The following is a 281,331-nucleotide window of genomic DNA, read 5'->3' on the forward strand; positions in this document are numbered from 1 at the left end:
TTTTTTAATCTTCTCATTATTTACAGTGAAGAAGATCCACAAGTAAATCTTTCATTTAAACATGCCTTCAAGTTAAGAAGGTATCATCCTTACTTTGCAGCCCAGATCTTCGTACATCTAATTGAACAAGCACCTAATTTCTCAGTTGAATATTTAAGACAAAGTGATGGGCAAAAGTCACTTGATCTAAATACAGAGTAATTTAAAACACTGTTGCGATTTCATTTATATAACTTCAGTGTCTGAATGATGACTTATTGGAAACATCTAATTACATAGTCTATGGCATCTTTTATGGCTAAAGACTGAGCGTTAATTAAAAATAGGCTGGCTTCATATGTGAAGTTAGTTAGCATGCCCTTACTATCTTAAAAAAAAATGGAATGAAAGAAAAACAAAACAATCCCATTTTTAATCCAAGTATTATTGCTAGCTTGAAGCATGCAAGACAGTTTGCATTTTTTAGCTACTTGACTTTAAACACTACTAAAAGTTCTGGAGCCAAGTAGAAGTTGGAAGAGTGTGAGGAAAGAAAAACAACCTAGCTCCAGTATTTTTGCCAGTCCTGCTGTTTGGAGACTCCCTTTACCATTTGTATTTAATTTTCCTATCTTAGTAGAAACCATCTTTCCAGCAGCTCCTGAAAGATGTGCATCTCCCCTGAGATCACCTCCACAGGAAATTACAAGGAATTAAGGGCCCAGCCTTGCAAATATTTTGTCATGTGAGTAACATTAGTGAATGGGATACTTGTGTGCAAGTGCTGGCTTGATCAGTATCTAAGGTTGGCAACTGCAGGTGTACTCCTTAAATAACTCAGTCTAAACTGAAAGCCTGTGTTTTAAAATGCATATATCCGTCAACTTTTCTGAAGATATTTCAACTCATACTATTTTGAGATATTTTATCATGCTGTTTTTAATAATTGTCTTGCCTCAACTATACATCTTCATGTAGCTGTATGCTAGGAACACCAAACTGTGCATGATCATTATGGAAAAACTGATATTCATATATCAGCCGGTTGCTTTATACCAGATTGCTACAAATATGTTTTTAAATATTCCTATTCTGAAAATACTTTTCACATATGGTTAACTACTAATAAACATACTGAAAAATTACACTAGTTTTAATGGCTTCTATGACACGGTGATACTTTGCAAAAAAAAAATGTTATGAATGAACATTTTATTTAAATAGAGAGGTAAATTAAATATTTTAAAAATCAAATAAATTCACTTCCCAATTAATCTTTCAAATCTTCATATGAAATCAAACCCCTTCTATCATATGTAAAATGACTATGATTCAGTAAGAGTCATAGCTGATTAATTCCAAGGAACTTAGGTTATTCCGAAGCATTGTTTCCATAATTCAAGTGGTGTCAGATCTGCTCTTTCAGAGATGTTTATCTTTAGATGAAGTAATCCACCTCAGAGTTTGAATTCCCCAGAATGCAATGCAGAGGGAAAACAAGACCTACAACACAAAATTTAAAATGATAAGCATTATCATTTATACATACATACATAATACTTTAAAAATTATATTTATCTGGTAACATGAGTGTATAAAAGCACGAAACTCCTAAGGGGGAAAATTACAGAAGTATTCTAGGCATACTGATAAATTCACCTTAAGAAAGCATGCTTTCTTTTTCTATTACTCTTCTTGTTTCCATTTGTTCTTTCTGAATGGCATCAAAACATGGTAACTGGCAGCCTGTATGTGCAATATAAATAAAAATGACCATAATACCTAAGAGATACTAATTCTGCATGGGATGGAATGAAGTCAGATTCCCCTCACAACCTATCTGGGACAGGTAAAACCTCAAACTATCTGTACACTGCATAGTTATTAGCATGAAAGTAACACAACTCCAATCTCATAAAATAAAATTATCTTTCAAGAAAAATTCTCTTCAACTATTCTCACTGAAGATTTTAATTCTAATTGACCAAGGATAGGTTGTGTATTTAGAAATTCTGATGACACTATTAGTGCTATAGGTCTCATTTTTAAGAAAGACTCTCAAAATTCTCAAAATAACCAAAATACTTGTTTATTGGAGATTCAGAAAAATTTAACTTTTTTTTTTCCTGTGTTGTCACTGTGTAAAATCTGAGTACATCACCTCATGACTCAATTTTACAGCTACGGAGTGGAGCAGTGCTGCAGGCACATGCTTTTCTTATTTCGTGAGATTTGCTTTATTTCTACACTGCGATGTTGATGTAGAAGAAAAACAATTTTAAATAACTATCTGCATTTCTGATTTGCCTGTTATGCAATTGCAATCCATGTGAATTGTGGCACACATAAAATGATAATATCTTCTGACTGTGGAAAAACTCTTTGTCATACTATCTCGAGAAACAGATCTTATCCACTTGTCATAATTAGTACTTCTCTGACATGCTACTAAACTCTTTTCATTCCTCACCTCAAAAGATCACTTCTATTCCTGGAAGACACATTAAATATAGAAATATTTCATTTTCAGAAGCATTCTTAAGCACATTTAATGACTGAAATGCAGGGCATTTGTAGGGGATTAATGACTGCTGGGAGATGATGATCACCTGAAGAAGTACAGCTATGGGCCATTAAGCCCCAGGAAATGTCCTCAGCTAAAGATGGTTATTGCTATTATAGGCTGAAAATGAAAAAAACATGTTGGGTGAATTCTTCTTTTAAAAATAGAGCAATGCATTTTCTTCTTTCTTAATTAAATTATTCATTATGATTTTCATAAAGCATGCAATCAGTGGGGGCATTCTTCAAATTGCATTTATTACATCCAGAATAAAAAACCACATCAGGCACACTGTGGATCTGCAGAACAAGTTTGGCTTCATCATTCTATAACAGTATTGATTCACTGCCTATCAATGTCAGGACTGCCAATACTCGATGGAAAATAACGTATTCATGAAATAATAATGCTTTGAGGTTGAGGAAAAAAAAAAAAAAAATCAGGGAAAAAAATGAAGGGGCCACATCCTCCCTTCCATGACACAAATTCTGGCTGGCTCTATAGCTACAATGCTGACCTATAAGAGCCAGCTGTATGGGGCATCCAAGCAGAAACTTGCTATTGGGGCTGGAGTTCAGTTTCTTCTGATTACTGCTACGTATTCTGGAGGTAAAAGGTTTGTCCCACTTGAATAAATGGTGCAGTCAGGAGATGACAGTAATGGAAAACCAAGCTAATACATGCCAGAATTCAGAGCAGACAGTAGTGTGGGCAGCAGGACGCTGTAGAAGAGCATTTCACCGGGAGACTTAAACTATAACTGACTGTTATTTTTTTTTAACGTACTTGAGAAAAAATAGTTCCTGAAACTTATATATAGATATTCTGAATTTTCCGTTCAACTTTCTAGGATCCTAAGTGTGATTTTTGTTTGTTAGCTTGTTTTTTCCTTTTACAGTTAAATTTTTACATAAATTTACATTTTTCACATAAATTACCATTCTTTCTCAAGTGGTCCAAACTGACTACTATTTGCCTCTTGGAAAAATATTTATATATCAGTTTCCTAATTTAGTCAATTTTGAAACAAAAATATAAATTAAAGAGAATGCTTTCTTGTTTTTACACTGATAAAAGTTCCTCCACAAATACTATTAAATATCAAAAAGCTGAACATGAGCCAGCAGTGTACGCTTGCAACCCAGAAGGCCAACTGCATCCTGGGCTGCATCAAGAGGGGTGGTCAGCAGGGTGAAGGAGGTGACTGTCCCCTTCTACTCTGCCCTTGTGAGGTCCCATCTGGAGTACTGTGTCCAAGCCAGAAAGCCCCATTACAGGAGGGATGTAAAGCTGTGGAACAGGTCCAGTGGAGGGCCACAAAGATGATCAGGGGACTGGAGCACTTCTATGAAGACAAGCTGAAGGAGTTAGGATTGTTTAGGCTGGAGAAGACTCCAGGGAGACATAAGTGTGGCCTTCCAATAGTTGAAGGGAGCTTACAAGCAGCAGGGGAAGTGACTTTTTAAATGGTCTGACAGTAACAGAACAAGGGGGAATATCTTCAAATTAAAAGAGGCAAGATCAAGATTTTCGGAAGAATTTTTTTATTCAGAGGGTGATGAGGTGCTGGCATAGGCTGCCCAAAGAGTTTGTGGATGCCCCATCTCTGGAGGGATCCAAGTCCAGGTTGCATGGGATCCTGGGCATCCTGATCTGGTGGCTTGCAACCCTGCTTATGCAGGGGGTTGGAATGAGTTGATCCTTAAGGTCCCATCCAACCTAAGCCTTTCTATGATTCTACAATACTATGATAACAAAAGTTATAGAATGCAACAGTTCATCTTGAAAGCAGAATTTCTCACAAACATACATCCAGGAATGTTAAAGTGCAAATTTTTGCCACCTCAGTATAAGCACTTGTTATATTTATCTGTTCAAGTAACTACAAATTAATTATGGGCTCTCCTCTAGACTGCTGGAGGAAGACAGACTTCTTCCAAATATTTACATTATCTCCTTCCCTACAGTCTTTCAATTTCCATATAGCCTGTGTTCCCACTGTGAATAAGTCTACAGAAATGTAAACAACATTATTCATAAGAAAAAGATACCTTAGCTAATGGACTGAATGCAGAATTGAGTCTGCTGATCACAACAAATCCCCACTAGAGTGATCTACATTTATTAAGCTGTATTTTTAAATAATTAGCTAAATTCAGGCACCCAATTCTGTGTGATTAGCTTTACTAATGATCACTAATGTTATTTTCTGCCATTTTCTCTTTCTGTAATGATTTTTGTAGGTCTGAGTTGCCTAGACAGCACTGTGGTTTTTTTTCTTGCAGACTTCATCTAAACAGAATTTAGACACTGGTCTAGAATTGTAGACAAGTGTTCAAAGATACCCCTAGTTTAAGGAAAGGAAAAGCTTTGAACCACAAGTCATCAGATCCCTTCCAACTTAATCATTCAATGATTCTTTGACATTTCTCAGGTTCTGCTCAGAGCAGTTCATTCCAAATTTCACTGTAAGGGTAGTTTGTATCTGTTCAACAAATCCACTATATTTAGGGTACGCAAGTAGCTCTAGGGTGGGTTCATGAAAATCAGCACATTCAGAAACTTCATGAGGTTGACTGTTCACATAAAAAAATAGGGCTAGTTCTATCAATGATGTGCCCTCTCAATCTGACACTGCAAACTGTTTAACTGATATTGCAAATTAAACATTGCAAAGGTTTTTCTATATTCTTTCTCTCCAAAAGCACTAGAAATCATTTTACATTATGAGTATTAAGAATAATTTTTAGATTGAGAAGTCTGTTTCTATATATAACTATTCTTTTCTAGTTAATATGGAGAGAACAAACTGATATGATAGTTAATATAAAATACAATATAATAATATAATAACAATAGAATATAATAACAAAATGGTTAAATAGATTTCTCAAGTTTACTCACACTATCACTGTTTTCCCACATCTCCATACAAGACTACTTGTAAAAAAGAATGTGCAGAACTACACAGAGAAGATGGAAAATATATGTCTCAAAGGAGGGGTAAGAGGTTTACTGTCCTGAGATGTCAGGACCTGGGTAACAGCTTCATGCATTATCATTCTCAGTGCAATGTTTTGAAATGAGCAGTCTAAGGCTAGTAGAGAAATACCATGATTTTTGCAGTAGGTATAGAAAGCACTTGTAGAGTGCACAGGTTAAGTAGACTGCCGCACTGGTAAACAATTTTCAATAATAATACTTGGAAACCAAAAAGTGGGAATCAGATTATTATCATTTTTTGAGGAGGGTGAGAGAACTGTGGATAGAAAGGAACTACAATAGTAGAAGTTTCACAGCATTTATCCAAGATTTCTGCAGAAGTAGCAAGATGTCTGAAAATTCTCAATGAAGATTCATCGTACACATTCAGACTATTGGTGCAGCACACATCTCGCAGGTTCAGTATGTCCCATACACAGAACAAAGCATGTATTAATGATTGCTGGCACACATGCAATTAATCCAAGTACCTTTATGCTCCACAAAACTGTATTAATAGTTCACTCATTGACAGGATTCTTGCTGGTATGATATACTCCATTAGTTTTGTATTTCATAATTAGCAGATGATGAAAAGATAATAAAGAAGCAATATGTACATCATCTTCAGATTCTGTTAAACATTTTAAACTTTATTCTTTTATTAAAATATGGTGTGAGTCTCTAACGCCAGATAAAGCATGAAAATATAGTTTGTAAATGTCCCCACATCCTAAAAGTTCTATGTTACGCATCCAGGAAAGGCAGAGAAAGATATAGAGACAGGATATATATCCTTCTGTTGCTTTCACAGCTGGACACATCCCCACTATGAAATGAAATGCACTGCAGAGATGCTTGAGTTAGCAAGGACAGAAGTTGCTAAGAGTCTCAGCACAACACCAGGTTGGCTGACTTTCCTGGCACTGCACCTGAGCTACCACCTTGCATCCTTCAGCTAAACACACAGGGATTTTCACACAAGCAGATCTAAAATAGCCTATGTGCAGCCAGCACAATAACTTGAATCCTACTAGACTGTGGCCTTTCAAATCACTTGTATATGTATCCTATTGAATTGTTACTTATTATATTCCTTTCTTCTGGGGTCAAAGAACAATCTACAACCTAAACACTAGGATTCTGAATGTTTTACCTCATTCCTGAAAGGACAAAAATAAAAACAAAACAAAGCAAAACAAAAATCTGAAACTAGGAAGCTCTGCGATCAATCATGAACAGGAACTTCCACACATGTTACCTTGCATTGAGCTAATTCAAGCTAGAGATGGTATCAACATTATACTTATTAACATACACATAAACTCTCCTCATGATCTTCAGTACAAAAGTTGTCGAAATGTTTTACTGAAATATCTGAGAACACTTGCCATAGTAAATTACTTAAATCCATGCATAAATACCTAAATTATTCTAAAATATTTAGCCTTTTTGAATTGCATTCTAAAGCAGAACTCTGTTAAACTGAAGTCTTCTTATATGTTCAACACTCTAAAGTAACTTCTGCACCTTTTCACTGGTTTTTAAAAGGAATTCTGAGAAAGATTCTTTAGTAATTATAAACTGTCAATCATCTTTTGAGCTTAAAAATCTCACATTAAAAAAAAAAAAAAACATATTATTTACTCTATTACATATTCTTAGCTTACAGTGCTATTCTCCAGGTTTCCAACCAGTAATTTGTACCACCATATTGCCATTATCTTTTTAAATGACTAATTCTGGGAAACAAAGTAAGAGCCACAATTTGCTCTTTTTGTATTTGTCAGCCTTAAATTAACTCTCATCTCTATCTACCTATTAGTCCCCGTGTTTATGTCTAGGTACATGTCAAAAAACCTGGTGGCTTTATAATATTCCTAAAACCAAACTTTCAAATTCACATGAAAGACATATCACCTAAAAACATGTATCTGACAGACACATTTTGCAGCTCTTTGCAATTGCTTTCTGATTTTACTTGTAGTGGTTAAAGTTCTTCTTTTGAAAGTATTTCTTAAAATTAAAAATTGTGTACAGATATACGAATCCATGGGCTTAAGTTTTAAAAATAGGAAAATTATCATTCCTGGTCACTCTAGAAACTTCTCCAGTTTTCTTCATTACAGTTTTGCCATAAACTCCAAGCACTATGCCATCACTTAAGGAAACCCACTCCACACTCTGAACCTCTCTTCACTGCTGGCTCCATACCTTGCTCCTAGTGAACAACAGAGATGAGAATCATTGGACTTGTTCAGTGTCTGGTGTTCTAACTAGCTCTACCTCACCAGACTGGTTGATGGGTGCAATGCTTGAAGGAAAATCAGTGAAATAATGCTTTTTACATTTTTGACAATGCAGTGCTGAAAAACATAGATCGACAGTATTAAAACTAATTCCAAACTTTAAATTTTTTTTAAATGAAAAGGTCTGCATTTTTTCAGCTTTCATTTTCTCTCAAATATGAGAAACAATGGGCATAAATAAATAAATAAATAAATAAATAAATAAATTCTTAGCATACTTTAAGAGAACAGTTAAAAATAAAGCTTTCATAAAGTTAAGATGACAAATCTTAGAAATATCTCAGTCTGTAAGCATACTGGTTTAATTTTTTGCAGGTTGCAAGGCCAAATGAGATTGAAAGAGTTATTAATAGCTGTTCAGTGCAGAAACAAAATATTTGAGATAGTTCTGTTCCAGTTTGGCCAAAGCTGCTGAGTTTATTTTTTTAAACATTTAAAAAGGAAGTGTACCTATTGAGATGAAATATCTCAATTACTTTTATGCCTGTCAAGAGCTGTAACACAATTACATACACCTGACTGCACCACTTATAGCTCAAACACAAGTTGGAGAGTAAAAGAGATATCTCCAAATATTTAATTTTATAAAACATAAGCTAAAATATATGCAAAGAGAATATTTTCCTCACTTGTTGAAGAAATATAAAGCTTGTTTTCCTTTAATCAATAGTTTACTGTAGTGATCTGACATTTAATCAAATTTAAATTGTTCTCCTTTAGCTTAAAGAACCGAATGCTTTATAATGCAATACTCTACATTGGACATGTATATTGCTGTACATGATAAAAGTAAAATTACTGTTTTTATAAAGCCATAGGCACTATGACTTTATACTTAATCCTTCTGTGGTGCAGTAGTTCTTTACTTAAAACGTGGCAAATTCATTTAAAATACAGACAGGATGGACCTACACTTGAAGCTATCATGCTCACTTAAAAGAAAATTAAAGCAAAAAAATGATTGCACTTTGAACACATGAAGAAAATTTATAATTATAACATTTCAAAACTTGGATTGTTCATTACCTCACTGTGTAACATTCACCTGATAAACACTTACAGGAATAACTGAATCCCTCCATTTTTATATCACTTTAATACAACACCATCTTAGGAAAAATTTGTGTCCAATCTCTCCATCATTAATGAGCATAAAATATGTTTCTACATAGATAGGTTTTGTTTCAGAGTGTGGCTATTGTGCATATGTGCATTGGTGATGGTGAGCAAAACCAAGTGTGTGATGTCAGCTGGGAGCTCTCTGGCAAAGGTGGCTGCAAAGTAGAAGATCTCTGATGGCTGGTGTGCTAAATATGCTGTTATGAGAAAGCTGACTGGGTACAAGCTCTGAAATCAGAATACATTCACATTGTGGAGAGAAAAAAAAATTCCCAGCTTTTAACTATAAACCCACAGACATTAGATCACTGACAGGAAAACTTTGCTGCAGATGTTAAAAAGAAGTGATGGGAAAAAGCTTGCTACTGTGACTAATGGCAAATGTGAAAGAAGGGAACAGGAATTTGCAGAGAGAGATAAAACAACTGAGTCAGAAACAGAAAGGATTTCCAGTACAGTGGGAAAAAGAAAAACAAACGAAAGAAAACAGCAAAAAACTACCAGAAAAGTATTCAAGGAAGACTGGAAGACAGATCAAGGCTAAAAGTCATTTGACACAAAGATTGCTTCAAAAGCCAATATGTCTTTAGGAGAAATTAATCCTTTCATCAAAAAGATGGAGAACATAGAAGGCTGTTCTCAGCAAAGGAAATACATTAACATGCAGTGATACAGAAAAATCTTGCCATAGAAGATACATGTCCAAGTCAAAGATAGACAGAACACACCCAACATGCTGGCCAACCCTCTTTTTGAAGCCAAAAGCAGTAAAATGTGACTGTTTTTAAAGTTCCACGGAAAAGAAAAATGCTGAGGTCAGTCCAGCCCTGTGTTCATTACTGTACATGGAAAAAAAAAACAGATCTCTTTCTGACTACTGATGTGTCACTTTCTTGCCATACTATCAACAAAATTTCTCTGTGTTTTGGCTTATTATTTCTATTTCTCTCTGGGAAACTCACATTCCCAAATTTCACTGTCTTTTGATAATGTAAAAGTTGCTATATTCAATATTAACCACAGTTGTATTCAAATAGGCTAAGCCATTGATTTTCCTACTCACTCATCAAGACTTTCTTCTAGGAAAACTAAAGAAATACAATCTAAATGGAATTTCAGCATGGAAGGTACACAACTAACCTGAAGGAAAAGCCTCCAGTGGGAAAGAAATAATGAATCAATTATTACATTACAAAATTAGAGTGAAATTAGAATTTAAGAGAAAAAATATAGGTGTGCATATGCCTATTTCACAGAATCACAGAATGGCCAGGGTTGGAAGGGACCTCAAGGATCATGAATCTCCAACCCCCCTGCCACATGAGGGACACCAACCTCCACATTTAATACTAGACCGGGCTGCCCAGGGCCCCATCCAATCCATCCTTGAACACCTCCAGGGACGGGGCATCCACAACCTCTCTGGGCAGCCTGTTCCAGTACCTCACCACTCTCTTTGTAAAGAACTTCCCCCTGACATCCAACCTAAATCTCCCCTCCCTCAACTTAAAACCATTTCCTCTTGTCCTGCTGTTATCTACCCTTGTAAAGAGTTGATTCCCCTCCTGCTTGTAGGCTCCCTTTAGGTATTGAAATGCTGCAGTGAGGTCACCCCGCAGCCTTTTTTTCTCCAGGCTGAACAAGCCCAGCTCCCTCAGCCTGTCTTCATAGGGGAGGTGCTCCAGTCCCCTGATCATCTTTGTGGCCCTCCTCTGAACCCTCTCCAACAGCTCCCTGTCTTTTTTGTACTGGGGGCTCCACACTTGGACTCAGTATTCCAAATGGGGTCTCACAAGAGCAGAGTAGAGGGGGACAATCACCTCCCTGTCCCTGCTGGCCACCCCTCTTTTGATGGAGCCCAGTATACCATTTGCCTTCCAAGCCGCAAGGGCACACTGCTGGCTCATGTTAAGTTTTTGATCTATCAAAACCTCCAGGTCCTTCTATGCAGGGCTGCTCTCAAGGACTGCTCCTTCCAGTCTGTATGGATGCCTGGGATTCCTCTGGCCCAAGTGCAAAACTCTGCACTTTGCCATGTTGAACCTCACCAGGTTCACCCTGGCTCACCTTTCTAGCCTCTCAAGGTCCCTCCGATTGGCATCTCTTCCTTTTACCGTGTCAACCGCACCACTCAGCTTGGTGTCATCAGCAAACTTGCTGAGGATGCACTCGATTCTGTCATCGATGTCATTGATAAAGATGTTAAAGAGCACTGGTCCCAAGACAGATCCCTGAGGGATGCTGCTCGTTACCGGCCTCCACCTGGACATAGAGCCATTGATGACCACCCTCTGTCTGTGGCCTTTCAACCAGTTTCTTATCCATCGAGTGGTCCACCCATCAAATCCACATCCCTCCAATTTGGAGATAAGGCCATGTCAAAGGCTTTGCTCAAGTCCAGGTAAATGACATCGGTCTCCTTTCCCTTGTCCACCAATGCTGTCACTCCACCATATTTCTAACATTAAAAACAAAATAAACAAATCAAACAAAAAAAAAAACAACAAAACAAAACCAAAACAAAACAAAAAACCCCACAAAACCTAAAAAATACCTTTCTTCTTTTTTTTTTTTTCCTTTTTTAAATAGAAGGAAATTTCCTAATGGTTTTACTAAACTGGAGATTCTGAAGCAAATGTATAATTTAATCAAAGGAAAAACTACTAAATCTAAAAAAAACCCAAATGCTCAAATATAAATGAGAAATAATGGTCATCCAGGAGTACATCAGAAAAAAAAAAAAAAAAAAAAAACCTGGAGAGTTGGAGTAGTTCACAAACAAAAATTGCCTCAACCTTACAGTGTTGATACAAAAAGACATCAATGCCAGTCTGGTAGATATTAATAGAAATGTTTCATGTAAAACACAGTAACAGTTCCTGCTGTCTCTATGTTGGTGAAGCATTTAAAGAAAATATAGATTAACTGGATATAGTCCGGAAGCAGAAAATAAAACTGATAAAAGGTTTAGAAAAGTAGACTTGTGGGAAGCTTGAAGAAATTCTTCTGTGTATCCTTGAAGAAAATAAAACTCAGAAGGAGCAATGAAATTAATGTTCTGATATGTGAAAGAAAAATGCAACAAGAAAAGAAGATAAGGTACTGCTGAAGGTAATGAAATAGGGTTATATGTATATCTGTTTTCTAAGATTTTCACAGAAAATAACAAAAAGACCTGCTGCCTGGAATGCTGGTATGGCATTAGAATCAGCTATGTAAGGAAGCTGTGAAAGGTATATAAATGGTTATACAGGCATGTGTCTATGGCATAACTGTAATTGATCCTCCTTCAGTGCAGACTTCCTGCTAGTCCAGCATTTCTGTTTATTCACAATGAATACAAAGGAATTCTTCATCTCAAACTAACATTTGCTAAAACCATCTGCCTTGCCAACAGCAGTCAAAAAAGATGAGACTGCTTAGCTCACAGAGCAACCACTACTTAGCAAACACTTTTTGCAGTAACCAACCTTCATCATCTTAATTCTCAGATGTGGTTGCCATTTTAGTAAGGGGATGAAAAGTAAAATCTGCTGCTACTCTTTTTTTTTTTCCTTCCACTGGTTCTTTAGCCGAAAAGACTGATGGCAGAAGCATGAGCTTGCTCACTCTTATTTTATGCACAGTACAGTCTCTGCACAAAAAAATATGGTACTGTATAGTCAAATCATCTGTCCCTAAGACTCTGAAAGGGTAGTCAAAGAGTTACAGTAAGTCTGGGATGCTGGGTTATTCGTTTTGCATTCTTTGCCATAGATTAGACTTTTAGTGTTTATAGCTCCTGAGGTTAAAAATCAGCGAAAACATTTATCTCCCCCAAAAGGTAGTACTTTCTAACCCCCATCTCACTAAAATCTAAGAGTGAATTTCATTCACTACAGTAATGCAGACAGAATAAAAACATATCAGATTTGGCATTTCATGACTTTTTTCTGTGACAAACATCATATCAATAATTCTGAATACATGGTATTTTTCTCAACAGTTATGTGCTTGGATAAATACAATGGACATCTTTAAAAATCAGATAATTGAGTGTATTTTGTATATGGCTCCAGCTATTGAGCAACCTTAGCTACAAAGCTCATGGTGCTGACCAAATGAAGAGCTAAAAATGGTGTGAGAAACTGTTTCCGTCTCATGATTACTTTGGCTTTAAAAAGTTTCAAGTCACTATATGGTGAACAATTATACAATGTTGAAAAAATATCAATCCAGACTTCAGTTTTATAGAAATATATAATCTTCCTAATCTAAGGTTTTGTTGTTTCTCCCCTCCCCCCAGGTTGGATTCTAGATTAAAAGGGATATTGTGCCCTAAATACGATTCTGTCTTGGAAAGACTACTGGGTATTGTTTAATTTGTATGTCAAAGGGAGGGCTGAAGTCTCAACAATTGTTAACCTCTCCCATGGTGTGCTAATAAAAGGTCAGAGGCCCACATGTGGCTTGCAGCCTGGGGAATTTCTCTCAATGTTCTGCCAGGGATGGGACTGTCTGAACGTTTTCTCTCATAAGTTTTAAGCCATAAACTGCATCCTACTTGGCTCAGTGTGCCAAAACTGGACCCAGGGGTATCCAGAGTCTTGGCTGATGGGAAAAAATGAACGCTTCCTATGGAAGCCACAGCTGTTTTCCTGAGAGAGAGAGAGCACAGATGCTTAAATATTTTTCTGCTTTCCGTTTCTGACTACCTGTTCTGGCAGCCGTTTCAAGAAGGGGGGAGTATAGAGGCAGGCATCCAGCTGCTTTCAATAATCCTTGGCAGCACAGGTACTGATTATCTGAAAGTTAAACATATTCAACAAGCATTTTTTTGTGAATTTCAAACTATAAAAAAGGTGAGAGCATGTACTAATGCTCCCATCCTCCTCTCTTGAGCAGAAATTTATTGATCAGGATACACACCTTAATTATGAAAGTAGAGAGTATTTCAGGGAAGGAAAAAAAAGATACATGGAAATGTGTATTATACATACATATACACACGGAGAAATCCAAACATGTAGATATTATATATATTCTATGCATTTTCCAGGAAGAAGATTAGTTTCTTCAGTCAGACTATGGCTGAATGTTACAATACGGTTTTGATTTTGAATTGTGCGGTAGTATTTATCCTGAGTGTAACTTCTAGAAGTCAGCGAAAGTGCACAGGCTATGTTCTGTACTGATTTGGACTAGGATTGTACATAACATCAGCTACCTCCTAAATTCCACTGAAATCATATTGCATTAGAACACAGCTTATGATAATGTATAGTAACTGTTAAGCAATTATCTTTAGTTAATTTCTTATACATATTGGGGATCAATGACATTTCCATATATATAGTAGGTAAAATGTATATCCTTTTCTTCCAAACAGGTTGTATTGATGCTTGATAGCACTTAGATTGACTCCCTTCAAACTTTTTCTCCAGTAGCATCTTTTGAATTATTATGGAAAAAAATGCAAAAAAATAGCCCAATTCAAGCACAGTTAATTAATATACATCCAAATGGGATAGTAGATATCTATAGCTGATATGTAAAGAACAGAAGATCACATAAGACTGCAAAACTGGATTTAATGATTGGTCATTGCTCAGTGGATCAACACTTTCAGTTAAGATTACACTTCACCAGTTTATTTGCTTTTGAGGACAGCTGCACGTGCTTGCTACCTGCAGCGCTCAGTCAGTGCCTGATTCTTTTGTCACAATCTCTATGAAATGAAGAAACATCTGTCAAGAGGGGAAGCAAGCAGATAATATCAATGCTTTCCATCAAGAGCTGTAAAGTGCTTTGGGAAAGAGCAGCTCTATAAAAGTAGTGATTCTCCTCATCAGACAATCAAAAAGGCATTCTCCTATAAGATATCTGAATGATGTTTGCTTCAAGACTCAGGGCAGACTACTCGAACTGCAATGGGCCAGTCTTCCTCAGGATTTTCCCTCTCCTTCCCATTACACTCACCAAGACTTTTCATTTACATTCAGCCCAACAATGTTGTTTTTTTTTTTTTTGCTTCCAACTTGATCACCATCCACACAGCACTCAGATCTACTTCATCAACCAAACTATCTTGTGAGTGTTCTTTTGCTGATGGCTAAGAAGCTATCCAAGCCAGTGCATTTCCCAGACAGAGCAATAGCTTTGGCATGACAAATCCTGCAAAAAGTATTATTTAAGATATTTTCTGAGTGCTTACTTCAGACCAGGGGAGCTTTAAAACTAATGAAGTGAAATCCAGAGTGGTAGATATGCTACTTCTAAGCTACAAGGAAAAGAATTTAGGTCTACTCCAAGTGGTGATCTCACAGCTCAGCCGTGCAAATTGCTCCTCCCCTCCTAGAGGTAGAAACCGCTGGCAAGATGGATCATGTACAAAATTTTCAAGGAATGGAATAAGAGGAAGAAAGTGGTTTCACCCGACCAAGCCACCGAAAATCAACGAGTTCAAACAGTAGAAGTAAGTCACAAATTATGAAAAAGAGCTACTGTATTTGAGCAACACATTGTCTCAAACTGTTCAAATGGGGAAGAGCCTTGGGAATTTTGCTGCCTGTAGTATACACTACAGATTCTTCCCTTTCTCACTTTCTCATTTGTAACTCACTTATTGCACTTCCAAAAGGACCAACTCCTGACCTTTCCATTTTCTTTTCCAAGTCCTTATAACACTGCATTTGATAGCTTAGCACCAGAAAAGAAACAAATATACCTTTCTTTCTTCCAAAGTAAGTGACAGAAATCTTCAAAGATGTCAGGTGGCTGCCCAAGATAAAGTGTGCTTTTGTGACAGTGAAAGTCCATCACTTGCTAGCTATTTTAATATCATAATTTTCATTTGTTTAATAAGGATCAAAGAGGTTTTGCTTTTAACTTAGGTAATAGTGTATATTTGTCTCTAGTTTTAGTTTAGTTATTTGCAATGTTTTGCTGCTCAGGATTTTGCTGTTTTCACTCTTGTATTATTTTTCCATACTTCAACTGACTCAGAACGAATTTTTTTTTTTTTTTTTTTGTAAATCAACCTCTATTTCTGTCTTTAAAGCACTGTCAGAATAAAAATCTTTTGCAGTTATACATGTACATCAGTCAAATCAATCAGCAGTACTAAACAAATAGAACATTACTTTTTTTTTTTTTTAAACCAGCATACTTAAATACCGAATCATACAGAAAACATGGAAAATAAGTGTGTTACCATAAAAATCATTAAAGCAGGAGAGTGAAAGGAAATAGTGTTATAGAAGTGCAGATATCTTTCTGACAAATTCAGATATATGTGAAATAAGATCTAATTTTGCAACCTTTACTCACAGTAGTAGTGTTACTGAAATCTACAGGAGTTTTCACATAAAAAATATAGGATAAACCCTGACAGACTGAGAGAAATCCACTTTTTTAAATCTGCTATGAGAACAAATATAGTATCATAAAACAAATGATGTCCAGATGGGTAAAATAGCTTAGCAACAAGATAATCTTATAGAAAATGTATAGGCGCATCTATAGTGATGACAGATAATAGGACCCGAGGAGAGATTATTACAGACAATTTGGAGTATAGCATCTGAGTCATATCCCGATTGTTAAAGAAATTATTGTCAGATCCTGAAGGAAGATTAGTCTACATCTAAAGCGATTTACTACTGATATTATAATAACATGTTCAGAGAGTTATTATAATAACACAATTTTTGGAATAAAAGAGAAACTAATTGGTTCATAAAATTAAAGCACCTCTAGATTCCACTAACAACAGGAAAAGAAATAGATGAGCTATCCACGGATTAGTATATAATGAGGATTAGCAGAGACTGTAGTGCTATGTAAATGTATTCAGGGAAAAAAAAAAGGAGAAATGTGAAAAAGAACTAACATGTTTGGAAACAGATGTATTTTTAAATGAAGAAACACAAAGTTTTCATTTGCTAAGCCCACACAAGGAAATAATTTAAATGGATAGGTTTGTTCTAGCTGTGTGAATAGCATTCTGGGGGGACCATATCACAGCACTGACTCTGATCCACAGTTTCTGATCTAGATCCATGGAATCTGTCCTGGATCAACATACTTAACTGTGATATGGGTCATAACCCATACTGTGATATTGGTAAACTGTAGCATGGGGTTGTCGCTCAGGGTAAGTTGGACTGTCATCTTCCATAGGCTACTGTGGAACTGTGGCAAAGGCACAGAATTACATAAAACATCCCAAAACAAGCCATGACAGGGCTGATAAGAACGTTCTTCTCCCACACACATCCACAGTAAAGACCAGAAATAATTATAAAATGGAAAATACATTTTACATGTTTTTGTAATTGTGTGTGCCCAATGGTTTGTTGAATGAATTCAATCTGAAGATTCCTGTATTTGTTTGTATTCGGTACTGAAATATGATCATAGAAGAATTGGAGAGTTAAAGAAATAACATTTATACATTTTTAACAAAACTGATCGCGTGTGTTCTTTTTCACTATAGAAATGGTTAGAAAACTATGCAAACCATATCAGACCTATACTAATTATTTCCTCCCTGCAGTACCATATTCCTTTTATGAAGCATTGCACTCAGATATATTCATTTAAAGAACAAATGAAAAGTTTTATCCTGATGTGTAAAAGAAAAACAAACAACTTAGAGATTTAATCAAAAGGTGTGGTTGATTAAAAAGGAAACAAATGTGAAGTATGGAGTGTACCTGTAACTGGGAAATTAGGCCAAACATACATTTATCATTATTCTGAAGCTCTTGTATAGGACTGATATGATGAGCTTATTACAGACAAGAATTTATCCATTCAAATCAATTCTATTTTCCTCTTTTCACATTAAAAAAATGTTTGGAAATGTTTGCTGTTTGGCATTGTCATGGTTCAGCCATGAAAAGATTTGCTATGTTTCTGTGAGGCATGTTTAGATTTATTTTCAGACGACACAATTTATTCAACATATTTCAAGTTATATATAGGTTTTATGGAAATAGAATAAACTCAAAATAGTTTTATTAATCTAAATTATTTAGCTATTTTCTTATGGATTCTGCTTTTCCTAAAGTTCAGTCATGGCTTATTGCAAATATTTGATGTGTCTCCATCATACTATTAACTCAATTTTCTATTATATCTACATTAATGATATGCTTAAACTTTTAAGAAGACCACCCTGATTCTCCAGTTGAAATAATCAAATAGATATTTGCAGTCTTCTTAACTGGGAACAGTCTTTGGCATAAACATGGAGCAAATCTTGAATTTCTCAAGAACAGGCAAACCACTCTACCACAGAAGTCCCTCAAGCAGGAAGACTAGTTCAGGGATTAGAAAATCTTAAAGGATTTACAGAGAAAGGATAAGACCTGCAATATGCCATCACTAGGTCAAACTTATGTCTCCATTCAACAAGAATCAAAAATTGCCTCATTGAAGCAAAGCGGCATAAGGTGGTCTATTTACTCATGTAACAAGTCTGTAGTATCTTCTCTACATTAAAAACTAAAGATGTCAGCAGCATCCTAGCACTGGCTGTATGTTGGTAAATATCCCATCATAAGCTCACAAAGGTAGGAACAAAAAAATACAGGCTCTTTGGACACCAAACAAGTAAATTTATAAAACCTCTTCATTATAAAAGAAATACAATACTTGTAACTTCATTCTTGCTACTTTATTGAAGAACTTTCTAAATCATCAAGTTCAGTTCCGACAATGATACGAAACTATATAAATAAATATTTTTTTCCAGAAAAAACTCACAAAGCATAAAAAACCCCTAAAAATATTTTCCAAAATGCTTTGCTAAACTTTGATCTGTAAAAGAATTACAATATCTTCAGCAATATATACAACAAAAAGACCAGGGAAGCCATTATCACACACTTAGAAGCACACATGGAGTGGAATTACAGGTCCTCAAATACCAGGTTGTCAGAGCTGGCTTTTACTCTTCATGCTCTGGATAAAATCTAATAGCACATTACAGAATAGAAATATATTTTCTACACTGAAGTGTCTGAAGCAACTAGTGTAGCCTAGAAATTGCTTTGGAATTTTCTGGGAGGAAAATGTTATGGATTACACAGCATTATCGTAATTCACATCATTATTTTTTATATTTATTCATTCAGATTAATTAATTAATTACCCCTTTGAGCATTTGTGTGGTGTCTGTAAATAATTGTGTAATTGCGGCCTGGTAATCCATCACAAAAGATTTAATGTGTAGGTTTATGTGTGGAATGCTTAGCTGAAGCAATATTATAGTGGTGAAATCAGAAGAAAAAGACACAATTAAGATTTCTGTACATATATCAGCGTGGCAAAAAATACAAATAAAAGTAAAAAAAAAAAATTGTTTAAGCAGGTACAAAATTTCAAGAAAATAAAAAAAAAAAAATCAAGTATTGTTTCATAAAACTCCGGAGGACTTGCTTTTCCAGAAAATAAAAAATTTCACAGGTTGATTAGAATAAGTGCATGTTGTAATTAATTCCTATTGAGAAGGTTAAATTCCTCTGAAGTTCCTCTTCCTAACAAATCAATCTTGCCAAACTGGCATGCTAATGAGTGGGCACTGTATTGTATATACATAAGAGTGGCACGCTGCAAAAGATAATCACCTTTTCGCATAATCACAAAAGCTAATAGATATTTAAGTCAGTTCCTGTAGTTGACACTGGGAGCTTGCTTTCATTTTTGGCTGTAGTTGCAACATCTCTGTAGATCAATAGGGAAAAATCCTGTTTAAGTATTTTCTATACCTTTGGGGTGAGTAAAAATTTATGAATAAGTGTATGGGAAAACCTGCCACCAGCCAGATATGTTTGTGTGCACATACACAAATATGTACACTTTGTGTAACTATACACATACTTCTAGCTTTGCAAAATTTGTACATAAAATATGAAATCATAATAGCAATGTTTTGCATGCATTTCACATTGGCTAAAAAGCAAACATTATACACGACTGTGAAGAATTAAGTACCAGTAATAAAAAATAACAGTGACTAATTCTAGAGGCTTCAGTTTTAATTATTGTTATTATGATTTGTTTAAATTAAAAATATGTCTTAATCTTAGCTATGACATAACTAATAATGTTAATGGGATTGCATAAACCACATTTGTCTTTCTTGTTTTACATCCAGTGTTTGTTTACCTGAACTCAGCAGCCCTGCCAAATGATTTTATCTTATTTCATATTAAACATATCAAAATGTTCGCTTTGCTACACTAAACTTTAGATGTTCTCAGTTTTGTGAGTTTAAACACACACTCTGACCTGTTTGTCTGCATTGCCACCTGGAGGACCTCATGGCAAAATCAGGTGAGATTTTAGCTAAGGCTCTAGGAGTTCAAGCTGCCTCTTGTGCTTAAGAATTGACCTTTTTGCTCCGCTCTGCCCCTTGATGAGTAAGAGCTGAAGCACTTGCAGAGAGACTTGGATGTGCCAAGCTAGTCAAGCAGGCTAGTAGGTAATCCATGTAGATTGTTTTCCAAAAAGAAAACAAACAAAAAATCCAACACAATAATAACCAGCAAAATACACAAAACAAATAAATCTAATGAGACATCAAACAGCTGTTTTTGAAATTAGTAGTTAGTCTGAGGCCTTAGTTGTACACAGCAACCTATAAACAAGTGAGGAAGAGCACACTACTTGGCTGAGCAACAGTGATTTAAAGAATTTTGCAACACAGGAAAAATGAAAGTTCAAAAGGAATATATCAACTTGCAGAGCATATTCAGGTAACATATCACATTTGGGAAGGAAAAGAAGCTGATGCTTCTCTGAATGACTGTCAAGCCAAATCCAATATAAAATTAAGGCAAAATATTTATTCATAAGCAATGTAAATAGAACTCATCCTGCAGAAAGCTAGAGGACAATATATGATAGCCATAAACACAGAATCACAGAATCACATAATGGCCAGGGTTGGAAGGGACCTCAAGGATCATGAATCTCCAACCCCCCTGCCACATGAGGGACACCAACCTCCACATTTAATACTAGACCAGGCTGCCCAGGGCCCCATCCAACCTGGCATTGAACACCTCCAGGGATGGGGCATCCACAACCTCTCTGGGCAGCCTGTTCCAGCACCTCACCACTCTCTTTGTAAAGAACTTCCCCCTGACATCCAACCTAAATCTCCCCTCCCTCAACTTAAAACCATTTCCCTTGTCCTGCTGTTATCTACCCTTGTAAAGAGTTGATTCCCCTCCTGCTTGTAGGCTCCCTTTAGGTATTGAAATGCTGCAGTAAGGTCACCCCGCAGCCTTTTTTTCTCCAGGCTGAACAAGCCCAGCTCCCTCAGCCTATCTTCATAGGGGAGGTGCTCCAGTCCCCTGATCATCTTTGTGGCCCTCCTCTGAACCCTCTCCAACAGCTCCCTGTCTTTTTTGTACTGGGGGCTCCACACTTGGACTCAGTATTCCAAATGGGGTCTCACAAGAGCAGAGTAGAGGGGGACAATCACCTCCCTGTCCCTGCTGGCCACCCCTCTTTTGATGGAGCCTAGGATACCATTTGCTTTCCAAGCTGCAAAACAAACAAACTTTTTTTCATCAAAACTGCCATATTTTCAGAGAGTAAAACATTTCAGAAAAGTCTTTTCCATATGTTCCCTGAAGAAGTTTAATACTCCAGACTTATTTTGGTTGAAGAAGCCTCACTGATCAAGTAATGGGTATGAACTGAGGTAGATCACTCTCTTCATAGATCCAAACCTTGCTATTCTCAAGAAAGGAAAAAATGCTAACCAACACACAGAGAAAAGACTGCTGAAAGGAGGAAGAAAGAGTGTTTCAGCAAAAGGAGAATAGGTACAAGTGAAGAATTCTCCCTCAGAATTTTCTGGGAGGTAACTATAACTAGTGCTTGAATATTACTAATACTGTGAGTGCAAGGAAAATGCTTATTTGCCTTAGGCTGGACACTGGTGTGGAGAGTTAATGTGATACCAGAAGTCTGAATAACAGTCTGAAAGAAAAAATTTAATCTTATTCAACATGGATTTAAACCTTATGTTACACAGTGAGTACGGACTAGACAAAACAGAGATCAAAATCTTGGAAAGTCACAATTGTAGTCTTTAGCAGAAAACAGACTACCTGTTATAGGCAGAAAATCATATGATACCCTCAGTAGAGCTAAAAGTTTCGGAAGAATAACCTACAGAGATAGAAAGGGAAATAGGAGAAAAAAGAAAAAAAAAGTATTACAATAATAAGAAAAATTTATCTTCAAGATGTAGAGAAACTACATGGAATTATTAAAAGAATGTTATTACATAAGTTACATCTTCTGCAAGAGGGCTGTGTTTTGGCTGTCTTTGATAGTACTTCCGCATGGTGATCATTTCTGTGGCCACCTGAGGCCTGTAAGGACATTTTTTCCTGCGCTTTACCAGAGTGCAAATTCTTGATTTTACATCTTTTCCAAAACCAACAGGAATTTGATACTGCTACTATGCACTTGGTGTCTGTACAGAATCACAGAATGCCTTGGGTTGGAAAGGACTTCAAAGATTATCTAGTTCCAAGCCTCCTGCCATGGGCAGAGTTACCAGACTATATCAGGCACTAGATCAGGCAGTCCAGGGCCTCATCCAGTCTGGCTGTGAATATCTCCAGAGATGGAGCATTCATAACTTCTTAGGACAATTTGTCCCAGCACCTTACCTCTCTCTGAAAGAAAAATTCCCTCCTAAAAAATAATCTAAATCCCTTCTAGTTTAAAACCATTTCCCCTTGTCCTAGCACTATCAGACAGTGTAAAAAGTTTCTATCTCTCCTGATTATAAGCTCCCTTTAAATTATGGAAGTCAACAAGTCTCCTTGGAGCCTTCTTTTCTCCAGGCTGAATAAGCCCAGCTCACTCAGCCTGTCTTCATAGGAAAGATGCCTCAGACCTCTGAAGATCTTTGTGGCTCTCTTCTGGAGCCACTTCAATAGCACTACATCTTTCTTGTACTGGGGACACCAGTCCTGGATGCAGTACTGCAGGTGGAGCTTCACAGGCATAGAGTTAAGGGACACAATCCCCTCCCTCACCCTGCTGGCCTGCTCTTTTGATGCAGCTCTGTATACTGTTGGCCTTCGAGGCTGCAAGTGCACATTGCTGGCTTGTGTCCATCTTTTCATTCATCAGGATTTCCAGGTCCTGCAGGGCTACTCTCTATGAGTTCTTCTCCCAGTCTGTATGCATACCTGGGATTGCCTCAATTCAAGTACAGCATCTTGCACTTGCTCTTGTTCAACATCTTTAGATACACACAAGTACAATTTTCAAGCTTGCCCAGGTCCCATTGGATGGCAACTCTTTTATTGTATCAACTATACTGCTCATCTTGGTGTTGCTCACAAACCTGTCAAGAGCGTACTCAATCCCACTGCCAATGTCATCAATAAAGATGCTGAAGTGAGCTGTCCCAAGATGGACCCTTGTGGGACATCACTCATCACTGTCCTCCACCTGGACGTAGAGCCACTGACAACAAGACTCTGGCTGTGACCTTCCAACCAATTCTTTATCCACTGAAAAATCCAGTCTTCATGACTATATCACTCCAATTTAAAGATAAGGATGTCATGCAGGACCATGTCAAAGACCTTACAGAAGCCCAAGTAGATAACATCAATTGCCCCTTCTCCACCAAATGCCAACACTCTATCATTGAAGACCACCTGTTTGGTCAGGCATGATCTGCCTTTAGTGAAGCTGTGCTGGCTGTCTCAAATCACCTCCTCAACTCACGTGTGCCTTAACATCTCTTCCAGGATGATCTGCTCCATGATTTTCCCAGGCATATACGTGAGGCAGAGTGGCCTGTTGTTTGCCAGATCTTCCTTTCTCCGTTCCACAAAAATGGAAGAGATGTTTCCCTTTTACAGTCATTAGTGATTGCATTTACATCAGTTCTCTCATGAAAGAAAGTACTGGATGAAAGCAAGTGTTGCCAAGCTCTTCACGTGTTCACTAAGTTTAAGGAAGAGAGAATTAATTTGGATGTAAATATTTCTATCAAATACTTACTAGTTAATTCCCAGCATAAGCATACCACTCCAGATTCTGATTTATGTATGAAGAAGAAATCCTTCTCAAATATTCTTAAAGGACTACGTCTGCAATATAAAGGATGTAAAATAAGAAAACCTCCAGAAACCTCTGACAGAAGAAAGAAAAGAAAACAGTAGACAGACATGGAGGTGAGCAGTGTAGGTGTAATACAGAATAAATATTACAGCCTGCAAAAACTACAGGACAACCTATTTTAGTATGCTTTAGTGTTTTGAAACTACTAAACTGGTTTGGTATTATGCTGGATCCTCCTTATATTTCTTCTACAGATTTCTGCACAGGAAATTAAAGTCTGTACTTACTATATGGTTGTTACTTAACTGTAACTGTTAGGCTTCAGTAAAAGTCTCTTTAGCAAAAGAGTGCTAAAAAATAACAAATCATTAACCTATTTGAGACACATGTGAAGGATTAATTTGAAGGACAGAATTTGTTTCCTACTGAAGGGAACAGCTTTTCGCAAACAAAGTGCTTGTTTATTCATTCTTGGTTTTTTGTTTTTTGTTTTGTTTTGTTTTTTTAATATATATATAAATATAAAGCCTATAGAAAAAAAAATTTTGAAGATACAGAAAAGAATAAATACTGTACAGTAAGGAGGCAGTGAATCAGAGTTGGAATACTCTGAGAAGGGAAAATTAAGGAAAGAAGGAAGCAACAATAATGGAAAAGAAAAATAGAAAACAGAAAGCGATGAGAGAAATGAAAAAAAAAATTACAAAACACATTGGGTTATTATAAAGGTGTGCACTCATTGAACAATAAGGAAGATGGAAAAAAATCTACAGATTTTCTCTTTATGCATATATTTTTTCTGTAACCTCTCCAGGATAAAGGGCTTGCTGGTACTTAAGAAGGCACAAGTGTATTGTGAGGCTACACAATTGTCCAACATCAGATGTAGCCAGCCTTTCTGCTGTCCTGCTGGCTGGGTACAGGTTACTGCAGGACTCTCTAACCTGGCTTTTTCTGCAAGCTCACCAAACAGTCTGGCTGCCATTTCATAAAACAAAAGTCATTTGCCAGAAAAAGGGTTAAATTTAATACAGCTGGACAGCTGAGCAGCTGCTTTTATGATTTAAATAAAAACAAGCTGAAATTCTTGCTGTCAGCTCAGTGATATATGACTTGTAATGGGATGTTTCCAACCTTTTCTTCCATATGGTTGCCTATGTTAGGTAATACACACAGCCTACAGTGCAACTAGCTTCCCAGAAAACATCTGGGTCCCATTCCTGCTCCGTTAGCTTCAGCGTTGCCTCCCACAAACACAGATGATTCATAGGACAACATCCCTTTGGTTAAGGATCAAATTAGGACATTTCATTGATAATTTTATCATGCGGCCCAACTGGAGTTATGGGAAAATGGAACTCATTCAAAAAAGAGTTTCCCCACACATATTTCCATTCTGCTATCTGCAATTGATAAAGCTAAGATTTCAGAAACAGATATTTAATGACTGCTTAGAAAAAAAATAAAAAAAAAAGTAGCCTATCTCCCCATCGAGGAATGCATTTCTATTTGATTTCATATTCTCTCTTGACTAGTTTTAGCGTTACACCCCTTAATAAAATGCATATGCTGACAGCAAAATCATAACATAACGCTTATTTTTGGAAGCTGAAAGCAAAACCAATGTCTTCTATTGATAAGAGATTAGGATCTGATGTATTTCTTTTTTTTTTTTCATGTGTTAAAAAATATAATGGACTAAAAAGAAAATGGACAACCAGCCTTGAAGCTCATGCAGTGAGAGAGGTTTGCTGCTAGATTCCTGTTAAGAAAAGACAAAGTTGACAAATACCAGCCTACCACTTCTCTGGATTGGGTCCTCCAAGCATTCATTCAGTGGATCATTTAATTACCCATTTTTGAGAATTGAAACTTTGGGTGTTATCCATTGCTTTATTTTTTTGTGGTCATACTTTTGAATATAAATGGCTGATAATGCCAATTATCACAATGCCAGTTGTGTCAGCAACTAGATGTACAAATCAATGAACTTACACAGCAATTCACTGATTTGTACATCTAGTTGCTGACACAGTTCGATGGTCTTATGTGAACATCTTTAAATCTTTCCCCGAACAGTTTAAATTCCATATGAGTTGGTTTGGTGTGATACATCATTTCACTGACATGAATGACAACAACAAAAACAAAATACAGCTAAGGCATGAAACCTTCTGTCTAATCAGTTTTCAAAATGTCATTTTTCCCCCTCAGAATCTTAGTGAGTGACAAGAAGTAGATTAGAAAGATAATTTAATTATTTTAGTTTATTAAATAATTAGCAGCTAGCAAACACCTCTCTAGTTTTGTTTTTTTTTTTTTATTTGAATTTTCATTTAAAATTCAAGTTTAATTCTATTCTTTCAGATGTTAAAAGTATATTAAGATGCCAAAAAGAAATGAAGTATCTGTCAGCATGACTCTTCCCTTTTTGTTTTTTTATCACATTTATATTCAGTCTGAGTACTAACCAGCACTAACCTGGATAACATGTATTATTTGCTAATGTTAAGAAAGGACAAGATTCTTGTCCACTCATCATTCCAGGTACAAAAGAGCAAAAAGTATAAAACAACAATACATTCCCAGAAGCAGATGCATACAAGCACAGCCCTAAGTTGTATTTCAAGAACTACCCAGCTACTGCAGGACAATATTGGGCCTCTACAGTTACATCAGGACAATCTGCTAGCACCACAGAGATGCTGGGTCATGATCCTGTTCATAACAAAACAGAGACCTACTACCATAACACTGAGTGGATGTAACTAGAGACAGGTTTCCATAACTCCAGCCTTTCAAGACTTTCTAAATCATGTTGGGGCTGGAGTGCCGGTGCTAGCACAGACCAGAGCCAGCACTAACAAAGACTTACAGCTGCCCAACTCCCAGCTGCCAGCTCTGTTATATACTCAGAGGACATGCAGCACACATTCTCACCCAGTGAGTTACTGGGATTTACAGAAAGAAAATCAAGGACTGCCTTTATTTCAGAAAGTCTGGTAATGTTTTTCTGTAAAGAGCTGCTGGTGCTTTTGTTTTTACTGACACTCAGAAAGCGCTGAATAGGTCAAATCATGGTTGGTTGTGGTATAAAATCTGACATCTGACACCATGGGATCTTCTGAAATGATAAAAAAAATACAAAAACAGATGGAAGATTTGTTAGAAAGCTGTTGCTTTTACTGATAATTTACTGAAGTCATTTTTCTCCCACTGACTCACTCTTTCTCTGTCAGCTCAAACAGCATTCTGTTGATTTGCTGGCAAACAAAGAAATTCAAAATCAACAACTCAGCAGCTCAACAAATTGACTCAAAGGATATTGACTAAGTATAAGCATTACAGATAAGTACTTTTTAAGAGAAAGTGTATCAGAATTTTTCACATTTTTCAACTGCTGCAAGTAGTAGTATTCAGGGCTGTCTTTGTCCTTCCAGTTCAGAAGAAAGATACTTTACTTTCTCTCTAAAAAGTCACTCAGTATTGAAGACTAAATACGCATAGGTCACTCCAAAAGTAATGCCTTCTATTTATTTCTTTGGAAATAGCAACAGCTGCAAAGAGAACAAAAGTACTACTTGACAAGACAAATTATCAGCAACAAAACACTATTTTTCAACACAGTCAACACCATTAGCTCTGCATTTTCACTAGTGATGAACAAGAGCCTGAATACCACACTCTTAAAAATCTCCACCAGCCAAGGTGACTCACTGTTTCACAGCTTCTATGACAACATCATTGCTAGGAAAATGTTGCCCACACAGTCCACCTTTCATTGGCTCAAATAAATGCAAATCAGGTGGATTACATGGTGGGTGAAATAGGACAGCCCAGCCAAGATTTGCAGTGTGCTCCACAGTCTTTCAAACAGGCATGGGGCCTGACATTATCACATTTCAAGAGAAAGGACGTCTCCTTTTCTGGCTTGGAAATTTGAACCTTCAGCTTACTCTGCATTGCAGTGTAGCAGTCAGAGTTGATGGTTTATCTGTATTCCAGGAAATCCAAAAGGATCATTCCTTTCTCATTCCAAAAGACAGTGCACACCACTTTACCCTCTGAGAGCTGCGTCTTGAACTGTTTCTTCAATGGAAAATTCATGTTTCCACTCATGGCTGCCATTTGACTCCAGCTCTCATCACTGGTAATGATGCAATCCAGGAAACTGTCATTTTCAGCCTTAAATTGATTCAATAGGTCTTGATAAACTTGCATATGCCATTCTTTCAGTTCCTGTGTGAGCATCTGTGGGACTCACTTGGAATAAAGTTTGAGATATTCCAACATTGCCACCACTGTTTCCAATATACTGAAGCCAATTTTCAGCTCTGTACACATTTTTGTGGTCATAATCACCAATTTGCACGGATGACCTGATTGAAATTTCATAGTGTGACAGTTACGCATGACTATCCAGAGTATCATCTTTTATGTTGTTGCTGCTACTGCCGGAACTCATCACCCATTGTTTCACTGTGCTCACATCCACTATTTGGTCTCCATCAACGTTCAGCAAGTGTCAGTAAAATCTCAATGGATGAAATTTATTCCACATGGAGGAATTCAGTTAAACACCTTTACCCCATACGCACTCCCATGTCAGATGCCATTTTGTCAGACTGCCCCTTTGCTGCCATCTGTCACATTGCAACAAAATGTAATGGAGTATTGGTGAGAAGGTTCAACCTCTACTGCTATGCTATCAACATCTGCTTCTGACACTGTGGACCAACATAATAAAATAGGAAGTACTACTTTGGAGCAGCCCTCATAATTTAAATAATCTTTTACTGTATGCAATGTTAATTTTTAGCTGTTTTTGGATGCACTCTTCATCTTAATAAAATACAATACTACAGAAAATATAAAAAGAAAATAATATGAGTTAATTTGAGTATTCATTATCAAATTCTTGCATTTACACAATGTTGAAATAGGTATTATTTCTGCCAGAAGTGACTTACATGGAATGTCACTATCTTACAATGCACAGAGAAATTCTCCACAGTGAGTATAGTCTCCTGTGTATCAAATGTGAGTCAACTCCTGTACACTTTATCTGGAGAATTAAAGTATAAATCAAAGTGACCATACCATTACCGGCAGAAGTATCAAAAAGAAACTGCTTTCACAGTATGTGAGATGATCCCTGAGAAAAGCAAACGTTTATTCCTGTATTGCCAATATTTAGAACAGCAAATCCCTCAAAATTCCATGGAAAGAAAGTAGCCGGATTAAGGCAAACTCTGATTAGGTAGTTTGTCTGAAAAAACAAGAGTACAAAAGATACATACAAGAGGCCAATATATCTGTTGAAAGTTAGAGGTGCATACAGTTAGCCCCAGTGTATTTGTTGCTATTGTCTTCATCTTGCTTTTCATATGCCTCAGCAGCTGAAAAGCTTTGTGGTGCACCTCATTCCATTTCAATTCAAATCTACTTTAGTGACCTAATTGAAATAATGTTAATCTAAAGTTCAGATAAAGTCTAAATTTATACTTGATTACTGATTGGTACATAAAAAATACTGGTATGGCATTTTTGCCTTCAAAGATAAAAGTATAAATCAGTTAAGGACTGCATTCAACTCAAATGAAAAACAGTGTTATGAAATTTCATGGAGGTATTTGTAATATGTAAAGATGCTATTAGTTCTAAGCCTGCTGTATACATATAGGTTTTTGTCTTTCATTTCTCAATACTGATAATTCTTTCACCTCTTTTTTCCTTCCTTGCATCTTTTCACTTACTATATTACTTCATTATTCATAGGAATCAGCCATGACAGCAGAGTTCATTTAAAAGAAAAAAATTAATCAGAAATATGCAACGATGAACAATGAAAGAACAAATATGAATTTAAATATGAACTTTCCTAATAATGTTTAACCCCTTACAGCTGAGACTTGGAACTGTGTATAGACCACAAAAGCATGCAGGTAACTGGATATACATGAAAGAAAGTGCATACCAAAAAGGCCTACTTTCTTTTCCATGTAAGGAGGTACATAAGTACTGTATGCACAGAATTTTTCTTAGTAGCTGCAATTTATAGGACAATTTAACTAATAATCAATGCAACAATCATGAACTAGCTTGAATGAAGAACCACTCTAATGAAATAGGAAATTTTTCCGTAAAGAAAAGTATGTATATGAAGAATATTTGAAAGACCATTTAACTCACAGAGAAATGATAGGCATGTCTTTCTCAGAAATACATATACATCTGCAATTCTTTTAGATTCAGCTACATGCACATAAGCATATGCAAAACTTGAAGCAGATGACAGATTTAGAATATATGAAAGTAACCAGAAGGACTAGCAAACTAGAGAAAATTCCCTTTCTCTGTTGTGAAAATGTACTACTGGGCTAAACCCTGAACTGACTCACATTTGTAGTCTCACCATTCTCAATGAGACAAGTCAAGGAGGTAATGGGAGACCAAGAACAGCAGCTTCTGAACACTCTTCTTAATTTTTTGTTACTGCAGATTGAGACAACCAATTGGAGTAAACAAATGCAAAAAATATTCCTCTCTTAGAATAATGGATTCCAGCAACTTGTCTTCACCTGCTTAACAGAGATGATGGTGCAAGAGACCTCTGCAGAAAGAGTTACCTAATCTGAAACATTCTGTTCCTGCCTGAAACTGTCATGAGAATAATCACAGGCCATATTCTCTCATTTCTAATCCTTGAGATAATTACTTTCTTCATAAGAACTTTTTTTTGAGGGTGGGAAGGGGGAGTTCTACTTAGTGTAATTTATCTTATCACTGGCAAAGCTCTCAGACTGACTATAAGCATTTTTCATAGATTAAATAAATTTAGAGAAACCGTAATTCACTGTATTAACGCTGGGACTTCTTAACCAGTCCTGAAAAGTAATTTATGAAAAGCCCAAGGCCACAGTAACTTCACTGTCCTATGAACAGCTCTCAAAGTTATATACACATGCAGTTAAAAAAATCATAGTTCAAGAAATACTGGTTATATCCTCATGTTTTTGATCATAATGCCTTCATTCGTTTGTTTTGATAAGTTCAAAAATTTCGAAGGTTCTTTGAAAGTTCAGGCTAAAATTACTCTTCTCTATTGAGACCCAATCCAATTATAGAATCATAGAATCAGAAGGTTGGAAAGGACCTACAAGATCATCTAGTCTAACTGTCTTCCCACTACCACTGCTACCACAAGCTACTAGCTACTCACCCAGATGCCTCTTGAACACTGCCAGGGATGGCGACACCTGCCTGGGCAGGCCATTCCAGTGCCTAATAAATTAATTATCAAATAGGCCTTTCAGTTCTTCCATCATCCTTTTTCTCTTCAACATATGTAGCTTGTTCTGAACAGAGGCATTACTTTTGGAGCAGCCCTCATAGGTATTCTCTTGCCAGTCTTTTTCATCAAATTCCTGAGTACATTAACATTTTTTTTTCCTTAGTGAGGTTAAGTATAATGATGATTCTTACTTCGAAGAAAACAATATAATATTATAAAAATGCTATCCGCTAATAGTATCTATTAATAGTGATAAACTATCTACCTTGCATCCAAGTAAAAGATACACAGAGAGAATATGTGTTCTGAAGCCCAGGAGTTCATAGCATTACTGTATGGAGAGAACAGCACTCCCTGTGGGAGAGAACAGAGGCTGGAGTGAGGGGGATAATTCATGTCTGGGAAGGGGACGTACAAGAATTTTTTGGAAGCTTTCCTGAGGATGACCTTCAGCAACAGGAAGGTCAGAAGGAGAAAGCTGGCAGATAGGTGTGGAATAATATTCCTGAAGAAGGCTTATGGAAGGGATCCAGGTTTGAACCCCAGCTAGTCAGGGGAGTTTTGTTAATTGACTTAGAAGTTAGCATAGTTCTGCCAGGAATATGATGCTTTAGTGAGAGGAACAGAATAGAATATATAAAGCCAGATGAACATTTCTCTGGTGATTCAGAGAACTCAATTACAGGGACTACGAAATCTTCTAAAGATTTTCATTTTTAAAATAACAGAGTTCTAACTGTCATGGACAACAACGGGTACTGGGAGCCAAACACTTTAAGCCACTTACACCTTCAGATATTGTGCCTGAGATGCTCAGGTTTCATAAAAAACAAAGAAAATCGAAAAGTACCCAAAAACACAGTACCCATAAAAACAGGCAGGCAGAGGTGAGAGCCACCTAAACTACTCAACAGGAGACTTAAGAAGACAACAGAACAAAGGAACCTCTTTCCTAATTTTCTTAATTCAACTATGAACTCTCCTTTCAATCTGAGTGCCTTAAAAAGTACCTTAAATTTTAAACTTAAAATTGGAGGAGATTCCCTGTATTGAAGGATACCTTCTGTATGCTGTATCTCACTTGACTGTAATGGATTTAGAAGCAGAAATGCTGGTGCCTTAGCCACTTCTCCAGCTGACCAGCTCCTGAGTTTAGGTACAGGTGTCCTCACAGTAGTAAGTTCAGTTCACTACGCATGCAAGTGAAGATATTGGATGGAATTGCATGAAAAGTAGTAAGATTCTTAAGTTTCTCTGTAAAAATATTTCAAAGATATTCTATACATTAACACATTTAAGTATCTTTAGACAACTGATAAAAAAAGTCTTGTAGAAAGGCATTATGATAACTTTGAGCTATTTTTCTTTAAATGGAGAAGGGAACCAGTCTTTTAGAAAGCAGTGACACTCATACAGATTACTCCACCATCCAAAAATATACTATACATATATGGTGATCTGCCTAGAAGTTATCTTTCACTTCAGAAATAAATGCTGAGGGAAAACAAACAAACAAACAACCTCTCCTAGAAAAAAAAAAAAAAAAAAAAAGACAAAATTCAAAGTCATAATTGAGCACAAGCACTTATTAACAATAAATATGAGCCAACATCTGATGTAATGAAAAGATGTCAATCAACTTCAAGGAGACTGAGTTTTGCAAACCATTAAAAAGTTTAATACTGTAAAAATGGCTAAGATTGGATGTAGAGTGACTAATTCATTTTAAACAGTGCTAATTCTGTAGCCTGAGGTAATGATGAGGTAGTAAATATAACTTAATTGTGAATGCAAAATGTATTCTAGAAGCTCTATTTTGCATTCACTATTCACTACACTAAACTGTATGAGTGTAACATGGGGGAATTTGGTTCAGAATTTAAAAAAGAAACTGCCTCCATTATAGACAGGAAAGAATATAATATTTAAATAAGTTTAAGATACTGTCAGTCTATTCTATTTTACATTAGAACATATATTTTTTTCTAAAACAACATAACAAATTATATTTAAATAAATTTAAGATGTTATCATGTCTATTCTATTTTCCTTTAAAAATATAATTAATCTGTCAATGAAGACAATTATAATATTTCTCAAAGCTCCCATTTAAAAGAATAATGAAAATACCATTCTTATACTGCCAATCCAAAAACAGGCGAAAACCTACATTACAACATGATAGACAGACAAAAACACCTGTAAAAGTAAAATTAAAGGTGGAAGAAATATGATAGCTTCACAGGTTTTACTGACCAGAATTAAAAGCCAAATCAAATATGCTTTTTTGATCTGCCATTTTCAGATACTTAGTATAATATGACTCAGAGTGACATATTTTGCATTTAAAAAACATAACAAAGAAAAATTATTAATATCCTCCTCCACATTCTCCCACAAAACTTTTTTTTCTGTAGCTTCTTTCTTAGTAGCTAATAATGATTTGAAATCACAGTGCTAGTCATGAAAATCCCATTACTGTTCCCTGCTTCATAGATACTTGTAAGATTAAAATAAATAAACAAAACACAAAGAAACTGTCATCTTATCAGTCATCTTACATTTCATGTTCACATCCTACACTTCACATATCTTATGGTAATATCAGGATTCCTTTATGCTATAGCAACAAAGTACATTTTAGAGCACTTAACTTTTTAAGGAGAAAGCACGAAGATAGTTCTACTGACAGCAGAATATCTGAACTTGCCCCCATTATAGGTGCTAATCTCATCCACACAAAATCAATAGTTCATCATCCTCCCTCTCATTCATTACATTCTCTTCTTTTAAACTGTAGCCATAATCCAGCCCTAATCTTCATATGCACAATAATTTCTGCCTTTATCCTTCACTTGTTTACAAGGTACATATGCTTTGCAGTACTTTCACCTTGGAATGCACAATAAATCTGTGGTAACCTAAAACTGCAAAAGACCCCTAGATTTTTTTTAGGTTTAGCAGAAAAAGCATTTGCAAAATTTCTTTCTCCTCATACCCCTGAGTTTAAAGAAAAGTTGTTGTTATAAAGCAGTAAGAAAGTGATGGAGCAGCAGACTAAGGAAAGGTACATGAGCATCTCATCTTAAAGTTTAAACAACAAGAACAAAAAGCAAAATAGAAAATTGGAGAGCTTTTCAATAAGCAAAAAAAAAAAAAAAAAAAGCCAATCCTGGAAGTAAGGTCCTTTTTAGTGAATTCAGCCTAAATCCCACTAGTCTGGACGGGTAGGAGGAAAAAACAAACAACTAATTATAATTACTAATATTTTTACCTGGGAGATGGAGTCAAACCAGGGAGATGGAGTCAAACCAGAGACAAACTAAAAATGTAGAGTGGTTTTGTGCTACTCTCAAGAGAGTAGGCGTGATAGTTTTTTATCCTGAAATGTTAAAAAATAATTTTGATGCTCAGTAACAAGGACTGACCTGATGATTTTGAATAACTGTTAACATAGAAGAGGTATGTACAGATGTTCTGAGACTTACTCTGAAGTATATCTTTGAATTAAAATGCAGAAATCCTCACACAAAACAAAACAAAAAACTGGAAGAGTTTTCTGTAGGAGGTCAGGGTCTCTGTAGCTCATGACCTGATACACAATATGCTCTTGTCTCACCTCTAGATTAAGGCTTTATAGCCATCTTTGTAAACCACAATGAACAAGGAAATTCAAAGGATTATATTAAAAATCCACAATCTTAGCAGAGGTACAGGACCTTCTGCTACACTGCTAGAACTCCGGTCATTTGGAAATAGTTTGATAGACTGGATGATATATTAGAAAGAAACATGGATTTATTTCATGCTCCTGCAGTGCTGAAACAGAGAATGGTTTTGTTAAGTAGGTGATTTTTCTACTCTAAAAGCCCAGTTTCATACCAAAAAAGGACCCATTTATGAACTCAGTTTACAGTCACAGACTCATTTCCTGTCTTTATATTTCCAGTTTGCTTTCAAAGTTATTCCCTTCTGCAATTTGCTTTTTAAAGGAATAAACTGCTATTGAAATTGTGGGGGCAGAAAAAAAAAACACATTTCCTCCAATGCACTTGTGAATTTCATTATATGTGAAAAGCAGTTTTTAGCTGCAGAAGCCAATATTGCTTAGAGGAAGTCGAGTGGAGGGGCAGATGGAGGTGAAAGGCTCATGTATACTTTCTGTGACCTGTCAAGCTGAAGCATACGGATGTGATGTAGGCCACTTGCAACGGAGTGAACCAAAAAAAAGGTGGGAAGTTCTTCTGGTGTCAAGGGAAAAGCCTTGGAGAATTAGCTGAAAACATTTGCAACAAATTGGCAAAGTCATTTGAGTTCGATTTATGTCCTGTGTTTCAAAGTAGGTCAAGAGTTCCCTACACCCCATACCTCTAATTTCCTTTCTCTTCCCCTAAAAAAGAGCATTGATAGGAATGAGAAGAAATAGGTACTAAGTGGGAGGCAGTGGAGTTTTTTGAATGTATAAAAGTGCATCTAATCACTAGAAAAGAGACAGCCCTTCCAGACACAGAAGTTATAGATTTGGAATCTCTACGTCCCAATTCAGAACTGAGAGGTGAAAAAACTCCACCAGAATCTCAAACAAAACAAACAAAAATAACCTCGCCTTACCATCGTCGTCCCCCCTCCCACTCCCCCCGCCCCCCAAAATTCCCATTTTTACAGAAATACTTTACAAATACTTCAAAAATATTCAATTTTTGACTTATTCTGCTGGTAGGAAGTTCACTGCTAGAGAATAAGGAATGAAAAATTACTTATATGAGAAAGCAAAGCACCATCATCCTAATTTTCCCCAAATTCTTTAATTGTTTTTATTGAAATAATTATGTTGCAATTATAAGTAGCAGCACAGCCTTTGATTCTACTTCATTTGGAACAAGAATATAAAGGTAGCACAGGGTTTTTGTATTTTTTTTTTTTTTTTTGTTGTTTGCTTTGTAATGAACCTTTTATTTTAGATATTTTCCTAAAGGACAGTTTTTTTTCTTAAAGGACAATTGCCAAATTTTCAAATTATAAAAATTTCCACCTGTTCTTGCAGATACAGCTTTACCTTGTGATAATTTTAATTTCAGCTAATTGCAAACAAAAAAATCAATACCTTATCCAAAAGAGTAAAAACAAATTGTCTCCTATCATTATATCTATATTGGTAGCTCTACCTGAAATACTTCTTATTTTCTTAAGTTGTATATATGAACATATTGCCTTTATTTTTTGGCTTCCAAAGTAGTTTCTGAAATACTTTATGATATATGAATATAGGAAGAAATTCTCAGAAAATATACCTAACTAAGAGATCAGATATGTAACTTTCAAATTTGAAAACTCCCCTAACAATGCACATAGGTCACTCCAGAAGTAATGCCTTCTATTTATTTAGATGAAAAATACAACAGATACCAAAATTGGCAGGAAACTTCAGCCTCTACTGTTATACCACCACCATCTGCCTCTGACATTGTGGGCCAGCATAATAAAGTAGGAGGCATTACTTTCGGAGCAGCCCTCATATTTATGTGTTTTTGTAATGTATTGTACTTGATAACTTCAATGCTAACATTGCGATAGACTTCATCCAGAGACACTGATTCACTACATTTTATTTGTGGCAAAACTTTGATTGATTGGAGCCAAGTATTAATGCTCAGGTGTGTGTCTGCAAATTATGCATTTTTTTGTGTGCTCAAAGTCAACGTTCAAGTGCTGAAAAAACTGATAGGATGAAATAAAGGCTACTCCTTCTAAGCATCAACATTTTAAAAAAGTTCAGGGTTGTTTCATTAATCAAGGTGAAAACTCAGAATTGATGGGAGTACTCATAATAAAGCCAACTCTACTTCTTGTTCGTTGACATATCCTCAGAGCCAGGGAAGCTGAACTTGGGGAACTGCTTCATAAACTATTTGGCAATGTGCAAAAGATGCTAAGCAAAAACTAGTATCAGATTCCAACCTTAAAGAAAAAGAATATCTGAGCCTTATACACAGAAAATAAAAAGAGTACATAAAAATGTTGAAAATAAGGCCAAAAGTTTCAGGTAATAGACAGCACCATGCTTTCACAGATCTCTGACTACCAGAGTCTTGGCTGAATTCCCAGCTTCAGAAGTTGGATCAAACTAATCTTCATTTAGCCAAAGCTGATGGAAGCTCTAAAAATGTGAATCTGAGCTACAGCATAAATGTGAGAGAATATTTCTTGCCTTATACAATTTTTCAAAGCACATAAATTTTAAAATTAAATGCTGGGACTCTTTGCTCTATTTGGACTACGCAGCAGCCAAAATAAGTTACCAAAACTAATGGAAATAGGGCACTAAGCTTTTTCAGAGTTATAATATGATGCAAGTGTTGGACAGAGTGATGACAGAATTCGCACACAGTTGTTCCACCTACAGAAATAAAAAAAAAATGCATCTAGATTTTTACAAAACAGAACAATTTGTTGACATAGTCCAGCATTATCATTTACTACATCTCCACAGCTAATTTTGGTTTATATATAAATAAACTGTGTATACACAAGCTGTATATATATATTAAAATATTAGGAAAGATAGTTTATGAAGATGATTTTTAAAAGCATTTAAAGCATTAAAAGATAAGCATTTACACCTGAAATTCTAGAGGTCTAAAGCCATACTAGAAAGTTTGAAGTAGAAATTCTTAGTTCATGGATTACACTTAAATGAGATTTTGTGCTGAAAGAAAATAGTATTGCTGAGCAAATTTGACACCATTGTAACCTTCTAGGTCAAGCTAGAGAAATAGTAAGAAATGAAACATTCCATACTCAAATGTTTTCAAAAGGAAACATACGAGAGTCACTCCAAAAGTAATGCCTCCTATTTTATTATATTGGCTCACAATGTCAGAAGCAATGTTGGTGGTATGGCAGTACAGGTGGCACCTTCTCACCAATATTGTTACATTCTGTTTCTGTGTGACAGATGGCAGCAGAGAGGTAGTCTGAGAAAATGACATCTGATGTGGAAGTGAATATGAAGCAAAGGTATGTAGCTGAATTCCCCTATGTGGAAAAAATTTCACCCACTGAGATTCATTGACACTTGCTGAACACTGATGGAGAGCAAATGATGGACATGTGCACAGTGAGTCAGTGAGTGGTGTGTCAGCAGTGGCAGCAGCAACAGTGGATCACCTCAGCTGGTGCAGATTTTTACGAGTGCGGTGTGCAAGCTTTTGCTCACTGCTGAAGAAAATGCACAGTTAATGGTGCTGAATATGTTGAAAAACAATGTACTGTAGCTGAAAATTTGCTCTATCAGTGCCATTGTGCTCTTCTTATCTGCTGTAGATTCCATGGAAATACATAGGCATTACTACTCTGGGAGTGACCTATGTATATGTGAATTGTGTTAACTTGATAAACATAGTTAATTCCATGAGGTAAATCTAAATGGTTCTGTAGAGAAACAGCAGGTTTCAGAAGAAGAAATATATGTTCCTGGAAATTATTTGCATATATTTCCCAAAATATTATATACACACCCTGGTTTATTTGTTGATTTAAAGCAAGAAGAACAATTTTAAGAATGTCCATGTGAATACTGCAACATGGTTATTTACTTCAACCTCAATACTTGCTAATGAGTTATGCTCTCCTGCATGCTTTGTAAAATTGATTGGGATTTTTTGTTTTATTTGATTACCATTTTTCCCCCTGTTTCACCTATACATTAAGTTTTGTCCCATTCCTGGACTGCGGAAAAGATATTCTTCTGGCATGATAAGGTAGTGTACGATTGGATGATGAGGCAAAAGAAACTTAGGTTTTATTGTAACACTAATATTAATAACATAAAGTGGTAGCACAAAGTTAGCAAACTGATAAACTATTCTTATTACATAAACAAAAACATCAAAGGACTGGTCTCAGTTGTACTGGGTATGCTTTCATGTCAGCCTCCCTTCTTTATTTTTCTCCTTTTCTCCCTCATTTTCTTTGTCAACACCTAGGTAAGGACTGCTGCCCTACTTAAAACCTAAACTAAAACCCTCAGTCTGTTTAATAAGATCTTCAAAATAGAATAGGAAACTACTCTTCAGAGCCAGATAGCAAGGACAAACTAACATGCAAATGGAAGAATAAAGAGAAAATAAGGTGACAAACTCAATTGGATGTTGATAAGTGAAAAAAAAAACAAAAAAAAAATGAACTGTGATAGCAGATATAAATACTGACTTTTTTCCATACTTAGAAAGTTGTTAAAATCCAGTGTTTTACTTGAGGTAGAACTTCGCTGAACTTTAGTTCACGCTGCACCTCTAGGGTGTTAGAACCGGATTCCTTTAGGATGAAACTCAACTGAAAGATGCCTTTTGGTGGGGCACCTGATTCTCTCTATCAGCCACCACGCACTCAGCCAATCATCAGTCTACATCCAGGCTAAAGGAAAACATGCACAGTGCTAACTCAGATTCTAAGAATGACCCAGCCTGCTCTAGAGATCAGTTCCTGTTGTGCTGCATTACTTTCTAGTGTAGACAGAGCTATATCACCTAGGCACCCGTAAGAGAACACTTAAGTTTCATCCGTTGTACTGATGTCTCCAAACGAAGAGGAAATTTTGCTACCTGACTCAAGTGAACAGTATAGTGAGGAACATCTCTTGTTTTTGGAGAAAAGCTAACAAAACCTACCAACAGAAGCAGCTAACATAAACAAATACCTATCTATCTTAAAAGTTGTCAATAAAGGTTTGTAATTTTGTTTTTGTACTAGTAATTTTGAATTCCTACTTTTGCGATCAAAAATAATAAGTATAGTGTAAACAGAATAGAGAATACCATATTTTTGAGGAAATGTTTATAATATAAATTTACATAGAAGTGTGATCTTGCTGACAAATACTTGCAAAAAAAAAAAATCAGTCATGAATGAGAAGATTAGTAACAGAACTTCTTCTGTGTATGTCATTATCCATGAAAGAGGAATACTCAGTGGTGAAAGCATAATTAATACCCTATTTCCTTTAGGATCAATAAAACACATGAATAGTAAGAAATACTTATAACTTCGCCTTCTTAGAGATGGAAAAAGTAAAATGGATTATCTTAAAAAAAATTATGACTAACAATGTAGATGTTTATGACCAGAATTCCACTTAGATGTTATTATTTTGAACAAGCATTCATTTTTTCCAAGAAATGAAGACATTTATAACACTAACACAAATTACACTAGTAAGTCTAGTAAGCAACAGAAAAATTCTGAAGCTTACAAAAAAAAAATGGAACATTCCATAAACATTTGTTTCACACACTGGACATCTCTTTAAATGTATCTCAAAAACATGGAATGAATTTTTGCATAAAACACAAGTGTACTTAAATACATTCTGCAGTTACTTTACTGTCAGAACATTGAACAGAACTAGCAGGATCAGTTAGGAGTGATTCATCCCTTGTTTTGGAAATGTAGATGAAAGATGAAGGTATACCATCCAGAAGAAATATAGAACAAGGAGTGCTGAACATATGTGCTGTTTCCTCTTAAAAAAAAGAAAGTTCATATCCCACCCAGGGAGAACTGACCCTGATAAAGAATGTAAGTGATCTTGTTTGACCTGTGACGCAAGACTAGTGCTGACCTCTGCTGCCTAACCACAATGAGTGGTTTTTGTTATAAGAGTGAGTTAAGTGTGCATTGCTAAAAGGGAATGCAAACAATATGAATGATGCTGAAAGTCAGGAGAATGAACTATTGATTGTGGAAGTGAAAGTATGTTTGTTCATGTAGGTGTGAAAAGCTGAATAGAGGAGGAAGAGAAAGAAACACTAGAGAAAAAAAATGAAAATAAGCATACATATAACAAAATCATTTCTATTCCAGAAACAAATCAGATAATGTGCCACTTCCTTGTTCCCTCCTCAGGCCGGTGCTGCTCTTAAAAGCATATTATAACTACTGATTATAGTATTTAAAATAACTAATCCAAATATTGTTCCATATAATTGTGAAAATACCAACATATTAGTTAAATTCTATTTTAAGTGATGTTAGTCATCAATATACAATACTATTCGCATAACTCTTTAGATTATAAATTAAGCACTTCTTACTCAGCACATGCAGAGTGTGATTAATCATTCTCATTCAGAAACTGTCCATTCTACTCCTTTTTTTCCTTTAAAATAAGCAAACACTCTTATTTGCCAATATCTAGTTGCATATTTGTTTCTAATACAGCAGAGTTACTGAAAAAATGATTTTAAGTGTCAATTTTCTCACAAGGTAATGTTAAAGTAAAATAAAATGCAACTGGCTGCTTACTGACAATGCATCTTTCTATCTACAGCGTGGGAAACAGAATGCTTAATATCCAGTCCTATAAATACGTTGTCTATATAGGTCTTTTGCTAAATATGATTAATGCAATAGATGAAAAGCTAACGTCAAATTTAATCCACTCAATCTCAAAGCATAAATCAATGCACTTCAGTTCACATTCAAGAAGAGGAATGATTTATTAAAGGAACTGTGAGAGGAATTTATTAAAGCAACTCACATCAGCTGAAATTTTGTCCTCCATTTTTAAATGCGACTAATAGAAAAATTGGAGAATATAACAGTAAATCTAATTATATTGCAGGGTTTTTCTTTTAGAATATTTTACTTTAATCATGATATGTAAGCATAAAGGACCAAGCACAAAAGAATAACACTGCTAGGTCTGATGTACACATCTTGGTAACGCGTGAAGCATTTGGACAAAGAGAGTCTAACGTGTCAGCAGTCAAGATGCAGTACATTTTTAGTAATGGTAAGAATATGTTTGGATGACTCAAAAGACAGGAAATATAACATGGAACTATACATCTCTGGGTCACAAGTTCAAATGGAACCTCAGGCTGGATCCACACTGCAGCGCCTAAACTTTAGAAGCCTGCTTATGAATTGGAACTCAGATGCTACTCGCTCTACACAGTTGCTTAAGACACCTTATAAATACAGAGGTGAAAAAATGATATTCAAGAAGAGATTCAGAAAGCCCAGGAGTCTGACTGGAGCCTATCTCCAGAATCAGATGTTCAAGCTTGTTGCCTAAGATGAAACACCCAACTGTTGGTGCCTCAAAATACTGAGCAAGATTCACATCTCTTCTTCCAGAAGAGTTTCTGAACAACAAACATGAGTCCATTAATCCAACCAAAAACACAGCACACTGCCCAATTTAATCTACAATGTCATTAAAGCCACATTTATTTCAGTATCTTCATTCAGTAGGTAGTCCAATTAGCATAAATACACATGTGCTAAATGGAAAGCATGTAAATGAGGGACTAGTTTACCTGCTTTGCGCTTTAACTGAATACTTTAACTACTATGTTTATGTTGTATTAAAATATGGAAGTATAAAAAATACATATACCACCTGTATTAATTCTCCCACATCAGAAAATCCATTGAATGATTGGTTTCAGAACAAAATTTTCAGGTTAAGGAATACAATTTCAGTTCTGATATTTTGCAGGTGCAAATAATCAAAGGATTAAAATTTCTTCAGTGATTTAATACAAGCATCATTAAATTTATATGAATGACTGATTTCTGAGCACATTTAAATTCTCCAATGCCTAAGTGATTCTAGTTTTTGCTTTATGCTACATATTCCCATTTCTTTTTCAACAATCCACAAATTACTAAACAGGTACAATATAGGAATAAGTTCTCAGAAGTTAGCACCCTGCAAAATCTCCTTTTATTTGAAATGACTCTTCTCAAGTAGGCTAGAAAATACACTGACGTTTCATCATCCCATATCAGGTTCTAATAAATTTTAAAAGCATTGAATTTTTTTAATAAATACTGAAAGTTATGTTGATATTATGTTTCCTATGAGTTTCATTCTGCAAGAATGACAGCCTGTGAATATAATCCATTTCTCTCTCTGAACATCTCTTATGAAGTTTAAATACTTGTATTAACTCTATCCTGCTACTTGACCAGCAAAATCTTGCCATTGGATTTATTTCCCCAGTGATTCTGGAAACATTTTTTAACATTACTTCTTGTTACCTCTATGTCTTTTCTCAGTAAGGTATCTTCCATAGCCATTGTATCAATTTAATTGATTATTAAAATAAGTAAAATGGTTAATAATAACTTGGTGTGCTACCTTCCCTACAAACACGTACTTCCTATCTTACAGCAGAAGCCCATCTCTTGAAACTAATCACAGTGTTCTTTGCTACAAAAGAAGATAGTAACATAGTAGCAACACTAGGGACTTGAAGACTTTGTTCTAATTTTATCAATTTCATCATTATTCAAATATCGAAATAAAGCAGTATGTCTTTTTTGCATCATATTTTATAGAATGTTAACTCTTCTGCCCTGGGGACTTGCACAGACACCTCAGCTTGATCTCCAGCAAATACAATCAAAACTTTTGACATGTCCTAAGATTAAATCCATTAAAGTGTAAAGACTGACATTTTGGAGCATTCTCTTTATGTTACATTGATAAATGGAGGGGTTTTGTGTTTCATTGGTTAAGAGAGAGTCAGGTTTTAGTTATTTGAACCTGGGGTAACTTCACTCATGGATCAAAAAAGACCTCTTGGGGCTTCCAAAGTCTTAATTATTTTAGAGCTACAAGGCATGATTTGGTAGAGATTTGGATAATGGGAAACATATTCTTCTGGGATCACTTCACATTGGGGAGCTTTCCAGCTGTGAAACAGGCTCACAAACTTAAAAGCTCTCCAAAGCTCTACCTGGCCCCAGGCCCAAATTTCTCTATAACAGAAGTCGACTCGTAGAAGAACTAATGTAATATATGCAACCAAAAAACTGCAACATTAAAGAATTGCTAAGATTTATGATAACACTAAAAGTTGTTAAAGTGTTTTTAAAAGGTCAGCTTTTCACATTTAGAATCAGAAGAGTGTTCATTTTTATATGATCGCTACATATCTAATTCCAAATGCAAAAGTGACAGCTATTTTATTATACACGGTATATAAGGAGGCTTGCACATGACAGTATTAACTTATTAAAATAAAGTGAAGGTTCCAGTTGTTATTATTCAGAATGATAAATAGCAGAGCTCATTTTTTTCTTTAGAATTGGTTTTCTGAACACAGTTAGTATTCTGGAAGACTGTTCTAATGGTACTGGCTTGTCTATTTCTTTATGTAAACGTAAATAAATAATAAATCCATTGAAATCTCTGTGTGTCTGGCATTGCTTTATCACATTTTGACAACATACTAATTTTAACACATATTTTTCAACAAAATGGGAGACAGGCCATTGCAAGCACACTAACAATAATTTTTATACTGTATGTAGATGTAACAGTAGATAAGACAACATACAACATGAGATATTAGTACTGCACGATTGTCATCCAGTATTATTTAAATTGAAAACGTTTCTATTCCTGTCAGTAAGAAGAATGGGAATTTGGGTTTTGAAAATCTAAAAACAGGAGTTTTACAGGCTCAAATCAGTTTAGAAATTAGCAGAATACCTTTAGGGCCAAAACAGATATTCAATATAACGTTCAGTTTGTGATAATGTGATAAGTTTCTTGATGTATTTCTTACACAGGCCAAACTGAAAAAATCTTAACACAAGAAAGCTTAAAATGGAATTATGTATACCACTGGAGAAAAATAATAATAATAATAATAAAAAGATATTAAGCTTGAGGAAATAGCAAATGCACAGAAATAGAAATCCAAAGAAAGCAGTGACTAAGTTCTTTACTAAATGAAAACCATTGAAAAGCATGTCTCAAGAGAAATCCCTTCTTTTGAAGTCAACAGAAATATTGTTTCATGTCTATATACTTCACTTGAAGGCTGGAGTCCACAACTATGATCTCTTCTATGTTTAAGAATGTCAGCAGTCTTTCAGCGTCTCTCATCTAGTCCTCAACTAGAAAACTCCTGTAAATTCTATGTTCTACTCTGTAATTATGGTGATTTTTAAAAAGATCACAAAAACAGTGACTACTAAAGCTTAAATTCAGTCATGAGGACTATGAATAATATGAATAAGCAGGTATTCTCCTTTTATTCTGTCCTGACCCTCCTATACTACTTGTTATAATATCTCCTTCTCATATAACTGAACAACAAATCTAGCTGGCTTCAATTATTGTGTATATACCTGCAATACCAATAAAAATAGGAAAACACAGGTATAGACAATGAAAAGTTAATCTCAGGTCAGTCCAGGTGAAACTTGACTTCTACAGAAAAAATAAGATTTTGCTTTGCTTGACCTACTTCTTACCAAGGATATGGTACTCTAAACTGTGTTTCTATAAGATCGAAGTTAAGGGAGGAAATAGATTTGTTGGCTTTGGAACAAACTCGCTGTGAAAGAATAAAGCAATAGCCCAAATGATATAGGTCCCCAGTCCTGCAGGGTCAGGGAGGTTTCAAATAATCATTTGTACAATTCACTGGGTAACCCATGTTCATTAGTTTAGGTTCCTTTCTGAGCAGAAGTGCCTAGTCTGCTCTTGACAAAAGCTTAGTAGAAAACATACAATTATGTTTGTCAAGTGTTTGGACTGAGCTAAAAGTCCATGAAGCTCAGCGTCTCTATTTACGACGCAGCACATCTACAACTTAGATAAGATGTCATGACAAACTCAGAGCAGATTATAAGAGCAAACATTGGTAATAAAACTAAAATCTCAAAACAATAATGTGTTGCTGTCTAATAGAGTTTTAAGAGGAACTTCAAACTTATTTTTAAACAAACATACATTCAGACATAAAAAATTAGGGATTTTGTTCTGAGAAAGGAGAAAAATCTAGAATTTACTTGAAAGTCTTTGGTATAAAAAATATGGGACACAAATTGGAAAGAAAAAAAAAAAGAATATAGCGTTTGAAAGTAGTATCATTTTCTCTGGAGGGTGCTCTATGTAGTAGCACTGATATGCATAAGTGTAAATTGAGTAAAACAGACCACACTGACCGAGCAACGCCTGCAAAATGATACAAAAATATGTGTATTATTTGAATGAATTTACTTGACAAACTACCAGATTTCTTTGCTGTTCTATTCTTGGTTAAGATTAAGAATATTAAGAAGGAACAATCTATCTCAGTATCTGATTTATAACAGGAGCCAAAATATAGTGCCCAGGAAAGAGGGTTAGCACACAGCAGGCGTACCTTAGAATATCCTCCCAGCCTCCAGTGATTTCCAATTCACAAACCAAAGAAAAAGATTTATTTGAAAGATTATTATGTGCTATATCTATGACTAGAGGCAATAGCTCTTCCTCAGTTCATCAGCTTGATATAAAGTCTAATACTAAAGATTCTTCATTCCATAGAAATTAGCATGCTAGTGGAAATATTATTTCAGTGACTACAACTGCACTTCTCTGAGCACAGAGAAAGGGGAATGAAAGGTCTGTGCTCCACAAACCAACCCATGGGCATCTTCTGCATCTTTACTTATGAATCCTGAAAGGTTTGCAGGCTACATGATAGTTAGGGATGACAAAGAACCTCAGTGCAGCACTTAGACAATAAAGATGTTCTCCTCAGCAGTGTTCTAAACCAACTACATGCAAAGTTCTACAGGTGAGACTGCACATATGCAGGTTTTTTGCAGCCTGCTATTGGACTTCAGAAGAACTGGATGTCTGAGAAGTCACACAGCATGTTCCTTTTGGTGCTTTTCACAGCCACAGACGTTGCTAAACCCAGGCCTGCTTATATTATCCTAAGCCCTAGAGGTACTTCTGTTCAATATAGTCTCACTTTAAAACAAAATCATCATCATCATCACCAATGTGAGCACGTTATTGACAGTAAAGTTAACAATTCCAATAAAATTATCTCTAGATTCTGCTTCCCAGTACATTGCACAAACAAATTTTAAACATTCTCAAATAATTAGCCCAGAAAGACAATTCCACAGACAAATAGATTTCACCATGAAATAGATCTGTGAATGATGCTGGAAAGTCACCATCGCTGTTGATCCACTGTATCTTGTGCAAGGAAAGACCACTGTGCATGGTGCTGCTAAGCAATTCTCCTGACCCTCCAGCAACCGATGCAGGGTCTCCAAAACTAATCCAAAAGAAAGAGCATATGGATAACCTTAATCTGGTGCAGAGAGTTAAAGACACATAACTTTCAGGGCAAGTCAAAGGCTGTTTCTATGACCACTAAAGGAGCAACTAGTGTTAGAGTACTATGGAATGGACAGCACATTACATTATTCTGAAAAAACAAAACAAAACACCAAACTTTTTTTTCCATTCTCATCATCATTCTGCACAGCTCTGTCTCTCATAAGCAAACACAGACACATTCATGCACCCACACAAGGGGCCCCATTCAACGGGTAAGAAAAATTCCATTTAAATGATGCTTGTAGGTATGCTTATACTGAATATTCATATACCTGTGTATTTAAATGCTGCCAGTGTATGTGGCCATCTGCTTCCTTATTACAGTCAAAATGGTAAATCACATTCCAGAATGGAATAAGTCATTACTCATCAGTTACACATCTGAATAAAATCTCTCTTCTCTCGGAATAGTTCTTTGAGAACCAGCTGCAGCAGAGAGCAGCTACATATCTCTACAACATGGCTCACGTTTGGTTTTCATTTAAAGTATATTTATTTATGCCATGCTTTTATTTAAACAAACATTTAAAACTTTTAAAAGGCTGTAGTAACTGATCAAAGTTGTGATTATTTGGGCTCCTTTTTAACAGGACAGTTACAACCACATTAGCAGCTGTTTTTTCACTTGCTTGTTTTCCCTCTATTACAATTTGATAGCACTGTCCTAGACACTGCTTTATGAGCGACCTTTGCCTCAACAGTCATGGCAAAACAGGCAGGTCTTTGTTCATTTTTCATGTCAGGTCATAATCTCAGCTATCATGATGTATTTTCTAAGATCCTGCTCCACGTAGACTTTCCTTTTTCTCTTACTTGCTTGACTTCCCTCTTCTCACATAGATCTAAGAACTATAATGGGAGAACATATTTTGATGACTTTATGAGACAATTTCAAGACTGCTAAGAATGCAAAGAATAATGACATTTTGTTTTAGAGACTATTTTGGAATGTCAGCATAATGGATACTCCAAAGCACAGACCATGGACTCAATGTGAAAGTATGCTGAGACTTTCAAGTGAAGAAAACTATTCTGTGATAATGCTTACAATATAACAAATAAACAGCAAAGTTTTTGTTGCAGGCTTATTTTCATAAAGGAAGTTATTCTTACAAGAATAACTGCTTTTGATAAGCAAGCTGAGTCTTGCAATTATTAAAAAAAAATCAACTAAAAGTGGCCTGAGGGTGAATTGTAGGATCTGACTCTTCAGAAATTACTCATATATGTAATACTAATGTATGTTAACTTTTGCAGCAGCAAAACCTCAGTTTGTGCATTATGCACATCATATCATAAATTGTCATAGACAAGCACTGTCTCCAGCATTTTCATATTTTCTTTCAGCCCATTAGGATAGATTTTTTGTTGGTATCTAATATGGACACCTAAAAGACAGACATCCACTTGCAATGTGAATAAGCATGTGAGGCCTCCTTGGGCTGCAGTTTGCTTGGTTCAATATAGAAAATCTGGCTGGGTTAAAAAAAATTAATTTGGACTTCAGCCTGAGAAGGTTTGGCAACATCCCTGGTTTATAGAATTTCTCCTGCCTGCTGTTCACATTCCAGGTACTGCAATACTTCACAATCTTAAAGACTTCTGCTTCAGTAATCATTTTTACAGACTTTGTGATAAAACCAATTAACAGATTCTCATGTGATTTTCCTCTTACTGCTTAAAACACAACGTTAGAAAATTAAATTCAAAATCAGATGGTAATACAGCTTCTCTTGAGTAATATTTTAGTTTACTTTATACATTTAACTTATTTTTTTAAAAAGGAACAGAATAATGAAAATTATATTTAATATTTTTACTGTTTAATAATTAATTTCATTGAATATGTTAAAATCCATGATACAAGAATGTTCAAGAATGTACAAGGGTTGCACTAGAAAGTAATGCTTCCTATTTTATTATGCTGGCTCACAACATCAGAGGCGGATGGTGGTGGTATGGCAGGGGAGGCTGAACTTTCCTGTCAATAGACCATTACATGTTATTGCCATGTGACAGACAGCAGCAGAGGGACAATCTGACAGAATAGCACCTGACATGGAAGTGTGTGTGAAGCAAAGACATATCATTAAAATCCTTTCTGTAGAAAAAATTACACCCACTGATTGCCGAACATTTATGGAGTCCAAACAGTGGAAGTGAGCACAGTGAGGTGGCGGAGTGTGTTTCAGCAGTGGCAACAGAAACTTGAAAGACAAGTCATACTCTGAATGGCCATGCACAGCTGTCATACCATGCAACAAAGCAGTTCAATCAGTCCATTCAAGCAAACTGGATAATGGTGATGACTGTTGAAAAATAGTGTATTGCAGCTGAGAATCTGCTCTATCAAATAGCTGTATTGCACTCTTTGTATCTCTTTCAGTATCCATGTGAATAAGTAGGGGGCATTACTTTTGGAGCAACGTAAGATTGTGAATATCATGATTTTTTTGGAGGGGGGGAGGGGTCGAGAGATCTAGCCTGTCCACTAAGCTCTTTTACTACTCTGTGATAATCAATCAGAAAGCGCTAATGTAAAATAAGAAATGATCCTCCACATTTATTTTGAAGGGAACACAATGAGAATATCAAAATATAACTTGTCAACCTGAGTCACAGTAACCATGAAATATTACCTTGTGATGACTGGGATAGGAGTAAGGACTAAGAGAAAAAGAGAATAGAAGCTCCCAATAAACTTAGAAACTTTGAAATTTGGTATAAAGACATGAAGAAAAATTTATCTAAGGGGAAAACAGTTGAGAACAGTTGTCAGGGACTTAAAAGAAACAGTATTAAGAACCTACATGTAAAACAAAAAATAAATTTCATTATTGAGAAAGAATATTAAGCCATAATTTTCTCTAAATCACAAACTTCTCTTGATTCCAAATGCATGACAAAATGAACAGGAAATATGTGGAACATTCTTTGAGAAAAGGTCAAATAATTTACAAACAGATACATATATATATATATATATATATATATAAATGTATATTATATATTAATCCCCAGAAATCCTTACATAATGCAGAACAAGTATAATTGTTCGAAAAATAAATTCAACCAAAGAATATCCACGCAGGATAGAACAAGAGATAACAAGGCTGATTCAAGCTTAGTAACTTTTGAAATTGTGAGAACAACTAGATACTGAATGAAATACATTGCCTGGGAAGTGACCGCTACTGACGGAATAGATTGGAAATACATCTGCTACAATGGTAGTTAGGAAGAATTATTGACCTGACATTGGGATGGAAAAGGACCGGAGGCTTTTTCAGCCTTTCATTAAGCCCAGTGTCTATTTCTACTAATTCTATCACATCATCTCACTTATCCTGTTTCTGTGAACCTGCAGTCCTCTGTCATAGTCAATACCGCATGAGGGGTAGACCTGTTCAATTTCTTCTGTATCCGATATTGCTGTTCATATGGTAAGGAGAGAAATAGTCATGGGACATGAGGAGGACCTGATGATACAACAGCAAGGCCTGAAAAGAATTGTAAATGGGAAGGAAATAAGGAGGGAGATGAGTTTATGGGGTGAATGTGTATGGGGTAAATAGAACACAAATACACAGGAAAAGCATTCATTGGTATAGGACCACTGCTCACATAAATGCAGTGGATGATGTTCACTGAACACTAATTTTCCTTTTTAAACATCCAAAGGTTTTAACAAAAGTTAGAAGAACTATCTCACACTGCTGTAGAGCACAGAAGATATTATTTTCCTTAAGAAAATACCTGAAGTTTGTAAAAAGCCATCAATAAATAAAATGTTTGCTCACAAGGGCAAAGACCATCTGCTGCTTGAGAAAGCACTAGCTTAGGCACTAAAGTAACATAGCACTAACTTGACTGCAGAATATTAATATGATATTTCACCAAAATTCTTGCATTGTGCCATTCATATAACAGTATTTTCCCTCTCTCTCTCTCTCTCTCTCTCTTTTTTTTTTTTTTTTAAATGCATCTTAGAAGAGAAACAAAGTGGTTGCCAAACAATGCAATTTTAAACAGCTGCAATAATTAGCTGAAGGTTCTTGGTCTGTGGAAATCCCTAGGAGTCTGGTTAGCCAAAGTATCTGTTCACTTCTTGATTGATGGAGAAATCAGCATGAGGCTAGAGGGCAATCACAGTGTTGTTTATGTATCCCTGATCCTACCTCCTATCTGCTGCACACAGTGGTGCCTCCAAAGCTTTTTAGCCAAGGAAGACAGCCAAGGCTTAAACTGCCAGGTTCTCCTGTGATAAAGCTACTAAATACTAACAGCTAAATTCTGTCTCGCCCTGGAGCAGCAGGATCCTGGAAGCCAGCAGAATTTCCTGCTTTGCCTCACCCCTGGAATTCCCTTACTCTCAGCTCTCCAAGGGTTGTGGAAAGTGTTTCCAGGAGATCAGTCATACCAAGATTTTGGAAGGCAGTTATGGAATCATTCCTGTCACTATTACCTAAACCGTCTGCAGCTTGACAGCAAACCTATAGTATCTGTAACTTCACTTAAGCAGATGAAAACGTGCAGAAGTTTCTTTTGCAAAGACTTCACTAAGTAATGCCTCCTGTTTATTATGTTGGCTCACAATATCGTAGGCAGATATTGGTGGTATGGCAGTAGAGGTTGAACCTTCCCACCAATGTGGTAGGTATGTGACAGATGGCAGCAGAGGGGCATTGACATAATGGCAATGACATGGAAGTGCATTTGAAGCAAAGGTGTGTAACTGAATTCCTCCATGCAGGAAAAAAATCACCCACTGACATTCTCTGACACTTGCTGAACAGTTATGGAGACCAAATAGTGGATATGAGCACAGTGAAGTGGTGGGTAGTTTGTTTTCAGCAGTGGTGACAGTGACATGAAAGGCAAGCCATGTTCCAGACGGCCATGTAGATTTTTGAGTGTGCCACGCAGGCTCTTATTCATCAATGGAGAAAATGCACAGCTAACGGTAGTGACAATTTTGAAAAACAATGTTCTGCAGCTGAGAATTTGCTCTGTCAAATACTGTCGTTGTGCTCTATTCTGCTGTAGTTTCCATGGAAATAAACAGGAATCATTACTTGCAGAGTGACATACGTATATGCGTGTTATTCCAGACATAAGAAAATAACCTAGTTATATATAGATCCATCTGATAACAAACTTATAACTTTCAATTCCAAATAAAAGCTTCTTTCAGTTAACATACATACATGAAATATTAATATTTACCTGTATATTTTCCAAAAACGTTACTGTAAGCATGATAGTAAACAAAGTTCACATCTGTTTGAAATATTGATGCATCCATCCATATTTGCAAATTGTGCTGCATTATTGTGTAAATTGGATATCAATTTCCTACAGAAATCAGTTTGAACTTAAGTTCTTGGGTTTTTTTTTGTGATTGTTTCTTTCTGGAATCACTAAGAAATTTCCTCCTTTTTTTTTCTGTTTAACTCTGATCATGGATGGCTGGTCTGCACTGAATAACACATAAATTTATGCATTACCAGCAGATACCTACTATGAATTAATTATATCATCCTTAATTGCAAACATAAAATCAAAAAATCCAAGTTCAATGGAAAACTGATATTTAGAGTTCAAACAAAGAAAAGCCTATAGTCCTGTGACCTACATCAGAACTTCTTCCTTCCTAGCTGCATGCTGGTAAAAATAAATAAATAAATAAATAAAATCATATTTTACGCAATAATAATAATAATAATAATAATAATAAAATTCGATTTAGCATCACACGTCTTAAGTTGCAAAGACCTTTCTGCTCAAGGAATGCCTGAACCAGCTATAGACAAAAACCTTTCACAGCTTCTTCCACAAACCTTTCTAGTTTATTCTTGAACTTATGTAACCTTATTCCTTCTGCCCCATCAGACCCCCTAACCACAGTTCAGTACAAATATCTGATTTGAAATTCAGTCTATTCTTCCCCCTCCACTTTTCTGCTTTGTGTGTAGAAAACCATTCGTTTACCTTTTCTGCTATATTTGGAGTACAACCATTCTTAAAACTTTGTCTTTTAAAGTCACATTTTGTCATCAAACACAGCCTTTCATTTTTTTTTGAGGGGGGGGAGGGGGTTACCACCTGACACATTAGCTTCAGTTTCAAACATTTTCATCTGTTCTTCCACGTGTGTTCATTTCATTACACTAATAAAGCAAAAATCTATCCTGAAACTTGGCAATGCAAACATATATAAACTACATAACCAGATATTTCTCACTGCCAAATGAGCTAACAAGTGAGCCTTACCACTTGAGAAGTTTGTAAAGCAGCCCTTTTAAATTCAAAAGTTTGAGAATTTGATGGGGAAAAAATGTCATTTTTAAATAGTAAAAATAAAAATACATATTACTTTAGGGATTTTTCTTTTCTAATTTATATTTATATATATAATTTATATTGATAATCCTGTTTTGCATCTCTGAAGGCTAGAAAACACTACAAAGTAGGAAAAGTTGTTTGTAATTTTTAGTAAACGGATCAGAGCAGTTTCTTCTGCAAGACCCTAAAAACTACTTAATTCTTAATAAATACTTTTCAAGGATTTTATTGTCTTAATCATAGCACTGTCAAAGCTAATATGACCACAAACATTTGCTTTGAACCTGTAGTGTGTATTTACATACCTGCACTAGCAATTTGTGATACCACTTCTATTTCGGTACTTTTGGGAGATGTAAACAAACTCAAAGTAATATAAATCAAAAGGCAAGAAAAATGAAGACTGATAATCTTTTTTTATCATGCAGAAGTCAAAAAGTAATTCTTTTTTCATGTGTTTCTTCTGATAAATAATGTATAGTACATGCTATGTACCAGAGAATATAATGTACAGCATGTGTATATCATTATATGTGGTAGATATATAAACATATATTTTAATTTTGTGCATATTACATGCATATACATAAACACATTCATGCAATTTTTAGGTTTATATCTGTGTTTTCTTTTGTTTTATCCATTCATCTCCTGTAAAGATATATATATTTCTTAATTCATATTCATGACAAATAACATTCCTAGGTATTCATTTCAGTAGGAAGTAAATAGCCATGAATGACCTTCTTGTCTCTACCTTTGATTTTCAAAACATTTCTTGGTGATTTAACAAATGGTTCACCACACTTCAGCTGAAGGGGAAGAAAATGTCAGTGGTTTAATGGATGTATTTTACTATAACTTTGACACTTAGCACCATATATTTTCATGGTTTGTTTTATAATCCCATTGACTAAGTACAGTAGAATTGCTAAAATATATTGCAAGAATAATTAAATCTTTGCTTGAAGACTCTAAGATAAATTTTTATGAAAATGCACATAGCACATTCCCTGAGAAGTTCATCATACAGCAAATCTGAAAATAATTTGCTTCCGTAATTTGCTCTTAGTCTTGGCTGCAAGGATGTCTCAAAGCATTGTCATTGTGTGAATGTTTAGAGTACATGTTACTTTGGAACAAATAACTTCATGAACTAATCACCATCAATATTAACAAAACATATTGTTACAAAGAGCTTTCTATAAAGAATCACAAAATTGAATCACAGAATCACAGAACTGTAGGGGTTGGAAGGGACCTCTAGAGATCATCGAGACCAACCCCCCTGCCAAAGCAGGTTCCCTACACCAGGTCACACAGGTAGGCGTCCAGGCGAGACTTGAATATCTCCAGAGAAGGAGACTCCACAACCTCCCTGGGCAGCCTGTTCCAGTGCTCTGTCACCTCACCGTGAAGAAGTTCTTACGCACATTCGTGCGAAACTTCCTGTGCTGCAGCTTATGTCCGTTTCCCCTCGTCCTGTCTCCACACACCACTGAAAAGAGACTGGCCTCACCACTATGGCCGCCACACCTTAGATATTTATAAACCTGGATCAGGTCCCCTCTCAGTCTTCTTTTCTCAAGGCTAAACAGACCCAGTTCACTTAGCCTTTCTTCATAGGGGAGATGCTCCAGGCCCTTCACCATCTTTGTGGCCCTCCGCTGGACTCTTTCCAAGAGATCCCTGTCTTTTTTGTACTGGGGAGCCCAGAACTGGACACAGTACTCCAGATGAGGCCTTACCAGGGCAGAGTAGAGGGGGAGGATCACCTCCCTCGACCTGCTGGACACGCTCTTCTTAATGCACCCCAGAATGCCATTGGCCTTTTTGGCCACGAGGGCACACTGCTGGCTCATGGCCAACCTGTCGTCCACCAGGACGCCCAGGTCCCTCTCTGCAGAGCTCCTCTCCAGCAGCTCATCCCCCAGCCTGTATTGGTGCATGCAATTATTCCTCCCTAGGTGTAAGACCCTACACTTGCTTTTGTTGAACCTCATCCGATTTCTTACTGCCCAGCTCTCAAGCCTGTCCAGGTCTCGCTGAATGGCAGCACAGCCTTCAGGCGTGTCAGCCAATCCTCCCAACTTCGTATCATCAGCAAACTTGCTGAGGGTGGCCACTATCCCCTCATCAAGGTCATTGATGAAGATGTTGAACAAGACTGGACCCAGCACAGACACCTGGGGGACACCACTGGTTACAGGTCTCCAGCCAGACTCTGCACCACCAACGACGACCCTCTGCGCTCTGCCAGTCAGCCAGTTCTCAACCCACCTCACTGTCCACTCGTCTATCCCACACTTCCTCAGCTTTGTTATAAGGATGTCGTGGGAGACAGTATCAAATGCCTTTGAACTGTCATTAAATTTATATGCAATAAAACAACTATTTTATGAAGACATAAGCTGACACACATTTTGGCGGTGGGAAAGAGGGGCTTCAATTTACTGTGGAAGGACCCATAGATCCTTTAGGTTAGATCCAAACTTTATCTCATTTTCAATCTACTTGTAGTTCCCACAGCCTTTAGCAACTTACACATATGATAGGACAAAGCCTGTATAAATCTCTTGGGGCCAGCTCCAATATTTTATTGTGATGACTTAAATTAGATGCCACTACATCAAATCGTACTCAAGAATACCTCACAGAAATGTCTATGTATTGATTTACTGGCCTTTTAGCTGAAAAGAAGGCCCGTTTTCACAAGCAAAAATAACAAAATTCCCCCCCCCCTTTTTTTTTTTTTTTTTAACTGCCATCCTGGCAAAGCAAGATGGGCATACAGCTGCACACATCAGTTACGCCCACACCCTTTTACATTCAGGAATACTCTTCTTTCACCACCCTTTGCATTGCATAAAGTGAGGGCTTTATCTTAGTTTACCCTTCTATACATTCTCCTTTCAACTCATTTCACAAGCGCTATGCTTTTTATTGTTCATTTCCTCTTTTCCTGTTGGACTATAAATATTGTTTTTCTATTTGAATTTTTTTTTTCTTGTTTCCTTGCCAGCCTCATTCTACATCTCCCCACCCTTCTTTATTTGTCTTCAAATTGTGGTGAGCTTGTAGTATTTTTGAAATGGTTACTCTTATCAAAAGTGTCTTTCCCCCACACACATCTCATCTTGAGCAGTTATTCTCAACTGACTTTCCCCTCCCTTCTGTCCTTCCCAGCTAGGTTCAGCCAACCCTCACACTGTATTTGGAAATTATTTCTTCTTACACTGTCACGTGGCAAGGCTATTACCATCGCATTAATTCTCAGATAAAATAAGGTCTAAGTAGAAGCAAGTACTTTAATTCTACCTTCACCATTTGACAATCTCTTTTCCAGCATGGACAAAAAACAGCATATATTTTTGACTACAGAAGAGTTTTCCAAATTCTCCCATACTGACACAGAAATATGTGCTTTCAATACATAAGAACTTCTAACTAATGCAGTTTCAAAACCACTGCCATTGACTTAATATTTTATTTGGAAAATTAATTTGTTAACCTGAAATTCCAAAGTTTCCATCTATTAAACAAATTTTGGCATAGCAATTTAGAGGTAAATCTAAGAGGGGGAAAAAAATTTGCTGTCCAAAATACTGTATTTTCCACTTTGATCAGGAAAGCAAGAGGCATAAGACTTTTGTCTCTATGGCCTCACTGTAACTTTAGTTCAATGGGATTCCAAGGAATATAGGAAGATTTATTAATCCCACAAGGCCTGTAAACTGGCTATTTTTCCCTTCTTCAGCTTCTCTTGTAGGTGGGGTTCTTCATTTTCTAAAATTCTCTTAAAAGCTGTGGCAGTGGAATTTAGGCTTCAGACTTAATAAAGGAATTGTTTTCCCTTGGGTTCACAACACTGGGAAGAGGTATAAGAAAGTTCAAAACTAGAATTAATGGGATAATCTCACTTTTATTATTATTATTACCCAGTTTTAGGTGACTAGAGAACACTGACATTTTAATCAATAGCATATTGATTTATGTGTATCAGTACAAAAACATGCACACTTCAGATACTGAAATATACACTTACTAATGTGAATTTAATTAAAAATGGCAATTTACTTTCATACTGCCACAGTGCATGGGAAAGATTTATTTATGTAGCTAAAGAACCTTAACTGAGACAGACATATAGGAGTATATTATTCTGTGGAGCGTCTAATGAATTTCGCATCTCTATTCAATTTTTACTCTATTGAGTGGTAATTAATATGGTCATTTACTTTGACAGCATTCTGTCAGACAGTCAAGTGTAACCTATAGCACATACAGAAAAGTGAAAACATTGAGATTTATACCAGTCTACATGTAAAATATTAAAAACATATCTGATTTATAACTGAAAAGGCAACAATATGGAGCTTTGTTCCTCCTTACCCCATACTCTTATACCTAGATTCCATTGTTTGGGATAGATAGATGGCAGAGATTTTACTATGGAGATCCAAGAAAATGCAATGCTTTAAAAGGACTTGATCAAGTTCAGTGGCAAACATGATGTGACTGAGGTTAGACATGCATGCAAAATTGTAAGCACAGTTACTAATAAACAGTAGAAAAATTCTTGTATCTTCTTTTGCAACATTTAATGCTTCCTCACTAGGCAACTACTAGATTTTCAATATAGAATTTCCCTTCCTTAATGTGTCTGGTAGCTACTCATGCAACAGTTAAGACAAATTTGGTTCTTGTCACATCTTGTCTACTTGTTACTTTCTTTCAAGACTTTCTATTAGCCATAGTAAAGCACTCCCACGCCCAGTGTTATGGAGGTCACAAATCCCTCCTTGAGAATTCTTAGTATAACTTTAGCTGAAAATCATCTGCTTAGACAGAACAGTGACTTGGAAGAACAGCTCAGTGAAAGAAAGGGGTGACTGGATAGAATGAACTCAAATACAAACATTCAGGCATAGGCTCACTGATTAAGCCAGAGCTGATGAAAGACTGACTTCATGCAGTCACGAGCAAGAATTTTAAGGGAGCTAAATATGAAGGCAAAGAGTTTGAACTCTCTGTGATTTAAGTTAGTGAAGGTTCAAGAAAAAAAGCATTATGATAACAGTTATCTAGCAAGGCATAACTATGCTATATTTAGCATCCCATGTAGAAAAAAAAGTATTTTAAATACATCCTCTTGAAATGGACTTGGCAATTCTAGAATACAAGTATGAAGGACACACTGAGCTTATAATAACAGTGGTTTTCATCCTCTAGTGCACTTCCTACAACCTTCTGAAAAAAAAAAAAAAAGAAAGAAAGAAACACTATTAACACCACAGTAATATTAATTTGTATACACTTCAGCTGAAATCATATGCTGGCTACACATGATTAAAGACATCTTTAATACTTCAGATTCACAGAGATCATCTTCATTATGACAGATCTCCATCCATCTTCGCTTAGATATGATCTGCCTAAAAGTGCAAGACAAATCTGCTTCACAGGGCAGAGGAGATTCCTGTTAGAAATGAGTAATGCAGTGATCGTAAGCATTTATGCCACTCCCACACTTAAATTATTTCCTCAGATATTTACAGTCCATGCCTCTGAAATAGCTGGGAGATATCCAGGACCAGTTAGGGTCAAAACTCAGGCTCTACTGACTTCAAGCACTATGCTGCATTAGTATGGTTAAAATTAGTTTACATATGAACATAGAAATAACAGAATCTAGGAGAACTTCACATTTGGAGTCCTTGTCAGATTTGGCCCAGTTAATCCTTTAATTGGATGTTGAACTTCCTAAGTACAAAAACAGAAACTGAACATACTGCTGATATAGGAACATATGGGAAAAACAGCATGTGCATAACTGGTAAAAAATCAGTGGATTTAGCTTTAGAAAATACTTTTAAAATGCAGGAAAACATTGGCAAAGAGTTTTGTTCATTTTTTAATAGAAAACAGAATCCAGACATATTTAATCATATTATTTTGTGCTGGTATAGACGATATAGCTGACAACATTTAATGAGTTTCCCAAAATTTATTTCAAAGTAGAGCTTTACAGCTTGAAATGAATACCAGTGCTGGCAGGTGTCAAGAATCAACAGCAATTTACCTTCAGAGCAATGATGCAAATTACACACTTGAGTTCTACAAAGAAAAGAGCAGCAGTAAAATGCAGAGTGACAGTACTGTGAAGTTTGCAAGTAGTGTGAAAGATTAGCTTCCTGATAGATCTGGTTTACTCAGCACAACAAAATGTTTGTGACTAGCACTGATGGCGGAGCATGCTTAAATGTAACTATGAAATTAAATAAGGTAGTAGCTGGAAAACTTACTATATTTCCATTTCTTGAGTCAACTGACATGTTTTTACTCCAATTCAATTTTATTTTTTATTAACATTATTTTACTAAAATGAATGCTGAACAACAACTCTTCCAACTACCTCTAACTCCCAAAATGATACAATTAAAAAAAAAATAAATAAATCAGTACTATAGATAGTACCTTTAGCGATATTATGGTAAAGAATTATGTAAGATTGTGATTTGGATTTATTATATAATAAATAGTGCATGCTTGTGCCATTCTTAAGTTTGAGTTGGATTTTTTGTTGATTAATCATTTTGATATTTGTTTGAGAAAAAAAAAAAAAAACAACCTGTATAAATACTATACCTGAGAAAGTAGCCAATCTATAAAAGTTACTTGAAATCTGTAAAAATGTGTTATTAACCTTAAACAAAAATAGAAACCACAGACATAATAAAGTTATAAACTCAGGTTGAATATGAGAGATCAGTAAGTGAATTCAGACATATAAAAGCTTCTCCATAGCCAAAAAGAATTTTCAGCATTTCAGACCAGTAAGGTAACTGCCTTGTGTAAAGGGATCAGGTTAGTGGAAAGGAAAATACAGAGTACAATCCGACAAAGATTTGAAACACATGCTTAACTTCATGCATCTAAAGAGTCCCATTAATGTGAAGTTAAGCATGTGTGCATGTCTTTGTAGGATTATACTCAAGTGATACCCCTTTGATGAATGTTGCTTCCTGTGTTAGCAGGGAATGGCATTTGATCAGGCCAGCATGGGGTTAAGCGCCCTTTATCTTTAACCTCTCCACTTAGGATCCTGCTATGCTGGTGGGGGTGTGAGTGAGGAGGAGAGAAGTAACACCCAGCCCTGAAGGTGTATAGTTCAAACTTCAGTTATTTTAAGAAAGAGAGCCTCTGCAATTGCTGAGATTGCAGGTCTAGTTGTAAGATTCGTACTCTGCAGATTCCTGAACTGCTTTGGGTTTCAGTCAAATTTCTTCTTTCCATAAATTATAGCTAGTGATTAATATGGAAGCAGTTCTGATGATTTTCAGAATAATTCTGTTGTGCCAATAACATACCACTCATTTTATTTTCTCTTCCCTTCCACGTAAAAATTATTCTGCCAGAGGGACAGTTCTATCTATAGCCTTATGACTTTTTTCCCCTCCAAGGGCAATCACCAAATACCTCTTTAATGTACCACACTGAAAAACCATAAGCCCAATTTGAGCTAGGTTTAAGTTTTTTTTAGGAGTGCTCACTACTTTAGGACTAACGCAGCCATCTCTGATGGAACAAGTGTGCCATAGCAAATCATGGAGCGTTATGTGGAATACAGAAGAGAAATAGGACTGTGTTTCTTACTACATTGCAACTTCTTCTATGGCTCAAGGTCTTTAACAGTATAATTCCAGAAGCTCCTTACAAACACAGTAATCATACCTAAAAATGCATTTTAACATGGGAATTCTTGGATGCATTTTCCATTCAGTTAAACTAAGACAAAGACAGACATCATCTGCCTATTATTCTAACTCTAGAAGTATTTAAAGAGATTTTTTCCTGCCATTTTTACTGAAAATATGTATTTTGCTACTTCTTCTAAAGAGAAGCTAATAACTTAACAACTGTGTATAGCTACTATATTATGGTCTGCCTTATAAAGACACATAACTTGCCTGTATGAGTCACTAAGCTTAAACCACACGTGCCTCCTAAAATAAGGAAGAAGTCAAAACAAGTGAAGTATATCAGAAAAGAATATAAAAGAGAACATAGCAAAAAGACAAAATGAACCTATTCTACATCTCCTGGTGAAGAAAACCAAATTAGGATTATTAATGGCTAAATAAATATTCAGTGGCTGTGAAAAATGGTGTCAAGTGCTAAACTGATCCAGAATAGAAACAGTATAGAAAACTGAGAAGTATTGTGAAAGAAATACTTTTTTTTTTTAATACTGTTTTAGTATTCTATATTTTATTTTAACAACAGTGGATTTGGATATATGTATTTAAATAAGAAATAAAAACGAATAACTGAACCATTACAATAATTAAGTTGTAGCATCTGTGAATTATGGTTTGTAATTGCTTTGAATATTCCTGTCTTTACAGCTAACACTCCTTTCCAGTTTTTATTATCACCTTGTTATTCCCATTCTTCCTTCATGATGTTATGGTGACTAAATAATATGTGACTAAAAAATAGCAGCCTTTCATATTTCAATCCCTGACTTCCCCTGAGGGAATGGATTACTGCATCATAATACTGGTATCTGTTTGTTAATGCTATGGGCTTCATTCAACTTCAAAGAAAGATATTAAAGGCTCGTTTTCCACTACAAGGCAGGTGTATTTTTATTAGCTCTTTTTCAAAATTGCTATGACTTCACTTGTGGATATCCCGCCAAAAGCCATTATTGAAAGCTGGACTATAATTGCTAAGGAACATGCAATGTCTGAAGCACTAAACCAGTGTTACTGCAATCCTCCAGCAATTGACTGAAACCAAGTGTTACATCATTAAAACTGAATTACAACACACCCATGGCGTGTTTTCCATGTGTGCTATTTTAAACAATAGTAGAGAAAAACCTGGCTATAAATCCACTGATCTCCAATTTGTTCAAAATTCATGAACAATGAGGGCTGTCCGACAGGCTCTCTTGGCTCCATTTTAGTCAGAAACGTCACGCACTATAATTAAATGTCTGTTTGGCTTTTACTGGAGATGGAAATGCTAGCTTAAGTTATAAATTTAAACAACCTGTCATGAGGGGAGACACCACATTTGTACAGTTTAGGAAAGTTTAGCAATTGTAATTGCTCCAGGAAAGACAAATAAACTAATGGAAACTGTTCTATTTCTTAATTGGCTTAGCATAGGAAAAAAATAAGCTAACATGGTTATGGTATAGCTTTCATCTGGATTGGACTGTTCTTTGCTTTGGTAGAAAAACGTTAGTACAGCAGTGCTTTCCATCACCGTTGCTTAATTTTCACTGATATTAACTGAAGAGTATGGTGATCACAACTTCTAGGCTAAGAAAGGACAAGTGACAAGTTACCAGTGACAAGTGGCAACAAAATATCATCAGTCTTCCAGAAAAATGTTTAATTCAATACAGCACAGTTCACCCTGATTCTGTCCAAATGGAAATATTTTGCCATCACACTGGTATGCAGAGGCTATTATAGTTTAAGCAAATCCTGCAATTTTTCTACTCAGCTTCAGAAAATTTTACAGTGCCTAGATTCCAGTGGAAAATATTTGATCACTCATATGCTTGGACAGAAATTTGTCACCTGGAATAGAAATCAGGGTAAACCTGCCAGCGTCCTTATGCAGACAGGCTCTGCAAATATATACTAGGCAAGATCTCTGCCAAATAACTTGTGTCTGGCCAATACCACCTTTCAAGTTGTCTGTGAATACCAATTGCCAATAAAGATTCATTATACCATATATAGGTAAATATTATTTTAGTTTTTGCATCTCCAGTTTTAAGCTTACACAGTAGCAATTCATTTGCTCTCCATATATTACCTGTCTGCAAGTTTTGGTGCAGTAGCCAATCACAATATTCACACTTCTCACTAGCTACTAAACAGTATTCTTCTTTTACTTAAAATAGATCACTGTCAGATGCAAACATTTCCAAGTTATGTTTTTTCTCTAACGTACAAAGTCAGTATTATGGCTATTTTAAAACAGTAATAACACATGCAAAACTTCATAGTAAATGTTATAACCATTATCTAAAAGTCTTCCGGCTGCACTTCTTTTCATGAAGCTTCTAATCATGAAGCTAATGGTTCTATAATCCACTGAAATGCAAGTCAGTGTATAATGTCTTCTACTTCTGAAAGCACAGATATTGTATTTTTTGCATTAATTAAATATCTCTCAACTTTTCTCCACAATGAAACTTCAGGACCATTCATTCGGGTATTGATGCTTGAGAATATCATCAAAGTATTCATTGGGTAGTAGTCACTAAAAAAAAATAACACTTTAGAAGGGCATTTCTACCATTTAGTTTCTCTAGTAGATGTTTGCCTATACACTTTCTTTCTCTCTAGTTGAAAAAAAAAAAAAGTATATATATATATGTATAATCTCCAATTCAGATCAGCTTCCTTCAGAACGCTCTTTAGCTCTTCACAATTTCTGTTATAAAACTCCTCAAGCAGTTAATTTTCACTTCAGTTTGACCACTATTATCACCTGTTCGTTCTTCAAAGAGAATAATCCTGTGAATAAATATTAATGTTTGATTCTGAAATTTATGTCACAGCAATATCATTTAACAATATCTTTTTCCATATCACTTTCCTGATAAATCAAGTTGCTTTTTCTTCCTTTAATCACGTTTTCCACACAGGTTCATCACTTTTTCCTCTCCTTCCTCACCTCAGAAATTCTTATCTTGCTAGCAACTCAGTTATTTTATGCTCTCTCCTGAAACCTCTGTATTGTTAATGCATTCTTACACACAGACACTGTACTATTTATTTTTCTCCCTCTGTGTACATACCTATGTACCTAAATGCACATGTAGAAAGCTATAAATGAAATTTAGCCCAGACTATATATTATATATGTTTCTTTTCTGTATAGTTGGTAGTGTCTCTTTTTTCTGCATATACCAGTCAGGAAAGATAATGGCAAAGGTTTAATTTTTTTTTTTTTAGCACACTGACTTCTAAATCTTCTGGTAACTAATTTGTCATCAGCATTGTTTGCAGCATTCTCACCACTTCATCAATTTATTCTGCCTTTTTCAGATACAGCGTTGGCTAAAGAATAACTATGTCACTGACACATCCTCAGTCAGTTCTCTTTAACAACAGCAAGGCCTGTTTGTACATAGTGTTAGAGCAATCTATTGCAGCATGCTGGGCCTCAGTTACCAAGGAATTTCATTTTCATGTGCTCTTAAAAAACTAAACAAATATGTTACATTACAGTGAACATATCAAGGATAAATCTGTTGTACATTTGGATTTTTTTCTTTACATAAAAATTTTATTTTTTTTACTGAAAAATCTATTGCTTATATATAGTATAAAGTATTTTACATCGTTATGTAGTTTTTCAGTCATTATTTATACATATCACTCTGCTTAAAGTTCCTCTGTCATTATCTATGGGTTAGATACACCATGGTTTTGTTGTGCAAGCTCTGTCCCTGTTCTACATTTGTACTCCTCCAGGTAACACTACCCTCACACAAACTTATGCAGATTCCACTCTCTTTTCCATGACTTCTCTTTCATACCCCATCAACCACACTGCAACCTTCCTGATATTTTTCTGTGCCTGTCAGCCTAAGTTAAATAAAATTTAATTATTTCTAGTTGGAAAGAGAAACAATATTTTGCCTTCTTTCTCTGTGAGCCAGATATCATCATCACTGTTTGTCTGCCATCTCTTACTGTTTGATTTCCATTCCTCTTGAGATCACTACATCCAGATGTGCAGATTCTTTCTAAACAACATACCTGACATAATCAGTCTTATCACTGGATTCTCATTGAAGACCTTGTCTTCTCACATTTCCAGTAATGCAACTCTGTTTACCAAAATGTTTATATCTCACTAATGTTCACAGAGAATGCTTCCAAAAAAGTGAGTGTCTGAGCTCCTGTAGTCCTTTTATTGAACACTGGCAGTGCTGAAGAATTATTTTGCTGCTTACAGTCAAGTCTCTCATTAGTGCATTAAAATACTGAGTTGCTATTGTGGAGTGAAGGTGTAGCAAGAAGTTTCAGGTCCTCCTCAGTACAGCAAATTCCAAAAACACCCAAAGAATAATATCCTTATACCAACAAATAAACAGGGGAAAAGCACTTTTCCCTTTAAATATTTTGAATCAATAAATATTTGGAAAGCATTTTAAAAAAGTGATCAGCAAGAAGATTATTTTAAATTTGTTTTTCTTACAATGTGAATATCATTGTTCGCATTAATGGGGAATTTATTTTCATTGATGCTACATTTTTTTCCATTATCTTAACAGTAAATGCAAAACAAAGAAGGAAAACAAGTCACTGAACCACTGAATTTCATCTAATACCAAAGCAATCTATCCTTCCACTCAGCATACTTCAAAGTGTACATACAACTAGAATTTTTCAATTTTTTTTTTCCCCATTAAAATAAAATGACTAGGTGTTTCATGTGTTTCATGCAATGCTAAGCATTATTTTTAAGCTAAGTGGTATGAAAGTGCTGGATGAAAATGAGCTCCAGAGAGCTGGCATTCCTTAAAAAGCACAGTACGTGAACAGTTACACATGCATAATTATATAATTACACTTGATGGCAGCAATAGCACATAGAGAAGACTTAATACCAGGTAAAATCCACAGAAATCTCTTGAAGATTAATATCTTTTAAAAATACAAAAAAGGTGACATTTGGGTGCAGAACATATTTTAGTTTTACATTTCAGCATGACAATTACCATGAAAGAAAGGATCAAAGCCAAATGGCACAGCTGGCAGCTTGAGAATAATTTAAGAGGTGTACTGGCAATAGCTTTTTGGTTTCAGTAGGATGGACTGCATTAACCATAATAGGGAAATGATGGTGAAGAAAAGTCATACAGCATTCTTAACCTGGCATACATACAGCGTTAGCTGAACCTGTGGTTTTGACTATTTCAGAAAAATGTTAAGGGAGAAAACTTACGCTAATGAATATGAGTAAGAGCAATATTTCATCTGTATCTGGGGACAAAACAACATCTCCAAACTACATTTAGGCTTAAATTAGCGATTCAGGAATTTATGAACAATAGGAAATCCGATAAGCTTGTGGCTATACTGTATCCAACCACTGCTTTTCTATCTTGTCCTGTAGTCTACACAGAGATAATCTAAATGCTAAAATATGAATAAATATGTAAGAAATCAGCGTAGTGGGACTGGATGGATATAATATAAGCTATGAACATGAAGCTCTCTCAATCCTGTAAAGTTTCACTGTTATAAAATAGCAGGGGTGAGATCACACAAGAAACTTCTTATTGTGTTACCAGTACCTTTTGGACACAACAAGCTGTGCACTGAATGCGTTGAAGATGACTCATCAGATCTTATCTCTGTAATTTTCTTCCATTCCACTTTCAACCTCACTCATATGTGATTACGTACAACTTTTTTCCAGCAAGAATAATGTATACTATCAAATGTAACTTCATGGCCACCAATTTCGAAGTCTCCCTTCAAAGACAAGTTCACCTTGCCCTGAAGGCATAACTATGTTTTAGCAGATTTCCTTCAAAAAAACTGGACATTCAGCAGATCTACCTTTATTTGTTTTGCAAAGTATTAAGCATAGCTTCAATTCTTTACAACTAATCTAACAACACAGCTCCCTTTCTACAATTTTTCAGGAGCTATTTGCATTCTAAAGACTGAAGACTGTTTAACCCAGAAGCTAAACCTTTGTCCACACATAAACATTCAGAAAACCAGAATCTCCACTACCAAATAGATTGTGGGTTCTCTGAAATTACAGGCATATATGACCAAATAATTGCAGATTTTACAGTTGCAATGTGCTCAGTTTATAGTTTAATAGTATTACAAAATCAAAATAAAATAATGAAGGCCACACAATTTTGTCCGCACCAAAGATCATAATAAAACAGCAGAAGTAGTTGACTTTAGATGGAGACTTTAGATGGACCGTCCTGCCAAATAGATAGTTTTCTATAAGTACTTGGCAGAAATTAGTAAATTCTTAGTAAGTAATGAATAGTCCAGTAGGATAGTTGAAAACAAAGTCAGAATAATGTATAATTTGATGCCATTTTATCAATATTCTTAACCAGAATAACACGGTAACACTGTAATGGGAAATATAACTACATAAAAGTATAACATACTATTATTCAATTGTTTCTTGTTATTTGATAGAATTCATTGACAACTATGCACCTCATACACATGTCAAATATATTTGTTTTTTCATTTGGTTTGCATAGATCAGATCAACTCTCCTTCAAGTTCTGAAAGGTTTTCTAAGATCTTGGAGCCTCTCCTGAGATTTTCTTATTCTAGAACTAGTTATTTATTTCAAGTAAGCTATCAGTAAATAAATTATAAACATAGAAACAATCAGGGTGCGAAAAAGCTCTTCTGGATCCTAAGCTCTAACACTGTGCCAACACTACAACTGTGTTAAAACTTAATGGGATTTCCTTATTTTTTTAATGAAAAATCTTAGGTCCTCATGTAGCCACTCAGATGAAACACTATTCTCTCTCTGCTCTTAGAAGTAGAGGTAGGACAATTTACTCAAATGGTTTATTTCTTGATATGTGTGATTTTAAGACTAATCAGCTCAGAGTTGCAGATACAGGAAAATGGAGAAAGATACAGAGATATATAGCCAACACAGTTAATTGTCAGATTCTGTTTCTTAACATTCTGCTTTTTACTTTTACTTAATATTTCACTTTTTTTTTTTTTTTTTAGCCAACTTATATGAAGCCAATAAGAAGAGAAATAAATATATCTAGATCTATAGTCATATACAATGAAATCAGGTAATAGATATGGACAAAATACAGAAACTTTCTTTATAAAAGCCTAAAATATTGAAACCAAAACCAGGCATTTTCAGCTATGTATTAGCTTCCAATCAGCAAATTAAACAATTTATTCTGGGCATTTCATGGGCTCCACAGGAAGATAAACCAAACCAATTCTGTCAAGACAGATGTGATGATTCCCAGACTCTACGTGGGGATTTCTGTATTGTTTTTCCTTAGTTTCAACTGACAACTAAAGCTTTATATGTACTTTTTTCCCATAATACCTATTTCTAACTTTTAAACATACAAAGTGTTTTGTGTGTTCTGCATTTGGGAATCAGTTGTTAAACAGAGCATTTGCTAATCCTCTTTCATCAGGCAATTTTTATTTGGCATTGGCAGGAAAAGGAAATTTTAAAACACTCTCTTTGCCTTGTGTAATACCCAAATATAAAAATAAGTATAGCATTGTTGCTTTGTCTATATCCCCTGATTCTATAAACATCAGAGAAAACAGAATGTATGCAAAAAAAACGAGGCAGTAATAGAAAAATAAATCAGAGCAAAGATAACAGCTTGATTTTATCCTACTGTCTATTGTTCCCTTTATATAACAAACACTGGCTGGTTAGAATTTAGAGTGCAACTTGTTCATGCCAAAATGCCATGAACCAGTTTTCAGTTTCAGGAGTTGTAGTAGACAAAAATAGACGCAACTTGTACCACGTTTCTCCTTTCTTTATTAAAAGTTACTGAAAAAAAATATATAGGCTGTGCAAAAAAACAACAATCTAATCATTAATTTTGATAAAATATACTATACAATGTTTTAATTTTTTCTTTTCTTTTCTAAATATAGGCATTCATTTGTCTCTTCTGTTCCATATATTACAATCTGGATCTGTGAGTCTCACAGACATCATATTCCTAAAATATTAAATATTTAAAGCTACCATACTATGGTTACTCCTACAAAGTAGAATGGGATGTTTACAGGAAGAATAATCTTGTACCTTCGTCTCCATCATAAGACATATAATTGGGTAACCATGGCCTGCATGTTCTTTCTACAGTTAGTTTTTTTTCTATTTAAGTCTCGTGAGACTAAAACATCCTAAATGCTTTAAATACTAGGCTGGTTCTTTGTGGTCACCTTGTATCTGCCAAACCCAGATTTATTCCACATCAGAAATAGCTGACTTAATTAAGGCTGTCATCTCCTAAAAGCTAATTCAATCCCTCTGCACATCATGTTGAGGATAATATCCAAACTAAGACATCTGCCTTCATGGCCTTCGCAATATAGGTACAGCTTTCCTCTGTTTATTACTGGGACTATTCTCACCTGCCAGTTGCAAAAGTTTTGGTGTCCAACTATCTGATTTCAGCACAAAGTCTACAAATTTGCCATATCAGGTAGTCCTACCAAACACACTCATGCAGGCGAGTGGGATAAGTTAATGACAGCCAAATTACAGAGCCCACACACGTCAGCCATACATAGTAAGGCTGGTAGGCTCCTTGTTCTGGGGTTCTGTGCATGGCACAAGGACAAGGACAAAATTTGATGCACACATACAGGAGGCATCTTTTGCTTCTCCCCCACAACATGCAGGGGAGGAAAAGCTCAGCGAGTAAACTAGTGCCTCTCATTCTCAATCATCCTACCATTTCCTTTGTTGCTTTACATTATGCTATACCTTAAATCATTGTTGGACATAGAACATACAGGAAAGCATAAACTGATTGGTAATCAGTGGCTCTGTCAAGAAACATGAACCTTCTTTGACTGCATTCATGTTTCCTCTACAGAATCCAAGCCACAAAGGGCCAGCCCTATGCCTGTCTTTCACTTGAGACTATGACAGCACTGATTCAACAGTGGTGCAGAGATACCTCTGTGCAAATAGAGACAACTACTTCTACAAACAAGGCATCCTCCAAGAGTTCCTTCACTAGAACCTCCTTCTTAGTTTCTTTATTATTATTTATTTCTCTTTGAAGTAAGAGAAGATAAACGTAGGTATGAAACAAATCAATGCTTCTGATCATCAAAAACAAAATTGCCAGCTAACACTTTACTACTGGAGCTGCAATTGCACAGATAAACACATTTACCCATGTGGAGTATCTCAGCTGTCACCAGGGATTTATATGAGTGAAGCAATTCATTGGTATGGAGAAGATTTCTATTATTATCCATGTGTTATGATGTAGAAAAGAATGCATTTTGATGAGGTTTGTAGCATTCCTGGCTTTTAGAAAAATTATGCTTTGACTTTTGAACAAAACCAGTCTGCAACATGAATTAGTAACAATGTGTGTGAAATGGCACAATTTGATCTTTATAAAGACACTCAGATGCATAACTGAACATTAATAATCTCATTTGGCATGACTGTTATCTTTTAAATGGATACAGATACAAGCCAATCCCTGACTGCTCAGACGGGTCAGAAAACATTAGAACTTTCAATACGAATGTTATTTTTCTATTCACCTGTTAAGCAGAAGCTGAAAGTGAAATGCAAAATTGCCAGATGGTATATGTGAATATGTATTTTCTATGTTCCAAATACCACCTTTGCTTCATCTTTGACTACACATTTCTGATTTCCATTAAATATGACTACCCCCTTGTCTTGTTGAGCAATTAAAGTGACAAAAGTAATAGCAGATGCTTCTTTCATAGGTAAAACTACAGCATGCAGCCCATAGCTTGCATTTTATTACAACCAGTCTACATTGCCTAATAATTGCAAGGTAATTGAAAAGATCCTGATAATAAACCACTGGTTTACCTTTTTTTCGGACAAAATAATTATATAATCCAATCGAGGCTTCATTTTAATGATACATTAGATAGTTTCCAAGTTGTCCTAATTTTTGTTTTATTTTATGATTGTAAATAAACCCTGGAAAATTCCTTCCCCGATTTTACCACCTGAAACTGCAGCTGTTGGCTGACACTATCAAAGCCTCGCAATTCCGAACTCACGTGCAAATCTCATCAAGTGCAGACACTTCTAATTGATTCCAGAAGTTTTTCTTTTGCTAAGATCAGCGGCAGAAGAAGAATAATGAGCAGCTTTCAAGCAGAGGGGGGAGGGTGTTGAGCTTGGGGAGTGGAGATTTTAAAAGCTCCAGCTCAGCTGCTCTGCCAGAAATGCGGAGCAATTTTACGGTCAATTGGCCAGAGCATCTGGAACTATACATCATAGTCTGTAGTTGATGGTGGTGAAGCCGATTCTCAAAATGGCTAAGTCTAAAATCAGTAACGACTGCTGTCACACCTAAGTGGAAACAAACTTAATCTACTGCCAGGTTTTACTGTGACTTTTTCTAAGGGACATTATTCCCCCCAGAGTAGTTGTCAGGAATATTAAAAGTCCAGTCTACTGCATGGTATTGCAGAATTTTCTCAATGAGGCTAACACAGAAAATACAGATTACAACTTGTGTTTATTTAATTCCATGTGTGTTGACAAGGCTTTTTATCATGAGGTAGTAGTTTCCTTCCATTACTTTGAAAATACATTTCAGATATACCATCCAATCTAGTTAGGGCACAGAGACTGCCTAAATGCTGAGGTTGTAAATCATAGCATAGGGCATGGAGCTTTCACCTTAATGGAAACCAAATATAGGATATGCTGCACTTTGAAATGTGGCACAGATGATCATAATGAGGGACCAAGGAAAAATGCCGCAGAGCAGAAAACTATCAATGTGGAAATAAGTTCTTAAGAGTAAATGTTTGTTTTAAGTCAGTACTCATAAGTCAGTATCCTAACACTGGGAAATTACACTAAGAAACAAGTGAGGCAACAGCAAGCCTTTGTATAATGAAAAGAGAAGTAAGTAGTATGGCGATATATCATGTTAAGAGGCACTGCTGTGGAATGCAGAGTACAGTGCAAATCAGTTCTTTAATAAAGAGATATTATATATTTCATCCAGACAAATTAGCTGACATGCTCGTAAGAAATACAAGAATTGCATCAAAGACCAGAGAAGCAGTCCATTTGGTACAGAATACTGTCTCCAAAAATATTTGGAACAGCTGCATCTACAGAGTTTATATACTCTGGCGGAATAAATAAATAATTTGACCGCAAAGAAGCTCAATTCTGCCTTCATTAGTTAAGGGCTGAATCATAACCTGCTGCACAAGACTCTATGCATCTTCCACTGTTTGTTATTTTTCTAATGAAACACATGCCCATACAAAATAGAAAACAAGTACTTCATTTAAGATTTCACACAGGTATACATCCTCTCTTTTTCTTTCTTTTCTTCAGTGAAAGTTGTCCCAGATCTTAATCCTTCCTACCCGCGAGTAAATACATGACTGCTCTTGGTTTGGTAGCCATACAGCCAAACAGTGCAGAAGGAGTCTGGGTGTACAACCTATTCTCAGATAAAAAGAAAAAATTAAAAAAAAGAAAAAAAGAAAAAAAGAAAGCAAAAGATAAACAGGCACAACAAAATAGACATCTACATTTCTCATTCCAGCTTTCTTCACTCCCATTTCCTCAGCTTATGAGTCACAGCAGTGAGCTGCAGCCACTATGGAAGTTAGGAATATGGAAGTTATGGAATATATTTCAGACAAGAGATCCAAAAATATGTCAATGGCTCTCATTTCTACTTGCTCCTCATTAGTACTACTGTCAAATAACAGCCAGTGCTTGACCAAAAATCAGCTCATGGAATATGCTGAGTGGTGCCAAACCAGAGAAGCTAGATGGAAATTCTTTGAAGAGGTGGACCATCATCACAAATTTATTTTTACATATTGTGACCACTAAAATGTCACATAACTGAATGTACAAGCTATGTTTTCTGCTACCTCCAGGTGCTTAGGAGACTCCAGACCCAGTCTGACAGAAAAAGATTTGGCAATAGTAATACACATGATCATCACATTACACAGACATGAAATAATCAGCCTACAGTAAACTGACTAGTATAGGATATGGCAGCACAGACCCTTGAGCAGACATGCACTGACTCCTCAGCTTACTGTCTATATCCAGTCAAATATAGTATCTCTATCATCAAAGTGTCCAGTGAATTGTATCCCAGAAAGAATTCTCATATGATCTAAAAAGTTCTGCAAACCTCTATGCCTTTTTTCTAAAAGCCAATCACCAAAAAACAAAGCAACAACAAAGACTACATCTTTTGCCCAAGCATATGAAACATAGAGAGCACAAGGAATAGAAAATGCATGCTGAGAAATGTGTAGGGTTCCACCTCCCACAAGAAAAAAAGATTATTTTTCTAACTCTGATAACTTGGAATTATTGTCTTCTTTGGAAAAGGAAAAAACACCAGGAGAGATCTCTCAAGAATATATCTTGGAAGGACTTCAAATACAATTGAGCCAAGACTAGTAACCACATTACTTAATACAGAAATTCAAAGCATGGACAGATACAATTCTGCGGTTATTGGAGTGTGGATACAATAAACAATTATATGAAGACTGCAGCTTTACCAAAATAAACAGTTCTTTCTTACCCACCTCTGCATCTTACTTCTGTAGACCTCTGCATTAGGGAACATTCTTATTCCAGAAGATGTTAAATCACCTAATTTACACAAAGATAAATCTTGGCTGCATCAGTCAGAGCAACCAGGTGACTGAATTAGCTAGGTAGTAAGGTTAAGGTGCTGGAGAAAGAGGGCAAGGCTGGTTCTTCTGATGGCATTGCAGTCATTGGCTGCTATTTTCACAGCCACCTGTGCTAGCATAACAGCAAAAGGCTTCCTCCTTCTTTCCCCTACTCTTCTTGTTTTCTCTTATTTCTTTACTTTCTTCTCTATTTTCACACAGGTGAAAATTTCAGTAGTTCTGATAAATATTAGATGTGCTTATGAGCTGCTCAAACTCACTAAAATGGCAGAAAGCAACGGGGATCCAGGACTAGAGAAAGGAGCAGCCAGGATTGAGCTGTTAATTATTTAGATTTGGTGAAACTCTCCATTTAGATCAGCCTAAGCTAATGACAAAACTGCAAATCCCACATTAGGCAATCATTTGAAGTTTGATCACTTATTTTTACTAGTCAGAGCACCCTACAAATAATACTGCATGGATGATTACTTTTGAAGTCTTATTTACTGGTTATAAAATATTAATGAAGAATACAAGTATATGAACCATAGGTACAAGAAGAGACACACAGTTTTCACTAAATTTAACGTAATGTATGGCAAAATTATTACTGCGCTTATCTCCTAACTTAGAAAGGATAGATATTAGGAATGTGGAACAAAAGGAAATTTTTAGGACAAATTGTAGTTCTAATTTCTGTGAAAGCAATTTATTTATTATGCTTATTAGTGTCTTCTGGTTCAAAATGATCTCATTCATCATGATTGAAAACATTAATAATCTGAAGAGGCTTTTCAACACGAATTGTAAAATTTGTCAGTTTCCTTTTAATCAGAATTTTTTCTTGTAAATTCCATTAAAAAAATAGCACAGTATCCATAGCAAACATTCCTACCATGAATCTAGAAATTGTTTAATGCATTGACAGTGCACAAGCAAAGCCTGCAATGGTAAAACATGCATATCAACATGGGGGACTCACAAACATCACAAAGCTGTTATTATCACAAGCTTGATAATTTATGACAAAGTGCAATTCTATTGCACTCACATATTGAAATTCTTCACAACATTATTTGATTTGGTCTTATTGATAGCAAACAATTTGGTGGACACCTATTTAATTTTTTTCAAAGAAAATAATGTGAGCAAGCTTCTCCTGTTACTCCGTTTTTGATGAGAAACAACTCAATATCGAAGAAGGGACTAGGAAAGAGTCACTGAGAAGTATAACAATAAGGAAAAAAGAAAAGAAGAAGAAAAACTACACAAAAAAGCAGAGGAAAGTGCAGTAGAGAATGGGCAAAGAGTTTAGTATTTTAACAACAGATGCAAATAGGAAACAGAATAGGAAATCTTTTTTTTTCCCATGACAGAATGAGAAACAATATAGAAGTACCAACCTGAAAATTTTATTCCTACTCCTTTAACCTTTCACATATACGCACTTTAGAAAGGCAAGAGTTGGGGGAAATTTAGAGGGTATATTTTGACATATAATTCTGCCCAAATTTAGTTAGAAAACCTGAGTACCCAAAGTCTGAGAGCAATTGCTCACAGGTTGTAGAATTAATTGCCAAATAATAAAATTATTTGCTTCTAGACTGTCTATTGTAGTAGACTATCTGGTATTCATCAATATAAAAATTTATTTTGCATTAAATATTGTCTAAATGATTATTTTTTCCTGTACCAATGAAATAGACTCACAGTAGTATAATATATTTTTATGTTCTTTTTTTTTTGCCTGATCTGAGGGGAAAGCAGAAGAATCAGGACCACTACCAGAAATTACCTATTAGAAAAGTTATCAGTTGCTGTATATTTTGCGGCTGTTTCAAGTCGCAAAAATCATTCTGAACTTAATCAGTAACAGGTCTGAGTGTCAATCATTATTATTTAATTTCTTTTTTTCAATTTTTAAGCCAAAAAATATCTGATAACAGTTCTACTAGTTTTCAGAAGTTCATAATGTTGCTGATAACCAACTTTGCTGATGACCAGCACAAGTTAGCTTGGAAATGTTATACACATCAAAATCTGTAATTTAGTGTCATCAAAATCTGATCATGTTAAAGTAGTGTTTTAACCAACCTTGATTAAAAAAGAATGTAGATTAAAAAGTAAAAGTCACAAACACAATAAAAACATGCCCTATGAACACAAAAACAACTATAATATAAGCAGATTAAATACCTGTTTAATCCTGTCTCCTATCTTTTTAATGTCTAGAAGCCTGTTCCTGATGTACAGTATAAATGCAGAACAAAATATTTAAGTTCTTAGATTAGTTTTAGTGAAATAGGTCCTCAGTCCAAATTCAGAACTTCTGGTATTCTGGTCAAAATATATGGCCATTAATATAGTATTTTTGCAATGACTGGTAAACAAATGGCTTTCTGACTTCTTTCAGTATAAATTGGCTAAATTGGTTATAACAAAGAAAATTTTTTAAAAAACAAAACATAAAAAAAAAGAGAAGAAAAAAATCAATATTCTCTTCAAGTTATGTCATGAAAATAAAGAAGCCAAATACATATTTGTAATGTTCTTGTTCTTATTTCTTTATGATAGTAACAATTTATAAGGTCATTAGCTCAAACATTTCAAAATAAATGTCTTACTTCATATGCATAGTCCAACAAAGAAAGTTGATTTCTTAAGTAGCCAAGTTTGTATACTCCTAAGAAGACTGAGCAGCGGATGATTTCCAAAATTCCTGCTTTGGGTCTAGAAACAGGAAATAATGCAGATTAATGTTGTTGAATTTTTTTTCATGTTGACTTCAATGAAAATCAGAATGTAGAAATAGTCTATGAATCCCATAGCTATATCAAATCCCCTTTTTTAAACTTTCAGTTACATATTTATTGTATACAGCTTGTATCGAGTTAGAATACTAAATTTTCTGGGGGTGAGAACATGCATCTGTGGAGAATATATGTGAACTCACACATATATTAACATATCTTTTAATCACACGAATGATAACAGAAAAATTCTGAGAACTGGCATAGTTCAGACAGTCTTCACTGGCACATTTCTGTAAATTTATATTAATTCTCCTTACCAAGTTTGTAAATAATATTGATCTCTGATTTCTTGAAAAACTTTTACCCACCCTGAAATACCCCATTCGGAACATACAAGCAAAATGTATTCTTTACTGAAAAAGACAATGAGAAGTATGTGCAAAACACAAGTGGCACAGCAGTGAAGATTCTATTCCACATTTCTGAGTTAGCAGGGCAAATACTCATATTTTCCCTGTAAAAAACTGTAGTTGCTATTTAGATTTTCGTAGGGTTACACCATTTATATGGACTACTTCCAGAGCGTACATCTCACAGACCTGTATATTTCTCAAGATCCAATTTGATTTGAATTCCATAATGACCAAATTAGTCCAAAATCTTTGCTATCCTTCACATGAGTTTGAGTCTGTGCTTTTTATGCTCTTCTCATACACTATCAGCCAATCTGACACCCATGAAATGCTACTACATAGGACTGAAACAATATGGCTAAGTTTGAACAGCATTGGAACAGACTACAGACCTGCCAGCATCACAAAACCAGAGATGTTGATCCAAGAGGACACGAGCAGTTGGTGCTTCAATATAACCACTAACTGCTGCTGGAGCACTCCTTGTTTTAGTTACAGGTTATTTGTGTTTTACCTTCTAGCCAGCAGACAGAAACATACCTGTCAGAGTATATCTATAGTTATTTATCAATATAATTTTGGGCACACTTGAGATTTCCTTGTAATATTAAAAATGTAAAATGAGAGAAGAAAAAAAAACATGCTTTATGTCTTGCCTATTCTCCATAAGAAATCCAAAGGAGGTCAGGGATAGAATGATAATGCCAATTCTCAGTAGAATGTTTTCCTGTGATAACGTCTGTTTAAAAAAAAGAAAATAAAAAATCATTTAGGCTAATTTTCTGAAGAGAAACTGAGTTTAACAGAACAGCAGCTTCAACTTTATCTCAGTGATTTCAGTGTCTGTTTCTGAACTGATTTGCATTTTATTTTGCAAAACTTTGCAGTGATCACTTTTATAGTTGCCTCTATTTCCAAAATAATTATTAAGATACACCCTTCTGCACCACTTGCTTTCCTGAAGTTGCCTGATTTCCTCATGCCTTAGCCCACGAGAGCACAATCATATTTCTAAGTAAAAATCACCTTGGCCCTGTTCTATTTTTTCATTTTATTTTACTACGTTTTTACAGTTGCCATCTACAAATCCCAATTAATACCAAAGCATACATTGGTAAGAGTAAGAATTCAAATAACGTGACAATATAGCTATATTTTAACAACAACAACAACAACAACAACAAAAGTTCCCTCATAACACTTGGTTCTGAATTCAGGAAAACTCTTCAAGTCATATCATTGACTCCAATCAGACTGAAAACTTTAAAACGTGTTTTATTATTTGGACACAGAGCAGCATAGAGATTTATGTCCTTAATATTTAAATCTAAATAGATACAACAATCAGAAAATAAAATTATTTTCCATGATGAAGTCTGATTTTTTTTCTTTTAATTTATTAAATATTTTTATATTCTACACAGCTGCCTTTGCAAATCAAATATTTAATCATTTTTCTTGTTCCCTCCCTTGCTTCCTCTCAAATATTAGCTTTGAAGAGCCTTTGTTTTTTCTTTAAAATAAAAAGCAACAATAAAAAAAAGCAATATGAAAATAGTGCATCTTGCTGACTCATAGAAATTCTTTCTGGTTTGAACAGCAATAAAGTTTATGAACAGCATTTTGCACCTCAAGATCTCAGGCACTGAAAAATAAAAACCTGTGAATGCCTGCATTGATTTCAATAAAGTCCACTTTGCCGCAAGGCCACTTTCCTTCAGTGGTGGCCCCTACCTCGCAAAGAGATCTAAGGTAAGTATCTGTGAGTGTTGGAGGCCACAGGAGAATAATCTCAAGTTTTATAGCTGTGCGAACTTACAGTGCCCATGTTTGCAAAACACATCAAACCACACACTCAGGCTGGGTAGGGTTCTGTTGTTACACTGAAGAATCACAAGCACCTACTTGGATATCCTTAACAAATGGTCACTGAACAAAGAAAACAGCATCCCTGCAATGCATGAGCTAAACAGCAGCCCCACTCATTTACAAGCCAGAACACACTTCTCACAAATGACACCTGTGAAGCCACTTTGTTGCACAGATTTATACAAGGATAGATCAAATTCATTACTGGAATGCTACACGTGCAGTCTGTCTCATCCTTACCGTAAATTTATGGAATCTCAAACTGATTATTACTATGATCATCTACCTAGAAGAACACCTAAAGAAAGGATATCCTACACTATTCTTATACTCTTACACAGAGCATCTGCTAGTGGTCACCGCAGGAGACAGGATATCAACCTGGACACTGAACCACGGAGGGACTCAGCATAGCAGTTATGCATTGAGACTCTTGCTTAAGACAAGAAGGTAAAAATGCTCTGATGGGGTTATCTTTATGTAAATTTTTTTCTCAACTAGAATACATTGCAAATTTTCAATATAGGTTTTAAAATATGTCAATAAAAGATTACATTGAAGGTACTTTTTTTTTTTTTAGCACTTCAGTTTCTAGAATCCAAAAACTACAGCAGCTTTCCATTGATGACAAGAATCAATTTGTTTTGAAGTGACAAAATTTTTGGACAGAAATTTCTTCATAAAAATCTCCATACTGTTCATCTACTCACAATAAATTCCCACTTAAGCTTCCTATAGAAGCTGGGTCATTAAAAAAATTCAGTAATTAAAGCTAAGATAGCAAAGAAAAACATGATCTGGCACAGCTATAAGGCAATTCACAAACAAATTTCTTAGAAATGCTTCATTATGTTTTTCAATGATAGTTCCTTGTCAGATAAAGCGTTTTCTGGGGAACTGGGACCATAATTCAAGACTTTCCTCTTTAGAGTCTGTCCTTCCATTTAAATGGTAGAACTGCACCTTTTTAAACCCGGCCCCAGCCAGGCGGCTGGTTTTGTTTTGTGCTAGTAGTGCAATGCACTAGCTTCTATAGATTGCTTTAAAAATGTCCTCACACTGGCAGGCCACTGGTTTGAGGAAAGGAATGTAAAGCTTTGATTCTCTGTCAGGTAAAAAGAGAATTGAATATCAAGTCTAAATTTTGAACAGTAGTTCTACTTTACAATATATGTTCAAAATCACAATTTACAGAAAAGGAACGTATCACAAACAAATTTGTTTCTTCATTTGTGTTCCTAGTCAAGAGCTGCCTGGAAACTTCTCGTGAAATATATCTTGATGCCATTTGGAAGTAATAGATTTTAGAAAGCCAGAAAAACATAGCATAATTATCGACATAGTTTGCTTTCCTAAATTTCTCCTTAGTCTTCCAGTGGCATAGTTACATACTGCCTTGATTATTTTATTTACTTTCAAGCTTGTATCATCGTGTGAAGTGGATGCTGACAGCTGGGCCATACATTTTCTTGGTATTACTCTACCACAATCAGTGAAATAGTCTGGGAGTTATGTCACTAAACTAGCTATCATACATTGAATTTGTACACTGCAAATTACAGTGCGAAAAGAAATGTGCATTTTACACTTTTGTTAGTGCTAGCATCTTCATACCTCTTAAAATTACATACATGGATATACATATAAAATAACTGAATATTTATGTACTGGATTACTTGCATAAACAGAGAAGCCTGAGGGACCACAGCAGGCTTCTCAGCTGTGAGTCAGTCACAGCTTTGTAATGTGGTTATTGGCTATAATTAAACAGAAAAAAATATTTCTGTTGGATTTTGATTTCACTGAAAGCTTTTAAAAATATCTTGGAGATTTAAAAACAAAGGAGAGCTTACAGATTTTTGGGAAGAAGTTTACACTCCTTTGTAATCACAGGGTTTTTCTTTTAATTAGTAAAAAAGAAATAATACATTTAAACAAAGGAAATACACCCTATGTGTTCTTAAATGTAAATTGAAAGGTTCCAAATTTCAGATCATTTTTCTTCCTTCTGAAGTATAACATAAATGCATTTTCTCATTTTAGTATCTTCAGTGTTTCAACAGAAATGCTAGGAAAGATGTCAGCACATTTTGTAATTTGACAGATGCCCTGCTGTCGTATATGACCCACTTTTAAGATTCGAATGAAGAATGCGAATACAGTGCTAAGGAATTTGTGTTGTTTGGTGTCTATTTATGTATTTTATTTTAACTGAGAATTCATGAAAAACTGAGTATTTAGCAATGTGCTCTCAACTCTCCAGAGACCTATCATATCACCACATACTTTTTATCTAATTAAAAGTGCTCACATATTCATGGCATTATAATCACAGTAAAGGTTACAGTATCTATCAACAACAAAAAGACATTACAAAATATGTTTAAGGTAGATTTCATTTTGATTTATGTGATACAAGCGGTTCTGGAGCTATGAGACTTTTGCTTTGAATGTACTGCAGTTTTACACTCCTAGCACTCTCTCTGGGACTGATCCAAATCCCATTACTTCAGTGATCAAGATGTGCGCAGCTCAGAAATATTTTTTATTCTCTGGATATAGTACAGATTGCTATATAGAAAATAAACACTGTATGCTCTCTCTTGTGGAAAATATATATTTGTTCTTTCTTGTTTTGCTCTTTTCATAAGTGAAATGTAGGTCATTCATACCAAAGGTATATGGTTGCTCTTTGCACGTAAGAGAAACTTAACACTTCTACAGGGCGTGAGACCAAACACTGAGCAACTGTAATCATTTGAGAAATGTAATAGCTGTATGCTGTGTCTTATGGCTATTATGAAATGGAACTTACACCTAAAAATGAGGAAAACAGTTAGCTTTCTCCATTTATGGAGCTATGCCATAGTTATGACATAATTCATAGCCAGACAGAAAGTTCCAGTTGTATCCATAGACATTTTATAATTCAGTGTAGTGGAAAACTGATATTGAAGAGAGATTTTTTGCCAAGTAAAGTTATTCATACACAAGCTTCCTTCTCATGACAGCTTTCCCACTGTACTGCAGAGTGATGCTGGAACTCTGCCTTGGGACAAGCACTTTTTACACCAACACTGACGGTTTATGTCCTGAGATGAAGTGCTTCTAGTCCCCTGTGTTCTCATTCTTATTCTTACTACCTCATTACCCCACAGTTTTGTGTTGAGAACTTTCTAGTGTTTTTTGTTGCAATAAGTTCATACATGGTAGATGTTCAAGATATTTCCCCTCTGTGATTGCAATAATCTAATTATCATATGGGGTTTGGGGGTTAAACTTGTTACTAATTCTTAAACAGCTGCAGTTATCAAGAGAGAAAACAATTTGGACCATCCATTTTTCCTTCAAGGATCAGAGAAACAGAAAAAGAGAAAATAAAAAATATGAAAAATTTCACTAATGAACTCCTTAGTTCTTGCGGTTTAAAGCAATATTAACAAAGAAAATAAACAAATGCCTTATTTGATCCCTAGGAAAACATGACTTTTTGCATGTATGCAGGAATTTAGAAGCATATCCTGAACATTTTGCAGAGACTTTTCTCAGTATATGAGCATAGCAATCATGGCATTGTATATCTTGCACATATGGTAGGTATTTATGCTTTAGTTTTCTTTCTTCAGAAATTTCTCAGGATAGACAAAACCTTATATAGTTCTGTAATCTCTAAACTCTCTGCAGTGTGACCTTCATAGTAATGATGGGGATGTGTATTGTAACTTGTATTAATAAGAAGAGTAGGCCTAAACAGGATGGAGCAGTGGGCCCAGGTGAACCTCAAGCGGTTTGTACTAAATAGGATGTAAGGAAAGAGTTTTTTATTATAAGAATAGTGGAACAGGTAGTCCAGAGAGGTGGTGGATATTCCCATCCTTGGAGACATTCAAGGTCAGGCTGGACAGGGCTCTGAGAAATCCGATCTAGCTGTGGATGCCCCTGCTCACTACAGGAAAGCTGGACTAGATAGTCTTTAACGGTCACTTCCAACTGAAAAGATTCTATGGTTCTATGATTCCTGTTACCTTTCTATTGCAGTGCGAAAAAAAATACTTTTAAAATGTTTCTCAAAAACAATTTTTTTCTATTTTTCTGATGTGTTATTCAGAACACATCTAAGCAATAAATAAATAAACAAAACAAAAAAAAAAGCTGCTATAAGCCTGCTGCTTTTTCTCTCAAGAAATTATTTCACTCAGTCTCTTCTTGCAACTAAATGCAAGAATTTCTGCCAGAAAAAAAAAAAAAACAAAACAAAACAAACAAACAAACAAAAAAAAAAACCAACAACTTCAACAACTGGACAAGACTTCAGAAAACTTTGAATTATTTTTGCATTTCTTCAGCATCCTTCAAAATTGGCCTCTTAAAATCTGACCAATCTTGACATCTTAAAACCTACACAACCTCAGATCTGAGATATATTCTTCCTTTAACAAGGTCCTAAAGCCTGAGGCAGATACTTATTCTACAAAACATTCATTATTTTTTATTTAATTGCACAAATAATATAGTTACTAAAAATGTTAGTAAATATGTTAATATATATTTAATATTGTATAATTACACATTTACACATTTATTACTATATCACTACAGAATCTAGTTATGATTATATATATTATGTACATATTATTTACATTTACATAGCATATGAGTCACACCCTAGAGTTTCTATTCTGTGCTTTATTATGTAAGCATATTGTGTGTCATACCACTGTCATCATGAAATGCTGTTACCTAAAGATATGAACTACTTACAGTCACAGTAGCAAGAAGATCAATATACAACTCCATTACTACAGCAAAATGTACCACTGCATAGCAGTTAAGATAAACTGGTACACTTGGATTGAAGGGAACTTCATTTCCAGTGACCTATATGAAGCAAACAAATAAAAGTGATCCACTGCGACCTCTTATTCCTTAGTATTCCTTAAAATTACAAACACAAAAAGATTAAGGAGCATAGATAATTATACAAAGATAATCTACAATCTTACATACATACTGTCTACTGTTTAACTCTCTATGTGCATGTGTGTGCATATTCACAACTGAAAGAAAAAGAGAAATTAACTTACTCTATAGAACTATTTTGAAAATCTCTTTAGGAAATGAATAATGAAAAAATAAACAAAAAGATATATTTTTCCTTCAAATAAAAAGAAAAGCACAAGTAAAACATTCATTTCCTTCAGTCTTTTCCCTTTATGACTGCTAATTTGCTAATTTAAAATAGCATGTGTAGAGTTCTTAACGTTGATCCAGTAGCATTAAGAGGTCCAAGTAAATTACACAAAACTGAAAGCCTCTATATGTTATATTTACCGCTGGGATTTCCTCAGGAAGGCCAAGTCTAGGTTTGCCTGGTCCCCAGCCTGGCCCTTTGAATATGACAGAAAGCTTATTCCAGAATCCAGGTGTGGCCCAAAATGTATTCCAAATATGAGCCAAGGGACGTAACTTAAAAAAAAGAGCAAGTGATTTTTCATTGTTAGTAAAATAAAATTTATTAAAACGTTACATTTCCCTCATCGTTAGCTTTCAAATAAATGACTTTTTGCAAGTCTGTAAAGAGAATACATTAAAAAGAGATGAAGACAGAGGTTCAAAAAACCTGACTGAAATAGGCAGAGGCCATATCAGGTCCTTGGTTTATAGTAAGGATTATAAAGACTTCTACTCAGAGGAAAATCTCTCTTTCCTATAGGTAATCCAGAACATTTAACAGTATTTTGTATAGCTGTATTTACGATGGCTTTAAACCAGAATTTTGTTATTGGGACTTTGACATGACATACTCTCAATTCCTAAATTACTCAGTGCTGACTGCGATGTATATAACAGTACAGACTGAACCCATCCTTCTAGCTTCCAGCCCAGGTACTCCTTCAAGCAGAATTTCTAATTCTTTGAGATGCCTTGTGGAGTGAACAGCCATAAAAAGTCTCCATGAAATAAAGGGGGACGTCTATACTCCTCAGTTCTCTAAAGTTTTATGGAGAACTTTTTATCCAGATGAAGTGAAGACCAAGAAATCCACCAAGAACCACATTAAGTACTTTTTTTCTTTTTTATTTCTGTTCCAAACAGCTTTTGTTGAAAATATGATGGCTGCTATATAACACTGTCAATGCAAATCATTATGAAGTATCATTAAGATCAAATACACAAAACAGATAAAGAAATGAAGATATCACACTGTGGGATTACTTATGAAATAGCAATATTTAGAGAAGACATAAACAACAGATTTTGTTTTCTGTCTGTGCTTCTCTACATATTGCTCTGTGTGTGTCAAAATAGACAGCATTCACTGGGTAAGTCATAGGCCTATTATATTCCCACTGTAATTAGTTAATCATTTTACTGTATTGTGGTTTCGTAATGGCTCTACGTGCCCGGTATATGTTCAGTGCAGCAAGTTGTAATGAAATACTGAAGACACTGTGGATGGTAAATTAACTATGTAGCAGAGTTAATCTCAGTTACGCCTAAGAGGAGTTTCTTTTGAACAACCAGCACTCTTTTTGAATGTTTGTTGAAGATAACAGAATCAGTTATACAAAGGATAGCACCTGGAGCAGGATGGGTTCAAATGAATTTACTGGATGTGTTAAGCCATACACAACTTTAGCATCTTCTGCCTCAAATGTTCCTGAAGGAAAGAAAAAAAAAATATTAAAATATACACATTTTGTTTTTGTTTGCTGCTCTAACTAAACATGAAGGAAAACAGCTTGTTTTGGTTTGGTTTTACTTACCAAATATCCTGTCCCAGATAATGAGTGTGCCACCATAATTTTTGTCAATGCAGTACGGATTTCTACCTGCAATAAAAATGATCAATAAGTCATTGCATATATAAGAATACATGCAAGTGGGTTACAAAAGGAAATCTTAGCATCAATTTCTAATCTAAAAATATTTTCAAGGAGTGAATTAGCAAGTTTGCTGATGATGCAAACCTGGGAGGAGTGGTGGACATACCAGAAGGCTCTGCTGCCATACAGTGAGACCTGAGCAGGCAGAGAGTTGGGCCTGGAAGAGGAACCTTATAAGTTTTAATAACAGAGAGTGCATAGTCCTGAATCTGGGGAGGAATAACCATAATCAGTATAGATTAGGGTCTGAACTGCTGGAAAGAAGTTCTCTGCAGAGAAGGACCCAGGTGTCTTGGTGAACAACAGGTTGGCCATAAGCCAGCAGTGTGCCCCTGTGGCCAAAAGGCCCACAGTATCCTGGAATGCATTAAAAAGATTCTGGCCAGCAGGTCAAGGGAGGTGATCCTCCCTCTCTACTCTGCCCTGGTGAGGCCACATCCAGAGTACTGTGTCCAGTTCAGGGCTCTTCAGTTCAAGAAAGACGGGGAAAGGATACAAAGATGATGAGGGATCTGGAGCATCTCCCTTATAAGGAAAAGCTGAGAGGCCTCGGACTGTTCAGCCTGGAGAAGAATGAGAGGGGATCCTATCAATGCTTACCAACAAAAAGGCAGGTGTCAAGAGGTCAGACTTTTTTCAGTAGTATCCAGTGATGGGACAGGGGGCAATGGGAACAACATGGAATACAGGAATTTCCATATGAACATAAGAAAGAACTTTACTTTGAGGGTGACAGAGCACTGGAAAAAAATGCCCAGAGAGGCAATAGAGTCTCCTTCTCTGGAGATATTCGAAACCTGCCTCAATGTTTTCCTGTGCAACCTATTTAAGTGAACCTGCTTTAATAGGCGGTTGGACTAGATGATCTCTAGAGTTGATCTAGAGCTCCTCCAATCTTCCAACTCCTACAATTCTGTAACTCTGAATAGTAAGTTAGCTGCCCTTTATGTATTTACAACATTTCTTTTTTCTGACAAAGCATCTAACTCTCCTCCTACTCAGAATCAAATATGCAAATGTAGCATGTCATACTCAAAATTTCTGTGAAATAAATAATTCAGTTGGGGAGTAAATTCACCTAAAATATATTTATGAAGGAAATTTAAAGAAGTAAAAAAAAAAAATCACCTCATTAATTTATACCTAAGAAAATGCGTGTCGAATACATTTATGCATAATCATCTCATTACTGCCTTTCAGCTATCTCTACGTTCTATTGCTATACATCTGATCCTGCCTATACTATTGAATTCAGGGTGATCCTTCAATCTATTAGCTAGGGAATGCACTTGTATATGAAATATCTTTCAAACGTTTGAGCAAAATCAAACTGTGGAGTTTGTTTGGTGCAACTGTACAATACTCAATTCTGCTCAACTCTGATCAGGATCAGGTTCAGAGGATTAGTCTGGATTTACAGCAGAGCAAATAAGAGCAGACTGTTTCCCTCCAGGATTACCAGTACTTGTGCAAATTTTAAGGATTAGTTAGTTACAGCACTACAGCCTTTTAAAAAAGTCTACACAGTGCTATAAACACTCTACACACGGAGGATATAATAAATATTAATAACATTCTCTGTACATACGATTCCATTTTAGTCTGTTTCAAATTATTTTGCTCCTCCATTCCCATTACTTTTCTTCTTGTTATCTCTGCACTCTGAATGAGTCAATGACATCTATAAAATCCACTTTTATTCCACAGGTATGTTCATGGCATTTTTCATGATTCAGAGGAGTTATGAATCAAATTTAGATACACAGTACCATCTTTAATTCTTCTGAATATTGATGGAAATTCATATCAGCTGACAAGTATATGTGTGAAGTGATATTTTTCAACAATTCAGACATTTGAAACTAAATTCCACCAAAACGTTTAACAGCTCTACTTCAAAAAGAAAAACACGTCTTACTGCATGAATTTGAATGCAAGAGCAACTGTTAGTGATTGATATGATAATGTTTTAGCAGTCAGGGAAAGTGAGATATTTTTCTATCCTTTATGTTTACAAAACTATTTTGTTCAAAATCTTCAAATTATCCCACATTATCAAGGTTTCATTTCTGCTCAGTAATTAATTTCAAAGGTAAAGATTTAAAAATTAAATATAAGTTATAATTTTTTAAAAAATTACTGTTTAATGCTATGTAACTTCTCACATAACAAGGGCTTTTTTGGAGCAGTTATCAAAATTAAAATTGTTGTATAATACTAAAGTATAATTTTTATTCTTATTACAGTCCAAATACTGAATTCTAGCAAAAGCCTATCGAGGAATTAGAGGTTATGCTTTTAACTTACCATGATGAACTCTGTGATGACTAGGAGTATTAAGAATCCACTCCAATGGACCAATGTTAGTGACAACCTTGAAAAGAAATAATGTTTATCTGAATTTATGAATATATGAATTCAGTAAGAAGGAAGGAAAAGAAGGAGAGAAAAAGCATAAAGATTTTTATCTCCAGGAGACTTGCCTAAAAAGATGAGAACACAATTTTTTTGCTTTAAATTGTGTTCATTAGGAAATTTTTCAAGAAAGAATAAGTGGAATCTAGTAAAATGCAAGTTAAAAAGCAAATTTCTTTTTGATCAATCAGCACACTTTCTTCTTTTAGTATTAGTTTATGATTCTATACAGATCGCTCAATTTTTCATCTGTATCTATTGGCACTTCTTGGTAAGCAGTGTAACTCTAAGATCCCAGCTTAGTGAACAATCTCCTTATATGAACAATCTCCTTCAATATCTGTGACTGCTTTCTCCTTCTACCAACACCCTTCTTTTACTCCAGCAAAAATGAAATAACAGAACTATCCGAGAACCGATGTAAGTGGAAACTATATTTGTTTCATTTTTCCAAGTGAGTTTAACTGGATTAGTTCTTGAATCTAATGCAATATGTGGTTTGGTGCACTCGAGAAGAAAGTTGCAGCAACAACTTAGAGCAGTGCAAACTCATAGTGAAGATGAGACCAAGAACAACTGTGTAACAATAGAAGGAAATCCAGCCTTGATCGTCTCAATACTAGATCAAAAATGACACAAAGTGATGATTGCCATAAACTTACTCTAATGATTCAAGCTTTGTCATAAAATGCTTATGAATTAAGTTTATGAATAAAGCAAATATAAAAATAAAATTAATAAATATTTTTGCTTATATTCATCCTTATTAACATGAAAAGAACTTCTGATTATTAGGTTAAGCAGAGCATTTCTGTAAAGGAAGGAGTATAGAAATGATCCAGTTCTTCATATAGAGAGAACTGCAACATCTGGAGCATCTCGCTCAAATTCATGTGCACACTGGCTGGAAAAGCAGAACATTGGGACAAATTTGTTTTGTTTTGTTTAACTCAGAAGCCAAAGACAACATAAGTAGGGCCATTTGTATTTCTCAGAACTCACTCAAAATAAGTTCAAGCCTGAAAAGACCACCAAAAGGTGAGAAACAATTCATCATTCACGCTAGCTCGATTTCCCTCATCTCTCAAGCAGAAAATCCCACTGCATTAAGCTATGTGAGATGTAACCACTAAATTGAACTAATGAATTAAACATCTTGGATTGAACTGTAGCCCAGCACCTGAGAGAACAGTGATCTATATATTCGACCACACCTAACTTTGATAAAAATGGTACAGTACGTTATTTCTAGAAATTTCCATTGCTATCAGTAAGCTTATTCCTACAAATATTGCACATTTCTAAAATAAAAAACAAAACAAAACAAAAAACAAACAAACAAACAAAAAAAAAACAGCAACACCAAAAAAAACTACTGTCAGTGGAAAACTTTTGGCATTTTATACATATTTTATAAATATATATATCTTTTAAACATGTATTTTATATTTTGTAAATATAAACTTATATGAGACCAACAAGAGGAAATACATCACCCTTCTAACGGTGGATTTTGAAGCCTCCTGCAGTAGCACAACACAAAGAACAGTTCAATTGTTCTTACCACAGGAGGAAAAACCCCTATGAGCAGATCCTTCATCAGAGTAAATTGCAAAGGCTAGGATAGTAAAATAATTTTTGCCAGGCAAGATTTTATACTCTGACACCGTCATTTGAGGCTCACAGGAAGCTACTGAAATTAAGAGAAAAAAAAAAAAGAACTTTGCAGGAGATGGCATGTAACAAAATTTAATGTGGTGGAAAAACAGTCAATGCTCAAAAGAATGTAACTTTCTAGTTACAGAGAGGAAAAAAGCAGTGGTGGATGTTCCAGCCACCAATCAGCCTTTCAACTTTCAATCTTCCCTCATTGCTGTGGGGCAGATGTCTGTGTCATTGTGTCCAGACATCTTCCTTGAAGAACATCAATCACAATGCAGTAGGTAAATACTTATAGTAGTAGTAACCATACTCTGCAGTTGCAACCAGTCACCAAGGTATATACACTGCCATATCTGAGTCATTCATGACATCAGAACATTTTTATCTTAAAATAGGTTTCTATTCAAAATGGCTTTTTAAAATGAAATGTGAAAATGTTTATTCTAAAAAGCCATTTTGAATAGAAACCTATTATATTATATATGTTATATATTTTATATATATATTCTATTTTCTACTGTTATGGCTTTTTTATGCACTAATGCTTTGTTTCAGCCCTTTTTTGAAACTAACTAGAAGTTAGTTTCAAAATTTAAAAATATATGGTGGAAATGTCACGGTCCAATATCTCTATCACCTTTATTCCATATTTCATTCTATTGAAAGGAAAAAATCCTGTGAGTATAGACAATTCTAGTTTATATTATCATCTTGAAGTTATCCTGGGAGGCAGAAAAATTACTCCAATTAGCCTTAAGAAAAGATATACACCAACTCTTTTCCTAGAATGATCTTATAATTGTATGAGGATGTTGACCAATATGGCTGGGAGAGGGGACATTCTTGTGTTAGTTTCCTAGATACAGATAACTACTATACTAAATCAAACCCTGTCTCCTATTTTTCCTCTCTCAATTAACACATTGTGTCCACCTATGCAACCATGTCACTGAACCTCAATGAACTGCCGCATTCCAGAAAACTCTTTTCCTGCTTGCTTTGTTTATACTTTAACATTACATGGCCACAAAACAATTTTCACCTGAGAAAACCTTACAAACAGATTAGATAAACTACACATGAATGTGATATATAGGTATCTTATGTACATCATTCAGAAAAGACTTGTAAGGTCTCTTCTCAAAACAAGTATTTTTTTCTTTTTTTTTAAAGCAACATATTCCTAAGTTACTGCATCAAGAAGCTGCTAAACAATAATGCAGAATTACTATGAGAACACTTGAAGCAGCTTCAAGAGCAGTTTAAAAAACAAGGCAGCTGAAAACTATGTGCTTACAAACTTTCCACAATTTGCTGAACAAAAAATTCCAGAAGTCAAGCCTTCATATAAAACGAGATTTTTTTTTTTTTTCAATAATAGCAGTTCTTATATAAAGATGTTTCCTTTATGACAGCAATCCCTTGCCTAAAGGAAAAGAACATCATGCAATCTCTTGTGGCATGTAAGCACGTCCGTTTGTGGTCTCAGAGTTTGTCAGCACCAAGGGAAATCTTTATTGCCTGGTACCTGCACCACTTCAATGTAGTTCTTGTTTAAATAATGAGAAAAAATCGTGACATGAAATCCAAAGGAAACTTTACATCTTGTGTAACAACTCCTCCTGTCACCACTACAACATGAATCTTTGCTTAGCTCTGTTTCAACATGAATGTTAGGAAGGAATGTCGACAGAGCAGAGGAGGCAATGTTACAGTAAAAGCACTGCTAAATAAAAAAAATAATTTTTTTTCTTTAAGTATAAGAAAAGCTGTTTGTAGCAGAGCATGACTTTCAATATCATAGTGTTACTGATCTGCACGACAGAAAAGGTAAATTCATCCCTGGAGCATGACTGAAGAGCACTCTGAACTTAATTCTGGGGTTTCAGCTAGATTAGTTGGTGGTAGAACAGGTATTTCAATTGATTTCTTTATCAAAAGTAAGACAAGATTTTTATTCCTGGTATATAAATCCTGGTATAAAGTTTGGTGGAGAAATTTGAATATAATACTTAATTGCATTCTCAACAGAACTGCTGTGTTAATTCAGGATAACACACCCATGTATTTATACAGATGGCCCTGGTGATCATATTTGCCATGTGAATTCTCTACAGGGAGGCTAGGGAAAGGCAGAACTCCTAGGATACATGCTTGTCTGCCCAGTTTCACACTTTGAAATCCTCAGCAAACCCTGATTTATATACCGCCAACTGTTTTCCTATCTGATTAGGCAGTTTTCTATTCCAGTAAGCATGTAAAATGGATGTAGCCAAATTTCCACAGTGAGGAACGAAAAAACAATATTTATAGTTTAGAAATAAAATAAGCCAAAGGAATCAGGTCTGTTGGGATCATAAAGAGTTTAATAGGGTGGTGAATTTCTGACAAATCTGGATTGTAGGAATGGGAGGTGAAAGCCTAGTTTTAATGGATAGTCAAGTTTAGGGTATGTTTATATAATAAACACACAGACTTAAGAAATGTAAATTATCTCGAACGCAGACAGTTGTCACTTTTTGTTGGTTTATGCTCTAACCAGAAGGTAAGGTTTGAATCAAATAGACATCTGACATGAATATTTCAGCTACCAATTTCAATAAGTGAATGCAACATTTGATATATATAAAAATATATAAATATATATTTTTTTGCAAGGTCTAATTAAGCCTTCTTGTAGAAAGATAAGCATATGTTGCATATGTCAATCAAGTTATCCACTACAATGCAAGAAAACAATCACTAACTTACTGTTTTAATTGTAATATTACAAATAGCAGAACACAATGGAAGTCACTCTTCCAGTCATATATCAAGTTAAACATTTTAAACAAACTCTAGGAGAAAAACTGCTATACAATTTCAGCATTTTTTTAATAACTTGACAAATACATGCCGGTGACTGTGGAGAAAAAAAAAACAGAGCAATAAATCATATGCCAAACAAACCAAATATATTAAACTGTAGCTCTTCACTGTACCTCTTTAAAAAGACAAAAATAGAGTCATTATCCTACACTTTGGTTTTTTTTAAATAAATAAATGGTTACCAAATATTATTTTGCTTTTGAAGCCACAACCAATTAAAAAGATTCTCAATGAGTACAGCTACATGCAAAACCCAAGATTACTAAATGTAACTTTGTTAAAATGTGGAAAAATATAAATCTTTTTTTTTTTTTTTAATGGAATTTGGTCTCTCTGATTTATCTCCACATTAATTTAGTATCCTTTCGTTATTTTGTTAACGTTAATTGGTAAATAGGTTGATTATCTTGTTCTGCAGAATGTAGAACGTACTGAAATGTATTCTGTCTCTAAGTATCTCATTTCACACTCACTTTGATAATTCTCCTCAGACAAAATAGACATGAGTGATCTAGATAAAATTACTGAAATAAGATTTTTGGTTTTAGGGTATTTAAAGGTAATTAATAAAGCCCACCACTGCTAAATTAAACATTTCATAGCTGTATCTTGCAAGAAGAGTCTTTCAAGAAAGCTCTCTTATGAATGTTTTATTTTCTATCTCATGTTATTCTTTAAACATGGAAAAAAGCAGATTTATATGCTTTATATATCTAGAGAGAATATACTTTTTCTTCATCAAGGGTTATATGAATAATGGAAAAGTGGAACATAGTTTACCATTATTGCTAGTATTTCTGCTTAGTGGTAGTGCTTCTTGCTTTGTACTTTCCTGCTCCCTGGCAAGCGCAATGACAAGATGACTTTCATTCTCTAGGCTAGTCAGAGAACCTAATAAGTCATTTTGGCAGACACACTGGGTTGAAGTAGTGAGATGTCTGTTTTTTGGTATCACGTTTGAATTTTACTGTCTATATCATGTATATATTCTATTTGGACCTACAAAAGCCATGTCTGCATTAAATAAAGTATTTTTATCTCCCTGGTATTTATTGATCTATTTACCCTCTTTTTCTCCCCTCAGTAAATGCTTGAGTTGTCAGTTTGTGGCAGATGAACAGTGAGTTTCTGAAGCATCAGCTATGACGAATGGCACCAGAGCATTCCTTTGCAAAACAAAATTTTGTTCTTTATGCAAATCAGTGATTAGTTAATTCCCCACTAGCTTTAGAATGATTTATTCTGACTTTGTAACAGTGAGAACATCCAGCTTCTACGGTAGAATGTCAGACAACATGGGTTGTTTCTGGCATCCCCAATTCAAACATCTGGGTTACTGAGAGTTATCAGGTACAAACTTGAATATCAGACTAGGAGAATGGCTGTATATAACCTTTAAATTGCATCCATCCTTCCGATTATCTTTGGCAAAAATCTCATGAACGGTAACTTTTTAGACGAATGCCTTGTAACTTGAATAGGACAGCTGTTTGTGTTTTTGATTTGAAACAGCACATCAAACAGGCTCATATTTTTTTGGCTAAAGGGACTGAATGTTTGTTCTTTCACTAAGTGAGCCAACGTGTTAGAATACAGAAAGTGAAAGATTTGGTTGGCATATGCTATTTGAATTCAAAGTGAATTTCCAGGGAAAAATTCAAGGGAGACTTTAAATTTCACAATTATACTTAATGCATTAGATTATTACTGATTTTACCTTTTACTGACAACACTGTCTATTTAAAAAAAAACAACAAAAAAAAACAACAAAAAAAACCAACATCCTGTTTTCATCTTGGTGAGGGAACAATGTTAGCTAATCACGCTTAGTTTTCACTGTGATCCAGTACAGTCATATACAAAAAAATTTGCAAAATTTTCTAAATTTGTTTCATTACTCTGAATTATTACTGAATTAAACTATAAATTTGTTTATTACTGACCTTATAGGAGCTATTTACAGTACAATATATTAAGCACAAACATATGCCTTTGTAAATTTGTAGCATTATTATTTTTTAAACCTGCCAGATCATCTCAATTTCGGACACTACTAAATACTTTATTACCAAAATCTTCCTCCCATTCAACAAGACAACCACAAAAAACAAAAGCATCCTTTTCCCACTGCAAATCTCAAACACATTACTGTCAACTAATTTTTTTGGAAAGCTTTTTTTAATACAAAATATCATTTTCAGTTTTAAAATACAGATTTCTAAGCCACTTTAAAACTTCTAAACTATTGAAAATACTTTAAATAACCCTTTTTACACTTGTTTGCTTCTGCATTCCTTTCTTATTTAAAAGAGACTGGAGCATACTGTGTGCAAAATGATGGCATAAGAAAATGTAAAAATGAAATATGGAAGAGAATAAAGTATCAGTCTCAGTTATTGGGTCCTGAATATAGAATATAATCACCATGTACATTAAAAAATAGCATCCCTGAATGGATTGTGTTGGAAGTGACCATAAAGCCCACCCAGTTTCAACCCCCTGCCTGGGCAGAGTCGCCAGCTACCAGACCAGGCCGTCCAAGACCCTGCCCAACCTGGCTTTGAACACCTCCAGGGATGGAGGATCCACAGCTTCTGTGGGCAGCCTGCACCAGCATCTTACCACCCTCTAAGTAAAAATATCTAATCTAAAGTTTCTTTTAGTTTAAGACCGTTACTCTTTATCCTCTTGAATATCTTATCTGTTGTTTAACACTGTCACTTATTTATCACATTGTCCTAAATAATTTATAATTCTTCTACCTGTCACCCACTGGACATTTATTTTAAATAGTTTCTGCTTGAAGAGACATCTATGTCCATTAGATCTTAAAGAACAGATCTTGATATTGATTTGGTATTCACAAGTGTATTGCTGCTTAAAAGAGCTATGTGCATTTGCATGTATTTTACTTAATTTTACTTTGTTCTTTAACATGCTTGTTTAATTTCCTCATTGAATTTGTGCCTAAATTTCAAAATCCATTGAAGATTGTTTCTGAATATGGCTGTCTTCCTCGGTAAGAGATGATGGCCTTGAGGACTTCAGGACTGAGCCACAACAACTCACCTGTTTTGACAGCTAATGTGCTTTTTATGACTAGAAACAGAATTCCCCCTTATGAAAGAATGAAGTCTCCACAATTTATTTCTTTGATTTTTTTTTAATTAAATAAAACAGAGCATAAGTCAAAGCTAAAGAAAGTCAAGCTTTAACCTGCACACAGTACAGAAGCATACTACTGAAATCATTTTTATTTTGCTTTCCTCTGTGTCTCATGGTTGTGAATTTGGGGGTGGAGGTGGCATTAAATGCAGCATACTTAGCATACTTCCATAGCAAGTTTCAGCTTTACTGAATCATTGTTTTCTGATATAAACGCGCATGTTTTGGACTACGTCTAGAGTAATTTCAATTCCTTTTTGCCAGCCTGCACAAGGTGCTGCTAAATTGTTTCCCAGTCCTTTCCTGCTGTTTTCAGCCATGTTATTCCTTGTTAATTGGAGTGCATCACTTTTATCTGCTTTGATGATGCAGGAAGACTTAAACAAGGGAAAAAAGAGGTACTTTAAGAAATCTGACTTCTGTGATTATGGTAAAAGGCATAGATTACGGTCTTTCCCCAAATTAGAAAATTAAACAGAAACTATTGCATGTCAAAGATCAAACAGGCAAGCAATAATCTGCCTCCACAATTACTATCAAAAGGGATTGATTCAGTTGATATTTTCCAAATACAATCTGACATCTCATAAAAATCATGGCTAAACCTACAGAAACTAATTTCTGTTTTTTCACAGGTGTTTATCAGGTTATAAATGCACCTAACTTACTGGTTGTTATAAATGCTTAACGGAAGGATATAGTTTAGTATAAACCATAGACCTTCAAAATCACCTGTGAAAATAAACTGAAATTGAATATTTCTGTCTGTCAGTAACAGTCCTGAAACATTTTGTGGCTTTTGAAAAATTAGATTTTTAGTGCTCTTTAACCAAAATATTATTTTAGTTATTTATTTTTGAACTTTCTTTATGGTCTACTCATAGAAACATTTCTCCCTGCCCATTTAAGGCCACATCTACTGACTAACTCATTCCATTGGCCTAAATTGGACTGGACTGAACCAAAAACTGTTTTCCCTTGATTTATTGGGATCCTGATTTTATGCAGCATTACAGATTCACTTATATTTTTTGTCATCTAAATTAGCAATGATTACAATTATTTCAATACTATTAGGTCTTATCCTGAGATTTTAAAAATGTCTTTGGAAAACTTGTCATATTTCAGATTGCGATGTAGACAGTGTGATAACGTACAGAAGTACTGAAAAAAAGGTGAACTTCAGACAGCAGGAATTGGTCCAACTGCTGAATATACCAAAGAAAAATGAAAAACTTATCTAAATGACACAGTTGTGTTTTCAGCCTTGGAAAACCTTTACTGCCTTAATAACTACAGAAATGCCTTACTTGTATCTAGAATTATCTAATCATTTGAGTTGGAAGGGACCTTTAGAGGTCTAGTTCTACTTCTTTGCAATGAGCAGGGACACCTCTAGCTAGATCAGGTTGTTCAGAGCCCTGTTCCGTCTGACCCTGAATGTCTCTGGGATGGCATACATCACCTCATTGGGCAGCCTGTTCCAGTGCCTCACAATACTTATTGCAAAAACCATTTTTATTTGTATTTATTTTTAATACACAATCCAAATCTTGCCTCTTTTAGTTTGAAACCATTTCCCCTTGTCCTGTGACAACAGACCCTTCTAAAGAGTCTGTCCCCTTCCTTCTTATAGCTTTCCCTTTAGATAGTAACAGGCTGCAGTCAGGTCTCCCCAGAGCCTTCTCTTCTCCAGGCTGAACAGTTCCAGCTTTCTCAGCTTGTCATTGGAGGAGAAGTGTTCCATTACTTGGATCACTTTATGACCCTCCTCTAGACTTGCTCCAACATGTCAATGTCTGTCTTGTACTGTAGAACACACCTGGTTGCAGTATTCCAGCTGAGGTCTCACCAGCATAGAGCGGATTACCTCCCTTGCCCTGCTGGTCACACTTCTTTTATGCAGCCCAGGATACAGTTGGCTTTTTGGGCTGTAAGGGCACACTGCTGGCTCATGTCCAGCCCCTTCTGATTTCAGTGCTAAAGGTCTTTCATTATTACTAAAAAATGGTATAGTATAGTTCTTGTATAAAATTTACAATGTATAAAATTGAGAACTTATTTAAAATAAAAGGATAAAAGTTAGCTAATACAAAGAATACAGGCAATTGAGAACTCTGAGACAGAGAGAGTGGGTACATGATAATCTTTATGATCGTCTTTGCAGGAATAGATGAGCTACTTGAGTTAAAATAAAACAGTTTGTCCCTAATCTGCCAGTAGGAAAGCAAAACAAAAACCAACACAACAAATCTTGAAGAATGCCAAAGTGATAACACAGGAAACTTCTCTGAGTATTTTTTTTTTTAATGGTACTGAATGTATTTTAAGCAAAATTTGGGAAAATATCAGGGATCATACTTGGGCTACAAACTTTTGCTCTAAGCTGAAACATGGCATGCAGAGTTTCAGCACAGTAGAATGACTGCTTTTTAATTATTAAATTCAATTTGAACTATTTCTTTAAGCAACAAAAGCTCCCCAAACTGAGATCTAGACTTAAATAAAATTCCTTCCCCTAGATGCTAAATTTTCATACACTTACATCTTTTAACACTGTTAAAACAAAGTCAGGAAAATATGTTAGGAAAAAAAAAAAAAAAAACAGAGGGAAAAATCTCTAAAAAGTTAAATTGTAACAGTTGTCACAAAACAAAATTGAGTGTAATAGTTAAAAATCAGTTTAACTTCATCAAAAATACTGGCTAGTTTAAACCTTCATGTCTACAGTAGCTGTTGCTATTTCCCCTCCTTTATATTCTCTTGTCTATTAGATCCTTACTCTCAACGGAAGAATAGGGTGTAACCCTACTTCTATTTCAACTGATTTTATTCACATTACAATTTCAATAATATCAACACTATGAGTATATCTCTTTAATAAACAAAGATCTATGATTGGACTAACTAGATCTGTGTAAAAGACCACTGCTTTCCTACTGACACACTAATTTAGCAGTAAGAAGTGCTTATCTTTTCATTGAGAGTGAAATTCATTCCTGTTTAGACTACTGTCTAAACTTGGTTCATACGATATAAAAATTGCTTTAAAGTCCTATGAAGGATTTAGGAAGGACTTTAGAGGGATGTAGGTTATTCATAAGCCTCTGAAATTCACTTTAGACGTACATTGCAGCACCATCAGACTCATTGACTTACTGCTAAACACCAGATACATCTCTGAGCCAAAGAACAAATAGCTTCAGACAGAAGAGAACAGCTAAATAAGGCACATTATATTTTTTTAGGAATAAAACACCTAAAAATTAATTTGGAGATCCCGAGGCATGGTCAAAGAAACTGCTACCATGCAACTCAGAGTATTTATTTGCTATAATTTCAAACTGTTGGATCATGTTTGCTCACAATATTTTGACAACATTAACTTCAGTTTATTGCAGTTCTGGTGAAGTTTGTTAAATTTGTTGTAAATCTTTGCTATTCACATGATGTTGCAGAACTTGAGACATATACTAATTTTTTTTTAGAAATTTGTCCAGAAGAACTGAAATGTCAACAACAAAAGTTCGCTAATGGGCTACTGTACATAGCTTCTTTTAATGGTTGTGGCGTTTTATATATATATTTTTTTAGGCAAGAACAGAGAAAAGATAAAATAAAAACAGGAATTTAACCAACATGATCACCTAAAAGAGCAAATAAATAGAATAAAATTGTTTCACAAGTGAACTGTCTTATAGATGGCATAATGGAGGGAAAAAAGGCATTTGAATCATCAGAGTAATCAAAGGAATGAAAGTCTAGCAGAGGTAATTAGCCTGCAGCTAGTAGAGGCTACTGACATTCATGCTATTGACATGCAAAAGCAGTGTGCGGGAGAAGGCAGAAGGCTGTTCAACGACTTGAGAAATGTGGGAAACTACTTAATAATTGCAGTGGGTTATTAATTTTATGTGTATGTAAAATAGATTTTGCAAATGCACTCACAAAATAAATAAATAGTAAAGTCATAAACAAATAGCTAACAGGAAACAAAATCGTTTCATCTGAGAACTACATACATTAAGATGGAAATAATATCTGACTTCAACTGCAACTCCAAACAATCCAAAGCACTATTTTTTTAATATATTTTTTCCTATAATATTTATCTTACAAATGAAATCAGATGTAGTTATCTGCCAGAAATTTTTTAATAAGCTGCAAAATAGGAAAATATAGTATTAAAATTCAAAGAATGTTTGACTCCCTCGTTACTTTTTTTTTTTTTTTAATCTAATTGGGACCAACTGGCCTCATTGCTTCTTATAAACTTAGCAATATATATTCAGAAAAAGGAATAAAAATGAACAGATGTTTCTCCTTAAAGAAGTCAGACAAAGATTTTTCTTACACAATAAATCAGCTGCTAGTGGATTTCCAGGACACTGCTCCAGGCTAACTATTTAGGCATGGCTTAAAAAAAGGGGTTTACCTCTGTATGTATCCAAAACTGGTAAAGTAGATTAAATTGCAGATGAACAGCAAACACTGATGGTGGAATGAAAAGAGCCATGGGTAAGTTGAACATCTGGAAAATGAAAAAAAAATAAATACACTTATCAATCTAAAATTGCGATGATATAATGAAGTACTATCTCAGGAGCTCAAAGCAGTGCACAAGATAATTCCATCTTAAAATGCCTCTGTAATGTAGACATTAGATAGAATAATACTGATTATTATATTGCTACTAGACATGGAATAGCGAGTGAGATACAGATTGCTGTGAAAGTCATTTGTCAGAAGTAATAAAGTGAGCAAGCAGTAAAATCAAGTAAAGAGTTCAGAAATCCTGAGATGATACATTTATTCTCTGAAATACACAGAGTAGACAGCAACATATCCTTGACACAAAGCCTTTACTTTTAGGGGAGAATTATCACAGAGTAAGCAAGGTGTGAATTTATAGCACTGTAGCTTTTCCATCCCCTATGTGAGCACCAGAAGGGTAAGGCAGAGTTTACTCCACTTTCAAAACTGATTACAAATTCTTGCACTAACTTGCTCACAGCATATCCCTTGAAACCAGTATATACTGCTGGATTACAAAGATGGGCTGGCGCAGAAGTAGTTTCAGCAAACTAACTCCTTAGAAAAGACGATTGTTTCTTATAAACAGAGAAAAGTCTCAGTACAATCAATCAACCGCTCCACTGGCTGAGCAATAGGATAAGACTTCCAATGCTTTGACATGTAAAAATTACTTTTTTCTTCCCCCTTTTACCTGACTTTGCATTACATCAGCTGAATTAAGAAGTTAACCTAATCTTCCCTAAACAGATTCAAATTCCTTTTCTACTTCTCACAAAATAAAGTCTTTAAATATCAGAGAAAGCAATTTGATAGCCATGATAGGCCTCCTGAGCAACAAATTCCTTAAGCATAGGTCTGCAGAAAAACAATGCATAGTGTTTAACGCTGATATTCATCCTGTTTTTGTCAAGAGGTCTACCCAGTAGGTAAGACATCAAGCTGGGGATGTGAAACTAATGCACTTCCAACCCCGTGATGTGACTGACACAAAAGTCACCACAGTGATTTCTCAGTATTACAAGCCAATGGATAACTCCAGCTTGGTCTGCTGGCTTCAAACACTGGAAAGAAATCTCAAAAACAGAAGATTCAGCATTACCTGCTAGGGCTGGGACACCTGCGATTTCAAAAACTACAAAGACTACATGGATCACAGCTGCCCCACAAACTATACATACATTGTTCCTGTTTAAGTGCCATGGAAGTCATTCTTCAAGATGTAAAAGAATTCAAAGTTAGTAGAAGGACTGCACTGAGCTTCTGGAACTTACAGAACATCAATTATCTAGCTTTAATCAGTACTTGAAGACAGAAGTGTTTGTGCAACATTTTTGAAACTAAAAAAGAGAAAAATATATTGAGAAGTTATATTTTACACATTTAATTCCTAATAATCACTCAATCTCAGTAAACGCACACAAATTCATAGCTACTCTTACTGAAGGTGGGAGCTAGTAAATGTCATCATGGAGGTGCGGCATTTAAGTATGAAATTTTGAGGTAGGTGTGAGACACTTTTTAGAGTTAAATACTTAGAGCAGATCAGACTACCAGCAACCTGGACACCCTTAGTATTCAATTACTAAAAGTGCAGTAAGCTCCAGGAAAAGAGACTGGGAGATATTTGTCTTGTGACAGCCAGAGGGCTGGCAGGTTTTTTTCAAAATCTTACAGTGAAGCCAAAGAAGGACTAGGACACATGGCCAGTAAAGTTACTGCAATTTTCTCTTATTATTGATTGTACCTGTCTAATGGCATGATAAGAGCAGGAAATTTTTTTTTAAAAAAGAACAGAGAGGAAGTTGATTGAAAAAAAAGAAAAAAAACAGATGGTTTTCAGATTATTCATGGAAGTGATTGCAGGATTTAAAGCAGAGTTAGAGATAATAGGCTTTTCCCCTAGAAGTCGCAGATGCAATTTGGTAGTATTTACAGGTAACTCAGAGGGGAAGGAAGGATCATCTTCACCTTTATTTTGTAACCTACTTCTCACAATGAGTACTGGGATTTTCCTACTAAATAGCGAGATTAAGAGAATATCATATAAATAGGTAAAATTAAGAATGCTTTTCTAGCTGCCTCATGTTTCCTTCAATGCAAGCTTTATTTTATAGAGACAGGATTTGAAAGATCATTTCTGAAAGCTGAAGCCATACAGAGAGATGAAATCCTCTTTTATAAAAAAAAAAAAAGCTTCCCATTTGTGGTTGTACTGCAACAAGATCAACATCAAAAAGAAAAGAAGTTTTTGACTGGAAATACCAATTCACCAAATCAAAACATTTCCTGTTAGCGTACCAGCTTTCACTAATCTACAGAACAAAAACTTTCCTGGCTCAGAGATGGAATTTCTGGTCAAAACTGCAGAAAAATGTCACACAAATCTTTTCCCATGTGTGAATTCAGCAATAGAAATTGAGAGAGGGCCACAGTGAGTGATAACCTGGGAAATGCACTCATTGAAGAAGCAGAGAGGAATTCATGCATTGCAGCTGTGTGTCAACAATTAAGGAACTGGCCTTTTTGGAACAGTCTATGTCCACCACATTGCTGAATGCTCTCTGAATTGGGCATTCTCTATCTTTCTGTCTCTAATTCTAAGTAAAAGCTTATAAATGCTTTGACAAAGAAATGGAAAGATGTGAATATCCTGAAGTTTAGCAGAAGGGCGGAGTTTCCTGAACAGGACCGGCACTGAGTCCATCTCTCTCTACGCCCTGTCTCTGGGGCTAGCTGCTGATCTTCTTAGCAAAAAGCAAAGGGACTATGGTGCACAGCAATACTCTGCAGGATGCTCTGCAGGAAAATTACCCCCAGCTAGCTAGCTAGTTCACACGGGATGTACTTTTGTAAGGATTCATTAGAAAATAAAGATTCTGTGCTGGAACAAAGAGATACCTGCTTCCTTTCTAAAATTATATACAGGCATTTCCACCACTTTTAAAGCATCAGATATAATTCAAACCTTTAGATCTAAATTGATTAGATAGCTTTATATAAATTTCAAATTAAAGTCTTACCCTTGGATGAAAGTTAAGTACTGGTACTCAAGGAACTAAGCCACATCTTTTCATGGTGCATATGGTGCATTCTCCTTTCACAACTGCACTTTAACTAAACATTTCATCAGTTGCAAAAAACTGTATACAATATCAGCTTGCTGATGTCTTCTTAAAAATTAATACACACTCTTTCCATCTTTTTCACTCCAAATAGGCCTCAAAACCACTTCTCAATCTAGCAGTAGGTCTGCTTCTCCACAGACTCTCCACTGGACAAACAGAAATGCTTTGTGTGCAAGTGATTTGAAGTGACAGACATTCAGTTTCAAGGTCAGTACAGCTCATGCCACTGATTGTACTTAAAACATGTTTTTCTCTTCTCTTTCATTTCACATCTATTCAATCAGCCCAAGCGCAACCCACACAGATTGATATGCTGATTTATTTATCTTACAATATTTAACTTAAAACACATACAGATCTAGCAACAGAAAAGTCTCACAATCCCACAACATCCACCACGACTTTCTCACAGCACCCACAGAACTGGATGGAAACTGCATTCAACAGTAGTTTCAGTGCCATCAGACTACTCTCAAAGATTAACTAAAGATTTCACTGAGTTCCAGCTTCTATGTAGATACATCCATGAGGTTCTGGGAAAGTCTGGCAGCCCAAAAATAACAGAAATACAAGAATTAGCAGGAATCGTGTTCATGCACATTAAAGCTTTGGAGAAAGAAAACCAGTCCACCTCCCAAAAGTTCTGGAGAGAGGAAAATCCTCATATTTACATCAACAAAATCCTTTGGTTAATATCAAATATTTGGTGGAAAAAACACTGCACACAAATGGATTTCTACACTGTTTTCCCTTTTCTCAAAGCAAATCAATGCTAAATGAGCATGTTGCTTGCCAAGTGATACCAGTGTGGTCCTGAGGATGGTCTCCAGAACCTAAGAAAACCAGACATCTTGGCCTCCCTGAATACTTTGTGCTCTCAAAGGCATCATCCTCAGAATCAAGCAAGCAGACAAAATGCTCATACACACACACACCCATCTGTATACACACAGGCTTTTTGTCTCTTTTGAATTATTGTTTTTGTTAAGCATTTGAACATATGGTCCCAATGGGTACATGTTCAAAGGTTAAATCTTTAACATGGCCATATTTATATAGGAAGCAGAGCTGTGACAGAGATATTTCCACTATTGTTCATTATGGCCATTTAAAGTTGAGGCAATGCTGCTAACATCAGATGACTGTTTTATGAATAAAATTAACATGAATTTATAGAAAAGAATTAAAGACAAAACTCAGAAATAGTATCCCTTTCTCAAGTTCCTGAAAATATTTTTTTTTTTTTGAACCTACTAATCTCATAGTATGCTCATGAAAAAAATGTGAACAACAGGCTAAATCCACTTTCAGTTATGTGAGCATAAATCCAGTTGCTCATGGGCTAGTCATAGAAATTGCCAGAGGTCTGAGTTTCTTCCACCCACCTGTACTACACCTCACTGGAGCACAGCTTTTATACATTGTATATATTTTATAATATATATTTAACATTACTTTAACATTTAATGCAGATAGTTCAAAATAGTTCAAATTCTCAAATTATAATCTTAAAAAAAGAAAGAAACAAAAAATCTAAGTAAAAAAAAAAAAAAGGCATTCAAAAGAGAATATAAGAAAGCAACTGATGAAAAGCGGCAGTTACCCTGAGCCCAAAACTGAAAATGGGATAGTACATTCCATGAATTTCTGAATGTATCTGAAAATATATGTTTATAAATCTATGAGTAATTGTCCTATTTTCTATCTGATGTGTACACAACTCACTATTTAAATTTTATCTGAAACAAAACTAGGTAAAAGTGGTGGCATACTTCTTTGAGCGCTGACACCATATGTCACTAGCAGAGACAAATCTGTTTACATGTGTCCAAAGTTATCTTTACTTGTTTCTTTCTCTGCTCCATTCAGCTACACAGACAAATTTTAGAATGGTTATATTATACTCTGAATTTTCCTGTACTTATGCATGAATAACTAAATAAAAAACTATCCTCTTTACTTGGGAAATTATGAATATATTAAAAAGAACTAGTCTTCTTAACTACTGTATATTTTGTCAAGTTTGCTCTAAAAGCATTGATGAATGTACTTTTAAAGTTTATGACTTTCAGATTCTTCAGTTTCATCTCCTCTGCTTTTCAGAGCCAAATATCTTAAATAATTAATGTTTTCCTTTGAAAGGAAATAAATATTGTATTTTCACTTCTACTAAATCATGGTGATATCATTTGTCAAATCCTGTGCAACTTACCCAGGAGGTGTATCTCTGCAGAAAGGATTGTCTCAGGGCTGTGAACAAGTTGTAATCTTCAGAACTATGATGTACCTGGTGCGCTGCCCACAGTATATTAACCTCTGCAAAACAGATAATTTCTAATGATGTATGTATGAGTTAACAAAGTAATACTTCTTTCCCATGGCCTTTTTTTCTTCAGCTAAATACAACTAATCCGCCAGTTTACACTTTGCTATTATAGTGTAATATAGCATAGCAGGTAATAAAAACTATTGTTCAGAGTGAGCTTCAGTAGGATGGGTTAAATGTCAATAAGCAGATACAAGTCAGTGTAACCTCTGTGTCGATGAGAGTGAGACTATAGCAGGAACAAAAGTCATCACTGGAGGGGCAGAGGACATAAGAGAAAAGAGCTTAACATTCGGAAAGCCTGAGCTAAGTCTCCTGATAACATGAGATTCATTAGGAGCTCCATGGAGTTAACAGGGACAAGGACTGACTATGTCTTAAAGCTTTCATTGTTTACTGAAGTTATAATTCAACACTAGAAGGAAACACAAAATGTTCCACAAATCTTATGCTTCGTATTTAAACAACTTAACCAACATCTGCTGTTATGCTTTTCTGAAGCACGTAAATTCACTTATACCACAGACCACAAAACACCATTGCCTACCCACTCTTTTTACACAAATGGAAAAACAAATGGCTTCTTGCTGGAAAGTGTTGGAAATTCTGGAATCAGTCAAAATACAGTCAAAATTCTCTAGTGTTACAGTAAAAAAAAATTTGCTGGAATAAGGGCAAAAACTGGGTCAGGTGTTTGGTTTTTTTTTTTCCTGAAAGCGTGACACTTCTGTTGTACTACAGCGAAGAAAAATATTTCAAAATCCTATTTGTATTTCAAGGCATTATTCTCATTTAGTGCAAATTTGGATGCTCTCTTCACAATTAGTATTTATATCTAAACAGTCTTAAGTGAGAGGTTATCAAACAGAAAAGAAAGCCAGAAAAAACTCACGGCCATCAGATATGAAGATACAAAGAAAGAGGAAGACCTTAATCACAACAAAATGAGAAAGTGGGTGGCTAATGTAGATCAAATAATGCCTATATAGCACAAAAACTAATTCAAGGTCACGTTCATCCCAAGGGATGAAGCATACTCAAAGCCTCAGCAGATTACAGAAATTACAAGTTAACTAGCTGTCCACCAGCTCTGTGGTACCTTCACCACTGAATTGTTTCACCCATGCAATCAGAGAAGTGCCATTTGCAGATATTATAATACCACTCACAGAATGATCTTATGTGTATTTAAAGGTATGAAATTATCTAGTGTCAAGCTTCCATTCAGTAGTTCAGGCCTGTTGATTAAAATCTGTTTGCAATATGAAAAAATGAATCTTAAGGTGCCTGAAACATTTCAGTGGACTTGACTGTAACTTCCTGTTTCAAGACTGTCTTGTATGTTAGATGATGAGATTTTAAAATGTAATTAATTTTGATGGATTTTTGGCAGACTGACAGACAACACCATTTCTGCATATTTTCTAAGTCACTGAAAATCCTTACCATTGCTGAATGGAAACTGTAGGTTCAGTTATCATAAAACTAACTTAACATTCAACCTGAGAATTATTAATTCTTTAAAGCATTTCTTCCTGAAGCAGCAAATGTTCATTGTATCAAGAATTAGTGATCTGTCTCTCTCTCAAAAAAAAAAAAAAAAAAAAAAAAAAAAAAAAAAAACACTAACAAACCATCTTGACTTACTCCTGCCTAATGAGCTCACTAGGAGATGAATTATTCAGGTGAGTTTCAGTACTCAATAATAATTTGTATTTAAAATGTTTCCCAAGACCTCAACAGAAGCTAAATGAGTGAAAAAAGCATCTGAAAAGGTGGAGGTTAAAGACCTGTCTCCTTAGTTGTTTTAAAAGCATTTACTTCCTATCACAAACTGTGTGTAACACAAGCCTCCGCTCAATGAAGTACAGCTGTACAAACAGAGTACAGTAACTCGATCTTGCTTCTTTCCCTCAGTCATTTTTCTGCATTGTGAAAAGTTCAAGGAAGAGAATCTATGATGATTTTTACAGTCTATTTTCATTCTAGTTAAGGTCAAATGGCTTTCAAAATGAATTACTAAAAAGACATTTTATTAATATTCATTTTTTCAGTTAAACAGCCTCTTACACTAACAACAGTATATAACAAGGTAACTGAATATTGGTAAAATGTTAATCTTTCAGATCTTCAGCCTAGTCAGCCTAAATGATCTATCACTCAAAAATATACCACAGGAATATTAGGGACATAAACAAAAAATTATGTCAAAAGTAATTTAACCACTAAAGCTGTTTCGGACTTTTTCTGCTACAGTTAAGTGAATTAAATCTTCCTCCTAAAAACTCTTCTTGCTGACATTAACATCACCGTCTGTGTTAAATTCCTTGATCAGAAATAGTTTCTGTTCCCAGCATTAATGTGAAGAAACTGATCATCCATTACTTCTTTTTGAAAGAGAAGAATAATGTCATGAATAAGTGTAAAACGGATCACCCCAAAACTCATTCTGTAACCAACAGCACACTAAAAATATTAAACATTACTGCAATTACAGCTAAAAGACATCTCACAAATGTAAGAAACGGATCAAGCACTCATTAAAGAATGCAGCTGATTGCTCATTAACTACCCAAATCAGGGATGTGCCTACATAAAGGGTAGACCCCCTACAAAGAGGTTGTGGTTTCATTTTTTTATTCATATGTAAAGATGACTACTTGAAGCAAAATGAAAAATGAATGAGAATGAAATTACTAAAGACCGTCTCCTGTGTACTTTCTAATATTTATTATTATGTAATGGGTAAAAATAAGAGAGAGACAGTTGTTATTGGATTTTGTGGGTTTTTTTTTATTATTATTTTTAAAGAAAAAATGAAGTATGATCATGTTTTGTCGATCTCACCAGTTAACAGTCACCAATGAAATCACAGGAAAAAAAATAGGCAAAAAAACTGCCACCTAATGCTCTGAAGAAATTTTTGATGATACATTCTAAGTCAAAGTATTATAGAAAATATAAAAATTACATAACTGAAATACACATATGCACAAAATCATTCTTTTTGACTGAGAAGAGTGAACATCATAAAAGCACAGGATAATTCAGGTTAAAAAAGATGAGAGGAGATGTCTAGTTTAACCTGCTCCCACCAGAAACAACTACCAGGTTTCTGAGGGTCAGCTAAGCCTTGGAAACCTCCTAAGACAGAAACTCTCCATCACCCATTCCATGAGGCCTGAATGTCCTCATGGTGGAAAAGTATTTCCTTATATCCAGTCAGAACCTCTTTTTATATCCACCAACTCATGTCCTCTCATCATGCACTTCTACAAAAAACTTGGCTCCAGTGTCCTGACAGCCAGTGCTTCATCAGTGCTGCAAAGCTACATTTAGGTTCTTCCAAAGCCTCTTTCTCTCTGATTCAGTTCCCTCAGTCTCTAGTTTTCCTTTCTTTTATCAATAAAAGCAATAATATTGGACTAATGGTAAAAATAAAAGTAAAATAATAATTAAAAAAAAATCTCTCCCCGGCTCTGAGCCCAATTAGTTTAGCAGTTGCAAGTCTAAGTCTGAGATAACTTCATGTAGACTTGACAAGCTAAAGAGAAAACTGAAGACCAGATGATAACCCATCCATCATCCGCAACACATAGCACCAATTCCCTTTCTTTCCTCACCAATCTAGATGGCACCATTCATTCTCTCATGGAATTACATGCTGAATATTTCAGGATTTATACTAAGTGACATGTGAAAATATTCATTGACCCTGTACAATGATAAAAGTAACGTACTAAACAATAATTAACTTCAGTAGCAAGAAATTGTTCTCATCTTCCCTATGTCCAAAAAGGCATCTGATCTTCACTCATTAAAAGGAAGACAAAGAAATTCACATTGGCAAAGGAGGTCCTTACCCTGCTAGGTTTTAAGTTGTATAAGTTCCATCACAACTACATAAAATGGAAATAACATCTTTCTCTTTGATTAGACACAAGTTTTCAATATGCAGGAAAAGATCACTATATTTCTTTCCTACTTTAATCTTTCTTTCGGAAAAGCCAAAAAGAATACATTATGCTTTCCCTCATTCCCTTCTTCCTTACCTCCTCTTCTTAATCAAAATGTAAACATTCAGTTTTACATACCAGAACAATGATATCAGTGTGGCATAAATGCCCCCAATTAGTTTTAATTTTTTTCTACTTCAGATACATTCCCTCCCCCCAGTTAATCAAATCTCTTTTGGAGGCCAAAAGATAGATCCAACAACAGGGCCATATTTCACTGTTGAAGTAAGTATTCCCTTGTGGTGGTAAAAATTGGTCACTGTACACATATAATTTCTCTTTATGAACATAGGACATGGGAACTTCAAAATGAGACTTTTTTGTTTGTTTCAGTGATTTCCACATCTCATCACATTCTGCTTAAGTACTGGAGAAAATACATTTGCCCAAATAACCTGTGGTAATTTCAAGAAGCTGCATCATTTAAACCAACAATTTTTTACACTGCTCTAGACCAATTAAATGATAAAGATTTGATGGATCTTTATCTAGTTTAAAAGTTTAGATAGATCTTTTAATTAAAAAGGGGCAATTTCTTTTCACACACAACTGTACTGTACTTGGATTTCCGAATATAAGAAAAACTAAAAAAAAACAAAAACAAACCAACAACCCAAGATGATTTAGAAATATGTCCATATCGTATACTGAGTAATGTAAAGTTTTTGTTCTCTTTCAGTCAACACTGATTGTAGCTAAGAGAACAGGTGAAAGTTTCTTTTTAGCATCTACTTAAACAAAACTTTCAGTTTGACTACACGTCATTTTACAAATTAGATACATTCCTTATATAGTGATTAATTAAACTAGTTATATACTCAGAAGATAGGTCCTGCTGCTACAGATTACCAGATTATAATGAACTTCACAAAGCCAGACACATGGCAAGAAATTCTCACCAACAGTGAGGTCCCTCCTGACCACAGCATGGCAAATGAATAGTGATCGTGCCATAAGTCTACATTTCTCCTGTCAGCATTAGTAGAAGCTTGAATACTTCCAGGATCACAGAATGGCCAGGGTTGGAAGGGACCTCAAGGATCATGAATCTCCAACCCCCCTGCCACATGCAGGGCCACCAACCTCCACATTTAATACTAGACCAGGATGCCCAGGGCCCCATCCAACTTGGCCTTGTACACTTCCAGGGACGGGGCATCCGCAACCTCTCTGGGCAGCCTGTTCCAGCACCTATACAGTTATCAACCCTTGTAAAGAGTTGATTCCCCTCCTGTTTGTAGGCTCTCTTTAGGTACAAAAAGGCTGCAATGAGGTCACCCTACAGCCTTTTTTTCTCTAGGCTGAACAAGCCCAGCTCCCTCAGCCTGTCCAGGATAGTTGATGAAAGTGGCCTGAAAGGTAACTCTTCCAGTCATTCCTTCTATATGCATTTTATTCTGCTTACAAAGATAAAACAGAGAAGCTCCTCCTATTTACAAAACCACAACTGTTTGATTATTCATGACCTTCCCCCTCTGCTCTAATTGATTTGCTTCTGAATGCTTCTTTTCATGCTGCTGAAATGTTTGAACAGATCTGTTCTCATGCAGAGCTCTTATCAAAGGTTATCCTTCCCACCTGAATTCTATATTGGATGAACAACCACTGAGACAGAAATTCATAGCTTTATTGCTAGGAGGGACAATTACTGTTTTTTTTGTTTGTTTGTTTTTAAATAAAAGTTGGATAAAAATAACTGTCTTGGAGCAATGTGGATGCCTTTAAGAAGTCACCTCAGAATCCATTATATTGCACATAGAATCATAAAGGCTGGAAAAGACCACTAAGTACATCTAGTCCAATTGTTGACCTATTACCACCATGACCACTAAACCATGAAAAAAGAAATCTTCCTACACAGATTAATCATCACCACTATCTCAAAAGTACGTACCTGCCCTTAGTAAGTCTTTTATGGTGTGGTCTCTCTTTCTTACTCTTCTGACCCAACTTTGCTTTATGATTTTCATTTAAATGTTCAATAAGTGTTGTCAGATATGCTGTAAGCCTCTGCTTCCTTCATATTGTGAATTTAACTTTAATAGGAACAAATTCTTTCCTCAGCTACATTAATGTAAGCAGAGGGCTGTACGGATTTAATGAGAACAAGATCAGATTCAAGGACATATCTGGAAGACTCTATCACATACCACACACAGAGAAGCCTGCATACAGGAAAATGTATACATCTTTTTGGTTTTTTTAATAAGACTTTGCGGCCTTGACAACAATGAGTGTTAGTAATGGTTTGTATTCTAGGGATAGTCACACCTAAGAATCAAAAGACTAACAATAAGTAGAACTGTGATTGAGTCATGAATTAGACACGATTTATTGCATTGCTTCAAAAATTTTCTGACCTTTCCTCTTCTGCACATTTTTATTGAAAAACACCTACCTATATATATCTGATGAGATCAATTCTCAGCAATTACAAAATAGAAGTTCCACTGCTGGCTAGGAAAACCAGACTAATTTAGTCTTTATTCCCAGAATCTTTTTCAGGAGGTTAAGCAGAACAAGGCAGAAGCACCCCTACAAGCCTCAATCTATTCCTCTTTGGTCATTTTGCAATTAAATGTTGCAGTAATCAGGCAATTACAGCATAGACAATGCTTCATGTCGCACAAGCAGTTTCAAATGGAAAATAATGCTACAATGTGAAATTCTGAAGTGTACTTAATTGTAATCCAGCAACTTTGCTAGGAAATCTCACTAGACACTGAACCTTCCATGATGCAAGATGTGTTTTTTTCTGTGCTTTGTTTAGTATTATCTGTTTTTCAGCTCTCTTCTTGAATTACTCTATGTGGTCAGCAAACTATTTACTGTGTGGGCTAACTTATAATCAAGTAATACATGGTATATTCTCCCATGCCTTACAAGCCAAAAACTGAAGCGACCTTCTACAAAACCTGCCTCCAGAATCTGTCCACATGCCAAAATCTCCTGTTTGATCTGCTGCCATACCAGTTGAAAACACAAAACTGCTCCCACACAAAAATCTACAATAAGATCTGCAAAACTTAAGATGCAAAATGGTCTAGGGAAACGTGGGAAGACCCAGGACAAGCCAAAGTATTACATATGCTACCCAGAACAAACAATGGGCTAGATCATATCCCCTCGTAGTAAAAATCTGACAGGACTAAACTATCTTCCCATACACTTCTGAATCCGTAAAGTATTTAAGATATAACATGGCTGAAATGGTCAATACAAATACAAGTCTAACATCATTACAGCAGGTCAGTCCTAATCCACAGCCTGTAAGAAGCTCTTCATATGGTTCTGGAGAATTAAACGCTTTCTCCACAAATACCACGGAAAACCACAAATAATTACTAAGTAAGGATTCAGAAATTAATTCCCATTGACTCAGTCTCTGACTTCATTCATGATTTTTTTAGTCTACTGCTGCATCTCACACAAATTCTTTTATACTAGCTTGCCTGAGCAACCTGTTTCTCATACATTCCTAGAGCCAGTTCTCTAGTTGCTTGGATCAGCTTTGTGGCTGGTCAGTTTTGTTCGTCTGAGTTCTGAGTGATCTCTGTTGCAAAAAGCTGTATCTTTGTACTTCAAGGAATCATGGTGGCAGCAACTGTTAGACAAGGCTTGTCTCTTTCATGGTAAGACGTGAGGCTATTTTCTGTCTGCCCTGGCTTTCATGATAGATTCTTTACGTTTAATAGTCTGAAAACAGCATTGATTATTACCAAATAAATAAATAAATATTCAGTGTCACAGTACCTTAAAAGAGAACTACGTCATGGCATAAAATCCAGTTTGTGAACCCAGTCCCAAGCCATGTCACTTTTCCCAGCATACACCCACTATTTCGCCAAGTCCTTTGGTTACCCTTCCTTCAGTAGTTATAGTGATGTTTGCCCACTTGACACTCTCAACCTCCTGATTGAATGATATGATATATATTAATTTTCGCAGCTCATTGCTGTAGCAAGTTTTTGCAGCACTTAGCTCTTTCCACACCTTTTTTATTTTTATTTTTTACTACAAGGAGGAGCATATGGCTCATTAATCACCCAATCACAAATCATTCTGTTGAACTAGATTTATATATTAAAATTAAAACCTGCAACAAATTTCTGTGTAAAGGAGAAGATCCTCAGCAGCTGGTGCAAAATGACTTTTATTAAGCTATGTCAATTCATACAAGCTGCAAACTTGACTCAAGCTTTTCCAAATATGGCTGATTGCAATACTGGCAATCCTTAGTTCTGAGTATTTGCCAGCCTGTATATTATAACTTGGTGTTGCTGAATACTTATGTCAAACTGTGGTATAAATGTGTGAAACACATTAGCTGTGACCAAATCAGCACTTTACTCTTTAGCTTGACGATAAAAAGAACTGAAACTAAGTTAATTCTTAAAAAAAAAAAAAAAAAAAAAGTTATTTCAGAGAGCCTATAAATACATATTTTACTTCTCAAATTTCTTACGTATATTCATAATATTTTTTCTGAAAGCCCCTTTGCCACAGAAATGTCAGCAATTTGCAACTATATTCATTTTTGAGGGTCTTAGAAAAATGTTGGAATTAAATGGGAAAAAAAAAATCGAGGATAATCCTTTTTGGTTTTTTTGTAGGCTTTTTTTTTTTTTTTTTTTTTTTTTTTTTTTTTTTTTGAGAGAGAGAGAGAGAGAGAGAGAGTTCTTATTTTCCTGCATTCTGGGCTGTCTCTACACAAGATTGATGTGTGGTGTCACTGTTAGGAAGTGCAAACTGTTAAGCTTCATTGCAATCTATGTCCTCATCCTCTTGCTCCACAGGATACCACATACTTTGGCAGGCAATATTCAGATGGGAAGCACTTTAATGGCAAGAATGGATGCCAGCGAAACCTTTTCCCACAATGTTCAAAACTCTAAACTTACATACGCTACAGAAAAATAAAGCTGCAGGATATAAGGAAGAAAACAATAACATAGTAATTTAGCCATATTAATCTTTACTTTTTGCCCCTCAGAACAATACATTAAAAAAAAAATGCTAGGGAAATATAAAAAAAGACAGAAAGACAGAAAGAAAGAAAACAAAAATGAACGGGAAAAAATTAAAGTCCTCCAACTCACAGACAAAAACAGACTTTTGGAAAAGAAATATCCATGGACGCTTCCATTCAACTTCTACTTTGTTCTACTTTGCAGGCTGCATTCCTGCATTCATTTATTTGGCTCTTCATTTTTCCAAAGCCAGAAACAGTAAGTCTTAACACTGATAATGCAGTGCAGTTATTCTAGTGTAAAAGTGGAATTAGTTCTACAAAGTATTCTCCTGCAGGGTTTTAATTGATTTATTAACTAAGTTCCTGAATGATAGACACTTGCAAATGCAGATTACAAAAGAATCCATTAAAATTTACTGAGACTATCAGGCAAACCTGGGGGACGTGCAGGACACACCACACCCCTTAAATCAACTTTTTAAATATCCTACAGAAAAAAATATATATATATGTATAAAAAAAAGAAAAGAAAAAGTGTATGCACAACTTCGCTCTCACCAGCTTCTGGATTTACAAACTACAGGAAAACCCATTTTAGGCAATACACGTGTTCTGTATGGATCTGATCCAAAACTTACTGAATTCATTTAAAAAAATGCCCATTAGCTTTACCAGATCTTGAAACAGGTTCATTATATATTATGCAGTTCGAAACAAAGGATTGTTAACACTTCAAACTCAAGTTCAGGCATCTAGGCCACTCATATTTATTTATATGCTTATTTTATAAATGTCTTACATTCTTTCTCACAGAAACCAAATGAGCTAATATATTCTTGGAGTAACAGATACTGTAAGCTTACTTAGCACTGATAAACTCATTGCTTCTTTGCAGTGTATGTGACATATGCAAAAAGAAATGTGCATTTTCACCATTCATAGCTGACCATGGATATTCTGCGCTCATCAAATAGCCACCTATTGTTGTTGCCATAGAACAGACTGGCTCTGGGCACTATTAAGTGTGCTGAAACTTTAACATCCTTTTCCATTTATCATTTGAACATGAAGAACGTGGAAGCAATACATATAGATTAGGTAAGGAGACCAAACCACAGGCAACTTGTCAAAGCACACAGCCACAATTTAAAAGTGAAAAACGATCAAACTGGCTTGCTTTAATATGGATCCAAGCCAGGATCCATCTTGTACAGCCCAGCCCCAGGTCCACCAGCTAGAACTATCTAGAGGATGCCTCTAATATAATCTTCAATGTTTTCTCTGCCACTACACCCTGCTCTGCCCCTTCAGCACAGAACAAAGACATATCTAAATTAATTCTACACAAATTCAGGCTCATCTTTATGCTGAAGCCATCCCTGGAGCTACAGCAGTTTAATTTGACACGCTCAGCAAAAAGGCATAAATTACATTTCAACAAGACCTTTTACTTTGTTGTCCATTACTAATGATACTATTTTATTCTTTGAACACAAGTCAGAGGTGTTATTTATATAAATATTTTGGAGAAAGAGGAAGAATAAATAATTACTAGATGAAGACTGATAAAAGCATAGTCAAGGGAGCTTCTCTTTTACGGCCTATTCCGATGTTTGCTTTAAGTTTTGGTAGTGGTAACTTTGGGGCCAAACCTGCTTCAGCACTCCCTGCAGACAAAGATCCCAGGCTTAGGAGTTTAAGAGGGCTAGTAACAACAGCAGCTAACAGTTGAATCTGCAGGTGTGGGGGAACAGGAATACAAACAGGCTCCTCTGCTGATAATTCAGACTGATTTGTGAAAGGACAGCTATAGCACTTGATCTGTAAAAATACACTCCTACATGCTCACTGGTTTTCGCAGGCACATCTCCTGGCTGTTACATTTTCTGACTTTTAAGACCTACATCTAATGGCTAAATAATCTGTAGACTAGCTAACAGAAAGGAGAGGATTGCAGAGACAGAAATGATTTTTAACTATTTACTTGTGTCACAGTAATATATTTCATTGTAAATTAAGTAATTTTTATCCTTTACCCATTTGCTCTAAGATATGAAAACAAGCTGAGATTGGAAGTTCAATGCAGTGTTCATTTTTTGTACTTTATTCTTTCAAAAAACACCAAAATAAGCATTAAAGCTATGAAGTGCAAGACACAAGACTGCAGACTTACCTCAACCACTAAAGTTGTATATAGGAAACAGATCTGCCTAAGAAAAGTAGTCTTCTCTATTTTATAAAGTGTCATTATTATCTGGCAACTGTAGGGTATTTTATTTTAAATATAAAAATAGAAGGTTTTTTGTTTTGTTTTGTTTTGTTTTTCCTTGTCAGCTTGGAGATCTCTGGTTAAAATCCGTTGCTAGCCAAAATTGCTGACCCAAAATGAGAGCATGCTGCCTGGCCTCTTTAAGCAGACTGTGCCAAATGTAACTCTAGTCTAGCAAAAAAATCATGCTACTCCACAGCCAATCTCCTCCCACAGTTGGCGGGGGAGGAGAGCGAAATAGAGAATCTCTCTCTCTTTATCTGCAAAGTGTTGATTTTTTTTTTTTATAGAAAACATACTTGTAAATACAATTTTTTACAGTGTGTTAAGACATATCAAACAGCAAGTATTTATGTATAATTTCATAAGATATTTTATATGCACACCAGTACCCATTATCTCTACACCCAGCAAGGGAGCTCTCAAAGCTTGTAAGTTAAATGACTACCCCATATTCATCCCAGAGTTAACTACCATTCTGGGGTGGAAGGCCCTAGCAACGGATGAAGTCTCGGTTTCAGTTGCTCAGCCAACAGGCACACAGCATCCACTGAATGGTGGCCAGAGGAAAACACAACACAACTGTGTCAGTCCAGGCTAAGAATATCCTTTGCCAAAACTCTGGAGGAATTGCTAAAAGGTAACATGAGAGAATCATGACCCAGGCAGTTAAAGTGGTATAATTTATAGCACCTGGTGCAAGTAATACAAAATCTAAGCTATAGCTATTGGTCATAGTACAAGAACACTCATCATTTACCCCATCAATAAATAATATTTTAAAAAACATGTATGAACACAAGCAAATTTTATTTGTATTTCAGTTGCTACTACAACACATCAGTACATCAGATTCACATGCATTTATAAAAAACTGGAAAAAAATGTATGTATTATTTTGAATAAACTGAGCAAATTATTGTTTAAATGGTTAAGTTGCTTTGATCTCATTTAAATGATATTTTTAATTACTCAACCATTGCTTTTGAGAAGTAATATATTCAATAAAATGAAAAGAGAATTAAAAGACAGGGACAGAACAGTACATGTCTCTGTGCCTTATTTTATAGAATGAAAATATTGCTTCATGGAGCTGATGTTTACTTCCCTCTGGTTCTGGCAAAAGTAGCTGAAGTTTATGAGTACTAAATGCCTTCCTTATTCCCAAGAAAAATTACAAGAAACATAGTATTACCCAGAAAAAAAAAGAGAAAAAGAATAATAAATGCTTTAATAGGATGTTGGTGATATTATAAACATTGTATATATATCTGTTTTTCAACGTAAAAGTAAAATAAACTTCCAGTTTTTAAGTGCTCAAGGCAACCATATTACCGCATAGGTTTCCACCTAGTCTTAACTACATCACTCTTATAATCATCTATATATATATTTTCTGAATGTAGACTACAAACCTTTAAAATCAGGAGCATTTACTTCTGTGCATTTTTGAGTATCTGGGATCTAGAAGCTTCAGCCTCTTCTGAGACCTGGGACCTCCTGTACCATAAGACCACATAAGGTCTAAATAACCAAACTTATAAGGAAAGATTTATAAAGGTGTACAAAAGACAGATACATTTGTTTCTGGAATAGGATAGTACTGGTAAAGTAGAGCTCAGTGGAAAAGCAGGTGGTTGAGATTATAATCAACCAATCAAACAAACTCAAGCAAGCTGGACCAGATGGCCTTTTTTTCTGTTATTAATATTACTTATGTTCCCATTCAGCTGTAAGAAGTTACAAATAGTTTACCTGTTCATATTTTTCTGACTCAAATTACATAAGATCAATGCTCTCACTTCACCATCACATTAAAAGTTATCATGACACTGTCTATAGCTGTATTTAATAATTTACAATACTACCTACTCAGAAGAGAAACTGGTAGGTGTAACAGAAGTCCTGCCTTTTACAGCACAAATTATGTAGCAAGCCATATAAAAAGCTAAAGAGAGAAGCAGAACAAAAACAAAACAAACAAACAAAAAAGAAACAAAACAAGGCTCCAAAAGCCTTAACCTCTAAAAGCTAAATGCTACTAGGTACAAACAAAATCTAAAGTTAAAATATATTTCCTGTATCAAAAAATGAAATTTTGAAGGAAAAGTCATGGCCATGACTAACCTGTAGTCACACAGATTGAACGATACATTAATCTACAACTGCATCAAACATATCCACATCTCTCCTTCATCTGATATGAGGCACAGTTCAATCTATAAATACAACTTTGGGAAGGCATTTCACAGGTGCAAGAAGAAGCTTAACAATGGAACTCAATTTGCATTAATTTATTTCAAAACTTTTATGTACAATTTTCACATATAATGCTTAGTTTAAAACAAGATAAGTGCGAGTGGCTTTTGCATGACCGTGGAAGTAAATTGCTGTTAAGAAAGCAAACTTACTGCTAGTTGCAAAGCATATTCTGATTCTGTAAAAATTTTAATAATCTACTGAAACAGTTTTAAAATAGTTTAAAAATAGTTTAAGTTAATTTAATTAAAAATAGCTTTAAAAAGAGCAACACAACATTATTATGACTGGATGCAAGAGTTCATTCATTCAACACATCTTTACTTTCCAAAACGGGGCTCTTCACTGTAATTTGATGTCATACATAATAATATTTATGACAGAGTAAACCATGCCTTTCAGATAGCTTATGAATGACACCTTTATAGATTATTCTGCATTTATGTATATTTCCATTCAAAATGTCATCATCTTTGCAGGTAAGTGTCTGAGCTTTTATTCCATTCTGCAGGAACTAAAGGTGCAGGAGAATGAGGCTGCATGTCTAATTGCTAAATTGCAATTCACATCTATTAGGAGTCTTAGAGAAAACTGCACAAGCATTTTAACTATCTATACTTACTCTTCCTGTAGGTTTATTAAAATAGATATAAAACATTTGAGATTCCTTCAGCTACTAATATCCATAGTTGTTGATTGCTGCTTCATTTTGTCACAATTCTGGAATATTAGAGAAGAGTTTGAAATTAGAAATATACTACACCTCCCCAGTGTAGATCATATTTCAGCAATACCTTTAACAACGCACTTTACACATTTTCTTGATCCTGATTCTGATGAGATGCAAGCATTTTCATCAATATGGGGTACAGGTGGATGGTTGATTTGTCTGCCATTTTTCTTGACAGTATACAGAACATTTTGCTTAAATATAGCTGGCTAGGCAGTGGAATAGCTGGGTGAATAAGCATAGCCAAAGCCAAGCTCCTGAGGTCGTGGAGAGAAAGAGACATTCCCAGGGGCACAGAAAACACTGAGAAAATGGAGATGTCACTATGAATTTCCTTGGATTGCACCACTCCACTCTGGAATAATGCAGTTGGCAGGGAATATATAGGTTTTCACATCCTTTTCCAGCCTGCTTCATTTCAGTGTTTTTGGATACCTGTATGCAGAGTTTTCTTGTTCTAGTTCATACATGTATCCGCTGCTCCAGTAAAGCACAGCTCTAGAGAAATGCCCTATATCTTGTCACTGTTACTTTTAAAAGCTAGTCAGGTGGGTAGTTTAGTCTCAAGGGTCTTGTTAACTGGTAACTTGTTACATATGGAGATACGATTAAATGTATATTCAAGTGTTTTGTCCAAACAAGATGACAGGGATTTAGAGATCTTTCTTTTATTTTGCATGCTGTAGGGTCTCAACAGCATTTGTATAAGTTACTGAACAATACTAAACAAGTTAGCATTTATCCATGTATTATATCAATTAATCAAGTGTCACTACTTCAGCACAATAAAGGAAGCATTAAATGCAAAAGACATAGTTCCAAGAGCTTATTTTGCAGCAAAATATACTGAGAGGTAGTTCAGTAGAGTTTCTTTTAAAAGATTACAGCCATAATCAGTATGTGATCATCTGACTAAATATTATGTTAGTGTAATGTACATACAGATGTTCATTTATGTAAATTTTATTCTGCTCTTGCACATTTTAATGAAGATATTTATCCTGGACTAACTCACCACTTGTTTTCACCCAGCAGAGCAAAAGGGGCGTGTAAAGTCAGTGCCAGTATCAAGAGAAAGAGACACATAAAAAGTTTAAAAAAAAAAGTGGCACAAACATTTTCTCTGCCAGCCACTCCATTCTTTTCTACAACTCTTCCAGCATATTTGCAAAGGCACTGACTTTCCACTTGGCTCTTTTATCAACAGATAAACACACCCAAAATGGGAAAATACATAGCGAACACATTTCTCATAGAATTCTCATAAACTGTAAATGAATAGTAAGGCTACAACATTCTGTTCACACTTAATTCATCTCTTTTCTTCTAGTAGAGAAATCAAGTGAGCAGATAAGACTGGAATCAGATCGCACAATTTCATGTTTAAACAAAATCTGAGTGAGTTTGACATAAAGATAAGCACTTTTTCTATATTATTTCTATAATTGTCAGATTATTGTATGAATAAAAATATTATAAATGTTAACTTAAAAAGGGATCTGCATTATTTCTGCATTTTGCCTTATACACTTACATAGTTTTAAGTAGTTCTAAATATTCTTAACACTATCTGCTTTATAAAACTTCAACAGACAAAAAAGGCACATAAATTTAGTATAAAAAAAAAAAAAACAACATCCTTCTCACAAGCAACTTTTCAGATAAGGCTTAATTCTGCAAATTGTCGAGGCCTCAGTAGTGCCTGTATGCGCAGCAGCCTTTCAGTTTTCTCTTGAATTGCAGTGCCTGACAAGAGCAACTGAAGATAATAAAGACCATGAAACAATGGCACTCTATGGAAACCAGCAATAAACTTTCTTAGATTTAAACTTTATAAGAATTTCACACTTTCGGTGTCCAATGGATCTTGGGAGCTTACATATCAATTGACAACCTCATGACCCAAGGTTTATGACCTCATGCACAGGTCATGGGGGAAATTTACAGGTGGGGTGGCCTTATTGCAGCTTAACGAGTGAACCATGAATGACAAACATCTGCATCTAATTTTCAGATAAATCAAGATGATCACCAACCATAAAGAACCAGATCTTTTCCTTTTTTTTTTCTTTTTTTTTTTTTTTGTACTGCAAAAGTCTCCTTTAGAAACATTAAAAAAAAAAAAAAAAAGTTTCTTTCCTTAACTTTCTCAAAATTTTGGGCAGAAAAACTGAACTACTGATTAATGTCAGATTATATCAGAAAATATCATTGAGTTCATTACTGAGAAATATAGCTGCTCTGCTGTTGAATTTTCTAAGGTTTTTTTTATTTTTTATTTTTTTCCCCTAGATACTTATCCCTGATCATTACAAGTAAATTCTCTAGTGTGGAGCCTAATTTTTGTTCTTTGGACCTCAATCTAATCTCTAAAATAGTTCTAGGTCTGCAAGAGCAATCTGCCAGCTGCAGCTCGTACAATGTTGCCGATTATCCAAGATACAGCTTTGTCCTACTTCATCAACATCCTCAAGGGAAAATCTGGTCTAGAATCAGTTCAGTTGCTGTAACTTCAAGTGATGCTTATGGTAGTAAGACAATGGTCAAAAATGTTACCTTATATCTGTCACCATTCTCCAGTAAAAGTTTTGACAAAGAACAACATTTCTCTGTGTCTCAAATATCCACTCTGTAATTTTACCTGTCAAGATTTGATATTTCTTTAATCTAGCAGATCAGTACAAAAGCACTTAAAATAAGGAAGATATGCAGGTAAGGACACAAGGAGATAAGGTATGATTTTAACTTCTTAACTGGATGGCTCCTTAGAAGATAAAGTTGTAGAAATTTAAAACCAAGACAGCTGAACAACATACATATAAGATTTGGAGTCCATAAACAGCTCTATTCTGTGTACTTCTGTGGAAGTTTGTAGTTATGTATTATCTAATGATAAACACTTCTGCAGTACAGTCATCTATCAGTACACAGGTAAAGCTTACATTCCCTAGTTTCTGACACTAAATTTTAGTTGTAACATCTATTGTGAATATCTATCTATGAATATGGATCTTACCCAGAGCCTATTTATCACACCAGTTTTCTGCAAAACAGAACTTTCAAACTTAAAAGCGCATGTCAGAGTTTGCTTATGGCCACTATTTTGGATTAATGAATGAGCACTGCACATCTGATGAGATCTCCAGCTGCAACCCAGAGTTACAATCTATCATGGACAAGATCTGCTGGGTTCTGGTAGGAAATGTTTTCAGAAGTAGGGGAGTGAAGATGTCAAAGGTCGCAGCCAAGAGACGGCTGAGAAAGCCTTACACTACTATCGTGAAAAATTTTCATCTCAAAATACATCTGTGCAACCAATTCTACTATAGTAACTAGAAGGACAATGACAAAAAAAAAAAAAAAAAAAAAAAAAAAGGGAAATTATACTCATTAAAGTACTTCCCACAAACAAACAAATTTTTACAAGGCTTGTCTGAGTGAAGTGATGAGGTCATAACAGAGAAGATGCAAGACAGAAGTAAAAGAATAGGTCAAATTCTTTATAAGTAAGCATCAAACGTATTTGCTATGTGTGGCCTCAGTACTGTTGAGGGAGCTATGAAGAAAATCCTCTAAGATGATAGGCTGCAGATATAAGTTAAGAACAAAGCAATCATTAATATTAAAATTCCAAGGAGACTTTAACAGTTGTAATATTAAGAATTTACATTTTATAAATCCATAAAGTACTCACTTTAACTATTAATAAGTCCAAAACATCTGCATTTCTTTAGAGATGGTGAGTAATAAATGACTTGTTAAAGTAGGTAACATAGAATTAAGAGACAGTTGATGTTTTTTATAAAAAAAATACTTTCACCAATTCTTAAAAAAGATCATGATAAGTTTGAATATACCAATATTTTAAAAATCAGTACTATTTTAAAATGAACACATTATTTTCAGAGGAAACTGCACTAAGAACACCAACAGCATGATTAAGTACAAAGTGTAAACTATCTTGCTAACAAGAATCACTCCAGTCATTCACCCCAATAGGTAGAATTCTGCAGAAAGTGAGGACTTATACAAAAAGCTGTAAAACATAATTATGAAACAAGAATTTTAATATTGCATGTATATTTATGCAAATGAAATTATCACTCCATAAAATATAAGTTCTTCATTAAAAATTGAATTTATCATCAATAAGTTATGTATTTGATCTAATTAGAAATTATTAGTTGAAATCTTGCAATTAGATCATTTTATATGAAAGAAAAGGCACTTGAAGTTAAAGTAAAAAAAAAAATAAATTACTTCCTATAGAAATGTTGAAATGCATATGTTGTTTCAGTAGATGAGGCTACTTAGAGTGATAGCAATGGCAACTATATTATCTGTAGCTTATGAATTAATTTCCTGGAACACTGAGTATTACAGTGACTAAAACAAACAAACAAACAAAAGCAAGCAAACAAAAAGCCTGTTCTTGGAAGTGTGCTGGATTAATAAATTGCATCAGCTGAAGAAAAAAGCAGATGAGTACAAGAGCAACAAAGTAGTTATGGATGGCAGAAATAGTGAAGATGGGTGGGGGCAATGGGCAGTCAAGTAGAGGGAATTAGGGATGTTATCTTTGGAGGCAGCTCTCAATCAAGATGGAGCTTAAAGTAAATAGAAAACTGGAAAAAAAAATATCAAGAGGCAGTTTCTGTCTCCTAGCAACTAATCATCTGACAATACCATGTAGGCAGTTTGCACATTGAAAGTCAAATGGCAGTATTAAAGAGATAATGCAGACAAAATATGAAATGGCACTTCCCATTCATACATGCAAACAAACTTCTTCTGTTAGCCTTACTTATAAATCTAAATATTTTTGAGTGTTTTTTTTTTAACTACAAGGCTCGTGGTCATGATAAAGGACTACATCATCTTTACCCTGAATTAATGCATCGAGTTGGACTGCTCATGGAACCTGCTGGGCAGACGTGTTCTGCAGTGCATCTGCACAGATGTGGTTTGTTCTTCAGTCAGCCATAGTACATTTAGAGACATCAGTTTTCTTGCACTGGAGATCCAACAGATGCTTTTGTTGCCAGTCTTACATTACTGTACTCTACAGAACCCAGTTTCAGGTTTTAGAGACAAAATTGATATCTAGATGCTAGTAACATATTTAAAGATCCATAAAGGAAGAAAGGGAACTTTGTTCTTTGTCTTTCACTCAGATTTATTTCCTGTGATCTTGATAACAATAAATTAAAAGTAGAATCTTCCTCCTAACTGACAGCCACTTCTCACAGTTTACAAGAAACTAGCTGACAGGAATAACTCCATTCTCACAACAAATTCCATTGTTTTAATTTCAAAAGTTTTTTCTATCAGTAAAGAGCTGTCAAAGATATAGAAAATACAAAAGCCTTTCAGAATTTTTTACTTCATGATTATTGGGGATGTATAGCAATGGCCTAGTGAAATGCTGAAGCTGTTGTTGTTCCTAACAGCATGTGTTCATACTGAGCTGGGAAAGCTAGATCCTCTGCAGGACGTGGAAGAAGATGGTTAGTTTGACTTCGTTTCTGCAATGCAGCAGGAATGTAGGTATAACCAATAATATTAATGGTATTCAATTTTTGTGAGGACAAATTAGTGCTCAAATTAGATTTTTTAAGGACAGCGGCCTGTCTGGAAGTAGTGAAAAGGAAACCTAGTAAATGGGAAATATCTTCATTTCACCATCTTCCTTACAATTATAATAGATTAGTTTATATGCCAAGTGGCAGATTCAGTACCCGGAAATCAAATTATCTGAAATTTGTACCAATCCTATTGCTTGCTTTGTTGTCAATCATTTACCATCCACAGCAATGACATTCATTTTGGCCAAGTTTTATGCACCGCCAATTATGTCCTCATTTCATCATTAGCTGTCTCTGTACAGTTGAAATGGAAAAGAAACAAACAAAAAATACCCTACATTATATAGAAGTATCAGTGCATTTGTAAAACAAGAAAAAATTGGAATTGCTATTGAAAGGAAGCTATTGAAAGGAAATGACAGACAAGTTAATAGACATTGCATTTCTTTAGGGAGTAGCTAATGAGATGGAATTATTTTGTAAAAGATACAATGTTTGTGAATAAAGGGAGTTGTTTACTCTGAATATCCTGAATAGCCAATATTTTCAACTTCAGATGATGAGCTAATTCCAGTGTGCAGATGGTAGCTAGTCTTATGTTCACTCATACTTTACAGTGTTCTCTTACAGACTGGCAATAGGAGCAGATAGAACGGTTCAATCATTCCTCATACTGATCCAATCACTTTGGAAGTGGAAGGATTTAAGCTCTCATGGTAACCTATTCTTGTTTGGAAGCTATTCCATAAATGATGCTTTCATTGTACACATCTGAAAAAGTGTGCTAAACACATGTTATGAGCATAGTTGCAGTAGTCAGAGATCTTTCAATTCCTTTACCAAATAACTCATGTAAATTCATCATCAGTTAACAGAAATATTAGTCTGTAGCTGTAGAAATCTTATCTGCAATAACTTACTCATCTGCAGCCATAAAGTTCTGCATCTGTATCCCTCAGTGCTCACTGTGGCTTGATACTGATCCACCTTTTCTTTTTCACTTTTTTTGATTGTATTTCTCAATTATAATCACCATGGTTATGGTCTCTTAACCATGGTATGGTTAAGAGAGCAAACTTTTTGGTTAATACCTAGTATTTGGAAGTGCATTAGATCTCCATAGGTTTATTGCATCATAACTTCCATCAAACTTTTCTTAGGGGATCACAGTGAAAATATTCTGACATTCTACATTTCCTTAGCAGGCTTTTCACTTGAGTTCTTTCAGCCTACAAGCCTTCAATTTCTTTACTCGTGCAGGATAGAGTACATCTCTGGCAACACTCAAGCCTCTAAATCGCAAAATCAGCATTCAAAATAGAACCATAACCTTATATAACTTGGTAGTTATGATCTCTTGGAGTATTTGTGTAATTTTTCCATCCATAACTTTAACCATGGAAATGGAAATTGGATACACTTGATTGTTCTTTAAAAAGCTTGTAAGACTGCTGAATCAGGCTCAGGTCATCTTATAATTAAGTTTATCAACTCAGTCAGACCTTAGCTATAGAATTTAAAGAAGATAAAAAGTTACTGAGCAACTGCAGATTCACTCTATACATTCTTGTGCAGCTCATGGGAATGCAAACTCACATTTAGACAACTCTCATGATCTGAATTTTGTTAATTTGCACAGAATCTACAGATAGCCACTATTTCAGATACATATCAAGCACATCAGGTATACAAAGGTTTCCATAAATACAGTAATTCTTAATCATCCATCTAGAAATGATGAAAGAAGAAAATCATTGATGTCAGTCCACTTTGAAATGTATGATCATTTTAGGCTTTATCAGCATTGAAAGGTGAAGAACATTGTTTCGACTTTGTTCTCATTTTACTCCCTTCAACATATCAGTAGAGAAATTCTGAGTTTTGTCTATCAGAGATAAATCTGTAACCTTCAATCCAATCCCCTTACTAAGGGTCAGCTTACCCTTTACTATGCTATTCAGTAAAACATGAGCTACAAAATTTGAACTAAAAAAAAAGAAATACAAGAAATAAAATCACTATGTTCCAGCTGCAACGTATGGATGAAAAAGAAGAAGAAAAAGGACTAGATATCCATGCAAGACAATGTGGAGTACAGTCAGTTCTGATTACAAGCCAGCTGTGTGAGCTTGCACTCTCATTAGCAGGGTTTTAAATTCCTGGGTTTAGGTTAAAAGTGAGCACTTATTTTCTTCTTTTTTTCTCTTTTCAGAGGGAAAAAAAAAAAGACATGGCTTGAAATGAATAAAAAAAAGTCCTTATCAGGGTAAACTTTACTCCTCTACTCATCAAAATGCAAACTTTTTAACTTGCTCAACTATAATTCTTATTATGGTTGAGTTTGCAAGTTACACATTCCAGATGTGAGGCAATAATAGGAAAATCACAATGTGGGGGTTGGATTTGGGATCTGTGTATGTGTGTCTGCAGCATTCTTTTCCCAGTAGGTTTCCCACATTTATAATAATGAAGTTGTGAATAATGAAAACAAAAAAATCCTAAACACAAGGGCCAACTTTTTCAAATTATAAACAAAAAGTAAAGTATGCTTTCTTATGATTCACCCAATTTTGGAAACTGGCAACAAGAGGTCACACCATTTATTTAAAAACTCAGAGGAAAAAGCTAGCCAATGATTTCTTTTATTAGAAATATTTTGAATCTTTGGAAATGAAGCCAGTAGGAACTTAGGATGCAGTGGAGTTCAAAGTTTCTGTGGGTGTATGTTGTAGTGAAGTAAAGAATGGTGATCCAGGCAGCTTTAACTTGCCAGATACAATTTCCTTTCTCAATACTGTCTCTATGGACCTGCTTAAAAAAACTGGAAAATTTTACTTTTTACTTGCCAAATTGGCCATAGCTGGAATCAATCAAGAAGTAATACCAGAATTTTAAGTTTTGTGCAAGAAAAAGAATAGCTACAACAGCTCAATGCTGTAGTTTTTATCTTATCCTGAAATAGATGCATTCAAATCACACAAACTCTACATGTTATGTACAGCAGTAATATGAATGTGCATACATCATGTGGATACATCTACAAATTACACATACATAACTCAAGATCAAGCCCAAGATTTTCAGATGTGATCTAAATCCACTCATTGGCAAACAAAAAGATCCTGTCCCTGCCAAGCTCCTGGGTCTTTTCTAGAATGTATTTGGTGTGACTGGAAACACCCTGGAAATAGGGTTGGGCAGGCACTGCCATCCTTAGAGACACAGATAATCCACTGCACACTGAATGAAGCCTGAATCTCTTTTTTTTTTTTTTTTTTTTCCTTCTTACTCCTACTCTAATCAGGAGCAATAAGAAAACAGTTTACACCTGGGGTGAAGTGGGGAGAAAACTGGAAACAGGCTCCTCCAAACAGATATTGTTGGCAGGGAAGGGCCACCATGCCTAGGGCTGCTCTTTCCAGGAGAGACCATCTCAACTTAGTTCTCTAGCATCCTTCCAGAGCAGTGGGATTTCTTTGTCAAGTTCTCCAGCCTTTGTATAAGGATGCATGCAATCCCAGGAAAATGAAAAGAACTGGAAGTTTTCTGCCTCACCATATTTTACAGTACAGGAGCATGGAAAGTGCTTCAGAGACTGACAAAAATATTGCCCTCAGTTTGCAGAATGGATGAGCAAAATCAGTCCGGACAAGCAATTAGTCACATAGTCACTTTGCTGGAAGTACAAACTGAAATTTCATGCTACTCTGAGCAGAAGACACTCTGGGTACAGTCTAAATGGATACAGTTCTGGACCTCTGCTACCTTACATAAAGAAACATGTTAGCTTTCTCCTCAAATCTGGGTGGCTCAAAGAGCTTTTTGTAATATTTACTCTAATCTAACTCCTCATTATGTTTCCTAGGGCATCACAAACTCCAAAATCTGCCAATAAGCACCAAACAACACTCATTACTTTGTGACTTTTGGATCAGAGATTAGACTGATTTAAAAGCAAGCAGAAGCTTCAAACAGAGTAACACCCAACATTTGCACGTGACCATATCTTCCTAGGGAGAAGGATATTCCTCAAGTCTCTGTATTTGGACTACTTGGAAATAACAAGTAACTGGAGTTGATGCGGTTCCATATGTTTATTATGTTTTATATAAAGAATATTTTTATGATGTATTTTGGAAGAGTTATTGAATACAAAATGGAAAGTGCAAACGGATCCATGTGTCCTTCTGCATTTATTATAGAAAGAAAAGTCTCCACTTTCCTTTTCAATTTTATATTAGAAACAAATAGATAAAATATTCATTTCCCTTCTGAGTGTCTTTATATTACAAATTTTTTCAAGCAGCTAGTAGATACATAGCTAACAAAAAGCAGATCTATTTACTCTACCCCGCTGGGCCACTAGAAGTATAGAAGTTTACAAGGAGGCATTTCTCATATGTTATGAGAATGAACATAGTAACAGCATAGATTAGAAATCTAAGGTTAAATACATCTTGTACTTGACTGATCAGAGATTTTTTTTTTTAACCACAGTATGAAAAAAATATATATATTTGAACAAAGCAGTGTTCATTTCAGAGATTTTTTTAAATATTTTTTTGATATTTTTCAAATGTGAAATAATTCCATCTGCTTACAGGTCATCTGAGTCTCAATTGAGGTTACTTGCTGCATTCTTATAAGCTTATTTAACACTTTAAATACAAACATCTAGGAAACGAACTAAATTCATCTCCTTCTTTGAGAAATAAAGCAGAAAATAATTTTATAAAATGAAACAGTGATGACACATCTAGATAATAGATGCAAATGCTATCTAGACCTGACCAGAGGCTATTCCTTCCACTTTTAAAATTTTAGTTTTAACAAAATGGGAAGTCAGTAATCTGCCTCCTACAGAACTGAAATTAGTTGTCTATTATCTAGCACAAGCTGTTGTCTGAGGGTATTGTGCTCTGTTACTTTATTCAAGATTCACATAAAAAAATAATGGACCAGTCTAGTTCAGATCATTCAAAAGAGATTTTAAACCAGGAGAGATAAATAACTTAATCACATTGTTATGTAGCTAACACATTAAAGATCACCTTGTCCAAAAGTTTAACGTGAACTTTCAACACTCATCAAGTACCAGAACTCTGCGGCAGGACACTGAGAACAAAAAAAAACAACAGTGACATGCTATCAGACTTGCCACTTTCCAATGGAGCTGCTGTTCAAAACTGTTACCTGTTCCCCTCCCATAGGATGCCAGGGAATTAAAGTCCTATGGGAATGTTTTAATGAAGCAACAGGACAACTGCTGAAGTTTTTTCTTAATGGAAGAAACAAACAGAAAACAAACAAACCTATTTTCTCACTCAAAAACAAAATAGAAAACAAACAACATTGTGTGGAAAATGCTTAGCAATCACAGCAATCATTGAAACTGCAACTGGAAGGAAGGCAGTGACATGCCAATACTGCCAGAGCTGTACCAGCATTGGGCTGTCAGAGCAATGAAAAGACAAGAACTCTCTCTGCAGTGATTCCTCTGGTGGAGTTGAATAACACACAACCATCACAAATGACAGAACACATTTACAGAGGGATGCGCAAATCTTCCAAATCCAGCCCCAAATAGCCCCCCACTCTGCCATTCCGCTTCAGTTTTCACCTGGGAACAAGGAAAGAAAACATTTGCTGTGGGAAGGGGAACAGAGATGCAGAGAGAAGTCAGATCCCACAGTAGAGCCCATCTCATAGTTTGTTATGACCAGCTCAGTGATCACGTGTCTCCTCTTCTTCCAGTACCTCTCCTGCTCCCTCTGGCACTCACCACAACTTTGTATTATAAGTAATGCTCAGTAGGATAATTCATCTCATTGGTTAATTTTTGTCTAGCACTGTAAAACAAGGAGTGAGACACTAATCTTTGTCTGTGTCATTTATTTAACTTTCCTTTTAACCCATCTTTCCCAGCATAGATATCATTTGGAAACAGTCATACAAACACAGTCAGAGCTGCAACAATTACAGAAAACTAGGCATGAAGTTCAGAGAATGTTTATGTCCATCTAAATTTGAGATAAGCAAAATAAAATTCAAGCAACAATTGTCAAATCCTGTCCTTCTCATGTTTTAGAATTTCCCTGCAGTCCTAAGACCTGGGACTTACATGCGGAAGTAGCATTCCTCACCCAAAATGCTGCTGCTTAAAGCATCCCTCTGATTAGCAGTTGTGTAGGTGCAGGGACTCCTGCATTGTGAATCCTATCCAGTCTTTAGCAAGACCATGAGTCCAGACTTCCTCCAAAAGTATCTCAAGATTTTAATTGCTTGTCACAGTAAAATTGCACATAACTTCAGCATTTTGTCTATGCACTTGGAGACCAACAAAAAATAATAGAGCCACATCTTGAAACTCATTAGAGAAGTGCAGTTGAAGGAGAAAGGGGAAATGAAAATAGACTGCACAATACATAATTTGCTTGAAAGACATGAAAAAAAAGCATTTTGGAAATATGTGAATATATTAAAAACATCTGCTCTGCAGCACGTTTTTTTGTTTTTTCTTTAATTCCTTGAATATATATTTGTACTCATTTGTCCTTCAGTAACCACTCAGCTCATTTGCCACCTGTACAAAGTGCTACGTGTAAAAAGGCAACACATCCACATGAAAATCTCCATGTAGGTACATAATTTCCCCTTGGAACACTTGTATGGCCTGCTCACAGCCAAGAACCCAACTAGACTATTCTTACAGAATAATCCTAGATTAAGTCAATAGTAGTAAAAGAAATGCAGCTTTGTAGTTTTGTTTGTGCTATGGGAAAAGTGAGGGGAAGTAATAGCTTAACTTCTAGCATTCAGTTGCTGCTTCCCATTAAGGACAGTAAATACGGAAAGGAAAAGTCTCCTTCCATTCCTGGATGGAAAAGTACATTCCATAAGATTGTTGTGAAAGATGACCGTGTGCTACAAGTGGCACCAAGCTATGCAGCTCATAATCAATGTCTATGCCTACCACTGTGACAAATGTTTTGATGTTTTTCAATACTGCAAAGTCAGGTCATCTCCGAATGGCATTCATGAATCACTGTTTTCTGAGAAAGCCCTCTTCTGACAGCAGCTTTTTATGTATAGATTAAAATAAGGACCAGTATGAAAGGAGAAAAAAATCATCTACTAAGTGCTACTTTAAATTGATTCTATTTTTTCTGATACCATAATACTTGATCATAAGGACAGAATACAGAAAGAAAATCATTTTGTCTGTTAACATTTAAAAAAGAAAACAAAAACAAAAGATACAGATGACAGATGTCTTTACTTTCTTTTACCTGCAAAAGGCACTTTGAAAAGAAAATATCCCCACGGGACCTTCACTAATGGGTGAGCGTTCAACTCTAGTTCTTTCTCTGTCTCTTTCTCACAGGTGTGCACATTGATGCCTCCATTCACGTAACTGGAAGTTCTTTTCAGGAAACAAAGGTATTTGTTAGAGCATTTTTTTCAAGTACTGAGAAACAATCAATGTTCTGACATTTGCTAGTAATGAAAAAATAAGAAAATACTCATTTTATGGTATAATCAGAACAACTAACTGAGATAGTTTAGGAAGTAAATTTTACTTTGGAATTGCAAACTTTTTTAAAAAATGCAAGATGAGCTGTTGAAAATTCATTAAAATCAATGCAACTCAATAAACTGTCATGTGCTTTTACTTTTAAACATAGCGTAAACTGTAAAAAGCAGCACAAAATCGGCTTTTACTGCTTTCTAAACCTGTTCTGGTTCAGAAAGTGCAACGCTTACTACAAAAAATAATGAAAGCAGTTAATAAACATTACAGAGAACAGTAGTCAAGCACATGCAAACAATATCCCGAATAGCTGGTGATTTTCTGTCTGCTGACTGATTTCAGATCTTGTCACCAGCACAGTCAATGGGGGACAAAATCCTATGGAATTTACTGTGCAATGCTGGCCAAGCAAAACAACCACTGGAACACAGGACACTGGACATGTCACGTGCTGTCATCACAGATCACAGTGCTGTTCTCACTCTAATGCCAGCAGAAAAGTCTGCTTTTTATATTAAATGCAGGCTCCCTCCAATCAGTTTTCACAAAAAATTACTTGTTCATAACAGTATTTAAATCTCCGGCAATTATTTTGATTAAGTCAAGATGCTTCCTTTCTTCGTTCAACTGTTTATGCAACTGTTACTTAACAGCTAGATAGAAAGCATATCACAAGATATTTTATTTTGCATTTCTTATGGTTCCTCCTTCCCATCTCATCACCTAAGTCACAAACAAAGTATTGGGCATCTCCAAGAAACTTGTTTCCAAAGTGCAACTTGACATATTCGGCATACTCAGAACATTTACTGAATGAATGTGGTTTGGAAAGCTGAGAGTAGGACATGTTAATATTTCTGCAGAATTTACTGAGTCAATGTATTTTACAGAACCATGCATACAGTATATGCATTCAAGTCCACAATATGAAATGCAGAAGAGTGGGCAATGAATCTCTTGTTAATTAAAAACAAAAAATAATTAAACAAATATCAGAAAATTATATAAATATTTTACTACTAAATAAATCTGGATAATTAAGACTCCATCTTAAAGTACATAAACTGTTATTGTCAAATCATCCTTGGCTATCTTTAGGGGGTCATTGAGAACGATCATCCGAGCAGCGGCCCACAAAGACTTCTTATAAGGAATGCAGTTTGTTTATTCTGCACAATTTGCAATTCCTTAGGAAGTTGGGCAAATGAGAATGTTTGGTAAGAGTAGTTCCCTGTTCAATGCTTTGCTTTGTTTTTCTTTGGCAGAAAGAAGTGATTTTTTTGGTTGTTACAATTACCATGAATGGGAAAACCTTAGCCTGACTTTGAGAGCTGAAGAGATACAGTTTAATATAATAAAATGTGGGGACCCTCTAACCTGATCCAGGCCACTAATTACAGAAATATGATGTGATATAACATCAGTAACAGTTGTTACCAGCACACAATTTATTGATTACAGTCCATGTAATACAGAAGGCCTGTGGCTAGCTAAAACAGAGATCTTCTAGTATGGCAGCAAGACACATGCCAAAATGTAGCACCTTGATTTTCTCCTACTTGCTTTAAGCTGTTGTCTGCCTGAAGTCCACCAAGGTCATACACTTGGAAAATTTCAAATTTTGTAACAGTTGGGAAATATCTGCCAAAAATATATCATAGCTTCAAACATATTAAAAACTCACACCCACAAGAAGGAAATGATTAGCTGTCCTAGGAACAACATGCTCCTGGTGTAATTATTAGGTTTTATTTTCCGTTAAACAAAAAAATCTGTAATCACGTCCAAAGGTTTTACTGAACATTACTAAAGCTCATTTACATAACTACCTTGTCCATTTTCCTTCTTACTGACTTACATAAATCCACATGCTGGAAACAATGGAATTTTATTCATTTTGGTAAAGATTGGAAAACTTAGGAGTGTCATGCATCTACGGATTAGAATTATTGAGCCAAATTCTTTTCTATCTACACCTGTGTGAAATTTGCTATAAATAGGTGGCTCAGGCCACAGTAATAAAATACTAACAACAGCTAGCATTAATAATTCAAACTTCACTTGTGAAATAATGAAGTCCTTTTCCTGACATGCTTTCATTTTTAAAATCACATTTTTCCAGGCTCATAAGCTGCAAAAGACTGCATAAAAGAATGTGACTGGCTACATCTTTAATACCTGTAAATCTTTATGTCAAACAAGCATTAACTCCTCAAATTCTCCCTATTTTCTGTTTGTTTCTTCCACTTAAAACTATTAGACTTCTTTTCCATTATTTCTCTGGCATATAATTAAAATATACTACAGTGCATTTTATCAAGACGTGCGTTCCTGATGGTGGATAACATGAATGGTAACAGTCATACAGAAAATAACCTATTCTGTTTATAACATGAGGTTATAAATAGGGGTTGCCTAAAATTTTCCAGTACTTACAGTAAGATTTTCCTGAACTATTGAACAACAGAACATCGGTTAAGAGAAGATAACATCAGGGCAGATTTACTTGAAGGAATAATAAATCTATCCATTATCCACTGTTACTTTTGTGCTCATTCAGTTCTGGCATGTATAACAAGGTTGAACTGACATGAGCGGTACCTCTCCCGGACAGCCAGATCAGATTGTTTCTTCCATTGGATAATACTGTAGAACTTGCAGCTCTACACTGCGCGTTGCGTATCACATTTTACAGAAGTATATGGATGTACATACGTTAGTTACATTTTGGCTGCCAATTATGCTTTATTTCCTACTCCTTTCTCCTGATCTTGATATAAACACACAAAATTAGCTCTTCCTGACAATTCTGGTTTCTGTAAGGGAATCCTGAGCAGACTTTTTATAGGATTTTAATTTCTTTTTGATTAAGCCTGTGTGAATTTAAACTCTCAATCACAGCTCTTGCCAACATTTTACGTAAATTGCAAAGCCAATCAAGCTTTACTCATTTGTTTTCATTATGTTTCACCTCACATAAATGTTCCACTTGGGTAAATGATGGTATGCTGAAATGTTAAAATAGCAAATAAAAAAAGGAAAACTAGGCCTAGAAATACTACTAGCACATAAACCAACATACATCCTGCTCCTGTCCCAGCTCCAAGTTAAAAAAAAAAAAAAAAAAGTCTTCTTACTCAATTCAAATGGCCTTAAGGCTTGCCTGCATACTTCGTAAACACTATACTTCCACTTCTCAGCCCATCACTTTCTTTTACTCAAGAAATACGGATTCCAATGTAACAAAATTAATTTCTATCTGTTAATACACAACTGCACATAGGAGCAAAAGAAAAGTTTCAGATACACCCCAGAATTAGGGATTATGTCATCTCTAATACTGCTGCAGCACAAAACAACTTAACTCATACTGTAAGCCCAGCATAACAGTGTCATGTCATGTGAATTTTGGACCTGAAAATCCTATTTATGGTGTTACCTGTAAATAGCTGGCAAACAGCAAGGCCTGTGACTTCAGCACCGAAGGAGGAAGACAGGCTATGTATAGCCTACGTACATAAATATCATGTTTGAACAGGTGCAAATATTAACAATAAAGAAGGTTTTTCAGTTTCATCCCGGGCTGTGAGACTGGAAGCATCCCACTTCTTCATCAGCTTCAAGAAGGTTCTGTACCATAATGCATCCAGCAAGTGATGAGACAAAATGATTTCCTGCAGGCTGGCCAATATTACATTATACGAAATTCTTTTCCTCACAGCAAGCATGTGGAAAGTTAAAGTAAATTCATCATTTATATCTAGCTACTCAAACTTGTTATGTTTTTTATTCTAATCACCATACTAAGAGAGAAATTAGAGACTTTTCTAAGCTGGGATTTCAATAGCATTTAATTTTTATTTTTTAAAGAATTATTATGGCTTTAAGATTTTAGGCAGAAGGCCTTGAGGAATCTAAAATTAAAACTGTTATTAGAAGCAGTTGAAAGCAGGCAGTGAACTGAAGCTGTGCCTCGCAATCTTGGCTATTGTTGTATTATTGCAGAGTCCCACAGGCAGCCCTCACATGTACAGTACAGAGACTTCACATCCTGGCTCTTTTGATTCTTTTGTCTGCCCTCCAACCTGCGCGGCCAGGAACTTTCACTTGAGAAAGATTTATGAAGCCTCTGCTAACAGGGTCAGCCCTGTAATATCACCAGAGGGCTGCTTCTTAAAAATAATAACATCTATCCACAGCTCTGTAGGGCGGTCTTTCTTGGCATCTGCTTTCCCTGTTTGTCTTAACAACCGACTCACACAAGGCCCCAGCCATAGCATGGGCAGTGAGCAGTTCCGCTAGGCACAGTAGCCCTGTCTGCTTCTATCTGCCAGACCGGTGTGTCAGCCCAGATAGCTCTGTCTTGAAGAACAGCTCCAATTTCCCAAAGGCTTGGCTCTTGTGGCCAAGAGAGGTCACACCCTCAAATATTTGGAAAAGTTTGAAAATCCAAAATGTCTGTAAGAAGTCTGCAAGACAAAGTAATGCAAGTATTCTAGAGACTCTGATTATACTAAATGTCTTTATTTATATAAAGCAGAATATCTTTATGTGCCAGCTAGTAATATTACAACTTGGAGCAGTCAGTTTGACTGACACTCTGTTGTCATTTCAAATAATTAGGAGATTCTTCTCCACCATGTTAAAAAGTTTCTTCCAATGCCCTTATGATCTCTACAGTGCAGGTGGTTTGGCTACTTATTCTACATGAATTTTGAAAGAAAGAGAAAAATTATTTCTGCTCCCCCTTCCTCCAGTTATTAAATATTAAAATTAGGTTGGGAAAATTATTTTTACAGTCATTTTCTCCAAAGCAATTAATGCCTAGAAGTTTGGACAAATCCTCAGATAATCTGCCCTACTCTGTATAGTTCTTAATAACATAAAAAGTTGAACTTGGTCCCATTCCTCCCCTCCTGCTTAAGAAAATGCCCTTAAATTTATTTTATTTATTAAGATTACATAAAGTGTTTCTTTCACAGTAAGCATTCCTAACAAGCTTAGTCCCCTGTGCTGGGAGGAGAAAGACTCTTTTCATGCGTACTCAGCCAAGGGTTCCTGAGAGTTAATACTCCCACTCTTCTTCTTTGAGTGTCAAGGGATTTTTAACATCCGCAGAACAGACAGGAACTTGGTTTTATGCCTTAGGAAAAGAATGGATTTTTTTCACCACATAATAATCTGCTGTGCAATTACCAATAAAAAAGTAATATTCTCCGCTATAAACTGAACAATGTGCCAGAAGCATTTATTGGTAATGTTCTGCAAAAGGCACAAGGAATTTAAATCAAATTCTAAAGTGAATATATAGTAATCAACAACATAAAGAAACCATGAGCACTATACAATGCAAATAATTTAAATGATAAATAGAAGTGTGTAATATGACAGATGGGGCATTAAGACATCGTGGACAAAATTGTTCATTTTTATAAAATACTGATGACTAATAGATTGCACTCACTGCATCAAATGCCATAAGGTCTAGATAGGTATAACATGTGCACATAAAAGCACATTAATGTGCACACTGAAGCACAAATTAGCTTCAATAAGCTCAGTGTGGGAGCATTTCCCTTCACAAATCCAGCCAGAGGACAGAGCCTTTATTAAACTGAAGACTATACCTTCTAAAGTTAATAAGACAGAGGTAATGAAGGTTTTGTTGCTGCCACATCCATTTACTGTACAAATGAGGTTAACCTGTCTCAGATTAGACTGTCTTTTTCTTTGTTGTTTTTTTTTTTTCCAGTAGTAGAGCAGATCAATGAAACAAACAATTAGAATAAGAAACAATTTTAAAAGTAATCAGGTGAATGAATATCGCCCCCCAGAGCTACTATTTTGTTCAAAGAAAACATTAGCAGCATTTAAATGTTTCATAATAAATTAATTCCGAACACTGAGTAACTGGAAATGTAAAAAAACCACTCACTGTATAAAATCATACTTTTGTCTCTTTTGAGGAATTTCATACATATGTTTATGTAAGTATTAAATTTTTGAAATACGTTTCCCTTTACAAGGGCATTATTAACATTTATCTATCTACCATCAATTAAAACCATTCCCAAAAATGCATTACAACTCTATAAAAACAAATTTTAAAAATTGCTCTAAAGTATTTTCTTCTCCTATTCCACATTTAAAACCAGGTGACAGAACAGTGGTAAGCACAATATGATTTCAGAAGGTGCGTACTTTATCTGGCAAAAAGAAAGATTCTTGTCTAAAGCAATATCAGATAAAAGCCACTAAGCAGGAAGACTTCCTCAGGTGGGTGGTAATGATAGATCAGGAAAAATTCCCAAAGACAACTTGCAATTGTTCTTCTAGGTTCTACAAACCAATGCAGCAAATCTTAATATAAAGTTATCATCTTTTGTCACCATAGCCTTAGAGTTTGCAATGAGTTTTATGCTTTCATGAACATCAGAAATAAACCAGCCTAAGTAGCAGTTAATTCCACAGGAGAAATTACTACAGAACACAGCTATTCTTCAAGAGATAACATTCTTTAACTCTTCAGCAGAAAAAGTATTCCTTACATTTTTTGTTCAGACATAAGAAAGCAGTAAAATAGCCATTAAAACAAACAAACAAAAAATTCTGAGAATGTTACTCACAGATAAAACATCTATACATCTCCATTTAATGTTTTATTCTTATATTGACTCACGATCATAGCATGTGATCAATACAAATTGAAAAATTATACAGATTATGCTTTGGCTAAGTGAACTGATCTGTTTCCCTCACAGGCTATCATGCCTGAAAGAATGTTGTCTAGTGGTTCAAAAGTCCATTACTATTCAATACATGATCTGAATAACTGACTAATAGAAATCACTGGTTTTGGTTCTTGAACTATTGACAATTCAAAGTCTCCATGCATTAAGCATGGTGTAAAAAGACAATACTGTCTGCTAAGATCCTTAGTTACACTTACTTATGGGTATTTTTACATTTACAAATCAATAGTTGTACAGTTTAGTAGCACTTAATACACACAAAAAACCCCCATAACATTCTGAATTTTTCAATACAAGCAGGGCATTGACTATCAGAAGTTGTTTGCCATTCAATAATTGTACAACAGTTTTAAAGATATGTGATGGCTGCTCTGAAAGTAATGCCTCCCTTTTTTTCTTTTTTAAGTTAGTCCATGTCCTTATAGGCAGATATGGTGATATAACACAGCAGAGTTTGAACATTTCCAGCAATATTCTGTCACATTTTGCTGCCATGCAACACATGGAAGCACAGGGGGAATCTGACATAACAGCATCTGATATGGAGTGCATATGAAGCAAAGGTGTGTCAATGAATTCCTCAGTGCAGAAAAAAATTGCACCCATTCAACTCTTGATGAACTTTTAAGCAGACCAAACAGTGGTTGTGAGCACAGTGAGGCTATGGATGGTGCATTTCAGCAGTGGTGCCAGCAACATGAAAGACAAGCTACGTTCTGGAGCAAAGCACAGCTGTCATACCATGAAATAGAGAGTGTCTCAAAAAGCTCAACTGCACTATTTATGACCAGGGAACTTCGTATGAAGTTTCAATCAAATATCAGCTTCAATGCATTGGAGGTAACATTGGCAAAACTGGAATACTGCAGAGCTTGTGTCGGATGAGCCCCACAACTGTTCACACAAGAATAGAAAGAACATCATGTGCAAGTTAGTTAGGACCTGTTGAAAAAATTCAACTCTCACGGTGACAGATTCCTGAATCACATAAGCAACAGTGATAAGACATGGCGTCACCACTGTGAAGCAGTTAAAACAGCAATCCACATGTCACCATTCTATGAATTCCCCACTGAAGTAAGAGTTCAGGATACTGCTCTCACTGGGTATAGTGATGTCACTGTCTTTTTGGTATAGGAAAGGTGTGATCCTTCTGGATTTCCTGGAACCAGGACAAACCATCAAAAGAGCATTTCTCTTGAAATGTGGTAACACCAGACCCCATGCCAGTTTGAAGACCGTAGAACACACTGTCAATCTTGTCTGGACTGTCCTATCATACCCACAAGACTTAGCACCTTCTGACTTCCATCTGTCTGTATCGATGACAGATGGACTGCATGGGCAATACTTTCCTAGCAACAATCCTATCATAGCAGCTGTGAAACAGTGGGTCACCTCTGGTTCTGAAAATTTTTTTTTTAAGAGCACAGCATACAGGCTCTTGTTAATTGCTGGTGAAAATACATAGCTAATGATGGTGACTACGCTGAAAAACAATGTTTTGTAGCTGAGAATTTGTTCTATCAAACAGTGTTACTATTCTTTTTGTAACTGTTGAAGTTTCCACAGAAATAATTAGGAGGCATTATCTCTGGAGCAACTGAGGTATTTAGAAGTGACAATTAATTTTGTTACTCTGCCAGCTTCACCCTCATAGTTTTTGAAGTTTTCCATCTGTTTCAAGTAAACATTTTAAAATAGAAAATACTCCATATATTTATAATGTTGTGAAAATATAAAAATAGCCACCCATTAAACGTGCACAGATTCAAAAACATTTCTTCCTGCAAAGATGAGTTTTCCATACTTCCTCCACTACAGCTGGACATAAAGTACATTGCAAATCACAGTTTAGTAAGGGAAAGGCCCTCCCTTCTAAGCCATCAGGGAAGCGCTAGAAACTCAACACGTCCCTAGCAAGGTTTCCACTGACCTTTTCCACAAGTATGGAAGGCTCCGACACAAATGACCTCCTAATTTCTCAGGCAAGAGCAGCAACTATTCTTACCTTGCAAAAGTTCACAATCTCTTGAAGTAGAAGACAAATTGTAGGATCATTTTAAGACATTCAGCCCTTATACAACAATGCCTGCTGGTTTATCCACCACAAGTACTGCTACGTTCGTACCTTCTCCTTTAGGTCACCTATTCTTAAGTTATTGCAATTCTGAATGATGGAAAGCATTCACCTTATCCTTAATAACTTTAATAGATTCTCTATTAAAAAAATTGATTCTACACGTAATCTTTGGAACCATCAGTCCCAATAAATTATCCAAGTCACTATAAAATAACCATTCACTGCTTCTTAAAGATGGAAAAAATCATATTTTCTGCACACTATATGAATGCAAATCATGTTCATGTACAGCCTTAGCAAACTGTTGCAGTCAACTGAAAAGTTAAAGTTTCTGATTCAGTTATTAAATAACAATAATGTAAACTCTCTGTAAATAAATAAAAAAAAATCTTCTAATACTAAAAACAATTGATCTTTCAATAAATGTGTTCTGAATTGCCTGGACTGTCTCATTTAATTGGAAGCCTCAAATCATGAGAAAGCATTATATCTTTATCACATTTCCAGACCCTAAATTACAATTTCAAGATGCAAACTGTATATATTTATGCTGTTCTGAAAAATTTGACTTAAATCACAACGTTAAATGTTTTGAAATATTTTTGACAAGTTCTAAAACAAAATTATTAATAATAAACCTGTTGAAGATTTGGATTTCATAAGTTTGCAATAGCAATAAAATTATCCAAGATAATGCTTAATATTTTATTCTAATTAGTAAAAGGGCTTAAAAATTTTATCTGAAAGGATTAAATTTGTTTTTAAAAAGATTGAAAAATTATTAAAAATACACATAATACATAAAATAATGATACAAAAATAGCATTTCTGAGCACAGAACCATAATGACATGAAGTCTAAGTTTATTTTGAATCTAAAAATTATTCTGTTATTTCAACTTTTGTACTAGTCCCAGTAGCAGTCTTATTTAGTGTAAAGTTACTATTCCTCTCCTATACAACATGTCTACCTGGAAACTCCCTGTGGTGAATGCTTTTCATACTTATTCAGCTTTCGAAAAAGGCTCTCCTCATTCCTCTCTCTCCTTCAGCTTTTGAAATACTTTACCTCATACAGAACCTTACAAAAGCATTCTGCTTTATTTTGATGATCATACCCCTGTCAAAGGTTATAAGATACTTGAGTTTCAACAATACAACTATGAGTACCAATCTCAGGAAAGACTTATGCTCCTGAGAACTCCACAGCCTCAATACAATTTATTTTATTTTAAAAAGTCCTTCATCTGGAGTATAACTTCATGACTTCTCACCTGAGAAGTGCAGTAATTCCCCCTGTTCAATCATCAATAGTTCAGTAGCATTATACCTCATATATACATGAAATCAAATACAGTCAGATCAGCTGTAGTGCTATCAACACCATCTCCTTTAAATACATAATGCTCAGATTACTATTGTTACAAAATTTTACTATGTATGTCACACACTGCTAGGTTTATTCGACACTTGCAGTCATGACTTGTTCTTCCGGAGGAATTCCTCTATAATTGAGCGTTAGTTATTGTACTGTCAAAATACAATGTTTCCGTAAATTTTAAACAGATAACAGCACTTTCTAGCAAGTGTTTTTTATAGATACAAGTTTATTACCTAGTTACAAGGAAAAAAAAAAAAATTGGCTAGAAGCAGTTTTCCTTTTCTAGTTAAAAAATAAAAATATGAGCTTAACAGAAAACATCCTGCCATTGCTCCCAAAGGAATATTCCCCAAGTACAAAATGAGGAAAGGCCATTTCAGACTGTAAATATTTTAAATCCTGATGTAATAATAAACAGCTATCCTACATATTTTTTTCTAATATAATCTTTGTTATATTTATATTACAAGCATTGATCTTTTATAAGTATTTTTATCTGTTTCTTTCATCTGTGAATGTTGGTTTCAGGTTCAACATTATTAACAATGGCAACAGTCCAGCATCCTGGCAGAAATATGCAGTGGGCACAGATTGCTCCGGTTCCAGGCCTTGCTCATATTTCAGATGAGGAGTGGGCCTGTGCAATTGAACTATTATTTTTCCACAAAGATGTCAAGAGACTGCAATGAATAGGCTCCTTTCATTATTCTCTGAAAGAAGAGGAAGACTGAAAGGTTCGTGGTGAATTGTGTCCTCACGTAAATGTCAGAACAAAGTAAGACTCCATGCAAAAACATTTTCTTTACATCTTGGGAAGCCTTATGCTAAGAAATACTGCAGAATTGTGTTCATGATGTCTGAGATACTTTAGCGACTAAAAAGGATTAATATTTTCTATCTCTTTGCTAATCTGCTCCCTTATGTGGGAAGTAAAAAAGGCAGATATCTGCTTGTGGCCAGCTTTCCTTAAATCAAGATATGAAACTGTCAGACTTCAGCTCACACGTACAGAGTGCTATTTGATCAGAAAGATTGGCAGTTAGTTATCTAGTTTCTGTTTACAGAAATCTTATTTCCATATAAACACACATACCAAGAGCAGAACAAATCTCTCAAAATCAGTAATTAGACGTATGGTTTTCGTGATTTCACCCTGTAGATTTACTCAATGCAGTAAAGTTACGTGTGGAATTAACAATTCTTGTTTGCATTAAGAAAAATGTTTCTGAAGTATCAGATAAAAACACACATATACACACTAAACTGTAATCAGTACCATATTGAGTGTTCTTTTACAAAATCATATTTAATAGTCATTGTACTGTAAAAGTAACTATCAACATAGCAGTGTACAGAGAATTTATGGAATTATTCACTGTAATGGATTAAAAAAATTCCCTATCTCAAAATTACTATTAACTACAGTTTTTCAGAAATTCACATAGTTGTCAGTAACTTAAATCTAAAATCCTTCAAAACGTTGCAAAGAAAATTTTTAAAGTAAGTAATAAATAAAATATTCTAAGTGTAAATGTATGACTTGCCTGAAAAACAACAGGATTACATCAAAGTTGCTAATGTTTGGAAATCAAGAGTGTAAAGTAGGGCTGCGCTGGGGCTCATTTTGATCTTGCTAATATTTATAATTCAAAGCAGCTACCAAGAGAGCATTCACCTGTGTCAGACTTGCGTGTTGCAATACTTTGGTTTTAATTAGCGTTCCAAATTTTTCTTTAGAGCAAATCACAGATACAGAAACTCAATATCATTTCCCTGTTTTGGATTTAAATTAACAATAGCTACCACTGGATTCATAGCTACCACTGGATTCTATTTCTTCAGGCACAGCTTAATTCTGACTTTACAGTATTACTTCTAAACCACACAGTAAACATTTTTTCAGCAATGATATAGATTATAGAAACAATTTCTTCTGAAGTTAGAGAGAGGGATGTAATCCTTTGAAAGTTAGACACAAGAGTGCTGCTGAACCAATATCTGCAATATTGAGCTTTCCTGTACCAGAGTCCGATGTAACAGAATAGAAGAACTTCAGCAGTTGTTTAGGGGTGGGGTTGGTCTGAGTTTTTATATGTTGTAGGGTTTTGTTTTTCTCTAAAATAAACTGACTTTATTCAGTCACTTGCAATTTTACTTGACATAGAATATACCATGATCAAAAACTAGTAAAGACTGGCTCAATATTTGGATGTGGCACCTTTAAGTAAATCTAGCTTGCAAAAAGGAAATTTAACAGCTGTTTGTGGAGGAAGCATCTTTATCACTTAGTCAGAGGAACCAACTGCTTAGCATAATTTTAAAGGCAGCTTCTCTGTCACAAGCATAATCATCCACTTGATGTGCAAAAACCATTTATAAATATTAGCAATCATCCAGCATTTTTCAAAAGAACAGGAAAGTTAATCCTGTTTCCTGACTGAGTTGTGCCTTGCATAATTATATTCTGACTACCTAAGTTCTCCTGCAATTTCAGTTAATTACAGTATTCTTCTTACTTCCTGTCCTAAAGTTATTTGTGTAGTAACCATATCCTACTAGAGTGGAAGATAAAATAAACTTCGTGAATTATTGTGATTCATGTGTAAAATGCTGTGCTATCACCTCAAACAAATGCCATGACATATCAGATATTGTTCCCACCTAAAAAATGCATGAAACTTTTCGGCAATAATAGGGACACCTCTCAAGAGATGTTTGCATTACTTGACCAATAGATATAAATTAATATTAGTACAGTCATTTGTTTTACGTAAGCAAATGAACAATGTTAAATATCTTTGAAGAGCTGTTCTTGTGAACATCTTATATAAAAACATTCTCCTCCAGCACTTGTCATTGCTTTTTCATTCATAACTGAGAATAGGGGCAGTTTTACCCAATTGTCCCAATTAAAGCTGCTTTCGTCAGTTGCAAAATCCTTCTACTCATTTCATAAACGTAAGATTTTGAAGCATAAATTAGGAAGCTACTAGGGTATTTTCAGTACACAGAGGGTTGTCCAAACCGCACTGCAACATTTCAACCAGCAGTAGACAAAAATACAGAATTTCTTAGTGACTGATATGAAAAGATTTCACTTTTGGTGCAAACACTCACTTTGTAATTAATGACAAAATTTCTGCAGGCTTATATGGGACAAGGCTTTATACCCTCAACTATGTAACGCAGTAGCCATTAATCTATCCATCATAAATTTCCTCCTTTCATGTTCACCTCCTCATCTCATTCTGAATTCGCTTATACTCCTCCACATGGCCCAAGCGCTTACTGTTTTCTATCACATTCCTCTGCTCCATTCCTCCTCATGCTCCCCCTCATATCCAGTGGTGCTTCTATATCTCACTTGAACATTCAGATCCTTAGCAATTTCCTACCTGAATTTCCTATTGCATGCCCAAGTCTTCTCCCTTCTTGCAACATGTAAAATTTTAGCACTTTACCCACTGTAGTCTAAATTCTCTCCACTATAATAAAAATTATTTCAATCTTCTTAGATGCAAAAAATTAAACCAAAGTAAATTTGTACTCCAGGCACAGAAATGAAATGAAAAAAATAATATTAGAATTATTTCAGAACCCATACTGCAAATAGTCTTCGAGCCATGATAAATATTGCAAGAACAGGCAATGCACTGATGAGCCATCAGGATACACTTGAAAAACAACCAGTTTATTAGCAAAACTGAACCAAGTGCTTTGTTTCTCTGCTCTCCCATCTCTCTACCAGGATGAATCTATAGGCAAAAATTTGGGACATGATGTTTTAAGTCTGGTGATACCTCCAGATTTTTATGTCTTTTAGTATTGTCCCTTGTCCTGAGCACTTCAGAACACTTCAGTGCGGTGTTAGGAGGGTCACACAGAAATTGAAACAAGCTACTTCTTCTTACTTGCAAAGACTAGCTTCCAGGTCACACGCTAGACCTTATTTATTCTCACACGTAACTGGGGATAAATTCATCATCTGGAGAAGAAATCTGAGATTGGATAACCTGTGTCTTTGAGGTATGGACTTCTGGAAGTTCTTAGTTTCTTCCTTTCTAAGTAGATACAAGATAGGCTTGTAATTATATGGCAAATAAGTTTCCTAATGTTTACACAGAGAATGAGAACACAAATTTACATAAACAGAATAAACAAACAAAAAATTAAAGGTTGTTTCCATTTAAAATTACAAGCTATAACAATTACATGAGTTTGCAGTGCTTAACCGTGCTTATCACTTCCTTTCGTGTCTAGGAGAATGATCACTGTTTAAAAACATTATGATTTTCATTAAAAAAAAGAAAATTCACTGTCAACACACTTGTTTTTGGAGTTCCTAAAGGAGCAGTGCCTCACCTCCTACACACTGCCTACCTGCCGAGGCAGGGGGCTCTTTAGCATGAGTAGGGATAGATGAAGCCAGTAACAAAACCAGTGCATTGGAGGAAGGGGCCTCCTCTGCCTTACTGCTGGTCCAGTGGCAAGACCCTTTTATCCCTTTCATCCCTCATCAACAGAAGAAAATCCCTTCCACATTGAGTACAATTATAGACGCAAATTGGCTGCCAATTTCTGAAACTCTGTCCCTTTAAGTTTTAAGGGAGCTGGTTTCCTTTTCAATTTTAAATATATCTCACTCATATGGGAATAATACACAATCAAATCCAATATTTTTCCTACTGCCTAGCAGCTAAGTTATTTACTTGACTTTAACTTTCCTCTTCCCAAGTTTGAGAGCAAGCACAAGCTGAGATGAGCTTTGCTGCTGTATGAGCAGGCAGCAGCTACTTCCAATAATTTATTTGAAAAGAAGCAGATCTGTATGTTAGGTGGGAAAGGAAGAGACTTAGCGTAGGCGAGAGAAAGAGGGGAAAAAGTCAAGGTTTAAATTTTTGTTGTAAATAGGCAGCTTGAAACACGGGAATAGAAATTAGAAAATCTTCAGAGACTAGAGATACCTATTTCCTACTGCTGGAAAATTAAGACAGTTCCCTAAGCTGCATCTCCCCTAAAAACAATGCACAAAGAATGTTAAGTTAGCCACACAGACATAATGGCCCTTCAGAAAATCCCACTCGTATGCTGCGTAAATTTGCATGTGCAATCTGCATCCGTTTTTAAGAAACTAGATTGAAGGCAAAACACAAAGTTTTAGTTTGAGCCTCATTTTTTTTCCCCAAGATTGTAGAGATAATTTAGCACATTCACTATTTAAAACCTTCTTCTCAGAAGGCACAGACACAGGTAGAGTATTCATGCCTTCCAAAATGTAACCTTATACATCTGGCCAGCAAACATCTGGATATTTATCTTCACTCATCATTTCCTTCAGTAAGTCCAAAAACTGTCAGTTATTTCAGCTGAGATTCAACCCAGGGGAGTACAAAAAAAAAAATTACATCCTTCTTTTGTTCAGGTTTTATAAACTGCTTTTTACCTTTTTCCCTTGGATATCGGCAAGTATAAAAATAAGCAGTCTGGATTCCTTTGACTGTTGCTTTTATTCTGTGAATATGTACTTCTGTAGCCACAGGGAGCATACGTATGCAATTGTATTTATAACACAACCATATCTGCAATGAATGTAAAACCTCCTGCATGTTAAAACAGGCTTTAAGTGTTATGCATTTTACAAAGAATGAAGAGTACAAAATCCAGAGGAAACTGCTCAAGTCACATGTAGGACTTGATCTGTGAATAAACTATATAATGTCAATGAATCTTTCATACTTGGGATAGTCACAAAGCAGGAAATGTGAATAATAAAAAAGCTCCTCCACAAAAATCTTCATCTGCCCTTGCCATCCTCGTTTTACAGAGATTTAACAAAACTTGCCTTCGCAAAACATGTTTGAGCTTAAAGAAAAAGCAATCAACAACTATCACTGTAAACAATTTAAATATTACTACCAATCATATCTAAGCAAACCAATATGTGATAATTTCAGAATCTATCTTTCATCAGTAAGTTTAACTTTTCTTGCTTTAATTTTCTTACTTAAATTCCTTATTTATTTAATTTTCTTAAATTTATTTCTAACTAAAGATTTCAAAATTGCCATCCTGAAATTATTTTCAGAATATTCTGGACAAGAATTCAGACTATGCAATGATTTTTTGAACTGTTCTTTACCTGAGGTTGTTCTCACTTTCCACTTACGATTTCTTTGAACCAGCTTCTTGCTTCCAAATTTAACTCTGCTTAGTGATATTCAAATGCTTTTAAAAGAGAATAACCCTAAAACTTATAACAACTTCTACAGAATAACGAGCAAAAATTAATAGCATGACTTCTTAAAATTCTACATTTAGTATGAATGTATTTAATGCATACTGTGGGCACATTGCAGACTGCCAACTGCTCCATAAGAATGTCGCAAAGTATTTCTGATTCAGATTTATTTCACCCATGTGGCCAAGGGAAGATGTTAATGATAGCATACTATCATACTAGCATACATAACTGTGCATTCTCTGTAATACGTTTAGATTCATTTTTCAACTTTAAATCAACAAACAAAATATATAATTACTAAATTGATGTTTATAATGAAAATTATTTCAGAATACGTGGACAAGAAATCTTGAGTAGAGGGGAAGACATGAGAGATGGCTATGACAGATTTGACTGTTCTGGTCTCAAATCATTCCTAATAAATTAAAAAAAAAAAACTCCGAAAAACTTATTTTTTAAAAAACACAACAATAAAACAATAAAATAGAAATTTCCAGTCAAAACTGTCTTATTCTAAAAGATGGTTCTACGCAAATAGTATTTTTACTTCTGTAGCATACCATAGGTTATTGAAAGATTAAAAAAAAAGACAAAGTTTTATTTTTATGATTATAAAGAATGTAGAATGTATTTTGGAACTCAGTGTTAATAGTGATAAATTATTAAAAAAAAGACAAACATGTAAAATATATGATGCATATATAAAGCATCTTACACTACTGCTGAAAAATCATTTTTAAAAAAATCACACTTTTTTCTGTCTCGAATTAATAAGCCTGTTTAGAATTGATGAAAACCATAAACATGTCAATAATTTCTAAAATGTTTCCTTACGAAATTTTTTCACGTGCTTTCCTTTTTATACTTAGCAAAAGTTTTGTCACTGCTGAACTTACAGCTATAAAATGCAGAGGTGTGCTCTGTAGTGATGCTTTTGATTTACTTAATTGAAATGAATTTTAAGAAATAACAAGGAAAAAAAAAATCATATTTTACAAGCTCTTGTGCCCTGGTTGCTCTGTATTACATTCAGTAATGAACACTCCCAGTCATTTCTGCTGATAACCTGTGCAGTGATGGCCACTTACATGTCCTCATCAGTGAGGCTGGGAACGATGGTACTTCATCAGAAGAAAAGTTTGTTAAAAACACAAGTGAACCAAGAGAGCAAGACCTCAGTACTCTCCTGGACCCTGCAAAACCTCGCCTTTCCTCACACATACATACTAATACAATATGATTATTCACAATTTTTGTTTGCCAGCAACAGGAAGAAATTTTCAGACTACTTCAGCTTCCATTAAGCCATCAAAATAATTAAACCAGACACCAATATCCAGTGCTCCAGTCCAAGTGCCTTGCAGAATCTAACTAGGAATATTGTGACAGTTCAGTGATGCTTATTCAAGATATCTGTCTTTCATACAGTTTTACATATAAGAACACTGTAGATACCCTTTTTGCAATGGGAGGCTTATGTAATTTTCAGAGTATGTTTTATTTTTAAGATTAAAGAAGTAATTTTACTTTTAAAATATTTAACCTCAATTAATTCATTTAGTTTTGACAAGTAGTAATTCCTGATTAAATCTAAATGGGAAGCACTATGGGTTATTTATATATCTTCAGTTCGGTAAGAACTGGAGAAAGAGTATTTAAAGATACTTTAACTATTAAAAATAGAAAAAAAAAGTAAAACTGTAGTTTGTCTTTTTTGTTAAGTTTCTTCTTAACAAAACATCTTCCACCAGCACACTATCAATTTAGATAGCATGTGATGTGGGTATTGCAACCTGTATATTTAAAAGGCATTTTGGCAATTTAAACTTTAATTGAGGCAATAAATATGCATTGAGGGAAACATATGCAAAGAATATGTTCCAGATACAATAACATCTTGTCTGCTCCAAACACATTTTAAATGATAGTTGGCAATCTTTAAATAGATAATCAAATATGGTAAATGGCCTCACTAGATTTTTAGCAAGCAAGAAAAACCAGTACAGACATCCAGCTTCTAGAAATCTAAGCTATTTTCTGAAAAGATCAGCATGCAATTTGGGAAACACTCCTAGTCTGCTTAAATATAGCTGTTTCAGAATTGTTATTAACTTAAAAGAAAAAAACACCTTTTACAAAACTTTCAAATTATCATGCAGCTATTCTACATAAGGAATGCACTCCAGTCAGTAAAAACTGAGAGTGTCAATTAGGAATTGGAATTATTTATTTCTATCTAGTTCTGAAATTATCTCAGATAGATTGTGAGCATTTGGAAATAATTGTCAATCACATCAGCTGATACAAAATATAACCCAAAACTACAAATATACACACAAAATGTGCATGGACGGATGGATACACAATGGACAGCTATTTAAATTACAGAAAGCTTTGCTAGAAGAACATGTATCCTTGAAAGAAATGTAATAATGATCTATCTGGTCCTAAAAAATGGCTGTTTTTATCAATGTCCCAGTGAGAGGCAGAAATGCACACCCAAGCCCTAGGAGTTGTTTCAAGCAACCAAGAAAGCAGGATTTGCATCTTTGCCTTGCACCTCTAGCCACATGTTGCCTTACCTTTTCCCAAAGGTATTCTGTGACAAACAACACATGGCTTCTCCAAAGTTCAGTTCCGCACAGTTTGTAGAGTGATTTCAATGAAATTTCAAATGCGCCATTTTTAATTGCAAAGTACTTCATAGCAGCTCTTAGTTCAAGTGCAGCATCAGATCTAAGAGATAGTATTCTGCATGTTTCTTTCTCCATTTTAAATCTATACCGACTGACAAACAGCAATAATGACCAGGCAATTTTTACTAGCACAGCAGGGGAAACACAACTCCTTTTTTTAAACAGAAGAAGCACAAGCATCAAAACGGGCCATCTGTTTTAGCAGTGACTATTATTTCGCTAGTACTCTGCTTCTACTTTAAGTGACAAAAAAATAGTAACCAATGCTGCCGTTTGATGAATTTCATGACTTTTGCTTTTACTCTAAACCTAATTCCTTATAATTCCATTTTCATATAAGAAATTAAAAACTGTTGTTACATTTGGTACCTCTTACTGCTGATCTGCTGATTTCAGCAGATTGGTAAAACATAGAAGGGTCATAAAAAACAAACCTTCCCCCTTATAGACCATTCCTTTAAGCCCACAACAAAGTTATTTAGCAAGTAAGCAAATATGCTTATCAGAAACATACAGCTACCATCCCCAAAATCATTGAAACTGGTTTAGGGCTTTTTTTGTGCTTTGGATGAAGCAATTTGTATGCAACTTATTTAGGAAATACATATTAATTTCTCTCTAAATTAGTAAGAAGCCTTTCGCTGAAATAAGTAGCACGGCTTAAAATTAGATCGAGGAAAACAAGAATATATATTCTCTTGTGGGGTTTCACAGTAAGTATATATTTCTAACTTTAAATACATATCTAAGCTTAAAGACAAGAAAAAAGGAAAATAAGACAGATGTAGTTGAACTTTTCCATGAACTTCCAGACACAGTTATTCTAAACTTGTGAATTCACTTGTTGGAAGTGAATGTGGAAGTGTTGTCTACTAGAACTACTCCACATATTTCTCAGGTAAAACACCCTAAGAACAAAATCTACAAACTACTCAGCACTTGTTTCTCTTGCCCCACATTCAACAGATGTATAAAAGCTCAATTCAAAACTTGAATAATCACACGTATATTTCTTAAGATATTATAGAACAAAGTAATATGCACCATTTCATTGGTTTTCAGCAACACACTGGGAAAACTATGTCAAATGAACTGTTTCTTCACTGTGTTAGATATTTTCACATTCATGTCTCCAGTCTGAGACTACAAAAGGACTTTTTTCCCCTTTCAAAATGCACAGACTAGAGGGCAGCAGTCGCCAAGGTTATGAATGCTTGAAGTCATCTGTCTTTTTGAATGGTCATCTCACATTACATTACAGAAACTTCCATCTCCCGTTTCACCCCAGAAAATATTTGTTTGTGCTCAATGACATTTCTATCATGTTAATTCAGTGTCAGACACATCACTATGATCACAACAGACACATATGCAACCTATCAGTTTCTTCATTTTAGCCACTCATTTAATGCACACACTGGGTGAATTCCCTTGGGGAATCCCAGAAGACAGTCAATTCACAGATGATTTGGAATTCATAATAAGCTTCAGAAAATTTAGGTTTTACTACCTTAAAGAAAAAAAAAAAAGATGAAGAAGAACAAAGACTTTTCCCATGGACTTAAATATATAAGCATATTTATTGTGCATTTTCTAATGTTTCATTGTAAAAAGCATGTTACTAACTTGCTCTTTGACAAGATGATCCAGAACTTTTCCTCTAGTCGGTGCAATCATGGACAACCTCAGGCTTTGCATATGGGAAAAAGATGAGACTGCACTCTCCAGACACCCACAGGTATCTCTTGTTAATGCAAGTCTATATAGAGAGCCTTGACAATGACAATGCATTATGTAAATCCTCAAAGCAGGATTTCAGCAGTGCTTAAGAGGAGCATTAACTTTGTGCTGGCCCCTTTCCCAGCCATAAGAAAAGACGACTAACAAAGAAAATGGAGGAATATGGTTTCTTTTTCATTTTGTACTGGGGAACTTGCCAGATCTCTTGACTGCAGGAGTTTGAGAAAAGATAAACAATGCTGAGAGAAGACGGAAGGAAATGCCATCTGAATTTTTGCTATAAAAATTGTGTCAAAAAAAGTCAGTTCACACTTTTATGAATATAGATTCATTATATTTAAGGTTAAAAGATACATGGTCTCTGACATCATAAAAAAAAAAGTACTTTTGTTCTTGTACAAAGGCTTAACTCACAATAACCGTCAGGATCTATGAAAAACAATTATAATATATTTGAAGAAAACATGCAAGAATCATGGCAAGTCTTTAGTAATTTCTCTCCTTATATCCTTCCATCATCCAACTGTGAAAAGTTTATGCCTTCTCAGACTAGATGCTGAACCCAGATCACCATGCTTAATTCCTCACTATAGCAACAAGCTATATGTACTAATTTCTCCTCCAGAGTACAGCTTATGGTAGTTCTAAAAAGCCAAAAGTCAGCAGTCAATCCCTTTTTCTGCAGTCTAACTTGTCAGAAAATTTGTTATTACCATCAATCTTAGTACCTTTTAGCATATAACACACTTAGAAAATCTATTAACTTGTAATCATCTTCTGAAGATTCAGAAGTGAGAATTAAGCAAATATTTTCTCTCATTCTCATCTTCTAAACTTGTCAGATCACAAGAATTTTCCAGTAAGTCACTTATCTCACAATTTCTAAAACAGAACAGAAAGAGGTGTGCTATATCTGCGTGTGCTACAACACATTTAACGGTCAAAATATGTCCACCTCAAATCAGGACATTATTCTTGCCAATATACAAGAAATCAATCTTTCACACAATATAATACAATAGCAACCTGAACACAATACAAGCAAGCTCCTATAATTCTGCAGGACTCTGGACCACTCCGTGTCAGGAAGCCTGATTACAGACGAGGGTTTTTCAGAAGAACTTTTCCTGAAACGAAATGTAGACTTGGCTGTCAGCAGAAGTGGTATTATTTTGGTTTGGTGAGGCTGAATGTGAGTCTTCTACAAATTTACTGCCCACTCTTAGAATTATATAAAAGGAGCACTTCTTGTTTCTGAGAAGAAATATAAAAGATATGACTAAAAATAAGGATATAGAAACAACGACTGTTGTTTATTTACAGTGGAATTCAAAGACAGGGAATGAATCATAATCACATGAACTCTCTATTTATTTTTAATTCATGTTATGCTGTCTGCAGGTATTAGATTAGAATCAATCAGAAGACAGAACAGAAAATATGGCAACCAGCTATGGCTTTTGCTATTTTTGTGAAGCAAGCAGAGTCAACATTTTAATATCTTGCTCTCCCAAGCCTGTTTAAATAATAAGAAAAAATAAGAAAAAATAACAACTGCCAGAATGACAAAAAATATATTCTCTAAAATTCAATTATAGAGAATATATTCAATTCTCTAAAAATACAAAAAGAGAACATTTTTCTCTTAATCACTGGGTATCAATTCCCTTTGCAATCAATACAAGCTGTGACAAGAAAAAGAGCAGAGCTTCATTCAATCACTTGACAGCTTCCAAAGTTTTCTGTCTTTCATTGGGGCTGAATTAAACATGCTAGATAATCTATATAGCACTGAACTGCCAGTCAGGTAAACGATGTCATTTTCCCAAATGCAAGGACAAGCTTAAAAACAAAACAAATTAAAAAAATACCCACCACTCAACCATTCCTTTGCACCCCAAATGGAGCCTCTGGCACGCAAGAGAATATTTTCATTTACTGCTTTTCCAAGGGAAATGAAGGTTTTTCTGAAAAGAAAAAACCTTGCGTTCCTGACCATGTTCCCAGTAACAAAAGTCAGACATCATTTCAAGGGAAATTCATTATAGTAAAACTAAAATCCCTTAAACCTAAAATTATTTCAATATACTATCAATTCTTAATATAAAATCTACTTAACAAGTCCATTTTGATATACTGACTTCAGACAAGCACATTATAAAATGCAGATGAAAGGAGCACTTCAAAGGCAGGAATAGGTCAGATAAATAAAGATGGCATGATCATATGATTCCAATACACTCTCCAAAAATGAGTGGTGAATATAAATGCTGAAAAAATTTTAGGCTCTACTGTCTCCTTCTTTAACAAGCTTAGAAGTCCAAACTCATCTTCTCATTAAACAGTGAATATAACATTGCACTAGCATCCAGCATGCTAACATACTAGCATTATTAACTGCACACATGTATAATTAACAGAAATATTAGGACTGGTTTTTACTCTTGCATATCCCTATATTTTTAACAGCATGAATCATAAGACACTGTCTGTCCCCATTTATTCATATATGGATCGCTCTGGTTCCTTATACAAGGATGAGTTATCTACCTGTGCACTACTGACTCAAAAAAGCCTTTTCTGTTCTCCCTAAAATCTCCAAGTACTGCACAGATTCTGTGCAGCAAACATGGCTTACACTGTCTCAGTCCTTGATTAGTGGGCAATTCCTGCACCATTGCTAAATTGACCCCATGATGGCTGAAAAGAGTTAGCTTTCCCTCTTAGGAAATCCAAGAGAATCCTCTTTCTAGATACAGACTACTTCAATGATTTCATGTATGTAGTCATTGATTTCATGTATGTAGTCACCACACAGCAGGTTTTTCAGAATTCATTGGGTGATGTAGGGAAGAACAGCTAGGAATTGCTGAATTGTTCTATGAAATTGTAACTAAAGATACTTATTGGGAAAAGGGGCAGAAGCTACATTACTGGTAAATAAGGCGAAGACAGACCCTATTTTAGAATTTTAGAAAATTAAAAGTTCTAATTATTGGAAATCTTAGAAATCCTCCTCTGCACCCTCAGCTGAAACATTCTGCCACAGATCGGAGGCATGGCCTTTTGAGGGCAAAGCCAAAATGACTTCTTGGGGTTTCTTCTTTGCCTTCTGACTCCTCAGAAGTTGTTTCAGCCAAACACTTGGTCCTGTGGAGTGGGGGAATCTGAAGAGTTCAGAGACTGTTGCTTCAGAATATGCCTGATTTACTTCTTATCCACCATAAATAAACTGAGAATTATTAAGAGATACTCCGTTAACTCAAAACTTTACATAGCAGCTGGAGAATCCAGCTAAAACATATTTATCAGTTGATGCCTGTTTTATGTGCACCACACGTAACTCAAAGCATGGGCTGATATTGGCTCAGGCTGCTGCTGACAGGGACCCTGTCACGTATCCCTTCTGCAGCTGACACGACCGCCTCAGGCCTGGCAGAACAATGCAGCCGCCAAGGTTGGCCCAGCCAAAGGAAACTTGCTTCTCCCAGGTTGTCTAAGGGGAGGGACACTGAAGCAATGGAAATTCCCCAGCAGTAAAGGAGAACAAAAGAAAAGGTGTTGGAAGCTGCTGTTAGAAAGAGACAGGCTCTCTGAACCTACTGACTGCCAAACCAGTCTCCCAGGGTCGGAAAGCAGAGAGGAGAGACCCCAAACCATCCTCAAAACCCACTGCTCATCACCAACCTGTCTCTGAGTGACAGTTCCTTGTTTTTGCATAGACCTGGAAGTCTCTAGATTTCCTTCCCTGATTAAAAGGTGTGGCTGCTGAAGAAATTAGTTTACAGTCTCTAAATTCCTTACTGCCGCTGTCATATGTCTGCCACAGGCATATCAGTGAGGCCAGAGCTCAGGGAGGAGCGTGTTCTACCACAGCCAGAGCTCTGTGCTGCCTTGGGACCAGCGAATCCCATTTTCCAGCAGGAATAACTCTGCAAAGGACTCTGCACCTGGAGAGGAAGCTTGAGGAGTAATCCATATATCCTAGATTAAAATGTCTGCTAAAAATCCCCTAACCCACGCATATCCTTCCCCCCATCCAAAAAAAAAAAAAAAAAAAAGTTATTTTACAGCTTATTTTCTTTAGTAGTATGGTCATACTGATTGTTTCTACTGAAATAAAGGGAAAAGTTACAGCGACTTATAAATTCATTAAAACACCAAGAGAAAAAAAACAATGGCTAACTAAATTCTCCTATTGACTGCCATGGCTTTTGGATCAGGCCCAGAAGAACGCTGGAATAAGTGGTGAAACATTTTATTTTCTAACTTTTCAGTAGCTACCGCAACAATGGAAAATACAAGCACATATTTAGAATAACTTTATCCTTTAAAAAAAAAAAAAAAATGAGGTCACACCTAAAAATACTTCCTCTTGTTGCTGTATAACTTCAGTTTATGATAATAGCTATTACACACATATAGCGAAGAGGAAAAAATAGCTTCCCAAGTACTGGGTAAAAACTTGATATTCCACATTAGAGTTTCTGCTCCAGAGGAAACTACGAAGTCTGAAAGGATTCAGCTCTTTTATTTAAATAGCAGAATGAATAATCCAATTATTGGAAAGACAATGTGAAAATAAGGTAGTAAGCAGTTGTGAGTTTGTCTTATCAAATAATTGCTTGGAGACAGGAAAATGACAATGATAATGACAAAATCTATCTGAACTTTAGTTCTTCATTTTGAAACAATTAGTGTCATTATTTACATCCCTAGACAAAGTCCACACAGCCCGAATTTCCTGGGATATATGCATGTGCTATTAATTTGTAACTTTGCTCTAGAATCCAAGCCTGAATCATCAGGCCCTGTCGCTTTCTAGCACAAGGGTGTGTTTGTCCACTTATACGAGAGACTGATCCAGCATCTCCACATCTCCAAGTGTGGAGATATTTTTCAAGAATCTACATTTTAAAAGGATATCCTACATTCAAATTCTCCTTTCCAACTTCTCTATCTACTTTTGCAGCAGTGTTGCCCTGTTCCAGATATTATCACTGCTCAACCAGAGGAAGAGTGTTGTTTATGCTAAAATCCTCATTTAGAATGATTTTCTACAACACTGCATCAGTTCCCTGCTGAGAGCACAGACTTGACAGTAAGCAACATTCCTGCAGACTCCAGAAAGCTAACTTAACTTTTACAGATAGCTCAGTGCTGACCTTCTTGAGACATGAACATTTTATTACACGTTTTCCATAGCATCATTACGTATTGAGAGAATTGTCTTGAATTTTAACTAACATGGTTCATTTCAGTCCCAATGTTCCTCTCAAAATATAGAAAAGCAGATGAAAGTGAATTCACAGTTGCTGTAGGAACAGAAAAAGGTGCAATTGCTTTAGAAAGCATAGAGCTGATCCTGCTTCTTTCTCTGGCACTGGGTATTTTACCACTGACTCTGGTGAAAACGGAGTCAGGCTAGCAATTTTCTAACACTTTCAGGCAACTATTTTTCAGTTAAAAACACAGGAATATCCTCCCACCCTGGTCCAGTTCTCAGCCGGAGCCGCAGCCCTGCCAGCACTGTTAATGTCATTGTTTGCGAAGCGTATTCCCAGTCTCGCGCACACCCACGCAGGGCTCCAGCTCCCAGCCACGATGTCCCCCCAGCACATTGTTCCAGCTCCCCACGCTTCCTCACCTCCTGCCCCGTCCCCCTGTGAGCCCTGGCCCCCCACACCATTGTTTGTCCCCCTGCACCCACCCTGCATTGTTCTCCCCACCTGCATGGTTTCCTACCTCCCACTCCCCACAGAAGTTCATGCTTTCTCACCCACTTCCACATTCTCCACACACCTATTGGCATCAAAACATTTTCACTTTTTGAAAGCACATTACATAAACTTTCATTACTACATTTCACAGCTTTTATGGGTCGTGGGCACTCTGCCTTGAGAGGCCCAGTCCAAAATATGAAACAATAAGACTTGTACTTCTTCACTACAGGCTTTTGTATCAGTACTAATTTTAGGCCTGAGCTAAGTGTTACTGGACTTGCAGACAGAACACAAAAGGCTAGAGCAAACATACATTGTCACCATAGAAGGAAAATACATAACAGATACAAAGAGGAATTGACATTATTATGCCCTCACAGTAAACAAGAATGGAAGTAACTGGCATGATTTACACAGCCTCCACTGTTACAATAAATACAGGTTGAATCCTTTTCAAATTCATGTATAAGGCCAAGTAAAATAAAATTAAAATTAAATTAAATTAAAAATGTACTTCTTGAAAAGAGAATAGTAAGGACATGTTAGTCAAGCATTAATTATAGACAGGATATATAAACATAAATACAAACATATGTGGGTGTGTATATACATATGTATAAAATGTGTGCCTATCTAAACACAAAGTACAAAAATACTTTCATTCATTTATCAATTATGTAATTATTGATTTTTTTTTTCATTCAAAACAAATAGAAACAGATAAAGCAATCCAGATAGCCTATCATTGTTTTGGCCACCTTGTTTTCTAGTACACTTAGTTTTGTATGAAGCTGTATTTTTCACACAGGCATACAGGATACTACAATACACAAATTGTATTCACTTCTCATTCTTTTCCTGTAAGATACTACTTTTGCTTTGTGCTACTTTCAAAAATATACTCCCTCTTTTCATGAACTCATATCTATTCGACAAATAGTATGATATACAAACTGTACATCAAGCTTAAAGTATCAGTGAATCTTTGTTAATCCTTGAGAATAAAGCAGCTAGGCATGCCCAAAGTAGATTAAGCATAGAAACAAAAATAAATACCTCATTCTATTCAGAAATATTTAACACAGTCAATATTTTAATTCACAAAAAGCTCACGCTTACCATGACTGATGCGGTGAAACCAGTAGTATGCAAAGTCCACACCCAGAAATGTCAAATACCATGTCCACGGTGAATCCCAGGGCAGTTCGAAGAGTTTGTAGTTATTCCATACATAGATGTAACTAACTAGGTCAACACTTCTGAATAAAACACTGAAACAGAAAACCAAATAGTTTTATCAGTCTATTTACCACAGGAGTCTTTTTGTAACACAGATAAACTATGTCCAAGCCTCACAATCTTTGTCAAGTAATAAAACCAACACTGACTTCATAGATCTAAAGCAAAAGTACTACTAAGTTTTTTAAAACAAGCTCTCATCCACTCATCACCTGCATTTTGGCATGTAGCATGCTCATTAAGCAACCATTTTAAGCAACCATTTAGCAGTCATTCCTTCCAGGTAGTACAATGTTCCTGTTCTAATCTGCCTGGAAGAAACTCATTAATTCTCAAGTTCGAAATAGTGGCAATCATTTTCAATTCAAAAAGTAAAATAACTGAAATCTTTACCTTAGTATTGTAAATACAATGCAGTTAGATATGAGACTGAGGAAGAGTAAGAAAAATTACTAGACAATCTTACAGGCTCAAAAACTGTGCCCATGAGAACCTAATGAGTTTTAACCAAGGCTATGTGCAAGGTGTTACACTTGGGTTGAGGCAATCTGAGATAGGAGTACAGACTGGGAGAACTCACTGAGGGCAGCCCTGCAGAGAAGGACTTGAGGTTCCTGATGACAAAAAGCTGGACTTGAGTCAGCAGTGTGTGCTTGCAGCCCAGAAGGGGAATAGCTTTAAACTAAAAGACAGGAGATTTAGGTTAGATGTTAGGAAGACCTTTTTTATTCAGCAAGTAGCAAGACACTGGTACGAGCTGCCCAGAGAGGTTGTGGATGCTCCATCCCTCAAGGTATTCAAGGCCAGTTTGGATGGAATCCTGGGCAGCCTGATCTAGAGGCTGGCAACCCCGCCCATGGCAGGAGAGCTTGAACTAGATGTTCTTTAATGTCCCCTCCAAACTAAGCCGTTATATGATTCTATGATAATTCCTTTTCTGCAGTTCTTGACTGGTTCAGCTGAGTTCAGTATAGAGTGGATTTAATGCTAGGATTGGCACAAGGAATGTGTGAGAGCTCATTCTGGGAATGCCATGTGTCTCTGTCCATACCTGTTCATTTTTCTGTCACTATTTTTCCTATAGGTGATTTCAGTGATTTAGTTTACTGCACAGCCCCCAAAAAACTTGAATCAACAGAACTAAAGAGGACATATTATATCTTCCAAAACCTTGTTTTACAACCTAGGAAAACATTGATATGTCTTACTGGCCAAGCAGAATTGTACTAAACATTCTTGAAAATAGTCTGATCGTGCACTGTCCTTTTCAGTAGATGGACTGAAATAGGAGGGAATCTCAGAAAACATTTTTGTTTCATGTCAAGAACCATGCTCTCACTGAACTTCGTGGTCATCTTCACATTTTCACAGAGACATATTTAGTACTTCTATGCTCCCAGCATTAATGCTTCTTTCCATAATGGTATTTTAAATAAAATTATTAACAAGAAACAAAGCAAGCTAAAAATCCAAAGTTTCCAATATCAGACATCAAGTAGAATAGAATTACATCCACCACATCATGCAGAGAAGATGAAGGAGGTGCTCCTTGGGAAGATGAGAAATAATATATTTTCCACGGCCAGCTGCCATATCTTGCCTGCAACTAACTCATTCCTACACCTACTACAAATAAACCAATTCATCTTTTAGGCAAAAACAAAATGACAACAAAACTCAAACATTTTCATTTTGGCAGCAGTCAGATTAAGGATTTCTCTTAAGATGCAATGGCAGGTGTATCTGCAACTTCAAAAAAAATCAACTGATCTATGCCCAGAATTTGGACCTTACACACCTGGAACATGTTTAATTTTCATAAGAGCTGTGTTCTATAAATATTTTTAAAGAAGATTATATGTGTCCAACCAGATTTTTGCTATTCACCTCATGAGGCATCTGTAAAGGTTAGTATAAAGTCTCAATCACTTTCACAACAGGTCAGAAGGGAGCTGATATTATTCAAACACAAAGAAATGGGCATTTCTTAACATCTTTTCAATGGCCAGGAAATTTAAAACACCTTTTGCAACATACAGTATCAGTTATTATTAGGTACTGTTTTCTTACTTTATTCTTTTGCTTTTATTAACATATAATGCCTTTGCAGTACATCCTAAGATATGTGGACTGGTACATTTCCTCCATTTTTGATCAGCTTTCAATATTTCACCCTTGAGTCTTTTTTTTTTTTCTTTTCATTTTTTCCACAAGCTGAGGCCAAGGTGTAAAACTTGAGCTACCCTCACAACGCATTTTTAATGTGTAATTTGCTGTACAAGTCAGAATTTGCTTATTCTTTCCTTCCTGCTTGAATCACAACTCTACAACACATACCACTAGCTGATTACTATAATTAATTTGGAGCAATCCATCATATCACTATGCAATTCTGGAGAAAGAAGAGTTGCTTAGCTAAGGTTTTTTTTTTTTTTTTTTTTTTTTTTTAATTTACAGTGTGATAGATAGAAAAGTCCAGAGCTTGCATTCAATTACAACTCTGAAAGTTCACTTGGAGTTTTAGAGGTTTATATTGCCTATTTTTTCTCCCTCAAGTTCCATTTTCACTTCTTGAAAATACTGAGGAGAACTTAAGAAAACGTTTTCCTCATTTAAATATTAGTTTTTAACCATAAATATGACAGAAGTAGATAGCTAAGACTTTTGTCATCTGGTCCAATCCTCTGCATAAGGAGCAATAAATCCTAGAACAGAGAGACTACACAGAAAACCTTATTATGTACATTACATTGATTAGTCTTCTTGGATTTTGAATATTTCTACTGAAAATTTTCTTATGATGTGTGAAGTATGCACTTAGGCAACTGTTTTGACTCAGAGAGATGTTTTTTATCTCTTTGTTTCTAAAGTTCATACATACTTTATTTAAAGGTGACAATATTTGTTTTAATAAACCATTTCCCCTTTCTCCTTCCACTGGGTCAGATTATCACTTCCTCTGATTAAAAAAGTCCAAGAAGGAAATTCTGGGAGATGAACTCTCCATGTGGACATGAAGATCTACTTATGGTAGATCCCAATGGGATAATGAAGGAGGGAAAAGGTGGAGAAAATTCAACTAGAAGAACAGGCGTCTGACTCCTGGCAAAAATAACCAGGTCCTGTTTTGCTTCCTCCAGCTCACAGATCAACCTTTGAGCCTGGAATCAGCTTTCAGAAAAAGTCTTCCATGGTCTCCAGGACAGTCAACAAAAGTGAGAAGGATCAGGGGGCAATAGCTGTTGTCTCTCTGAGCACAGGGAAAGAACTGCATATTGAAAGTGAAGTCCACAAGGAGACAATGTAGGCTCTTGCCACTGCTGCAGTCACCACCTCGCACCACACTGGGACACGACCTGGAGCCCCTGAGCTAAAAAACACAGCTCTACAGCTGGACCTACAAAGCCTCAGCTCTCAAGAGCTTTAACAGACTTGCATCCTTGGAGGTCAGACACAGAGGGAAACATGTTAAGACACCTCGGTCAGGAGGTTATATTATCATTAAAAATAGTGAGGTATTACTAATACATTGTTTCCCTGGGTTAAACAAATTAAGTTTTCCCAGCCTGATTCAACTACATCAAGGTAAAGTTTCAAAATGTTGAACAAAGGCAGTTTCTCCTCTGTAATTGGAAATTATTCAGGCTATACACGTAACAGCAGGATATATGAATAATTAAAAGCTCTGTAAGCTTTTGTTTCAGAGTGGAAAGTATAAGGATTTCCATTTCCAAAGACCCTCATAGAGCTTTCTTTTTCAGATGAAAAATTGGTTCCAGTCACAATTGAAATAAACATTTTGATAACATGAATTCAGTAAAGAAGAGAAAGGGGAAGGAGGTAGAAGAGCCTTGAGAAAATGTCCATTTGCAAAGCAAAGCAAACCTTCTGCAACTGAAATCCCCTTTTATTTCCTGTACAGGTGCCAGGTTTTGAACAGACACCCAATTTATTACCTTGTCAGCTGACTTATTAGGGTTGACACAAATCGAACTGAAATATGCCTGACATAGTGCAGTCAAGGCTTTTTTCACACTTTAGCATAAAGCCAAACTTTCCACAAGATGGAGGGAAGGGGAGAGGGAGCTGTGGGAGTTCTATTCCCTGTTTTCTATCATCAAGATGAATATGATCCTCTCCCATTCTTAATATGCAAAATCAGTCATGAAATAACCTAAGGCTAAAAAATAATTCACCAAAATGATACATCTGGGAAATGATTATCAGGCTCTGGAAAGCCCTTGATTACAGGAAATAGCACCTACATTTTGAAAAAATGTTCCCACCAGACACAAAAGCTGAATCAAAGTCTCTCCTCTTCCTCAGAATGGCTTTCTTCTCTGGCATTTTAGTCTAAATAATGCAAATCCCCGGTTTTCCTCAAGTGGAAAAAAAAAATTATCAATTCCAAAGCAAAGTGAAATAGAGGTAAATTTGGTATTCCTACTAGCTGTGTTACATTCCCTATTAGTCAAGATGTCATCTGACAGAGCTGACCTGTTTTTCACCAGACCTGATCCTGCTACACTTCTTTTTTTGTCTTCCAATTCAAGACACTAGTATTAACTTCTAATAGTAGGTGGTATCAAACATGAAGAAAAAAAACAGGCTTTGGAAGCAAAAGGCAATGTCATTATTCTCAATATCTCCTGCCTGTATAATTTGAGTCACTTATTGTTTTCTTTGCTCTTTCATACATAAAGAAGAAATCGATTAAAAAAAAAATCAATATTATATACTTAAAAAATTTTCTTCACTGCCTTTCATGATACAACTCATGGCAATAACACCTACCATCCTAACTTTATATGCAGTCCTTTGGTAAATTTACGTACAGGTTATCTTTTAAAAATTTTAAATTCTTTAATTACTTCTGTACACCTGTACTTCTGATGAAGCTTGTTCTTCTTCCTTTGTAAGAATGGAAATTGCATTTCTCAGTTCTATTTATACCTAGCCAGAAGACTTAGCAGTAAAATGAGTTCCAGTAAAGTCAGGACATGCAGTGTTAAGAGATACTAAAACATCATTTTACATGAAGAAACAGACCTGATGTTTTAATGTTTATACAAATAACACCATGCAAGTGTAATACAAGAGCTTAGTATGTTCTTTCAATAAAGAATTTATTTTGATCTCTCCTACTTGCAGAAGAGTGGCTATTCCACTGAAGTCAGCAAATCTACATAAGCATTTGAGTTAGATTAGGAACAAGCCTATTATATTCTCAAAAGTCACATACAAGCAAAAGTTATGAGTTATCTAGAATAAAGAAAGAGGTAATGCAACTGTTCTCATAGTTAAATAGTTTCAGTGAGATATAGTGCATCAAAAGTTGAAGTAAAAAATATTTACGTAAGAATTTTTAGTGTACAGCTTTTGCCATGATTCTGAATTTTTCAAGTTATACTTTGCTGTTGTTCACACAAGACTAATATTTTCATTAATTTAGAAAATCACAGAGAAATTTTTCCCTAATTTTCATAACTACTAGATGTTGACCCAGCAAACTGTTAGCCAGTTCTAAAAATGCTACCCCGGTGCTCCATCTAGTGGAATTCTGATTTAAGCCTAATAAATCTTTTAGCAAAGATCAGTACTTTACTCAGAAAAGTATTCTACACAGTTTAGAGTTAGTGGTTTTTAAAAAAAGAACTGCGTGCATACTTATGAAATTTACCTTAATGAAAAATACAGAATAAAGATATATGCAATAACTGAAGGTTCTGAGAAATTTGTATATTTTGTGAGCTTCAGAGATTACTGAATTTAATAACACGTTTTTGATAAGAGTCAACTCAGTTCACAGCCTGTATTTTCACACAGAAACACAAATATATCTGAGAATAAATGTTAACAGATGGTTTTTACATTTCAAGTCACGCTGGGTGCAAAACTGGGCTCTAATATTCATGAATTCAGAGACTTTTATTTGGCCCCCTTCTAGAAAAATAAGAAGTGACGCAGCACTAAAAATGTAAACAAATTCCGAAAACTGCTGTCTCATTATTAAGGGGTTACAGCCCAAAAAAGTGATTGGTTTCCTGACAGGCTTGCGTGAAACATGGCAAGCTCTTGAACATCATCGTAGAGACTACCAGTTGTTTCAGTCAATTAGTTTGAGAACATCCTGATTCTCCCAAGACTCTCTCCTACGTTCTGCTCTTTAATGCTTAGTACCTTATACATCATTTCATTAGAAACTCCGGAGCCTTAAGCTCTGGCTCAGAGCTTTCCTTAGTCATCACCAGAAAGTAGCACACTATGCACACCAGGCTGTCCACAGCTACTCACTGGTACTCCTGTGCTCTGCCAGGACCGTGCTCACACAGACGCTTTCCAGCATGTCTCAAACAAAACAAACCAGGCTTGCAAAATTCTCCATTCAAACTCCTCAATACCGCCAATCTGCCCAGGGGAGTACCCACCACTGCCAGAGGTGGAGATGGTAACAGGGGTGCAGGGAGGTGGTAATGAACATATGATGGCAGGTAGGAAGCTCTGGCATCTTTTACGGGCACAGCTAGATTCAAACTTTTGCAAAGCCAGTGAGCTTACATCAGATTTATAAAGCTGTGTTAAACCAGGACAGCAAGAAAGTAGCAATATTAATGAGGATTAAATAATCAAGTATTTACTGAGTTAGCTCCACTCCATTCATTGATGATGAAGTAGGCCAACAAGAAAAAGGATTTAGAACAAACCTAGAATGTTCACATATAGATCCTGCTATGAGCTTAATTGAACTGAGTTAGAAAATTCCCTTCCAGAGTCTGGTCTGCCTGCTGAAAGTGCTGCCAATTCCCATGCACAGCCATACCCGCTTTGTGATGCTGTTTATTCTACTCTAATTGCTTTACCTACAGAGAATTAGTGACTTATTTCAAAATTTATTCTTACAGAGCTGTGAGGGCTGTGACCTTTGGCAAAATGTGGGAACAATTAGCAGAGCATATGAGACAGTGCAGCCAGGAGGATATTATTATGAAATACATAACTATGCAACTTATTTGAAGAGAGGGAGGAATGGGATGGTGAGTAAATTCTGTCTCTTCAAGCTTGTTACCTATTAAAATCTTTTTAATGGAAATATCTATTGACAGGCAGTGTCCAAATTGCCATAGATAGCTGCTAAAGTCATGGAGTTGTAAGCAGCTTCAGTGGAGACTAAGCCAGTCCAGCTGCTGGCTGCTACTTCTGCTCGCCTGCCTATCTCTCTGCAGTTAAGCAAATACCTTTTGCTCCCGTACTATCTGAAATGTCTTAGCAAGGGATCAGATAGACATCTTAACCAACACAAGAGAAATGGATGACTATGTAAGTGAACATAGGAAGAAGTGCAGTAACCAGAAGTACAGTTGGTGTAGGGGCTCAGCAGCCTTGCTATTTAATCAGGTTAAGCGATTACCTTCCCATTTTGGCCCCTTCTGCTCATCACTGCCCTAAGTCTGGTGGTTACCAGCCCTCAGACCTGCCAGCATAATTGCATGCATAGCTGCTCCCTGACCCAGCTCTGTCAAAATGAATGCAGCTGAGCTTAAACACCTCTTTTATAGTTCTTGGGGGGCTTTTGTTTCTGCTTTTAGCTGGATCACTTTGTCAGGACCAGGTTAGGGAGCAATTAAATACGTAGTTATGTTGGCAGATCTGAGGGGGCAGCTGGACCAGAAGCAACACATCTGACCATGGTCTAAGTAAACAGCTGTCCAAAGCTTTATTCAAACAGATGTGGAGAAAAACGTAGCTAATAAGTCTTGAAGTGAAATTATAATTTACAAGAAACTGCACATATCAAATTTTCTTCTAAGAGATACAATCACTAGTTTAGGAGATGATAATTTTCTGCAAACTTAAGCATAGTGAAGTATCTAGGACGTACTTTAGTAAGCCACCACTTTAAACAGATGTATTGATGCAGGCGAGTATTTTGCATTCTGTTAGGACAATGCCAGCCTCAAGGGGCTATGAATTGCTTGCACCAGTTTCAACCAAGTGCATTCTAATCATTTCTGCACACTGTTACTAATTAAGCATTGAGAGGTTCTGTTTTCAGACCACAATTTTACATACATTTAGAAGTGGGTAACTCAGTTCTACAACAAAAGAATCAAATATTACTAATCTTGCTATCCCAACTGCTTTTTTTCCATGCCCATTTCTAGTTCTGGTACAAGATTTTGTGAAGCCACGGTAAGAACTGATTCAGATTCGTATGATGGGGGAAGGTGGTCAGTGTGCTTCCTGGGCCACTTCACCACAGAGCAACACAAATCCTGATGCTGGCAAAAGGGGAAAGGAAGATCAGAGACAGAAATAAGCAAACAGAATACAAGTGAGGAAAGGGTGTTTCATTTGGCAGCAGTTTTGGCCTAAAATGTATGTGAAACCACCCCTTCAATCTCGCTTCTGGAAAAGAATTATGTAAAATCCAGATCTGTACAGAACTGAACTGTACTGGTTTACAGGAGAAACAGGATTTGTGTTCCTCTGAATCAACTACTGCTGATGTGCATCTGAGTATCTGAGATGCGTAATGTGAACTAACCCAAAAGCATTTTCTGCTTTCTGATGCTCAACACCACTTCAGAGAACTTTAACCTCCCTTGTTTCAAAAAGCGAAGTATTTAATATATAAAACTTGTAGTGTTCTCTTCAGAAATAGGGAAGTTAATTGCAGATTTGACTGATAAAACTATCAGACATATAAATTTGCACACACACTATGACTTTATTGCAGATCTGTGCTCTAAAAGCTGGCAATTGAGCATGACCATAAAGAACAGAGACTTTCCCAACTAGTTTGAAAATATACCTACCTCAGTTATCCCCCAAACACTTTTTGATTTGATTTATGTTCTGCTGCTTTAAAAGAAGAAATGGGCCAATATTAAATAATGCACATACTTGTATAGAGGATATTTATACCAAAAATAAACTTTCTCTTGGGACAATATTTTTAAAGCAGCATTTCAAGCCTCCTGGCAATGGTTTGTTAGAGAAGTTATTTATTTAGAATAAAGTTCTCAGAAATTTTTTAACCACCACCATTTAAGTTGCAGGGAATAAGGTTAATAATTTAAATTTTTCCCTTTCTTCCAAATTACTTTTCTTTGTATATAAAATCTAGCAATCACACATGCAGAGGGATGCACAGTATGTAGTAAATCAGAGAAAATTATATTTAAGAAACATATGGACTATTTTAGAAGTGATATGCATATGCAAAGTAATTGTACTTACTGTATGCTGTAGAGTCTAATAAGTCTAAAACAAAGCACATTACCTTGTCTGATTAGACTTTTCCTCTTGCACCTATATATTTTTTTTATATTTGGCAAACAAATATCAATAATTTATGATTTGCATTTTCTCCAACAATGAAGTAAGAAACACTGAATAAATATTGTTTTCCCTGAAGAGACGCACTACTTGTTATACAGACTGTGAAATGGAAAAACATGCTCACAGGATGAATATGGTCTGTGACTCCTAATTTTTCCATAAAATCTAAAGACCTCCATGCAGTGACGCATCTGAAGCTTCATTCTAACTAATAGACTGAAGCCCACCATTTTAGACTCAACCACAGATTTTTTTTTAAGGAAGTGGCAAACCATTGCTGCTAGTTGAGAAAATGAAAATTAGTCCCTGGGAGAGGATACAATCAATGGTGTGTTAATCTAACCTTCAGCTGTTAATGATTTGCACTACTATTTCCCCTGATGCTGTGGGTTCTGCTGAAATATTGTTTTAGCAGTTTCTGTCAGCTTTCCCTACCTTTTTTTCTTCCTGAAAAGGAAAGACTGAAGTGAAAATCTTAGCAACGGGTTTTGTGCATGCTACTTTTTTTCCAACCCAGTTCTTTCACACTATGGAAGCAGAGGACAGAAGGGTAAACTGTTCTGTTTTTTGAGTTCAAGCCTTTTTAGCTAGTCTAACATTTCAAACGCTTCTTTCTTTATAAAAGTGTATCTAATCTAAGCAGTTACTATTGGAACTCTGATGTTAACATGCAACTAAATGGTTTACAAAGTCTGGTTTTTTTGCCTGCTTCTTTGATATTCAGTCAGAAATTTCAAAGCTCAGTCAGAAATTTCAAAGAACCACTGAGAAGAGTCTTGTTTGTCCAGCCAGGAGAAAGTAGTGCAAGTGACGCACATGAGGCTTCTTGTGCTGGTAAATCAATGAATAAGTGTCCTGATCCTGTAGGTCTGCCTGGTCCTACAGAGTTTGCGTTCCTTAAGGATCACTTCGTTCACTCGAAATAACTTACAAAATATTTCTTATCCAAAAGAAAACTGCCTAGCCCACAAGCCAAATTCTGCAGCAAAGTACTGAGTGCCAAAATAATAAAAGTACTCAGCACCTTGCTAAGCTGCGTTCCACACATGCAACATTAGTTTTCTTAACAAGCATTTGTTCCAGGAATTAGTGCCTCTGAAGCATTTTAGTATTCCTTAAATGCAGCCAAAAGACCTCACAAAACCATTTAAACTTCATCACACATATCTCAGTCCCCATGTTTAACTTCATCAGTCCTGAATATTTCAGATAAGAAAAATAAATATGGTAAATCTGTCTAGAAAAACATGAATACGTTGAAGAAAATGATATTTGGACTATCTCTGTTTTAGCTGCATGAAAATGAGAGTAAGCTTTCATTACTGTTGTGTTTCAGTGCACACAAGTTCAGTACTTAAATAAATATCATAGCTTAAAATATAACAAACTCAATGTTCCTCTTTCACAATCATGTTCACAAGTCTTATTAAAAGTGCATAAAATTGTTTGAATACTGACTTCTCACTTTTCCTTTAGTACAAAGTCTAAATATACTGTACAAATTCAAACATTCAATAAATAAAGTGGATGACTAGCAGATTTCAGAATTTAAGTAAGAAGAAAATGGTATATAACTTGTCAGTACGGATTCTGTTGTTGTTGTTGTTTCAGTACTTTATTTTATCACTAACTTAGATTGTAAAATTTACAATGACAAGAATGACGGACCTATAAGTAGTGAAGACTGTATTTCACAGATTCAAAACATTTAAGGATGATCAAATATATCATCCATATATTTCTGTGTGGCCAAATTTAAGAACACATTGCCTATGAATGAAGAATGTAAACCACAATCTAAAAAAAGTTTTTGAGGATGAAAGATGGCTCAAAGGACTAACATGGACCTGGGATATATAAAGAGAGGAAGAAAAAGTAGAAATAGAGAACAAATGACTTCATTACTTGGCACTGATGTATCAGTTTCTGAAATATGGAGTGTATTTGAGACATCAACACTAAGAAGGCTGAAATGCTGTTGAGGATTCAAAAAAGAACTGTGGGAATATTGGAAAGAACTGAAAATATACTATACAGTCAGATTCAAACAATTGAAACTTTTCTTCCTGTAATGAACAAATTATATGCAATGATGGTAATCTGTAAATTCACACCTAGGAAACAGAAACCTAACCCCTCTTTAACAGAAAAAAACGTAATAAAATCTACCATCTGGAAGTTCATATAATGAAAAATAAGATCTAAAACACAATATTCCTCAGAATTATTTAGAGTATCTGAAAAGCACTTAAGAATTAGTCAGATTCCCTATTAGTATGTATTTAGTATTTAATAATAGGTATTTATTTAAAATACATTCACTATGAAGTAATTCAAGTTAATCTTATGACTTCTGTGCAGAAGAGAAGAAACAGCGATCATGTTTACAACATTTCTCTCAAGTATTAAAATCTTTTAGGACTCCACTGAAATCAGACAAGATAATGACTGAATTCAAAGAACTTTGAAAATGACTTTAAGCTAATATAACATGCATACTTACTCTGGAAGTCGAGACAGGATACCCAATGAAAGAGAACTTATGCCATCGTTGATCCGACCTGGCAGTTTGTGCTGCTGAACCCAGCTGACAGCAAATTCTAACACAATAAAAGCAATGAAGAATGGAATGCTCTGCAAAAGAATGGAAGAAAAAAAGAAATCACAATACAAGCAAGATTAGATCCACCTTTTCATAATCCTTAGAAAGAAACTTTTTACTCAGAAGGTGGTGAGGCTCTGGAACAACTGCCCAAAGAAGGTGTGGATGCCCCATTCTTGGAGGCATTCAAGATGCCTAGGTTGGAAGGGGCCAACCTGGAATAGCCTGATCTAGTGGGTGGCCCACAGCTGGTGCATTGGGTTTTTAAGGTTCCTTCCAATCAAAGCCATTCTACGATTCAAAGAGCATCTTATGTTACCACATACTTCTTAGCTTGTGTAATGCGATGGAAAGCACAACAGAGCAGCAAGGTCGCAGGCCACAGAGAGTGAGGATACACTCAAACACAAAAGCAGTAGGCACAGAAATAAGAAACTGCTTACCTTCAAAAGTCCTGTAAGGCCCTCAGGTAGGCAGAGATCTCCAGATGAGATACCCTCACCTCCACTGCCAACCCTTAAATGAAGTCTGGGAGGGGTAAAGCCAGGATCCTCCTTGGGTGGCCATACCTTCCTACAAGGCGCTCAATCACTGGTTCAAGCTGTGACTTAGCATTTCCACTACAGGTTGGTTGTCATCTTTCTAGCTACTATTGCACCCTGATAAAATACAGTAATGCTCCTTGTGGATTTTATAAACAAGTACAAGCTACTAGGCTGTCATTTCATATGCACAACCAGCATAAATCCAGCACAAAAACCCCATGCTATATAAATTTATTTTACGTTATCTGCACATAAATTCTTAAACAGCAACAAAACAAAATACAAAAGTATTTCCAAACTCATTTCTCATATTTAAGTAAATCAGTGGTAGAAGCAATATTAGTGGACACCTCTAACCCCAAGGTAAAACAGAATCTGCTTTCGATATGTTATGTATTTTTTTGATAGCATTCAGCTACTGAATCCAGCATCCAAGAACACCATCTAAAAGAGATATTAATGTGAGTTTTTTTCTACTTGGCCTATCTGTTGCCATGCTTTTCGCTGCTGATAGTAACAGCTCTTCTGTATGAGTTTTCACCAGAGAATCTAGGAACTATGTGAACTAACTATGAAGCCCATTCTGATCTTGGCCATAACACATTTTCTTTGCAGACCAAGTAGCAATGATGCAACGCACTCTTTTTTCTTTTGTGTGGGCACTAGCTGTCAAATCATTTTCAGCCTTCCAGAAATAAACTGTAATATTGTGTGAGACAAGCATTTTTCAGTCACAACACTGCTTCAGTCTAGGATTTAACTCACTGTATATCCTGAGTCTCAGATCTATGGACAAATTGAAAACACACCAGAATAGCACCCAGAAGTGAAAGGTATGGGCATAACTAGTAATAGGACTGCAATGCTACTATGACAATATTATGCTTCATCAGTACAAACAGATTGCTACAGGTGTTTTCAAATTTTCATCAGCATCCTGAAGAATGAAAAAAGATTGACCAGAAGTAATTGGCAGAGCACATGCATTCAGGGGTTTTTGTTTACCGATTTTTTTCATTTGGTTGTTTTGTTTTGTTTTTATTGACACAGAAGTCCTAACAGTCCTTGCAGTTCATGGAAGGAAAAAAGTGATTATGAGGCAGTGACCAGCCCCCACCAGCCACCATCTCCACCACAAAAGGTTATGCAGCAATAAAAATAGGAAGCAGCAATTTTCCTTCCATCAGATCTCTGTGCACATGAACATTCCTTAAACCATCTCACTCTGTAGGAAAATTTAGGTCACCTTTTCTGTGGTACTAAAAGGCATAAAATTCCCACCATGTTTTTAAGGGATAGAGAAATGCAACACCAATGAGTTTTTATCCCACCATTAATTGGAAGCAGCATATTGTCAGTCATGTTCCTCTTAGCCTTCTATCACTGCCTACTTCAAGTGACCTGCAGACGTGGATCCACACACTGAAACTCTCCACAGTGCCTGTGACTATACCATATTTTCATGGAAGAAGCATGATACTTCTGCAAATGCCACTGCATTTTGGAGGGTGCTCATTTTTGTTGCCAAGTGAGACATGATCTGGGAATTCCTATCAGACTGGGACACCAAAGAGACTAAGATGGATATAGACCAGATTGCTCAGTTGAAAAAGAATGGGATGATTCAAACCATGCAAGCAGCAAGAGATTTATAGTGTCTAGGAAATGTGAAAGTTCATAAACTGCAGCAGCTCGGGGTTAGGTTACAATAACAGATGAACAAAGATTAATATCAACATGGTACTTTTTAATTTAGATACCTAGCTTGCATTTTAGTTATCTGAAGGCCTCTTTGGGATACACACTAGCTGATGATATAAAACCTTTGAAAGCAAAGGAAAACCCAAGGATAAAGCCTAAACAGTTCCCAGCAAAAACTGTGTGGTAAATCTTCCGGTATTTGAAACAATAAAAAGCCACCCTCTATTTGGAATCATTGAAGTATTCTAGAAAAATATAAATGCTTCTTGTTTTGTTTTAATTCCTTCATTTCTAGGTAGATAAGGTTATTAATGTTGTGTTTGTTCTTTTTCTTTTAGTTGCTATAGCTAAACAACAGATCCCTAACTTAACAAACAGGCCAGATAATTGTGCTTGCACAACTAGCAGAGATAAAAATGGTCTTAGTAAGAACAGCTAAGGAATATTTGACCATAATATTAAGAGTTAGCTCTAGCATAGACTATAGGCAGGTTTGAAGTTATAGATATGGAGCAGCAGAAGCTGCACTTTAAATTGAACGGACTCAGAGCAAAATAACTGGAATTATTTTTTCATGAAATGAAAATAGTACACAGGTAATATATGATGCTTGTATTCTGTGCAGCACTTTACCTAGTAACTTCTGAAATGGCTACAATACTTGACTTTATACTAATATAATTTCTTTCCCTTTGACTTCATTAAATAATTTCTTCCCGCTGTGAGGCAGCCAAGATCTGACAGCACTTTTTGACTCACAAATAGGGAGTGTCAAAGTAAAGAGATAAAGAAACATTCAGGCAATCTTAACCCCCTGCCCATCAAGGAGCTTGTAAAATTTATGACATACCTTTTAGTATCTAAAAAATTACTACCTCTCTACCATACACATCCACATTATGCTGTGTTCAAAGCAGATCAAAGTGATCAACTGCATCAAGACTAGCACGTACTATTTCTATGAACATAATACCTAATAATTATTTTCACAGGACAGGATTTCAACAATTTAGATGCCATACAAACAAAAGCAAATGGAAAAGGTATAAGACAGAAGGGTAACAATTAAAACTGGAAAAAAGGAGGCAGTCAATAAAGCAGAAAATAATTTCCAGTAGCCTAAACGTTAATTTTGTTTTTTTGTTTGTTTTGTTTGGTCAGTAGTCTTTTTGATTTATTTGGTGGTTTGTTTTGTTTTTTGTTTGTTTGTTTGTGGATTTTTTGTTGTTGTTGTTGTTTTTCTCATTTATAATGACAATAAAGACATTTAAGGAATCTGAGGAGGATAGATAGTTCTGGTGAAATTTTTAAGTATTGCCTCTGCAAGCAGACTGGCACAAAATTAAGCAATAGCCACTGTTTGACTCCTGGGTCAGAGACAGCAGCTGGCCTGTTTTGATATCTTCTGATCTATAAATGTTTTACTCTGTTTCCACTTTCTTTCTCTTCATCCATCACTAGAAGTTCTTAAAGGGGATTTACATTAGTTTTTGTGGGTTTCATGAGTAACTGAGCCATAAATTGAAAGTCTTACATTGAGTAAGAGAGTTTCCCTTACAAGTAACCATTACTTAGAGAATGTGAAGGACCACTTTAAACCAATTTTTACTTCATACAGTTGAAAAAAATAGTATTCTCAGTTGAAACTCAGCATAAATTCACCATTTTATTGCAAGCCTTAAGACAGTTTGTTTTCTTAAAGTCCCGGGTCCTCATAATGTAAGAATCTCAACTTTCACGTAGAACTAAATAAGCAGGTTCTGTGCCTCATTATTTAGAAGCAAAGCCTAAAAATGTGAATTGAGTGTAAATGTGAACTTAATCTTTAGGCTCTACAAAGTAGAGAGTAAATAGCAAAGAAAAACAGTAATTACTAAGTTTAATGTTTCCATTTTGGAGCTTTCAGCAGAAGGAACCAGTGCACTCTCCTCTGAGGTCTGACTACAGGAAAGTCTTTACTGAGCATAACTGATAATTCTAGAACATAACAAGAAGTGAAATTGTTTCTGTTCATGAAAACAATGATCAAAAAGGATTCCCTTCACCCATCTACTAAGTGTGAGAGAATCCAAGAAACAGAGCACGCAAAATATATTTTTAGATCCATAGCAGAGGATGCTTGCGAAAGGACAAGGTTGGACTCCTTGTTGGAGTCAGGGTCTTCTAACCTGGGGAATTGTACTTTCTCTTCACTTTCTTGAACTAAGGGGAAATCATGGCTTTCAAAGCCTATATGACAAAAGCCCAAATAAAAATTCCATGACTGTGTCTATAACTTGTACCCATTCTCACAGAGTTTTGTAGACCAGCTATAAAGGTTATTTCTCCATGTCTCTGCTGCAGAGCTTTGCTTACAGGTCTGTGGTAACTGATCAGCCTATGTTTTGACTGGTACCTGGGGCTTTCACATACAGCTATGCCAACAAACATGTCTCTGCACTGTGGTGCAGAGATCAGGAACCTCTCCGACTCTGAAAATTGAAGCAATATAACCACAGCGAGAATGTGCATTGAACAAGTTAGGCAAAGTTACTTGGTTTTCAAAATCAGAGTTGCTTCGCCATTTCTGTTGTTTACCTCACAGATGTAACTACATGACTGAGTCCAGATCAAAGGAGTTGCTCCTACAAAATGACTATTCGAATGAACTTGAAGGTTCCTTACCCTTTTAAAGACAGAAGGTGCATATCCCCACAGCTAGCATTATGTGATCTAATGAGCTAGGAACATTATCTGGTACATGACAGACCATACAGCCAAGATCTAAATCTCACATCTGAAGCTCAGATTTAAAAAAAAAAAAAAAAAAAAAAGTTAGGAGTCACTAATTTAATCAATAGCTTATTTCACATCATCATCATCACCACTGTTTTCTAGAGCGTGAGTAATCTGAGCTGAGGCCTTCATTTATTACCACCTCAACACAGTTACAAGCAGCTGGAGCGGAACAGAACAGTTACGTCTACTCACAAAGATACAGTCAGAAGAGCTCAGACCAAGGTTATAGAGTTGAGATAGTTGAACCACTATAAGACTTTTACACACAGCAGAGTTATGCTGACAACAAATACATCAAGAGGGATTCCTGCTAAAACTATTCCAAGATAGCAGTTACAGGAAGTTTAACTATTCTTAGAAACCTCTTTTAGTGTAAGTTTTTTGCTAAATACACATTCCCTTATAAACTTATCATAAGAGAGCCATACAACAGCAGAAACCTACAGATATTTCTATAATGCTGATTAAGAATACTGCAAATATTCTTAAATGTGTGTTCAGTACCAGGAATAATGGGTTAGGACAAGTTCTGAGCAGAATATGCAACAAGCTTCTATGGCAGAAGGAAAACCAGGGATGCTAAGGTGCTGGCAAGATAATGTGTGACACTCAGCTGAAAATGTGGGAACAGTAAAAGAGATAGAGAAAGGCAGCAGGTAGAACTGGAGGGAACAATCAGCTGACTAGGCAAAACTGTCAGGCTCTTGACAGACCTCTTTGACCATCACATCATAGCTTAGTTGCACAACACCTCTGAGGAAAGCAGTCCCTCAACCAGATACTGTATGCACAGGTTGGGTTTGCAGCAGCTGTCTGCTTATCCTGTCCAAAGGGACAATGTTTGCTGATAGCCACCATCAGCAGCAGGTTGTTGAATGCTGAGATTCCTGGTAAGCTGCTGACAGTTCTGCACAACCCCATAACACCCCCACTACAGCCCAATAGCTGCCGCTGCACGGCGGTTCAAGATATGTACCATGATAAATATGTGCAATTGGTAGGACAGAAGGGAGCAAAGGTACCTCCATGAAAGCAGATATGCTGGCAGAGTGGGAGGGGAGAAAGTGACACACTGCTGCCAAGGAAGCTCTCACACTTGACCTCTGTACTCTTGCCTCACAGCTATAGGAGACAGCACTGTCCCAACACAAATATTTGTTCTCAGTCTCTTAAACAACCTTTGTGCTTTCTTTTTCTTTTGAATATGAATTGTTTATTATTTTTTTTTTCCCCTTCGAGCTGGTGGTACTAATTTTAAGGGCTGAGAGCTGACTTTTTGATTTGCAAAGGTAGGATCTTGGCATGAATAGCCTGATAATATCATGCTTTCTGCTTTACTCAGCACTGCCAATTTGAACAGCATTAACATCAACACTCAGATGCAGGCTGCTCCTCTGAAAACTCTACCTCTTGCTATCAGGAGCAAGCATCCGAACCTTCATTTATAATGCATAAGAAGAGTACACAGCTTGCAGTCAGTGAAAGATAAGGTATTTCATCTTACTTTGGGTGCTCTTTTGAGGTCACATCTTCCCCAGTCCTCCGGAAAAAGGCAGGTGGTGCCTGGGCACAAGGAGAAGCCAGCAAAGGATGCCGCCGGGAAAGAGGAGGGGAGGGGGCTCTCACCTTCTCTACGTAGTCGGGCACCTCCTCCACCGTGCGGAAGGAGCTCTCGCCGGGCGACAGCACGTAGAAGAGAGCTCGGAGCTGCTGCCCCGCCGTGGTTCCCATGGCCCTGCCGCTCCGCGCCTTGCCGACCCGGCTCTGCGGCCACCGCAGGTGCGCCGATGGGGGCCCTCCCTGCGACCGCTGCGCGGGGGCACCGCGGCCGCGCCCGCTCTGGCCTGCAGCCCTGCCCCGCGACCTCGGTTCGTTTCTCCTTGGCGCTGAGGGGTTTGCTGCAGAGATACTGCCTACTTTCAGAATCATGCTGCTATGCAGATTTTTCTCTAATTATTTTTCAGTGTGTCACTGTGTAGATGGCCTTCCAGTATTTGAAGGGAGATCATAAGCAGGAAGGGAAGAAGCTTTTTAGACGGTCTAATAGTGATAGGGTAAGGGGGAATGGCTTTAAACTAAAAGAGTGGGGAGATTAGGGTTAGACGTTAGGAGGAAATTCTTTACTCAGAGAATGGTGAGGCAGAAGCACAGGCTGCCTGGAGAAGCTGTGGATGCCCCATCCCTGGGGGAATTCAAGGCCAGGCTGGATGGAGCCCTGCTGCAGCCTCAGCTGGTGGGTGGCAGCCCTGCCCAGCCAGAGGGGAGGAACTGCCTTATCTTTTAGGTCCCTTCCAACCCAAGCCATTCTATGATTCTTTGTTTTCCAGAAACAGGGTGAGGTGTCCCTGGCAGTTCTTCTGATCAGCTGCTCTGGCCGGTCAAGCACTCCTCCTGTGCAAAGTTTTTATTTTTTAGTTATAAGAAGGGCTTATCACAGCTCAATTTTCTATAGCTCAGATTAATATGATTATGCTGAAGGCAGTCTCTAGAAGCCACCTATCATGGTTTCCTTTATAAAGGAGTGATATGAAAAAACAGTAAAATATGTTTCTTGCTTGTTTGCTGTAGAAGTTTTACAATGGCTGGAATAAGAATAGGTTTTGTACATTAGGCTTTTGATCTGAAGCTCAGGAACATGCATTTCCCCATCAAATGTTTGTCAGACAATCTTCATATGATTGGCAGTAGTAATAGTCAGAACTTTTGTCCAGAAAGAAAATAACATAATGTCCCAACATTCCCTTCCTCACAAGTGTTCAGTTCCACTTACAGTCTTTGCAGAAGAAATGGACTGTACATTCTGCCATCAATGATCTCACTAAACACACTGCTAGGTTATTAGGAAAAAAAATGTCTGCCTTGATGTAACCAATTTTTTGAAATGAACTGTGACAGGTACTGTGAGCTGAATTTTTTTGTTTAGGAAAAGAAATATGTAGAAGTTTACATTAAGATAATTATAATAATGCACCTATGATGTTTGGAGTCAGAGTTACAGAAACATGGAGTCATTAAGGTTGGAAAAGACCTTTATGGCCATAATTCCAACTATCAACCCATCACCACTGCTAAACCACATCCCTCAATTTGAACAGTTGATTTGAACAGTATCTTAAAGTTTGAACAATGTAACAGTACAATAGTGCATCATGAAAGAGTACAGTTTACTGGAAATATTTTATATTAAGCTGAATAGAGCACAAGCAGTTAAAAATAAAACAAGCAATATTTGGGTATTCTCTTAATGTGCCTAGTTTATGCTAGTAAAATGATGTTGGTAATACTGAAAAACTTAGTAAAACTCTTTGAAAGTGCATCCTTGAGTTCCTAACTCCAGTGTTGATTAATGACCGTTTGAGGTTCTTAAAAAATTATTTCTAATTATTAAATTCTAAAACCTCAATTCATCTAAATGAAATTTCCAAATTCACCCAAAAATCACACTTTTCTTTCTAGGTAGACTTCCAGTGTGTCAAAAGTTTTCACAGGCAAAGTCATATGATAATAAATGCCTTTTCACTTAGATTAGCCTAGGTATTCCTATGGCATTACTCTCACATTCCAGCTACTTGACCTCACCATAACCAAGATTCTCATTCACAGCATGCTAGTAGGCTACACTGAGCTGTGACTGGTGTTCATTTTGGTCCACTAGCATCTCACATAGATAAAATGACCAAAACTGAATCCCCTTAAAAAAAAGAAAAATAATAATAAACATTACTGGTATCTGGGGATTGATCTGCTGTGAAAAGAACAGTTGCCAGGGCAGGGGAGCCAGGTCTACTGGGGATATTTGAAGTACAATTGAAGAACAACTACTTCATATTACACCCTTCTGGGAAAGAAGGAATACATCAACAGTTTTTTGGAACTCAAAACTTTTAAAATTATTTTGGAATCCTTTTTCAATGAAAACCGTTACTCAAGTATCACAACACTGAAATTCTTGCGCTTGAAACTAGAAGAAATCATTTAGATTTGATTATACCTCACAGGGGAAGCAGGTAGTTTTGTTTTCCAGCTTCTGTGTGCAAGGAAGAATAGATACATGATAGCAATAAGACAACTACACCTCTAGTGAGAAGGAGAACAATTTTTAGACGGTCACCTGTAATTGGCTATACAAATGTCACTGATGTTCTCTAAGCGCTGAAATTTGGCATACAATTTCAAGTGCTTACTCTTATCTTTGTTAAGAAAAGAATGGAAAATTAAACATCCAGGAATGTTGCTTTAGTGAAAGGTCTAACTCTCCACTAAACAATGCCCCCTCCATTCACTGAGCTTGTACAACCTCCTTAGAAAGGAGCAGATTTTTTTTTTAATTAAAAAAAAAAAAAAACAGGTTAATATCATTTGTGGTGTTTTTTGTTTTGTTTCTTCTCAACAATCACATCCTATGCTGCCATCAGAAATGCAAAAGGATGTTCTCTCTGGAGACTGCGATTTTGCTGTTGACCAGCTGATCATTCCAGTAACCAAGGCAACAAAAGCCTCTGTTCTACTTAGAGGAAATTGGGGAGCTGGCCTAACACTGTCTGTAGGTGGATCATATTTTGTTTTCTCCAAAGAACTCCATCCCACCCACTTCATGAACTGAGAACGCCCAGACGCTTCCTGTTTGGGTCTCTCTGAGCACTAAACCAGCACTAAATAATAAACTCATAAAGGGAATTAGGGCAGGTTGAAACTGGGATGAGCAATATAGTCTGCCTTGGCAGTCATTCACAGCAACCTGAATCAAATCCAGAGCTGGGCTGGGTTTAGTGTACTCTATCTAAAGATATGTACTGATATCTTTGTGTGTAAAAACAGTTTATGTAAGTATATTGTGTAGATATAATAGAATTTTTCATGTCTTTGCTCCAAGTATTTAGTACCTATATTTAAGCTTGTCAATGAATGTTATTAGGAGAGCACATCTGTGTTGTCACAAATCTGTTATTACAAAATATTTCAAACGTATTTCCAAGTGATAAACCCTACATTGTATAATACCTATTCAAAAATATTCAACATTTTTGTTAGCATTAAATAAGCTATCTATATTAATGTCCCGTTCTTAATGACAGCATAACTGACTCCAGAAATCTGAAGTAAGGACGTGCTGCATAGTGATCATCCTAACATTATGCAGTTAGCCACTTGCTGCAAACTCCAGTCTTTTCTATCTCTTCTATGCAAGAACTATAACTGCTCTAACTATAGAGCAGTGACAAGATATGAACATTCTTGATTAATTGTTCACTTCATTCAAAGATTGCTAAGATGTCCAGAAAAAGTAATAGACCCTTCCGGTGGTCTGTCAGTGAAGATCTCAGCGACACTAAACTTGAAACTTAATCCTGTATATTTCTTTATTAGTATCTGTTCTTGATCCTATTGCAAGTTTTATTTTAAACAGTGATGTGTCTGGTATCTTTCACCTTTCTCTTTCAGATAACAGAATTTTTGCTATCATTCTCAAAATATTTCTCTGTTCCCAAGTATAATGACCATTGGAATCAATTGCACCTTAGACTCTGGTGTTCCCCATTTGGTGGGTCAGCTGCTGATTTTCTACTGAGAGCAGACAGCACTGCCATCTCCCTTCTCACTTATAACAAATCTCTTCCTCCTATCACCTTGCCCTGGTACCAACTCTGACAAGATTCCACGAGTTGATTTAACACAAAATTGCTTTGCAATAAACTAGTCCAGAAGATGTGTATGTGTGCGTACACACACACACACACACTTCATTACTGCTCTAGTGTGCTAGTTGGTTCATAGAAGCCCAGAACACAGAAGATAGGACCACACAGTTACAAATCAGAGATAGAGATGGTTGGAAAGAAGACTTCATTTTCACAGCAGCTTATTATTAGATCAGCTGAACAGCTTGTGGAATGTCTCCTGTGCATTTGCCAAATACAGGTTATCACGCATCAGCATGCAACTACATTCAAACAGTTCACGTTTCCTTTACATCACTTCAGTAACTGCCTTTTTTGTACTTATCCATTTATTTATTTATTTTCCCAGAAAATCATCCTCTAGTAGGATGGAAGCTTTTCCTGTTATTTGCCTGTTCACATAGGAAAGAAACATTCTGTGGTATGCCTTATTCTAGCTGATAATAGATTAGATCAAGGGGCATCTTCTGAAAGGAGAGAAAGATGGTGCTTGGATCCACAAGGGATAGCCAGGCTACAAGAAAGCTGGAAGGGTATAGTCCATGAAACATAGTAGATAGAAAATCCAACATGGAATGAGAAGGCAGTGGTCTGATTAAGGAGAGAACATAACTGTGCCTGAGAGCTGCAGGAGGATGGCTCTCCAGGAGACTCCATAAAACTTGTTTCAACACAGAAAGCCAGACAAGGCCGAATAATGAGAAATACAGAGTTTGAAGATCATGGCACACCCTATTAAGATAAAGTGAGTATCAGGAAAATTGACATTTAGGCTTATATTTGTATTACACTTCAATCAGCAAAACCTCAGTTTTCTCTAATTCAAAAGTTACTTTTCATTTAAAAAAAAAAAAAAAACACCACCACCAAAAACTGAAAACAAATAACAACAACAAAAAAAAAACCTCACTGCCACCAAAAAAAAAACAAAAGCAAGAACAAAAACAACAGGGAAACAGAGATAGAAAACTCTTTTGTGAAGATGCTGTGCTGACTTCAAGGAAGAAGATCAGGAAAGTTCATCCTGAAACTCTAGATTTTTAGGAGCTAGTTAGAAGCAGAAAATACTCTAATCTGTTCACATGTTAACCTTCTTGAACAGTGCTGTAACATCAAGAGTTTCCCAGGGAGCCTAAACAGTGGTTTCAGCTCTCCCCCACTTCCAGCTGCACGCTGTACACTCTCACTGCTTCCCTTGTGTAATCTGGGGTGGTCACTAGACACTGAACTGAGCCATTTCAAAACGCTTAATCAGCAGAAAAATTAGCCCAACAAAACAGTAAGCCAAAACTGGCTTCAGTTATTATGAACTGAAGTCAGGAGACATTCACATGGAAAAGATGATCAGGAAGACACGGTAGTCTAGACTCTGCCATGCTGAGGAAAGCTTGGGAACTTGAGAACATCAAATATATCTCAGTATCTCATGCCCAAACTCTGTAAAAAGATGTTTCAATAAACAGGCATGTAGTCTAACTAAAATGATTGTTCATCCACATGGCTCATTTCCTGGCTGCTGAGCAGCACAGCTGTCCATGGGTTGCATCCTAATCTGTCCTGTCCATCAGGTTTTCAGCTACAAATGTACATAACTGGGGAACTCTCAATTAGGTTAGAACTGGCATTGCCCAAAGCTGGCTTCTTGTGCTCCTTATCTCTGTGCAACCTCTAACAAGTTACTTTTAAACCATGTACAGCTTCACACCATCTGATTAATTCATGGCCAGTTCTGATACAGGCACAGCTGCCTCATGAGTCAGGAAGCAGTCATCAGGATCCAACGTCTGAGGAACAAGGCAGAAGCTAATTTTTAAGTTTTTTTTTCCTATTATATTTTTCCAGCATTTTCTTCTCTTGAAATACTTTAACCTTTTGTTCCCTCTGAAGAAATATGTTTTGTTTTTTTTGGTGGGAGAGAAGATGGGATGGGAGTTGCTGGAAAAATAAATTCCATCTTCAAGGCAAGCCTATCAAATAACTTTAGAAGAACAGCCTGCCCACCTGTTGCGGGTGTTTCCAGATTTTATTTGGCATGCTCTGCTATGAAATTTCTCACACTTTTGTTCCTGAAAAATCTTTTTAGTTTAGTTTATTAGGAACACCAAGAGTCAAGTTGCTGCAGGCTGTAACCTACATGGTATATCAGCATTATGTAGCACACAACCTTAGATCCAGAGTAGATATCATCCACATCAAAACTATTTGATCAGACACATAGTAACTTTTTTAGTAGGTCTTTGTATTATCTGACAATTGATTATAATTGATTATTTGGTATAACCAGAGTTATCTCTTTCATGTTTTTAAATTAGGTGCGTGTGTGTCAACACCAGAGAGATCTCAAGTTATGAAACATCTCAACACAGGAATTATGGCGCACATTAACACCTCATGTGTGCAGGCAGGAGCCATTTGGATTATTCCTGAGTTGAAGTATGGGAAATACCACCTTTCAAGCAAGACTAGTAAAAACACTGACATTTTTAGCATAAAGAACCATCCTAAAGAAACAAAGATTATGCACATATATCTTTGAACTAAAAGAGGAGAGTTGTCAGCAGAAGATGTACTTAAGAAATTAACTGGGTGAAATTTTAAAGTTTGAGATGTTCAAGCACCATGTGGCATTAAATAACTATTTTTCTTTATCATTGGAAACAGGGCATAAGTTACTTCCCTTAGGAAAATCAGTTTCTGTTCCTACTTATCATGAAAATCCCCTAGTTCTTGCTCGAGAGAGATTCTTTCCTGTGAGTAACTCCTTTAAATAAGCTATGATGAATTACAAACTCAGTGCAATGAACAAGTTTTAATAAAAAAAAAAAAACTTACTTAAAGATGGAAATCTCCTTTTATTTTCTTCTTGTAAAATTTCTTCTGGCAGACAACAGTCCTCCAATACCAGCAAACCTGGTGGGAGATGGACACCCCACTGTCCTACAGAAGGGGGCCTGCTGCCACTGTCCCCCACCACTCAGGGGCTAGTTCTCAGCTCTGACTCACTTTCCTCCATACTCTCCCTTAGGAGAGGTTACTCCCTTTCTTTGCCTTTTAGACACTGAATCCATGCAATGAATTCAGATATGACAGCAAAAAGGAACCTCCCTCCTGTTGCCTAAGTCACAAGGTAGTAGCCTCCCCCATCCATGGAATTCATCACCTATCAGCCTTACAAGCCACAGCTGGTTCTCACACTGCTCCAGGGTCTCTAGGAAGACCTGTCCATTGCTTCATGTCACCCTCAACGCTTCCTCAACAGTTCCTCCCACTGCTCCTTTACCCAGTGCCTGAGGGCCTCTATCAAAACACACCTCTCACCTCCAAGAAACACCAAATGCTCCCCACAGCCAAAACCTACAAGCAGAGAGCATCCACCTGCTCCAATTTTTCCAATACACTGCAGATAAATCACTTACCACTCACTGGGGATGCCAAACAATACCACTCAATCTCATAGTACCTGAAACATTTGCAGTATACTCTTTATACCCCAACTGCCTCTCAGTTATCAGAAAAACTGATAGCTGCACCTCTACTAAAATAGACAGGTTCTTTCCTAATCAGCAATCAGGACAGATGTTGCAAGTCATTTTTAATTAAATCTCCCTTTCAGACGAGAGCTGAAGATGTTAGCTCCAAAAGGTCCTAGAATTTTGTAGAAACAAGTAAATCTGAAATTCAAACTGATCAAGTGTTAAAACCAGGTCAGGACATAATAAAACAATACCTGCAAATAACTACTACAATAAAAATACTACTGTCAAAAAAAGAAAAAAAACCACCAAAACAAACAAACAAACAAACAAACAGCAAGGAAAGTAAAGGAAGGCTAAACACTATAGAATTACCATGTTTTTAGGCTATTGGAAATCTAGAGCAGATACTTAGCTAAAGACCTCAGGATAGGATAGCATATGGTGAGGCAATTAAATGCTACCATAATGCATAAGCTCTGGAACTATACGTTAAGCTTAAAGACAGAGTGTTTTAATCCTTGAGTGCTTTTCAGTTTGCAAATTTAAAGCTCATTTCATGCCTGAGACTTTTTAATGTATTACAAAATGCAAGAAAAACTCAGTCATTTGATTAGAATGAAGTATTAGAATACTGTCAGTCAAATTACAAATAATACATATATCACAATTCACCATAGCAAAAACTTTTTTTTCTTTTCTTTCTATCAGTTTTTTTATATCATCAATACAAATCAATATAGAAATAGAAATTTCATTTATTCATGCACATTACTTTAAGAGGAAAAAAAAAAAAAAAAAAAAGGACTATCTGCTACAAAATCCACTTATGAAATGCCAATTTTTTCTCTTTCATTCTAGTTCCAAAATTTAGGTCTCCATATATTCATAAATGTTTCTAATCTCTTTTTATGTTCAGGGAATGAAATAGTCTTCAAATTTGTGTGTCATAAGTATGGAATGTATTCCCTGATATTTAGTTTTGGGGAATCCTTCCAGTGTACAGAGTAATTCATACAGCAGCTGTAGTCAAGATGTCTATAAGGTTTTCTTTTCTGAGTTGTTTACCTGTCATGAAACTATTACTGATTTAATATCTGAGCCAAAGCCTAATCAAAATAGTAAAATTTGTATGTGCAGTGTTTTGGGGGTGGTGAGTGCTTCTGGGTGTTTTGTGGTATTTTTTCAAGATGCTGGGAGACAAAATAGTGGAAAATCGATTTAAAAAAAAAAAAAACAAGATTTGCTTGAGTCCACATGCAACTGTCTGGGTCAGTTCTGTCTACTAAAATAGGTTTGCAAAGAATCAACATAATTTTTACATGAATCATCCTCTAATTTTTAAGGGGCTGATGAGCTACCTGGGGAATGCATGCTCATTCTTAAAAGATGATGAAATCATCTGCATAGTCCATCTGAATAAAGCAATTACACTTATAAAGTAAGTTATTTTGTATTTATCCATTAAAAAAGTATATGTTGACTTCACAAATCTCTCTAGTTTGGTGCAGATTGGTCATGTTTTAAACCATAGTTCTCAATCAGCAAAGCTGCTGTTGACATGTTTGAGCCATTTCTGTGACGTTAATCCTTTGTTTCAGACCACAGAGAGGAAAACCTTTGGATATGGAACACAGTGAGAGGAAAGATGGAATGTAGAGAAACCAAGAATAAACACAGGCTTTTCTCTACCAACTCTGCAAAATTTAGAGAAAAATATAAATCTAAAAGTTAGGCTCTCTGACGTGTTACAGAATACAGGAGTACCTTTGGCATGCAGGCACTGTCACAAAGCTAAAGGAATTTGAATTTGTTGCTCTGTCTCCAGCTGAGCTCTCAATGGTTTTTCATCTTTATTTTTTTTAAGTTTTTTTTTACAGTTAAACTTGAGCAAACACTGACTATTATGTACTGAGCAAGAAAAATTTTCAATAAAATGCTTCTAAGAAGATTCTTTTTTTTATTTATTAAGTTGTTATTATTTCTTGTTTTGTTTTGTTTCCCTCTGCTAGAAACTAGATATAGTGATCACATGCAGATCTGTGTTTGTTTCAGTGTTATATTACTGTAACTAGAATTAGAGTCTGGACTGAAACATTTGGTATGTATTCTGAACCAGCAAGTATGCTGGGTGTAAAAGTTAGGGTGTAAAATCTTGATATTTGCCACATTGACTAGTTCAACTCCGGTAAAGCACATTCCAACCTGAATTCCCTCCACAGACATCTTGAATTAACTGACATTATCATAATAAAAAGATTTTGGGCCTTATGTCAATTTCAGAAACTGGCATTTCAGAAGCTGACAGATTTCCTCTTGTTTGGACAGATGAAGAGAAGAATACTTGTTACATTATTTTCCTTGACTATTCTAAGCAACAATTCTCCAAATTTATCCACTGCTCACATTAATACTTAGTTTAATGTAATGTTATTTTTGTTTCACACCTATGAGAGATACTAAAGCTACTAAAGATATATATTCTTAATATATGTCCACAAGTCTCAATTTTGCTTTGTAAATGGCTTTGGGTTTTTTTTTTTTATGATGACTTTGCAACCTGGTTTACAATGAGAAGTCATTTCAAATATCAGAATTCTCCACAGTGCAAGAAATATATATATTCTAATATCTCACAGATTGAGTACTTTATGATCATAGGTTTGACAGAGATGTAGTAGATATGAGCCATGAAGATTTCTGGTGAGTAAGGTTAATTAAATTCAGAGAAATTATTTGATTTCATCTCAGGTACATCATTAAGCCTTCATCTGATTTTATAATTCACAAACACACACACGCACAAAAGGATCTTAAATGTCCTTAAAAATAAAAAACCTGTACTGTTCTAAGCATTACAAGTGTCACTTGTAAATGGGAATCTCATGCTTTATGCCATTTTCGAATATGCTTGTTCATCTTGGAGAATGTAAGAGTGGGAACTGAGAAAATTTTTTTCTGCATTATCATCCTTTCTTTTCAGGCAAGATAGATATAATGCCTATGCATTATTTTATTATTGCTACTCTGAGAAATTTACTATTGCTTTACTAATATGTGCAACATCATATTTCATATATCTCATATAACATTCATGGTTATATTGCACAAATTGCAGCTGTGGGCTGTGGTTAGATACGTCATTATTCACATTTACTCATTTTGTTATTCTCTGAGTTGTTAAGCAGTTGCAAATCTTCACCTCAGAGAGAGCTACACAGCAGTGATAGGCAAAAGTAGAGACAATGGGGTTTTATAGTTTGCATAAAGCTGCCTATAACTTTCAGCATGATTCTTTAGAAGCAGATTTAAATATCTGAATGCTAATATAACCTATATCCATCAAAATCTGTGAGCAGTCTACATCCACCTTGGCCCTCAGAGCTCTATCAGATCTTCAGAAAAACTACAAAAGGACTGTTAAAACGAGAAAGCCTTTCGCTATACCAGACTAATTTTCTGATAGTCTGAGGCAGTGGAATATTGTTATATATGTTTGCTAGGAGAATGTAGTTTCCTGCCAGAATGGAAAAAAATCTATATGTTGGAGAATGAAATACTGTATTCACAAAGTCTTTCAGAAAGGCCATTGTAGGATGGACTCATTCACAAACTAGTGTCTTCATCCACATTTAATCCATTGTATGATAAGGTATTTAATGGATTTTAGCCTTTGACATGTTACAGCAAAGGAACAATTTCTGTGCAGTTTTTGGCTTTGTTTTCCTTTCTTTCTAATGAAAACCTGAAAGCTTCTGTTCCACTAATTCCATGAAGGACTCAATCTAATGAGTGAGATTTTGATAGGTATTCAATTCGGGCTAAGTAATTGTTTTATTGTTGGTTTTGTATTGTTTTGTTTGTTTAATTAAATGTCTTTGGTATGTTTCAATAAATGTATTTGTACAAGGTCTGCTTTTAATTTCAGTAGATCCTAGTAGATCCTAACTCCAGCTTCATCAGGCTTATCTTTGTGCTGTAGCTGAATCTTTAATTCTTCTTTTGTTAGTCTCATAAGAGTCAGTATAACTTTTAACAGGAATCTGGCTGAGCCAGAAAGGAAATCATCTCAATAGCGCTGCATGCCAGTTCTTTGTGTACATCTCATAATCGCAGTATACTAAGTCAGTCAGAGGCTAAGCATGATATTGAAAACAGCAGAGGAAGTCTTTATCAAAGTAGAACTGCTCTTCGTGATAGAAAACTAGTAGTTCAAATTCATCCAGATGTCTCAGGGTTGATAAAAAATACAACAGCGCTAGATATGCAGTTACTTAAAAGACTCCACTTTATCTCAATGTCATATCAATTTATTGTAAATATTTTGTCAAGGGTTTTGCATAAGGCTGCAGAAAAATTTTGATTACTTTCATCACTGATAGAACAAACAGTGCAAAGCCTTACTGTCAAAAGGAGTAAATGTGCCTGTATTTTCCTCATCCTCATTTTTTAAACTGCTAACACTGTTATTCGTTCTGAACACCCAGATTACAAAGAGTAAAAAGGCTGTTTATTCAGAAGACTTTCTGAAAACTACGTAGGAAAGAGGAAGCCTTGCATTTGTAGTGGCAATCCCTTACCTCCTAAAAACACTCATCTGCTAGAGACACCTGGCTCAGTGCGGTGAGTTTTCATCTTCTGTAGGGAGGGCTGATGTCATGTAAGAAAGTCAGGGGAGCATACTAACTATTGTAAATGAGAGGCAGCAGCAGTGCTTATCCTGGGAACTGGGACTCCTGGATCAATTGCATGCTTGCCTGCAGCCCCCATGTGTTGATTCTGGCCCATTAATTATCCTGTTAATCTTCAAAAGCTTAAAAGTGCGACTGTATGGGAGAGTGAAAATAGGTGAGAATTTGCAGGTGTCATTCACAAAATACAGCCATCTTTCTCCTCTTCTTTCAACAAAGAGTCCTTCCAGTCTATTATGAAGTCAGAAAGAAATTCTTTCCAACACCTTTTACCTTGTCTGAAACTTCTGAGAGCATCAGGATTTTTAACATTTTTCAAAACTGCATTGTAAATGTGAAGGAACAGCAAGATTTATTTATTTATACACTTCATCCATTAACTCATTTTTTGAGCATCACCACAGTGTATACCTCTGCATGAGTCATCTCAGTCCCGTATCAACCAACTTTTCAATTCTCTGTAAATGTTCTGCTGTATACTCTTTGGGGAAGGAACAGCATATGAGAACAAGGCAATTCTAGGCAATTGGAAGATTATATCATGCTTGACACCTGACTTCACTTTAGCAACACCTGACTGAACAATAATTAGCAGGCCACTTTTAAAGAAAGAACTTCCATACACCACAGATGGCATTTTTCATACCAGACAGGCAACGATGTATGTTGGAAATGAGCCAAACTGTCTGCAAAAACTGTGAGAAATTCAAGACAGACATCTGAGTGGAAGGAAAGTTTTACCTTCCTCAACACCCCTACCCCCTGCCCCCCACAACCATTCAGAAACATCTGTTCAAACCTACCTCTGTATAATGTGCTTTATTTTTCTTATCTACTAATGCTACAAATTATAGTCAAAGCAGCATTACAAGTTTCTTTTATATTGGTTATGAAACCTATGATTTAATAATGTAATGTGATGACTTGCCAGCTATAGAAATCCAATATTATACAACTCCTGTCAGAACCAGGAACAAAATTTTCTTAACTGGCTAGTAATATGAAGTTCTCAACTCACATTTCTATAAAGTGGACTTAATTTTCACTCAAAACTTTGTTGAAATCAGGATACTGTGTGTCATAACGGAGGCACAAAGTCAACAGTCACTTTGGAAATTATTGGCTAATGTCTTAATCCTGGACTGCTCACTGATTTGTATGAACTTTTGTGTATACTTTGGGCTAAATCCAAATATCTGTGAAATCCATCGTAATCTTTCCATTGCCATCTATAGGGCTTAGATGAAGTCCTTTGCTTCCTTGGAATAGTTATACTTCTTTTTAGCAAAAATATTCTATATAAATGGAATCCTGAGATCTTTTCATAACAATCAGTTGTTAGAATCAAATAGCTTATGCATAAATGTTAGTTTTAGAAAAGGACCAGATATATGTTGTATTTAGTAAAATTTATGAACTAAAAATTGTGCATTTTTATACAATTCCAGTGAATAATTATGTACATGAGAATCATAGAAATGCATATATAAAATTATTTATAATGTGTCTTACTTCCAAACTTTTTTGCCCCTAGTAGTTTTTACTCTTCTAAATGCATTTCTGTGGTGGTTGCATAAAATATTCTAAGGGTACTTTTCAAGATAAATTTTTAATTTGGGAAAATGCCCATTTCAGTATTTTTTCAGCTGTGCATGTGACTTTCTTGGCAAATAATTTAGTAAGCATTCAGAATAGGCATATTTCTGAAAACCCTGCAGACGTAAGAAGCATACACAACGGCTATATAGTCATTGTAATGCTAAAGATGAGAATATGTCCCTAAATACTATATCACTTATATACATATTTACCATTTTCATTCCTTCAGATAGTTCTATAGATGAGATAATTCAAACAAGGAGACATTTACAACATGAAGGCCATAATATTTTCCTGTATGACAAGAAAATTCTTAAGGAAATCAATTATTTTGATGTTTACTTGAAGGATGAGCGAATCTGAAACTTGTTGTTCATGAATATAAAAAAATGGATGATAAATTTTCAAAATTTACAGATAAAATCCAATCAGCAATAAAGTATTTTGTCTTTCTCTTGAGAGAAAACAAATAATGTTATTCTGTTTGATATAATAACTAAATATTTAAATTCAAATATATAACTTTAATAGAAATAAACATAATAAATAAAAATGTATAAAATAATGATATTTCTGTACAAAAAAAACAAAAAAACATTTATGGAAACAACAGAAATCAATTAATGGTCTGAACAGAATACTATTTTTACTATTGTTTAATGTTCTTATTCATATTCTTATATCCTCTCGCAACCATACTTTTTTATTTGTGGTTTGAAGAACCATGTATTTATTCTTTATTGTGAATCCTTTGTTGACAAAAGGACTCAGGGTCTTGAGGGTTGGAAGAGATTATGATAGTAATCACTCACGGACCAAATAAGACCAAAAAAAAACCAGAAAAGTGTCCAGGTGCAAACCAAAGTGGTAATAGACCAAAAGATTTGCTGGGTCCATAACACAGGTGACCAGAACAAATTCCTTGAGTTCTCCATCATTTACTCAATAAAAGTACTTTAAACCATACCTTTCATTAAAAACTCTTTGGAGTCCGTCTACATAAAAACACTGAAAAATAAAGTAACTATGATTTTCCCAACTATGATTATTATTTAATGAGCTCTTCATTCACAGTTCTTCTTGGGCTCTTTTCTAGTTGTTGATACAAAGCAAGTTTACTGCTCAGATAATTTTTTTTTCAACTGAATGTAATCAATGTATCACCCAAGTTCTACAGACAGGAGTTGTGACAGTTCAGATGCCAAGAAAAGGACAACAAAGATTAATAATTCAATTCAAGCACAACTTGGGAAGAAGTAAGAAAAAACTGTGAAATCAGAAACTTCTACTACATTTGCATTTTATACAAATGACTGTGTGATAACCTTTTGTTATACCACATGGAGGCCCTGAATAACAGCTATAGACCTTAAATTACATGGAAATTGATTCACATACTGCACCTTTCAGCTGTAAATGATGTCAAAAAACTATGGGATTTAAATGAAAATGGATAGAAATACATAAAAGCACACGAGGTCTAGTAAATTCTTATTAATATGAGGTAATAGTGTGCAACAACATTGAGGCCATATGCCAGTTATTACAGGCTATATCAGGTACAACGCCTTTTTTGAATGAATATAGACATCAGGTTGTGTACAGAATTCTTCCTTTCAATTCACACACACTGAATGATATTAAAGTATAGTACATTATTGGTTAAACATTGCTCTAAAATTTCTTGAATCTTAAATACTGCATGTACCCAATTAAATACAGGCTCACCCATGAGACATAAGCTAACTGAAGCCAAGAAATTTTAAACAAAGGCTCAAGCTGACTTTTTGTCCCTAATTTATATAACTTTGTTTCCTTATACCAACTAAGAGCACATGTCCTAATGCTATTTTATTTTTGTTCATTTGTGCAAATAATACTGCAGTAGACTCTTCATTTAAGAAACCAGGAAACTAGCTTCAAATCTTACATTTGGTGGAAAGACATATAGAGCCTCTTCTTACATTCCATTTTTGCTAATTTTGATCCAATGAAAAGAAGTTTAGAAAACATATTCAAATTGCTTTGAATAAGTAATTAAGTAAGTCCAATTAGTTTGCAATGGTATTATTTTAACCACACCTCTTGAACAACCATTGCCAAAATAAATCTGAAAACCATGAAGGCAAATTAACAAGACAAAACAAAAAGTCGACAGCCATAAGGGAAGAAAAGAAAACCCTGCAAATACTACGTAGTCTTGTAACTCAGAGACAGTAGAAAGAAATTAATTCCAATCATTTATCACGTAGAAAAACTGTCGGAGATCACTCCCTTCCTACAGTCAGTTAGATTATCTGTGTATTCAAATTCTATCTCTGGTTCAGTGATATGTTGAGCATCAAAGAAAGATGATCTCTGGGCAGATAAAATATGTTACAAGTCCTTAGAAGTAGGATTCATCAATGATTAGACATAAAACTGATCAGCCACTATTTAATAACAGGAACTAATGAAAATAAGTAAACCAAATTAAGTTTCATCAAACTTCATTCTACCAAGTGCCTCCACAGCCTTTGCAAATCACAGTATCAGGGGTTGTCTGTGCCCATCAGTCTATTGGTATACTCTTTGCCATACTGTATGGCTGGATCAGTAAAAGAATCCTTTGTTAATCAGCAAGCAGATAAAAAACACAGAGTATAAAACAAAACTTTAAGTTATGGTTCAGAAGCCATCAAATTTGTTTTCAGGAACAACTTGTGCTAAAATTTTGATACAATTCATAATATGCTGCATCAGTTTGTTGATTCCATAAGCTAGTTTTTGAGTAATTTGTATGTTCAGAAGAAGCCATAACATCATCTGCACTGATGAGTCTTGAGTAGACCTGCTCACCCAAAAAGTAGTGTTAAAGAGCAGAGGGTTCACTGCTGCTGTACACAGCTTGAGAATGAGCTAGCTGAAATCTGGAAGATGCATCTGGATTTCCATGGGGCTGTGCTTGTAAGTAAATTCATTCAAGATCATGGTAGGAAGCTCACTGTGCTTAGAATTTGTAGCTTCAACTTCTGCCAATGTGGGATCCCTGCACCATATTTCACTTTGCAGTGGTGTACACACAAAACAGTTGTTTAAAGCCAACAGATGTTGCTACATTCAGTCAGTGTTTTTTGACCACATTCAAAGTCTTATCTCCTTTTAAAATTTGGAAGACAATCAATTTTGCTAATCTTCCCACACTCACACTCTAGTGTAAAGTTTCATAATTTGGTGCTTTATTTAAAGATTTACTTAAATAAAATTATATAAAAATTATCCAAGCAATTTACATTCATCTTCATGTTTCTATCCTTGTCCCTCATATCTGTAGAGATTCAGGTAAACAAGGAAAATGGAAAAGACAATTCTCAAATGGAAAGTATTCTACCTTGTAGTGAGATTATTACAGCTCATGTTTTCCACTATTGCACATATTGGCAAGTATTGCAATCAAATCACACAATAATACATCCCTCCAAATGTCTTGGGCTAGGAAGACATCGCTGGTACATTTCAAGTAATGTAAATGAGCTATTTTTCCATTTGTACTGTGAAGTGTCATCTCAAACTTGGCAGAACCCTTTTCAAGTTCAGTCTTAAAGTGTATAAAAGGCAGCAATCAATTCTGTATGCCCAAAAAGGCATTTTGGCAATGATAGTATTTGAAAGACAATAATATTATCTTACTTCTTAGGTAGTAAAATGGGTCACATAAAATTTGACTAAAAGTCTTTGTTTTTACAAGAAGGTAGTATCTGAAAATTCAAGGTGGTTTAACTTTTTAATCTAAGGTTTTTTTTTAATTTTAAAATTTAGGTATATTTCCTTTAGCAGGGAGCAAAACTAGCCTAAGAAGTTTTAGTCTGGGTCGCCTTTTTTTTTTCCTATTTTGATAATCACCATCACCAGTCAAAAACTTTCCCATCTAGTCATCAAATAAAAAATATCAAATATTTGCAAGCTGTTGGATTACTTCTCTATCCTCCTCACACACTTAGAAGAAGGCATTTGAAAAAGAAATGAGAAACAAAATTAACCTGCAAGAAAGATCAAATCTACAGTGGAAAGGATTTAGAAAACAGACTCAGATCTCTTGATTGCATTTAACTTATATGATGCCCTATCACTCCACATAGCAGAGCTTCAGTGAATACTCTCAAAGACATGCACATTTCCCACTTGCTCCTTCTTTCACTCTGCATCTTCTATTTCAGAACACACTTGAATTCATCTCTTACATTTTTGGAGGTATTTTTATATCTTTCTCTTGAACAACACTATCAAATAAAGGCATTCTGACGTAAGTGTGCATCCCCTTCCTGATGTTTATTCATTTTAATCCATTCAAACAATGTCCAACAAAATAACCCTTTATATTCACTCTAGATCTGGAAAAATGGTTGAACAGACTCTTGTTGTTTTTGGCCGAAGACATCATTAGCTGCTAGATGCCTTTTTCCTGCTGAAGGAAAGAGTTTCCCAAATGGATCAAGGTAGAAAGTTTATCCAAGATTAAAAGCCTAAATTTGAAAATGTAGCTTTGTGTTGTTCACAGATGAAGTTCTAAAAAAAACCAAAAAAGTCAGTTCCTTAGGACTTTTACAAAACAACTCTTTTAAGTTTCCTGTGAAATCACTGTAGAGAGACCAGAAATATTTAAAAAGGATTATTTATTAAACATTTTTCTTTACAAAGTACAATCAATGGTTTGCATTAAATTTTGAGTTTTGGTGTTTGCCTGTACGTACACAAAAGCTTATAACAGAAAATGTGTCTTGATTTTACACACGGGACACAATACTGAGTTACCTTCATATTTTGATTCCTACCAACATAAGCAGTTGATAATAACTTTCAGCTTACTGCTGTTTTTTAAACTGAAGATGAAGCAACATTTCCGCAGAGTCAGTATTAATCAATGTACTCAGTGATGACAAAGTAGAAATGAATAATCCTTTCTGGGGTTTCCACTGAGCATGAAAACTTTCTGGCAGGTTACTGGACTATCCTTATGATCCTAAAAATCATTTTTTGCAGTTATAAGATAAGAAGAATTGAGGAGCTAGGTAAGTTTAATAATACCCTATTAGCAGCAGTTGATAGTAAATGCAACATAACGTTTGTTTTGTCTGTCATACAAGGACTTGTCCTAGCAGATACTTTCTCTACTTGAACAAAAGTATCTGCATGTATTGTATGTCTTTGGCGAAACAAAACAAAAGTAAAGAGACAAAAAGCCATTTACTGTCATGAGTGACTATTGCCATCAGCTAATATGAATGCATTGCTAAAATTAGTGAAGACAGGAAAATGCTGTAAGGTAAATATATACAGAGTTAAAATACATTTCTTATCCACTAGATAGTGATTTTGTGGCACTGTGGTTTTCAGAATATAACGTCTGTTGAGAGCAATGTAATTTTCAGTGCAAGCTAAAGCAAAAATACCTGCCCGCTGTCATAAACATGACAAACAAATCTGGAATGTTCAAAGTTCATCTTCCACTTCTCCACTCTTGAGGAACCTTTAAGACATGGCACTTACTGTAAACCATCTAAAAATCAAGAAAAACAGACACAATAAGCCTGAATCTTCCATAACAACTTTAAAAATCATTGCCAGAGTCACTTGCATACGTAAACGATGCCTGTGTAAGGCTTGCCAGCAAAGCATCTTTCCTGAGAACGGAGCTGGGACACTCTCTGTGTATCATAAGTGTGCATGCTCAGAGCTGTGATCGCTGTCGTGGCTGTCATCATTAGCTAGTGAGTCCCCTGTGTGCTGGAGACCAGCTGCCCCAATGCCAGAGAGCTCGGAGGGGAGCAGTGTGCCTTTTTTCACATTCACCAGTTCCTTTTCCCGGGCTGCTGCCCCTTGCTGGCCTCCTTTTACCCGCTTCCACTTCATCCGTCTGTTCTGGAACCAAACTTTTACCTTTGTGGAAGAAAGAAAAAACAAGAAAGTAGAGATGGAGTCACTGAAGGTTGATAACCATCTTCCTAGCTGTAGAATAGCCCTGTCTTTTTGGTTAAAAGTGCCGCAAGGGCTCCCTGAGCAGCAAGAGATCAAGTTTGGGAGGGGGTGAGAGCCCTGGGGATGTGAGGATAATGATTGCAGGGGATGGAAAAAAGTTACAGCAAGAAGGCTCCGGGCCCAGCTGCAATATGCATCACTGCTGTCATGCCCTCAATGAGAAGACCTCAGAGCCATTTAGAAAACACTGGAAATTCAACATGCTCTTGAAAAATGTATTAATGCCATTCCACAGATAAAGAAACAGAGACACAGCTGAACCCACAAGAGACTGGACAGAAGAACCCAGCTGTTGAGTAGCCCAGTGTGGTGTCCACAGTGCTGCTTATTTTCTAATTACATTTTAAAGGAAGCCAATCACTTTGGAGAGGAATTTCCACTGAAAAATTTTCAGTGCTTTCAGCCTGTTTGGTTCTGTCGACTGGTGGGTTTTGAGCGGAGCACTTCCTTTTAATTTGCTGAAATGCCTGAAAGAGCACTTCTTACAGTCAAAACTTATTACTTCCCTGTCTATGTTACAAATGCCTTTAAATGAACCTGATTTATAAATCCTTAATTCTATTCCATATATTCACATTTTTCACACAAATAAGCACTCACAAAGGCAGACAACAAAGCATTTATAAATTTGAATCAAAATCAGCAGTTAATCAAATAATTTCAGATAAGAATGGAAAATAAATCAATGGCATGAAAGATTAAAAATGTATCTGTACATTTGAACTCACATTAAACCTCACGATTTTACTCCAGCTGAAACTCATTTCCCCTCCTCCCATTCTCTGTATAGAAATATATGGGGGAAAAAAAAAAAGAAAGAAAGAAAAAAGTAAAGCTAAATTATTTGCACAGTTCTAAAGTACCAGCTCTGCAAACCACAAGCACTCTTTTTCAATAGCCAGAAGAAAAAAATAAAAAGGATGTGCATAGCATCTGTCAAATATATTCAACTAGATTAAAGGCTGATTTCAAATCAGCTTATAATACTGTCACTGAAAACACTGTTTGTGAATGAAGGGAAGATTTTTAGATTTGATCCATTTAGAGTTAATGTTACTAAAAAATCTGATACATGTGTGGCTATGCAACACGTAATATGAAGGTTCCACAGAAAAATAAACAATATCCGTAATATTTCCCTTGGAAAAAATGCAAAGAGGCTTGCAATGCTGGTGTATTCTCATCTGTGCTTAGCAGAATGTGTTTCAGAGTTTTAAAAGAAACAGCAAGGAACCATCACAGCAGGACATATTGTACAACATGAGTAGTAGAGCCACAAGAATGCTGTTTTGCTGAATCTGTCTTATACATCCAGGAAACGCTGTAGTGTTTAACCTTTAGTATCACTTCGAATTTTATATTAAAACTTTACTGCAACCAAATTGATAGATGGCATCATGATTTGTATCTATGTGTGTGGGAAGGAAGAAAGGTATAGCTGTTTTTTTATACTCTATGCTAAATTTTTTTTATACTTTATGCTGTTAAAGCCAATGTGAGCTGTTAAAGCTAGTCATTTGGGAAAGAGCAAAATGATTCCATGTTAGTTAAGAGCCTTAAAGCCCGGAACATCCTTTCTTTTAGTCAACTCATTAGAAGCATAGCATCTGGTATGTAGAGTGAAATGAGTGTAAAGGGGAAGGTATTTGTTGTTGGCTGCTGTGATATTAGGAAATATCGTACTAAGATCACATATCAGATGTGTCCAAGCAAACAGTCTTCAAAAGGTTGCAGCACTGGTGCACCACTTACAGCAATGTGGGGGAAGTTAAAATGTCAGTTTGTTTATTTTGTGGGGTTTTTTTTGTTTGTTTGTTTGTTTGTTTTAAGACAGTGAATTTTCTCTTGCAAAAGTGGTGAATGAAAGTATACATGACTACAGTGGTGAAGGAAAGTATAGTAAATGCGACCACAGGCACAATCCAAACACCAAAAATCAATAAGCTTTAAGTTCAGCCTGGTACAACAGAATATCCTACTGAAATAATGCCCCATAAAATTTTGTTTCATAAGAAGAAATAACAGCACTAGAGAGAAGTTTTAAAAATCTAAGCAATTCTCAGAATGCTTTTATGTCCTTGAACAAAAAACAAAATAATAGTGTATACAATGAGTGGCTTCAAGAAAAATAGAAGGAAACACATAAAACTATTAGAATCCAAAGGAGGGCTATGAAGATGGTTAAGGGTCTAGAGGGCAAGATGGTGAGGAGCAGTTGAGGTTTCTAGGTTGGTTCAGCCCAGAGCAGAGGAGCTGAGGGGAGGCCTCATGGTGGCTGCAGCTTTCACAGGAAGCAGAGGGGTTGCACTGAGCTCTGCTATCTGCTGACAGCAACAGGGCCTGAGGGAACAGCATGGAGCTGTGTCAGGGGAGGGACAGGTAGGGGTTAGGGACAGGTTCTGCACCAAAGTGTGATGGACACTGGGACATGCTCCTCAGGGCAGTGGTCACAGCCCAAAGCTGCCTGAGTTTAAGAAGTGTTTGGATAACACTCTCATAAATATTGCTTAAATATTGTGTGGTTCTCTGTGGAGCCAGGGGTATGTCTCAACGATCCTTATGTGTCCCTTCCACCTTAGGATATTCTACGATTCTTTCAACAGTAGTATCAGAAGTAAGTGGCACCAGCTTCCAGGTAATGATCAGAAGAGGTCATTCTAGGGAGTTCCTCTTCATTCAGATCACCTACCTAACTGGTGATAATTTTAAAAAAAAAAAAAAAAAAAAAAAAAAAAAAAACCAATTTCAAATAATTCACATCTGATTTAGTTAAAGAATATTAAATAAGAAATTTCATTATTTGGTATGCCAATTATTATTTATTATAATATAATATAATGTAATATTATATAATTTATATATACATAAAATAAAATTAATTTCAGTGAAATTTGTTATTAAAAATAGTGTGAGATTATTTTTACATCATTTGCTGTGTTAATGTACTGGGGTGCTCATATAAGAGAACTTAATAGTTTAGGTATTCTGTCTCTTTTCTCTTTCTATATATATATGTATATATATCCTTATTTCCTTCATTTTAAAACACTGAAATCCACTTTTAACCCAATTCAAAGCACACTAATATCAGGGGGAGTGTTTCCATCAAGTCCAGTGAACTCTATATGAGGCCTCTTAAGCTCAAGTGCTAATAGTATGTGACAAGTCCTTCACTTGTTATTTCCTCTGAAGATCAAATTCAGATATAGGAATTCTGAACTTCCTTTGGAGCTGAAAAAGTCAGTTATGGCAGGTGTAGTAGTTTCTGATATGTGATCCATCCATATTTTTGTAACAGGAAGGAGGTGAAGCAAACTATGTGAAGTGCTTCAGAGTATCATTTGTTTCAATTCATGGAAAACTGCCCTCCAGTTGCACAGATTATTTGAAACTTTGAAACACACCTCAGACAGCGCGACATGAGAAATAATGTGGGAGGGGAGGGAAGAGAGGAGAATATGAATGAAAAAAAATTAAAGAAACTTTAGAAAGAGAAAAAAAGATGGCCTAAAGACATGAATTTGAAAACCTCGCAATTTTTTTCCCAGTGGAAGAACTAGTTTGTTCCATTTACAACTTAAGCTAAAGCTATGACAAACTTGACAACGTAGGAGTCCTTTTGCACTGCTTTAGTTAGCTTCAGCAGGAGCTGAATGTGCTCACCACCTCCCAGAATCAGGGTCTGATTGCGTATTATTTATTAAAATGCACTTCCTCTTCTCCTCCCTCTAACTAGCACAGAGTAACTATATACAGCAAGCATACGTATATCTGGAAAACAAAGGAAGTGGAGGGAAATGAATTATATTAAAAATGATGGTAGCATTAACAGCTGTTTCTACATCAGCACTTATGAGCCAGTCTATTGAGCACATCTGCTTACTAGCACGAAAGCACATCCTCTTTTCCCTTAGTCAACAAGTTGTTTAGCATCTGCATCTCTACATCTGATGATTAGGCTGTTACTTAAGATTTGAGTAAATGATATCACATTGTGGGTCTCCTGATATACCAGAGAAATGTTTTTGCTGTGACCAATTTATTTTAAGGAGTACTCTGGAAGAATCACAGAACAAGATTCAAAACAAGGGAGCTGATATGGTTAGTCTACACTACTACAGTTAACACTATATACTTAGATATAAAAGTCCTTAGTAAGCTGAGGAACCACACTGTTCTGTCTTTTACATATAGTTTCAGTACAACTTCATTTTCTGGACATTAACACATAATTTTGGTTCCAAGAGAGCACATCACCTAAACTTCTAATTTAACAATCCTTCTTCAGTGGAGCCCTTCAGTCACATGAAAGTTAAGAATAGTTAACTTACACCATGCTCTATAGATATTTCCTTTTGACAAAGGATTTTAGCATTCTGCAGATACAGAGAAAAGATTAATAGGTATTTTCAACAATTAATGATTATTCCTTAATAAAGACATTCTTGTCTGAAAAATTAAGTGTGACTGAATTCAAAATAAGCAAGTACAATAGTGAGACTTCTTCTATCAAGAAAATAGATATTTCTCTGGCAAAAAGCTCTTTTCTGAAATCTTATCTAAAATTAAGTTTTCTATTCCAGATTTTACTGGCATGAGTCCCATACAAGATTAAAATGTAAGGCACTGATACCTCACAAACCTTAAGTACTGGAAACAGGAGGGCTGTGCCACTTCAAGCTGTTATTTTGTTATAAGAGATGCATATTTTTAAGTATGAGCCTTAGAAGTCAGTATCCCAAATTCTTTGCCTAAACAATGTGTCAGGAAGAACAAATCACTAAGCCTTTTAAACATTCTCTCCCAGGTCAGCCACTGTCCTTTTTCCTGTATTGTTATTTTTTTAAGCCTATCAATTGAATTTCTTCTAATGCAAGTAAAAATATGGACAACAAAAAATAATCCTGAGTTTTTCTAAATTAGAAAGGAAAAGAAGGTTTACTTCTTGATTTTCTTTGGCTTTGAAAATGTTCCTGTTATTTTTAGATAGTAGATTTATCTTGCCAAATTTTAAAGAAAGTCAAACAGCTGGACTTTACAGAAATCACTGATGTTCTGCAGCTGAAACTTACCTTCTTCACATACATAGAGATAGAATTTTTGTTAACAACTTACTCAAAACACTTATAAAAGCAAACAGGAATGGAAAAAACAGGCATTTTTCTTTTCCTCATCTCGTCTATGAAAAAAAATAAGCTCAGCATCAGAGAATCATAGAATGGTTTGAGCTGGATCAGATCCTCAAAGATGATTAGTTCAACCTTCTGCCATTCTGATCTTCCACTAGATTACGTTGCAAGAATCAAAACCATTAACTTAAAATTACTTTTACAATTGAAATTATCAATTTAAAATATTTTCAGAAATAAATAAAGATGAGATTTTAATCAGTTTGATATACGAGTAGTTTTATTCAATTGAACTTAATTTTCTTCCTTATATAATTGGATAGAATTCACGTTTTCAATTTAAAAAAAAAAACTCACAATTTTAAAATATATTTTAAGCTTAAAACCAATTTAAATAAATATGTCTGGATATTAAATGTCTTCTTAGTTATTATAAAATTGTATCATCCGACATATCAGTCGGAGAAATTTAACTTTTCTAAATTAATAAGTGGTACCAAAACCTTCTGATTAAAATTGCTTTAGTCACCTTCTCAATGATATAACATAATCTACTCAGTGTTACATTACAGAGCTTTACACCAAATACTCACAAGTACTTTGCAGCAGCTGTTGAGAAAAAGGGGAGTTTGGCAGGTGCACAAAGGACAGCTGTAACTTTTGGCACCCAGGAAGGTGTAGGAGGGAGTTCTGGATTTTCATTACATAAAAGTCAGTTGAGGTTTGGTTACTGCTTAGGTGATACTTTCTGCTTTTTACCTCCCACATTTCAACAAGGATGGAATAGACATTATATTTCAGAAGAGAGCGGTGATAGAAGTATTTTGTTCTACTTTCAGAAATCTTTGACAGCAGTCAATTACCTCCCTCTGCTCCCTCCAAAGAAGTTCCAGCTTCTCCACCAGTGCTCTTTGAAATTACTTTCACGATCACAGTGAATCAGTTAACCCACTCTACTCAAAGCCTTTCTGCAATAGGTTTCAGGACTAACGCACTTTAAACAGAATAGGACACAATGCATTTCAGGTTGTTTCCTCCTCCTGACTTGCTAAGAGTGTATTTTTGACAAAGTTAGTCTCTCTTCTATATCCAAAGGCAAAGACACGCAGCTTGGGAGGTTACTCCTAGAATTCCCATCTACCTTACGCTCCTATAACATATCTTTTGGGGGATCTGCCTTTAATAAATTCCTTTGCATATATAAAGGAAACTTACAAAAGAAACACAAGGTGGAGAACTAACTTGTGAGGAACATCTACTTGAGACAAACTGCTTCTTCTTTACATAAACACCTACTTACATTAATTACATGTAGAGCACTCTACTTCTTTAAAAAAAAAAAAAAAGAAATAACTTGCACAATTCTGCACTCAGTTTGCATGAGTCAACTGAGCATGAAAGTTAAAAAGTAGTGGGTCATCAAGACTGGCTTTTGGTTGAGTATGGTTCTTCTCTGCTCCTACTTAATAATGAGGGAAGTTAAATGTCAAGAAGCTTACACAACACAAAGTAACCTATTGGCCCATGATAGCCCTACTTTGGCTATAGAAGTCATTACCCTTGTACAGGAAAGAAGCACCATCACTTGTATTTGTTTAAAGCAGTTCTACAGTTGCTTTCCAAAATAAGCCAATCTTAAGCCTTTTCATGGCAAACTGGCTCAAAATTAACATCTGGTTTTAAATTTAGTAAGCCTCAAGAAGCTGCAGCTATGTTCATCAGGGCCTCCCTGAGAAAGAGCTAGTGAAACCAGAAAGAGATTCTACATTTAAAAAGAGTAAAAATGATTCATTTGTATTTTTCCAATACCATTTATTCTAACTAATTTATTTACTTTCTTCATGTAACCATAAGTCAGAAACTTAAAAAGTTCTTATCTCCTTGAAGGGGTTACAAAACAAGCCACATCTTCATTAGATTTGTGTTTAGGAAAGGGTAGATGTAGGGAATAGCAGAGCCTCACAGGCTTTGCATATGAGGTGCTAATATTTCTATCTATTATTACATACAGTGTTTTATGTTGTTTATCACAATCATACATTTCTCCCCACCCAGAACTCTATGGGGTTTCTCTGCAGGTGTAAAGTCCATCGCAAGTAACAGACAGAAGCACTTGGATCTTTGCTCATGGAATTGCTTGTTTGAATTCAGTCAATATTGCAAAAGTAAATATACTATTTGAAGTTTTGCCATGTACATTCTTTCTCTTGCAAACCAAACTTATGCACTAGTTATAATTAAGTTTGCTAGCAGCATTCTTTCCTAAGAAAATGAACTGAGTTAGCACAGTGACTCTTACTGCTTGTATTTATATTGCTCAAGACATAAAAGTATTATAGAGTTTTATTTTATTAACGATGTTACTTCAAATAAAACAAAAAATCCAAAGGATTTTAAGCCATGCAGGCTCATTATTATATTGTGCATAGAGAGTGTTTAGCACATGGAAGCTTGGAATGAGCAGCTGCCTTTCAGAGAAGACGTGACAGCACAATCAATCAGATAGATATGGTCAACCATGTATTATCAATTTATGAACTCTCAGGTGGAGTTCTTCTCTTTGCATTGGCTGTAACCTTATCAGTCAAGTTCAGTACCTAAAAAATTCTGTGATTAAATTCCCCTGAGCACACTGATGCTGAAAGGGATTTTAATCAAGTCACTTGTGATCCAGGGCTGAGGTATCATTTGTATGGGAGAAACCTTGCTCGTGGAAAACTTCTTTAATATTTTTATAACCGAAACAATTTAATGTTCCAGTGTGGGTTATGGCCTCAGTGCCCAAGGTACTATATCAACATTGCCTAAAAGTATTTAATTTATGATGTTGCCTCCTTCTTTTTCTGATAGAAAGGAGAATTAAAAAAGTTCTTTGTCACTCTGTCCAAGTTGGAACTACACATATATGAAAGCCAAAAACAAACGCAAAAATATTCTTCATTTTGAACAAAATGCATCCCTTGTCAACACACAATCAAAGGTTTCAGGCATTTTATAAATGACTGGTGGCTTCTGGGTGGATATTGGAAATTAAAGCTAAGGAGAAATAAACCTTCTTGTTGCCATCAGCAGAATTTGATCTGACTAGGTGGGATTTTCTGTTTATGTTGGCAAACAGAAGCATTACGTATTTTGACTGTTTATTCCGGTAACCTTATCTAGCCTGCAGAACTGTAACATTGCTCTTTTGATTAGCTCCATGCAAAAAGATCTTGTGAGGTGGAAAGATCTCCTACTCTTTCTATATTTGGCAAGATCAATTCCATAAAAATGTCCATTTTACCACGCCTCTGATACCCCACTGCAGCTGCTTCCTCTCCTCATCCCACAGTGAGATATTAAAAAGCCTGAACGGAACCTTCTCCAAGTTTATCTGGATGTACAAAAAAGCCAAGAATGCGCTTGTCAAGGTTACAAATATCTAGGGAGTGAAGATATTTTTTAGTCTAACTGGTTCTTCAAAATATAATAGAGGCCTGCCAGCTGAAAATTATTAACTGCTGACTGAGCAGGGATTGTGAGTGCACTCCATAGGACATGGAGCAGGAATTATATGTACCTATATTTCTGGAATCCTTACAATACAATAATAGAGCCATCCTACCACCAGATGTGCTTACAATGCTCTAAAAGTGCATTCTTAATATCTAGGCATTTGAGGTACTTATTTCATTTCTTTCTCCTGTCTTGTAACTCAGTTCCTTCTCCTGATCCATATGCTGTGTGGGTTTTTTCATTATTATTTTGTGAGACGGCCTTCCATGGGTCATTTATGTTTGAACTGATTTTGTAAATTTTTTCAAAAGTCAAATGGAGACTTACTTCGATGACTATAGAAAATTTTAATACCCTTATATATCATTTAATATGATCAGACACATGTTTTTTCTACAGCTTGATTAAATGCCAGAAAGGTAATTATGAATTGTTAGTTGGTCAGTGCCTCTTTTAAGCTGCAACGTATGGTTGAAATTACCACCATAGTCAAGAGGAAGATAAAGATTTCTTGAGATAATAGACTCTATGATTTATCTCACATCTTGGGAAATAACTGAAAGGTGTAACTCAACAATATTTTTCTCAAATTATTTTTTGCTCTTCTTCCCTCTGAATAATCTAATGTCATGAAAGAAAGAAGGAAAGAAAAAAAATGAGAGAAAGGGAAGAAAGCAAGAAAGAGAGAGAAAAAGTGAGAAAGAGAGAAGAAAACAAGCAAAAAAGAGAAAGAGAAAGCAGGGGAGGAAGAAAGAGGAGGAAGGAAGGGAAGGAAGAGAAAATATAGAAGAAGAAAGAAAGAATTCTGAAAACAAATATGCTAAATAATTAGGTATGAAATCTTGTTTCTGTAGGGATACATATGATATCCACTGCTGTTTTTTGTCATCAGCTGAAGCAAATTTCAATTTTCTTTGGGCAAATTCAGTGTTTCAGGAGCTTGCATCATATATAGTTACACAGTTATACAGTCTGTGATGAAACAGAGGTTATGACTACTTGCGTGGTTGAAGATTTCAAACAAAAGAATTACTGCCAACCAGGTACCATTTTTTTACACTGTAGCCTTTGTGGTAATACAGGATATGGAAACTACTTCAGAAATAGCAATTCTGTAAAAAGGCTGCATCACTGGAGAGAGTGATCTGGAGAACCCCACCACTGTGTTCTTATTTAGTAACAATGATTTTTAGAGAAAGGAATGTTTTCTTGTATATGTTTAAAATAAGTATCAAATCTGACCTCCTCAGCTGGAACAGCTAGTTAAAAAAAGGAATAACAGCAGCATGTAAACAAATATGTGCAATTATCCCACTCATGAATAATCATTCATTCCGCTAATGATGAAAACACAGGTCCTGAATATGAGTTCAGTTTATTCACTGAAAAAGAAAGAACAATTAGTCTCATAACAGATTTGTGCGAGAGTTTTTTCTGGACATTTTTTAAATCACTGAAGCACTGCTGTATAATAAGAATGTAAGAAGATTCAAGCCTTCTGATCTACTGCTTTCAGCTTCTGAAGACTGCCATACACCATGGAAACCCATGCCCAGGTCCTTGACTATTTTTGCATCAAAGCAAAATATCTGATTTCAAAAAAAGACACTTCTAACTGATAACATTAGAAATGACACCATTACCTGGCTCAGTATGATCCAGAATCCAAAAACTATGCTTAGATTCTCCTTTCAATTTTCCTTTTCTTTTGTATTGACAATATAGATTTTACGCTATGCCTTTTTTTTTTCTCTCATACTACTTTATTTCAACAAGATATTGAACTGGATTCTATGAAGATGAATATTTTTTATTTTCTAAGTAAGAGTGGATTTAAAAAGGAAGATGGGAAGGAAAGCAAGGAAACAGGACGGAAGGAAGGAAGGGAAGTGTCTGTAGCAGCTCAGTTGTCACTCTGACAATCTGAGGAAGCACAGAAGAATTATTTTAGATAATTAGGTAGGCTAATTATAATTCTATAGAAATTATCACAGTTACTAGGACAATGAACAGAACTGACATTATGTGACAACCAGAAAACAAATATACCTGTAACTTAAATGATTTTTCAGCACTAGTCTTATATAGGATGCCTTTTCTCCTTCACAGACACTATTCAATATTTATTCTTACAGTATCTTAAATCCTTTTAATCTATCTACTTCCTAATCAATTCAATCTTTAAAGGAAAGAATAAAAATTTTATCAGGGACAATAGTTAAATTCCAGGTCAAATTAATTACTGTTGAAAATGGGAATATGTTTTCCAAAGTCAGCAGATTACTTCCCATAAAGTTGCAAAGCAAATAGTTAAAAAATTTTGCTGTTGCTGCTCAGTTTTACACAAACTTTAACCTTGTTACTGAGACAAGAATTAATTCCTCCTTTTAGCTGTCAAAATGAGGTGTGGAAGATAATCTAATTGTGTAGGCTTACATGAGTATGAATGAAAAGGGCAGAAAGTTATCAATTGTTTGATACAAAATTGTATGCTTTATAAACTGACATATTTCAATAAAGGAAAATGGCCCAGTGGAACCCAGTACCATCTTCAGTTTAAACAAAAAAACATTGGTTTTTGTTTGTCAAGCTGGAAGAAAAAAAAGTTCTCTAGAAACCTTCAAAGAAAATGATATTTCATTCACATGTGTGAGTGAATGAGTGTTCACGTATAGCAAAAGACAGATTCTAACTGAGATATCTAGTTATAGAAGATGTTAATGAAGCTCAAAGCAACTGATTTGATAATTTGTCATATATAGTGTTTGTGGTATTATCCTTATCATCAAACCTGTTCAGTGAAAATATGTGCACATATAATATTTCTCCAAATATTTTTCAAATGTTATTAGTGTAACAGTAGGGTGATCTGGTGACTCTACACACACATATAGATAGTTATCTCTACTCAGTGTTATTTTAATGCTGTCTTGTGAACACATCATCATCTTACCGACTGTAACTAAAGCAATCTCTCAGTCATTCCTGAAGAAAGACTGACTACTTATGGGTGTGCAAAATGCTTTCAACTTCAATGATAAAACAGTAAATAACATTTCATCAGATTTGATGTTCTTAGGTCCATTATTCTAAATGCCTTTAATAAAACACATCTTTAAAATGCATATGTTAGTGTAATTACTATTTGAAAGATAACCTGACCACCCATTTAGTGTGTTGAGATGAGATCCTGGAACACTTCTGTATATATTTAACACCAATATTTCCATTAGAAATCTATGTGACAACATGCATAATGAAACTTGAGCATATGCAGAAGTGTTTCCCGGACCAGAGCTTGGTGAGCAGGAAACCAATAACAGTGATAAGAAATTCCATCATCTCCTCCGCTTTCACAGCACTGGGTAAGATAAAGTTGCTAAAAATGCCTGTATTCCAGTTTTGCTAGTGTTCTCATTCTTGCTGCCATCTGGAAACAGGATGTTCAGAAATTCTGGACAAATAGCAACTGCATACATTTAATTGACTAAAACAAGATGCTCATATTTGTTGCATGCAGGCAAACTGACTGCTTGTGCAGACAGTACTTGAGTCCTACCACTCTCAGCCACATTGGTGTGGACAGATTAGAAAAGATATGCACCACTTTAATATACATATTACTTTTGTCTTCATTTCCCATCTCTGTCTCCAAGATGAATCTAATTTGTAGGTGGCACATGTAAAAATAAAGATTACTTGCATAACAGATAATAGATGTGTATCTCTTTGATACAAACATTAAATTTGATATACTTATATATTTGTAAATAATGTAAGCAAGAGCTCTGCTTTGAAGAAGTACTAACCACTAAACATAACAAATAATAAGCAAGCATTTGAAGTTCATTGTTTTGCATCAGTACCTGTCTTTCAGTGAGGTCAAGGTTTACTGCTATCTCGTATCGCCTCAGCCTGGTCAAATAGTTATGATGAGCAAATTCTGCTTCCAGCTCTCTGATTTGCTCCTTGGTGAAAGCTGTCCTTTCCTTCCTGGGTTTACTGTTGACCTCTGACTTGTAGTTTCCTTCTTGGGAATCTGGGAAAAAAAAAAAAAAAAGAAAAAAAGACACATTGAAGTGTTGGAATTGTACAGCTAAATAGGATACAACCTCAAATTTAACAACACTGCCTTCTGCATAAGTTAAATTCTTCAAACTTTCTTCTTTCAGAAACATACACTTGTCTTCATACCCATGGATCCTTCCCTGTAAATCAGGAAAACAGCAGAAACTGTGGCAGATATGAGCTGCTACTTCCATTCATGCATGTCAAACATTAGCTCTAAAACCTTGCAGTGTTTCATTTCCGTAATGGTCCTCTGTAGAATTTCTGCAGAGTTTCAACTCTTTACATTTTTGGCAACTCTCAGTGCATCCAAACTTTATACATTGCAGGATGTATATCTTTTGATTATTGTTTTAATGAGTAATACTTCAAGAACTGTTCTCTCCTATTATTTCACTCGAGCTCAAGTATTTTAAAGAATACACTGTAAGGTTTATGTTTTCAGCGAAAAGAGACAGACAATTCATAAGAAATTCAACAAACATCAGAAAGAAAACAGCAAGCATGTCCCATGTGATAATGGGAACCCTCTCCTACTCAAGCCAATGTGTAGGTAAGAAGGCTATGACATAGCTGGTATCAGTATAGGAAATTTCTTACTGCTACAGCTGATCACCTAAGGAGTACTTTTAGTGACAGAGGAGCTTTTCTCAAAGTTTGATAACCACTCTCCAGGTTCCTCAGAAGGAGGTACATTCAGTCCTGAGCCAAGCTACTAGGCTCAGTGATAGCAATTCTATGGCTATCAGTAAGGAATGTTTAAATAAAAAAAGATCAAATCGTGGGAGGAGAAACAGACGGAAGGGGAAGGGAAGGGAAGGGAAGGGAAGGGAAGGGAAGGGAAGGGAAGGGAAGGGAAGGGGAAGGGAAGGGAAGGGAAGGGAAGGGAAGGGAAGGGAAGGGAAGGGAAGGGAAGGGAAGGGAAGGGAAGGGAAGGGAAGGGAAGGGAAGGGAAGGGAAGGGAAGGGAAGGGAAGGGAAGGGAAGGGAAGGGAAGGGAAGGGAAGGGAAGGGAAGGGAAGGAAGGGAAGGGAAGGGAAGGGGAAGAAGGGAAGGGAAGGGAAGGGAAGGGAAGGGAAGGAAGGGAAGGGAGGGAAGGGAAGGGAAGGGAAGGGAAGGGAAGGGAAGGGAAGGGAAGGGAAGGGAAGGGAAGGGAAGGGAAGGGAAGGGAAGGGAAGGGAAGGGAAGGGAAAGGGAAGGGAAGGAAAGGAAAGGAAAGGAAAGGAAAGGAAAGGAAAGGAAAGGAAAGGAAAGGAAAGGAAAGGAAAGGAAAGGAAAGGAAAGGAAAGGAAAGGAAAGGAAAGGAAAGGAAAGGAAAGGAAAGGAAAGGAAAGGAAAGGAAAGGAAAGGAAAGGAAAGGGAGAAAAAAACAGAGGAGGACCAGACATTTGTATGTTTGGGAATGATACAACACATATAAATCCAAAATTAGAAAGAGAATAGTAGGAGTATCATTAGTCAAATTCTGGCTTCATGAACCATCTTAAAAATGTCACAGATAAATTCACACTTCAGCTGCTTATTTAAATAGAAACCTGTATCAACATCCAAATGAAAAGGCCCATAAGAAATCACTCCCTGGAACTCTGTATCAACTGAATCAAAACATGCCTGAGATAGTCCAACTGGCCACTGAGCCCGATTTCAATACTATAGGCAACTATCTACATTTTGTAAAGGTACAAAGGTATTTTGTAAAGGTTTTACTTTTTATCAGTTACTTTACTGTGTAGAAGAGAATTGGATTTTTTTTCAGTCAAGGAAGTTGTTGATATTTGACTCAATGCTAGAGTTATTAATTTATATTTTAAAGCTGATAGCTTCAAATCACTGAACCTCTTAACTTGTGCTGACATGACACAGAACTTTGTTTCAAACATGTGGTGTACTGTTGTTGTGTGTACTGAGGACAAATACCAAAGTGGCTGAGTGGGTATGGGAGCTGCTCAGTTCTAGCAGCAGCTGGGCTTCTCTAGGAAAGACTGCACTATAAGGCACACCCATTGGATACAGCGTGGAACCAAGGTCTATTATCCAGACTTGGCACAGAAAACTTGACAGATCAAAACCACCTCAAATCAAGATCATAATTTTTCCTTTATACCAATTAGTTATACTGTCATTGTAACTTGATTTTTCACTTGTAACAATATGCACATAGGTTTAATTCCCCAAAATTTCCTCTTCTGCCACCTCATCATGAGCCTATGTAGGTCCAAATACTATATAGATGACCTGACCTTAGATACTTATGCTCCTATTTTAACTTTCCACTGAAAAGAGACCTCTGAATTATTTTATTTAGCATTCTGACTTGCTGTTCCTTATACCAACAGTTTCATATGTTTGAAAGCAGGTAGATGTGCATGTTGCTTACCTACAGAATGACATAGGAATATATTTCATGGAAGTCATTGCTAAAATCCTCTTAACATCCTGGGTAAACCTGTGCCCATGTAAGGCCCCGAGCCAAGCAGTATTCCCATGTCAGTAATTGTAACAAAGATTCATGGATTACTATTTTCCATGTTAAAGGTTGTGACCTTAAATAAAAGCAATACATCTACAGATGACAATGTCAACATTGAAATTTCATTATTGCAAATAAAGACAAAAGCCACGAAAAGCAACAGAACTTGTTTTTAAGTGGCTATTAACTTCTGCTGTGGTTAATAGTTGAAGGCAAGTACTCATTCAAGCATCTTTCAGGAGGATCGTAATTTCTGTAAGTGACTGAAACACTTTTTCTGCCAGTGAAGGGTTCTGAGACAAAACCAGAATTAATATTTAGCCAGTAATACCCTTTTAAGCCAAGTCATCCTTTGGGCTAATACCCAAAGATCACACTCATAGTTCTGTGTTCTCAATTTATAAACGGCATCAGAATCTAAATTTCAGGTTCCTGGGATACTGATGTAAGGAAATGTAACTGCAACAGTAGCATTCATCCTTCATGTTTGCCAGCACAGAGAATTCAGCACTGCTAGCAACAACAGCCCACACAGACCCTGTGTGAATATAAGCATGCATGGACATCTGATTATTCAGACATTCCTGCCATTGCTGGATGCTACCTTTAAGTAAATGCCAGGTTAAAAATTCTTGGCAGCTGCAGTTCTGTCAGCAGTGTGATTTCATCAGTAGACTGGCACAGTGGCAAAGTTTCAGTCACTTTTTTTCTTTTTGATGCATGCCACTGAATGCATTTGCTATGCTTCTTGCCAGGCAGACCCTAGCCTATGTGCTGGAAATTTCTTCTGTACACAAATCCCTAAATGATTTCTCATTTTGTCACACACACCTGTCTAGTAGGCCATGGCAACCCAGAGTTCCTTATTCTTCATGGGAAAGACAGGTTAAACAACATATTTGTGTTTTGACTAGAGAATATTCCCGCTTAACTTTCCTGTAAACAGAGTTTTCATATCTGTATTATTTCTAGTGTGTTGGTCTGTAGTATCTTTAAACTCTGACAGAAAAACTCAGTGTCAAGGCCATACAGCTACTAACAGCCTTCATAGCTTCGGGTGCCCAGATAATTGTCTTCAGGAGACAGAACTACAAGTTTAGCTCTTCAAGCTCATTGCTGTCACACTGAGACATCATAAAATACATGGAAATGCTCAGTCATGAGCTAATATATTTTTTCTGTTGTTCAGTGTTCATATTTACCCTCTTTGATATACCACAAATGCGAAGAATATTTAGAATATTTTTATAATTCAGCTCACATTTAGAACCCACGAGTCTTGTCAACTACATTCTTGACAATATCTTTACTGAATCACACTTTTGTAAGAAATCTATACTTTCTAGAGAAACTTGCAATAGTCAAGATACTCTAAAATAAACACGTTATATTCAAAGTTGGAGAGGTACGCAGAAACCTGAAACAAAGATCATTTCCTCTTTCTCAGTACTGAGGTCCATGCAATAGTAGCACTGTCATCTTTGACGATCTCTTTTAGCAAAGTTCTGGCTAGTAAAACAATGGTATTTTGTTTAATGCATTAGAGATTACTAAAAAAATTATCTAAAAAGAGACTTAGGTGGGTGTCAGTTAGGTGAATGTCAGTTTTGAACTCTTCCATCATTTGATTTTCTTTGCTATAGTGCCACTGTAGTTCATTTTATTTTCCACTGACATCATGCTACAAGGAACACTAATTTTTAGAAATGTTATCACTGAAGTTGTTGTTCTACCTTTCAGACCCTAAATAGAGTTTTTTTGATTGCATCTTTTTAACAGTCTCTGTTGAACCAGGACTGGGAGCTCCCATTTCTTCCTGACATTTGGGTCTCTGCTCGCATCACCTGACTAGTTTCTTTGGTGGAAAATGGGTGGGAGACTTGGAAGAGATTTTTGGCAGAACTAATGTCAGCTTACATCTGTTTTGCAGCTGTTGCAACTAAAGCAAAGAAAAATGTCCCAAAAATCTTAGTTTTCTTCTACTGGCTAAATCTTAAGCCAAATGGTAGGTGTAGAGTCTAAGAACAAAGCCTACAGGGATCTAAGTTACAGTCTTTGCCTCTCAAAAGGAACGCATAAAATAAATGCAGATGGTAAAAACCACATGATGAAAAATATATCAATCTATGTTGTCTGTCTTATGCCTTCTCCCAGAAGAATTCTGGCAATCTCTCAGAAGACACAGCTAACATGCAGGTATTAGTACCTTATCAGTCTCTTTTTGCAAACCTTTGTTCTTTGGATGTCACATAATGTAGGCAGTTAAATGCTGCTTCAAGGAGGGCAGGTCATACCACTTTCTCATAATTGTTCTCACTATTTTCCAACATCTCTTTAATGTCTCCTGGTAATTAAAAAGCTTGTTGATAGCTGATGCAGAAAGTACCATCTAAAAAGGCATTAGAAGTTTAAAGTGACTGTATAAAAGACAAAAGAATTTCAGAAGCTTAGATTTTTATTAAGCTTAATATTAGTTCAAAAATTATTAAAAAAATAAATTACTAATTGTGCTAGTCTCCATCCTCCAAAGTTAATCTTACTGTGTACTCTTAAGAAATGATTGGTGTTAATTCCAACATCTGTATTGTCCGAGTTCTTGTTTCCTTTGTTGTACATCACTGAGAGATAAAGCATACCAAGCAAACACAGCATCTGAGTGTGGAATAGATCATTTTGGCAATTTTGCTTTTGATACATGCTTAGGAAAACAAAACAAAACAACAACAACAAAAAAAACAGGCCTGCTCACAGAATAGGAAAAAAATACCAATCAATAAAACATCAGTAATACAGAGATCTGCTGCTGAGTATTCTCAGAATCAGATATAAAATGTGTCTGCTATTCTTTCTTATAATAGTTCAGAAACCTTCTGTCGTTATACAGAAATTAACTTTCTGTCAATATCTGCAATGTAGGATCTCAGATAAGAATTTTCAGAAAAAGAGTAGTGACAACAAACATTAATAATTTGTGACACAGACCATCAGAATTTCATCTCTAGAATTGTCATTCAGTAACCAGTTTCTCAACTTTTTCTCACATTTTCCAACATTTTTCACAGAACATCCCTATCATGAATAAACTATTTCTAAATTTATGTCACTATAAACGTATAGAGAAGATGGATAAATTAAATGTTCTTTATTGCATACCTTCCTAAAAATGATATTCAAGCATTTGCCACAAACAAGTACTAGGTGATATTTTAATTTAAAATGAAATAATCTATACAACAAATCAATGTGAAAAACTCACTTCCGAGAAGATCAATACTCCTAAAAGCATTTATTTGAAACTTAAGTCCTCTGCATTTGTTTAAATCACTAACGTAAACAAATGTTTTTGAGATCCCATCAATAAGATACAACAACGGTATGTGACTCAATGCCAAAGCCTTTTTTCATAACCTTCAAGGTATTTGCAGTATGAACTCAGGAAAAACTGCTTTACTATCTGGGCCATAATCTAGAAAAATATCACTTATCTGAGATACACTGATGAAGAAGAAATTTTGTACTGCTACATTTGCAAAGGGATGTTAAGAAACAGGGAGAATATATATATGTTTTTAATGGGTATAAATATATGCTGGTATATAGCTGAATTGCCTGACCTGATTGTTTCTGATACTTTAGAGTTAACTGTATTTTCTGGCAAAATGAAATAGTTCACACAGATACAAGTAAGAGTTGGCATAAAGTCCTCCATATGGTTCCTATTCTTTTGCCCGCAGCTACATGTGAGAACAAGATTTACCCAGAAATGGTCAATTTCAAACATTTTCTTACATTCCATAGAGAATGCTAAGCAGTTTTTCCATTACATGTATTTTTCTTAATTTTCAACTCAAAGTTCCTTAGACGTCATATCTAAATTTACTCAGCGCTTAAAACATTGCTCATTGCTTTCCAGCATCTCTTGAAATTTTTGTTCAGTTAAAAATGCAATTCCAAATCACTAAACATTGTCAGTTGGTCAATCTGTGGCTACAATTCACTAAATGTGTCTAAAGAATCACCTCTGAAAATTGGAACAAATAGCATCTTCAGTTCCATAATTCACAATACTGCCTGTACAAATGGCCCAGTAGCACAAGTCTGATGTCAAAATGACATGAAATCTTTTCATTCTAATGAAAGCACATTTTTGTTTGCTTATTGAGTAAATGCATTCTAACCCAATATGTAACGACTTTCAATTTAAAACAGCCTTATATCCACTCCCCAGAAAAAAAACAAGTGGTGCAGCAAGACCTATGAATATTCTGAAACACACTATATACCATCCTAAACCATTACCTATTGGTGCTGCCATTTTACTTTATTTTATTTTATTTTATTTTATTTTTTTCATTTCATTTCATTTTGTTATTTCCGCCTCCTGAAACTACAAGTCCAGGACTTATACTACAGTATTGGAAACAAAGATTCATAATACTGTGATAGCTAATGGTGTAACTTTTGAAGACACCTATGCTGGAAAGCATGTGCGTCTGCCAGGTCATCTGATCTATATCACTATCACAAGTCATTTATTATTAAAACTTTGCAAAAATGGAAGCCATTGTAGATCTTCATATGGAAAACAATATAAGCTGTATAACTACAGCTTATGTTAGTATGGAAGACTTAAAAGATCCTTTAAGAAACAACAAAACCTAAAAACCTGTTTAGAAATTCATCACAATATTTCCCTTTCAGAAAGCTTTCAGTATGCATTTAAACTGGATTTTAACTAGTGGGACTTCAAGTCCCATTCAGAGTTTCAGAGACACATCTCTTACTTTCAGCACTGCATACACATGGAGATTGTTTATCTATTTACAGAATCATTTCCTTAATTAGCTTTCATGTAGAAGAGTTTCATTAATGAAGGTGGGAGATGTCACCATCATCTACTCACAGATTAGCAGTGAGACTTCTTGAGTAAGAATTGATTTATAAAAATAAAACAGGAAATCTTCCACACAGCTTTCTTTAAGACAGACATCTAATGGAGAAAATTATAGTTGACATAGGAGCTCATATAATCTTCCTTCTCATGTGTCTCACTTCCTAGATATCTCCCACTGATGTTCTTTACTACTCAAAGGAGGCAGAATACAAGTGAAGGGAGATTAAGCCCACCCCAAACATGATGCATACCTCAGTCATCAGCACTGGCCTGATCAAAGCCTTTCCCTTGACAAACAGCTGTATCTCTTGTAAAGTAAGCATTATAATACTCCTCTGGGCCCTACTTTATTGTATAAAAATTCTTAGGAAAACAGATTTTTTCCTGCAATTGAAATACATGAAATACATGAAATATCTAAAGCGCTACAAAGTGGAGGAAGTGCTTGCCTAAGACAAAAGAATATATAACACGAAGATCTTATTCAGATAATCACCTCTCAGCAGATCTTATCTCCCAAAAACACTGAGTTATAGTTTTCATTTTAACTTTACAAAGCAGGGAAAGCTCCATGCCCCTAAAAATGGTGGAGGAGCTAACAATATTCTAGGATTCATGTTTAACAAAGAAACATCTGTCATTTCTGTCTGGAAAAACAAAACAAAACAAAAACCATTAAAATACTTAAACAATAAAGAATATAATCAGATAATAATATAATACATAATATATAATATATAACATATATATATAATAATAATAATAGATAACAAGATAATACAACTGGTTTGCTTTTTGCGGAGTTGCTTTCTTACAAGTATGTGTATAACATATCTCTTCGTTAAAATATAGTTTGAGTTGTCCCACAATGTATGAATTTCATTGTGAGAAAAAAAAAATATTCAGCTTGAAGACACTGACAGCAGCAATAGTGGAGGTAAGGCTAGTGAATGGAAAAACATGTTGCAGTGACCAGCCATTAAGACATATACATGGAAATTATACCAGTATATGTCCTGCATGTATTGTTTGGAATTGAAATATCACGCAAATAGTTATATTGTACTTATTCTCTACAAAGATAGGCAGACACTCTTACTATTAAAAATCCAAAGTATATTTGGAAAGGAAACATACGTTGAGCAATGCATTTTAGAAATCTGTTTTCTAAATTAATTTCTTTATATAAATGGTCATTAGTTTTACATTTTTTCAAATTCACCTTGTAGTCTTTTGCATTTAAAGCAGGAAATTCCACTGCAAGACCAGGATGTCTGCTTCCCAAATGGCAGTTGGCTCTTGCTATTGATTCTGTTGCTTAGAAATTTGGACATTCAAGATACTATTTTTGACATCTGTGAGTAACACTTTCACTGAGATGGTGTAAACTTAGTTATTCCTTATAAAGATTTCAGTTATTCACTTTTCAGATACCACTACAATAGATCTTCACTATGAATTTCCAAGTATCATCCAATTAAAAATCACTGTGTTTTATCCATAGGCAAAGAGACTTTTCTACATGTAGTGACTACAGTCACCTTATCCAAACTTTGCTGAAATCAAGCTGTAATTTCCAGACTTCACTGAGCATAAAGTCTGATGCTCTTTCCTCCTTAGCATATAGATATAGATAATATATAGTTGTTATATAGAAATAATATCATTACCTCCACTTCTTGCAAATTAGTATCTATAGTAATACTGGTAGTTTTGTAATAGACCACACTGTGATGCAACATGTATCTACTGGAACAAATGATACAGAACTGAGTGTGTAATCTAGAACAACTTGTAAGTATAGGACAAGTTCCTCCTCAGGTTACAGTGGGATAAAGGCTGGTGCAAGATCAAGAATTTCAGTGGAACTGGTTCTCTATCTCCGTGATGTCAGAGCTGATTTTGATCCCATTATATGTCCCAGTTTGCTTTGTATATAATCACGAGAAGACTTAAGTTGATTATATAAAGTTATTTTCTTAGGCTCCTACGTATAGATTTTCTTAAAATACATATGCAGAACTTAAAGTCAAAATTGTATTGACATAAGTTTGCTTTTTGAAAATTTTATTGTGAATGTATAAGTTCCAGAATAGCAACAAAAATATAAAATCTTGCACATAAGCCAAAGAATCCAGGCTTTTAGTTACCTACATTTAGTAATAAAAGTAGGAAAATGTAGAGAATTTTAATACAGTTGGAGTTTCTTTAAGGCTCTGTATTGCTTCACCTACCCATTTCAAAGTAGATATTCAGGATGCAGTTACACAAAGGAAAACATTTTGAGTGATATTGGTGGTAGGCAGACAGTTGTACTAGATCATCTTAGAGGTCTTTTCCAACCTTAATGATTCTATGATTCTAGGAAACTATAAATGGATAACAACAATTCTACTTTAACTCTTTCCAAGAGTTATTTTACTGCTATATGAAAAAGGAGGCCATTTCACAGTGGTATTTTTCAGTGCAGTCCTTCCATGTGTGTGACACTGGCTGTACTTTTTTTCCATTCATCATGGAACAGATTTCTCAAGGACTCCTTAATGATGTAGTGAAAAATTTATATATGTTGAGCATGTGACAGAAAGAAACAGTGTCTGGAGCAAATCTAATATCCAATATTTCTACTTAATCCTATGTTAGCACGATTTTTCTCCTTTTTTTCTGCCTCAAGTGTTTTTTTCCCTTTTAAAACTCTGTCCTTCCAGAACACACTTAACCAGACACTGCAGTATCTACAACATTTCACAGAACCGCAGGATCACAAATCACCATCCATCTCAGTCTGGGTAAATGTCCTAGTCCTCACAAAGAATTGCATGCAGTGATTCTCTGAGTTACTGGATGTTGCTGGTGGACATGGCTCAGTTTATGTAGCATAAGAGCATCCAGTATGAGGAACAAATGTAACCCCTGCCTGGTTATTTAAGAAACATCAGAGATTTCTATGTAAATGCATATGCCCATATATGTTTTAGTGACACATTTCGTAAATCCCTCAGAAAGCATTAAAATGAAGTCAACAGTCTCAGATGTGCCTATAACATACCTTAGTAGATATCCAGACATTTTTAAGGAGAGAAAAACACATACACTCTTATACCAACTAAGGGTACTGTTATGGGTGTATTTTACTATTTCATTCATAGCTTACTTTACAACATTGTTCTGAAGTATAACACTAACTATAAAAATGGAAAAACAGTGGAAAGTATTTTCCCATATGCAATTAAATGGAATTACCTGTCTTTCAGGGGAAACTAAAATAATAAGGGTTAAAAAAAAAAAAAAAAATAAAAAATTATACTACTGACTTTTAGGCCAACTATGACATTTTTCATTTCTCACATATTATTATCTATTAGTGTTAGGCAGAAAACCTTCCAATGATTATTTTTAAAGTCCTGATTATCAGCTGTTTTTGTCTTACAAGTTTTCCTAGCCAGCGGAGGGGAGGGGATCAAAGGGGAGGAGAGGAGAGGAGAGGAGAGGAGAGGAGAGGAGAGGAGAGGAGAGGAGAGGAGAGGAGAGGAGAGGGGAGGAGAGGAGAGGAGAGGAGAGGAGAGGAGAGGAGAGGAGAGGAGAGGAGAGGAGAGGAGAGGAGAGGAGAGGAGAGGAGAGGAGAGGAGAGGAGAGGAGAGGAGAGGAGAGGAGAGATCCTTTAAAGCCCAATTATAAGACCACAAGTTCACAGTGTGTTAATCAAATCAAAAGGTCATTTTGTCCCCAGCTTCAATTCCAACTCCTTTTCAATAATGGAAAGTCTTTCTGTGGTCATTATACTAACACAAAAGTAGAAACTATTATTTTCCAAAATAAGAAAGGCCATTTGGCACACAAATGTTAAATAGTATGTCCTGACTCTTTCATCATTCATCTCATACAACTTACTGCATCTAAGCTGGAGAGGAAAGGCTCTTTTGGTAATGTGCTAGTGAAATAGTCTGACAGTGCATGTCAAAGCATAGTAAATCCTATATAAGTTTTACAATCCTAGACAGTGTTTGTTTTACTCTTTTAAACAAAGTTCATTTTAAATACCTATCTCTATTGGTGTAAGTTAAGAAACATTCATTATAATTCAAGATACTGGCTGAGTAAGTGTAACTTCTTCCCCAGCCCTTTAACTTGTAAAATGAAATACAAAGGTTATTTAATTCTTCAGTAAAACAAGCTATATCAGTCCCCACATTCTGGGATTTTGACATTCAAGCAGATATCCCAGTTAGCAGCAACTAGAAGCCTGGGCTTTATACAACAGCATGTGTTGCATTTGCCACTGCTAATGGGGTGAGGAAGGAAAGGTAAAAAAAAAACCCTCCTCTGAACCTCAAAAAAAAGCCTCCTGAATTCTGTTTTGGCAGCTTGGAAAAAGAGTATGAAGCAGCTCTGAAATGGCACAAATTCAAAGGATATATTAAGAAGTGGAATAAAGGCCTGCAGCTTTCCAACAAAATGAGTTATAGCAGTTCAGCATGAGTTCTGGGGTGTTATTCTACTCAACATAAAACTTCATTCCATCTAATTTTAAACTACTCAGTCACTGAGTTTCCGCTCAATTAAATAAGATAATTGGTCATTATATTATTTTTATCTAAGGTATCTTACTTTAAAATTGCATAGCTTAGTGCTAAGAAAGGAGATTTTCCAGACTTTTTATCCATTGATAGCCTCCAGAATATGGGCCTCTCACATTCCTGCACAGGATTTTGAGACAAAGAGGAAGCCTATGACTGAGGGATAGCACAGCCATCCTTGTGATCAGCTTAAAATTTCTATTGATATAAAACAAAAACTGAACTTCCAGTCTCAATTGTCCATAGTGTGACCCAGTGTCATGAAGAGGTTGGAAAGTTAAGTGATGAATAACCTCATTTCCTCTACTACCTGCTATTCTGGTGGAAGCTAGTCAGTAACAAAGCACTTTTAGGACTTGTCTGCTTGCTGCCTGATTGCTTACGACAGCCAACTAGGGTGCCTTGCATCTCCTTTCCTTTCTGTGGTCCCTAGTGACTCCTGTAAGTAGAATAAATGTCACCAGAGGCTTTCATTTAATTTAGATGCCAGATTGAGCATGCTCTACTACAGCACAGTCCTATAAAAATGGTAGTTGGTGAGTAACTGCACTGTTGTTTTTTTTTTACACTGTTGCAGTGTTTTCCAGGGAATTTATAGGTCTTTGGGGCACTGAGACATGGAGCAACAGTTTCTTCTGCAGATGTAAACACGGATATCTGAGTAAATAGTTAATTTATGGTGGTGTCACAGCACTTGGCAGATGTTCCTGGTCATAAACAAGCTTTCTCCAACTTTCTAAACAAAAACAAAAACTGCATATTGCCATCATCCAAAATGCTAGCTTTCTTAAACAAAATTGGAATCAATTCACAAATCTGAGGCAGAATTCAAAAGGAAAGACTTTAAAATGTTGGTCTATTAGAATTATGACTATGCTACGCTCACATAAAAGATAAAATAACATTTTGATGTATGTGATGTTTTTATGCAGTACTGCCTTGTTTCCATTAAAAAGCAAAGAGACAGCTACTGTTTAATTGAAGAAACTGATGGAAAATCCTCATTGCTGTATAAACAGTGGTTTAGGCATAAAAAGTGTTTATGCATCTGTGCATTTAGCTGAACACTAAGCTTTATCTAAACACAATTTAGTGCCTTCCTATTCCCATATATTTTCACTTTCTTTTTAAAAGCAGGAAATCTGTATCTTCTCATGCCTTAAAATGCCGAACAGAAAGAAAAAGAATAGAGGGGTGGAGGAAGCTTATAATTTGTTTTACCTAACTCACCAGAGTATCTCAGCATATCACTCCTGTAGAGATTTCCCTTCTTCAACTTATTTTTTTACCTTATTTCCAAAGCAGACTTTGGTCTACCATCATCATAAAAGACATCACTGTTTATACCTCATCTAACTATTCTATTTTGGGATTTAAATCTTTTGCTTATTTGATGTTCTGGCACTCAGCTGCTTATCCAGACCCAAAGCTAAAGAAGAATATGTCATAGTCAAGAAATTATAACAGGATGTTCTCATTTTAGTTCCCTTAGCTTTTAAGCCACATCAATAAAAATATATACGTAAACCAGTTTTTTTAATGGTGGCTTCTACTTCCGGTTCCACAGATTTCACCTCTTTCAAGTTGACCTAGTCTCTATAGAAAGTCTCAATACCAGCCCCTTCTCTCTTCATTCACTTCCACGACATAAGCCCTTCAAGCCCATCAAAGGATAAAACTTGTTTTGCAGTTAACTCTCACACAATTCAGCCTTCCGTTTTGTTGGCAAAATGAGTAGTTATGGCAAAGCTGCGAACGTAAAAATAATCACTGGTCTTTCCTTTTTGGATTGCATCAATGTTGATCAGATAAGAAATCCAGATTACCCACTATCCTTCAACATATTAATGAGCACTAATTCACATGTATAATAACATGCAAGGCAAACAGGATTACTTGTGTGGATGGCCTTTTAATCAGATAAGAACTAATTCTGATTTGATTTCACTTATTTTTCTTTAACTTGAACTGAGATAATTGAAGCCTATTTCTGTCTGTTTACTCCTGCCTAAATTCTTCGTTTGCTCTCAGAAAAGGAAACTGTCAGGGCACTAATATTCGACCTTACTAAATTTTCAAAGGTAATAAATAAATGCATGCATTTTTATAATACTACTTGGAAAAGGCTAAACTTTAATCGACCACTGAAGAATACCTGAATTCTGAAATTTCTTAGAGTATGCTTATGCAAAAACAAACAAACAAACAAAAAACCCACAAGTATAATTTGTCTCAAAAGCTGTGGTAATTGAAAGAATGATAAGAAAAAAAACAAACTGTGAACTGTCCTCAGACTCATTTTCAGCAAAAGGCTGAGGAAGAAAAGTGCTAGGGTCTAAATCAAGAAGAAAAGGATCAAAACAACATGAAACAATAATATATAGAGTTCTTAAACTTTATAGGCCTTCATGAAGGTGAGTCAACTTCTCATGGGAGCTGTCAAGAGATACTCAGATCCATTGAGCTACACTGCAATTCAGATGTTTCAATATCAGGAAATATGAGTTTTAGTGTGTATAAATCAGCTACATGACAAATTGCAAAGTGGGTATGAGCTATTCAATTTATAACTGAATGATTTAATCAGATGAAGACATCCTTACTCATAGACATCTCACCTGAGCACCCAGAATTACATTTCCAAAGTATGAACAATTTCTGAAATTACAGAAGCATCACTGCACAACCAATATAACAATTTATCACTAAGAAAGCTGTTAAAAACAGACATTTATTTTTGCAAAACTTACATCAGGTTACCCAATGACAAAATCACTTATCAGTATTTAGATTGCCATCTTTCTAAGCATACTTAGATGTTTTGAAATATCCTTTCCACACATAAGATGTTTAGGGGAGCCATATCCAGTTTTTAAACCTGGTAAAAGTACACAAAGTCATTGACTCAAATCCAGTTCTGAAAACCTGTTTACAAATAATGATCCCATGCAGCACTCACACAGGATATAAACAATAAGTTGTTTTGCAACACTCAGCAATGCCTATGTGAAAATAAAGAAGTGGTAGAAAGTGCTACTGCCTTTGTACCCATTTTTTTTCCTAAGGAAAATGAACTTCAGAGACCTAAAAGGCTGTTCTGGATTAGCTATTTCTCTACAGCTTGTGCTAATATTGACCATCAAATTTATCTATCTCATTTTCAACTGGTTATTACACAGAAATCCTCCTCTCAGACCCAAAACCTTGTGAATCGTTTTGAATACGATATCCTGGGATATCTCTACCCCTCCTCACTCAAAGCATTCAATATTTCTACAAAAGTAGTTTAGGAACCTGAAAGGCAATAATGTTGAGATGCCAAAAATGATGTTCAGCTCCTCATTTACTTTAAATCAATATGAAGAAAAATGTAGAGAAGGTAATATTATATCCGGTACAAATCATCACTTGGACAAAGCATAGCTGACTCTAGACAGGACCAAAGTACTTGTCTGAAATGCTTCCTTCTTTCTAAATGCCTTCCGCTTCACCCCCCCAACTCCTGATGTTAAGACGTGAAGGCAGATGCCCTTGTCACTGACTAGCCTCTGTGTATTCACTTGCCTTGATTCTCACTGTTCCTAACTCTCACTCCAGATGATGAAGATTATGCCCTGTCTTACCGAAACAAAGCAGGCAGCGATGAGCAGAATTTGCTAACTGATGTAATGCATATGCACTTACTAAGTCACACGTCCTGAAAAAAAGCTTGAGCTGATATATAAACACACAAGGAGTCTGCTTAGCATGAAGATTCACATGACATATTACTTTCCCTCTCTGCTCTGTGCACTGGTTCTCCCTTGAAGGAAAGAGTCCACCTCAAGCTCCCTACAGCTGTTTCCAGCCCTCCACAGAAATAGCTTTAGAAATCCGGCAACTTTTTCCCTCCAAGATGCTACTTTTCTAACACAACTGTGTTCCATTGAAACAATTACAAAATAGAAGAGTGTGAGGCTAGCAAATGCGGAGCCAGAACGTTTTTTCCTACCAAGACTGAATCTCCATCCGCATAAGAAATGCATGACTCCAGCATTCATGGCTTACAAGGAGCGATTTAGAGTACTTTGATTAAATAAGCATAAACAAAAGCTGTGCAGTGCATACAGGAAGAAATTCATTCTTTTATACAAAATGAATATACAGAATTCATGAATAAGTCATCTTCAGGTATTTGTAAGGCAGCTCAAAAATCATAACAAATACTATTTACTATTTTAGTTCAGCACATACAAAAAATACTCAACACAAATAACTAAAAATAGTAAAGCAGCATTGAAAAACTGGCTACAGCCTTTGCTCTGAACAGATCCTGAAATTTCATAATGCTAACCTGGAGCTTGCCCACGTCATTCCAAACTCATGTTTGTGGATTCATTCTCAGAAAAGAATATCTTGCTGATCAGATTCATACTGCAAACAGGAAAGCTCCAAGCATCTGACTTTTACAAAACAGGCTATCAAGTCAGAGGGAAAAGTTTCAATGTATTGAGTCCCAGGATTATAAAAAATTGTATAAATTTATATATAAAATATCCCTATTATTTTTTTATCTGGAAAATAAATCTGTGTCTTCACTGCATTCTTTACAGTTCTGGGGGTACCACATGTGTGAACAAGGAAAGGGATCCCATATATGCTCAGTAAAATGTAAAAACATCCTTTATAGTTGTCATATAACTAAAATTCCTTGAAATTCATGCAACATAAAGCTAAGTGTTAAGTAGTTTTCACAATTTCCTGTTCTTTATTAATCTTCTCTTTTTTTCCTGTATTCTTTTAGAGATCAGCTCTAGAATGGCAAAAGCAGAATTTCTGGCTATTCAATAAGGTATATATAATCTGATAACATATGTGTAGATGCTTCTTCATCTGGACATAACTGAATAATATCATCTTTTCTCATTAGTGATGGATCATAATCTCTGGGAAACAAGATTATAATTGGAGAAAAATAATATAAAAAAAAAAGAAGATACAGCATGAACAGATTTCCTATCTTCTACTTCATATTTCTTTATTTCCCACCAGATAGATTTGTAATACAGTATTCTCAGCAAATTCAGTTTTTATAGTTTGTCCTATTGTCTCATTCCTCTGACCATTTTGTTATTTATTTCCAATGATGAGATTATGTCTGTGATATATCAGGAGCTAAACAGTTGTACCATTTCAACAAATGGTCCTTTTAACAACTTGAAGCTGCTAAAATCACATTTGCAAAATAATCTCTAAGCACTTTTTGAGACAGTGTATGGATTCATTTCAGGCTATGTTGGAAACTAACCTCAGTTTTATAAACAAATAATATATTTTGTAGGAATTGAACTGTCACATGTATGGCAGGCAGCTACAGGCCTTTCTTCTCATTCTATTATTGACAGAAGCATGTGGGATTAAATGAAAGTCAGTAAATACTGGCAGTCAACCAAAGTTATTCTAGAAGTTTTCCAAATCAGATCTGGCATCTGGCACCACAGCAAGTGCCATACTCCTTCTGGTTTGGTTTTGTGCCATCTTACCATGGGATTTTTTTTAACTCATCATCAATTACTAATGCAGAAAATAAGAAAGGAAGAAGGACATCTCCATCCCACTCTCACAGGAAATGCGGTGGGGTAAGCTCCTGGCTCAGGACTGTGTGTGGCAGAGTACATTGCTACGGTTTCAACAAGATTGCCTTTCTGTCCATTTCAGTCCACTTCCCTTCCTGTATCTTCCCATCAAGGAAGACCAAGACACTTCAGCACTGCACTGGGAGTGTAAAATTGCCAAGTCCGTGGCAGAAATGGGGCAGATATAGGAACATCCCTTTAAGTTACTACTAGAAAAAACAGCTTTTTTTTTTTTTTTTTTTTTAAATAACGTCCATCTTAACTTATAAAACTTTTTATATACACAAAGTATCAGATGGTAATCCGAACACAGAGGTTAGAATAAGCATTTGGACAAGATACAGCCTATGTTTATGCCTGCAGTAATTACAAGAGTAGTTTCTACCTTATCACATGTTCAAAATGCAAAATATTAAATTTGCTATCAATAAAAGTACAGTGGAATGTCAGCACAGGTCTGAAAATAAGTCATTAAAAGAATGCATATAGGAATAGAATATATATTTTATTTATATGACTAAAGGCAAAAATATTACTTGATGAGGATCCACATCTGAGATAGAATTTTCAGTGAGATTGTAACAACAGTGCTTTCCAAAAAGGACAAATTACTAATGTTAAACTCTTAAAAAGCATCAAATGATTTAGAAACAAACATAAATAAAGGAATGGATAAAGTTATTTGAAAGGGTTTTTTTCAACAATTTCTTATAAACAATTCTGTAATTCTGCCCTATTTAAAAATTATTATTAGATTTTGCTGGGCCAGGGCTCCATTTTTAATGAAGAATCATTAAATTTCTTCCCTCCCCAAAAAGAAAATAACTTTTCTTCTATTATTGATTGCTTCTCTCATGAGATCTGCTACCTTTAGCAGATTCTAGTATTTTTCATATTCACAGGCATCTGTACAAGTCAAGTCAGCTTTTATAAGGAATAAAGCTTAATGTTACTTTGCTGAAAATAACTGCAAACTTCAACTTGAATATTTTCCCTCATTTTTATGAAGAACTAAAATATCCTCGTTAACAACCTAAAAATGACTCACATAACCTAGCAACAAGATTTTTTTTTGTCTTCCCAACAACCATGATAGCCTGTCACAAACTTAACTTCCAAAAACTGTTAGAGCAGTGGAAACACTTCAGCAGAGATCAACAAAAATGAATTAAAGACTTTCTACCTCATCAAGACTAATTTTTCACACTGAAGAAAAGGTAAAAAAGAAGACTTAGGGCACAGATCATTGGGAAACAGAGACTGTGATGAAATAAAAACCGGCTCAAGTATAAAAAAAAAGCAGATGCAAAGTTACATGTGAAAACACTTGGTGGTAAAGGAAGTTAAGGCACAGAGAAGTACTCACTGCATGAAACACCAGGAGCAGCAAGGAGAGGAGTATCTGATTTAAAATGGGACTCGGAGAAGTGTGGAGGTCAGAAGCATGGCACAGGGCAAGCAGCAGCTGACTCCATGGATGTCACAGACATCCTGGACTCTGTTTTCAAATTTCCTACGTCCTCGTGAAACTGGCTTTCTTTAAGTAGTTTCCAAGGGCCTGCAATTCATTTCTTGGCTAAGTAAGCTCACTTTCACTGAAAACAGTGATCTGAGGTTTGTTTGAATTCCTGCTGTGTGGAAATCTACTGTACTCTCTAGCAGGTGTGAGAACACTGAGGCTCCTTCAGTTGCAGCTCATTTCCACTTACTAACTACTTTATCTCCGCGGATGAAGCAAAAGTGACTTTTGTGTTTCCTGGCAGTCTGCTGCTTCAAAGAACCTAATAGTGATTTGTTTATTTCAGAGGAAATGGAGACCAGTCAGTGATGACAGATTTATTGGTTAAATGGACATCACAAAAAAATTTTCATGCAGTACAGGCTGGCTCTAACCACTATGAGAACTCATAGTAAAGAGATGATGTGCATTCCAGAAATCCAGTCCTATTTAATCCACTCCACTCTAATCTGTACTTTTATATAGCACCCTTCACACAATTTCCTAGAGCTCTGTACAGAAATGTAATAACAACTGTACTGAAAAATATCCAGGTATATTAATGGCTTACATTTAGACATTGAAAAATACAGCAAAAGAAGCCAGATTTCAGTATCTCCTGGCAATGAGTCAGTCAGCGACATGCAAGAAAAAACTTGGGTGTCCAATCTCGTCCAGTTCAGTCTTCAGATCTAGATCTTGGAGAGACAATTCACAATATGGCAATTCATAATAGCTCCTAGTGTTATGGAATGAGACAGCAGAGAATTTTACACTGAAGCAATAAAACAGGAAAATTGATATGAAACTTTGATGGAAGCCAAGATAAATTGGACAATATTACTGATCAAACTCAGTCCAACAAGAAGGGAAGGCATAGGGTTTTCAGCAGCTAGTTCATTGGCAACGCATGAAGACTTACTCAGAGAACTGCACAGTCTCAACGTGAAAAATAAATAAATAAAATATTCTAGAACAAGATGCTACTAAACTTATGTTTCTATAGTCTTCAAATGCTAGCAGGATGTGGTATTTGCATCTGTCAAAGAAGGTAAAATAGATTTATGGATATCATTTAGGAACCTATGTAGAAAATCCCAGATAACCTGACAACTACTCATTTTCTATCAGGGTGAGGAACATTGATCAAGCCAGGCATTGAGATCCAATCAGTTAGCAGGCAATTCCATTTGATCTGGATTCAATTTCATAAAAATGTCTGGCTGAGGTCGTGCATCAGCCAAACAAACACAGCATTTGGAAAGAAGCTGGAATATTTTTTGAGGCAGAGAAATATATCTGTACATCACCTCTATACATATGGTTTGCTAAAGCACATCTGCCGATAATTGGCTCAAAAAAAAAAAAAAAAAAAAGATCAACAAAATGATAAAAATGTCCCCACTTAAAATGATAAAATAAAAAGTACTTTTCATTGTTCCAGGTCCCTGACCTGCTCAAAAATAACTTGACTGCTCTTTCACCCAGCAATTAGTAACCACTCTGAGGGGACTCTGAAGGGAATGAAACAAGTGGATCCACACAGGGACTCCTGTAAGGTGTATAGTCAGGGTGATCTGCGCAAAATAATATATTTGCTTCTCAAAAGGGACAGTTTACATGACAAGAGCATTGTGATGGCCTGTATGAGCTAACTTTTAGCACAGTGGACTGCTTGGGTGCTTCCATGCAAAATTCTTTCGAATTTGTACACAATCTACGGCAGAGTTGGAAATTCAATATTTTGATTTCTTTCCAACATCTTATTTCAAAGCCACCTATCTTCTCTGCATTTGAAGAGCAGGGTAGCACGGTGGATTGTTTATTACAAATGTCTTTGAGGACCATTGCCATCCTCTCATTTTAGTTATTATTTCTAAATTTAAAGAACTTGTAATATAAGAATGAAGTCCAAAGAACCTTTTGAATGAAGTATAATACACCCATAACACAATGGAAGTTCAAATGGTGCTTTAACTGTTTGCACACAAAACTTTTATAAAGAAGTTATATAAACTTATTAAGAGCCAATAATTTTCACTATAAGAAAGCACACTAGATGCTATGTTTAATAATGATTAACCTGGTCTTGCAATTATGTATGTCATGATAATCCATGTGTTATGAACTTTGCAGTGTAAGCATAAAATCATCCCATATATGATGGCTGCTCTGAAAGTAATGCCTCCTATTTTAGTATGATATCAGAGGCAGATGTTGGTGGTATGGTAGTAGAGGCTGAACCTTCTCGCCAATAATACATTCTGTTGCCATGCAACAGATGGCAGCAGAGGGGTGGTCTGACAAAATGGCATCTGACATAGAAGTGCATGTGAAGCAAAGCTGCACCATGGAATTCCTCCATGTGGAAAAAATGACATCTACTGACCTTTACTGACCCTAGCTGGACATTTATGGAGACCAAACAGTGGATGTGAGCACAGTGAGTCAGTGAGTGGTGTGTTTTAGCAGTGGTGACAGCAACATGAAAGACAAAAGAAGTTCCAGAGGGCTATGCGGATTTTTACACGCGTGGTGTGAGTGCTCCTATTCTTCACTAGTGAAAACGCATAGCTAATGGTGGTAAGTATATTGAAAAATAGTGTTTTGTAGCTGAGAACTTTCTTAATCAAATAGTGTTATGGTACTCTTTGTATCTGTTGTAGTTTCCATGGAAACAAATAGGAGGTATTACTTTCAGAGTGACCTACATACTAACCTCATGGTAAACTTTCCATGACTGAGAGCTTACTGCATGGTAGAAAGCGTACAGTCCTTGTTTTTTTAAAGTATTCTATATTTTCCACAATTTTAAGCCTGAAGCATATGAGTGTATGACCACACTTCTTTTCTAAGAGTCCACAGCCTGGCTGAACTCCTCGAAAATGTATTACCAAAATATTAGATGCAGAGCAGTAGGTTTCCAGCATGAAATAATGTGAGTGGGACATATTTTTAAAACTCAGAATGATCTGAAGGGGTTGCAGTCCTGCAATTTTAAGAATAGATCTCTTAACTACAAGCAAATGCTTGATGATACAGATGAGGGACAATTCTGGAATAAAGTGTTTACAGTTTAGTTCTATAGCCAGGAAGAGATAGACTGAAGCCTAAAAGCTGTCTCAACACAAAAGGATCAGTTTTCAAGAACGCTGCACACCCAACTGTTACCATTTAGGCACCTAAATGAAGAACAATGGGGGCTGCTGGGTTCTGAGTTCTTTCAAGCATCTGGTCCAAATTTTTTCCTTCCATATGAATCAAAACAAATGTTTAGGCTACCAACTTTCCATTGCCCTTTCAGTTTAATGCCAGCTTTTCTAGCTTTTAAATTCCTTAGTATTATAAAAGGAATAAAACACCAGCTTAGCAAACTGCCCAGTTAGGGACCATTTGCAATATTATTTTTTTTTTATTAGTAGCAGACTTAAAGTTTTTATAACGTCACTATAAAAATGTATCTTTCAAAACAATATCTTTTGGATCAAGATTTTTGTTTTAATACTTTTAAAAATATATAAATCCATAAAACTTGGCTAACAAAAAGTGGTCACAGATTGGCTCATAGATTTGAAGACAGTACAGATTGAAAATCAGCTTAAAACAAAACACAGTGGCAGAAATGGTCAGAAAATTACCAATTAATTATGTAAGAAAACAAAAAAGAGATCATATCATGATGTGGAAGTAGAACACAAGCTGATGTGTGATGCACCACATATGCTGAGAAATTTTAAGACTCAACAATTCCTAATGCTCAGGGCAACCGTGTCCATCCTACAATGCCTCTGTGGTTAATACAAGAGCTGCAACGTTCTGCAAGAGCCTGGGATGCATCATTGTGCCTGAACCCTGATACATCCTAAGATGGATGAAAGCCATGCTAGGTAGTTAAACTACCTAGTAACTGCATTAAATGTTTGAGAGCAACTCTAACAGACAGGCAAATATAACTAGGTGGCAGTGCCATAGGTCTGCAGATACAACAAATGACATAGGAAATGCCCAGCATTACCTAACACTAAACTTGGGAGGGCAAAGGGCCATTCCCAGTCTCCTTCCCACCATGGGAAAACCTGCAGAGATGAGTAAATGCAAATATTTTGGGAAAGATTCTGTTAAACAGAGATATTTTTCAGGCCTATCACACTGAATACTGAACCCTTCAACACCTTCAGGAAGTTTCATCAATAGGCAGACAGCTGGACAAAAGCAAACAACTGGATATCTCATTTCAATTTTACAACACACGTAGCAGTAAAGGAAACAGCAACCAGTGAAAACAAAACCACTGATGGAAATTTTGTCTTTTTTTTTCTTTTTTGTCTAGTTTTGAAGTACCTTTTTGAAAGCTGCTTCAAAAAGCATGTAAACAAAGTTGGCAAGAAGCATCCTTACTAATTTATATGAGCTAATTTAATAAAATTTGGGGGAAGAAAAAAGCATAAAGTCAATTTTCAGCTTTTCTTATATGTAATGAATATTTTCCTTAGTCGTTCTTTTCTAAACTATATTCAGATTTAATGCTTTTACTGTTTTCTGATTCTTAAATATTTTTTGTGATACTGTGCTAAGTAGCTGTCACGCCAAAGTTCCCTCGATCTTAATTTGCAGAAGGAATGCTCGTTAAGAAAAGGAACCAAACAGTTTAGAATGAGTAAGACAAATATAAGTACAAAGACTTGCAGACTAACTAATCCTGTGTAGAAGGATGCGTGAGAACTGTCTCCTAATGCTAGAGGATGAAAAGCAAGGAGGAATTACTTAAGATTGACTTAGAGCGGGAGACAAGGCTCAGGAAAAGAAAGTTTGGAGTATTTTTAGATGAGTATCAGGCCAAAATTCCTGCAAGTGAGATTTATTACACCATGGAGTCTGTTTCCTGAGACTGCTAATGAAGGCAAGCTATTTTTTAAAGTCCAAATGAGCATTTGATAAATTAGTACCACACTCACGAGCCATATACATAACCCGCATTGTCATGCTGACTCGAAAGAAATCAACCCACACTCAACCCTTTTAGTCACCACTACTTCACTCCATCTGTCACTCATCAGTAAAAGAATATAAATATGGATTTCTGTTTGGGGGGTGGGAGTACTGACAGGATTGCTGTAGGTAGATTATATGCAACTTTTTTTCTTTTCTTTTTTTTTTTGGCAAGATTTTTTTTCCTTCTTTTTGTATATTTTTATACTGTGTTCTCTGTTTTTCTAATCACTGTTAGGTCCTCATAGCTAAACAGCAAAGTTCTTGTGATTAATTCTCTGGAGTTCAGATCCCATCCACTGTACCGTTCTACTGTCTTCCGCATTCATTTCACTATAAACAAGGGCATCCTTAATAGACACTGCATCCTTAAAGGAACTATAGTTCTTTTAAGGATGAAGAACTTCTTGGACCAAAGAAAGCTTAGTATGGCATAGAGAGACACAAGCAAAGGGAGGGAAAGAGAGGGGAGGAAAAGGTTGTTTTCTCCTCTCTAAGGAGGCTGGAAGTGAAGTGAGGAGAGTAGTAATGAAAGTCAGTATGATTATGACAAAAAAAGCTTTCAGCTATGACAGTTTTGCACCATTTCCTGGAGGGGGGCAGCCTCTTGATTCTTTTTAATATCCTTATTAATTTCCAGTTCAAGAAGCGTGTGTGAGGACATGTTTAACTCCCACTGAAGTCAATGGTTCCTAAGCATATGCTCAAATTTTTTCACAAATCAGGATTTTAATCTGTTCCTTATGTACATTTAGGATTACAGAGAAGTCTTCTGTTTTTGAAGTTGCTGGAAACATCAGCTTGCTAATGGGTGGTGGGGGAAGGGAGCAGGACTCCATCACTTTCCAAAGTCTGCAACTTTCTTGTTTAAAATTTTTCTAATTTTGATCAGACAAGTATGTATTTACCAATTTTTCAAAGTGTTTTCATACAATCTATTAGATTCTGATGTGCGCTACAGAAATGTGAGTTGCTGACACAATAGCCTTATAGGATTGCATTAAAGTCACATATGTTAAGGCTGGTGTCTCCTTCCTCTCTCCCTCCCCCCCTTCTATAGATTTGATAGTATTCTTATCAAAAATCAAAGAGTTTTATCTCTAGCAAGGGGAAAGAAAAGTTGAGACAAAAGCTGTAAAACTGTCTCCATATTACACTGTAAATGCACCTCAGTTCTGGCATTTCGTGCTTTTGGTTATTTCAGTCCTGGAACTGAATCCTCTTCACTGAGCTGAATGGTTGTGCCAAACTTTATGGTGGTATTTGTGACATGGGTAAACGCTCACTGGAGACTAGCCGGAAAGCAGCCAACCTCATGATCTGATCCTCATGTGAATTTATGCCTCCAGAGTTCAGATTTAATATATTCTGTAATTTTACCTTGCATTCTATTTGCAAATAATACACTGAAAAACTCTAGATACTCAAAGTAACAGCAAAATTGCCAAGACCAAGCATCCAAAAGCTATCAGCAACACTTCTGTACCTGCTCTTTTCTTTCCCTGCTTACAATGCCTTCAACTTCCCCAAACTGTTTTAGAAACACATTTAGGAATAAAGCACACTGGAACCAAGTGTCCAATCAAATCCAGTGGTGTATCCCAGGTTCTCATTTCCTGTTATTTTAGATTCAGTACACACGCACATGCACACACACACATAACAAATGTATATATGTGTCTAATATACCAATGAAATTGAATAAAAATGTTTTACTGTTTTACCACTTTTAGGATTTTTCTTACAGGAAACTAGAGTGAAAAGACAAATTGCCAGTGCTATTTAAAGAGTTTACAGGCCACATCAAAATGAGACTTTACTTTCTTTGAAGAATGTTCCTTCTGGCAAAAGTAATTATTACCTAAAATTTTGGAATTAAATATTGCATTTTAAGGAACTCTTTTTTTCACCCAGTTGGCTTAGTTCTCCTTTTTATACAAAGATTTTTAACTTCTTTTTTTCTTAATTTTTTTTAATACTGAGTAAATCACTGGCATGAAATATTAACCACTGGCATTGCAGTGTCTGGGTCACATCTGATTTCTGCTACAGTCATTTACAGAATCTCTCTGTGTACCCTTATGAAGTTAAAATCTCAAGAAGAAAAGGGAGAACATGAAGTACCTCTTTTATTTGTTGTTGTTAGCTCTCAGTTAATCAAAGTATGTTCCTACTAAAAAGATCGATGATTGGGGACCAATAATATAATGACAGAATGTTACTTCTGGACATTTTTTTCATGAATGTAAGCTGTACCAGCAAAAGAAAATAGGGGAAGAACGTGCTTAGGACAGTACAAAGAAAACATTTAAGCAGATAACCCTGGATGGGATAAGAGAACAGATGCACTGTCTGAGCTGGAATTGGGCAAAGCTTTTTGGAGAAATAACAGTTTAGCTCTAAGTGGATAAACTGGTATCAGAAGAAGATTCTAGGAAAGGAATTTGAGAAGAGTATGAATAAAAGGTAATCGTTTGATTACTTTGGGATTTTTTTGGTGGGGACAGAGCAGGAATCAAAAGACCACTATGGCAGAAAAACTGGATTTGATTTCTGCTGAGTGGTCTAATAGTCATTTGCAAAACAATCTGAAAATAAGTAGGAGAAAGAGAAGATTAAAAAATAAAAAACAACTACCAAACTCAAGGGGCAAATTATCCATAGCTCTTACCCTATTCAGAACAAGAAAGAGAATGTGGTTCCATCTGAGGAAATCGAGAACAGGGCTGTTTTGCTCCTGTAACTAAGTACTTTGTGATGGCTTCCCGGTCTGGTTTGTGAGCATTTTTCCTACATCTGTGAATTCTTGCTCTGGAAGGAGAAGAAATGCTGTCCTCCTTTACAAAGAAACCAGCTTTATCTGCACAAAGCTACCTCCTAGGTTTTGTGGAGATCAGAAGGCATTAAATGTAATGGTAGTGAGAGTACAAAGGGAAGACTAGCAAAACCCCTTTTTTTCTGTTTGTTGTGCAGTACATACACTACATGCATTTCTTGGTACTGATTCAGTCCACCTTTTCCCAAAGTTGCAAAAACGCACTTGCAAAGGTATTCAGGGACCATGTACCCCCAAATAAACAATGAACAAGCAAGGCTCCATGCACATTCATAGGAATGACTCAGTTAAGAGCAGTATTTCTTGCATTTCTACTTCAGCATGGATCTCAACTCTGCCTTTTGCAGGAAGTCTGCTGATACATTAACAAGGTCCTTTTACTTAATAGGCCAGCAACAACATACATCCAGATTCCACTGTACGGATAGCATCAAGCTTTCTACTTATCTAAATAATCAAGTCACCATATGTTTCAAGGTTAACGTGGATGCAGCTTTAGTTTGTGTGTGTGTGAATTAGGACTACCAATTAGCTGTGGAAACACGCCTGAAAAACACAAAGCAAGACAGTCTCCATAAATAATATTTTTATGGTCTCTACCCATATGTTTTGTAACTACAAACATGTCTTAGCCTGACATCATCGAGCTGAAGGAGTCAATGACTGAGAAGTAATCAATATGCCTGTGCTTAAGTTTTTCAATATTATACTGTTAATTCCAACATAACTACATACAATAAACTAAGCTTAGAGCATCACTACACATATTTATACATTTATCATAAGGGAGTCAGTCTGGTAAAGCATTGGGGAACTTGCGTGGGAGGGGAGGAAATGGAACTGTGAAAGACTGGGTCGTTCTGTAAGTTATAGCTCATGAAATGTACTTCAGAATGCCTGGACACATTTAGCTACTGTGCTTGAAACACACAACCTCTATCCAAAAACAAAAGTGTTTGTTTGGGTGTCATGTCTGGCAAAGCGCTCCTGATATGTTTGCAAACACAAAATTGTTAAATCACTGATATTTCACATGCCAGCAGACTGCAAACTCTACTGACGCCTTCTCTACATGGCTAAATTTCAGTTTGGAACCAGTCGAATAAAGATAGCTTTATAGGGTTCAAATACTGTTAGATTTCTGTATTAAAGTAATAAAGATGTTAGCCTCATAAAGTTGCAGCAATGTTTAAAGTGTAAGAAACAAGGGGGTCAGAACAAGTGAAGGAAAAAATTGAAATACAAAGCTGAACCAAACCTACAGGGAAGTTTGGCTGTTCTTTTCCTCATAATTTAAACCAATCCAAAACATTTATGCTCCAATCTCCAGATTTTTCTCCTGTGTTTGTCTGCATTATTTTTTTTTATTTATATTTGAAGTAGTTCCATTTTCTACTTTTAATAATAAAATATTATTTCACAGATAACGAATGGATATACAAACAGTATAGACAGACACTCGCCTTATTGGCGCGATAATTCAATATCATGTAAATCATATAAATTTCAGCAGTAATAAATAGTACAAGAAAAGACAGTGTTACAATTTCAAGTCACCTCGTGAATAGCTGTTAATGAGGTCTTCTACTTTCATCTGACTGCTTTGCTGAGCATTCTGCATTGCCTAACAAAGTAACATTACCTAACAGTACAGTTGTATTTAGCTGATCACTGCAGTTCTTAAAGTTACTTTAGATTAGTATCTAATGGAAATCTGGAAAAAGAGTGGTATTTTTTGTTTTGCAATAAAACAGGCATTCTTTCTGCAAGAATAAATGGAAACTGAAAAGATATACAGGAATACACTCATTCTGAAAACAGATCTGTTAAAAAAAAGGAAGAGAGCAGGAGGGAAGAGAGGGCAGGGAGAGAGCCGAGGCTGAGGCCGTCAGTATACATTGTTGTAATGTCCTCAGGAACGCAGAAAGCTTTGCACACAGCTGGTGCTTGAGGTCATTGTGGTACTCTCAAAACAAGAGTATAGGAAAAGAATTGGGGGGAAAAAAAAAAAAGCTTACACTACTATGTCATTTTTCAGTGAATCACAGTAATTTCAAAGCGCAAAGGGCTTGCAGTGTTCTTGGTTCTCCTAAACCCCGCACAAGGTGAGCATTCTGATCACCTTGTAGACTAGTACTAGATTTTAAACTCTACTTCACAAAATACCAATTTGAAAGGAGTGAACAAGCTTTATTCTGCATTAGACTGCTCTGTTCTTCCGACAGAAAATACTGTCAGCTGTTGTAAGCAAAAGGATTTACACTGCATCTTCGAGTAGTCGACATCACCACAACCACACGGGTTTCCATTCACATCATTGTTACCAGCCCAGTGTACCAGGCCTCAAAAAATCTGTCATCTTACAGTTTATTAAAGCATCCGATTCCAGTTCTTTTCATTAAAACAGCTGATATTTCTGTGATTTTAGGAGCTATTTAGTCACTGTTTCTATTATTCTGTTCATAGTTTAAAAAAAAATAAAAATAAAAACTAACAATAGGATTTGCTTGTCCACAAGCAAAAGGATGGGGTCTGTAGCACTTCCAAAGAAAATGAAAAGGCTTGAAAAGCAACCAAGATACCAACATGCCCCCTTCCAAAGAAGTCACTGTACATACTCTCCATACTTTGCAGACTTCTAAGATATGCCATTTTTCCCATGGCAGGTAGAAAACCCCACGGTTCTCTCCATTCCCTTCAAGACTACACTGTTGGTTCACATATGTCCAACAGATTTTTAGTACCTATTTTTAGAAGGGCCAAAGTAGGAAACTGTTGTGGGTTTGTTTGTTTTTTTTTTTTCCACTTGGTAAATTTAAGCTACTTATGCCCCCAATTCAACAAAATGTATAAACATCCACTTAACTTCAGGTGTGTTCATATCAAAGTAGTGCAACTACTGAAGCCTGATATGAAACCCTGGCTCCAGTCAGGAGTTAGCTTCCACTTCAGCACACTCAGGTTTCTATTCATCTCCTAACATCCAAAATTACACATACTGGCATCACTGTAGGATCACAGTCAAATTAAAACTCACAATGGTGGCAAAGGACTCTGAAGTGCACCTAACACAATTTATGTAAGGCAGTATGTGTTTGAACTTTCTCACTAAAAATAAAAAAAACTCAGCTATTATAGATCTGAGAGAATGCAAGAGGAAGAAGGACTTCTTTTAAAAGCTTGCAGTAATCTGTTTCAGTTTTAGTTTTTCATATCCCATTTGCTATAAAATAATGGTCAGGCAACCAATTTTTCTCTAGTCCAAGAAGAAATTTAAAAAAAACTAAAGGGAAAGAGAAAGAGAAAAAAAAAAAAATTATAGGAAAGAAGGAGAAAAGGAGAAAAAAGGAAGAAAAAGGAAGAAAAAAGGAGAAAAAGGAAGAAAAAAGGAAGAAAAAGGAAGAAAAAAGGAAGAAAAAGGAAGAAAAAAGAAAAAAAAAGAAGAAAAAGGAAGAAAAAAGGAAGAAAAAAGGAAGAAAAAGAAAAAAAGGAAGAAAAAGAAGAAAAAGGAAGAAAAAAGGAAGAAAAAAGGAAGAAAAAAGAAAGAAAAAAGGAAGAAAAAAGGAAGAAAAAAGGAAGAAAAAAAGGAAGAAAAAAAGGAAGAAAAAAAGGAAGAAAAAAAGGAAGAAGAGAAAGAAAGATTACTTGGCTTCCAGTTAAGGTTTCATAATGCACTAGTTTTTATTGGTTTAATAAAACTATGCTCTTCCATCATACATGAAAGATTTGCCTCATTCCTTTGAGACTTGTTTCTTCTGTTGTTTGGTCAATTATTTTTTTTATTCCATTTGTTGAAAAGAAAGATAAAAGGAAACATAGGTTCAAGTAGAAATAACTTCTTTCAAATGAATGTTAACTTTTCATATATGTTTTCTTCTGTTCACGCATTGTAATTCCCCTTTGTTCTACTGCTGCGAGGCTTGTTTGGCATAGGTAATTTTAAATGTAAAGTTCAGCTGTTGTTTTATCTAGATAATGAGCAGGAGGCTCATTGTCTGATTGCAGACAGCATAGTATTGAATGATTACATTAATCATTAAACAACAAAATGCTAACTACTAAATGTGATTTCTGATTCTTCCTTTAATGTATAAATTGCATGCCTATTTAGTAATACGCATAACTTCCAGTTGAGTACCTTACCTCTAGAAGTATTTGTAAAATCCAGGATTCTATATGGAAAATAAACTCATGCTATTGTCTCCTGTAGATCTCAAAATGAAGGAAATGCTCTCTCATCTACAATGAATACTGCGCATTTAATATGCATGTTTTAACATTAGTAAAATTTTGACAGTCTAAATTGTCTATTTACAATGTTTATTAGAACACTGAAGAAGCAGATCCTCATGTAATGGCACCAAACTGTCTACTGTTTTAACACATTATATAAATGATTTTTTTCCACTTTGCATAACTCAGTGAATGTGAGGATATAACAATGTAATTGTGTTAGCGATATTCCATACGTATATTTAATTCCAGACTGACCAACGTTGCTGTGATTTAAATTTAACTTTTTATCTACTAAAATATCATCTCAAATGGATATGGGCTAGGGGAGCATCTCACAGGATACAGATTTTTAATATATATTACTAAATAATGACAGCACATGTTTTTTCCACCTCACTAGAAAACTAAGACCCAAGGGAACAGTCCTTCTTTAAATGAATACTCCTTCACTGCGCTCTTCGCTTTCCATGGAAGCACAGCAGATCACAAAAATCATAAGCACAACCATGGCAATCTGGTCTGCCTCCTTTGCCCAAGCTAATCTATATTCACAGTAAGATCATGCATCTTAAAATCTGGCCTTATCAAAAATCAGTGGAAGTTCTGTCATCAGTTTCTTCCAGGTGAAATTTCACTGAACACTTATGTTTATAAATCATTTATTTTAATAACATTTTTTGGTGATTCAAATGCTTCAAATACATACAAGTGTGGACTATGCGCATGTACCACCATCACATTTGGCTATTTTTGAATTCAGACTTTCATCAAATCCAATTCAAAAGCAGCCATCGAGTCACCGGAGACACCAGGCACAAAGCTTAGAGGTCTAAATAACTTCTTGCTGCGTGCGCCTATGCAGCCAGAAGTAAAGGTGATGTCAGTGCCTGCTGAGTAGTGGGCAAAAGATTTTTCTGTGATGTGGCTGTACCCCATGCTGCTCATAGCTCGTACCCTGCCACCAGTTGTGCTTGAGAAATGGTGATGCAGATCTGGAAGTCTTTAAAGTCTCCTAAAAAAGCACACGCACACTCACACAAAGCTTTTCATTTAATAAGAGCTTATAGCATTTTGCAAATGGAAGGAGGGTACTGGCACTGCCACTGTATGGACTAGGAACACAGGCATAAAATAAATGAGTGGGGCACAGGCTCAAAACAGATCCTAAGGCTAGGTTCAGTGCCCAGCTGTGCTCTGATGTAATGAAGTAGCCTCGAGCATTGTTTATCAAACTTCTCTAACACCACACTATTTTAGTTACAACCCTTATTAGCGACATATGCAAGTATTTATATTTAAAAAATATGATTTTCCCTTCATGTCCTTTCAAGTTGCATTCTTAAGCATATTAGAACAAGGACACACAATAGCATGGAAGAAGAAAAAAAAAAGAAACATGACTGAACCCAACTACACTAAAACTGCATTTTATCGCTGGATTTCAACTTTGCTCTTTCTGGTAGATGAAACCAGACTTATTTCCCTTCCCTTCTGGAGACTAGCAAAACTGGTTGAATAGAGTTCATTCCACTACTGAAAGAAACATGCTACAGTGGCCGCTGTACTGTAATGTAACATTGTCTTTGCTGGAAGCAATAATGCTATGAGCAATATCAGATTATTAGCAGACAGCAGCAAAGATAATGTTGTCACCTTCCCTTAAATTTCAAGGCACAGAACCCAGTCCTACTCTTGAGAATTTCAAAGGTACAGCATATTGTCATCCTATCACTGGAGAATGAACATTTATGAATGGCAAACACTACGCAGATTAAAAGGCTCAATAAAAAACTACTTATTAAATAACCAGCATATCTGACGAAGCAATAAGTCTGAGAGCAAACAAAAACAAAACTCCAGAATCTGATTACTTACTGTGCAAAATATTAGAGAAGCTACGCTAAATATGTCAGGTTAAATTTTGGCCTAGGGTGCTAAAACCAATGAAACTAAAATTCACCTTATGTATATAATGCAGGATTAGCAATGATCATACTATCCTAGTATTTCATCAATCAATATTTAGAAGAATTATAAAGCATTTCTTTTTCCCTATCATACAACATTAGTTTAAAAAATGCTAAAGGATAACTACAGTCACAATTTCTTGAGTAAGTTTTACTGAAATTTGCAGTTCTCTTGCCAGACTGTTCCGATCTTTAATCCACATGTGTCCATATCTCTTTATGCATTTGATTCTAGCACCACGTTTCTAACTCATCCAGACCCCTTGTGATTTCGCTTTGAAGACTGGATCCTTGATAGTGCTTAATACCAAATAATAAAAGAATAAGATGAAGTTACATTTCTGTGCTAAAAGATTCAGACCAGAGTAACAGAGTTAACCTCCAATGTCTTAAAAAACCTCCAGAGCTTAAAGAGTTGCACTGGAGTCAATAGACCTTCTCACAAATCATTTGTGCTCCAGAAAACAGCTACATTGAGACCTCAATGCTTATAGGGTGAGGGAAGTGTAAATCCTACTGAATAATATAAGTAAACAGACAGAAATATATACTTATTGCTGTCCTGACAAAATTACTTTTAGGCAATGGGAAAAAAGGTTGTTTTTTTTTTTTAAATCTACCAGTAAAACAGTGTTTGAAATGTTTACAGATCTAAAAATTTGAAGACTGTATTTCTCAAGAGCAATATGAATGTATAGCAATTTTCATAAGGTAAATGGTTGAGCAAGTACCCCACAGCGTAACCCAATGTTTGCTAATCAATCAATCTTACTCTTTTTCTCCTAAGATCATTATTGTTGTCCACCACATTTGGAACTTGCTTCATTTATTAAATCTACAATGTCTTCTTGGTTGCTGTTGTTTTCCTGTACAATGGTAAGCAATGCTTTGGTAATGGATACCAAACAAATTAACTCTTTTCAGAAAAACTGTGCTTTATTATATATTTTTCCTGCTTCCTTTTACAACCATGCTGAAAAGCACAGACACGTTGATGAATCAGTTGCACAGTTCTTTTTGACTACAAGTGTGTAGCTCATTTTTCTTACTGATGTGTTTCAGAAACCAATCAGAAGTCCTCAAAACCAATGATTTCACAGTATTTGCAATCATTTATCAAAATGACCTGCTTTCAAACAAGTGCGTATGATTTATGGTATTTAGTTGTGTTTAAAATAAATTCTCTGGAGATGTTACTTTTACTGCATGCTTGTTGAGAATAGGTAGATTATAAAAGATGTTGAAACACTGGAGAAAAGAGTACTGTTTTCTTTTTGCGTGATTTCTCAATGAACAAAACCCAGCAGAATAGCCACTGAAACACTGGATTCCTGAAATGTTTTTGTAGGTTTAACAGTTGTGTTTCTATATGACATTATTGTAAATGCAGTAAAAATGTGAATGGATATTATTACCTGCTAGCCTTCCATTGGAAAATTATGCCATATAGAAACATTTTTCCACGTCAAATTAAGAATAAATAAAAAATAAAAAATATTTAAAAAAAAAAGACTTCTCATGTCTGGAGGTGTGTTTAATTACGTTAAACTTTCATTCACTAGAATCAAATTTTCTATTAACATATATATCTATTTATCTATCACAATTCCATGTTTGAGTAGTAGCAATGCCTAGAAGAGCTCCTTCAGTAGGACTCACGCTCCCCTAATCTTTGCAGCTCGGTACTGAATTTTAGGTTTTCTCAAGACACGTTCACTTTCTTTTTGCATTTCTCAGTAAAATCAGATTTCATTTCTGTGTAGGCTTTTCTCCTGAGCAAAGTTTTAGCAAATCTGGGACTGAACTAAGCCAACTGAGACAATCACAGTAGTAATTTTGTATCTGATGTGTACTGTATCTTCTCAGAAACAAAACCTACTCAATTAAAAAAAAAAAAAAAAAAAAACAGAAAAAAAAAAACAGAAAGAAAATGGCCTTAAAAGTCACAAGCAGCTAATGAGAAGGGAAGAAATTAAAATAATAATAATAAATCAAAATATACCATACAGAACAACTCACAACACAAAGCAAGAAAGCGCTCCAAAAATATGTTTTTCATACACTCAACATGGTTTTCATCTGCACCTCATTAGCACACAGATAATCCTGACCATTAGTGTGCTTCAAAATAAGTGAATTTACTTGCAACCTATCCTCAGTTTTACTATCGTCCCTTTCCTCCACCATCCTTACCATAAGCAGAGCTGAGCTGGGAAGGCTGCAGATGGCAATACTCACTGCAGAAATCTTGTGTCTATAGACCTGAGCGCATCCTTCCAGCTTGCCTGCACATCTACTGAGTCACTGCTGGCATATGCAGGTTGAGAGGAATGTCCTAAGACAGTGAGAGTGACTGTAGAACACAGAGACACTGACAGCTGTAGTGTGCATGAGTCGATGGCTAAGCAAGCAGTGTTTCCCAGTCCTTTATAACAAGAAGAGTTGGCAGTGTCACCCTGTCCTGTAGCTGCCGAGTCAATAGCGTCTAAGGGTATTTCTAAAACCTGGGTTAGGCAGAAGACAACTGTAAATCAGACAGATTACACAGAAATACTATGAAAGCACATTTCACCTGGCTTTCTGCTTTCAAACAAAAGAGTAACAAAGCGTAGCGCAAACAGTGGCTCTCTCCTCCCATTCCTCTGCAAGATGTGAATTGCAGGGAAAAAGAGCAAGCACGGGAACAAGCACACAGCTCACTGCCCAATATTTTGCCTACCCTCTGGAGTCCCTTCTTAATTGAAAAAGTTATCCTTCTGCCATTATAACAAGTAAGCAAAAATGGCACTGCTTCTGGTAAAGAAGATACTTCTTCGGAGTATCTAAACAGCTAAGCAACAATTACTAGTTTGGGAGATAAATGACACAAGTACCATTGACGTTTCACTTTCTTGTAACAATCTATAAACTTGGTTTTATGAATCATCGTTACTGATCTGGTAATGCTGGGATGAAAGCAGTGCAGTGCAAGGAAGGGGTGGCCTAAGGTTAATGCACATCTGACGTACAAAACAGATTCAGCACTCAAGAAAACACTGAACATTCTGTGGCTTTATGCGATATGCTTCAGAGCAGGAAATATATCTGTAAATAAGCAGGAGCATTAATAATTGTCTCAGAATACTGGCAGTGAAACTTAAACAGTCTCTCTTTACTTCTTAGTTATTTACTATAAGGATTTTATACAAACGCCTATTGAAGTGGTTCCAAGTGTGATGAATCTGTCACCAAAATTGGGGAAGGGGGGGATAAAATGCTTTAAAGCATGGCCATTTGTTTAAAAAAGCAGATTAATGAGAAATAAAGGGAGTGATTTTTAATTTAATGAGAGGCAATTATGGATTACATATATAGAAATACAGCGACTTAACAACAGTTCTTTCTGCCATACATTAGGATGGCATTAAGTAGCATCAGAGTTTAGGATTAATAAAGGGGTGGGGTTAAATGATTGGTCCAAAATTCTGACTTTTTCTGAGGAAAAACCAAAGACATTGCAGCTACCCAGCTGCTGTCAGAAGGTGCCTATTTTCAGTTCTAGAAGTTCCTCATTGTGTGAATAGACAGAATGTTTTCTTCCTTGGAGAAAGGAGGGGGCAATCAGCAGTTACCTGCTTTGGTCTTTTGAAAGTCTCAGAAAGTGATGTGTGGAGCACAGCGCGATCAGTGTAAGCACAGTCACAACTCGAGGCTCCCACTCGTGTCCACTAAATCCAACGGAAGGCTCCAATCCCTACAGGATACAATCTGTGACATTCCTCAGTGTTGCTTTTTTTTTTTTTTTTTTTTTTGCATCACAAAATTAAATAAACAGAAAGCAATACAGATACTTCTCTGACAGTGAAAGGGACCCATTTCCTTTTTTCGCTTCAGCTTTAAGTATGCTGACAAATACAATAAATCCTTACACCAACAGGCATCCAATTATTTTTCAGTAGTAATAGGGACTCAAATTGTAGCACTCCTCATCTGCCTCACAAAAATCTGACCATTCCTTTTGTTTCATAAAGTATAAGGAAGATGCATCGATGGAATTCACTACCGCTGTTTGACAAAGTACAGCTTTCATTCTTGGAAGACTTCAGCCCAGCTACATAAGATAAAACTCAACTAAGCCTATCCTGAATGACAAATAAAAATAATTTATTAATGTAACGATGGTATCCTTCAGGGTCATTTTCCTAAACGGTTCCAATCACTCACCACTCTACCGAGCCAACAACATTTTGACTGCAAGAGATCATGGTTTCAATTGGGAACTCCACAGCTATGTGGAAAAGCCTTTCACTTTCTCTTCCTTGATAACAAACAATTTACTACGCCTGCTCTGGAGCTCTCAGAGCACTGCGGTCCTCCTTTCCAAGTGCCCACTGCCCCCTCGCTGCATCCCTGACGGCCCTTTGGTTTGTGTGTGCCATCTTCGCATCGCCTGCACCGTGCGCCTTCAGTCAGAGCTGCCCTCGCTAGGCTCCATCGGTTTAAGCAGAAATTATGTCAGGGCTTTTGTGCACCCAGAGCTCCCAAATCACCCTCCTAAAATAACTGCGGTACTATATGTTTTTCTGCTCATCTCTAAGCAAGAGTTGTGGTGTTGTGAAAAGTCAGACAGCTCCTTCCTTCCCTCTGCCCCCGGCACCAACAACTTTCTAAAGCTCTCATTCACCCGTTTGGCTGACGGACCCCAGCTTTTGTCCCTTCCCGAGCACTGAGCCTCACGAATAGCCAGATCCTACACACGGGGTGCAAAAGGCTCGGACCGGCCCGCGCAGCCCCACGCTGCGATCTCCCTCGGCAGTGCCGCAATGCCGCAGCCCGCGGGCAGGGCGAATGCACCGAGCGCGTCCTGTCCCCACGTTTGGGGCAGAGGTGGCGGGTCGACAAGGGGGAGGGAGACGCGGGGCCAGATGCTAAAATCCTCACCGAAACTACGAACAGCTCTCACCCCGTCGGATGGAAACTTTCCTCCCGCCGCCGCCGCCACCTTCACTACTTCATGCGCTATCACGTGCTTGATTTTTCCTTTTTATTTCTCCCCCCCTGTGGCCCTAATAAAGCTGCCCTTAATGACGGACATTCCGAGAACGCGGCCGAGGGCAGCCCCGTGGCAGCCCCGCGGCGAAAGGAGCCGGGCCGGGCCGGGCCAGCCGGGGCCCGGCAGCGCAGCTCCCCGGCACTCTCCGCCCGGGGTTCCCACCCCTGAAGGAAAGCCGTCGTTACCTGAGCTGTCGCTTTTCCTCTTGCCGGATCTCTTCTCCGTTTCCACTGGGGACAGAGCCTGCCTGCCATAGTCCCCCGGCGCACACGCTGCCCCCGTAGGGGTGGTAGTGCCCAGGCTGGAGGAGTTCGAACACAGCACGGGGGGGCTGCTGCCCAGCTCTGGGGGTCCTCCTGAGTCCGGCTGGAGGCAGAGGCTGTGCCTGGCCGCCGCGGGAGGAGACGACATCTGAGGGATGTGCCAGTTCGTCTGCAAAGCCTGGTGCTGCTGTTGCTGGTGGTGGTGGTGGTGGTGATGATGATGATGGTGGTGCCCCCTATGATGCTGGCTGGCAAACATGCCCTCCTCATTGGGGTATCCCGTTATTATGCAAGAGGAAGAAGAAGAAGACAGATCGGGGTAGGACATGTGGTCGGATCTTCCATGCAGGGCAAGAGAAGACTGGGAGAAAGGGTGCAAGCTCTGCGCGGTGGCATGGGGGCTGCGCAGGCAGCCAAAGAGTGTGTGATCCATGGCATGCAAGTCTCAGGTTCCAGGCAGGAGAGTTTAGGAAGGATCCAACTTCACCACCCTTTGTCAACTTTCACTGTAAACAGATCGGGGCTGGGTTTTTTTTTTTCCAAAACGGCAACGACAGACTTTGCAGCAAGTAACTGAACTCAGATAATCCAGGTCTTTAGCCCTAGCGGCCAGTCTCCGCTGCATAAACACTCGGACCTAGATGAGCCTTTCTCAGAGCTGCCCAGATGTCAAGAAGTAGGAGAGCTTGAAGCCAATAGAAGGTGGTCCCAGAGAACTGCTTGAAGGGGGAAACGGCTCCGAGAGGTTATAAATACAGTAGTGTGTAATGTGAGCTGGGGGCTGGCTTAGCGGCACAGCACTGACCACATGCAAACTCCCTCCAAAACGCCAGCGCCATCCCCGCGCCGAGCGGCTCCGGCAGCGGGCGGCAGCGCTGCGCGCCCCGGGCGGCGGCGGGGGGGTGGGGTGGGGTGGGGTGGCCGGGGGCGGCCCGGTGGGGAGCGGTCGCTTCTCCTCCCCCTCGACGCGGGGAGCGCGTCCGCCGCTCCGCCAGGGCTGGGCGCTCCCCCCTCCGAACGGATACGGGGCGAGGCGGGAGGCGGCCGGCCCCCCGGGGCCATCACCGCACCCCTCCCCACCCCTCTCTCCTCCTGGAAAGAAGGGAGAGCGATAAAGGACACCCCGCAGAGTGTGCGCAGGAGCGAGGTGCGGTAATGGGCGAAATCAAATACGCCTGGAGGGCGCGGGGCTGCAGCCCCACCTGAGCTCTCAGCGCACCTGGCCACGGCCCGGCCTGGCTGCGCGAGGCTGCCCGCACACCTCGGCCTTAAGGACAGGAGATCCCCAGTATCTGCGGGTCTGCGATGAAACCTCCGGTGCTCAGCGAGCTGCCACGTGTGTTCGAACACAGACAAGTCGCCTCTTGCCCCCTGCCCCACCAGAAGGGCGGTTTGCTCAACTTGTCTGCTTCTTCATTTGCTGCGTCGCGGTCTTTAGCGTGGGACAACCTGGAGAGGGACAGCCTGAGCTGCGCGTGTCGTGGCATTAGCAGTAGCCCCGAGGAAGGCTGTACATGGGTTTAAATTAGGATAAAGCGCTTATTGATCGTTGCTCAAAGGGATGCCCACTGCCGAAACGCTGAATTACTTTGCCCTTTCTCCTCACTCTACCTTCCTCCTCCTCCCCGCAAACCAAACTTAAAGTGAAAAGAAAAAAAAAAAAAAAAAACACAGAGCTCTGCCTTTTCAGTCTAAACTCTTGGGTCCATGTGCGAAAGATAAAATGAATTTGAATTGCCATTGGAAAAAATCAGGAATTGTATGAGATTTGCAAGAGCTGGTTTCTTAAACGGAAATTGAGTCCTATTTTGTGGGAAATTAGTTTTGCAGACTTTCTGAAAAAAAAAAAAAATCTAAAACTTTTGTTCAGCAGCTGCTCCACTTTTCCCTGCAGTTTCAGGCTGAGCTGGAACCTGCAGCAGTCTTTCGACGGTAAGACTTTCCCCCCTTTTCTGTCATCTAATGCTTTTTAAGAATTGTCTCTAGATTTAACTGTAACAATGCGGTCTTTAAAAAGAGAGCGGCGTCCAAAGCAGAAGTCGCTGCCTCCGTGCACTGTTCAAAACTTGATATTTCTTCAGAATAAAGGAAATATACAGTTACAACACTGATGAAATATTTTGTGCTTTTCATTGTGTTTATCGTTTCAATATGTGCTCTAATATTAAAAAAAAAAAAAAAAAAAAAAAAAAAAAAGAATACAAAGAAATCGCAGTGGCTGAAGCGCTTTTGGTTCCGCGAACCCGCCGGGCCGCGGGCGCGGTGATGCCTCTGTCCCCGCAACGGGGTGTGCCACCAAAGCACGGGGCCACCGGCCCCACCGGCCCCGGTCTCTTATCCCCGCCGCGGGCGGCCCCAGGTGAGCGCGGGGAGCGGCAGCCCGGCCCCGCTGCGCTCCGCGGCTCTCCAACCTGCTGCTGTCAGTCCGCCCGCCCCGGCCACGGGGGCGAGATGCCGTCGTGGGGGCCGGGGCTGTGGGGGGGCGGGGGGTGAAGGAATGAAGGGACCCGTCCTGCAAGGGCGGCCGCTGCCGGAGCTCTGACACCGGCCCGGATGCGAAGGGGCCGGGGAAGTCCCGGACCCAAAGCGCTGTGAAAGTGCCTTTTTTTTTCTTTTTTTTTTTTTTTTTTCTTTTTTTTTTAATTCTAGGGGATGGCCGCACGGGATAAGAAAAGGGGGAATAAGTGAAGCAAAGCGAGAGGGTGAGAGGGGGAGGGAGAAAGATTGGGTTTCCAAGAGAAGGTAAGAGATGGAGCCAAATCGTGCTTTTTAGAGAGAGGTAGGAGAGGCTCGAAAAGGTGAAGAAATAAAAAATAAAAATAAAAAATAAAAAAGGAATGCAGTAACAAAGCCATAATGGCACGGCAACGTCTTTACCATCAGCTTCATAAGCAGACGTGAATATGTGAGGCTGCATTTCCTTTGGCGCTGGTGACCCCCAATACATGCACAAGTCCCACATCAAGTGTTCTTAGCACTTCTTCCATCAGCGCTTTGAAGCACAGAAGAACTGGAAATGCAAATCTCAATGAAGCGTTGTGCTTTCATTTTAAACGATGTAAGGAGAATGCAAACACAGGCAACTCATGATGAGGCAAATAAACAGACATTTACTGGAGCAATCCAGAAAGTTTCTGAACGGAGCTATCGAATAACTATGGTACGTGATGCCATACTTTGTAAACATTTGTGATTTTTTCAAAGAAAGCTCCAGTGCAAAGCTTCTCGGTGCAATAATTACTGAAGAAAGTGCAAGCAGCTATTACCTCTCAATGTAAATGGTTGGATTCTTGTTCATGCTGTATCTTTTTAGAATGTGTGTTTGACCTACATATGGTACAAAAGCATTATTTAAATCAATGCCAGCAAGTTTGCCCAAAGCTTATAACATCAAGTGAAAAAATAGAATGTTTTAAATATGAAAACAGTAAACCGTTTAACTCATAAAAACATCTGGAGCCAACGCAGTTTGGAACATCATTTATATTTTCATATAAGGGCTAATATTTGCATTCACTTTGTGTTTTTTGGTTGTGGTTGTTGTTTCCTTTTTTAACTTACGATTTATGGCAAAAGAGATCATATAAAATTGACCTGAATGAACCAGCACACAATTTCTTTGCTTGTGGACTTCTGTAGCCTTGCTCGGTACTTTACATTGGAGGCTAAAAGCACCATCTTCCCAAGCAATGCCAGAATGTAAGTAAAATTCTCGAACATTTCTTTCTGGTGTGCAGTTCGTATATTTGCAGTGTGCATAGGACAAGGAAATCAGACGGTCCTACTTGGGGACCACAGTTCCAGTGGGGTAAACTGCCCTAACTTTGCTGAAGTCAGCAAAAAGGTGGCAATTTATGCCATTTGAGAACATTCTCCTTACTGTCGAAGAGAAAGCTAACAAATATGAATTCAGTTTATTTTAGCCAAAGATTTTATTGTACTCAAGAGCCTACCAAAGCAAGAGGACGAGATTTTATTGTACTGTAATTATGATCAGTTCGTATTTTTCCATGGCAATTTGGTGAAGGCAGACATCATTATTTAACCTTAGAGTCAATCCAGATTCACAACAGATGTATGTTTATTTTCAGTCTTTCTTTTTCCTAATTTTTCCCTGCTTAAGTCCCATGGAGGCAATATAATTATTTCTCTTGATACCTGTGCTGCAATGGAAACCTACAGATACAAGCAGCAATAAAGCCAGGGGATTATGCATCATTTCAGAGATGCTTGGTTGCTTTAACTGAAAATCCTCGCCCAGAGAATGAATGATTGGTTAGTTGATTTGTCAGAAATGCCTAATCCCTGCCAGTTAAAGACAATGATAATTGCATTTACCATTCATACATCAATGGTGTATCAGTGTCTTCTTGGTGATTCACCAGAAAAACAGGGGTGCTATTTTGAGAAATTCCACTGCCACAAAGTGCACCGCATAACTTTAGCATTGCATTTCTGTGGTGTACTTCCAGTTCACTCTTTTTAACGTTTACATGTGCATTGGTTTAACACTTATCAGACACAATTTTTGGTTTAAAGACTACAACATATCTATAAAAATGTTAAGCCCGAATCCATATTTTCAGCTACTTCTCCTGGATACATATGGATTCTGTTCTAATTTTCATGATCTCCAAGTATTACAAATTTTAAAGCTATGCCAGCAATTTAGTATATTACATAAATGTTGTGCTGAACTATGAGGCCCTCACTGAAAATGATTTACAACTTTGCATTACATCATTAAAAGTTATTTGATTTGCCAACCCACTCTAGCCAGTAAAATATCTTACACTTCTTATTTATTTTAAATAAACTGATGAAATACTAAAATGGTGAATGTACTTGAAGCTTGACACCTGAGCGATGATGTTTCAGGAATGCTTTTAGAGTTTAAACTATGGGGAAACTGCATTCCACATTAGATACTCAAAAGCCCTAGAACAAGTTCTCTTCAAATCCATGGTGTGAGCTTGTACGTCTTACACAGATAATCCATTTGCAGACTAAACTGTCTTGCACAATGCCATTGCTTTCCCAATCTGCATGTTACATTGCAACTTACCAACTGTTCTTTTCAGTATTATTTCCGCTGAAGAACTCCGACCTAAAAAACAGTTATTTCAATCCTTGTAGGGTGTTTGAATGATCCATATCTCTCAATTGTATTTAAAAATGTATTTGAAGTGCATGTGCAGGCAAGCCAATGATGCCTGAAAAATATGTTTTCCATTTTGTTTTCTTCAGATCTTGACAGTTAGACACTATACTCAGTCAATTCTCCTATTAAAATTACTAATCATAGAGGGAAAAAGGCTTGTTTTTTTTTCATATTGTTCATTTCATTATTTAATGAAGTTTGCACTGTGGATTTTGATAACTACACAAAAGACATTTCACTGGATCCCCCATCAAAATATACACAGATGCAGATGGAAACAGGGTTAAGTGCATTTTAAACCCTTTAAATTTTACCAGTGCTTACTTCATACTGTGCAGTTAATATTTTGCTGATGATACTTGATCATTCAGAATAAAAAATGCAGCTGACTCAGATGTTTGTGCATCAAATGTTTCACACTAAGACTTACTCCTGCTTACCAAACAAATAAATGGAGTGCTTACTTTACAAAGACCAAAGTAGAGAAAAAAAATTCTACCATTACCTGAGCTATTTATCATCCCTGGCTGATGTTCCTGGGCCCTTCTAGGACCAGCAGCGGGGGGCATATTTCATAATTCTGCTGCTGTTGGGGGATGGTAACAGCGTGATAAGTCCCTAATCTTCATCACCTCTTTTGCACATTAATGAGGAAAATACAGCTCGCAGTGTATATTCCTCACCACTTCTAATTTTCTCAGCTCTAGAATGAGAAAAAGACACATATGCATAGATGAATGCACCAAGCATAAATGAATATCTACACAGTATCTAGGTTTTAATAGCTGCTGGGATTATGTCACCTACTCTGCAGGTATATATGCCTGTGATTTACAGTGTGATGAGCTCTACACTCGGAGCAGAAAGCCAGAACTAGCCAGTATTCAGGAGAGAATGATATTCATCACCCCGAGGAGCTCAGGCTCTATTCATTTCACTTGCTTCACGTGGGAGTACTTCTGCATTTTTACAGAGTCCTGTTTGCGTTCACGGCAATTTGCTCGACTAGAAGCATTCGCAGGGTTGGAACCTTAATTAATAGTAGCTGTAGGAAACAGCAAAAAAATCACATGTAGCTTTCTGTAATTTTTTAGGCATAGCTGCATTGTAGCCCTCAGTGTTTAATGTTAGTTAACGCCAATAACAGATACTAAGGAGGAGAAATCAAATACAAAGTAACCATTTTTTGAAATGATCATTTTAGATTCAGACATTTTAGCTTATGAAAAAAAAAAAAAAAAAAAAAGCTAGATTTCCTTTAAAAATATTAGCTTAATTTAGAGGAGGATCACAAAGATGAAATCGTAGCTGCTTCAATGACCGTATTCAGGAAATTATGTTAAGTTTTCTGGAGCCAATGACACTACTGATGTTTAAAAAATTAGGCAAGTTCTGCAGTATCTTTAAAAACAGTCCAAGCAAAGTATCTTAAGGAGACAAATTTATTTGGATAATATATTTTATTTTCCCAAAAACCAAATGTAGCCTCATCAATGTGCTGTGAATATATTGTACTGCTTCTTGCAATGAGCCTTTCCAAGATATTTGTATTCATTATGCTTTGGTAGGCATCACACTTGCAAAGTAATACAGATAGGTCTCACGGTGAGCTCAATAAGCCCTTCCACTAAGGGGCTGCCTTTGAGGAGCCTTCACAACATCCAAGTGTATGTATCAGACTTTGGCACTCCAAATCAGTCTCAGGAGCTACATTCCTCTTTTTATTGGTGCCTATCTCATATATTTCATCTAAAGTAGATGCCCACAATAAAATTGTGAAGCCTATTTATTCTTTATCTCCTATTTTCCAAACATAAAGTGCCTAGCACTGTGAGCGTGGTGAAGCTCAGCTGTGTAGCAAATAAGCGGTATATTTTTGGCATACTTTTTAGCTGCCTGAAACACACATGCAAAATACAATACATGGAGACACTATCTGAATTTCTGCACTTCCCTCATGAGCATGTTGTCCGTGTTATGCATTTGTGCATTTTAGCCATAGAACATATCACTTAGGGAATTTAGATTGTATTTAATAATGCAAGAATATTTCAATACAAGATGGCAAACTAAAAATATTTTCCACTTAACTGTTTCAAAATGCCATGTGCAGGAGAACACAACAAAATGGAATTAACTCATAACATATGCAACTCTTATTTGTGCAAGAGCAGTATATGCCCCTAAATCCAGACTCCAGCATCTGGAGGCATAGCATGTCTCTAATGGAAGAGAAAGGCATGAGACGTGTCAGCTTCTTGGCTATGATACATGGAAAGCTGTGCCTTTTCCTTCATGATACCCAATACAGCTCCGATTAAAACTAATAAAGCAGACAATTTCCAGGTAAGCTGCCTTGGAAGCATTTTGGGTTTTTTATCTCATTAGTTGTAGGCAACAGGATTAAGCTGAGAAAAGTATTTACTATAGTAAAAAACTCTATCTAAAACTCTTTCATTTGAAACAATCAAGTCTGAATGAAAACCAGTATTCCATGGTATGAATCATGTGTATGTAGTGTGTCCAAACTAAAGATTCCAATTTGTAGAAACAAGTTTTGCTGTCACAAAGGTATTCCTGGAGCCTCTTTCTCATTACTATTTCTTACCTCCATCAGTATCACAGAATAATGTAGTCTTTCTACGCTTCCATCACTTTGATTAGCTTGGAAGCCTCTTAAAACATTATAAAGAAACAATTCATCCTATAAACATTTTAAGACATGAACTGTCTTCAGACTTGACCTTGAAAAATGCTGAGTCTTTCTTTTTTCCTCCGTCAACCTCACGGGAGATACTTTACAGGATCAGCTTCATTGTTAGACTGTAATAACAATTTTAAAAGTATGCAGTGGAACATAAATATTCTTCCTTTTGTTTAAAAAAAAAAAAAAGGAAATAATTATTTAAAAAAAAAAACACCAAAAAACTCAAACCCCAGCAACAATCAAAAAACAAACAACTGAAAATTGCACTTTGAAACAAATGTGTGAAAGAGATCTGCTGGATTTTTTTATGAATGCATTTTCAAATTTTTATTGCACTAAAATCCTTAGATGAGTTTTTGTAGAAGCTGAGACGCCAAACTTCAGATTTTCTTTTGTTCATTTTTATCTAGTAATCTCCCTTGTTACATTCATAGCAACCAAGGGAGAAGGTATGCCTTTCTATTGTAGTTATTCTTATTTGAAAAAAATAGAAGTAGAAACAGAGAAGCTGCTTTGCTACAGAGATTTAGTTATTTCATTTAAATCTGTGTTTGCAGAACAACCTTCTGGATGTATAGATATGCACATGAATACATTGTAAAAGGGTGTTCAACCGTGCAAAAAATACAAGCATACCTCCAGGCTGAAATCCTCAATGTGTGATTCAAACCAATTAGATTAATGATTGTTTTAATAACAGGGAAAGACCTTAGATGCATTGTACAAAAAAAGAAAAAAAAAGAAAAAAAAAGAAAAAAAAAAGAATGCCTAACATTAAAGCAAGAGAAGGAACAGAAAAAGCTCTTTGCACAGTTTACCAGACAAACTTCTGATTTCGTTTCTAGCTGAGAAGAATGTTTGGGAATGTATCTAATCTAACACACCCTATAAAACTGCACAGTAGTCCCTGGTAAAACTGGGAGTAGTATGGACACAAAGGTCACATCCTTTAGCAAAATTCCAAGATTTCGGCAATCCAGTACTGCAATCCAGTACTGCCTGATGAATTTCTAAATTGTGAAGCTGTGTACCCATTTTGGAAATTTGGTAGTTAGCTTTCCCATATACCAGTACATTAATTTCATTATGGATGAAATACAGAATACATCTGAACCCTCATAGATGTGGTAACAAGTCTTTTTTTTTAAATATACCTTGACTCGATGATGAAAATATTTTACTCTAAAAATAAGTCATATATTTAATTTCGAGTATGGCAGGCATGGCATGTATCCAGGGGTGCATGGAGTAAGTTTACCCCATACAATTTGTAGTCAATCAGACTTTCCAAAATGAAGTCCCATAAATATGAACATACATTGCTTGTTTGTTTTCTTTTTTTTTTTTTTAAGTTTCCTTTATTGGTATCATAATAGTACGACCCAAATATGAGGAAATAACCATGTCATATTAAACACAGGAATACGCTTTCACAGTCATTTATTGTGCATAGCTAGTAAACATTTCCTGGCAAACAATTTAGAGAGTCCATAAATTCCATCTTAACGCTACTTCCGTAGCTACATGCACTGCACCATACACAAGGGTATTAGCTCAGTCTCTCTCATCCGGAATGGGTGGATTGGAATTGAAAAATCCCCACCCCCCCATTATAGCACCATATGTCTCGAAAGTCTATCCTCTCTCAGGGCAAACAGCTCCTCTCAGATCTGCCTGATGGATCATGACTAAAATTCTGCTGTCCCTTGCTATTTAATCTAGCAGCATTGATAGTAGTGTCTATCTAGATAGCAGTATTCTATCATAAATAGAAGTATCTATCAGGAGAACACAACAAGCCAATCGCTCCTTTGGCTCAAGCAGCAGGTCCCACTCAGAGAGTATCAGGAATATGGAATATCAGAGGGAAAGCTCACCACATTGTGATAATTTGTATTAAAAACAAACAAACAAACAAACAAACAAAAAACTAATTTTGAATCTAGAGGTAGGGAAAATAAAATCTCTTGCTCCAGAAAATTAAGTGGCCTTCATGATTTCCTGATTCCTCATACAATCAGTTAACCGTTATCGCAGATCAGCTTTGCAGCATCTTCAAAGGTATCGAGTTTGTCAGAATTTCAGACAATTTTCTATAGATATCTTATTTATTTGTTTATGGAATGGGGGATTATTAGGGAAACAGTTTATCCATGGGGATTATTGGAGGGTTGGATTTCTGCTCAGTTTTTTCCAGTCCTCTTGTTATGCGTGTCTGTCAAGTTATGTTGGAAAAATACAAATCCTTTAAACAGCCCTCGAACAGCCCAGCGCTTGAAGGAATTCTTAGGAAACAATCACGTTAAGGTAAAGTTCATACCGCTAGTACCAGACGCTAAGCTGACATATTTCAGCCAGTTTGTATCCTTATTACAGATATACATTATTATCATTCCTGTTACAGCTATTATTTCCAGATTATTTTGGATTGAAAACAAAGAGTTAGCAAAAATCTGGACTCCTTCCAAAGACTAGCTCAAAAGCTCAAAGGGGTTCAGTCACCTTGTCAATGTTCTGCTTTACGATCTTTAATTTTACGGGGTATAGTACTAAAACCTCTCCCCAGCACCCCTCTGAGCACTTTTTGAGGAAGAGTTGAGGGATAAAAAAGAGGACTAAGAGCAGAAAGACAAAGATTTTATTTCCCTGATCATGGAAGTCTTTGTTTCTGTTTTTTAAATCCTTTCATTTATTTATATGCAATGGAACCACTATTAAACAAATAGTCCTGTTCTTAGTTACTGGCTGTATGTATTCGATAATCCACATGGTATAATCTTTAGTTGCATGTGTCTCAAATGCTCTCCTTCAGAATCTTATTAGATGAATAACAAAGGCTTTGGAGTAACGATACAATGGATTATTGCACCTTTTGGAGCTAATCCAAATGACCAGGACATCAAAGCTTTAGAATTTTACCTCTTTTTTTTTTTCCTGTATTCCCCTTCGCTTGCTGCTCAACGGCAGACCTTTCAAAAGCATCTCTCATTTGCTGGCTGCTCATCTTTACGACCTCCCTGTACTTCCTCCTAGTCCCTTCAAGTCACCAAGTTCAGCCACAAGCCCTTCAGTTGCATGCTGAAGAGAAATAGTTTGTGGTCTGCAATTTGCTCCACTTATTGTCTGATGATAAAGGCCCTAATCCCTTTCCTGGATCAGGACCTCCACCAGCTTCCTTTCATTGTGCACACGGGCAAACAGAGCAAGAAGAAAGATAACACTCCGCTTTTTCAGCACAACTCCAGCACTTATTTTCTCTTTCATGTTTTAAGTCAATTTGATTGCTTGCACAACCTGCCAGAAAAAGACAAGTCTGATCAGAAAGAGCATGAGCAGAGAAAGTTCAGTTTCCCAGGTACTTCATCTCAGGGACTATTTTCTGCTGAGGATAGAGCATATTAATGAGCCCAGTCAGCCTTAACCTCTCACAAATCAAGCAAGCACTCCTGCATGTATGAACGTCCTCTAATAAAGATTTTGCAGTGAATACTTGTCTGATTGGTGCAAGACACTATTTTCTTTTACTTAGTAGTTTGCTTATGGATTTTTTTTTTTCCCCTACATCTCCTCATGGTACAGAATAGCAATAACAAATTCAATTCATGAGTTTTATATACATTAAATAGTAGGAAATACATCTGTGTAGAAAATGTAGCTAGTTCCTGTGCTTGCAGAGTCTCTCTGGATTTGCTGTATTAAAGCCAAATCTATTGTTAATCTGTTTAGCACTGATTGTATTCCTCAAATATGTTTGGTGTTTCCTTTCAGAACTGTCATATACACGTGAGTATTATACCTTCATAAAGTACTAGCACAGAATCACTAGAAACAGGTAATTGTAATCTTACTGATAAAATACCTATAACTTCACTAATTAATTTTACTTAGTGACCGGTTGAATCATCAGTAACAATTTAGCAGGATGTCTGCTGAGATTTTTACCCTTTTTTGTCAGATGCTATGCATTGAACTGTTCCTCTTAATAGACAAGATATGTAGTAAAAAAAATGAGACCGGATAATTATAAAGCAACTCTACCTAAAGTTAGAAATGTATACAAACATTCAGTTTAGGTCTTTCTTAAGAGTAATTTGCTTGCAACATAAAAAGAAATGCAGTATTCCTCTTTAAAAATGTTTCTAGGAAATTATGTAGCAAGAATTAGGAAATGTATTCCCAGAAAGCTTTCTTAATTAAAAGCACTTTTGAATAGGTTTCACTATCTTAAAGGATAGAATTAAATCACAGTGAGGTAACTGGAAATTACGGTCTAGTTAGTGAACTTTACCATGAAGCTAGTGGCAAGTTAAATCCTTATAATATGGAACAGTGCTTTTTGACGAAAACTGCTGGAAGTCGAGCAGTTTGAGAGCTACTGACTTCAAAGAGGCTAGAATTTCAGTCCCATTTGCAGAATTCTATAATCGTTATAATTGTAGCTGCATTTTCAGTCTTTTATGCATTCCTGCTCAAAGCATTAAAAGTGAGCAATCTGCATTTGATGCTGCAAATAAGCAGGTTACAACGGGACACTGTGAATCTAGGTTCAGACTTTTACATACACATGCACAAAAGCCCTGCTTCTGTAATCTAAATCTTTCACACCTCTCAGTAACTGTGTCAACATTTTTAAAATTACACTCCGTTAGAAAGTAATAATTCAAACAGTATTTTTATCAGCCTGACATTTTATATCTCACTTTTTCTTGTCCCATTTGAAAAATTATCATTGCTGTTTAAGAAATAATTTTAAAGGCCTGTATTTCTTCCACACAAGTAATGAAATATCTTAACATGGAAAAAATACTTAAGGGGCATGGAATAATAATAACATGAGTTGGAAACTTCAGAGTGTCTGTAGTAGAACATAATCTACATTAAGCAAATAAAAAATGACACTTTCCTTAAGTGCATCCAACACTGCACTAGATTTCAGTATGACAAAGAAAAGTCAGGTAATTATAAATTAATTGCTAAATTGAGCAAATGAATTACAATACAATATCTCTATTTGGTGAGATAGTCAGCTTTCACAAAGTTGATGGTTAGTGTGAACCAGTTCTTTGGGGAAACTATTCAAGGAAAATTTTGAATGACAAATTTAGATTGCTAGAGAGCATTTTAATATCCATCTCAAAAAAAGCCCAGGAAGAAACCACCTACATTCTTGTTCAAAGTAATAAAATGACTTAGAAAGTACATGAAGGCTGATACTAAAACAAACAAACAAACAAACAAAACAAAAAAAAAATGGAATAGGGAAAAATATAGTAATTAATGTAAATTAGAAGCAGGGAATTAAAAAGCATTGATAAAGAAAGCCAAAGATCACAAAGGGAAAACAAACATTAGGATAATACAAACTTAAAATACAAAATTGAAATTATATTATGAACAAAAATGTCTTAAAAATTGCATTGCTCCATTATTAAATCCAAATTACTTGGACTTTTTGTAATAGCTTTTTTATTTTGGGCATTCTCAAATAGTTTTCCTCTGTATTTGGGAAGAAAAAATTCAAATGATGTATTCATATCAGATGATTATGATGAAGCTCTATTTCAGTAGTAGCACAGGAGAACGTTAAATAGCAGCTAATAAAACTAGACATTTTTAATATCAGTAGACCTGAATAATTTGTACGGAGGTATTTTAATACATTTGGCAGAGAATCTGTCTGCACAGCTAGTGAGGATTTTTAGTACATCTTGAAGAACTAGGGAAGTTCCATGGAACTATGCAAAAATTTTTGTTAATTCTTAAAAAGAATAAATGCAATGACTTAAATGTCTATAGGTATTTCAAACTCACATTGATCTCAAATAAGGAATGGTTTCTGGGAGTACCAGCTCATTTTAATCAAAGCAGTGAAAACTGAAATTTATGGAAAATTATTATGCCAAGGCTAACTAGATGCCATTTAATATATTTGGTAAGAGAAAGGTAATTTCAGTAGTATTAAAAATGCAGAAGAGCACTGGAAAGACTTTTAGCTATTAATCATAATATTGTGACGTATAAAAAATTATTAAAATCAGTATCGAACCTATTAAAAAGATTCAAATCTGACTTTCACGTACTTAGTAAGTGGAGAATAATAATCAGTGGGGCTTATTTTAAGTGTCCCACAAGTCCATGGCCCTGTTATTTTTTCCCTATCTTTGACCCTTCAATCTTACTATTGTAAGAGAAAATATTTAGACAGTTTTCAGTTAAAATGATTGGAACATCAGTAAATAAGGAGAGAGCCACCGTGGAATGTGGATTGCTCAAGAAACAGGCTAAAGCTAAACAAACTGCAAATTTCAGTCCAGACAAATGTAAAACACTGTTCTATTAACGACTTCAAGTCACTGCTACAAGGCAGGGAGTTGTCCTACTGCCTGAAGTTGATCTGAAAAAGACTAGCATGGATAATGGACTGGGAAGAGCTCTGAACACAGGAAGGTAGATGTGGATCTGGTACAACCCATGCACATAGAACCAGAGAAATATACGGTATGGTTGTTACCTCTGTCCTTGGCACAGATGCAATCAGTTCTGGAATAGTGTGTCGACAACTCAAGAAAGATTGTTGTAAAACTGGAAAACGTTCAGAGGAAAGCAATGAGACTGATTAAAGGACTGGAAAACGTTCCTTGTAATGAAAGACTCAAGGATCTTGATCTATTTAGGCTATCGGAGAGAAGTTTAAAAGGCTACCTGATCACAGCTTATAAATAACTATGTGAAAAAGAAAAGAAATTTGATAACACTAGGCTTTTCAGTCTGGTGACAAAGGTATAACAGAAGCCAGTGGTTAGAAGATGAAGTTGGAGAAACAGACTGGAAGGTTTATATCAAAATCAAATGCTTTTCTCCATTAAAATCTTTGCTACAACTAAGCCCCTTCACCTCTTCTCCTCCTCCTCCCCTTCCCTCCTCCCCCAAAAAAAAGTAACGAGTAATTGAGAAAAGTTGTGGTGCCCCTCACACAGAGGGGCAGACAGAGCAGATGACCATAATAGCCTCTTAGCTTTATAGGCCAGGAATCGACGGCTTTGATTGCAGGCTTCTCTGCTCTGTACTTTCTGACGCCATCACTGGGCAGATCCAACCAGCACAACGTTAATGGGAACCAGGTGGAGCCTCTTTGTGCCGCACAAGGGAGCTTCCCCTGAAGCTACATTGGTTACCACCAGGATTTGACCAGACTTTAGGAATTCATACAGTATGAAAAGCCTGTGTCGTTCATATTGACATCCATCATTTCTAATTATTGCAAAATTCTTTGATATTTCAGTGGTTATAAAACTCTGTCTTCAGGGGTGAAATGTGGTAAATTTTATGTAAAGCGGATTTAACCCCCCCCCAGCCCCCCCCTCCCCCCCCCGCAACACGCACCTTATCGGTTCCAGAGAAAAGAAAGGAAAGGGAAAATTATGCACAAACACACACTCTGCTAAAGTGAGCCAGAGTTCTGGAGAGAGAGAGCTTACTCCTTCAGCCTGTTTTCTTTGTGCTCTTGAGAAGAGTAAGTCTGAACACATTCCTTGAATCTCTGACAGTTCTGAATTACCATTCTAGTTAGGATACAGGTGGAGTAACAAAGGAAAGATAAACGCTAACAGGGAAAAAAAAAAAACCTAACACATATAAACAGTGCAGGACACGCACCATATGCCAGCCTCAGTTTTTTCCTCTCTCTCTAACGTGGTCCAATAATACCAAACATACAGAGGGTTATTTGCACTGTCTACGTTAGGCATCTGATGGAGATGCTTTGAATAGCAGCCACCCCTTACCCACTGTTTTCCATCTTTTTTTTTTTTTAATCATTGCTATGGGCAAAAAATTAATTATTTAAATTTCAGAGATATAAAAGTACAGGAAAGTTTACAAATTTATGGCCAGGTCCAAGCTGATACAGTTCATCTATTGGCATTCAAATATAAAGAGATTGATTCCCATTCACCCCAGCAAAAGTGCAGCCTTGAAGTTGGTTTTACAAACCAAGTTGGCTACCTGATTCTGCTGGGTAAAGCACAAAAGTTTTCATAAAATACAGAAAAGAACATTTTACAGTGTAAGTCCATTAAGAAAAACCCCAAAGGAGGAAAACAAAACAAAACAAAACAAAAAAACCTGCAAAGAAAAAGTTGTGTAGGAAATGGCAGCTACTGCGGACTGCAGAAAGTACTTCCCTTGTAAAAGCAGAGAAAAAGTGGTGAGAGATCAGCATCTATAACATTTGAAAATAATCTATTTTTCTGAAGAAGACTCTTACTTCCCTTCCTAAATAAACTGTCATTTTCCTTAAATTAAAAAAAAAGAAACCAGCACTCTGAATACTCTTCTGCTTCACATCAGCTAATAGATTCACTATATACTTCGTTAGTGCTGGGTGGGACTGCAACACTCCGAGCGAAGCAGAGCATGTGGATTGCAGCACACTGTAAAGCTGGGTGTTTCACAGCAGTAGCAAGGGAACTTTGCATAAGTATTAATGAATGATAGTGAAGAGGAAACTCTGCATCTTCAATGCAAGTTCTTTAATGCTAAGATATATCAAAATGTTCCCTATACTTCTAGAGCCCTTCTGCTAAACCGTCTCTAACTCTAGGGACACATTGTATAAGGCAGTTATGCACCATTTAAATGCAAAAAGCGCACACTTTACTTGGAAAAAGATGTGTGATGTGAAGTGTTTTTAAGAATAATTGAATGATTTTGTGATTCATTAAATGCTTTTTCCTCAGCAAGCAAGTAATGGCTTTTCCACTTAGCATCCAAAAGGTGAAAAGTCAAACAGTTAGAAGGAGTAAAGCGTCTTTGGGAAAAGGATCATTTACAGAGCTTTTTGTTTCATTCCTTATCTCTCTTTTTTTTCTCTTTTTTTTTTTTTTTTTTTTTTTCCCCAAGAGGAATAAAACAATGAGGGAGGAAAAAAATGTGAATAATTCCATGTAGAAAATTTAAAAAGATTGAGTGCTAGGGACAAAAGTATATGTGGCAGTTGTCTATCCTTTGGTCTAAGAGGAAATATAGAAAAATTGTGGCACCTAACCCTTACTGAGTAAGGCTTCACATCCATATCCATGCTGAGACTACAGATCAATTCTTCTATGGGAGGAAAAAAGAGCTGTTTTCATATATCCAATATATCTTTAAGCTAAAGTGTAAATCTTTAGTTTCTTTCCTTTTCTTTTTCCATTTACTTTTTCTCTTAAAAAAAAAAAAAATAGGGAAACAATACACACCTTGACTCCTGCAAAAAAGATCTTTGGCAAAATCACAAGACGCCTGCTTAAGTAATACCCAAAAGGTAACTCCATGCATTCCACTGGCCAGAAATAATTCACAGCACGATGAATCCACAAGAAAGTCAATAGGATATTATAACACTCTTAGGGGAGCTGTAGCCATAAGAGCAATGTGAGGCAATGCCTTAGCATGAGCTATCACTTTATATATGTGCTGTATACATGAGCATGAATTATATTACAACATTTGACACGCTCTGGCTTTTGATCTAATGTGACTTATGACCTCTGTCCTATTGTGACCTTTATGCCTAAATCTGTAGAGAATAGTTCAAACAATAGAACATACATAATAGATGACACCTAGGTAGAAGTGTATGAGGAATATAAACACTCATGCTCAGGGCAATAGCTAGACAAAAACTGCCAGAGATTAGGAAGATACTTCCCCTGGTATATGATATAAAGAATTTTCTTGTACCTTCCTCTGAGGCATCTGGAGCCAGGAACTAGTCTAAATGGACCACTGTTCTGATTAGGTATGGCAGTTCTAATATTTCTATGAACATATGCTAGTGTGGAAAAATACAGTTTATATGTTTAAGAGAAAATTCTGCATAAGACAGGAAAGGCTCTTTGACCAGTGATAAAATCCTTGTGAGCTCTTAGCTGAAAAGCCAGTTGAACTTTGTATAGATTCTATTTCCACCCAGATCAACAGTGATTTCCAGCTGATTTCAGTAGGAGAAGGAGGAAAGCCGCAAAGAAGCCTCACATACTGTCTCATATGGGGTGAGCACTGAGATTTCCCACAAACAAATAAAAAATTAGCAACAGTCCCTGTACTTTGGGGGTCTCATGAGATTTTCCAGGTGGCCAGGTTTATTTCCTTCCATGGGAGGAAGAATTTGAAGATAGCCTTTTAGAGCTCATCTTTATCAGCCTCTGTTGCTGCTCTATTTTTCAACAGATCCTATTTGGTTACCCTGTTCCAGCAGCTTTCCAGCTGCAGTCTTGGACTCTGAAGACCTGGCTTCCTGATCATCAACTACCTGGCTCTGCATAATAGTCCAGGGAACAGACATTCATATGCAATTAAATTGCTCTCCAGAAGAAAACTGGAGAGCTAGAGGTACTATTGGCATGCTGTAGAACAGCAGGAAGATGAAGAATCAACTGACAGTCTATATAGCAAAAGGCTGCAGTCTTTGGCTAAAACGTAGAATTATACTGCATCTTGGAAAAAAAGCCTGGACAGGAAAGCAGCCATGGAATGAAGGTATCCATAACACCTCGGCTGGAAAAGTTTTCAGCATTTTTCACCAGATGGATATAGGCACATTAGTAAAACTTTGCTCATAAATCATATTTTCAAGATTATTGTCGCAGCCTTAAGACCTGAAATTTACTACATATTTATAAACCAGAAAAGATATTGCTTAGCTGTCCCAGGTATAAATATAAATTTATAAATTAATTTAGCTAAAGTGACTTAGAGATAAACAGAATAGAGCAAGGATAGACTTCAATTTTTGCTAAAACTGAATTTATTTCAGTATCATTCAAGCTTATTAGTTAAAATGAAACAAGCTGCTAAAACTGCAGCTGAGCCTTGTATAACAGTATTCTTATTTGTTCAAAACAAACTGTATATGGCTAGATTCTCTCATACTGTTGGCTGGGCTGTAGCTGTGTCAAAGATATAAGGAGTTTACCCCAAAGAAAACATGGTGTAGGACAGAAAGATACTCTATTAAGCAAGACCTAGAGATGGCAGACTGCCCTTTCTGATGGAATATTTACATACATGCAAGCTACTAATACCATCTCCTATGCGTAACAAAATAAACAACCCCTCAAATCTCAGGTAATACCTGCCATCTGCACATTAGATATTCCTGATGTGCTACTGGCAGTGTGATATGAAGTGGTGCTGGAAAGTGAGATGTTGCAAATTACAAGTTGGATGGACTAAATTTTGCTGTCCTCTTCTCATGATAACTGCTCTTATGCGGGATAGAACAAAGTTTGCTAACTTCCTCTGTCTTAAAATCATTATTACAGAAAATGGCCAACTGTAAATAAAGCCCATTTTGTAATTTATTACATTTTTCTTGATGTATTTCTGCTCTCAGAAGTAAAACTAGATATTGTTGTGCTGGTTAAACAATATAGAGGTTAAAAACAGGTTAAGTGGTGAAAAGATTAGGCATCCTGAACTGAGATTCACCTCATGTAACTTAAGCCATTTGTGGCATAGACGACAATAAGCAAACTTGCAGTTGGAAGAAGCAGACACTTCCAAGCACAGCTCGTCTGACTTACTGCAAATACCTACTTCACAGAGGCACTCCCCAGGCTCTGCTGCCTAAATCTCCAAAGAGCTCATGGTAGCAGAAGCAGAGGCCGGTGAAGAGGTCAGCTGTCTCCGCCCTGCTGCAGCAATACTGTTGTCTCCAGAGCCCTGAGAAAAGACAACACTTCTCTCACCATTGCACTACTAGGAAACAAATCTACAAATACGTGGATTGCACGATATCCTGTCAATAATCTAGCTGAGGGGTTGAAGTGTACAGTTATCTAAATATATAGGAAAGCACACGGGTTGTAAAATAATAGGCTGTCAGCAGCACATGCCAATCTATTTAGCATGAATTGAGACAGAGAGGCATTACAGAGAGAAAGCCGACACCAGTGGAGTTTCTATTCCCCCTATGACACTGAGCATGAACCTTGCCTCCAGACCCTTTGTCTTCACACTTCTTTGACATTGTTCCTTTCCCTGTGTTCCTTCTGACTGTCTGCTTTCAAACTGTTCCTCAGACACCTGGGCTTTTTTGATAAATTTCCTAAGCAGTGCTTTGGAACTATGCATTTTGATCTCACAGATGTATGAACTGAGACATCGTATTTAGTTTAAAGAAAATAAAATGTCAAAACTCAGTATATACTCAGAGCAGAATGATATAATCTGTTTCCTGGAAAGTAGTTACACTGAACAAATAATAGGGACTTTAAAAAAGAAAAAAGAAACCTGAAAAAGTGCAATAGATTCTAGTCGTTCCAAAACACGTTTTTATACTCTCTTACCCAATGTGACACAAAATACACAACATTCCATTGGTACAAAATAGTTTATTTTCATGGGTAGGGAGAGGAGAGGAGGAGAGGAGAGGAGAGGAGAGGAGAGGAGAGGAGAGGAGAGGAGAGGAGAGGAGAGGAGAGGAGAGGAGAGGAGAGGAGAGGAGAGGAGAGGAGAGGAGAGGAGAGGAGAGGAGAGGAGAGGAGAGGAGAGGAGAGGGAGAAAGAAGAATCAAAGGCTATGATTCACAAAAAAAGAAGGAGTATTCATACTCATTTTACACAGAATCAGGGCTGATGTTCTTGCCTGGAGAAGTTTCGATTCTCTTTTTGTCATGCTAGCATGGTGCATCCCTCTTAAAAATATCTTTGTACTGAAGGCAGAAAATGTGATATTAGATGTCTAAAAGTAAGAGATGGAAGTGCAGTTCAATACAATGATTCTATAGCAGGGAGATAAATAAAAGTTATATTGAACAGAAAAAATGGTGGATAAATGATCTGAAATTACACTGGGTGTTCCTTAAACAAACATGAGGATACAGATAAAGCTTACTTGCTTTTTGACAATGTGGTTCACTAAAACTTCTTTAAAAAACCTAAACAGCTGCATGAGAAGACAGGAAGTTTTGCACCTTATTTGGTTAAAGGAAAGAGACAATTCAATGGTTAATTTCCAAACTGAGAGGAGGTCTTTGTCCGAGCCCTCAGAGATGCCACTACATAAATCTGTGTTGTCCCTAAATATTGCTTCCTGCATGCAGTTCCACTCATCTCAATATATACATTTTCTGCTTGTCACTATCTGCAAGAAAAAAACGAGTAGCAACAGAAGATGAAGCTCATGGAAAAGCTACTGTGAAAGGCTGCTTAAAAGACTAAGACTTAGCTTGGAAAAGAGGCAACAAGGAAGCAGTATGATAGAGGTCTTGAAACTGTAAGTGGTGTAGAAATGACTAATAAACAATGACTATGTCTCCTCCAACAGAGGAACTGCTGGGAATCGAATGCAGTAGGTAGTAACTCCAATATGATCAGAGGGAGGCAGTTTCTCATATAGATGGAACAGATGTTGTAGATGCTAAAAATTTGCAGGGATTCAAAGAGTCACCAGTGGAATTTACAGAATTAAGCAGTATATGTATGTGTCCAAACTGCCCCTTCATGGTCACAAAGGTACAGTGTTATCTGCAGGCTGTTACTTTCTTCACCATGGACACAGACTAGATTTGGCACATTTGGATCCGGAGAAGTGGTTAGGTCAGGCATATTGCAGACATACTGATGCAGCAGCTGTATGGCCACTTCAAAAATTTTCTTTGATTGCTGGCAATCCAAAACATTACAACATCTCCAAAGTAATTTTTTATGCATAGTAAAGGGGAAAAGTCCTTTTCATACAGATATTTAAAAGAGCAGTAGAGTCTGAGTTTTGTTTTTATATTTTTTAGAATAGCAGTTCCTCTTGTTTGATCAGTGTAGCTAATCCCAAAATCACATGTGGGCAAAGAGCAGAATGCCATCAGCACCACATCTTAAGCTATGTAAATGCTCACAAAATGGAGGAAATAGAAGTGATGAATTAAGTGAGAGGCTTTTGTTATGATTCATTTAGGTTTTAAGGGTGAAAAATTGAGAATGGATCTCCTCAGAGAGGAAGGAGAGAGAATGGCACATCTGAAGGATGCAATTTATCATCCTGAACACTGGTGACATTTCCATAGGCAGTTGAAGACTAAATATGTCTGTTTTTTTCAACTTGTGCTGGTAAAAGAAAGGAGCCTTATGCTCTCATTTTTAAAAGGGATATCCACAATAAAGTGAGCGTAAATCAGTACACAAACTACTAGTAAAGTTGTAGCTAGCATGCTTAGCTCTATAACATTTTCCCATATGGTTATTTTGAATGGAAAGGAATTTGTTTATTTTTGAGTGCATTTTTTATGCTTTTTATTTAAGAGGCCTGTGATGTGTTAAGAAGCATCATGCACACAGAGGAACTGCAGCTCTTCCTGTAAATTCAATGAACTGGTATTTGCTGAAAGAGACCTCTGAATGATTTACTTTTTTCACAAAGAGAGGTGAAGAGTAGAAGAGGGGTGGGAAAACAACAGATTTTTTAAATTATATTAACACTCACTACCTGCAAAAGCATTTGTAGAGAGTTACCCAAATCTCTTGTGGGCATTTCAGCATAAGTCCAATGCAGAAATGCACCAGAAATGAATGACTAGTTGATTGGGCTACAGGCCAATCTCAGCTACAACTGTATGGTATCATAAAACACCTTGGCCCCTTCCACAAGAAGAAATAATCAAGTCTCCAAGATACTGTGTTCCCAAGCAATGTGGTTTTTCCAGGTAATTCTCATTTTCTGAGTCACTGTTAATTTTCTTTAGGCCAATGTACAGTTCACATTCCTGCTACAAAGGGCAACACCTTGAAAAAGAACTGAGATGGTCAGAAAGCAATAGAAAAAGAATGCTAGGAGCAATTACTTCCTCCAAAGACACCAGGATTCACTTGGGTGTTTTAAAAACATAGGTTAGATTCAACCAGGAGGCTCAGGAAGCCAACCTGGTTTCCTCCCCCTTGGTTTTCTCCCTGTGTGGAGCCAGCAGTTCCCTGGACAAACCCTGCCAGCAGCTTGCACCACTGCTCCACTCAAGCAGTCTCTGTCCTTCTCAAGACTCTGTCCAACTGGGAATGAATAGTGTTTTGTTACTAAAGTTATTGCATTAAGACTCACCACCATTGACAAGTCAGTAAAATTTTCTCCCTATAACTTATTCTAACCACACAAATCTATCAGAAAAAAAAAAGACCCACATATTTCTATATAAAGTTGTTCCAGCAATTATTTTAATTAAATGATTATTATCTTCTCTGTGTTATTAGAATACACAGTAGTAGCCCAATGCTTGCAAAGATTTACATTTGTGTTGGAATAATATTCATGAATTGGGAATTAAAAAGTCTCACTCAAACGTGCCTTCGTACAGTGGGCCAAATAAAGCAAAGTTGTTCAACAAGGGACTTCTGTGTTAGAGACCTTGAAAATAATGACTTAACAGTATGCTAACTTGTTGAAAAGAATCTCATCAGAGGTCTCTCCAGCTATGACATGTTATGGATTTACTTTGGACTGAGCCAATGGCCTGAGGTATGCCATCACGATGAAGGAATACAACTTGAAAGATATATATGTCTGTTTTAAGTAGGAATGTTCATTCATTAGCTCACTGCTTCATTCACTAAGCTATGCACAAACTGCTACACAAATGAATGATTCAATACAGGTGCCTACAGCACATAGCAGTAAGTAAGGAGCAAGGTGCTTGCCATCATGACTCTCCTGGTGAGACAGGGAAGCAATTTCTTTGTGGCCATGTTGCAAGGCAGCAGCCTAAAATGGAAGAATACAAACTAGACTAGGTAAAGTATTTTTCAAACAAAAATGATCCACGCATTTATATGCTGTCAATCCTTCCTCACATGTCTTGGATGATAAGAATTTATTGGGAAAGGGGAGCAGGGGATAGAAAAGGAAAGTCATTTCAAGGTCCAGGCTGAGCAAAACTACTCAAAACAGCAGCTCCAGTGGCCACTGAAATAATATACAAGCTTTTGTGGTGTGAAGTATTCTAAAGTGAGCAATGTAGTTTGTTTCCACATGTTCCCACCCTCAGTGTGTGTCATTTTCTAAATGATACAGATGAAATCTTTGAAAACTTTCTTTATGGGGCCAAACTGTTCAAAAACGGGCAAAAACTGTGCAGAATAATTTTCTAGGATGTAAAAGCAGAAGAAACAAATAGAGTCACATAGTTCTTGTATTTAGAATTTTCACTGTTAATATAATAATTTGTCAAAACTTAGAGAGAACGCTTTATCCTCGAAAGTTTCCAAGTTTAAGAAGTATTCTAGAGGAGAAATTTTAACAAATATCAAACACTGACAGGAGAATCACAAGAGGAAGCAGAGAAAAGACCAAGTGATGTAAATGATAAAAGTTTTCAAGAAAAGAACTGTGAAATGGCTGCCTATTTGAAGAAACATTACATTTTACCTATTCTTTTGAAGTCATAAAGTGCTGTAACTAAGACTATTGAGAAGTCAATTTGGTAACTGGCTCCGGAAGGTGTTTTAATAAGAGGGCTTAAAATATAAACGAAGGCAAATTCTCAAAATGAAGCAGTGCACAAATTTTTACTTTTTTATTTTTGTAACTAAAAAGAAGTCTGCCTATTACAGTAGAAACAGTAGAAAGTGCATTAGATAATGTTATATAGAGATGTGAGCCAATAGAATTTTGATTTAGCCCGTAACTGTAAACAGTAAACATGATTGACATTTTAACCTGTAGACCTTCCCGAAGACAGCACTAGAGGACGTAGGTTTTCTAAAAGCATACATGTGCCATTACAGTTTTATAGCGATTTTTCATCATGGTTTTTCATCATAGTTTCTCTTAGGAAAAACAAACAAACAAGTCCCAGACTTTTAATGGCCTTCCCTAGCAAAGTACTGTAACTGCTAATGCTCCCATTGAACAATGGAGTAGAATGAAGTGCCAGTGGAGGGCCTGATTTAAGTAGGACAGAAGATCATAAACACACATGTGCTATATTTGTATACTTTTTTTTAGGCAGATCCATCTGTGCTCCAGCTCTTTTTTGAGTAGCTAAGGAAGAATTGCATCTCTGTATATACAACCACTGTACATTAAATCTAGTTGTTATTTTTTTGTTTGTTTTTTTTTTTTGCAGTGGACACTTCGTTTGATATGCATGCTTTTAACTTAGCTTGGATACACCAGTCTAGACTGCACCAAACAAAAATGATTTGAATTGGAAAAAATAAGGAAGTCAGATGCACTCAGAAGCAAAAATACAACCTTTTGTTGGTGACAGATTAAAAACAGTGCTCTTTTCTTCTGTCATTTAACATGATCTTCTTTTTCCATTTTACTTTTTATTGTGATAGTGACATTCAGAGTACAAATTTATACTGTTGTCTTTCTTACTGCAGTGTACCTTGGTTACTTTTTCTTTAGCCATATTATAAAGCCCAGAGATGGCTTTTGGCCCTCTAACTTGACCAACTGTAGAAATTAGAGAATAAGAAGCAACAATTTCCACATCAGCTAAAATACCTATCTTAGACTGGATGTTCTTCTGAGAGATATGCTGCAGCTCAATTTAAGAATTGCAGCAGATGGAAAATCCAGCACATTGGTATGTCAGAATTTATTCCAGACATTAATTAGTATAACTTGATACTTCTGCTCTGTTTCCAGGCCAGAACTGTCAAAGTTAAATTTTCAGAAGTTCCATTTTTATTATTAACTAGTTAACAATCAAGCAAGAATAATAACTGATATTTCAACTGCGTTGAAATATTTTATTACTTAACTAAAGAGAAATGATCAAGAACATCCTTCCGTGAAGGATAATGTGATAAAGTCTCCAAGCTTGAGTAAATCAGTTGAGTTTTTTTGGTGGCTCAGTATAGGGCACGTTTTCCAGATCTCATTTTTTTTCTTCCAGCTTTCTTCTGAGCTCACTTCAGTTTGTCAGTGTCCTTCTCAAGGTATAAATGCCAGAACTGGACAGAGTATTCCAAGAATGCTCTCTCTAATGACATAGACAGAGGAAATATCACCCTCTCAATCCACATGCTTAGACATGGAAAGACTGCATCTGACATTTTAATCACAGCATCACTCTGGTAGTTCAGTTTCATAGTACTATTTGAGTTTTTCTAGAGTACCTGCTCTAGAAGATTCAGCACTACATAAATTTGTGGTCCTTTGGCCTCAGATCTGGCTATGCAAATATATCTTGTTTTAATGAATCCACCCCAATGAGCACTACTGATTAGCTCATTCTTCTTTTCTCATCATTAGTTGTTTGTCTAACTATTATGTCACCTGTCAGTTTTGCTATTAACATTTCCACATTTTCCAGACTTTGCTAAAGGTACTGCATAGTATTGGACAAAGATCCGATCCTTACAGGACTAAATTAGAAATACTCTGCATGACTATCCCACGTCTATACTTATTTCTTTAGTGTCTCCATTTTAACTAGTCTTTTAACTTTTTAAGTACATTTCAATTGCAAATATCAGCATTAATATTTTCTAGTCCTTTGCCATTTCCCCAGTATTCTATAAATTAAAAAATGATCATTATGCTGAAATAAATCACCTTTGGAAACATCAAGGCTATTATCTGTTCCTTCCTATTGGGAAAACAAAACAAAACAAAACAAAACAAAAACAAAACAAAAAAAAAAAAAAAAAAAACAAAAAAAAAAAAAAAAAAACACCTTGCATATGTGTTCAGCATTGCTTCTAGCTAGCAATGGGATAGAAAATGCTTATCACTAGCTCCAAGACAGAAATGATCTTATTCTAGAATAAGCGATGTATATGAGTACATCTACCTTTTGCACACCATGATCAATGATTTTACTTTTCACTCTGAGTACTGGATTTAAACCATTACATCAGAATTTTTATATACTTAAAATGTTGTTTCTTATTTTCCTCAGCCCTTTACAGAGTTTTTCAAAGATACTTCCAGTTTCCTGTATCAATTGTTCATATTTCCCTAGAGCTGCTTTTAAGCTCACTGCTATTACTCTTGTTTTTACATTTGTGATTTTTTACTGCTGCTTTCATTTTTCTTCTCAATCAATAGCATATTTTTAGGCTGGAGATATCTTTTAGAGTGTATTTTGACTCTGAATTTATCAAGTATGAATTATATTTCACAGTTTCCTGTTTAAATGTTTCCTGTCACATAATTTTACTCACAGTTTTTCTCAATCTTGAGAAATCAGTTTTCTAAAAGATCTAATATATACATTACTAGTAAAGAGTTGTCAAAGCAGATATTGGTGAATCGTATAGATATTTCTGATGGGAAAAAAATAACAACGTCCTTCTTCTATTTCCCAAAACAAACATTGAAATAAGGACAACTGTAAAAATACTCTGGCTTTGTCTTTTTGTTTGTTTTGTTTTAGGATCTCTCACCAAATTAAATTAGTAATACTTTGTTTTCTAAGAATTTATCAGTTTAATTCATCAGCTTGCACTGATTTGTCCTACAGAAAGACATTTAGTAGTTTAGTAATTTAGAAGTTTATCCTAATCACAAGATCCTTTACCCTGCTCTGATTGATGTTCTTCGTGACCTTGAAGAAGTCATTCAGTCGCTCTATGCCTCAATTTCCCATCAGTTAAGTGAGAATAACTGTTAATATTGCATACACATGCATAAAGCCAATCATACCAAGGATTTTTTATTTCCTTTCCTTATGTAGGAAGAGTTCAAAACATTACAAAAAAACAAAACAACAACAAAAAAAACACCTGTATTAATATATTCTACAGAATTTTCAAAGGCTGTATTAGTAGCACTGTAGTTAATTTATGAATCTGTGGATTATTTGACTTTTCATTGAGTGTCACAGAAAGCAAGCTTAGGCCTTGTTGTCTGGATCTTAAATTTGACTGTGTTGTGTTAAAAAGCTCATGCAGCTAGGCATGTGACAGCCTCACTGAGTATGCTGAAGAGCATTACTTATTCCTTCCAAAATCAAGAGTAAACTGGCATTAGATTTTCCCTTTTTCCAATTAATAGCCCAGAAATAATTTATGTGCTTTGAAAAAAAATAGAATCACTTGGGGCCAAACCCACACTGTCTCTTGGAGATTCACCAGTGAAATTGGAGAGAAAATAGACATAACTTTTACAGAATCATAGAAAAATGGTGAATGTAAATGTGAAATATTGCCTGTCATCAGTCCTCAGATTCTCAGTTTATGTTAGCTGATCTGACAAGCAACATTGTCTTTATATATTTAATTAAAGTGTACATAGGACAAACACTAGCCATTTCATACAGGCCACCAAATATGTTTCTCGTTATCACAGCTTCAAAAGTGACTTGCTCAGATTTAGCTCCTATGTCAAGAGCTCTTGTTTGTTTTTTCCTTTAGATAGCAAACACATATCTGGCATACAACCACTTCAATTTTGACAAGACAGATTTTGTCTTTTTTTCTACCAATTACTACAGATCTCAGCTCAAATCAGAGTACATCTACTTTTAAAGAACACAAAGTTCAAACTCCAAACCCAAACATTTTAAATTTTAGCATCTGATGCAGATTTTGAATGGTGAGGAGTTGGCATTTCCATTCCAATTTGAAGTTTTATGCAACAAAAAATCAGGAACATCAGAGTTCACAGGTGTTCTTACATGTGTGTACACCTTTCACTGTGTTTAAATAAGCTTATATAATCAGGAACTTGGTTAATAATATCTCATTTATGAATTTGCCTATTTAGCTGAAAATACCCTATTAATTTTAGTTCACTAAAAAATAACCCAGCTGTAACTTGACCCATTTTGAGTAGCTATACTTAAACCAGTGTTATGTTTTTAGTACTAAAGACTGATAACTTGATAGCTCCCCAGGGTTTGTTGGCTACGGTTTAAGCACAGAGCTGACATTACATGCTATTTTTCTGAAAATCCCAGCAGTAATATTACAGATGAGATACTGGTATGTCAAGACATATTCAACAATTAAGTTGGAATGTGGATATCTTCAAACATATAGCATCATTCACTATCCTACAATTTAATTCATTTTTAGATCTCTTTAATCCTCTGAAAATGGAACTGTAAACCCTAAAAAAAACAGTAGTTCAGAAGTGTTCTTTGGGCCAAGACAAAACCAGCCTGGATTCTGTCATCCTTACCGATGGTGAACAGTAAGTTACACTGTAAATACTCCTCATTATTTCAATATGAATAAAGGTCACAGAATGTGGTGCTTAGGGATTACATAATAATTTTTCATCTGCATTTCCCAACGTGTTTAGCATGCATTACTCATTCATTCCTGCTTCTCAGTTGGGAAGCTGATGTAAAGTTAGATCAAATGAGGTATCCTACGTTATTCAACAAGACAAAGGGAGCCAAGGACCTTATTTCTTTTTCTAAACTGATTTCAGTAGAACAGAGTTATATTCTATTAACATTTTTTTCTGCTTAACATATCCCAAAAGCTACATTTCAAAGAAAATAGAGGCCCGCCATGTCTATCTTTATTACTGTCATTTCTTACCACATCAATGAATGCAAGCAATGATGCTGCCTGATCATGACAAACACTTCAGTCCAAACACAGAAGAAAAAAATAACCATAGGTAGCAAATCTATGAATCTGAATGATTTAAGGCTTTCATTCAGATTAATGGAGGGTTTTATTCTATTTCCCAGAATTTATGTGTTTGTTTTTTCATATTAAAGGAAGTTTCTAGCTTCTGGTTGTGAAGATAGCCTTGACAATGTAAACCAACATACTTTCATCTTGTTGAGCCCTCATCCTTACCAGCTAAAACAATAGCATCAAGCACAGTTAACTTCCCCCATTCATCTTACTGGAGTGTCAGCCTTGAAGCATAAACATGCACACTTAAGTACCAACACTGTTAACCAATTCACTGCTTATTATAACATGAAAAATATCCAGTCAGCACAATCAGTGTCTGGATGTTTGTGATGTTCATCCCATGCTATCATTTGAAAATCTTTAACAAAGTAATGTATTTGAAATGAATATATTGAAATAAATATGCATATAATGAAACATTAATAAAAAAATAGAGAACAATCTACGAAGCTTAAGGTCTGTTTTTCTGCATAATGTTGCATACTAAAGCTTTGGCATGCTTTTCAAACAGCTCCTCCTGCATATCCAAAAGTCTCCAAGCAGTGACTTACCTACTCCCTACTTCTAACTCTTGCAGTCCACGATCAATTTCTTGACTTCCATGACAAAAATGTCACTACACATATATGTTTAACCTCTTCAAGAGAAGTGTTGGCCTGAAAGGACCTGAATACTCATTTATACTGAAATGGTTGGGAAAAAAAAAAAAAAAAGAGAGAGAAATTATAAAAAGTACACCAACATCATCCTGGCAGTACTGAAGCATTGCAAAGGTGATGAGAGAGACAAAGAGACTACAAGAAATTTGCCCCTTTTTCTTAAACGTTTCAGACAAAAATAAATAATACTCAGT

General features: G+C 36.0%; 2 protein-coding genes across 5 annotated transcripts; both read right to left on the minus strand.

Moving 5' to 3' along the window:
• Positions 1-1,174: 1,174 nt before the first annotated feature.
• On the minus strand, positions 1,175-180,486 carry AGMO (alkylglycerol monooxygenase). 4 transcript variants are annotated; one of them, XR_014883858.1, is made up of 14 exons: positions 180,132-180,485; positions 173,383-173,513; positions 161,418-161,569; positions 106,208-106,311; positions 100,770-100,865; positions 88,532-88,598; positions 86,105-86,170; positions 85,919-85,998; positions 84,669-84,803; positions 84,099-84,215; positions 78,125-78,207; positions 76,927-77,032; positions 13,647-13,736; positions 1,175-1,482 (listed from the first exon to the last, which is right to left on the minus strand). XR_014883858.1 is itself a non-coding variant. In XM_010712730.3 (13 exons), exons 1-13 carry the CDS (start codon positions 180,432-180,434, stop codon positions 1,402-1,404), a joined length of 1,521 nt encoding a protein of 506 aa, XP_010711032.2. In that variant the 5' UTR covers positions 180,435-180,474; the 3' UTR covers positions 1,175-1,401. The 4 variants fall into 4 exon arrangements, 2 of the variants coding, with proteins under 2 accessions (XP_010711032.2, XP_010711033.2); XR_002116001.3 differs by lacking the exon at positions 13,647-13,736 and adding an exon at positions 23,989-24,077 and having other exon boundaries at positions 180,132-180,484; XM_010712730.3 differs by lacking the exon at positions 13,647-13,736 and having other exon boundaries at positions 180,132-180,474.
• Positions 180,487-198,581: 18,095 nt separating this feature from the next.
• MEOX2 (mesenchyme homeobox 2) lies at positions 198,582-251,893 on the minus strand. Its single transcript, XM_003207111.5, has 3 exons — positions 250,952-251,893; positions 212,452-212,624; positions 198,582-199,862 (listed from the first exon to the last, which is right to left on the minus strand). Exons 1-3 carry the CDS (start codon positions 251,460-251,462, stop codon positions 199,638-199,640), a joined length of 909 nt encoding a protein of 302 aa, XP_003207159.1. The 5' UTR covers positions 251,463-251,893; the 3' UTR covers positions 198,582-199,637.
• Positions 251,894-281,331: the final 29,438 nt, after the last annotated feature.

The sequence above is a fragment of the Meleagris gallopavo genome, chromosome 6 (assembly GCF_905368555.1).
Source record: "Meleagris gallopavo chromosome 6, MGAL_WU_HG_1.1, whole genome shotgun sequence".
NCBI lineage: Eukaryota > Metazoa > Chordata > Aves > Galliformes > Phasianidae > Meleagris > Meleagris gallopavo.

What these genes read in the sequence shown, in the direction of transcription:
- AGMO (XM_010712730.3), bottom strand. Translation starts at nt 180,434, where the DNA reads ATGATTCTGAAAGTAGGCAGTATCTCTGCAGCAAACCCCTCAGCGCCA. An exon ending in TGCCCGACTACGTAGAGAAG is followed by an intron (nt 173,514 to 180,131) that starts GTGAGAGCCCCC and finishes ATTCTTTTGCAG; the next exon opens with AGCATTCCATTCTTCATTGC. An exon ending in TTGAACCCATCCTGCTCCAG is followed by an intron (nt 84,804 to 85,918) that starts GTGCTATCCTTT and finishes CTTTTTTTTAAG; the next exon opens with TTACGTCCCTTGGCTCATAT.
- MEOX2 (XM_003207111.5), bottom strand. Translation starts at nt 251,462, where the DNA reads ATGGATCACACACTCTTTGGCTGCCTGCGCAGCCCCCATGCCACCGCG. An exon ending in GAGGAAAAGCGACAGCTCAG is followed by an intron (nt 212,625 to 250,951) that starts GTAACGACGGCT and finishes TTTTTTTCCCAG; the next exon opens with ATTCCCAAGAAGGAAACTAC. An exon ending in TTGACCTCACTGAAAGACAG is followed by an intron (nt 199,863 to 212,451) that starts GTACTGATGCAA and finishes TCTTCCACAAAG; the next exon opens with GTAAAAGTTTGGTTCCAGAA.